This window comes from Hippocampus zosterae, chromosome 1 (genome assembly GCF_025434085.1).
Source record: "Hippocampus zosterae strain Florida chromosome 1, ASM2543408v3, whole genome shotgun sequence".
Lineage (NCBI taxonomy): Eukaryota > Metazoa > Chordata > Actinopteri > Syngnathiformes > Syngnathidae > Hippocampus > Hippocampus zosterae.
In genome coordinates, this window is record NC_067451.1 from 53,112 (window position 1) to 310,887 (window position 257,776).

A 257,776-nucleotide genomic window follows, 5' to 3' on the forward strand; every position below is an offset into this window, starting at 1 on the left:
ATGTTGTCGCTGCGGGTCGACTTTCTTCCCACGAGAGGCAAGAGAGGAAACGGACGTCCGGTCGAGAGCGACTCCGGGCCGCCAGGCCGGCCCGCCGCAGCCATTCTGAACGCGCCGACCGCCTCGCTCAAATCTCCCTTCTGCTGCTCCGTGAAAATGCTCCGGAGCAAAAGTCCAAATTTGCAGCCTTGACTTCTTGCTATGCCAACACGCAAGCGACATCATTTGGGATTGACGTTGTGACGATTGTTGTCATTTCCTGCCATTGTCGCCGCTTTGGAGTCACTTCCCGCCACGGAGGCTCGCGACACACCTTTTGGCCGTTGCCCGCGCCCGACATGAGAGGCGTCCGCCGTTCTTTAGCAACACATTTTGCTCCTGGCTTCGTGCTATGTTAAAATGCGACCTATTTTGGGGATGTGGGGGTGTGGAGGTGGGGGGGGGGGGCACTTCCACCAGTGCTAGCAGGTTAGCACCATGCCCAGCTCTGGTGGGATCATTTCCTGCTTCCTGCTGCGTCAACATCCTTACTTTCTTCCTTGCGTGTCTTGGCGGCCACGACGTTCTACCTCAACGGCACGGCCGAGTCGCTTCTTGCCGTGCCGCGATGTTAACACGGTAGCAACGCCTTCTTTGTTTTCACGCTTTTGTTTTGTTTTTCTGCACGGAGCTGAGAAAGGCCCCGTCGGACCGATGACGGCGCCCTGACGGCGTCGGGAGATGGCCCTGGCGGTGGTTGTCATGGCGACGCTGGACGCTAACACAGCGGTGGAAACGCTTTTGGCCGCCATCCATCTGGAGAGGTCGGAGGTCACTGGCGGCGGAACGCCGAGCCGAGCGATCGCTCCCGCCGTGCCCACTTGCCGTCTTGCGCGCAGGTACCAGTCGTCCTTCCGGAGAGCCGGCCTCCTGTCGGCGGCCGACGCGGCCCACTTGGATCACGAGGCGCTGGTCAGCCTGGGAATCACGGCCACGGGGCATCGCAAGCGCATCTTGAGACTTCTGGCGCACGTCCAGAGGCGGCCGGCTCAGAGCTCCGCGACGGAGCCGCCGTCGTCTTTGTCGCCAAATTCCCGCCGCTCGCAAGAGTTTGGAAACGGCTCTGCTCCGGATCCGGCCGCCGCGCCCAAGCCGGTGCCCAGGCCCAGAACCGTTTTCGACCGGCGGCGCACCGCGCCCGTTCCTTTCCGGCCCCCTCCGCCGGACGCGGACCCGTCGCCGCACAGGAGACTCTCCCAGGAGTCCGTCGTCTTCCCGCCTTTGGAGCGCACGGGGGACGGGGCGGCGCCCGTCGGCGGGACGGACGCCACCTCGCCGCCCGTTCCCCCCAGGGTCGCCCGTCGGGCTCCGCCGGGCGCGTCCTCGTCGCCTCCTCCTCCCGCACCGCCGCGTGATGAGCGAGCGCTCGCCGCTTCCCGCTCGCCCGCGTCTCCCGGCCGGCGTGACGGCGGCGGCGGGTCCGGGTCCGGCGGCGTGGAGATGATCTCCAACGACATCTATTGGGGAACGGCGGCTTGCGGCCCTCCGACACCGCCACGACAAGCGGCGCGCGGGAAGCGGAGAAACAGGTTTGGAAAAGCACTCGTTCGCTCCATCGATCAAGCGATCGATTCGTGACCGATCGACGATGGCCTTTGAATCCTTTCGACAGCGGCGGCGCCTCCGGCAACATGTCGTCGGGGTCGGCCAGAGGTGAGCGCGGCCGTCCGTCAGGTGCCGTTGTGTGACTAGATGTGGCGCCGCGTCATGTAGCAATCGTCGTGCGACGCAATCGCTTCCTGATGTCGCGTGCGACGTCTCGGGCCGGCGCGACGTGATCGCGCCATCGTGGCGGCACCGTCGCGACGCCTTTGCGCTGCAGCTCCGCGTTCGTGTTCGCAGATGACCCAGTCGACGTTGACGACGTCATCAGTCCCTACTGTGAAAGCCTTTTTCAAAGAGGCGGAGTCGACGCCTCGGGCAGCGAGGTGAGAACGCCACGCCGATCCATCCAGACGGGTTGGGTTTGTTTTTTTTCTGCGTCGATTGTTTTCAGATCGACGCGAGTGGACGCGGCGAGACAAGGAGGCGGGAAGGGCGCTACGCCGAGGATCATGGGTAAACATCACGCGACATTCACCCGAGCCGAAGGGCTCCGCGCAGCGAGGCGCGCCGCTCGGCCCGACGTCGGCCGGGGTGTGCGAAGGCGCCTTCATTCTGCCCTTTGCAGTCGCGCGGCGTCCCCGGACGGCGACGAGGACCAGACCATCTCGCCGTACGCCAGCTACGCTTCCCTCGGCCACGGGGCCGCGCCCATCGTCAGCGGATGGCTGGACAAACTGTCGCCGCAGGGGTGCGTTTGCTTGATGCGGCGGGTCACGCCAAGTCCGAGAAACTTTTTTTCATCCAAGCACCGGGCGGGTCCGGGTGGTGCACTGAGGACCTTGTGGCTTTTCTAAACCTTCTGTGTGTGTGTGTGTCTTTTGGTCCTGTGTTGTGCCTCGACCGTGTATGTGTGTGCACTTGTCCTTTTTCACGTTCTGCAACTTTGGAGCCCTGATCCACAATTTGCGCTGTGTTTCAGGAACTACGTTTTCCAGAAGCGCTTTGTCAAGTTTGACGGCAAAAATCTCATGTATTTTGGAAACGAAAAGGTAAGGTCGGAGTCCAGTCCAGGCTTGACCTGAGCACTGCCTTCACGGTGCTCCGGTTCCCTCTCGCAGGATGCGTACCCGAAAGGAGTTGTGCCATTGGCCGCCATCCAGATGGCCCGGCCCTCCAAAGACAACAAATTTGAAATTGTCACCAGTCAGCGGATCTTTGTTTTTAAGGCTGACAATGAAGGTATACACACACACACCCGCGCGGGCAATGGGATTCATCGCTAACTATAGACGCGCTGCGCTGCGCTGTGCGTGTCAGTGGTGAGACGACGTTGGGTGTCGGCGCTGCAGGACCACGTCCAAGACCAGCTGGCGTTCGGACGGCGCTGGTTGGGTCCCGGTCCCCAGTGTCTGAAACACGGCTTCCTGGAGCTGAAAGGAACCAAGTCCAAAGTTTACGTGGCCATCAACGGCGAGCAGATTTGGCTCTACAAAAGCCAACAGGTGACGTCAGCGCCGCCCGTTCGCGCCTCGGCGGCCTGTCGGAACCTCGGCGTGGTTCGCGGGCGTCGGCGCGTCACGTCTCTTCTCGGGCGCTTTCAGTGTTTTCGTACCGGGATCGGAATGACGGCGATCGAGGCCCGCGGCGCCACCATCCGAGACGGGAAACACAAGAGTTTCGACCTCATCACTCCCTACAGAACCTTCAGGTGCGACCTCGGCTCCTTGGCCCTTCCGTTGCCACGGCGACCTCTCACCGTCGCCCCCCCCCCACCCCCCAGCCTCACGGCCGACACCGAACGGGAAAAGCGGGACTGGACGGAGGCGCTGCAGGAGGCCATCGCCGAGACCCTGTCCGATTACGAGGTGGCCGAGAAGATCTGGTCCAACCGCTCCAATCGCGCCTGCGCCGATTGCCGGGCCGTCAACCCCGACTGGGCTTCCATTAACTTGTGCGTGGTCATCTGCAAGAACTGCGCCGGTATGTCCGCCTTGGCGACGCGCGTGTTAGCATGCCGCGCTTTCATTTCATTCCCTCGAGTTCACTCCCGTTCCTCATTCCGTGGTTCCATTTGCCACCCGCAGGTCAGCACAGAGGTCTGGGCACCATGGTGTCCAAAGTCCAGAGTCTCAAACTGGACACCAGCGTGTGGAGCAACCAGATCGTGCAGGTAAGACCGCAATGGGCTGGAAAGCGGCGTAAGGCTCGAAGCTCTTCGAGCGCTCTTTGTTTGCGCGGCAGCTCTTCATCATGCTCGGCAACGACCGCGCCAACGAGTTCTGGGCGGCCCGCTTGTCCCGATCGGACGAGCTGCGCTGCGATGCGTCGCCGAGCCTGCGCCGGGAGTTCATCGATCAGAAGTACCGGGAAGGGCGCTTCCGACTGGACCACCCCGCTTTCGGCAGCCAGGAGCAGCTTCTCAAAGTGCGCGCCTGCACCTCCCAGGAAGTACTCGAGCGCGGTGTTTGCAAGTTCCGATCACGCGGTCGCAGCGACGGCCGAAACGGCCAAGAACTCGGCTCTTGGAAGCGCCGCGATGGAGGCGTATCCATTTGTTGATTGGTTCTTTGGGGCGGGGGGTGGGCTCTTTGTGATCTTCAGGTCTTGTGTTCCGCCGTCTCTGAACACACGCTCCTCAAAACCGTCACTCGCATCTTCTCCGAGGCCAGATCCCTTCAGCCGACCGCAGAGCCGCCGGATCGCTACGCCGCCTCGGGTCAGAAACGCCGCCGTTACTCTTACGCCTTGTCCTACTGCGACATTTTGTAATTGAGTCGTGGGAAGCATCAGCAGCAGACAAACGGTCGCGACGTGAAAGCTTCCGCCTGCGAGGCGAGTTCCTTGACGTGTCGCCAGGTGCGATGGTGAGTGCGGATGCTCGTTCGTCTGCATAGTCCCGGCGATTGACCGACGCCCGGTCCGAGGCGTAGCCGGCCTCTCCCCAAATCCCGCCGGGACGCTCCCCCAACCGGTCCCCGACCCGCACGAGGACGAGCGTTGCCGAACGTGGCGGGGCCAATAGAACTTCTGCCGGTCCGGTCCCGCAGATCCCGCCGTCTACGATGAGATCATGAGGACGGTTCTCCATTCGGGCTTCCTCTTCCGGTCCAGCTGCAGCAGCAGAGGGACGCTGTCCCGCCGATCTCGAGAAGGTCGGCGCCGCGGTCCCGACGGAAGGCGTTTGGTCGCCGCTCCTCGCCCGCTTCACTTCCTGTCCGCCGGACTGCCCGCAGACTTCCAGAGGTTCTGGTGCTCGGTGGACCAGTCGCTGCTCTCGTGCCAGTCGGAGCGATCGGCCGAGGCGCGCGTGGAGATCAGCCTGAAGGACGTCGCCTGTTTGGGAGTCAGCCGACCCGAATCATCCGACGCCGACGGCTTTGCCGACAGGTGAGGCGTTGGCCGGGCGCGGTGCGGAAGACGAGCGAAACCGGCCGGAATGCGCTTTTTCCTCCCGCTCAGGTTCCGGTACACCTTCGAGTTGCATTTGACCTCGGACAAAGTCTATCAGTTTGGCACGGAGACGGCCGAAGTTCTGCACACCTGGACCAGCGCCATCGGCAAGGTGGGAGATCCCGTCGCGATGGCGGGCGCTCTTTCCCCGCAGCGGAAGTCGCAACCGCCCGGACCGCGTTCGCCCCGCAGGCCGCCACGCCGCTCAGCTGTCACTGCCTGCTGACTCGGGAGTTTGAGCGCATCGGGCGCCTGCGATACCGAGCCATGTTGGACCCTCAGCAGTGGAAGGAGGCCTACTTTGTCCTGCAGAAGTCCAACCTCTTCATCTGTCCCCAAAACGACGGCGCCGCCGAAGACATCGTCAACCTCAAGCGTCTCCAGGAGCTGAGTCAGTGCCGAGGACACATCTTGCGGGGAGCGCGTCCGGCTTCCCCGCGCCTGACTCTTTGTTTCGGCAGGCGTCGCTTGGGAAGAAAGCCGGAACCAGGAGAAGAAAGAAATTCTAGTTTTGGTGGAGAAGGGGAGGTGAGCGCACCCGGGCTCGGGCCGCTCGTCTTTGCGCCGCTGTCTGACGTGGCCGTCGTGGCAGGACGTTCCACCTGCGGGGCGTGGGCCGCGCCGACCTGGCCTCGTGGCACTCGGACATCCGGCGGGCCGGCGGCGGGAAGGGAAACGCCCTGCGCGAGCAGCAGTTGAGCAGGAACGACATCCCCATGCTCGTGGACAGCTGCATCGCCTTCATCACGCAATACGGTGGGCGGCGACGGGGGCGGGGAGGGGCGGGGCCTCTCCTTGGCAGCGTCTCCAACTGTCCGGTTGCAGGCCTGGGCCACGAGGGGATCTACCGCAAGAACGGAGCCAAGTCTCGCATCAAGCTGCTCATGGAGGAGTTCCGCAAGGACGCCCGCAACGTCAAACTGCGCACGGGGGACCACTTCATCGAGGACGTGACCGACGTGCTCAAGCGCTTCTTCAGGGAGATCGACGACCCCGTCTTCATGGCGGACCTCCACCCGCTGTGGCGGGAGGCGGCGAGTGAGTGGACCTCCGGCGCCCAGCGTCCGGCGGCCGCCGAGGCCTCACCGCCGTTTGCGTTGCGCAGAAATGCAGCCCAAAGCTCTGAGGTTGGACCGCTACAAGGAGCTGATCCGGACTCTGCCACGGGTCAACCGCATGACGCTGGCCGCGCTGGTCAGCCACCTCTACAGGTGAGTTGCCGTCGGGCCGGCGTCCCGTCGGGCTCGCTCCGTGACCACCGATCGCTCCCGGCAGGGTCCAGAAATGCGCCGACCTCAACCAGATGTGCACCAAGAACCTGTCGCTGCTCTTTGCTCCGAGCCTCTTTCAAACGGACGGCAAAGGAGAGCACGAAGTGAAGATCGTCGAAGATCTCATTGACAACTACGTGTACGTTTTCGAGGCGAGTACCACCCGGCGCGTCGGCTTTCGGAGCCGGCGGCCGACTGGACTTTGGATTGCTCCCTTTTTGCTCAGATTGACGAGGAGCACCAGAATCAGATGGAGTTGGAGATCAGTCTCATCACCTCCTGGAAGGACACTCAAGTAACTGGCGGCGCCGATCTCTCTCTCTCTCGGCGGGTCGGGCGGGATGGGCGCCCCGAGTGTCAACGTGCCGCTTGTGTGCATTCAGCTGTCTCAGGCGGGAGATCTGATCATCGAGGTCTACCTGGAGGCCAAGACGCCCGACAGCTGCGTCACGCTCAAGGTCGCGCCCGTTTGCGGACGCCGTGCTTTGCGGGCGCGGTCCCGAGCCTGAGCCCGCCTTCGACTCCGCCGTTCCCCCGCAGGTGTCGCCCAGCATGTGCGCCGAGGAGCTGACCAATCAGGTTCTCTACATGAGGAACGTCCCCGCCGGGGACAAAGACGTCTGGATGACGTTTGAGGCCATCGAGGACGGGCAGTTGGGTGCGTTGGCCGCCGCGCACGCGCACACGCGCGCTAGCGTCTGAAGTGTTTGTGCGTCCGCAGAGCGTCCGTTGCATCCCAAAGAGAAAGTTCTGGAGCAGGCGCTGCAGTGGTGCAAGATGGCCGACCCCAGCTCCGCCCACCTGCTGGTGAAAAGGGTCCCGAAACGCGACGGCCTCGACATCCTCACCTGTAGGTCCGACACGCGCGTCGCGTCCAAGTGGCGTGCCGGTGACCCGGTTGCGTGCCCCTTAGCCTACAAGAGCGACCTGACGAAGGTCGGCGTGCTGCGGTGTCGGGAGGAGCCCCCCAAACTGCTTCAGGGAAACAAATTCCAGGAGAGAAGCTTCCAGATCAAGAAGAACAAACTGCTGTTGCTCAAAGACAAGAAGGTAGTCAACGGCGGACCGCCGGGGACTTGTGGAGTGAGGCCCCCGCATGTTCTTGGCTCTTTTTGTCCTGCAGAGCTTCAGGGCGGAGAAGGAGTGGTCGCTGAAGGCCATGAAGGTCTACATGGGGCTGCGCCGGAAACTCAAAGCGCCAACCAGGTGAGCGCCGCCGCCGCACGCGTAGCCGTCATCTCTGCGCTAAGCTAGGCTAACATGCGCTTGCGCTCGTAGGTGGGGCTTCACCGTGATGTCACACAAACATCAGCTGTAAGTGGCCCCGACTGGTTGCGGGAGGGACCCTTTGCGCTGGCGGGTGAACATGCGGATGCGCGCGTGTGTGTGCGTGTGCGTGTGTGTGTGTGCGTACGCAGGTTCCTGTGTTGCCCGAGCGAGGCGGACGTATGGGATTGGGTGAGCAGCTTCCTGAAAGCTCAGGTCAGTGCTTGCCGCGTGGGCGGCTGCGATATCGGGCGGGGCGCGCGGCGGCGACCTCCTGACCTCCGACCCGGCCGCGTTTGGCAGAACGACAAGCCGGGCCCCCCCGTCCTCCGCCGCCACTCGTCCTCCGACATCGCCAAGCAGAAGTTTGGCACCATGCCGCTGGTGCCCATCCGAGGAGACGACAGCAACCACGGGATGCTGTCGGCCAATCAGACGCTGGTAAAGGAGCGCCGCGCTTCCGACGCCGCTTGCATCCGCGCCGCCCGGACCTTTTCCCCCCCACCCCCCGGATGCCCCTCGCCATCGACTCGGGACGATCGCTACCGGTCGATGGCGACGGACGTATCGGGCACCCCCCGATCTCTCCGTCACGGCCGCCGCCGCCGCCCGCCGGAGTCAAAGCGTTCCCCACGCCGTTGCGGTTTCCTGGGACGCCAAAGCGCACCGCTGCGGCTCACGACGTGGTCGGGCGCAAACGAGCGGAGCGCTCCGCTCGCCGCATGCCGAGTCGCAAACGGGACCGTTCCAGTTTCAAGCGAAGAAGCGGCCCCAAAATTCTTTTTTCTTGAAGACCAAATTGAAGCTTGAAATGTGGACTTTGTGGCGAAGCAGACGAGCGGGACAAGCGGCCCGTTTGGCGCGCCTCAAACGGGAAGGACTCGCGCAAGCCGTCGGCTCCAGCGCCCGCTCGCGGCTTTGCATGCGCTGACAAAATGAGTTCGCTTCAGCCGCCGCCAAGCGCTCGAGGCTTGCTTTTTCCGGCGCCAGCGTGAAGCTTGAGCGTAAATGTGGTTTGCCGTCCGCAGAGGAAGCTTCACGACCGCAGGACGCTCTCCATGTACTTTGTGAGTCCCTCGTCGCTCCGAGCCGCCCGCTCGACTTTGCGCGCTCTGACTCCGTGGCGCCGGCGTCCGCAGCCGATGAAGGTCCAGCAGGACGGCGGCGAGGAGCGCCGCCAGTCGCCGGAGCCGCTCTACGAGGAGGTGGGCGACTTTGGCCTGCAGGTGCTCAAGTCCCTGGAGAGCAGCTTCCTGTCCGGGGGCGGGGGCGGGGGGCCGCCGTCGCCCGCCGCCCCCCGCCGAGCGGCCGAGGCGCCCCCGCCGTCTTCTTCGCCGGCCGGCTGCACGCCGTCTCAAGAGCTCCTGCTGCAGGAAATGACCTCGGCGTTCGGCCGCAAAGCCCGCCCGGAGGAGGGAGGAGGGGAGGAAGAAGTCGGCGGATCGACGGCCGACAAATGATAGCGGGTGGCCCGCGATGCCAGCCGCGCAAACGGGAGGCCCCCCCGCGCTTTGCTTTTGGCTCTTGTCCAGTCATGACTTGCATATTAAAAGTTGCGCAAGTTGTCCTTTGGTCGCTTTCGATGTCCGTTTGACGTTGCTTGCCGCGCTTCAAAAGATGAGTGACGTCATGGGACGGGGTGGTGGGGGGGCGCAATGTTCGCAGTGGGCAGCAGGTGGCAGCGCAAGCCGATAAGATCCGAGGGGACTCTGGTGTCTTTTTCCACATGAGGGGATTACCCCCCCCCACCCCACCCCCCCAGTGGGCGGGGTGTCTCCTTTTGGGGCTTCCTGCGCAGCGACGCGCGGGAGGTTGGCTTGGAGCTGGAGTGGGAAAGGGCTCGCGAGGTATGCTTTGGACACCTGGCGCTGAGGGCCCCCATCTGACCCCCTGCGCCCGCCCCCGCCCCTGCAGGAAAACCGAAACCACTTAAGTCTGTCACTAAGTGACTAAATGCCCCCGGGTGATGCAAACGTGCGCGCACGCACACACGCAGACAAAATCCTGGTGCGCGACTCTATCCATCCACCGAGCCGGAAGTGGTAGCTTGCGATCAGCGCGGATTCAAACGGAACGCGATGACTTGCAAGTCCCGTTGGAGCCTCGTCTCATGAAACTCGCAACAAAGACGCGTTGCCGCTCATCCACTTTGTTGTTTTGGCCAAATAACCGTCACCTGCCAATGCCACGGCCTCTCCGGGTGGCCCAAGAACCGGCGGCGTGCTCGTCAAGCACCCGTTCACGTCAAAAGGTTGGGAGAATCCCCCCCGCCCCCCCACACACACCTGAAACAAATGCATGGAATTAGCAAAAGCAACATCGAACCCCCGTGACCTTTGATCCCTCAGCCGGCGCCGCATCGCAATCGACCAGATGGGTGCGTCCCGGACCTCGCCGCGCGGGCTCGGGAACACTTGACGCCACCGCCGTCGGTCAAGACGGTCGGGCCAGTTCCAACCAGAGTCCGCCGAGCAAAAGCCACTCCGAAGACTCTGAAAAGTGTCCCGCCGTCTGACGAGTTTCCCAGAACAACGGCGGACCAAAGAGGAAAGGAAGCTTCCGGACCGTTCGTTTGGGGCGCTAAGTTCATCGGTGACGTTGAATTGTGGCCGGGGGCGTGGCTAAGCCGCGCGATTCGTGCCGAAAGGTCCGCCGCGCTTTTGGAGCCCCTGACGCTGGCATCCGAGCGAGGTCCTTTTCACTCTTCCTTCAGCCAGACGACGGCAAGCGCGCGTCCCGCTCGCGCCCTTGGAAAGGCGTCAAATGGAACGAGGGGCGTCCGGCGGCACCGGGAAGGAAAGGAAAGGCAAGCTGGGAGCACGAGTCTCGTCGCTTCCCAAACAAAAGTTGGCAGAAGAGTTGGCGGCCGTAAAATTCAAAGTCGGTGGTGATTTGCCGAAATCGGTTCAATGAAGTGCAGCTTGAACGTGAGCGGCGAGTGGCGGCGCCGCGTTGGGCACCCGTTGAACGGCTTGCGTGCGCCGGGCTTTGTCTGACCTCGCGATTGTGCGTCTGGCAGCTTTTCGGGGACTCTGGAGTGGTCTTCCGCTGAGGCCGAACGCTCGCGTGAGAAGGCGAGGTCAACCTGGCTAGGAATCGTGCGTGCGTGTGCGCGGGCGCATCGGAGCTGGGGGGCGCAGGGGGGGTGGAGGGCTTCCTCACATGAAATCCTTCATTGTGCTCTTCCATCCAGCGACCTCTGACCTCTGCTGAAGCCCTCAATTGTCCTCTTTTGCTTTTTCGTCTTCAACTTCACTTTGCCAAACGTGTCATCTCACTCGCACACGCGCACACACACACACTCGCACGCACACACACACGCACACACACACGCGCGCACACACACACACACACCACACACACACCACACACACACACGCACACACACACTTGTTCCTCTCTTGCGCGTGTGCACGCATGTGAATTGCCCGCACGCCGGCCCATCTCCGTACAGATGTCCTTCTCTTTAATTTGCGTAGCGAGCAACAATCGGCCCCATCTGGCCCCATTTTACTTCCCCCTGAAAAATCACCTCTGCGCCCCCCCGCCCCACCATCACTAAATCTCCTCAGTAAGCCGCTCGCGCGCACACAGACGGAGCGGCCGTGCGGAACGCTGTGGGTGTCGGGGGATTGAAAGCCAATCAAAAAGCTATAGAAGAGCGCTTTGCTTTGCTTTGCTTTGCTTCGCCTCGCGCGGACACAATCGAGGGCCGACGGGAGGGTGGGCGCCCCCGCCCCCCGACCGGCTCAGTGTTTGGGGGTCCGCGGGAGTCCCGTCAGCACGCCAAAGGAAACTCAGAAAGCCGCCGCGGGACAGATGGCTCGAAGGGAGCCCGATAATGGATGACGGAGTGGCGTCATCGCCGCGTACCGGCGACGGCTCCTGGCGCTAATTCGATCGGCTTCGGCGAGCGCCGCTCGAGGCCAAAGCAAAGCCGACTCGCTCTCTCTCTGTCTTGAAAATCCAAAGTGGCCAACCGAGTCGAAAAATGTCTAAAAAGTCCAAACAAGAGTGGCAAAAAGTCTTTCTTTGCTGGCCGGGATGGCGCATTCCATAGCGCCAAGCCGACCTCTCAATCGGTCTGGAGGACCGGCGGGGCGAGAAGCGGCACGCGGACGCCTGCGGGGAGATGCTTGCTCGCCGCCCCGGCCCGGCAAAGCTCGCGTGCGCACTTGTGTCGGCGTGCGTGCCGAGTCACCGTGTCAAGCTAAATCCTCGCTGATCCCCGAAACGAGAGCGAGGGCCGGCTACCGCGGGGGGTCCATTGAGAGGGGGGATTACGCACGCCGTTCAAATGCCGTTGCCGTGCGCCAATCTCGTCTTTGTCACCTCACGCGCATCAAAGTGAAGTGAGGAGCTTCAAAATGAACAGGCAGTTTTTGATTTTGACTGTCGCTGACCAATTGTTTGGAAGTGTTGCGTCGCGATGCAATGTCCTGATGGCGAGGGAGCGCCGCGTGAAACGGGGCTAATGGCGGAAGCGGCGTTTGGGTCACCGTGGCGACGGAAAGGCCGGCCCCGCCCCATGGCCTCGCTTCGACATCATCTGCTGACAAAAAAAAAAACAAAAAAGAAGCAAAAATGACAAAAAAAGCAAAACAAAGGAAGGCGGCGACGACGGGCGGCGACGACGGGCGGCGACGACGGGCGGCGACGACGGGCGGCTCCGGTTACCGCTCTGGCCTTGAGTCGCTCCGCCTTGCTTGCGAGGCCGATTACAGACCAATTCAAGTCCCTCGACTTGTTATGTGCGACATCTGTTGATCTCGAGCCCTCTAGCTAGCTTGCTGGCTAGCTAGCTAGCCCACTAGCCATCTCGCTCTGGAAACCCCGCCGCCTACGGCGCGTCCAAAGTGACGGACGGGCCTTCTTTCGGTCGGGCACGGTCGATTCAAAGAGCCGACGGCGTCACGAGTCGGCCCGCCCGCGGTCCGGTCAAATGAGATGGGACCGCTCGGCTACCTCGGGGCCCGGACGCCTTTCTTTCATCCGCGGAAAGCGAGAGAAACCAGAACCCGAACCGGCGGCTGCCTTTCATCCGACTTGTTTCCATTTGGCCAGAGGTCAAAACGAGCGACATTGATGAGTGCGAGTTGAAAACTGGCCTCGTGCGTTTCTCTCGTTCATCAACGACACTCGTTTTGCGCGTTTCGAAACACCAAAGAAGTGGCGCCGATCCTTCGTTCCGCCCTCTCGGAGCAGGAAGCAACACGAAAAAAGAGAGAGCCTCGGAAGAGGTGGCGGCGGCCCACCGCTGCCAGGCATGGTTTGGTTTAGGGACCAACAGGTGGCGCTGTAGGGCTCCCCCGGCAGCTGCAAACCTGTTGCTCGTGAGCTAATCAGCGCTGTCAAGCCAACGTTCGGTGTCGGCTCGTTGTTTGCTCTTGCTGCCGTCACGTTTGTTCTAGTAGTGGTTTTGGTTCTTGTTTGTGTTTTGGTTTTCTTGTTTTAAATACAATTTGTCAAGTCCAGCCCGCTCCTCCCTCCCGCCTGCTTTTTGGGGTCCACCACCGCCAGGCAACGTGAGCAGCAAAGACCGGATGGGAAACGGGACTCGGTCCTTGAAGACCAAAGGGAGGCACCCGATGCAGGCGAGCTTCTCAACTGCGGTCGGCCACACGCTCAAGAGGCTTTATCTCTCGCAGCACTGCACTGGCACAGGTGCAGCAGGAACAGCAACGGCAAGCTGCTCTCGGGTCAATTTGTTTAATGATTAAAGTGTGCGCCACCTGCTCTTATGGGAGCGTGTTGTGCGTGTGTGTCCTGAGCAGGGCCGCCGAATCTTGGGGATTTTCCTCCCGGCTCTGGGCTGCCTTTGCGAAATGCCTTGTGATTTGCCCCTTTCGGAATGGTCACAGCGGCTCCTTGGCTCCACCGCACCAGCGTCGGCGTCATCGTCGAGGACGCCCACGCCGCCGAGGGAACGTCTGGATGGACATTTCAACGCACGCGTGCGCACGCAGCCAAATGCTGCGGCCATGCAAAAACGGAATGCGGTGAAAAAGCCGCTGAAAGAAAAAAGTAAAAAGCGTAACGTCGTGAAAAGGCCATTAAAAGAATATTTGCCCCCCCCCCCCCAGCCACCCCCAACTCCCCCAGCACACAAACAAATGCAAATGGATGCGAAAAGTTTAGCGCGGGCGCCCCGTTTGAGAGGGGCTCTGAATGGCCTCTAAAGGAGCCTCTAATTAATCTAAGTACGGCGCCAATAGGCCCACTTGGAATTTTGTTCTCCTCTTTATGTGAATGGAGGGTGGGAGCGGGGGGAGGGGGGGCCCCCAAAGAAAGAGGACGAAAAGAGAGAAGGGATCAGGCCTCCAGCTTTTCTATCCACGGGCCCGCCCCATTCAGCCCGGCCGTGTTAAACAGTAGCCCCCCCACCCACCCGTTGCGCCCCCCCCCGGCCCCCTTGTCCCCCCCCGCCCCCCCACACCTGACATACACGCTCACGTGCAGGCATCCGGCATTGAAGCTTTTTGGGGGCTCCAACGGCTCCATTCCAGTTGAGCTCCTGGTCTCGGTGTGCGATGCGGTCCCGCTCGTGGTCCCGGCAAGGTCGGCTGGACAAAGGCGACAGAAGGGGGCGTTTGTGGTGAATCAGTAACGGAGCTAAAGGGCATGTGCCTGTGGGGAGTTGGCCAGCTTCTAAAAGGGCTTTGAGAGCATCCCCCCACCCCCCTCCCTCAATGGGCCCCTTCACAATCACTTGAAAGGAGCTCAGGGTGTCCCCCAAACAAAGTCCAAAGCGGCAAGAGCCTGAAAGAGCTTCTAATAAGCTTTTAACTATTTTACATCGGGGCTCTCTCCGGCCCCACCCCCCCACCCCCGGCACCCCCACCCGCTCTGTGGTCAACGCGCACACACCCGACATGACCGCCATTGTGCTCCCCGCCTGATTTATCCTTTCCTTCGAGCCGCGTCGCAAGCTTTTCAACGTCCTCTCAAAGCCCCCGCCGTCGCCTCATTATTCCATCCGGACCCGGACCGCCCCTCCGCGAGACCTGCGATGGGACCGGACCTTCGGAACGGGACCGTCCGAACCGCGTTCCCGCATCGCGGTCGCCGCCTCGAACCCCGGGCGGTCCCTTGGTGGTCTGGTCGCCGTGGTAACGCTTTATTGCTGTGGAAATTGCTGGAGTCTTTGAGGAGGTCAGAGTTCGGCGGGGATACGATAGGCGGTGGGGGTGGGGGCTCGAGGGTGGGGCAGGGGAGGGGGGGCGTCACAGCTAGGAGCCTCTCGGCCTCTGGATGACTCTTGCGCCGCTCGTTAAGAATTTTCTGCTAATTGTTGAGCGAGCACCGGGCGACCGGACCGACGCGCCGCCAAAGGTGCCGGTTGCCGTGACGACGCCCTGACCGACCGAAGCTAGGAATGGAAAGGCGCGCCTGTCGGCCACCTTGTTTGAAAGCGGGGGCCGTTCTTGCGGGCAAAAGGAAGGGCTTGGGAGAACGACGGCCCTCCGGACCAGGAGCGGGCAAGCGCCCCTCTTCCTTGCGCGCTTTGATTTTGGAGAGTCCACTTCCGGGCGGGGACCTTCTTCTTCTTCTTCTTCTTCTGTCATTTTCCCTTTTTCACGAGCAGGCGGGCTTGTGTGCTGGCCATTTTGGGGCGTGTTCACTCGTCTCTTTTTTGTCTGGTTCCGGTGGGCCGCCTCCCCGCCCGGCCCGTTTTTCTTCTGCGGACCGCTTGACCCCGCCCCCGTCCTTCCCCCATCTCCTCGGCTTTCGGATCCTCCGTCGCCGTGACCTTCGCTACCGCGAACGGCGTCCTGCGATTGGGGCGCCCCACCTGCCGGCATGTCAAGTCAGAAGCAGATTTTTTTTGGGGCGCGGCATCGCCTCACAGTGCGGAGGTGCAGGGTTGGATGCTGTTGCATGTCCTCTTTTGTACCCGTGTGGCTTTTCTGCGGGTACTCTGCTTTTCTCCCAAATTCCAATTGGTCGGCAACCGATCGGGGATGTAGCGCGTCTGCTGCCCGAAGACGGCCGCGATCGGCGACCCCCCGGGAGGCGGGGGCGGATCGGAAAATGGATGGAGGGTTCGAGCCCGTCCAAGACTTTTCTTCCGCTGGGTTCCTGTCCGTCAGCAAAAGGAACCGCGAGGAAAATCGATCGGCGAAGGATGCCGACGCCTCGCAAAGTTGGAGCGGCCGTGTCATGCGATCGCTTCGCATGCTGTGCTGAGACAGATCAACAAATTAGGAAGGACCCGCCCAAGCCTGCGTGTGTGTGTGTGTGGGGGGGGGGGGGGGGGGTCAGTCGGTGGGGTTTACAGGTGCAATCGGTGGCACAAGGTGGAGCGTGGGGGTGTTGGGGGGGGGGGAGTCAGAGGTTATCTGGAGGAGCAGGGGGCACAAGACTTCCATCTGCTTCACTTTGTCATGATCCTATCAGACCACTGACACCACAGCCCCCCCCCCCACCCAAGGCCTCCATATGAACTTCTACAATGTTCACTTCCTCCGCAACGCTGGGAAAAGCAATTTGGGTGCGTGTGTTCATTTTGCATGGTTGCTCTCTTGATTGACACTTTCCTGTCACTTGGAGGCCGAGCCCCACCGACCCCGAGGCACTGCGTGTGCGTGTGCGTGTGTGCGCGCGTGTGAGCGGGGGGGGCGAGAGAGGGTGTTTGTTGTTGTCGTTCTCTGTTAGCGCGCCGGCAGCCCTTTGTCGTTTTGTCGACCAAACCCAGCCGGCGTCGGCTCAGCGCTCGCGTGCGTCCACACGAGAGGACATTTGCCGTCGTTTCTCTGCCGTGACGCTCTCCATCGTGAGCCTCTTGGAAATGTTCTCCTCCGGAGGTCTTCACGAGTGTGACGCGTTTGATTGCGTTTTGAGCGATGGGACTTTGAGTTGAGGTTCCGCTGGCGAAGGTCTCTGCGCTCAGAGAGCGTCGGACAGGCCCCGAGCGCACGCGGGGTACCTGCCGACCCGCTGACATTTGACCTCGGGAGGTCACTTGAGTCAATGAAGACCTTCTTCTGACTCTCATCAGCCCCTTTTTTTTTTGTCCGCCGGCCGCAGCGCAGCAACGACGCAGGCGCGCCTCGGTCATCTACTTGGCCGCAAGTCGCGCGGCCTTCCGAGAAGCTCGCCCGGGCGTCCAAGTACACTTTTGTCCATCGTGCCGGTGCGTGAGAAATGAGCGCTCATTGCTCGCCGGGCTCCCTTCCGTTCAACGAGCGCGGGTGTTGACCCAAGATGAGGGAGGCGCCGTTTCACCATCTGATTCCGAACGCAAATGCGTGTGTGGAAAAAAAACCAAAACCCCACTACGGTGGTGATTAGGACCGCAAACCTGGTCGCAGCACAGAGATGGGCACCCGCGCGTTTTCTTTCTCTCTGCGCTGGCTGCAAATGAAAGTCGTGAAAAGCAACATGCCCGCCGCCCGCATGCGAGACACAAAGAAGAGCGTTGCATCGTTTGTAGAAAATTAAAAACTTTATTGCTCTGAAAAGTGTCAGTGGGTAAATAGGATATAATCTTTCTTTCTTTCTGTACAAAAAGCATTCCAAGAATAAATAAAGCCGAGTCCTCGTGAATCATGACTGAGTCTTGAGTGTGAAATTTCCCACAACTAATTGGAGAGTTGACCTTTCCACTTGCCCCCCCGCCCCCTTGTCTCCGCAGCACCTGTGCTCGCGCGGAGGGGTCGTGCAGGCAGAGGCGTCGCTCCAGCGGTCAGAAGACCCCCTGCGGGCGGCCGAAGGCGCGCTCGAGCGGGCTGCCCGGGCTGGAGGCGGGCGACGAGGAGGAGGAGGAGGAGGAGGACGGCGGGCTCGTGCCGCACGAGAACCATCCGGAGCCGCACCCGGGCCCGTCGCCGGGGAGGCCGTCGCGGGGGGACCCGCCGCGGGGGCCGCCACCGCGGTCGGCCATGCGCAGGGTCTCGGCCAAGGCCCAGATGTAGTTGTGCGCCAGGCGCAGCGTCTCGATCTTGGTCAGCTTGGACTCGTCCGGAAGCGCCGGAAGCACGCGGCGCAAGCGGTCCAGGGCGCCGTTGAGGTTGTGCATCCGGTTGCGCTCGCGGTCGTTGGCCTTCAGCCGGCGGCTCTTGCGGACCACGCGCACGGCGGCCTCGCCGCGCGCGCGCCCGCGCCGCCGCCGCTTCTTCTGCGGCTCGGGCGGCGGCGGCGTGCCGGCGCGCGAGCAGTTGTTGTCGTGGTCGTCGTCGCCGCCGCTCAGCGCGAAAAAGTCGTGCGCGTCCATGAGTGCGGCGGCTTGGCGCGGGACGGGCGACATCGAGCGAGTGTGGCACACGACCGACCTCAGCCCGACTTTTATAGCGCGCACGCACAATGGACACCCTCGGACATCCCCCCCCCTCTTCCCCCCCTCGGAGAGGATGAAGAAGATGAATGAAAGCTGCCCCGTGCCGCGTTGAGCAGCTCGTTTGCATAACCCGCGGGTACGAGGAGCGTGCCACCAATCACGGCCGACCAATCGCAGGCCGGCCACGCGTAAAGCCCCCGACGCACACACACACACACACACACGCCTCCCGCCCCCGGTCACGTGACGCAAAAAGTCCGTCGCACGAGACACAATCGGCGCGTGCGTGCGCTCGTTGTGTCGCCATTAAGAAATCATGAGACTGCGCGCGCGAGCGCAATCTATCAAAGGTGAATAGCGCCATTGTGCGCGCGCGCCCTGCGCTTCTTTTCACGCTTTTGTCTCGCTTTTCTTTCCTTTGCTCGAGCCGCTGCGGCTTTTCTCATTCTAATCGCGCACGCGCGGCGCACGCTCGCGCGACTCCGCCCCCCCCCCCCCCCCCTCCGGCGCCTTCTGCGTCTTGGTCTCTGATGGAAAGGGCCCGCGTTGGATCGCCTTCGTTCATTTCATCGCGACGAGGACAAGAATGCTTTGCCGACGTCCAAACGTGAAGATGTTGCGCTCCTTAGCCTGCCGCTCCGCATGCGGCCTCGTTTCATTTCCGACGCGCAGGACGAGCGCTGGCGTCTCCAAAGAGAGATTTCGGGCAAAACGTCGCATGTGTGTTTCTGATCGCTCGAATCTCTTCTGGTTCCGATCCACACCGTCTGCTTTGTTTGTCAACTTGTCGCCATTTCTGAGTTCTGAGTTTCCAGCAACCGGTGCAGAGTGACTCCAAATAGCCCCAACGACAACAATATTTAAGGCCATCCCTCAACTAGTGTGCCAAAGTTGAGAACATTTTTGTTGTCGTTTATTTGATTGGCAACTGGTGAAAGGAGATTTGAGTGCTCCTGCTCCCGGCCACTTGCACTTTCTGCAGCACCCGTTCAACTGTTCTCGTCTCGTTTTCATCTTCCACCTCATCATCACTTGAGCTCTGCTCGATACTTTGCACGTTGCCTCCCGGTCGTCACCGGGTGGCACCACCGCACAACGGTTCACCTCCATTCCGTCATGTCCTTCCCTACTTATTTGTCTTGTCCTTCTTTCTGACGATAGGAGTGACAAATCCCTTGTGTGTTCCACATACTGGGCCAATAAAGATGATTCGGAATCGGAATCTGACTTTCCCGGCCACGGCTGAGCAACGCTTGGCTAGTCATGAAGTCCATCCCCCCCCACTCGTTGTCACCGAATGAGACGCACCTGCGCGCAGCCGTCCGACGCGACGCGTTGGCCGCGCGCGCGTCTTTTGCAAGTGGGCGGAGAGGACGAGCGAGAGCACTTTACGGCGGCTTTGTCTTTTTTACGGCGTGTTGACTTCAAAGCGCGGACGCGCGTGCCACCCACGTGCGCGGGCACCGAAACCACCACCGCAGGATGCCCCCCCCCCACCCCCACCTTCCCCCGGTGCGCGACGTGCTCCGACACGTTCTTTCAGCTCCATTCCTTCAGCCGTGTTCATTTGCTATGGGGACGCTCGATGATCCCACCCGACCTCCACAGAAGCCTCAACCCCCGCCGCCACTCCCCTCCCCTGAAAGCGCCCCCCCACCCCCCACTATGACGACGAGCGAAAGAAAACAAGTGAAAGAGAAAAGCGCTGGAGTGAGAGCGGCTTGGACGGGATTAAGACACGGGACGCGGAGGGGGCGCCCCCCCCCCCCCCAGACGCGCGGATCCTCCTCTTGAACGTCGCGGCAGCATTGTGCAAAAACGAAGCTTGTGCTTGTGCTGCTTGTGGGCGTGCAAAGGTGAGGAGGGTCCTCGAGGCGCCGCGCGACCGCCGCTCGCAAACTTGCAAACCGCCGTGACGAGGCCAAAGCACCAGAAAGTCGCCGAGCGATCGTCACGCCGGGAGAAATCCTCGCTGGCCACTCGGATTATTTTCATTGACCAAAAGCAATCGAGGCCAATCTGAGAAAAAGTAAAAGAAGGCGCTTTGCCAAAACCAAAAGCAACTCCCATGACGTTTTACACGCACGATGATAATTTGAGCGAAAATCGATCGCGTCAGGGGGCCGCGCTGGATTCGCAAACGGTTGTTTCCGGAGGTTTGCGTTTTGAAAAAGATGTTTGGCTTCCAGTTTTTTCAGTTTTGCGTCCTCGCACAAGGAGGACGGCAGATTTCTCACAGCGAGCATATTTGGAGGCTTTTTCATCCAAACTGCACAAACGTGCTGTTGATTTGAAAGCAAATTCTCCTGAGAAGTCGTCCGGAATGGCTGGAACAAGGCGCGCCCCCGCCCGCACAAAATACCGGCCCGACCCAAAAAAGGTCAACCCCATCACTCGCGAAAAGCGAGGGAACGACAACGTTGTGGACAACATGGCCGCTTTTGGAAGGCGGCCATGTTGTCGGTGCGAGCGGCGCACGTCGGCGAGGGCGAGCCGCAAAGCGCCGCAAAACGCTGCAAAACGCTGCAAAACGCCGCAAAACGCCGCGATGACAATCCAAACCTTGATTGATTTCTTTATTTTTCCGGGATGTTTCGCCGCCGCCGGCGTTTCCACGGCGGCGCTTGGCGGAGGGCAAGCGTTGGCCGCCACCAAGTTGTCAGACGAGCAAACAGCGGGCTGCGGGTGAAAAGGAAGCCCTTCCCAGAACGCCAGAGCAGATTGATGAAGAGGCGGGGGGCCGTGCGCGCCGCCGCATTCAGCGCCGTGATTGACGACGGCCGCCATGACATTAAAACCTTCCTGGGCAACAAGGCGACAATGGAGTGGGGGCAGAGGGGGGGACCGCCGCCGCCGCCACCGCCGCCGCGATGGATGCCGCTGCAACGGTGCCAAGGTTTCTCCCCAAGAACTTGCACTTATGTCCTTGGCTGTCACGTGACTTTCCTCGGGAGAAAAAGCCAGAGAGCGAGCCTTGACTTGACTCGCTTCCTTGAAATGTGAAGAGATTTGCGGCCCGTGCCGCGCGCCGCGTCATCCTCCGAGGCCGAGATCAAACGTCCCCTGACAACAAAGGAGACGAGGACTTTTCCCCGCCGGCCACGCCTACCCGCATCTTTCCCAACGGGAGGGGAAGATTTTGGCCGGCCGAAGTCGAAGGCGGCGAATGCGCGGCGCGTTTTCGGGGCCCGTGAGGCCCGTTTTTGAGACCGGAGAATCTCATCTCCAAGATCACGTACGTCCACTTCCCCGGTCGGAAAGCAGGCAAAATGGGGCCGGCCCCATCCACTCGACGGTCTGGAACCACGCGGACGCGGACCGTTGCCTTTTCCGGCGCCTTTGTTTTGGCCTGCGACCAAAAGGTCTTTTTGGCCAAGCGGCCGCCTGGAGGAGGACGAGTGAAAAGACTTAACTGCAGCATTTGATACAGTGGATCACAATATTCTGCTGACTTGTTTGCAGCACTTGGTGGGCATTGGCGGCAGTGCTCATGAGTGGTTTAGGTCCTATCTAGCTGACAGAACCTTTTGTGTCAGCCTTGGCTGCTCTGAGTCACGCACTGCTCCCCTGTCATGTGGTGTTCCCCAGGGCTCAATTCTGGGCCCTCTGCTGTTCTCACTGTATCTGCTCCCATTGGGTTCCATCTTAAGGAACCATGGTATTCCCTTCCACCGCTATGCAGATGACTGCCAGATCTATGTCCCACTGAGCAAGAAAGACGCCTTCTCATGAAGGCCACTCCTTTCCTGTCTGGAAGAAATCAAAACCTGGATGGCACAAAATGTCTTGAAATTCACTGAAAAGAAGACAGAGGTGATATTGTTTGGTCCCAGTGGCCCTTGTACGTCCCATCCTATAGACCTGGGCCCCCTGTCTCCTTCTCTTAAGTCAACAGTCTCAAACTTGGGCCTTAAACTGTAAAGGGCATTGCAGTAATCGAGCCGGGCTGTGACAAAGGCATGAATTACTGTCTCAAAGTGGTCATGTGAGTGGAGAGCTTTTATTTTGGCCAGCTGTCTAAGGTGAAAGAAGCTGGATTGAACAACGGCACCTGACTTGACTTGAAAACAAGAAAACATTTTCTGATTGAGCGAAAAGCACTAAGGTGGTCTCCCTGGACAGTTAGCCCGCGAGCGCGCCGGTCCTGACCGACGGCCACTCCGTTGACGCGGGCCCGCGTGTGCGAGCATCGCCGTCGGCGGGGACCGGCCCCCGTTTCCAAGCGGCCATTCGTTCCCTTTTACGGTCTCACGTACGGCGCCTCTCCTCAACGCTTTCGCGACACCCACAATGCACTGCGGCCGTCAGGCCCGGGGAGCCTCCGTGCGCGTGTGTGTGTTATGGCTGGGGGGTCCCGGGGGTGTTTTGGAGAGCAATAACTTGAATTGGTGGCAACAAAAGAGCCGCTGAATGGGAGCCGAGGAGCTGCGAGTCTTGACTTGACAAAGCTGCAAAAACTTTCTTTCAGCCTAATGAAGCTGTTGTCCGAGGGCAGCCACGGGGAGGGGGTGGGGAGGGGGGGGGCGGGGAAGCAGGGACAGGGGGCTGCGACGCTGTCCTCGGACGTGATTTGTCATACAATTGGAATCTTTAGCAGCCCGCCACACCTCCTCTCCATATGTCTGCTTACTTTGCATCTCAAAAGTGTGTGTGTGTGGAGGGGGGGGGGGCACTGTGTGTGTGTGCGAGGGCCGGGGACTCGGTTTTTATGGCCGCACAGTCTCAACTATGACAAAAGTGACAAAGACGACGCGCACGATAAAAAGTGATGACGTTGAAATGAGAGAGAGCCAGCCTCAAAGTTTGCACGCCGAACAACGGCAGCGGGCGAGCGGGCGAGCAACATCGACACGACGCCGAACGTCGGAAAGAAGATGATGACCATGTGGATGATGAAGATGCTCAGGAGGATGAGATGAGAAGCCTCAAACTGTGATGACAATGTGAGAGTGATGAAGAGAAGAGAATGATGATGATTGTGAAGAGAGTGAAAGACGATTAACCTCAAGTGGATGAAGGAGGCGATCGTAAAGATGACCGAGTGGGAAAATGAAAGTGATGACCGATGAGAAGGATTGCAACCCAAATGATGCTGAGGCTATTTTTAGACCTTCTCAATCAATCAGCACTGTGGACCTGAGGCCCTTTGCGCGTGCATGTGCTGCCACCTGGAGGCGCAGTCTCTTCAGTACAAGCGCTTTTAAAAACAACTTTTCAAGTTACGCGATAGTGCTTGTTGGTTTGCACTCCAAATAATTGTTCGAATATTGTTCGTGTCGCGTAGCAATCCTTTTACATTTTGTGAAATGACAAGGTAAGGTGGGCAATTATTTTGATAGTCTACCGCGGAAGTGGCAGGCCGAGTGTCGTGGGCGTGACAAGACCAGACGCCAGGAAAACAAAATATAGTCGGCATGACCAGAGTCCACCGCGAGAAAATGTGAGTCACTCGAGAAGCGGAGCGGAGCCAGAAAGGGGGAGAAGAAGCAGGTCTCAAGGGGAAGTCCGGGGCCACAGGTCCACCGCGGGAAGCAAGGAGGGCACAAGTCCCGTCGACTTCCCGGTGAGTTTGCCGCAGCTGTCAATCAAGCGCGATCCGGTCAGCGGGTGTGTCGGGGCCACGCGTTGAGGCAACTATTCAACAACAGAGCGTTGATTTAGGTCATCTTAACATGAAGGAATACGATGCCCACACATCAAATGATTAAATGATAATCATCGATAATAGTCCATAAGCTTACACGCGAATACAAACACGTGGTCGCCACGGGTCCGAGTCCCCCGTTGACGGCGATGTGCGTGTTCTTTGTTTGTTTGTGAGGGTCCAGGTCCTCTTCCCGCTGACATGGATCCCCTTCAGACTTCAACCTTGGCTCACCTTGACCCCCATCAGACTCCTGCTCACCTTGGACCCCAACTTCCCGCTCAACTTGACTCCCATCCTAGTCCTCTTCCTGTGCGCCAGGACGCCCGTCCGGCTCCTCTTCTTGCTCAGTTGGACCCTCCTCAGACTCCTACTCCTACTAAGCCGGACCCCCATCCTACTTCTACCTCTGCTTGCCTTGATCCTCATCAGACTCGTATCCCTGCCGCTCACTTGGACTTCCTTAAAGCTCATGTTATCACAGGCCCCTGCGAGACTCCGTCCGCTCACCCGAGTCTTCATACGACTCCTCTCAAAACTCACCTGGACCGCCAGCTCTCTGCTCACCAAAACCGCCGTCAGGCACCTCCACCGGCTCACTTGGACCCCCATCAGGCTACTCTCACTGCCGGGCCGGTCTGCCATCAGACTACCGCCCCTGTTCGTCTGGACCCCAATCAGATCCTTACTCATGCAGACCCGGACTCCCATCAACCCCTTCCGCCCGCTCACCCCGACTCCCATCAGGCTCCTCTTATTGCTCACCTGGATCCCCATCCCACTCCTACCCCTGCTCATTGTGAGCCCCTTCGGTGTCCTCCCCCTGTTCACCCGGAGCCCCATCAAACTCCTCCACCTGCTCACCTTGAGCCACATCAGGTTCCCCCACCAGCTAACCTGGACACCCATCAGCCTCCTCTTACTGCTCAATTGGCCCTCCATCAGATTACCCCCCCTGCTCACCCGAACCCCAATCAGACTGTGACTCTTGCTCGCCTGGACCTCCATCAAGCTGCTCCACCCGCTCACCTTGACCCCCATCAGGCTCCTTCTACTGCTCATCTGGATCCCTGTCTCACTTCTACCCCTACTCAGCGGTACCCCATCCAGTCTCCTGCCCCTTCTCACCTGGTCCCCCGTCAGACTCCTCCACCTGCTCACCTTGACACCCGTCAGGCCCCTCCACCTGCTCACCTGGACTCCTATCGGACTCCTCTTCCTGTTCACTCGGACCCCCAAGATGCCCCCAACTTTGCGGGTCGCTCGGGTGAACTGTACCCCATCCAGTCTCCGGCCCCTTCTCACCTGGTGCCCCGTCACACTCCTCCACCCGCTCAGCCGCATCCCTATCAGACTCCTCTTCCTGTTCACTGGGACAGCCAGGACACTCCCAACTTTCCGGGTCGTTCCGGCGAGCCCAAACTTTGCGGCTACCTGCTGAAGCAGGGCGGCCCTCTGCGGGCCTGGAAGCGGCGCTGGTTCGTCTACGAGGAGAAGCAGAACCAGATGTTCTACTACCGCACCCCGCAGGATGTGACTCCGCTGGGACGGGTGGACCTCGGCTCCGCCACCTTCACCTATCCTCTCAAGGCCGAGATGGGCACCTTCCACATCGAGACGCCCGAGCGTACCTACACCCTTAAAGTACAACTTTGAGAGAACACAGACCTGATGCATACATGCCGCCCCCCCTGCTATAAAGCCGTGTTCTGCTCCGTCCTCTCTAGGCGGTGACTCAGGATCTGATGCTTTATTGGCTGCAGCAGCTGCAGCTCAATCGCTGGCATCACCGACGGAGCCATCAGACGAGCGCCTGCCCCGATGCCATGGGCAATATCACAGGTGCGTCTGTAGCGTGTTGCTTCACCTCCTCTTAATCTGTTCCGGCTGCTCTGGTCCCTTTTTCACTGGCCCAAATCCTGGTTTCACTGGACTCAGTCTTTTCTTTCTTTTTTTTTGGTCTGAATCCGTTTACTTCTTCTCCGATATGGGTTTTAACTGGCCCGATATGCATTTCACTGAACTGAATCTTTTTGGGGTTTTTTTTGGTCTGACACTGGTTTAAATGACCCAAATCTTTTGGAATTGGTCTGATATACAATAAAGTGCAATTGTCCGAATACGTTCCAGCTTGCCTATCTGATTGAGTTGTCTCTGGTCTGAATTGGTTTTAACTGGTCTGGGAGTGGGCTCTCAGAGCATGACTTGTCAGCCATGTCTTCAGGTCACGTGAGCCGTCAAACCAGCCCGTCGACCTGAACATGTCAGCCGCGATAACGGTGACCTCCTTGCTTTCCGCTGTTTGTGGCGTTGTGAGCAGCAGTGAAGGTCAGCCGGTGTGGAAAAGGAATGTTGAGCAGCAAGGCGAGGTGGGAGGAAGCAGGAAGTGACTTTTTCCGGTGCTTCCTGTTGTTGCTGCTGAGCTCTTCCTGATGAGTGAGCCTTCAATGACATCAGGAGCAGAATTAAACGCGTCCCGACCTGGAACCCGATCAGACCCCTCTCCCTGCTAGAAGTTACAGTTATATATTTATCGGCATCTAGTTAAATCGCTACTTGAGCACCATACTTTGCACGGATCGATCTTTGTTCCCCAGGGTTCAATTTTGGGGCCTCTGCTGTTTTCATCCTATCTGCTCCCCTTGGGTTCCATCGAAAGGAAACACGATATTTCCTTCCACTATGATGCGGATGACTATCGGATCTATGTCCCGCTGCGCAAAAAAGACGCTTTTTCACGGAGGCCACTTTTGTCCTGTCTCGAGGAAAACGAGACCCGGTTGGCACAGAATTTCTTGAATTTCATTGAAAAGAAAAACAGTGATGGTGTTTGGTCCCAGTGGGCGGTTGTGCATCCCATGCTGCGGACTTAGGCCACCTGGCTCCTTATCGCCTTAGCAGCGTCGAACTTGGGTCTGAAACTAGACAGCGGCTTGAAATTGGAGCTGCAAATTGGTGCCGTTGTCAAATCCAGCTTCTTTCATCTGAGGCAGCTGGCTCACGTCAAGCCTTTCCTTTTTATTTATTTTTTTTTACGAGCACTTGGAGATACGGTCAGTCGTGCCTTAGTCACATTCCGGCTGGATTGCCGTCACGCACTTTAGTTGGGAGATAGCCAATCCTCCACGAAACGCCTCCAGTTGGTCCAGAATGCTGCCGCTCGCCTCTTGACCGGTACTCGTACGAGGGAGCGCACCCCTACTCTGGCATCCCTTCACTGGTTCTTTTGGAGATCCCCTGGGCTCATCTGCCCCTGCCCGGTGCCTCGGTTCTGCGGACACCATTAGAGGTAGGGGGAACTAAGCGGAGACTCGGAGGGGATCGAGCCTTTCCCTCTCTTTGGAATGATCTCCCGCTGCACGTTCGGCCAGCCCCTTCGCTGCCCATCCTTAAAACTTGTCCTGAAGCCCATTTTTTGTTCTTTGGCTCTTGACTCCGCATGGGACTTGATTTGAGCTTGACCGTTTTTGTGTTTCCACTGTCCTTGTCATGTATGGATTGTTTTATTGCTCCGTGCATACAGCGGCGGTTGTTTTAAAGCGCTCTCGAAATGCAGTTGAGTTGACTTGAATGTGTATGCGTACGTTGGCGTGTCATGCCCTTGCATCACCTGACTCGTTCATCAGGAATTCTGCTCCTGTCGTAACTTGTGCAAGCGTAGACGAGGTTCGCCATCCTGTCTGACAGATGTCTGATTTCTGAATGTCACCGCCCGTTTAAAGAACGTTTGGATTTGGTCTTTGTGTTCTCTCCCTGCTTGCCTGGCTTTTATCGGGGTTCTGCGGTTTGCTGCGGCATTCCAGAAACACGAATGCACATGTGCCCGTACTGTATTTGCCATCGACTGCTGACGATCCCTCGGTTTGCGAGCAGCCGCGGGCGTGCCCTGCATTTCGGCCATGGCCAGCTGGGATTGATAGTGGTCAAGTCGAGAATACGCATGGATGGAGGGATGGAGGGAGGCTGAAGAGCGTTAGCGGCACCCCCTGTTGACTGGCATGAAAGTCCAAGGGAGCAATCGCGCTGCTTGTGCTCTGGCCGCAGAGAACTTCCTGCCGCTGTTGAGGAGTCCCGTGGGGCTGGTGGGGCAGGAGGCCGCCAATGAGGCACCTCGCGGGACGCCGCTCGCCGACGTGTCCATCAAACATCCTTTCATCCAAATCCAGTGAGCCCGTTTTGCCTCGGAGACAAACGAGGAGCGCCTTTCCCAGCAACTCTCTATGTCCCGTGACAGGAACGCGGTCCACAGTCTTCGCAAGAGGTCGTCTCAAGAGTGGGCGCAAAGCGTCTTCTCCGCGCAAGGTCCGGCCGGAGTCCGCCAAGCGGAGGCCACCGCCGACGACACCGGTACCGAACGTTGCGCCTGCACCGCGGTTCCGGTTTCTCGGACACGGTGCCGAGCGCGTGCCGGGCCGCCGGTCCTCAGCTGACGTGTTCTCGTCCTCCGCATTAGTTCTCATCTCAGTCGAGAAGGTCTTCAGCCATTGGCCAACCTTTCTTTCAGCTTCCGCGGTGACGCCTCCCGCCGGAGCGCTGCTGGACGCTGCGCGGGGGAAGAAGAATAGGAGCTCCTCCGGCAGTCCGGCGGCCATGTCCTCCGAGGCCGCGTCCCGCCTCCAGCGGGACAAGGAGATGCTGACGGAGGAGGTCAAAGCCCAGAAGGTCAGGACACTCCCACTCGCGGGCGCGCACGGGCAAAAATTGCCGGCACCCCTCAGGCCACCAAAGAAAATGGCCGCAGCGCTCAGAGAAATAACTGGACCGAGGTCATCATCGATGGACGTTGCTGTTGAATGATGACGAGTGATTCGAGAGGAGGGAATGAGGGAATCGTGACTCATTCCCTCGTTCGCTCCCCTCGGATCACCGGGAAAGGCTTTTTTGGCGGAGGAACGAGCGTATCCGGGCGCTCGAGAGGAAAGTCCGCGTGGCAGCGAATCGGCGCATGGTTGCGGTTCGGCGCGGGCGGATGCCAAAACAGTTTTACAGCGGTGCGCTGCAAACTCGCCACACCAAACGAGTGTTGCGCACCCCGCAGGAGCTGGTGTGGCTACTCCACAAAACCCTGGAGGCGGCCCAGCGGGAAAAGCGAACGTGCGCCGACTTTGTGGCGGCCGAGAGCGAACGGGAGCGGCTGGAACTGCTACGGCACCGCGAGCGCCAGGCGGCCGACCTGCTCGGACGGGCGGAGCGAGCGGAGGCGGTGGCAGAGGAGGCCAAGCGCGATCTGGACCGGAGCGACCGGCGGATGGCGCAACTGCGGGACGAGGTCAGGATGCTCACCGAGAAGAACCAAGCCAAGCGGGAGGTCAGCTTCTCGTACAGGAGGACCACTCTGGTAGTCCGTGTCGGGCGGTGCCTGTTTTCCGGCTTCCCGTGTCCAACTTCCCGTCTTCACTTTCCTTCCTGTCGTTGGTTTGATCTGCTTTTTATTTTTTAAACCTAAGGGGGCAAACCCCTTTCAGATTGCTCACGAGGTTGTGACCGGTCCCCGTCTCGCGCCCGCTCAGGTGATCATCAAGCTGTCGGATCACGTGGCCGCCTGCGTGTCCGAGCCAGCGAGGTCCACCTCGTCCGCTCGTGCTCCAGACTCACTCAGACAACTGCAGCAGTGCGTGGAGGACCTGAAGGTGAGGAAAATGTTCCCCAGAGAGCGGGGACATTTTCGCTAATGAAGGCGCGCTGGTTTGCGTCTCCTTCAGGATGACATTGAGGCCTACAAGACGCAGAACCGGTTTCTGAACTCTGAGATCTTCCAGCTCACCAAACTGTGGAGAAAGAGCTCGGAGCAGGAGCGAAGTCTGATGGTCAAGGTGGGTCGTGGTCTTTTGCGTCTCGGGGCGAATCTCGGTTGTAATCCCCCAAACCCCCCCCCCCGCGTCTCCCACAGTGCGCCTACCTGGAGGCGTGGCGCTGTCAGGCCGAGAGTCGCTACCTGGGAGTCCTCAGCAAACTGCAGGAGAATGCAAGTCTGGATCCGGAGCAGCGGCGGTGGATTCAGCAGATGGTAGAGGAGGCTGTGCAGGGGCAGGCGAAGAACGACACGGCCGCCGCAAACGGCCTTCACGACGAGTACGGCTTCCGGATCGTTCCCGAATACGAGGTGGAAGACGTGAAGCTCCTGGCTAAGATCCAAGCGCTAGAGATCCGCTCGCACAACCTGCTGCGACAGGTCTGACCGCACACGAGCCTCCGGTCTACGAAAGGCCTCTCCGAAACTTCCCCCATTCGTTGCAGGGCGGTCAAGAGTGCGACCTCTCGAGTCGCTGGGCCCAGTACCTTGCCGGCAGGTCAGACGACGACTTTTGCCCGTCGCCGGAACTGAAAGCCCTGCTGCGGGCCGGCGTCCCTCCGGAGTACCGGCGGCGCGTCTGGCGCTGCTTGGTTCGGATCAGGACCGGGGCCGCCAGAGAGCGCCAGCCGCAGCGATACCGGCAGGTAGGTCCTGCGGATGACTGACCTGTCGCTTTCATGGCGGCTCACCCGACAGACTGGTCCCAACCGCTGTTAGCAACCGCTGCCCGCAACTGCTGCCCTACGGACCGCGGGCCGTTTGCAGCTGCGAATGGACCGTTCCGACGAATGTCGCGGCGCGTGGAGACAGCGGATCCGTTTTAGGTCACGTGTCAACGGTTGAGCGGAGGCGGAGACAAACAAACGCGTCCCGTCACCCGACCGAGCCGTCCGTCACAGTTCTGTCGGGTGTCGTGGAGTTAGCCGACGGATTGCGTCGCAGCGGTGTCGGATCCGGCGTCTGTCACCGTCACGTCTGCCGTGGTGGCCGCTCTGGCCGCCCAATGGCCCCGTCCCACTTTCGACCCTTGCAGACTGACTGTTTGTGATGAAGCTTAAAGGAGACGCAAAGAATCGGACTGGACTCGACGCGTCACCGAGCTCCTCGGGGTGGCCCGCGAGGCGCTGCTTGGGGATCGGTCGGGGGATCTTCTGTCTGTGACTGACGCCCCGCTGGTGTGTCTCCAGTTGTGCGACAAGAGCCGCGCGTGTGCCCATCCCGCCTCCAGACAGATCCGCTTGGACCTTCACCGCACCCTAAGCAGCAACCGCAATTTCTCCTCACCGTGGAGCCTCGCCCACCAGCAGCTGGAGCGCATCCTATTGGCCTTCTCCTGGCACAATCCCTCCGTCGGCTACTGCCAGGGTCTCAACAGGTATACTCGATCCCTTTTCACGCAAAGACGAGGGGTGCGGCTCCCGGCCACCGTTGTCCTCTTGGATCGATGCGTCGGACGGCTCGTCCCGTTCCGTTCTCGTCGACTTTGGCTCTCCCTGCCGACGTGCCGGAGCGGCCTTTCCGTTTTTTATTCCGATTGAGTCACGGCATGTCCGAAGCTCTTCCGTGACTCAGATTCTGTTTTGAAGCGTCATAATAATCAAGCCGGACGGCTCGTAAGGTCCCAAACCGGCAAGGCTTTTCAGTGACTTGCCCAAAACCTTTGACTGGAAAACGAACCGCATTTCAATCCGTCCGCGGAAAACGAGCGAGCCGGAGCAACAAAGCAAAGCCCTTTGTTGTCCAAACCCTTTCCAAATGTAACAATCATCTCTTCACGGATTTGGAAACTGCATTTCCAGGATGGGAGGACAAAGCGTGCGGCTCAAGTAAAAAGCGTGCGGTGTGACCCGTGTCCCAGGTTGGCGGCCATCGCTCTCGTGGTCCTCCAGAGCGAAGAGGAGGCCTTTTGGTGCCTGGTGGCCGTAGTGGACGCCATCATGCCCGAGGACTACTACCGCGGGAACCTGCTGGCCGCGCAGGTCCGCAAGCGTCGCGCTCTGGAAAGCGGGCGCCGGCGGCCGCTTGATCCATCCATCGGTGTCGCCCGACCACAGGTGGACCAGCACGTTCTGAAGGACTTCCTGCCGGAGAAGCTTCCTCGGCTGGCGGCGCACTTCCACCTTCACGGAATCGACGTGTCTGTGGTCACCTTCGGTTGGTTCCTGGTGGTTTTTGTGGAGAGTCTTCCCAGCGACCTCTTGCTGCCCCTCTGGGACGCCTTTTTGTACGAGGGCACCAAGGTACGTGCGCACGCACCCGTCATCGAACCCGCGCGCACTGACAAGTCATCTCGCCGCTTCAGGTGATGTTCCGCTACGCTTTGGCTCTCTTCAAATACAAAGAAGACGACATCCTGAAGATCCACGACGGCGTGGACATCTACCAATATCTTGGCTTCTTCACCAAGACGGTGACGGACGGCAGGTAGCGCCCGAAGCGCTTGCGAGAGCGCGACCTTGAACGGAATGGGACGTGCCGGGGTTTTGACTTTCGCGGTTGTCCGGCCGCGGGTGACGCGTTTTCACTTGATGTTGTGGCGTCGCTCCGATGGCGCGTGTGTGCAGGAAGTTGACGGGAATGGCCTTTGTCGACATGAACCCCTTCCCCGGCCGCCTGCTCAAGAACCGGCGGCTGCTTCACCTGGAACGGCTGCGGGGAGAGCTGCGAGAGCTGGAGGAGCAGCAGGAGGCCTTTGCGGCGCTCGGCGCCGACGCCTCGTGGCGCCGAAGCCTCCGCCGACGCCCCGACGACCAAACGGACAACGCGGCCAGCGAGGACGACGAGGAAATGGGCTGAAGTCCGTCGTTGCCGTTTGCCCGCTTGATCCTGAGTTGACTGGGCGCCCGTTGAAGTGTGAAAATGTGGCCTTTTCAAAGGAAAAGTGGCTTTTGCGCGGGAGGGGCAGGGCGGAAGCCCCCAACAGCAGTTTGACCAAACCATTTTGCAGCCATCACTTCATCAGGGTCATTTATTTCAAAGAATTGGAAGGGTAACATTTGTTCTCCCGCCCCCCACGCCCCCCAACACCCCCCGATGAATTTCCGTCCGCGGCAATTATATTACAGTGATTAAAGTTGGAGCAAGACAAGCCATAAGTGATGCTTTTTATTGGACTATTTTTCTACAAAAAAACAAGCAAACGGTACATAAGAAAGGATCAAGATCCAAAAGGCTCCAGGAAGAGAAAAGTTGCCGAGCGTCGGCTCCAGTCACGTTTCCTAAACGTCCCGTCGGAAGGCTTCGGTGGCCGCGTCGCACGTCGCTCTTCCAAACTTCCAAGAAAGGCCATTCGCAGGCCGGGCCCTCGGACGCCTTCGTCGGGACGAGCGCTCCGCGTGGATTTGGACGCCGCCTGCGCTCCGCTCCAACCGGAAGTGACGTTTCGCGGCCCAAAACGCAGCCGGCGACGCCGAGCGTGCCGTGAGGCCGACTTTCTCCTGCACTTGCTGCTCGCTTGTCAAGGTATTCAACGATGTTGACGTCCAATCACGAGTGGACTCATTTGTTTGGGGGGGGGGGGGGCGTCATATCGCAGTTGAGCGCCGAAAACACTTGGAGGTTGGAACTAATTTTATTTTCTCGTGCTCATCAGGTTTGCATGGAGAGCAGAGTTGGGATCCACCAATCGGAATCGGACCCCCCCCCCCCAACCCCCCCCCCCCCCCGACGACGTCATCTTCAGTGCCCTCAGCCAGGTCAAGGTTACAAAGCGTCTTGTGTCCCCCTCCCCCACCAAAGCGTCTTTGAAGTGAAGATGAGTCCGTCTCACCGCCCCCCCCAAAATAAATAAAGAAAAGATCAAACGGAGAACAAAGGAGCAGTGCTTCCATATAAAGTGCTTGTTATCTTATCTTATTGTTATTAAAATATCATTTTCCTGGAGTGAAAAGAGAGTAAACAAGTTACACGCTGCTAAAAAATATTTGTTTTCTTTCCAGTGCCGGCGGCCGCCTTTTCCGTCCGTCAAGCCAAACTCGTCCCGGGAGCCTGAAAAGGCAAAAGGTTAAAAAGGTTAAAGGTCAGCAGCGCCGCCGATTGCGGGCCAGCCGGCGGCGATGCGGCTCACCGTCGGGCGTCGTGATGGGGATGCGGTGATGGAAAAGCACAAAAGAAACTGATGATGATGATGATGATGAATAGGGACGGGGGGTGGGGGGGGCGGATTTTCTGATACCAGCCACTGATGCTTCAGGCAAAAGGGAGCGCCGGCTTTTGTTTGGCTTTGACGCAACAGGAATCAGCCCGCGCGTCAGAAACAAAGTCAGCCAAAATGGTTTGTATCGATTGTACCGGTGGCGGAGGGAAGAGGGAACAAAAAAAAAACTGGTATCGGATACCACCCCCCCAACCCCTGATGATGACAACGATGAGGTAGCTCGCACGCAGCCGTTAGCATGCGCGCTTTCCACACGGGCGCAGTTGGCGGAGCGCGATTAGTGGGCGGAGCCGCAGGGCGCGGGAGGGGCGGAGCCCAGCAGGCGTCCGAGGAGGAAGAGCGCGGAAGCGGGCAAATAGACGCACAGGAAGAGGAAGAGGTCGTGGCTGAGGCACAACAGGAAGTCGGCGTGCGGCGTCAGCGTGCAGTCCAGGAAGACGGCCACCAGGAGGTAGTAGACCTGGAACTCCTCCAGCTCCTCCCACTCGGCGCAGGCGCCCGCGCCGGCCCCGCCCGCCGGCCCCCCCGCCGCACTCACCATGGGTTTCATCTCCGCCCCCTCCTCCGACGGCGCCTCCTTGACTCGGCCGCGGCCCCGGCCGGCCGCCCGCTCCGAGCGCCGGCTGCGCTCCACCAGCTCCTGCCGGGACACCAGCCGCGTTCGTTGACGACGGCGCCACTTTTTTTTTTTTTTCATTTCGGGGCGCTCACCATGAGAGCCTTGTCCATGAAGAACTCCTTTCCCGGCGTGCCGTCGTTGTACTTGGTGTCGATGGCGAAGCAGAGGAAGAGCACGTCCACCACCATCTCGAAGACGGACAGGAAGCAGTGCGCCACCAGGAAGGCGAACACGCACACCAGCACCAGCGGCAGCAGCCACTCGGCGTAATGGCGCCGCGCGTTGAGCAGCACCACGCCGGCGAAGGCCGTGGTGGTGACGATCAGGACCTGGACGGGGAGGGGGGAGGAGGCGGGGCTCAGCTGCGCGGCGGCCGGACGCCCCGCCCCCCCCCGCCGGCGCTCACCTTCCCCAGGAAGAGCACAAAGTCCCCCACGGCGTTGACGGTGGCCGCTCGCAGGGCGTTCTCCAGCAGCAGGACGAAGGCGTCTCGCGCCGACGCGCAGAAGCTCGTGCCGTTGACCGCCGTGGCCGCGTACGCGTTCTGCCGGCCCGCGCGCGCCAGGTGAGAAGCGGAGGCGCTCGGCATTCGGGACGGACGGCCGCGACGACAAAATGGCGGAGCAAGTCACCTGGTTGAGATAATTGAGGCACTTTTCCAAACACCACAAGCAGCAGATGCACGACTTGAGCGCGCAGCGGGCGCAGGCGTTCTCCTGAAACACAAAGCGCGCGCGCGCGTTAGCCGAGCCGACCGGAGGCCGCCGTTGCCGCCGGCCCCCCCCCTGCCGGCGGCGCTTTACCTTCCCTTTGAGCTGCCCGTGGACGTAGATGAGCAGCAGTCGGGGGATCTTGACCAGCGTAATGATGAAGGAGCCTTTGGCCACCGTGCCCACGTGATACCTCAGCAGGCGCAGGGCGGCGCGCGCGACGGGCCACGCCGGGAGCCGCTTCTTGTCCCTGCCGGGGGGGGCGAGGATGGTGCTCGTCAAAGAGGAGGCGCGTGGGACCGGCGAGCGTGCCGGGACCGCGCCGACTGACCGTGTGAAGTAGTAGGTGACCACGGCGCCCGCCACCGTCATCTGCTGGCAGGCCAGGATGAACTCGGTGATCCACAGCAGGCCCAGCGCGTGGAACCACGTCAGGTACTCCAGGCGGCCCGTCAGGCGGAACTCGGTCAGCCCCGCCTCCTCGTCGAGCACCGCCTCCCCTGCGAGGGTGGAGCGGGCCGATGCTTTTCCAACGGCCTCGGGGGTGGGGGTGGGGGGTCGGCGCCACTTACCGCTGGTTCCGAGGAAGAGCAGCACCAGGACCCAGTAGAGCCAGAAGAGGAGCAGCGCCAGGAAGGTGACAAAGGGCTGCAGCGCCAGCAGCGGCAGATGGATGAAAACTTTTCCCGCCACGTGGAAAAGGGCGATGGCCAGCGCCACGCGCTTCCTCATGAACAGCATCAGCAGCAGCAGGACGGCCTGAGCGCAGAAAATTCTCAGAAGACGCCGCAAGAGTTGAAAAAGCCGGCCGACGCTTGCGGCTTCCGTTTCCCACTTTCTGAGATGCCGTTGGTATTGGTCCGCCGGAGCCCGGGAGCCCAGCGGGCCCGCGTCTTTGGGGTCAATACTTTGGACTGCTCGCGTGGAAAACCAAAAAAGGGATCCCTTTGGAGAAAATTGGCTTGGACCCGACCAAAATCAAACAGCAAATGTCAAAGCTCAGCCGCTGCAACGTCTTTGTCTTTGCGTGGCACCTTGTTCCTTTCATGACCAACAGGGGGCGCCGTAGGGCAGCCGCACACCTGTTGCTCATGAGCTCATGGGTGCTTTCAAAGGTTGCTCGGCTCATTGTTGCTCTTTGCTTCTGTTTTAGCTTGGCTTGCTATTTTGCTTTGCGACTTGTTTTGGGATTTGGTTTTCTCCATCCACTTCTTCACCGCGCTCCTCCCTCCCACCTGCTTTTTGGGCTCCGCCACCACCGCGCAACGTGACGCAAACAACGAGTTAGGCGAGGCGCTGCGGCGGCACGCCGGCATTTTAGCGCATCTTTGGGTCAGAAGCCGCGACAACGGCCGGCCCGGTTTTTGCAGCACGCGGAAAGCGACAACCGAGGCGGCTCCGTACCGTGAAGACGGAGGCGGCGACGGCGTACACCAACATGGCGCGGTCCTCGTCCCAACCCGGCCCGTCCTCGCCGTCCTGGCTGAGACGCCGCTCGGCGTAGAACCACCACAGGACGCCGGTCGCGGCTGAAAGCGGAGCGCCGTCACGCCCGCGCCAAGAAAACGAGGGCCGGGGAGCTCACCTAGAGAGCCGAGCAGCGCCACCGAGGTGAGGATCCACACCAGGACCGCCGAGATGTAGCGAATGATCACCGTCAGCGCCATCGACAACACTGCCGCGCACACAGAGACAGAGAGACGGCGTGATGTGTTGAGCGCCTCCCAGCCGCTTTTTTGGCTGAGGCGCGGCCGACGAGGCCCGAATTGGGGGCGGAGCGCGATGGCGTTCGGGACCGGTCAAAGACGCGGCGGGCGGGCGAGCCGACTGACCGAGCGCGAGGAGGCAAAGCCCCACGATGACCTCTTTGCTGGCCGCCACGCCGGCGATGACGCCGTGCAGGAAGGAGTCGTCGCCCACGAAGGTCATCACGGCCTCGGCGAACTTGGAGTAGCACGAGACGTCGGTCGGCGCGCAGCGATTGAAGAGCGGCAGCGGCTTGCTGGGCGCCACCGGCAGTTTGGGACACTTGGCGAAGCGCTCGGGCAGGCCGGGGTACTTGTGGGCCGCCAGCTCGTACGAGCACAGCTCGGAACCTGAAAGGACGCACGGCTCGTCGGCTTTCGCTCGGCTTTTGCTGGGCGCGCGCGCGCGGGCTGCGGTCACCGTTCAGCGTGGCAAAGGTCATGAGGTCGTGGTAGGTGTGAAGGAGGCGCGGAGGGCACAGGGCCACGCACAGCGCCACCGACTTCATCTTCCGCCGGACGATGTCGATGTCGCAAGGATCCAAGAAGAAGACGAACCTGAGAGAAGACGGCGACACGTGAGCGGCCACGCCGGCGCCCGACGCGGAGCGAGCGAGCGAGCGAGCGAGCGCTGACTTCCTGTCGGTGTGGTCCAGGCCGCTGAGCCGGACGCCGTCCAGGGGGGGGTTCCGCCGCCCGCAGGTGTTGCCGTAGCTGTCGTAGCCCGAGACCAGGCGGGCCGCGCCCCCCGACGCCACCGTGAAGGCACACACGCCGCCCTGAGGGACGGCACGCCACACCGCAACAATTGCCACGTGCGCCGGCTCAGGGGTGTCAACGTCCTCGGGGGGCCGAGGACCCCCCGAGGACGTTGACACCTGATTTTTTTCTTTTTTTTTCAAACTTTGGAAAAGGGTGTGGCCGCGCCCTCCGCTGGGCCAAATTAGCCACGGCTCTTGCCAACGGGGAAGGCGCGTGGCGCTTGCGGCCCCGCACGTTTGACACCCCTGTTCCGGCTTGGAGTGATGCGGCGAGTCGGAGGAGGAAGGTTACCATGCCCACGCAGAAGATGATGAAGAGCAGGCACCAGGGCAGGTCAGTGCAGCTTCGCTCTTCCAGTGGTCTCCATTCCCTCTTTGTCCTCTGCAACACGCACGCGCGCGCGCACACGGGCACGGTTAGCAGGCCGAATGAGCGCGCGGCTAATCGGATGAAGAGCGAGCGGCCATCGGCGCGATTGTTGGATTATGGAACGGATTCGCTCGACGTCGCGGGAGCCGAGCGAGCGCAAGCGAACGGCGCCGCGCCGAACCGGGCCGCGCTCACCTCCGCGCTCCCGCAGCATCCCATCTCATCCCCGGTGTGGGGGGGGGTGGACGTCCGCGCGACGTGACGGGGCTCCGAGCGAGCGGCGCCGACGGCCGGGGGTGGGCCGGGGCGGGGGTGGGGTGGGGCGGGGGTTTTAGGCAGGCAGGCGGACGGGCAGGCAGGCGGAGGAGCGTTAACCGGCCCGCGTGAAAGGTCCAAGCCGGAAGCGGGAGCGAGCGCAGTCCGGGCCGAAGGCCGCCGTCCGTCGCTGCCCGCCCGGTCGTCCGAACGTCAGCAAATCGCTCGCCGCCTCACTTCCTGGCGGGATGTCGGCGCAGCGGCCGTTGGCGTCACTGCGCATGCGCGCTCCCGCGACAACAAAGCCCGCTCGGGCGCCGGCCGACGCAGTACTCGACGCCGCCGCCGGGGGGCTCCTCGCGCGCACCGAGACGCCCGCCGGACCGGGCGAGGGCATCGTTCCGCCCTTTGCGTCTTCAAAATCGATCGTTTCCGATCGCAACGACAAAAAGGAAGAAGACTCTGATCTTCTCTCTGCCACTGACTGGCGGACGCAGGAGGAGGTCACCACGGGAAGGGCTGTGGGTGACGTCGTCATGCTGTCACGGTTGTGTTTTCGGTCTGGCCAGCAGGTGGCATGAGCGGACTTGTGGTGCGCACTTGCTGCCAATCAATGATTAGGAGACTGTGTTTAAGGACTCTTCTGCTGGCACCTGTTGGTGCCTTTGCCTTGCCGCTTCCTTGCTCATAGACCCTAAAGTCATATATATATGTCTATCATATGGCTTTTCCATATTCTCGCTACCATTTGATCTTGTCAGTATGGTTTTCATTTTGTGATTTGGCATTTGGCTTTGTCACATTGTTTGTCGTTGCGTTGTCGGTTTCTATCCTTGCCGTTCGGCAAGCGCTTTTTGTTACTCATCATTTGTCCGCCCTGGTCCGCTTTGACCTGCATTTTTTTCTTACCCTTTGTCGGTGCGCTTTTTGTATTCAAACTTTTTTTGAGACCGTGTCTACACTTTGGGATCCAAACTTAATTGGGCTTGTCCGAAACGTAACGCGTGTTAGTCCGAGTCCACATATCCCCAGTGTGGGACGAATAAAGGATATCTTATCTTATCTTATATTGTAGAGGAGGACGTCATCATCGTCGCGGATGAACGGCGAGTTTGTTGCACGCGGCTGGATTTGGAGGTGACTTGTCATCGAATGTGAGCGCGAGGCTGCGGCTCGTGGCCCTTTTCCTTCAAGAAGGAAACGCTCTCATCCATAAATAATCAATAAATCGATAAATCCAAGAAAAAGCCTCGTCAAAGATGTGAGAAGTCAATTTAAGTTCCGAGTGACTTTTGTCCGAAATGGAAGCAACAACTCGACGGCATCGTGAGAAGCGGCAGGTTGGTCGGCTTGGGTGACCACCCCCGGCCAAATTTTTAAAAAATGAATCGATCCATAAAGGAAGGCGAAGCGGAACGTTTCCGAAAGCCCAAACGGGAAGCAAAGGCGGAGGTCGAGCGACGCGCTCGTCATCGTGACGCAAGGCCGAAAAGTCTGGCTGGGTTTGCGAGGTCATTTCTTTGCTCCATTTCAAACTTTCCTACCTTGGACCTGAAGTGAAGTCGCTGCTCCGGATGGCCGACCTCCATCGTGACGGACGCGCCTGGAGACGCTCTGCGTGAGACTTTGAGGGATGTCGGAAGGGTCGGAAGGCGTCAAGTCCTGCCGGAAGCTTGGGGGCAGACTTGGAAAGGGACTGGGAACCTCTTGCAAACCCTCCGGACAAAGTCGAAAGGTTTTGGAAGGTCCCGGAAAGGCTCCCGTGGGTCCGGAGGCCGTCAGCGGCTTGTGGTGCTCGGTCGCCGGAGCGCCAGCGATGCGCTGATGCTAACACAGACGCCCTTTTGTCCTTTTGTTTACTCTTGTACCAGGCCGTGTGTGTGTGTGAGGTAGCGAGAGAGAAGGAATGTGTGTGCACCAGACAAACACTTGATTGATTTATTGGAGGATCTTCCAAATGTAAATGAAGCAAGTGAAGCGAAGGTCTGATTGGATGACTCCTCTCAAGGCAAGCACCACGTGCGACTGATTTGCGGATTGTTTTGGGCTGCAAATTGGTGAGTGAGTGCGCAGGCGTGGCCTGGAGTCGAGGGCTCGGTCGGGAGCTGAGTCGGGGTCAATGGCGCCCTCGGGGAAAAGCCGAAAGGGATTCACGTCATTTGGATGTCATCGGAAGGGCGAGACACGAGCTGTGACGTCCTAACTTTGCTTTCTCCTCAACTGATTCTCAACGAGCACGTTCCGATGTTTGCGCGTCTCCGGCAGGGAGCGTTCCGATGTAAAGGACGGCGAGCTACGCCGCGGGCACGGCAAACATCGCCAGCGTGACTGAATGCGAGCAGAATACACGCTTGGAAAAGGCTCCATTGTGCTTCTCCACCGCCGCTTTGGAGTCCAAATCCAAACGAGAGTCACGCGCTGTGCGCGGGGTGATGGGCGATGGGACAATGTCATTGCGGTCCGCCGGACCCGAAGGCATATGGCGCAATCTTCTTTCGGATGGATTCTCGTTTATCTTTTGGCCGCGTGTCGCGGGCGCGCCACCGTTCTGGACCGACTTGGAAGTTGCGGGCCGGACAGAAAAACACAAACACCAAAGCACACTGACCGACTGACGCTGCCCACCGACGGTGACGCTTTTGTTCAAATTGGAACGGAGACACGCCGACTTTCCGGCTTGGATTTCATTTCAATTTGGTGGTGGGGGGGTTGTCGAGTTATTGACTGAATATTGTGTATTGTGTCTTGCTCGTGACAGACTGTCCACATGGCCCACTTGGGAGCTTTTTTTTTAACCCCCCCCCCAGCCCCCCCGTCGCAAGTGTATTTGTGAAGTATGATAGGCAAGTGCCGTTGCCTATCATATCCATCTGTTTTGTTTTGTTGTTGTTTATTGAACATAAAACATATACGGTCATAATTTGACAGATAAAATAGTTAAAAGAAAGAAATCAGTCTTCATTCAACACAGTTATTATGTTCAAGGGAGTAAGAAGAAGTTAAAAAAAACGGATCTAGTCCTACCCCGTTATGTGTTTATGTCTAATAAATCATTTTTATATCAATCAGAAAAGAAAGAAGTCTCCGCGAAAGCTCATACTTGACCCTTAGCTGATATTTGTACAACTTTTGGTTTGTATCTTGTGTCCATTTTCTCTTGTATTCATCATGGATATTTCCATCCCTTTCTCTATTGATCAACTTAGTTGTGATTTATCATTACATTTCATGTTTAGAATGGATCGTTTGAACTCTGATTGGTGGAGCTTGTTTGTGACTCAAACCTTCTTATTATCTTATCTGCGACTCAAAGTTTGTGTCGTCGTTCAAGTATCGATAGTACAAATGATGACGGCGCAGTTGCGACGTGGAGTTCATGCCGACATCGGTCGTTGTAGCGTTCGAGTCCGAGCCGGCTCACGCGTCGCCTTGTGCCGCTCGGTGCGCAGGAGAGCGCGAGCAAGTAGGCCAAAATTAAGGCGAAAAGCAGACAATCGTGGCAAAAGCCACCAAGTCCGCCACGTCCAAATGCTGTCCGTGAGCGGCGGGTTCCTTTGGCAGGGAGCTGCTTTCTCGCTTTTATTTTGAAGGTCTGGGAGGAAGCGGCGCGCGTGTCTCCTCCTGCCGGCTCCGGAATTCGGAGACGTTTCCCCCCCCCCGCATTTACGGCCGAGCTTCACTTCGCTCGCTGGTCGCAGCAACGAAAAGCGGCCCGACGCGCAAACGAGGACGAGGGCGACTCGGTAGACGAACAGCAACTTGACGGTAAGTGGACTTTTCGTCACGGGTTTTGGCCAGCCCTCAGGTGGGCTTCGACGAGCTCCGTTTCGCCACCGGCGCCGCAGTCGCTCGTCCCCGAGTTTGCTCAAAGTTGACAACCCCCCCCAGTCCCCGAATGACAACGAGAGGCGAGAAGACCGAGTCGGACGCAGTTGAGGGACAAAGTCAGCCAATCGGTCACTCCGCGAGTCTGTTGCCGCTCATCACTTTGACGAGTTTGTATTCGCGTCGATTCCTCGAAGACTCGTGAAAACATTCGAGCGAGCGTTCCGATCAATTCTGTCAATGATTGGCAAGCCGTCGATGGAGCGATCGGAGCGCCGGCGACATGATTCCTGTCGGCCCGCTTGATGACTCGCGCGTGCGACAAGTCGGCGGGGCTCGCGCCGCCTTCGATTCGCGACGTTTGTCATCAAGCTCGGCCGCACACCGCGCGAGATCTCGGCCGGCCAAAAGGCGCACCTTGCCTCCGCCGACGCGGTCCCGCTCGCTCGTCACCTCGTGCAGAATATTAGGAGGTCAACGCTGGTTATTGATTAGCGATCAGCGGGAGATAATCGGGTGCCGCCAATCAAGCGAGAAGCCGGGGAGGCGATAGCGCGCGCGTGATCGTCACCCGGCCTATCTGTCTATCTATGTGGCTGACTGACGGCGTGTCGACCTTTCCCCTTTTGAGACGTGCGTCGGCTCCGGAGAGTCGTCGAGGCCCGCCGGGAGCCCGCCCGCCATGTCCCAGCGCACGCAGCTGGCCCTGCTGCTCTGGAAGAACTTGACGTACCGACGCAGGCAGAAGGTGAGCCCTCCTCTTTTGTCCTCCTCCCCACCCAAATGCCGCGTTTGGGCCCCGAGCCTTCTCTCGGACCCGCTTGCTTTTCCCAAAGCGTCAAAAGGCATTTTTTGCCCTCTTGAGTTCACGTTCTCTCTCAGAAGCGGCCTGCCGTTTTGTCCAGAAGCCATCCGAGGACCTTTGCTTTCCAAAATATCACAGCCAAACGTACCGGTGAAGACTTTTTTTTTTCCGGGTGATTCACGTGGACGTCGTCGGAGCACCCGGTGGCCCGAGGACGCCGCGTGGACGCAAAGGTCCCTCTTAGCCGGCGGGAGGATGCTAAGCGCTAGCCGATGGCAGCGCAGCTAGAAGTACGTTCCGTTCGGGGGGAGCGGGACAGACGGTCTTTTTACCGATCTTGACATTTCTTTCGGAACAAGAGGCAATATTTTCCCCTTGAGACCTTTCGTAGCTTGGACATTTGCTATGAAGGGACGTCGGTCGGACAGGAGAGGTCCCGCTGTCTTTTGAAAAGGCCCCATCTTAGCCCGTCGCCGTTATCTGCCCGAGTTTAGGCGTCGCCGTCGCAACCTTTGTTGACCTTTCGGGGTGACATTTCAGCACGGGCCCAAAATGAACTTTGACCTTTTCGTGTCACCCCGGTGACGTTTTGCACAACGGCGGCAAGAGGCGTTGCGCAAAACCGTCCCGTTCACTCGCGCGCCTTTCTGTGACTCTTTCGCTCTCTGCGCGGCAGACGGGGCCGGGAAGTAGAGGCGTGACGGCGTCTGCGCCAAAATGGCGGCCTGTCAAAACGCCAGCGGCGTCGGACCGGCCGCTCGCGCTAGTTGCGCTAACAGCCGCTTGCGCTGGAAGCAGCCGCCCTTGCGATCCTTTGTCAATTGGAGCGCGTCGTCGCAATACATGTCGCTCGACAAAGAAAATTCAAGTGAAATGGTGCAAAGGGAAAAAGACGTCGCTCCCCCTCCCCTCCGACACCGCGACCGCAAGCGTCGCAGAAAGGAGAGCGGGCGGCGGTCCCCCACCGCTGGCAAAAGTCCTCGGGGGTCCCGCAAAGGGGACACCGAGTCGGTTTTTTTAGGCGTTGAGCTGCTGTGCGGCTTGTGTTTGTTTGCAGCTCCAGCTGCTGGTGGAGATCGTGTGGCCGCTGTTCATCTTCTTCATCCTGATCGGCGTGCGCCTCAGCTACCCGCCCTACGAGCAGCACCAATGTGAGTCCGTCCTCGGCCTTGGCCTCGCGCGTTTCCCGCAGACTCGCCGCGTCACCTTGACCTTTGCGCGCGCGCGCCGAGCCTCCGTTGCGTGTAAACACGGCTCGGCCGGCCAGCGAGCGGCTGATCGATAAGCCGGCTCGGCTCATGGACGTTTGCTGGCCGGCCGGGCCTCCCGGTGTGTCTTTTTTTTGCCCTCCTTTTATCTTTCTTTATGGACACCATAAGCGGGTGACGTCAGCTGCCGAAGGTCGTCTTCGTCTCGGCGGTCGGGAGTCGGTGGCCAAACGCCGCGGAAAAGCCGTGCCATCGGCAGCCTTGCTTTTGCTCTTCTTCTGGAGCCCGCCGTGTGTTTGGCGACCGGCTGGTTCCTCCGTCGCACTTTGGCGCGCGTCGACTCGGATCCGATGGCTTGCCGAGACCAGAAACAAAGTCGCTTTGGGAGAAAATGAAGCGCGGGACTCGACCGGAGTGGATTTCTGGAGCAGGTTGTCTACAAAGGGCTCCGCATGCAGCAGAAATAACTCGCACAGCAAATTACTGACAAAGACGGGAGAGAGCACAAAATCGGGCCCCCCGCCGAGTCAAAAGTCAAAGAATGGGAATGAGTCGGAAAGGAGGCCAGCGGGGGCGGCTTGCCCGACGTTCAGTGGAGAGAGGGAGCGGCAACGGAAAAGGCCCCCCTCCCCTCCTCGGGGCCTCCGCTTAGTTCTCGCAACCTCGAATAGCGTTTGGTCCGCAGACCTGCTCGGGGGGGGGGCCGGGCCATTTCAAGACTGGAAGTCCAAAATGTCCACGGAGGCCAGAATGGCAGCGGCGGACTCCTTCCTTCGAGCTCCAGTTAGAAGGCGAGCGGCAGGCTTTTGGACCCAGCGGAGACGCTTGGCGGAGGATCAAATCGACGTGCCTTCCGGTCGTCCGGCCGAGACGTGACGAAGCGGCGAATGACCGTTTCAAAGTGCTCTTGAGAAATCAGAGGCTGGACTTGGAGTTGACAACCGCGCCGATTTGCCGGTCCAATCTCACATCGCTGTCCCAAGCCTGACTGCTCAGGAGGCCCAAGTCGGCAGGATGCTGTGCGCAAAGGGAGCAGATAGGATGAAAACGCCAGAGGCCCCACAATTGAGCCCTGCGGAACACCACGCAACATGAAGAGGAAGAAGTTACGTTGCTGTTGGAGACATCGTAGAAGAGCAGGAGAGAGTGAAGAAGTTGTTTTGCCATCAATCCCTTCCAAAAGTCCCTTTTCCTTTCACTCAACTGTCAACTCTAGTCCAGTTTTTGTTTTTTCATCTGGTGCGGAGGGAGTCAGGAACCCTCCCCTGAATTTGTGCTTGAGCGACAAAAAAGCCTGACAGAGTGACTGATTCCCAACACAGCCGTGCGTGCGTGTGTGTGTGTGTGTGTGTGTGTGTGTGCACAATCACTGCAGGAATGTGCGCTGCAGTGATTCAGCCACTTTGTAACCTGCGCCGACTTGTTGCTGGCGAGCCCGCCGCCCCCCCAAGCCGAGAGCCTTCGTTATGCTCACAGTCTTTCAAAGCAAATGCTGCCGTCGTGGCGAGGGCATGAGCATTGGATTTGAAGTGGTTGCGCGGTCAATAATGCATTCCTCCCCCCACCCCCCCCGAAGAAGCAATGTCGCACTCCCACGGGTACACGCGCACGCATGGCAGGTTCTACTTGTGTTGCGCTTTTTAATCGCAGTTAGTTTTCATTTACATCCAGTTGCTTTTGTGAGCCACTTTTTCTTCAGTGACTCTTAGTTGGAGTTCTTTCAAGAGAAGCACAATCTGTCACGTGCCCTCAAGTCAAATGGAGGACAATGGCAAACAAGCCGGGCGGCCCGGTAGTCCAGTGGTTAGCACGTGGGCTTCACAGTGCAGAGGTACCGGGTTCGATTCCAGCTCCGGCCTCCCTGTGTGGAGTTTGCATGTTCTCCCCGGGCCTGCGTGGGTTTTCTCCGGGTGCTCCGGTTTCCTCCCACATTCCAAAAATATGCGTGGCAGGCTGATTGAACACTCTAAATTGTCCCTAGGTGAGAGTGTGAGCGTGGATGGTTGTTCGTCTCTGTGTGCCCTGCGATTGGCTGGCGACCGATTCAGGGTGTCCCCCGCCTACTGCCCGGAGACAGCTGGGAGAGGCTCCAGCACCCCCCGCGACCCTAGTGAGGATCAAGCGGTTAGGAAGATGAATGAATGAATGAATGAATGAGCAAACAAGCCACTGTCTTTGGTTGCGCACTTTTCATTTGGACCGACGTCAGCAGGACTTGAGTCGGCAGCGTCGGCCGTCGTCGTCGTATTTTCTTCATCTACTCGTCGGCCGTAAAAGGCTCCCGCCGGCCGCCGCGCTTGACTTTCCGTTTGCCGTCCGCAGGTCACTTCCCCAACAAGGCCATGCCGTCGGCGGGCACCTTGCCGTGGCTCCAGGGCATCCTCTGCAACGCCAACAACCCGTGCTTCCGGAGCCCCACGCCGGGCGAGTCGCCGGGCGTCGTGGGCAACTTCAACGACTCCATGTGAGCCGCGCCTCCGCGCCGGTCCGCCTCGCCCCTTTGCCCAAAGTCTTGGCGGTGGGCTTCGGGCCCCGAAAGGCATCCCCGGATGCCAAGGCCTTTGGCTTTCGCTCCGAGTCGGCCTCGGGGTTTCCCGTTCCCGCCTTGGACTTTTGAACGTGGCTCGGGGCCTGGAATGCGGGTTGCCGGCCCGAGTCGGCTTAGCGTCCGGAGCCACGGCCGGGCTGTGCGGCAAAGTTTGAGCTCGCCCGGGAGGCGGCGCCGTGGTCGCGTGCGGCTGACGAGGCTTTTGTGCGTGCAGAATCTCTCGTCTCTTCTCCGACGCCAAGAAGATTCTTCTGTACAGTCAGAACGACCAAAACCTGGAGGGCTTCAAGGAGCTGGCCCGCGCCCTCCGAAAGCTCCAGAGCAGCAGAACAGGTGCCGACGACACACACGCCACATCTTTCCTGATCTTTTTTTTTCCCTTTCATAATCTTTTTTTTTTTCATCCATTTGCTGAAGAAACGCGACGCAAGCTAGTTTGGCTAAGTGAGCCTGTTTGGTAATGCTAGCTCATGCGCTTGAGAACGGAGAACATTTGTCTTTGTCCTGCACTTTTCTTTGTTCTCTTGCACGCCGAACAAACGGAATTTGACGCTTTGTCTTTGAATGATCCCGGCTCGGGTTCCAACCTGCTTTGACCCGCTTTGATTGTGGCGGGCGGCCGAGCCCAATCGAGCGGCGGCGTCGCGACGACCGAATTGCGTCGGCCCCTCACCTTTTTCCTTGCAAGTTCCATGGGCGAGCCCCTCCCCTTAGCCCTTAGCATCGGACCGCTAATCGGCCTCTTTGGCGGCCACGGTCGACGTAACCCAAAAGAAGCCGTCTCCGCGGCAACGTGCTCACGCCAGCGCCGAGAGCGGCGCGCCATTCTTTTGACAATCGATTCTCAAAGAATCAAATGGAAAGCCAAACTTTCTATGGCGCTACGGAATGACGGCACATTATTTGACGGAGCAGAAAACGTCTCGTCCTAAACTGATGTTCATTCGGTTCCCGCTTTGGTGCGACAGATCGGTCGATTGTTGTTTTTCAAAGCAAATGTCCAAAAGAGTTGTTGAGCCGCCTTTGCGTGTGGCGCCGACTCCTGCTGAGGAAAAAACCTCTTCCACGTCAGATCTTCTCAGCCCCGCCCCCATCTACTAATGGCGGACGGTGGTTGGTATCGCCGGCTTTGCCCATAGCTGGTGTCGCTACTTGCCCATCCCGAGTTGAGTGCGATCAAAGAAAGGAAACGCTCGCTGGACCACTTGCGCAAGACCTCCGGACGAGTGGCAACTTGAAGGTGTGACATCATCCAGCAAGCCGCACAACTCCTTGGTCTTTGTCTGTGTGCGTTTTCAGGCTTCAAGTTGAAGCACTTCCTGCAAGATGAGGAGACTTTGTCCGGCTTCCTTTTGAACAACGTGTCCTTTCCCGCTTCCACGGTGGCTCACATCCTGGAGGCCGACGTCGACCTGGAGAAGGTCAGCATCGCATCGTCATCATCGTCAATGGAGCGATCGAGTGTCCAGCGTGCGTGCGTGCGTGCGTTCAGGTCCTCCTGAGCGGGTTCGGGCTCCGCCTGCGCGACGCGTGCCCTCGCAGGCCGGGCGGCCGCAGCCTGCGGGAGTTTGTCAACATCGGCGACCCGGCGGCCGCCGTGATGGTACAGGAAGTGCTGTGCGGCGCCCCGCCGGTGTGGCTCGACCACGCCGAGCGCCTCTTCCTGGACAACGTGGACTTCCTCAAACCTGTCCTGGTAAGACGCGCGCACGCCTCACTCTACTGGCAGCGGGCGCAGGCGCGCGTGGGAGTTCACCAGCGTGTCGCGACGCGTCTCTCACCTTTTGTCGACAGTCTCGCTTTGTGTCGCCACAGGCGTCTTTTTTCTTTCGTTCTTTCTTTTTGTTTTTTTTCCCGGCACAGGAAACGCCAACGTAAGTGGGCGCGGCCCGAGCGCGTGAAACCGAGCGCGCCGCCTTTTCGAATGCTCGTTTCTATAGCAACGTGCTACGGCGCACCAAACACAGAGGGAAACGGAATAAAAAGGACTTTGTAGGCCCCGCTAGCATCCGCCAGATACTAGCGGACTTGTGCGTACGTGCACCAAATGGAAAATAGAAATCTGTATTTTTCAGACGGATACTTAAAAAAAAAACGGCTCACTGGAAATGTATTGCCAACAGATAAATGTCCCAGGACGGTTGATGATGTCAACCGAGGGTGGGCCACAACGGCCCGCCCCCCTGCCTGGGTTCTCCTCCGCAAAGTTGTCCAGTCCGAGTCATGTCCCAATTTCACCGTCAAAACAACAACCACAAAAAACAAGCCGACGTAGGACGGCCGCCCTCTCGACCGGTGCCAAGTAAGCGAGCTGAGCGCTGCCAGTCAGAGCCGCGCGGGTTAATTGCGTCAAATGTTGCCCGCTCGGCATCGGTTGGGGCGTGGTCATTCTGGAAGGGGGGGATTCCCCCATCGGCGGCCCCTTCTCAAGGTTTCTCATGTGACCCCAGAAGCGCTTTTGGGAGTTTTTCCTCGCCCTCCTGGGCGCAAAGGTCCGACCGGGGATGTTGTGAATCTTTGTCAAGCGTGGGCATGCCAAGAAGCCCTTTGACGCGGTTTGCGCTGAAGGGTGCCGCTGCCCCTTTTTGACCATCTCGCGTGCGCGTCTTTGTGCGTCTCAGATGGACGTCAGATCGGACCCCGAAGCCATCCGGGGCGTTTCCGTGGCGACCAACAAGCTGCTGGACAGTCTGGGCTCGCTGGCCGTGCAGGTAGGACGCTGCCCTTGATTTCACAGGCGCCATGTCGGAAGACGCGCCGTGCTCGCCGTCCCGATTCTTGTTTGGTCTCAAAGGAAGACGCTGCGGGGAGTTGGCTTCTCCGAGTGCGCCTTGGAAGTGCGCGTGAGTGACGGTGCGCGTGTGATTTCTCTGGTGAAGAAAAAAGTGACGAGTCACGTTAGCTGCTTGGCGGTCAGGACACCCGACGTCTCAGCTGAACAAAGACTCCGAAGCAACAAACACGCCGCGCGCGAGCGTCTGCCACCAGCTGTCTCGCCCTCGTTGACTTGTGCGGTCTGCGGAAACATCTGCAAGCGGCTTTCTCTCACGACATGATGCCGCGCTGCCCTCGGGTCCCGTTCGGTCCCAAACGGCCGATGTTTAGACGCGGGACAAGGAAGTGGGGGGGGGGGCAAGAGCGGAGAAGAAACGCCTTCTTCAATCCACCGCATATAACCGCAAAAAAAACTTTTTTGCAACACTGAGTTGCAGTGTTTCCGTGACTGTGACGCTCCCTGTTTGATGGGAATTGAAAAAAAAAAAAAAACATACCGTATTGGCCCGAATATAAGACGGCCCCGATTCTAAGACGACCCCCTTTATTTCAAGACTCGAGTTTGAAAAAAGACTTTTTGAACACCAAATACATTTGTATCCAGAAAATAATGACAATACATCTGAAACAAATGATTCGAACAACATATTTGAGAGAACAAGCACCTTCATTCAAATCTAAAGTGCAATCACGTTTGTAAGTGAATGGCTTCTGGTTTTTGAAATGTAAATGACATAACTTCTCCTTAGCTGCCGGTGAACCGGGCCGATCTTCGATCCACTTTTCTCCAGATTGTCGCTACGTTTCTCCATTTTCTGTTTTCTCTTCTATTCTTTTCTTCTCTTTTGCTTCTTACCGCTATTTTAATTTTTATTCTTTGTGGCAGGGGGTCGCTTTGGCCTGGGGAGTCAAGCTCAGCATTCGCTTCAATGATATCTGGCGCCATCTAGCGTCGTGAACGGGTATACTGTCTAGACCCCGAATTTAAGACGACGCCCACTTTTTCACTCTTATTTCAATGCGAAAAACACCGTCTTATATTTGGGCCAATACGGCTCGCAGGCTCCTTTTCGCTTCCAAGACGCGAAGGGTCGCGAAGGATGGCGCGGGACGCTCCGCCCATCCGCACGGGCCACAGAGAGCGGACGCGGTCCCGAGCTCCAATCTGCGCGCCGTGCGTGTGTTGCAGCTGGCCGGCATGAAGAGCTGGGTGGACCTGAGGAAGGAGATCATCTTCCTGACGCGCAACGCCACGTCCTCGCCCAGCGCCATGTACCAGGCCGTGTCGCGCATCGTCTGCGGCCATCCCGAGGGCGGCGGCCTGCAGATCAAGTCTCTCAACTGGTACGAGGACAGCAACTACAAGGCGCTCTTTGGGAACTACAACAGCAGCGAGGACGACGCCGCGCAGCGCTACGACAACTCCTCCAGTCAGTTGGCAAAACGCTCTTCCGGGTCGCTGCCCGCTCTCCGCCGCTTCCTGTCCTCTTCGTCGGCTTCGTGTTCGCGTCGAAGCCACTTGCTGTCCACGTAGCACGACTTCCTGTCCGAGAGTTTTTCACGCTCGGTGCCAGAGTTTTTCCGCTGCGCGTCCGTCACGCCGCCTCCTCTCCTGTCCACGTGGCGTACCGCCGCTCCCCGTCCCGATAGGGAAGCGGTGTGACGCGATCCGTCGCCCCCCCGAGTGTTTGACATGGCTGGCGCGTGTGCGTGCGCAGCTCCTTTCTGCAACAGTCTGGTGAGGGACATGGACTCCAATCCCATGTCCAGGATGATCTGGGAAGCCGTGAAACCGCTGCTGATGGGGAAGATCCTCTACACTCCCGACACGCCGGCCACGCGCAGGGTCATCCACGAGGTGAGGACGCCGCGTCGGCTTCCCTCTCCTCGGCGGCGCCGGACGACCCTGGTTTTCCTGCTTTCAGGTGAACCGGACGTTTCAGGAGCTGGGCGTGTTCAGGGACTTGGAGGGAATGTGGCAAGAGATGCGACCCAAAGTTTGGAACTTCCTGGAGAACAGCGAACAGATGAACTTGCTGCGGGTAATCTACTTGTTGGGCTGGCAATTTTGCTGGAGATGAGAATCCATCGAAGCGCTTGTCGCGTGTGTTTTAGTCTCTGCTGAAAAACAACGTGACCGCCGCCTACTTCCACGCTCACTTGGCCGCCACCGACTGGACGGTGGCCGACGTCTCCAACTTCCTGTCCAGGCACGCCGACGAGCGGCGAGCGAGCGGCGGCGCCCTCACCTGGAGGGACGTCTTCAACGAGACCGACCAGGCCGTCACCGGCATCTCCCGCTTCATGGAGGTGAGCTTCCGGAGGCGGCGCGCCGGCGACTGGCCAGGGCTGGCGCCGAGGCTTCCAACTTCCGCTTTTCTTGAGCCGGGCGAGTGAGTGTCGCTCCGCCGCCGTCCGTTTCAGTGCGTCAATCTGGACAAGCTGGAGCCCGTCCCCACCGAGGAGCACATGATCAACCAGTCCATGGTTCTACTGGAGGACAGGAAGTTCTGGGCCGGGATCGTCTTCCCGGACGTTGGCGCCAACGCCACGGAGCTCGCCCCCAACGTCAGCTACAAAATCCGCATGGACATCGACAACGTGGAGCGGACCAACAAGATCAAAGACGCGTAAGGACGAAGAAGTGCGCGTCGGGCTTGGGGGCCATGCGGCCGCCGAAGCTCAGCTTTGCGCTACGCGCCGCACCCGTGCTGCGCTTTGTCGGTTTCTTCTCAGGTACTGGGACCCGGGTCCTCGGGCGGACCCCTTTGAGGACATGCGCTACGTTTGGGGAGGCTTCTCCTACCTGCAGGACGTGGTGGAGCAGGCCCTGGTCCGAGCCATGACGGGCACCAAGGAGAAGACGGGCGTCTACGTCCAGCAGATGCCATACCCGTGCTACGTGGACGACATGTACGGACGGCGCAGTCGTGGACGGCGGAGGCCGCTCCCGAGCGCGCTGACCGGCTCTCCTTCTCGGCACCCGCAGCTTCCTGCGGGTCATGAGCCGCTCCATGCCGCTCTTCATGACGCTGGCCTGGATGTTCTCCGTGTCCATCATCCTGAAGAGCGTGGTGTACGAGAAGGAGGCGCGTTTGAAGGAGACCATGAGGATCATGGGGCTGGACAACGGCATCCTGTGGTTCAGCTGGTTCGTCAGCAGCCTCATCCCTCTGCTCATCAGCGCCGGACTGCTGGTGCTGATGCTCAAGGTGGGCTGGTTCCGAGCGCTTTTCGTGGCCCGGTGTCAATGATGTGCTTCTTGGATGCCCAGGGCCTCCTCACCGTCTCCGGTTGATTGTGGTCCGCGTGCGGTCCAATCCGCGACGGTCCGGGGTCATCCGCTCGATTCCGGGCCGCTCGTCCGATTGCGATTGCGCAGTCGATTTTTGCGCCGGTGGTCCTGCGTCACTTGTCTGAGTCATTGAATTCTGAACAGGCGTAGTCTTAAACGGGACTTGAAAGTAGAGAGAGGTGTACGCTTTTGGAGGTCCAGAGGTAGACTGTTCCAGAGCTTTGGAGTGACGCGACTGAAGCCTCTGGCTTCCATGGTGCTCGGGCGGGCAGGGGGCGATGACAGGCGGAGGGAGGATGAGGATCTGAGGGAGCGAGTGGGAATATACGCCTGAAGAAGGTCGGACAGGTAGGGAGGGGTCATGTATGTATATAGGAGTAGTTTGGACTTGATGCGGTATTGGACAGGGAGCCAGTGGACTTCGTGTCCAAATGGAGACGCCAATGGTTCATATGGAAACGAAGACGGTATCGGTCACGTGACCCCGCCACGCTGGCGCCGCCGGGGCGCTTGCCATCGGTGTGACGATGCGACCATCCCGCTCCCGGGATTCTCTGCCCCTCAGAAAGGAAACTTGCTGCCGTACAGCGACACCGGCGTGGTCTTCCTCTTCCTGGCGTCCTTTGCCGTGGTGACCATCATGCAGTGCTTTCTCATCAGTACGGCGTTCGCTCGAGCCAATTTGGCCGCCGCCTGCGGAGGAATCATCTACTTCACCCTGTACTTGCCTTACGTACTCTGCGTGGCCTGGCAGGACCACATCGGGTTCGCCGCCAAGGTCTTTGCGGTAAGAAGGCCCAGGGATTGCGGCGGGACTCTTTGGCAGGGGGAGTCCCAACCGAGTCTGACGCCCGCCATCTCCCGCAGAGTCTCCTGTCCCCCGTGGCTTTTGGCTTCGGCTGCGAGTACTTCGCTCTGTTCGAAGAGCAGGGCGTCGGCATCCAATGGAAGAACCTGGTGGCCAGTCCCCTGGAAGAAGACGACTTTAGCCTGCGCACCGCCATCATCATCATGTACTTTGACTCCTTCCTGTACGGACTCCTCACCTGGTACATCGAAGCCGTCTTTCCAGGTGCGTATGGTTCCGAGGGCGCCGGCCAGCCCGTGATTCGCGCCTTTCTGATCGGGTCGCGACGCGAGTGAGGAAAGATTGATTTGCGGTTGACGCTGGCTTCCCCTGAGCTTGAGAGAGTTTGACACGACGTGACTCCGGGACCCCGAAGCGGAACAACAAAATGAGAGCGAGTGAACTGAACTCGAATGAGCAAAGTAGCACGAGATCACGAGTAGCCGAAGAGAAGACAATGCCGGTGGAAACACGAGAATAGACAAAACTAAAGAACCACTCCCACGTGTGGAACCGACGGTAGCAAGTGCAACAGTTGCTGAATTGCGCACGTTAACAAGACGCAACCAGGGCGACGGCAAAGCTCGACAAGTCCAGAAGTATCGTCCGCCAGGAAAGCGCAATAACTGACCACAATGCACTGGCAAAGGTCAGTCACGCGTCTCCCGTTTCTCCTGCACTGAAGAATCCGGCGTACCCTGCGCCCGTCCGCGCGACCCGGGCCGTCGGGCCGCCGCGCAGCGAAAAAAAACAACCGGGCAGACAGTCAGATTTCACCGCGGCATTTTCATTCCTGGTCCGGCGTGTCAAGCGGTGACCGGTTTGTGTGCGGCAGGCCAATACGGGATCCCGCGGCCGTGGTACTTCCCCGTCACAAAGTCCTACTGGCTTGGCGAGGAGGAGAACAAGTCCAACAAAGTCCCTCTGCGCCGCAGAGGCAACCCCGCCGGTGAGAATGCCGAGACGGGACGGTTGGATCGGGGGAAGGCGCGCGGGACCCAATTGCCGTCCGTGTGTGTCGCTACCGCGCAGCCGTCTGCGTGGAAGAGGAACCGGCCCACCTGGAGCCCGGCGTCTACATCGAGAACCTCGTGAAGGTTTACCGGCACGGGAAGAAGCGGGCAGTGGACGGGCTGACGCTGGGCTTTTACGAGGGACAGATCACCTCCTTCTTGGGACACAACGGCGCCGGAAAGACCACCACCATGTGAGTGCGGGCGACCGCCAGCCGCGGCGCCAGTTCCGCAACGGCAAACGGGAGAGCGCCTCAACCGTGCCGTCGCGGCAGGTCCGTCCTGACCGGGCTGTTCCCGCCCACCTCCGGTACCGCCTACATTCTGGGTCGAGACATCCGCACGGAGCTGAGCGCCATCCGTCAGAGTCTGGGCGTCTGCCCTCAGCACAACGTCCTCTTCAGCATGTGAGGGGTCGCTCGGATGCTTCCTGCCTCTTGAGGGTAGCTGCCGACGGTTGGCTGCGTTTTACGCCGCAGGTTGACGGTGGAGGAGCACATCTGGTTCTACGCCCGACTCAAAGGACTGTCAGAGGAGCGGGTGAAAGGCGAGACGGAGCAGATCCTCCGCGACACGGGCCTGCCGCACAAACGCAAGTCCAAGACCAGCACGCTCTCCGGCGGCATGCAGAGGAAGCTGTCCGTGGCCTTGGCTTTTGTCGGGGGTTCGAAGGTGGTGATCTTGGATGAGCCCACGGCCGGAGTGGATCCTTACGCTCGAAGGGGAATCTGGGATCTGCTGCTGAAGTACCGACAGGGTGAGTCGACAGATCTTTGCGGCCGCTCGCGCGAGCTCAGTTTGAGAGCCCCGCGTGTGGCGCGCCCTCAGGACGCACCATCATCCTGTCCACGCACCACATGGACGAGGCCGACATCCTGGGCGACCGCATCGCCATCATCTCGCACGGGAAGCTGTGCTGCGTGGGCTCGTCGCTCTACCTCAAAAACCAGCTGGGGACGGGCTACTACCTGACCCTGGTCAAGAAGGACCCCGAGCCCTCGCTTGGCTCCTGCGGGAACTCTTCCAGCACCGTGTCCTTCAGCAAGAAGGTCCGGCGGCACCGCCTTTCCACAGAATGCCCACGAAGCGCCAGTCAACCGGGCCCCCGCCTGCTTCCGTTTGTTACAGGACGAGAGCGGTTCCGTCAGCAGCAGCGACGCCGGGCTGGGCAGCGAGCAGGACAGCGAGGCCGCCACCGTCGGTGAGCGGCGCCCGGACCTCCTCGGCGCCGCTCCGGAGCCGCCCGCGCTCATACTTTTGTCTCCCTCTTTAGAAAGCGGGCAGGCGGCGGTGGCGGTCTGCGAGGCGCCGCCGCCCCCGGTGGACACGTCCCAGGTGTCGGGCCTGATCCTGCGCCACATCCCCGGCGCCCGCATGGTGGAGGACCTGGGACACGAGCTGACCTTCGTCCTGCCTTACTCAGCCGCCAAGGACGGAGCCTTCGTGGAGCTTTTCCGTGAAATGGACGACAATCTGAGCCGCTTGAACATCTCCAGTTACGGCGTGTCCGACACCACCTTGGAAGAGGTGGGAAAGCGCCGCTTCCCGCGTGCCGTCCAAGGTTCCCGGGGCTCCAAAGTCCTTCTCCCGAAAGCCTGCACTCAGACCATTTGCGCCGCGTGCTTTTTGTTTGCACAGATTTTCCTGAAAGTGGCTGAAGATAACGGCGTGGACACGGACGTGCCCTCAGGTAAGGTCCCGCAGTCGAGAAGACGGCTCGGAGCGCGGGCTCATTTTTTGCGGGCGCAGACGGCACGCTTCCCGTCCGGCGACGACGGCGGACTCACGCCTTCGGAGGAGGCGACCCGCAGAGCTGCCTGAGACCTCTGACGGACGAGCGCGACGACGACGACGACGCGGCCGACGGCGATCCGGGTACGCGCGCGCGGTGACGCGGGCGCGCGCCTCTTGGCCCGCTGACTTACCCCGTGGCATTCCAGAGAGCGGAGAAACGGACAGGTTGAAGTGCGCCGGCGGGAAAGGATCGGCCAAAGTCAGCGGCTGGAATCTGACCAAACAACAGTTTGTGGCGCTCATGTGGAAGAGATTTCTTTTCGCCCGGCGCTCCCGTAAAGGATTCTTTGCCCAGGTGGGCTCCCGTCGTCCGCGCGGCGCTCGCGTTGCTCGAGCGCTTGGCGTCGATGACGACGCGCTGCCGTCTCGCAGATCGTCCTGCCCGCCGTCTTCGTCTGCATCGCGCTGGTCTTCAGTCTCATCGTTCCTCCTTTCGGGAAATATCCCAGTTTGGAGCTGCAGCCCTGGATGTACGAAGACCAGGTCACCTTCATCAGGTACTCGCGCCGAGTTTGGCCTCGTGCGGCGTATGAGGAGAAAGGAATCGCGCTCGCGTTGCCCGAGAGCCGTCTAGCTCCTCCCTCGGCTCACGTGTTCGTCGGTCGTGTGGCAGTGACGACGCGCCGGGAGACGCCACCACGCAGAAGTTGCTGGCTTCTCTGTTGGACCCGCCGGGACCGGGGACGCGTTGCATGCTGGGCCATCCCGTTCCGTAAGATCACGCCACCGCCGGCCTCCGGCTTCCGCCGTCTCTCTTTTGTCGCCGTCTTACAAGCGCCCGCCGCCGCTCGCGATCAGAGAGGCGCCTTGCACGATGGGCGACGACGACTGGAGCGTTCCGGAGGTCCCGGAGAGTGTCCGGCAGCTCTTCGCGTCTGGGAACTGGACCATGGAGGACCCGTCCCCGGCCTGCTCCTGCAGTTGCGACGGCAGGAAGAAGATGCTGCCCGACTGCCCCGCCGGCGCCGGAGGGATGCCCCCGCCCGAGGTTAGCTCGACGGCGGCGGGGAGGCCGGGGGGGCCCATTCGGTGACGCGCGCCTTGTGTTCAGATGAAGCTGAGCTCCCGCGACACGCTGCAGAACCTGACGGGCCGGAACATCTCCGACTACCTGGTCAAAACCTACGCGCAGATCATCGGCAAGAGGTAAGACGTACGGCGGTCGCGCGCGACGTATGGCGACGGCTTCAACTTTGCCTTTGTGTCGTCCTCAGTTTGAAGAACAAAGTTTGGGTCAACGAGTTCAGGTGAGTTTGGCGCATGGCCGATGAGGTTTTGCATCCGTAACGCTCCGGCACCTGACCGCCAGGTACGGAGGCTTCTCATTGGGCGCCAGGAGCACTCACGTCCTCCCGCCGGCCGACGAGATCGACGACGCCATCCGCCGCATCCGCAAAATCTTTGAACTGACCGAGGTTCGTTTCCCTTCTCAGGGGCTTCTCATTTCCCGCCCGATATTTATTGATTTAGTGGAGTTTGTTCTTGCCCTCATCGGGGGGGGATGTCGTTCATATTTGGAGGCATCGATTGAGAAATTGTCTCTGCCGCTCCTGAAAGAGCCCGCAGTGGTTCCGACTCCGCGTTGGGGCCGAGGGTGGAGCGCGAATCCGACACGCGAGCGTTTCCGTCAGTCGCCGGCAAAATGGGAGTCGGTCAGGACCGGCGACGATCCGAGTTTTGAATGTCGATCGTTGAACAGGGAGCGGCGGCCGACCGATTTCTGGACAATTTGTCGGCTTTCATCAACGGTTTGGACACCAAGAACAACGTCAAGGTCAGCCGCGCGATTGAGCGACGCGCGAAGGCGCGGACGGATTGATGGACGGATGGGTGGCTGCTTCAGATCTGGTTCAACAACAAAGGCTGGCACAGCATGGGCTCCTTCATCAACGTGATGAGCAACGCCATCCTGAGGGCCAACCTGCCTCCCGGCGAGGACGCCGGGCGCTACGGCATCCGGGCCTTCAATCATCCGCTCAACCTGACCAAGGAGCAGCTGTCTCAGGTGGCGCTGTGAGTGCACGCGAACACGCTAGCGCAGGCGTCGGGCGTCACGGCGTCACGGTGTCACGGCCGCTTTCCAGGGTCACGACCTCGGTGGACGTGCTGGTGTCCATCTGCGTGATCTTCGCCATGTCCTTCGTCCCGGCCAGTTTCGTGGTCTTCCTCATCCAGGAGCGCGTGAGTAAGACCAAGCACATGCACTTCATCAGCGGCGTGCACCCCCTCCTCTACTGGACCGCCAACTTCATCTGGGACATGGTGCGTCTGCGTCCGAGCGTCCGCCGGCGTGAGCGCGCGCGCCGGCTAACGGGCCGCCTTGCGTCTGCGTCCGCAGTGCAACTACGTGGTCCCGGCGACGCTGGTCGTCCTGATCTTCGTGTGCTTCCAACAAAAAGCTTACGTGTCCTCCACCAACCTGCCCGTGCTCGCTCTGCTTCTCCTGCTCTACGGGTACCCGCACACGACTTCAATGAATGCCTTCTCAAAGCCTAAATAGCGAGCACACGTGGAAAAGGCCGAGCGGCGTCCATCCTCTGCGTTTGCGCGCAGGTGGTCCATCACGCCGCTGATGTACCCGGCCTCGTTCGTCTTCAGCATCCCCAGCACGGCCTACGTGGTCCTCACCAGCGTCAACATCCTCATCGGGATCAACGGCAGCATCTCCACCTTCGTCATGGAGCTCTTCGGGGATCACGTGAGCCGCCGCGCCCTCTTTGCCGCCCGCCCGCCGCCCCCCCCCCACCCCTGGCTAACCCGCTCGCGTGGCCGCAGGAAATCGGAGGCATCAACGACATTCTGAAGAACGTTCTGCTCATTTTCCCTCACTTCTGTTTGGGGCGGGGCCTCATCGACATGGTCAAGAACCAGGCCATGGCCGACGCGCTGCAGAGATTCGGTAAGATTGGCGCCCGGCGCCGGCGCCGCGGACCGTGACATCTCGCTGTGCCTCGCGTCAGGAGAGAACAGGCTGCGTTCGCCTCTGGAGTGGGACATGGTGGGAAAGAATTTGTTCGCCATGGCGCTGGAAGGCGTCGTCTTCTTTGTCATCACCGTCCTCATCCAGTACAGATTCTGCGTCAAACCCAGGTGACCATCGCCGGTTTGCTTCCGCACCGCCGCACCGGCACGTATTTCATCTCGGCGATTGCGCACGCGTGCAGACCGGTGAGTCACGGGACCAAACCGGGAGTTCTGGGAGAGGAGGATGAGGATGTGGCTCGGGAGAGGCAGCGCATCGTACACGGACTCGGACACGGACACATCCTGGAACTGCGACAACTCACCAAGGTGGTCCCCACTCTGCGCGCCAGGCGTGTACGTGTGTGTGTGTGTGTGTGCATCTGTTGTCACGGCTTGCGCCTTTCCACCCCGCAGGTGTTCAAAAGAAAACAGAAGCCGGCGGTCGATCGGCTTTGCGTTGGAATTCCTCCGGGCGAGGTTTGTTGCGCACACTCGAATTGTGTGTGTGTGTGTGTGTGTGTGTGTGTGCGCTCACGTGCATTAAGCCTGTAAGGGCCTGCCTTTGGTCAGTGTTTCGGGCTGCTGGGCGTGAACGGAGCGGGAAAAACCACCACCTTCAAAATGCTGACGGGCGACACGGTGGTGACCGGCGGCGAAGCCTTCCTCGCCGGGAAGAGGTGGGCTCCACATTCATTTGTGAAGGTCTCGCGCCATGGTGCTCACACGCTAACGGCCAACAGTATCCTGCGGGAGCTGGACCAGGTCCATCAGAACATGGGCTACTGCCCCCAGTTCGATGCCGTCAACGAGCTGCTGACGGGCAGAGAACATCTGGAGCTCTACGCCATCCTCAGAGGAGTTCCCGGCAAGGAAGTCTGCGACGTGAGTGGCGGACGCGCGCCGCCAGGCTTTGGGCTTCCGGGAGGACGAAGGCGACGGTGACGCTGTGCTCCGCAGGTGGCCGAGTGGGGCATCAGGAAGCTGGGCCTGCTCAAGTACGCCGACAAAGCCGCGGGAAGCTACAGCGGCGGCAATTTACGCAAGCTCTCCACCGCCATGGCGCTCATCGGCGCCCCGCCCGTGGTCTTCTTGGTGAGTGAGGCTGCGCGTGGCCCGCATCCTCCGAGCCTTCCCTCCCCGCTTGGCTAACCCCGGCTGTGGCCGCCGTAACAGGACGAGCCCACCACGGGCATGGACCCCAAAGCCCGTCGAGCGCTCTGGAACTGCATCCTGGATGTCATCAAGGAGGGACGCTCGGTGGTGCTCACCTCGCACAGGTGCCTTCGCGTTTGTCCTTGCCGCCTTCGCGTCTCCTCGCGCGCCGCTTCCCTCGTCCCGCGTTCCTTCGCGTCTCTTCCCTCCTTGCACGTTGGCCACCGTATGGCACAGATCAAGAGCGAGATATCCGTGCACTCTGGATACCTTTTGAGCGTTTCTGACATGTGTGATGATTTGACAATTTGTCAAACGGCCACCGTCAAGTGCCAAGTCCCGGAGAGGAGGACTTACTCCATGTCTTTTTGTTGTTGTTTGTTTTGCCTGAGGTATCGGCAGCCTTCGTGAGTATGTGATACCTTGAAATAAGGCCAGTATGGACTTTACTCACCCATGCCTGAAATGTAATCACTTGTGTGTGTGTGTGTGTGTCTCAGCATGGAGGAGTGTGAGGCATTGTGCACCCGCATGGCCATCATGGTGAATGGCAGGTTCAAATGTCTCGGCAGCGTCCAACATTTGAAGAACAGGTACAACAGCCCGGGCACAGGCGCGCAGGCGCACGCGCGGCTTTAAGAGAGGCGGGAAGCCGGCGCAGGAGCTCAGCGCCGTCTGTTGCGCGTGTGGGCCGCAGGTTCGGCGACGGCTACACGATCATCCTGCGCGTGGCGGGGCCCGACCCCGATCTCCTTCCTGTCATGAAGTTCATCGAGAGCGAGCTGAGCGGGAGCACGCTGAAGGAGAAACACCGGAACATGCTGCAATACCAGCTGCCGTCGTCGCGTTGCTCGCTCACGCACATCTTCTTCACGCTGGCCAACAACAAACACGCGCTGAAAATTGAAGACTACTCCGTCACGCAGACCACGCTCGACCAGGTACACGCGCGCGGGCGGAAGGCGGAAGGCGCAGGCGCAGGCGCACAGATGTGACTGACACACGCTTGTTTTGCGTGTCAGGTGTTTGTGAACTTCGCCAAGGACCAAAGCGACGACTATCACTCGAAAGACATTCACTCTTCCTCGCCCTCGACAAAGCGGCGCCGGGGCAGAAGCGCGCTCCGAGTGGACCTTCCTGAGGCGGACCGCGCCAAAGAGAGCGTCATGTGACCGTGTCGGGGGAGGGATCACGTGACGTGCGATTTGCGAACGAGCCGCGCGGACGCCCGTCGCCACGCGATGCAAATGATTTCCGGCGGCGGCGGGAGGGCGTGACCTCGCCGCGCGGCGGAAGAAAAAAACAAACTTGAAGCGGTGCCAGCGCGCGGCCGCCATTTTCTTTTCGGAATGGTGTCAAGTTGCGCGGGTCGATGAAGATTCCAAATCATTTCAAATCATCGTCTGTTCATTTTATTTATGTTTGTTCGACTGCCAATCAAAGTGTTGATTGTTTTTTTTATATCAGAAGCAAAAAAATGTAAAAATCTCTTGGAGTTCTTTTTTTTCCTCTTAGGGAAAAAAAAAATCTCTTCAAATGTGACGGCAAACTGTTACTGCCAACCTTCAAATGAAATGGATGCCCACTGCGCAGCTTTGTGGAAGAAACCACTCCAAGCGCAGGAACAAGAAGATTCTGTCCAAACTTTTGGAAGTCACATTTGTGAAGGCGTCGCAGCCGGTTGGGCTCGTCAAAGGAATCAAAACGTCTGAATAAAGTTCATTCTGTCTCTTACTTATGATTACAGTGGTACGTCTACTTTCCACTCTTCCCCTTTTGTTGAGGTATTCTTTTTTTTTTTTTTTACGGGGCTCCTTAGAAAACACAACAACTTTGCGTTCCCTCGTAGTTTGACATTCCCTCGCAAAGTCCACGATAATACTACGGTGCTACTAATAATACATGCTATTTATAAGCGCCTTTCAAAACACTCGAGGACACTTTCCAATCAAGAACAAGAACTAAAAACCACCAATAAAAGACCAAACATTGCGATCAAGGATTAGATTTGGACATAAAGGTTTCAAGTATTTAAAGGCTACTGGTTTGGTTGGGAGAAAACCAAAAAATGGAGAGTTCGTATGTGTGTGCTTGTGTTTGTTCGTGAGCGGCATACCTGGTTCACACTCCTTACCAGAAGGTGGCGGTAACGCAACTGAAGAAGAAGAAGAAGAAGACGAAGCGGCGGCAGCAGCAACAACAGAACCAACACCGGCGGCGCGAAGTCAGTCATCTGCGTTCAAATTTGACTTGCTTCGCGTTTTTTCGAACTTGAGCTTTCAAATGTACGACCAGGACGAAGGTGAGCTCCTTCAATTTGAACATTCCATCGTGTCTTACGCGTGCTAGTGACAAAGCTAACCTCAGCGTTTTGGTCAGAAATGAACACAAGAGTGCCGCTGCTAACCGTGTTAGCTTAGCTTAGTTGAGCATCTTCACTCGCAGCCAGGACTGACACTTTGAAAGACTGCGGAGTAAATTATATCACCACTACGATTATTCCACAATGGCTCGACCCTTTTTCTTAAAAAAAAAAAAGTTCCGACAATCATGCGTCGTCGAAAAAATAAATGAAAGTCTCGACCCACCGTCCTGTTAACAAGCTGACGAGCTGATCATTTGAATAAGGTGGAATAGGGAACCATTTAAAACACGGGACGAAATTGCAGCTTCAGTTTGATGAGGATCCCGAAAAGCCCGGCAGTCTCTGAAGAAAGTCCCCGACTTCACGTGTGTGTGCGCAGAGAACCAGTACGATGAGGACGATGACGAGATCACGCCGGATCTGTGGCAGGAAGCCTGCTGGATCGTCATCAGGTGTGTTGTAGTCCGGTTTTCGGTTCGGTCGTGGGTTCGGCCCCCGCTTTGTCAGTTTGGCGGACGTGTCCGCGGCATCTCCAGTACAAAAAGTGCGCGCGCGTGTCTCCTGATCTCCAGCTCCTATTTTGACGAGAAGGGCTTGGTGCGGCAGCAGCTGGATTCCTTCGACGAGTTCATCCAGATGTCGGTACAGAGGATCGTGGAAGACGCGCCGCCCATCGACCTGCAGGCCGAAGCCCAGCACACCTCGGGAGAAGTGGAGGAGCCCGTAAGTCGTTCCGTCGGGCAGGTCTCGCTGCTCGTTTTTCATCTTTTCCTTTGCCCGAAGGCCGTCCGAGGGCGGAACGGCATCTGGCTCGCTTTGGTCGAATGGGCGGCCGAGCGCATTTTCTTGTGGTGTGTTGCAGCCGCGATACCTGCTGAAGTTTGAGCAGATCTACTTATCCAAGCCCACCCACTGGGAGCGAGACGGCGCCCCGTCGCCCATGATGCCCAACGAGGCCCGACTGCGAAACCTCACGTAGGTCTGTCGCCGCCGCCGCGCTTTGTCGTCCGGCAAGCCGGCCTCAACCCCGCGCGCCCCTCTCAGATACTCGGCCCCCCTGTACGTGGACATCACCAAGACCATCATCAAGGAGGGCGAGGAGCAGCTGCAGACGCAGCACCAGAAGACCTTCATCGGCAAGATCCCCATCATGCTGCGCTCCACCTACTGCCTGCTCAGCGGCCTGACGGACCGCGACCTGTGCGAGCTCAACGAGTGCCCGCTGGACCCCGGCGGCTACTTCATCATCAACGGCTCGGAGAAGGTGCCGGGGCGCGAGCGCTTGGAGCTTAGGCCGCCGCCTGAACGCAAGAAACTTGTTCCGCGTGCCTCCGCCGCTCCAAGCGCGGCATTCTGATGAACACGTGCGGCATCCGAGTCGAGCGGCCCCATCTTCACCTGTCGACCGAAAAGGATGTCGCGATCGCTCGGGTAACGACCGGTCACGGCGGTGAAACGGCTCGGCCGGGATTGGTCGGGATTGGTCGGTCGTTAACCCGAGCGACCGTGACGCCACTTTGGATTGACGCCGAGTGGCGGAGAGGCCGCCCCCTCGCTTGGCTTTTGCCGCCGGACGCAATATTCATCCGAATGCCGTGTTTGGACTCGCATGGAAACAAGCCGCTTATCAAATGAGCGGACGGCTCCAAATGGTTCAAATCCCGTTTGAACGACTCGTCGTCCACGGCGGCGTTTTAGGGGGAACACCCCCTAAAAAGTCCAAAGGCCACCTTTTTCGTGTCTTGCGCTCCCCCGCTCGAGACGTTTTCCCTTCCTCTCGCGCCGCTCGAAGTCTTCCGAGGTGACTTGCGCGGTAGCCCGTTGGATCCGGCAAAGATGAAGACAAAGCGGGCGCGGCGACGGCGTCCAAACATTGCGGCGACGCCCCCAAATGTTGAGCCGTGACGTTCTCAGGTGCTGATCGCCCAGGAGAAGATGGCCACCAACACGGTGTACGTCTTTGCCAAGAAGGACTCCAAGTACGCCTTCACCGGCGAGTGCCGCTCCTGCTTGGAGAACTCGTCGCGTCCCACCAGTACCATCTGGGTCAGCATGATGGCGCGAGGAGGACAGGTCGGTCGTCTCATTCGCTTGGACACGCCACAGGGTTGACCAGATAGTTCTTGGTTGCATCCCTGCGGCAGGATTAGTTTTTTTTTTCTAGCCGGCTCCCGCAAGCCCAGGCCTTGAGGTTTGTTTTCTTTTCTCTCAGGGCGTGAAGAAGAGCGCCATCGGCCAGAGGATCGTGTCCACGCTGCCGTACATCCGGCAGGAAGTCCCCATCATCATCGTGTTCCGAGCGCTGGGCTTCGTGTCGGATCGCGACATCCTGGAGCACATCATCTACGACTTTGACGACCCCGAGATGATGGAGATGGTGCGTAGCGCCGCCGCGGGCCTTTGGCGCGGCGCCAAACGCCCGCTGAAGCGGCCGTGTGCTTTTGCGCCGCTTTCAGGTGAAGCCGTCGCTGGACGAAGCCTTCGTCATCCAGGAGCAGAACGTGGCCTTGAACTTCATCGGCTCCAGGGGCGCCAAACCGGGAGTCACCAAAGAGCGCCGCATCAAGTACGCCAAAGAAGTGCTGCAGAAGGAAATGCTGCCCCACGTCGGCGTCAGCGACTTCTGCGAGACCAAGAAGGCCTACTTCCTCGGGTGAGCTTGTTTTTTTTTTCTTTCGGTCGGTGTGCAAAGTTCTCAGTGGAGCTCGGGCCAGCCGTCGAGATGAAACGGCAGCCAAAAACAAGCCGGGCACTCGGCCGTAAACCACGTAAACTGACGCGTTCCCTTTCCGTGGCCGGACGTTCAGGTACATGGTCCACAGACTGCTGCTGGCCGCTCTGGGCAGACGAGAGCTGGACGACCGGGATCACTACGGCAACAAGAGGCTGGACCTGGCCGGGCCGCTCCTGGCCTTCCTCTTCAGAGGGTCGGTCTGGCCGCCTCGCTCGCTCGCGCGCGGTCCTCCGTCGTCCTACGTCTTGAGCATTCCCGTCTCGCTCGCTTCAGGATGTTCAAGAACCTGCTGAAGGAGATTCGCATCTACGCGCAAAAGTTCATCGACCGAGGCAAAGACTTCAACCTGGAGCTGGCCATCAAGACCAGGATCATCTCGGACGGACTCAAGTACTCGCTGGCCACCGGCAACTGGGGCGACGTCAAGAAGGCCCACCAGGCCCGGGCCGGCGTGTCCCAGGTGGGCCCTTCGGACCGACCCCCGCGCGCTTTCCTCCCCCCGGTCCGACGCCGCTCTCGCCGTAGGTGCTGAACCGGCTCACCTTCGCCTCCACCCTGTCTCACCTGCGCCGCGTCAACTCTCCCATCGGGCGCGACGGCAAACTGGCCAAACCCAGGCAGCTGCACAACACGCTGTGGGGGATGGTGTGCCCCGCCGAGACCCCCGAGGTGGGCGCTCCCAGCCGCGAGGCGCGCAACCGCTGGCTCCGAGCGCGCGGCCCATTGCGTGCGTCTCCTTCCCGCAGGGTCACGCCGTGGGCCTGGTGAAGAACCTGGCCCTGATGGCTTACATCTCGGTGGGATCTCAACCTTCTCCCATCCTGGAGTTCTTGGAGGAGTGGAGCATGGAGAACCTGGAAGAGATCTCGCCCGCCGCCATTGCCGAGTCAGTCGCGCTCTCCGCCGTCATGAGTGTTAGCCTCACTCGTTTTACGCTCGGAGCCCTTGGCCCTCGCGGCGCCGTTTTGACGACGTAGTAACGCGCTGCGGGTACCGGGAGTCATTTGGGGATACGTTGCGCTCGTCATGCGGTGAGCCTGCAGGTCGGGCCCCAGTCGCACGTAAAACTTTCCAGCCATTTTGCCCAAAGTCGCTAAAGACAACGGCGAAAGGAAGGACCGAGGCACTTGTGCCGTGGCGTCCCTTTGCGCCGTTTCACGAGTGGAAGCGGACAACGTAAACACGACATTGATGGGTCCCGTTGGCACGATGTCCTTGAGATCATTGCCGGTGGCCTTTGCTGGGATTCAAACAAGACGTCGTAGTACTTTTCAGCCGTTAGTTAGCGTTTGTTGCGAAAGTCGGGTCCCGGCGGGGCCGCTTTGCTCCGACACGCCCGCTTCAGCGGCCCTTGAGGTCCAATTTGCCGCTACTCGGTTAATCTCCTCCACCTCTTGATGATGACAGCGGTGTCGGTGGTCCCTGAAATGTCCCGGTCTGTGACTTTTGACCGCATCGCGTCACCCGCGCCGTTGTGACGAGGTGACTTTTGCGACGGCGCCGCGCGCGTAAGTTGATTCTCTGTTTGATTGGCGTGCCGCGGCAGCGCCACAAAGATCTTCGTGAACGGCTGCTGGGTGGGAATCCACAAGGATCCCGAGCAGCTGATGAACACGCTGCGCAAGCTTCGGCGACAGATGGACATCATCGTGTCCGAGGTGGGTCGCTCGGCGGGGGCAGTCCCGCGTCCCCCTCCCCCGACTCGGTCCTCGCCTCGACGCGCTCCTCGTCCGCCTTTCCCCTGCCAGGTGTCCATGATCCGAGACATCCGAGAGCGCGAGATCCGGATCTACACCGACGCCGGGCGCATCTGCAGACCGCTCCTGATTGTGGAGAAGCAGAAACTCTTGCTCAAGAGACGACACATCGACCAGCTCAAGGAGCGCGAGTACAACAACTACAGGTGATGGCTTGCGGCGTCGCGGGGGTGGGGGGGCAAATGACTTGAAAGAACAACGCCGAAAACCGGCGTTTGTGCGGTTCAGCTGGCAGGACCTGGTGGCCAGCGGCGTGGTGGAGTACATCGACACGCTGGAGGAGGAGACGGTGATGCTGGCCATGACCCCCGATGACCTGCAGGAGAAAGGCGTGGCCTACTGCTCCACCTACACCCACTGCGAGATCCACCCGTCCATGATCCTGGGGGTGTGCGCCTCCATCATCCCCTTCCCCGATCACAACCAGGCGAGTCGCCCGCTCCGCTTTGCGTGGTCAAAATGAGACATCCTTTTTTCTTGCAAACCAGAGAGCGGTTGAGGATGATGAATGGACTTCTTGGTTGCCGCCAAATAAATGTGGCAACCGTTTGGCAGCGCGCGACATTGACACCGGCTTTGTTTTTGCGCGCAGTCTCCCAGGAACACGTACCAGTCGGCCATGGGCAAGCAGGCCATGGGCGTGTACATCACCAACTTCCACGTGCGCATGGACACGCTGGCGCACGTCCTGTACTACCCTCAGAAGCCGTTGGTCACCACGCGCTCCATGGAGTACCTGCGCTTCAGGGAGCTGCCGGCAGGTACGTACGTGCGTCCGCGTCCGCTTACGGGTGGGCTGGCGCGGCGGATGACGGGGCCCCTCGCCGTCGGCAGGCATCAACTCCATCGTGGCCATCGCCTCGTACACGGGCTACAACCAGGAGGACTCGGTCATCATGAACCGCTCGGCCGTGGACCGGGGCTTCTTCAGGTCCGTCTTCTATCGCTCCTACAAGGAGCAGGAGTCCAAGAAGGGCTTCGACCAGGAGGAGATCTTCGAGAAGCCCACCAAGGAGACCTGCCAGGGTGAGAGCGCCGCCCGGAGAAGCGTCCGCCGGCGGGCGGCACGCTGCTCACTGACGGCTTCCGCCGGCCGGCAGGGATGCGCCACGCCATCTACGACAAGCTGGACGACGACGGGCTGATCGCCCCGGGCGTGCGCGTGTCGGGCGAGGACGTGATCATCGGCAAGACGGTGACGCTGCCTGACAACGACGACGAGCTGGACAGCAGCAACCGCCGCTACACCAAGCGCGACTGCAGCACCTTCCTCCGCACCAGCGAGACCGGCATCGTGGACCAGGTCATGGTCACGCTCAACCAGGAGGGCTACAAGTTCTGCAAAATCCGGGTAACTGTCGCCGGGCGCCCCGGGCCCACCCCCAGGCCTGGGCCCGGGCCTGACCTCTTTGGCCGCGATGGCAGGTGCGTTCGGTCCGGATCCCTCAAATCGGAGACAAGTTTGCCAGCAGGCACGGGCAGAAAGGAACCTGCGGCATCCAGTACAGGCAGGAGGTAAAGGGGCCGCCGGGTGGGGGCGGAGGGGGGGGGGGAGGGGGGGCGACCGGCACCGGGGCGGCGGCTGCGCTCACGCCGTCTCGCTTTGCTTTGGCAGGACATGCCCTTCACGTGTGAGGGCATCACGCCTGACATCATCATCAACCCGCACGCCATCCCCTCCAGAATGACCGTCGGCCATCTTATCGAGTGCCTGCAGGGCAAGGTGAGCCCCCCGCCGTCCGTCTTTGCGCTCGTATCGTTTCAATTGTTCCGGGGCCCGCGTGGGGGCGGCAAGTTTACAGCGGCAACGTGTAAAAGGTCTGATCGGACCAAAACGAAAGATGCCAGGGCTCCGTGCGGCGTTTGGGCCATTGGAGTCGGTGGTCATTGCCGCAAGTAAATGCGGACGGCGTTTGTGTCGCGAGTGCGTTGAGGCCCCGCTTGGCGTTTGCTCCGCACAGGTTTCGGCCAACAAGGGCGAGATCGGCGACGCCACGCCCTTCAACGACGCCGTCAACGTGCAGAAGGTGTCCAACCTGCTCTCGGAGTACGGCTACCATCTGAGGGGAAACGAGGTGAGCGCCGCTTCCCGCCCGACGCCCCCCACCCCCTTCCGCGCCGCCGCTGACAGGCGTCCGTCCGCCTTCAGGTGCTGTACAACGGCTTCACGGGCCGCAAGCTGACGTCGCAGATCTTCATCGGGCCCACCTACTACCAGCGCCTCAAGCACATGGTGGACGACAAGATCCACTCCAGGGCCCGCGGACCCGTGCAGATCCTCAACAGGCAGCCCATGGAGGGGCGATCGCGGTGAGGCCCCGGCGCCCGGGCGCAGCGCCGCCGCCGCCGCCGGAGCGAGCTTTGACGCGCCCTTCCATCCGTCCGTCCCTTCTCACCTCAGCGACGGGGGCCTCCGTTTCGGCGAGATGGAGCGCGACTGCCAGATCGCTCACGGCGCCGCCCAGTTCCTGCGCGAGCGTCTCTTCGAGGCGTCCGATCCCTACCAGGTGCACGTCTGCAACCTGTGCGGACTCATGGCCATCGCCAACACGCGCACGCACACCTACGAGTGTCGCGGCTGCCGCAACAAGACGCAGGTAACGCGCTCGCTGAGGTTGCCGGTCATCCGCATACGGCGGCGGCCCTTTTGGATGAGCTGTGATTGGGCGCGCTTGCTGTCGCTTTCAGATCTCGCTGGTGCGGATGCCGTACGCGTGCAAGCTTCTCTTCCAGGAGTTGATGTCCATGAGCATCGCTCCACGCATGATGACGGCGTAGCCGCGGCCTCCCCGACGCCTTTGGACTTGTCTTTCGGTATTTTTTTTGTTTTTTACACAACAATAAAAGTGACGTGAGCACCCGGCGACGCGCTGCAGGTGAGCTTTATTCACATTTCCGCGAGGGCGGCTGCACTTTTGCTATGGGCCAGAAGTAAAAGGCGACGAGGTCCCAGACGGGTCTCCGCGCGGTCACAGTTCCCCCCCCTCCTCGGCCGCTGGCGGGAAGGGAAAGGACGTGCTTAGTAACGTTGGGGGGCTTTTATCTCGAGCGGCGGCGGGATCCGTGCCGCTTACCTTTCTCGACCTCGACTTCCCCGATGACCTCGACCTTGACGTCGCCGATGTCGGCCACCAGCCGGATTTCGCCGACGGCCGAGGCCTCGCCTTTGGCGTTGGCGGCGCGACACTCGTAAGTGCCCGCCTCCTCTTTTGTCAGTGGAGAGATCTGAAAAGGTCAAATGTCAGCGTTTGCTCTCTTTTCTTTGGAGGCCCCCCCCCCACGCACACACACGTGCGCTCGCCGCCACTGACCAGAACCCAGCCCGTCACTTGATGTTTCTCGGGGCCTCCTCTGGTCTGGACGGCCAGGTTGTCCCTGTCGCCGGGAAGCAGGGACAACTTCTTCCTGCTGCCGGTCACCTGCGGGGGGGGGGGGAAGCGGGGCCACGCCATCTTTGTCATCCTCATCAGCGCCGCCACGGTCAGTGCCGCTCCGGTTTGTTTGTTTTTTGTGAGTCGTACCTTCCTCCAAGTGAGCACGGGCGTGGGCACGCCCACGGCCTCGCAGCTGAGGAAAACTTGGCCGCCGCTGACGTTGAAGACGCGCGCGGGAGGCGAAACGATCACGGGAGCTGCCGAGACACGAATAGGAATTTGCTTTGGCTTGGCCGGCGCGCTCGGGAATTCCAACTTTGGGCTGTCGCCGGCGGGGGGGTGGGTACGGATCAGCACGATAAAGCCGCCGCGTGAAAGGCGCACGCTCGGGCATGTTTTGTTAGCGTAGCTTGAGCGTCTGCAATGTTTTTTTTTCCAGCTTGCAAGCGTTTTCCGCGTTGGGTCTTCAACAACGTGCTTGTTGGTGACGCTGTGACAGGCGGGGGCGGACGCGCGCCCCCGCCTGCTCCTCGGGCCCCAGCCCCTTTGCCCCGCGTGACAAGAGGTCGCTTTTCCTCCGTCGATATTTGAAAGACAAAAGGCAACCTGAGCAAATGGCCTCTGTCAGATATTTCCGACAAGCGTTTCCACGTCGGCTGGGTAGACTTTGAATTGCTGCTCTCGCTTCCCTTAGTAAAAATATTCAACTTTGTTCACAGAAATATATATATTTTTTTGGGTGGGGGGTGCTTAATCGCCTCCCCCAAAATGTGCATGTTTTTATCATGTCCCAAAGAAATCTCCTATCAATGACCCGGAAGTGGCCTGACATTCTGTTGTGGGTGGCGCCGTTTTTGACGTGTTCCAAACTGTTATTTTGCTGTGTTGAAGCTTGACGATTTTTAGTAGCGTGATATGACGAACCTTTTCTGGTGCTTTTTTTTTTTCCTTTCAATCTCTAAGCTTTGTGAAACGTTTGCTAGCTTCTTATTGTTGTCGCGATACGCATGTTTGCCGCCGTAAGCCGAGCGGCAATGAAGTGGAGGCGTCCTCACCTGCTGCGCATCGCCCTTTGTTGCGCACGCTGACTTGCGGCCGTCCGTCTCTCTGCGCGCGCGCGTCGGCGCTCTTGAGCGCGCAGGCGTGCGCGTAGGTGACGCCGTCGCTGCCGCACACTTCCTCTCGGCTCTTGCACGCGCACACGCCCAGTTTGCTCTTGTCGGCGCGTAGGCACTCCAGGCCGGCGCCGCAGCGCAACGCGGCGCCCTTTCCTCTGCCGCCGGCGCAGGGCTCGCCCTCCGCCGCCAGGCACAGCGCGCAGCAGCCGCACGCGTCCGCGACCGAGCCGGCGGCGCAGCCCGCGGCCGGCGCAGGCGCGCACAGGGCCGGCTGGCAAGGCCCGCATTCCGGAGCCGCTCGCACGCACAGCAGCAGCGCCGCCGCCGCCGCCGCCAGCGGAGCCCAGCGCCACAGAAACAACTTGGACTTCATGCCGACCTCAACGTTTTGATGACAACGCAACACTGCTCGCAGAAAGCAGCCCGCGCAGACCCCGCCTATGACAGGGTGAGTGTGTGAGTGTGTGTGTGTGTGAGAGATCCCAGCCCAACACACAAAGAGAACGTTTTTTTTTCCTCCTTAAAGAATGTTACATCCAATCATACGCGCACTGATTTGAAATGAATCGTGTTCCAACAGATCCGTGCTGGATGGGCCAACTGGAGCCAATCCAAATAAGCAGATAAAAGAAATGGCGGAGGGCCGAACTTTAGGAATTGAAAGGTACTCGAGACTCGTCAAGCACAGTCCAGAAGACGCGTTTGAGCCAAAGTGGCAAGATGTGTGCCTTTTTCCAACGTCTCTGTTCTCGAGCAGAAAATGGGAGATGTTTACACCTCGGTTTTCGACCTAACTGAGCAAACCCCAATACGCCTCTCGGCTTCCTTACGCGAGGAAGTGACGCTTCCTCGTGTAACGTTCAGTGTGAGCAGACGTGTTGTGATTTACGCAAATCTGACTTTATTTGTGCACAGTGTATTCGCCCCTAATCATGGGCTAGTAAAATCGTTTTGGATCTCAAACAAAACGGCTTTTTCAACAGCCTTCGGGTCAAAAACTCAGAAAGGCAAAGCAGGAAATGGGCTCATGTTTTCAGTGTGAATTCGCCGATACTTTTGCATGGCGCCAAAGGGAGACGCAACCATAAACCATCGAAAAATCTCGTCAATGCCAGTTCGCAAGAATAAAAACAACCCCCCCCCCAAAAAAAAAATCTGCGATGAAGGGAGAGAAGTCGATTTATGGTTTGAGATCCAGCGTCAGCGGTAGAGAATGAGTCGGAAGTCTGCGAGGAGTGAACGAAGCGATCGCGTCCGTTCACGACTCCTCAATCGCAACAAAGGCCGTTTCATTTCTAAGCCCGCCAAACGAGTAGCGGCATCAAAAGTTCAAAACGTTTCAACAAAACGGCCAAGTCACTTTGTGGAGCAGCTGCAAATTCTTGCTGGTCCCGATTGATGCCTGCACATCATAGAAACTGGCCCACGGGAAATGAAGACGAGTCCTGGCTCGGGTCAGCCAGTCCAAAACAAGTCCAAAACACACACACATGCGCTTCCTGTCGGGCTGCAGGCAACTTCCTGTTCACTTGCGTACTTTGCAGAGAGGCATCCAGAGATTTTCGGGGAAGAGAGGCAGAACCCAGACTCGGTCGGCGGTGCGCTTTGGCGCCACTGCTCCGCCAATGACTTGCCGTTTACTTGCGGTACTTCCTGACGGCGGCGTCCATCAGGTCTTTGTACGGCGTGTCGGAAGGCCGCGTGGGAAGTTTGAGGATCTTGCGGAGAGCAGGAGCGCGAAGCAGAAGATTGTGACCCAAGCCCACCAGGCTGGAGCACCACCAGTAGAGCGCCATCGCCTGGACGGAAGCAGAAAGACGGCGGCGGCGGCTTACTTGCGCTCGGGCCCTCGGCGCGTGCGGGACGGGACGGGACTCACCGACGGGACGCCAGCGGCGATGGGAATCATCAGCAGGGACAGACCTCGCATGGCGTTGGTCACCACCTTGCGGGCGGACGACGCGTCCGACCTCTGGAGGGAGAACAGCTGAACCGGAAGAGGAGGATGAGAATGAGGACAAGACGGCGACATGGTCGGCGATCCGCGGCGTACCTCCACGATGAGCAGATTGGTCAGCCCCAGAGCCAGCGGCAGGAGCCACGTGGAGTCGGGCGACGTCAGGTCGGGGAACCACAGAGCGCCCCCCGTGGCCAAGGAGGCCTCGAGCGCTGAAAGGCAAACGGGCTTCAAGACCACGCGCTGGCGACAAAGCCGCGTTGTGGCCTTCGGGGGTTTGCTTGCTTGCGCCCGATCTTGGGGATTTTCAAGCCATGATAAGCGAGGCCTCGCTCGCCGTCCACTCACCCGAGTGCGGCGCGCTGAGGTTCCGGAGGGCGAGCGAGAGGCCGATCCAAAGCGGCAGCTGGACCCAAACCAGCAGCGAGGCCTTGAAAGGGTGACAGTTGTCCCTCACATACAACTGCGACACCAGACGCCGCAGATTCTTCCGGAACTGGAAACTGAACGCCGCAAAAACCGCCGTGAGCCGGGGGACGAGGCGAGCGGATCTCGGTTCTCGGATCTCTCTTGCCCTTACCTCCGCTGCTTGTCCGTCCAACCTCGCTCGCTGGCCCTCAGCGACACTTCGGACCGTAGCCGCTTGGCCAGCGCCGCGATCTCCGTCTGCAGCGCCTCCACCTGGTGACAAAGAGGAGGGGCAGGTTATCGCGGTTACGACCGATTACAGGGAGCATCTGAAAAGGACACGTCCTCTGATGGCGGCGTCTCACTCGTATGCACTTGACGATGCCGCTGCCAATTCACACAGTTGTCAAATTAATAGTCTGGTGGATTAAAAAATACATGCGTGTGTGTGTATATACACAGTATATATATGTGAAGTTTTCCATGTTGGTGGACAGCTGACATCTCAGGAAGGACGCGAAGGGAATCAGCATTCCATCGAATGATGTCCTTCATCATTCTACCCGATTCCAACACCGAACACCGTTCATCCCATCATGAGAAAATGAAGACTAATCATCGGCAAACCTGAACGTAACATTTTGGAAAGCGCTAATATCAACCAATAAAACGGCTCCCTCGCTTTTTAGATTAGGTCGCGCGTGCTTCCGAGAACACGTCCTTCAACGCGGAAACCTCTATCGGAGCAAACGTCCTTCCAAGGAAGGGCCGCGCGGCGGGACCTTTGCGAGGACGCGCATCTGGTAGGCGGCGAGGGGCAGCGTGACCACCGTCCGGACACTCAGGGTGCTGACGGCGATGCTGAGCCACCAGGGAAGCCCGGTGGTCTGCTGGACCTGGACCAGGAACTCCTCAGCCAGGTGCACGGGCGCCGAGCGCGCCGCCTGCTCGTACCAGCTCGGATCCACGCCGCCCGAGGACAGATGGCGGCGGAGACTTGAGGAGCGGGCGGCAGGATGAAGACGAAGAGGAGACTTCTTGAAGAAGGCAGAGCCGCGCGACGCTGTCAAGGGGAGCCGCGGGAAGCGTAGACCCGCCAGGATCAGCATGGCGGCGTCCCACTACGAGGATGAGCAGCTTGATTCAGCTCATCACAAAATGAGTTTTTCTGCAAATCGACATTTGTGGTCATGGGCGAGCCAGCAACACCATGTGCAATAAAGCACAGAAGATACACAAAAGTTTACTTCTAAGAGATAAACATGACGACATTAAAGTATCCTATTTCCTAATCACCTGCTAAGGGTCGTTTGCGGAGCGCTTTCACCTTTTTGCTCGCTCGCCGCTCAGCTGGCATCCGCCGAGAAGGAGAGGCGCGGTCTTATGACGTCGTTGCGCGTCGTGGGGCGATTGCATTTGGCGTCATCGATGACCACTCATCCATTTGATTTTGTGCTTTGCCTTTTTATTGTATTTGTTCGTATCTTTGCTCTAAATAGAACAGCAAAATGACAAACGTGCTTGATGTTGTCACATTCAAAGGAAAAGGCAGACTACTAGGAAAGTATCATCTCTACTTTTGCTGAATGTTATTTCATTTTGCGCCCAAACTCACCTTTAAATTGAAACAAAACGAGACAAATGATTACAAAAGATTCCAACTTTCGGTGCTTTTCCGACAAAACAGGTCGGACGACTACAACGATCTACAATGGCGTCAACTTTTGGACGTAAGCGAAAGTAATTTTGCGACCAGTCTGAGTAATTTGTTATCCCTTTCTTTTTTGCCTGGGGCAGGGGGAATAAATAGTCATTGTTGACATGCGTTCCATTTGGCTAATCACGCAAAAGTGCAAAAGAGATTTCTTCGTCTGTTGGTGAGCCGCTGAGTTGTCATTGCGTAGTCTTTTTTTTTTCAGGATCTAGCCGGGCGTCGTAGCCGGCTGCGGCTTTATTGTGAAAGAGACCGGAAGCGGAAACAGCCGTGGGTAAAAGCACCAGCAAGATGGCGGAGTACAGCCAGTTCGGCCTGCTGGGTGCTCTTCTCCTCTTCACTGTTCTCACGCTCCGCGACGTCTACGTGGGCAAGTCGAGTTCTCAGCAGTTCGCCGCCGCGCCGGAGATGGAACCCGGAAGGGCGGCCAAGGCGGCCATGTACGTCGGCCCCGTGCTCAAGTTCCAGTACTGGTAAGGCAGTTCGCGGTGGCGGCTAACGGTTAGCCGATTTACAAAATGCTTTGATCATTTTCGTGGACTTGGGCGCTGTTAGCTGATCTGATTTGTTGAATCGTTTGTTTCGCTACTTGGCTGTATGCTTTTGTAGATGTGTTAAAAGAGCACTTACACAAAGAAGTCGTTTAAAAGCACGAACGATGGCGTGGGATCGGAAACTGCGGCCACCCGACGGCAAGTGAAAATGCAGGCGGCTGCCGCGACATGCTCAGAGACTCGATCAACGTAAATACGGCGAACCCTCGTTTATCGCGGGGCTGACGTTCCATAAAACACCCGCGTGTGGGGGGAAATCCGTCAAGTAGTCAGTGGAACTGCTTCTCGAGGTTTTCTTCCGAGTTTAGAAAGACTTGACGAGTCGATCGGTGTTCAACAGCCTTCATTGTCCACACGTCCATCTCCAAGGGAGCTGTCGACGACAGTCGGACGCCCCTGGACGTTAAGTCAAGTCAAGTCATCAGTATTTCTAGAGCACTTTCAAACAGCCATCGCTGCATAAAGTAGTCGGGGCTGCCCGTGCGTGTACGCTCAACGACTTGTTCCCGAAAAGGAACAGAAATCGCTCCCAAAATGAAGTCCGATTCTGTGGCGGTGTTTTGTGTTCTTGTGCGATGTCATTCGGCGCAATTTGTTGAGCAAGGTGAACTTGGTTGCGTTTGTCGCTTTGCTCGCAGCATCTCCTGAGGCTACAGCAAAGTGTTCCAGGAGTACTCCAGGGCCATCGGGCAGCTGTATCCCGACATGCGCATCGAGGGGCAAAACTACCCCCCCGGCCCCATCAACAAGTATGCACACTGGCGCCGCGCCGGCCCGCCCGCCCGCGCCGCGCCACCCGCCTGACGTGCCTTTGCCGCTCCCGTCCAGGTTTTTGGGCAGCGCGGTGTCGTACCTGAAGCTGGCGTCCATCTTGTTGATCGTCAGCGGTCAGAACGTGTTCGCCATGCTCGGTGCGGACACGCCCAGGCTTTGGACGTGGACCCAGGACAACAAGGTGAGAGCGCTCGCCACCGCCGTCGCATCCCCGGCGGGTGACGTCTTCAAGCCCCTCCTCCTTCCGTCAGATCTTCTCGTGTCTGATGGCCTTCTTCCTGTGCAACATGATGGAGACGCACTTCCTGTCCACCGGCGCCTTTGAGGTCACGCTCAACGGTAGGTCCGATTGCTCCGTCGCGCCACGTGGACCGCTGCCTCCGATCGCTCCGTGTCCAACCGGGAAACCGAGCCTCCCGGGTCGCTCGATGGAGGCGAGCCGAGTGAATGACGGCGTTTGACGGCGGCCGCTCGTTAGCACTCGGACTGGCTAACGGTCAGTGGCCGGCCTGGAGCGCGTTTTGCTTTTCTGAGCCTTCAATTGAAGTCAGATGGACAACGGCGCCCCCAAGTGGATAAGAACAATAATTATATTCCACCTCACACGGTTTCTTGAGATAAGATAAGATATCCTTTATTCGTCCCACACTGGGGAAATTTACAGCCTCCAGCAGCAAGAATGTATGTAGAAAGAAGAAAGGAGAATTCTTCTTCTGCTATTGTCTGATCGTGTCAAAGCAATCTCAATTTGATTTGATGACGCGAATAATCAATTGGGCCGTCGGAAGAGTCGTTGCTTTTTGAGAGATTTTTCTCGCTCTCTGTAGATGTCTTGCCGCCATCTCAGGCCAATCGTTTCTGACGGCGTCCGCTCCCTTGTTCCTCCTTGCCCCGCGCGCCTGCTGGATCCATTTGGAGCTCCATTAGAGCTTGTCGTGAACGTCAGATGTAGTCTGAGCGAAGTGGGACCGCACGCATGACGTTGAATGTCCCGCTGACCGCGGCGCTGTTGTCGTTTGTGACCGGCGCAGACGTTCCCATCTGGTCCAAGCTGGAGTCGGGTTACGTGCCCAACATCCAGGAGATCTTCCACATCCTCCACAACCACCTCAACATCAACCGGCCGGACGCCGCCGCCGCCGGCTTCTCCCCGCCGTAGAAGGTCAGCCGCTTTCTCGCCGCCGTTTCCTTTGCTTCTCCCCGCCACGCCAACGTCAGTTTTGCGTTTAGGTGCGCCCCGGCACAGCGGGACCATCGGCCGCCGGCATCCATGAAGGTGGGGTCTGAAAGCAAACTCGGCAGGACCCCGCTGGAAGTTTCCCGCCGACGGCCGAGTGCCGCCGCCGCCGCTGCCGCCTTGTGCTCGCGCGACCCGTTAACTGCAATTTTCTGGATTGACTGCGGAGGGGGAAAACAAACGAATCATGTTCCAAGCGTTAGCCTCATGCTAGCTCGCATTTCTTCTGACAAAGTCCGGGAGTGTTTCTTTGGCCTGCGTGGTGTCCCTCCTAACTCGTTGTCCTAACTTGTAGCACGTGTGCATTTTTTGCATGAGGCAAAACTACAAGCGGGCGTTTTGGTCGCTACCAGGAAGGAGTCAGGAGTGCACATCACATGCCTACAATTGTGTCACTGCTGCATTTGTCGACGAGTAGGCCAAAAGTGGCACTCGTCGTGGGGAGAAAAAAACAACACGACTGCTAATGCAACTCTGTATTAGTCGTTACTCGTGAGGTCAGAGTTCAAAGTACTTTATGGACCCTAAGACGATAGAATAAACATGAGTTGTCCTCCAACTGAAAAATCGTTTTTGTGTTTTCGATCTCCTTACCTTGTTTGCAAACTGAACCTTCCCACACATCCGTGGTCTTTGTAAAACCTCCTTTGCAGGCGAGCAAATCCTCTTGCGCGGCAACCGCCGCATCCCCTCCCCCACCCAAAAAAAAAACGTATTCGCAAGCACGTTCCAAATAAAATTGCCAAAGGCATGACATTTTAAGATATCCTTTAATTGTCCCGCAATGGGGAAATTTCCAGTCAGAGCTCATAAAGGAAAACACTGGGTAGGGAGAGGGGGGGGGGGGGGACACACGCTTGAACTATCCTCTTCTGAGGATAATTTAAGTCCAGGATTTAAAAAAAAAGACCCGTGCACATAAATAAGCATATGACAGTTACAACAAGTCACAAGACATAACATGTAATGTGAGGGCGGATGGATGGGAAAGGGTGGGGGGGGGGGGCTGCCACGACGCAGCTTGTCTGACCAGCTGCACGGTCACCGAGCGCTCTGCAGATAATTCTATGTCGCGGGGGGGAAAAAGAATGGAACGATGAAGGTGTTGAGGAATGGGAGCTGTCAATTTGCTCTCTGCCCTCCTTGGACACGGGTTCTTTTATCTCTCGAGAAGGTGGAAGAAGACCCAACACCACGTCCTCTTTTCTTCAGTTGATCGATCGAATCGAGTCCGTGGCCGCATCCCTTCACTGGCGCCGATCAGCCAAATCCTCAATTCCAACTTCTCACCGTTGTCGTCGATCGTACGGAGACGCTCCAGAACCGCAATTGCGGTTGAGCTCGGTCACCGCTTGAGTCCGAGAGTTGGACATTCGCGCTGGACCATCGAGAACGACCGGCAGCTTCCGATAAAGCCGCTCCCGTCGGTTGGATTTTGCGATGTAACAGGAAACTGCTAACACCAAACTGCAGCATACCTGCTCTCAGACGGCCGATAATGTAAATGTAATGTTTTAGAAATAGAAAATGATATTCTCACATGCACTTTTGACGGGGATTGATTGAAATTCACGTTTGTGACTGTAAGCCGCCACTCATATCATTGAATACATATCATAAGGACGTTCGTGATCTTTTTTACACAAACGAACAGAACGCATGCTTCCAAAACCAAACTCAACTAAGTGTCCTTTCCCCCCCAAAAAAGCTTTCAAGGACGTCCTTCGGTGGCGGCACGGGGTCCTCCTTTCAGCCGTTTCCGCCCATTGCCTTTGGACGCCTTCCTCCAGACCGGCAGGGCGGCGCTGTCGCGCTCTGCGGACCACAAGAGAAGGAGCGTGAGCCGGACGGAACGAGCCTTAGCGTGAGTCTCGGGACGGAAAGCGGGCGGGAGAATTCGCGAACGTCTCGGCATTGTCGCGACCGTGGCTGGCCGTCTCTGACTGATGTCCGCTCTCGACGCTCCCACTGAAAGCGTTCCCCCGCCAAGCAACGTTCGACGACGGGCGGAAACGACGAAGCCAAGCGGAGCACCGACGCGGGCGGTGAGTGACTGCGAGAAGCGGCGCGCCACTGCAACTTTTTCTATTTTATCGTCGAGCTTGCTTGGTGTCTACTCCTTTTCATTACATTTTTCAACGGTCTTTGCGAGACTTTTTTGGGGGGGGGGTACACCATTTTGCGGCAGAAAGTGCCAGATTAATCTACCTTGATTTGTGTTTTGTACAAGATACTGAATGTGTCTTGTGTGTCTTCAGCGTTCTCCTCCTGCTATGAGTAATGCTGTAAGTTGACACACTTGCAATCGATCGTTCAAAAGCAGGGGTGCCACCTGGAGCAAACTCCAGGCCCGAGCCCGCTCAAACCGTTGGGGATGCACGAGAACTATCGAACGGATCCTTCCGGGCGATGGTGATTTCGCAATGCATTGAAAGCCGCCTCACGTGCACTCTCTAAAGCAGGCGTGTCCAGCTCCGGGCAGGAGGGCCACCGTCCTGCCACCATCCTGCCACCGTCCTGCCTGTTTTTCCATCCCTCCCGCCTGCAGCACACCCGATTCAGATCATCGGCTCCGAAGCGGCATTTGAAGCACCCTGATGATTTGAATCAAGTGCGTTGCTCCCGGGAGAGCCGCAAAACCGGCAGGACGGCGGCCCTTGGGGACCGACTTTGGTCACCCCTGCTCTAAAGTTTGCCCGGCGACCGGCACTTCAAGAGTTGTCTGACCGCGCGGCTTTCATTTTCCCACAGCGGCCGAATGAAGCGGGGCTCAATTTCATGATGTGGCCGCTGAAATAGATGATGGGTCGGACACCTTGTCGACGTGCTTCTCATTTTCAAGCGTGTTATATGGGAAAGGATATCGGTGTGTTTTTTTTAGGCGCGGAGGAAGAGAAGGAGTGCGGGGAGCCCGCTGGCGTCCGGCTGCCCCAAAGGCCGCGGCCGCGCTCCCGCCGGCAGAGCGGCCCGCGCTAACGCAAGGGCGAACGCTAGCGGGGTGGCCAGCGGAAGAGCCGGCCCCCCGGGGGTCCCGGCTCCCGCCGCCGGGGAGACCATCGACGTGATGGACAACCTGGAGGACAGTGAGTCACGTGACCAATCCGAAGACGCCCCATTTGAGAGGCTCGCGTACTTGTGATGGATAACGCGCTCTTGTTGCCGTTCAGGCGTCGAGGAGGTGGTGGATCTGACATCCGAGGCGGCGGAAGCGTCGCATGTTGTCGACCTCACCAGCGGCGACTCTGTCCTGGTGAATAACAACACACGCACGCACATTGTGCACGCGCTGGTAGGGAAGCCCCCCCAGTCTCCCACCCCCACCCAGGGCTGGGCCATGATCGATTTGGATGAGTTGGGCGGGAATGTGCCTCTCCGAACGCAGCCTTCGTTCAAAGCCAAGTCCACTGAAGTTGGGACCTTGCGTGAACCAGAATTCAACCATTTGCAAATCATCTTAAGCTCCGTTTGATTGCATCCACGCCCAAGACGAGCAAACGTTATGCGAAGGCGTTAACCAGCCGGCCAGCCCTTTGATCTCGCACCGCGCCGGCAGTCTCAATGCATTGTGGCGCGCTCCAACTAACTCCTCCTCCTCCTCTTCTTCCCGTCGCTGCCGTCACGTGGCCGACCGCCGCGCTGCCCCAGCTGGTGGATGAAGGTACGGCTCGTCCCCGCCGTCGGACGTTTGGCGCATGCGAGGACTTGCCGTGATGCCGCCCGTGTCCGCCCATCAGGTCCTCAGAGCAGGGGAAACGCCCCCGGAGAAAGTTACGTCGTCAGCAGCGATGATGACGACGAGGCCCCGCCTCCCGTGCCCGGCGCCGACGTCTCGTCCTCGCCTCAGACGCGGCGCCCCAGCAGGTGACAAAGCGCGCCCGTCGTCGTGTTCCCCGCCGTCGCCGCAGGCGAATATGGGTCCAATCCAGCCCCCAGTCATGTCACACACCGAAAACGGATGCTTGATCCAGGTCGTAGACGGGTCCCACCTCATTAGTCCCCCCAGGAAAAATCCTGATTCTGTGGAGAGCAAATTCCATGGCTTGAAAGGAGATTTTTTTTGTTGGGGGTGGGGGGGCACACCTCCCTAAAACGACCAGTGAAAACGCAAATGGAAATGTACTCAGAGATTTTTATTTTTTAAGGACATTATCTGCAAACTCCCTGCGACCTTCTGGTTTGAAAATAAGTGTCGACTATGCCAGAGCGCGCCATGTTGTGTGCAGTGTGGGGCAAATCTTATGCTGCTGCGGGGCTTGAAAACTCCAAATGTCATCATCTGCCCCCCTTGCCCCGATTCCTGCGGCGACTAACCCCTCCGCGATTTGCAGCCATAGCCCGGAGAAGGATTGTGTCTCTCTCACACGCGCGTGTCCCCAGAGAGCAAAGCAGTCAAATGCAGCTCATGGCCACTAGGTGGGGCTTCAGCGCCATTTCAAGACTGCCCGTGAAATGCAGCCCTCCCACATGTGCCTGGAAAACAGACGCAAAAGTCCACGTTGGAGACTGGTCCCTGGCAGCAGGTGGACTAAGTAAGTGTGCGTGTGTGTGTTCAGGATGACACCGGGAACCATCAGCTGTCCGGTGTGCATGGACACGTACTCGGAGGTGAGAGCGGCCACCCGCGAAGCCGCACGTACGTGTGCCGTGTGCTGCATCAGGCTCACGTGGTTGTTGTTGTTGTTGTTGCGGCGCAGATGGTGGAGAGCGGGCGTCTGGTGGTGTCCACCAAGTGCGGTCACGTCTTCTGCAGCCAGTGCCTGCGTGACGCCCTGCGCCGCTCGCTCACGTGCCCGACGTGCCGCAAACGCCTCACGCCTCGCCAGTACCACCCCCTCTACATCTGAGCGCCGACGCCTTGCACTTTGTTGGCTTTTGTTTGGACCGGTCTCATGTATACGTTTGTGTTGCGCACGTCAAGATGGCGCCGCCTGCACCCTCCAACCGGGAGCGAGCGGTCACCCGACCGGAAGGACCGGACCGACGGGAAACTCGAGCGGGCGGAATGTTCCGGAAAGCTCAAAGGCGGGGCCTTTCTCTTCACTCGTCACCACGTGATAAAAACATTCTCTGAGTCAGGCATGACTAAGGCGGAGAAAGGTCATATTGAAGACGTGAATATGACTTCAGAGCAAAAGGGTGACAAAATGTTTGGGGTAAAAAATAAATGAAAGGGTTTGTTGTTGTTTTTTTTTTCTTTTTTTAATAAAACGTCACCACCACCACCCTGTGCATCATTCCCACTTCAAACTGATGCAATGTTCACTTGTCTACATAAAATGGTTCTATTGCTCGTCATTTCATCAACTTGCCTGCTGTCGTTTCATTTTCAAGCTTTTTCTATTTTTCTACTTTAAAATCACCCTTCGATTGCTTGGAAGAAACTTTAAATGGTTTGACTCATTGTGTCGGGACCTTGGTTACATTTCAAATTGTTCAGTGGAAAATTTCAGCCTCTGGCCATCAACTATGAAAGCAGACTCATTATCTTTTGTGTCAAATCCAAATCAAATTGGCGAACATCGGTCCTGTTTTTTTACTACATTATAGCGATGGAAATTTAAATTTCGATGAAAAGAATTGTTAGTTGCAGCCCCAAAAGACTCAGTGATTTGATTGAAAAAAACAACTTTTAAACTATGAATGCGATGGGTAGGATGAGTCGCTAAACAAGGCATTTGACAGCGTGTGGTTATCAAAAAGAAATTGCAATCGTTGTTTGTTGTTAGCGTTAGCATGACGAGCGAATTTTTGGGCGATCGTGTCACATGAGGCGCGGGGAATCCCCGGATTGGAAAAAAAAACGCTTCGTCATCCTCCGGCTTTCTCATTGGTCTACGTGGGCGGGGCTGGAGCGCTGAACCTATCGGCCGTCATGTAAATATTGGTGACGCTCAACCCGGAAGTGGCCGAGACAAGTCGCGCAACAGGATTTAAAAGCTGCGTCACAAAGTGCCCGAGTCGATTCTACGACGACGAACGGAAGAAGCGCGAGCAGAGCAGCAGCAGCAGCAGCAGCAGCAGCAGAAGAAAAACAAAGAACAGAAGCAGCGGCCAAAAAATGTCGGTGACGGTGAAGGCTTACCTGCTGGGCAAAGAGGAGTCGGTTCGGGAGATTCGCCGCTTCCTGGTGGGGCAAGACGCGGTCGGAAGCTTCGAACATCTGTGCGACAAAACTTGTCAGATATTCTCCGGACTCAAGAAGACCGCCTTCAACATGTACTACAAAGGTCGGACAGCGCAGGCTGATTTGTTGATGTCGTTTTTGTTTGTGTTTTTTTCCTTCGGGCCTCGCTCAGCAAAGTTTGATCGTTGACCTCTGTTTTGGCTTTTGACCAGACTGCGAAGGGGACCTGGTGGCCTTCTCGTCGGATGACGAGCTCGCCATGGGCGTGGCCTGCATGAAGGATGACGTCTTCCGGGTTTTCATCAAAGGTAAACGGACACAAATCAAAACGTCGTCGTCACCGTCACCATCCCAAAGTCCCAAACCGCCAACCGCATTTCACACGGACCGTTTATAAAAAGCCAACCGCAGTATGAGTCGGAATGTTCAGCCAACGATCTCTTCATAGATATATCATGATGTATGTCTGTTTTCGTAACGTAAAATATCTAAAGATATGAATCTTTTCGTACATTCTAAAAAATATCAATGCATATTGATGTTTTAATTTACATTTTACAAATGTGTTTATGTATTTATTAATGTTTTTTTTAATTTTAATTCCTTTGAGTATATTTTTTTCTTGTTAGATCATTTACATGAGAAAAAAAAAGAAATCTTAAGTGCCTGTATATATTTTCCATTCAGCTGTTTAAGAGTAAAGCTTTGCTCCGCGCATTGAAATATGAAAAGCTATTTTGATCAACGTTTCCCTGCTGAATGTGTGCAAATTAGTGATGTGTCATCTCGTTGAGTGGTTCATAAATGGGGAGTCGAAGCGCGTCTTGATGACGTCAATGGTGACGTTTGAAGCCTCACGAAGGGGGTGTACCACGTGACTGATACATTTTCCTGTCCACATGATGGCGTAGTCGACGAAACGATTCATCTTGAGGCCCCGACGTGTGTGTGCGCACGCGCATTTCCCCGCAGGGCTTGACTGCTTTATGGGGCTTCATTTTGCCATCACTCGTGCAAATGTCGCGCATGTTTGTGTTTCCAGAGAAGAGAGAGCACCGTCGTGACTTCCCGATTCAAGCCTTTCCCCCCAATGCGTTTGCGGCGGCGGCGGCCCCTCCCCCACCCCACCTGGGCGGCGTGCACCCCAACGTGACGTGCGACGGTTGCGAAGGCCCGGTCGCGGGCGTGCGCTTCAAGTGCAGCGTGTGTCCCGACTACGACCTTTGCTCGGCTTGCCAGGTCCAAGGGAAGCACACCGAGCACCCCCTGCTGCCAATCTGGCACCCTCTGCAGGTCGGCATCGCCCACTAGACTTCTCGCGTTGCGCTTTTTGTGTGCGCGCGAGCTCATGTGCCGTGCGCGCCGTTTTATCAGGCGCTGTTCCCGCGGGGAAAGCTGCTGAAGAAGATGCGGCACTGCGGCAGGAGCCAGAAGTGTGCCAGAGGCGGCGCCCCCGCCGGTCAGTGCCTTGGTTGTTCATGTGTTCATCCTTAGCCGCGTGGGCTCATCTGTGACCTTTGACCGCAGACCTCAGCTTCCTGAAGAACGTTGGTGAGGGCGTGGCGGCCATGCTGAGCCCGCTAGGTGAGTGGCATGTTGCCGCGCAGCCGTCGGGACGGAAAGTGATTCGTTTTTTTTGTTTTTTTTTTGTCGTCGTCGTCGTCGTGGTCGCGCGCAGGCATCGACGTTGACATTGACGTGGAGCACCAGGGCCAAAGGACCAAGGTGACCAGTCAGGATGAAGGAGAGGGGGAGGTGGGCGGAGCTGAGGGCGACGCTCAGCCCAGAAAGGTCAGACTCGCCTTTTTGCCGCAATTGTATCATGTTCGCCACTCGGGAATGATGAACGATTTCACTTTGGCAAGAACTGTGTGCCGGGCCGCCAAGGACTCGTGGCATGCATGTGGCTTTGGGTCGTTCATCATTCCCAAGTCCCCAATCGCGATGTTGGGATTTGGGTGGGGTTTATCATTTATAATTATGGAGCCCAAAAGTCAGACGTGGATGCCGTGGCGCTCTTTTGCCGACGTCAGGCTTCAGCCGCTGCCGCAACAGACTTGGATGAAGAGTGGACTCACGTCAGCTGCAAGGAGGTGGACCCGTCCAGCGGCGAACTGCAATCGTTGCTGCAGGAGGACAAGCCGGATCTGGACGGGGACCAGAACCTCAAGGGGGACTTGAACCGCGACGCTCCTGCCGAGTTCCAGAAGGCTCCTTCGGGCTTGAAGGCGGCAGCTCTGTACCCTCACCTTCCTCCGGGTAACGTCTCGCCTCCCGCCCCCGCCCCCGCTAAATTTTAGGCCTGCTTAGCTAACGTGTGCCTCCTCCTTCCCCCAGAGGCGGACCCCCGCCTGATCGAGTCTCTGAGTCACATGTTGTCCATGGGCTTCACCGACGAGGGCGGCTGGCTGACCCGTCTCTTGCAGGCCAAAGATTTTGACATCGGCGCCGCCCTGGACGCCATCCAGTATGCCAAGAAGCCCCGCCCGCACTGATGCCAGCGCTTCGCCTCATAGCACACTTGTACGCGTCACGGCGCATGCGACGGCGTCGGATGAAAAGCGGCCATGGCTAATAGTCCAGTCGGTACACTCTGTCATCACAATATTCGCTTGACACTCAATAAAAACGCTTTGCTCAGCTTGAATGTTTTTGGTTTTCTTTGAACTAGACAACATGAAGCTTGCAAACTTTGCATGAAATAACCGCGCAATTTTATGCAGGTGGAGGCCCACGTTTTCCTCAGAGGCTCGCGTCAAAATCTTCCCTGCTGTCAAACATGGAGCAAGGGGGGTACAGGGGGCGGGGTCACACGACAGGCGCCCCAAAAAATGACCATGTATAGTAAGGCGTTTTAAGCCCCAAAAAACGACCATATATAGTAAGGCGTTTTTGGCCGAAAAAAACGGCTAAAAACCCCTTACTATACATGGTCGTTTTTTTTCAGCTAAAAACGCCTTACTATACATGGTCATTTTTTGGGGGGGGCTAAAAATGCCTTACTATACATGGTCGTTTTTTTTCAGCTAAAAACACCTTACTATACATGGTCGTTTTTTGGGGGCTAAAAACGCCTTACTATACATGGACATTTTTTTCAGTAAAAAACGCCTTACTATACATGGTCGTTTTTTGGGGGCTAAAAATGCCTTACTATACATGGTCGTTTTTTTTCAGCTAAAAACGCCTTACTATACATGGTCGTTTTTTGGGGGCTAAAAATGCCTTACTATACATGGTCGTTTTTTTTCGGCCAAAAACGCCTTACTATACATGGACATTTTTTTCGGTAAAAAACGCCTTACTATACATGGTCGTTTTTTTCGGCTAAAAACGCCTTACTATACATGGTCATTTTTTGGGGGGGGGCTAAAAACGCCTTACTATACATGGTCGTTTTTTTTTCGGCTAACAACGCCTTATTATACATGGTCATTTTTTTTCGGCTAAAAAACGTATTACTATACATGGTTGGTTTTTTCGGACAAAAATGCCTTACTATACATGGTCGTTTTTTTTTCGGCTAACAACGCCTTATTATACATGGACATTTTTTTCGGTAAAAAACGCCTTACTATACATGGTCGTTTTTTTTCGGCCAAAAACGCCTTACTATACATGGTCGTTTTTTTTCGGCCAAAAACGCCTTACTATACATGGACATTTTTTGGGGGGGCTAAAAACGCCTTACTATACATGGTCGTTTTTTTTCGGCTAACAACGCCTTATTATACATGGTTGTTTTTTTTCGGACAAAAATGCCTTACTCTACATGGTCGTCACATGTCGTCACAGAAATGAATAGCATTGATTACTAACGAGATTTTTTTAAAAGGTGATTTATTGATTATTCATTAGACATCGTGACAGGATGGATGAATAAAAAGTCAAAGGTTTACAAAAGAATAAAATCTGCTGGTTCATCAATGTTCCGATGCATATTCACGTGCACAATACAGTGCTCCACATTTAGTTGTCAAATTTCAGTCGCTTCGTGATTAAAACATCAATTGAGGTTTTCCATCCAACGGGAAACAAGATCGCATCTCTTTCACATTAAAAAAAAAAGACTTTCTTCTTTGCAAAGCAAAATGCATTTTCAACATTCTGTTCCTTTTCTCCAAAACACAAATTGTGAGCAAGAAAAATCTTGATCATACAGTCGGGAAAAAAAAAAAAACAAAGAAAACTACAGAACCATACTGCTGCCACACCAGAAAAAAACGTTCAGTAAGAGTTGATAAATTTCACAAAAAAAAAAAATAATTTGAAACAGCAGGCCTTATTATTTTAATACTGACTTTCTGCTTACAGGCAGTAGCAAGTTGATTTTGAAGACACGAGAAGAACTTTGCTCCTGAGCTGAAGCGCAAGAAATGGCTTGCTTTGGTTTTTTTCCCACCGCGGTAGTTAAACGTTGTCGATTAAAACACGAAAATGCGCCGTCAATCACATTCCAACTTGATTGTGTAGAAATGTGAAATTCAGCAAGCTATCATGTGATGCTGACGTGACATTTATCGCCGAAAGGGACAGTGAACTCGGCACGAGAAAATGTGAAATGATTTGCGTTATGACGTGAGATTTATCATCTCCCTCCCGTCTTGTATAGCAGCAGTATGCTTTCATCGTAAATATGTTGATTTATTTGTAGGATTAATGTTCAAAAGGCCTCAAAACGTACGGCCGCCCCCCCACCCCCCTCCTGTTTTAGGATGACCTTCTAGCGAAAGCTCGGGAAGGTGCCAGGGGTCAAGGGTCACCTCGCTCGCGGTCCGAGGAGGCGGAGCTGCTCTGCTGCTCCACCGACGGTCGCGTCCGGTGCGCGGCCATCCGGGCCCGGATGTCCCTTTTCCTCTCAAAGTAGTCCACCAGCGCCGGCTCCGTCAGCACGGACGCCAGGACCTGCTCGAAGGTGACGGACCAATCGGCGTCGGCGCGCTCGCCCGGCCGCCGCCTAGGCGTCGGCCGCTCGTCGTCGCTCGTCGCGGAGTACGACGACGCCGACGCCTCGTCGCCGGTCTCCCCCTCGCCGGCGGCCTCCTCCGGGCGGTCGTCGGGCGAAAGCTCCGCCGCGAGGGGTGAGGCGGCCCGCAGTGCGGCAGCCGTCTTGTCGCCGTTGTTGAATTTCTTGCCGACTTCGCCGATGCGCAGCAGCAGACTGGCGACGGTGGCGATGGCGTGGTACAGCTGCTGCTCGTCGCGCTCCTCGCTGAACATGTTGTAGAGCGTCTTACACAGTTCGATGAACTGCTCCTACAAATGCAATCAATCGTCGAACGAGGGATTAGTGTTTCATGATGTGTTGGGGAAGAAGAAGACCCCCCCCACCCCCAAATAGGACGGCCAGCGTCAATGGCGACGTGCTGACCTGGTTCATCCGAGGAAGATCTTTGATGGATTCCTGCCTGGGCTCCTTCTCCTTGGCCCACATCCGCAGGTAGTACCTGTAGTCCTCTACCGGTCAAAGGTCCAAGGTCAGGGCCTCCGTGGGCTCAGTCAAACGGAGGGCGGCGCAACCGTTACCTTTCTTCTCCTCGCCGCCGCTAACGTCGCCGGACTCCGCGTTGGCCTCTTCACCTGCACACCATAGCATCGTCAACCATGTCATCATGGAGTTGGTGACCCGGTTCGGCGTGCGCCCCCACCTCCTGCCCCAAGTCAGCTCGCAGGGTCAGGCCCCGGAGCGCCCGTAAAACCTCATGAGGATGAAAGCGCTCCGTTGTGCAAGTCAAATCTTGCCCAGGCACCACCCACAGCAGCCTGCCTAATCTGCCCATGTTTGTTTTCTTTCTCTTGCCATACTGGGGGTGTTGTTAATATTTGCTAAGTGGGGGCTCTTTTGTGAGCTCCTGAATTGGGACTCGTCGTCATCATTGTCCATTCATGTCATCCCAAGCAAACCTGCAGCTTCCGGAGTGGGAAGAAGAAAGAGAAGAGGCGGCAGAAGCCACTCGAACCTTTTGCCGCGTCTTCAGTGAAGAAGTCGGCGGCCTCCGGAGCGGACTCGGCCTCTTCGGGACACAGAGCTGACGCGCAAACAAAGGATGACATCGATGCGCTTTGGTCCATTCAGTCGGTCAACGCAGACGCGCCTTACCGGGCGGCAGGTGGAGCTTGTAGAGCAGCTTGAGCTTGTCGGTCATGTCGCCGTGGTACATCCCGCCTGCAAAGAAAGACAACAAAGAGCGAGAGGCGCCGCCACGGGCGGGGCGGGGCGGCCCGCGCGGCCCCAAGTCCACTCACTGAGCGCCGTGACCAGCTCCTTGAAGTTGACCAGGCCGTCGCCGTCGCGGTCCAGGGTCCTGAAGAGTCGGGCGGCCAGGACGGGGGCGTGGCCGGCGCAGCGCCAGGCGGCCAGGGCGCACAGAAGCTGCGAGAATTGAGCGCCGTCGATGCGGTACTGCTCCAGGTAGGGCAGGCTGGGGTCGTGGCGCGCCGCCGCCGAGCCGCCGGAGGAGCCCCAGTAGCGGCTGCTCATGTGCTGGGCCTGAAAGGAGCGCGGGCCGCCTTCAAGGCCCGCCCGCCGCGCCGCCGCGCCGAGCAAGCGGCCCACCTCGACGGCTCCCACCTTAAACAGGCAGTAGAGCTCATCCAGCTCCTCGATATCGAAGGCCGACTCGGTCATCATGGCTCGCACCTGCGCGCACAACACTTTAACCCGTTAGCCTGTTAGCCCGTTAGCCCGCTAGCCCCTTAGCCAGAGACACGGCTCACCACGCTCCGTTTGGTCGTGTCCTCCAGCGACTGGATGACCTTTAACCTCTGCTTGAACCTCATCTGCTCGATGACGTCGGCGCGAAGGCCGCCGAACTTCTGCTCGCACAAGTCAGCCAAACGGCGGCGGGTTAGCCGCAGCCGCGCGGAGCCCGGCCGTCACCGCCGGCCGCTTTCTTTGCGCCGTTGGCGGCGCGCCGCGGCCATCCGAAATTCATCTGAGCCGAGCGTTGGCGCATCCTCGACGGTCGGTTCATTCAAGCCCAAAGGGGGAATAGACGCTCAGTAGCCATTAGCATTTTGACCTCCCTTTTACCCCGGCCGAATCTCCCCCCCCTCCCACCTCCGCCAACATCGACCATTAACGTCTGGGAGACAAGACTCGTCCCCCCGCCGCCCCCGAGCTTTTTACTTTAGACTTGTAGGCTAGGCTTTTGCTTATATCGAGTTTGAACAAGCTTAGGGAAAGTCCCGGCGGTGAACCAACTACGATTGGGACGCTCCAAAAGTGACATCGCCGTCATCATGGTTGCGATCTGACCTCGTAGGAGGACCTGATGAGGTCAAAGACGTCGATCTCGGGCGGCGGCCGGTCTCCGCCGGTGAGGAGGGCGTGCAAGTGGGGCACGGGCGGCGTGGCCATCTGCTTGTTCACCACGTGGTCCAGGTACCTAGACGGGGGGCGGGCGGGCGGCTGTCACAAGCGGCACGCCAAGCGCTCGACGGCGACGGCTACCTTCCCAGGACCGTCATGGCTTCGCCCTCGTCGTTGCAGGCCAACAAGGCGTCCATGTTATCGTGGAGCACCGCCAGCGCCACCTGCGGGCGGCACGGGGAGCGTCAGCCCCCGCGGCGGGGCAGTGACAGCGACGGGCCTACCTGGAAGATGACTTTGATGCCCTCGTAGAAGAAGCAGTCGACCAGGAGCACGGCGCTGTCGAAGGGCATGACGGACAGGAAGAGGGTGAGGAACCACGACAGGCTGATGGTGGAGATGACGCCCAGCTCCCGCATGTGCTCGTACAAGAGGGGCAGGAAGGCCTGGGTCAGGTCTTCAAACACCCCCTGGTCCACCAGAGCGCCTGCAAAGACGCGCGGGTCAAAGACGGCGGGTCAGCCGCCGGGGCGACTCAAGTCTCTGGAGAAGAAGGGACGGGGGCGGTTGCAGAATGAGGGAGAACGTGGGCGCGCTGGCTGCGAGAAGACTTTTTTTTCCCAATCGGGGACTCTCCAGCGTGCGTATGGGCCGGGGCGGGGATCTCCATGGGGTGCGGGTACGAGCGGCGGGTGTTCCGGCGTACCCACCCACGACCCTGGTGTTGTAGTAGTCGGGCAGCATGCGCTCGCAGAGCGCCACCAGCAGCCAGAAGGCCTCCTCCTCGCTGCAGTAGAGCAGCAGCACCGACGTCACGATGTTCATGGCCTGGGGGGGGAGCGCAGGCGTCAGTGGCCCGACCCGACCCGGCCGAGCGGAGGCTCCGCCCACCTGGCAGTAGCCGATGCCCGGGTTCCTGTGGGCGTAGGCGGTGAGGACGCGGCGCAGGGCGGCGATGCCCGTCTCGTTCTGGAAGGCTCGGTGCTCGGGCATGGAGCGGTGGAGGTCCCGCTCGATCTCCTCCGCGGCCAAAGAGCTCAGGCCCGCCGCCCGCTCCGCCAGCTCGCCGTAGTAGCCCACGTGCGCCGACATCTGGTTCTGCGCCCCTGATGGAAGGAAAAGGGAACAACGTGCGAGGGGGGGGGGGAGCAAAAGCGGAGGAGAGCGAGGGGGAACGAGGAGGAGCGGGCCCAGGGCCTACCTGAGAAGAGCAACCAGAGTTCTCCTCGAAGCTTCTCGGGAATGCCGCCGAGCACCAGTTCTCGGCTTCTGGCCGTCCTGTACATGCAGACCCCGCGGCCAAACTCCGAGAAGTGGATGTTCCACGCTTCCTCCTTCATCTTCTCCTTCATCTGACGTGCGAGCAACCGCGGGGACACACGACGTGACGTGAGCTCCAGCAAACGGCCCCAACGTCGGCCCTCAAGCGGTACGCGTTTCTTTCCGCCGTCCCAGACGGGGTCGAACGAATCCGCTCGGATCAAACGGAAGCCCGCGCCAGTGGTTGGACTCACAGCTTTGGGTCCCAGGTCCTCGGGCGCATCTTGACGGTAAAGCTGCAGAAGCCCCCGCGTGGCTGTGGGCACGTCAGAGTGGCGCCGGTGCTGCTGGCGGGACCGAAGGACGGCGTGAGCAAAGACCTTCATCGCGTGACCGGTGCCAAAGCCCCGCGGATCAATCAAAGGAATCGGATCCATTTGCCTTTTCACCGACTCCCGGGGGTCTTACCGCGGCCGCCGCGGGAGCGACGTCCCCCCGCGGGTCGTCCGGCGTCCTCTGCAGGAAGTCGGAGATGCGCTGGACCAGGAAGTCTCGATCTTTCAGGTTGGCGAACAGGAAGTTCATTTTGTTTTTGGTGCTGATGGACACGGGACACGGAAGGACGTTGCTGCTGTCCGCCTTCTCCACCACGGACACCTGGGGGGCCGAGCCACACGGCGGTCAAGCGCATCGGCCTCCTTGCGGGTTTTTCGCTAGAACCTCGAAAGGATTCCCCGACAATCTCGCATGCAAATTCCCGCTCGCAAGGATGGACAGCTAATGGCTAGCTAGCATCGGTGGCTTGAGGGGGGCGGAGCAACCTTCGCTCGGGGAAGGGAAACCAAACGTATCCGACGGGACCGCTGTGCCGGCCTTTTCCACTCCTCGCCGAAGGGTCGCCGCCGCAGCGGCTTTCCCGCGACGCTCTCCGTCCTGCGGGGAACCTTCGGCGCAGTTGAAGACGGCAAAAGGCACACGCGACGGTCCCGCCGGACACGTTATTCGGGAGAAACGTCCGCGAGCACATGTGGAAAGGTGTGCACTGGAGTCGGACCTCTGTGAGCGGGATGATGAGCTGGCACAGGTCTTCTTGCCGGCTGGCGAAGCAGACGTAGTTGTTGGAGATGAAAAGCTGGCCCGCCACGTGCGTCTTGGCGAAGGGCGTCCACAGCGTGCAGTCCGTGTGGCCGTCCAGGCGCTCGTCCGCCGTCAGGCGGAAGGTGCTGCGGTAGCGCTCGTTCTTGGCCCGGGCGTCCAGATCCCTGTCCGCCAAACACCGCCGGCTCAGCAACCCCACATTTCGGCGTACCGGCAAAAGACGGCCGCACCTCTTGAGGACGGAGACGTTCTTGAGGGCCTTGCGGGGCTTGGGCAGCGAGCGGTCGGCGGCGAAGGCCTGGTTGTCCAGCAGCTGCCGCATGGCCAGGTTGGCCAGCTGCTCCATCAGCTTGAAGGCGTCGCCCACGTCCAGGAACATGGAGAAGAAGTGCTCCCCCGCGCGAGTGCTGACGCAGACGCTCTCGGGGAACAGCAGGCTGGCGTTCCTCTCCAGCCGGGTCACCTCCGTCCACTGGACCACCACCGTCACTGCCGGACAAAGACCGCTCTTTGCACCTGGCCGGCGGAGCCAGCGCTCCCGCCGGCGGAGCCAGCGCTCCCGCCGTCTCCTACCTTCCTTGCCCAGCAGGAAGGAGTAGAAGCACAGGTGGTTGACGGACAGGTAGAGCCAGCCCTGCCGCGGCACGCGACCTTTCCAGTAGCTGCACGAGTAATAGTTGACCAGCTTCTCCTCTTCGGGCATCCCGAACAGCTTGCGCATCTTCAGCTGGGCTTCCTGGAACTTGCCGCAATCCTCCTCCTGCCCGTCGCCCGGCGTCGCCCGCTTCTCCTCGGCGATCAGACCCTACGATTTGAGCGGCCCCCCCACCCCCGGGTGGCGCTCAGTACGCGTCAGAGAAAGAGCGGCCCGGCGGCGACGTACAGAAATCTTGCCCCTGACGAAGGTCGTGACGTCAGAGTCGTTGTCGAAGGCGGCGACCGTCTGCAGCAGGTTGGCCTCCAGCCAATCCCAGTGCTCCGTGATCTCCTTGCGCGAGGAACCTACGAGACCAGGCCCCGGGGTCAAACGCCGGCCGGGGGCCGGGCGAGCGGCCGGCCGTGGGACTCACCGCAGGCCACGTTCCAGAAGATCTGCGAGTCGGCCGTCTGGAGGAGGATCCTGTAGGGGGCCACCCTGGCGCTGGAGTCCAGAACCACGTCCAGAGTCCCCACCAGCAGACCTGCACGCGACAACCGCCTCGTTGTCACACGGCACTGCGTCCTTTTCTTCCTCTTTTACGCAATTGGAATACAAAGAGTGGCGGCGGCGTTCCTTCCCCTTGATCGCGCTTGAACAAAAGCGCACATGACTCGCTTGACAAGTTTGTTTTCACATCTCTAAATGACCTCTCTGAGCTCATCCGCCCCTGCACACCTGCCCCGCGCCTCAGGTCTGTGGACCGGACATCATTAGAAGTAAATAAAGGAACTAAAGTGAGGCTCAGAGGGGATGGAGCCTTTTCTGTTGCTGCATTCGACTCAGCATGACTTTGATTTGTTCTTGATTTTATTCTTTGGTGCTTTCTAGCGCCTTTTATTACCGATTTGTCTTACTGTTTATTGAGCGTGTTCAATTGCTCCATGTACAGCACTTTGGATGCAGCGATGGCTGTTTGAAAGTGCTCCACAAATACTCTTGACTTGACTTTGCTAAGAAAAAAAAGCATCGAGAAGACAAAGAAGGAACAGAAAACAAAATGGGAGAAGGCAAAGAAGGAAAGGACAAGCAGTGAGACTGTCATGGTCAAGAAAAGGAGGAGGACGGACCGGAGAGCCCCCCTCCGCGGCCGTGTCCCCGCCGCCGCTGAAGGATGAAGAACGGGTTGGCTCGCTCGGAAACCCAGAGCGGGCCGGCCAGCAGAACCTCTTCCGGGTGGATCCACATGCTCCCCTCCGCGGCGGTTCGCTTGGTTCGTCTCTCGGGTGGCGCTCGTCGGGAAGAGCGGAGGGCCGCGGACGCCGACGCCGTTGTTTTGCTGGCGTTTCCCCCGCGGTCTGCTGACTGCGCATCACTTCCGGGTTGACGCGTCGACACGCCCCCGGCGTGCTACGTCACCGACGGTTAACCCCTTCACTACCACCCAAAGTGAAGCGCCCGCTTGTCGCGGGGCCCGTCAAAAACGCTTCATGTGCGCGGATTTGTTCCGTTCGACAGCTGTGACTAAAAACAACAGCGCCGACGCTCTCGGAAAATATCAAGGCCGCAGTGTTTGGCACCTGATGGGCACGAAGCTTTCGGACTATCGGGAAATCACGTGCACAACACCGCCTACCTCTTCGACCCCTGAAAATATCCAAACGATCCAATCTTTTCGATTTTATGGGCAGTGGAAGACCGTCATGGCCGACATATCTCAAAGGTTGCTGCGAGCGTTTGGATATTTTCAGACATTGACGTGGGCCTCGGTAGATGTTTGCACACGAATTGGGGTGGCGAACGGTTCTAACATTAAACACCGGTGAGATTTTTTTTTTTGGTTTACATGACGCGTTTTAGACCGAAAACAAACTTGAAAACTGCGTGCTGTGCTCTCAACGTAGTATAGAACTTCGGGAAGAGAACGCGATCACTTATTTGAAACCCAAAGAATATGCACTTTATAAGAAGGACCAACCGCTGGGTTTTATTTGAAATATTCCATCCGTAGGTGTTGCTTTATTTTAATGTATTTTTTTTTTAATTTTGAGGTGACTTGTTGGCTTATTCGTCGTGATTATCACGTACAGTATTTGTATTCTATGAAATGTCGGCTTGAGGTTTTGGTGACTCCAAATCCAGCGGCGGGGGGCAATGCGATCACACCGACAGGGGTCAACTTGAGCGGCATTTTAATAGCGACACACTACCAAGAAACTACAGTACATCAATTCCGTGTTTCGTGCACGCAGACACGTCACGCCGTTTGTAGCCGAGTTTGTCCTCATATTGTACAACAAACGTCCAGTCATCAAATGATTGACGTTATCGTGGAAACGATTCCACCTTCCCGTCTCGGTCGAAGGCTCGTTGAATCGCAGTTCAAGAAGTCCCGATTTGGCCCCCCATCAAACTTGGAGCAATCGCACGCCTCCCATCGGCCTTGCGCTGGCAACTCGAAACTCGGTTGCGATCTGGTTCTCCCGACTACATGTGCAAATGCGAGTATTGGTCGTGGAGTTTGTACGCTTTGGCTCGCGGTTGTCGTAGGCTGCGGAATGTGCATTTTCTCACGATATTGCGCCTTAGATTGTATACTTTTGGCTTCATGGCGTTTCGATGCTACTCATTCAATGGATCGGCCCCCCGCCGCCCTCAAAGCTTCGCTCGGCGCGTTCATACGGCCGAGATGCCGTCGGGGGGGGGACGAAAGGATGTTGTCGAGCTAGTTAGCGGTTAGCGGCTAGGCTAATGAGCAATGTAGCACGCGAATGTCATATTCCGAAGCCAATTCAACGCCCGCGTTCCCTTTGTCTTCCTACGCTAACACGAGTTCAACTTTGTCCTTTTTTTTCAATTTTGTCCTTTGTGCAAATCTCAGCTTGTAGTAGTTGCGCTGAGCGTGGCTAACGTTGGGCAGAAGGGGGGTTAGCATTGAAAGGTGAGCCCGCTTTCCCTTTTGGACGGCCGTAGCGACGTGACAACGGGGAACACCGTCGCGGCAGAGGGTGGTCGCGGGGGCGGATGGAAGTTCTGCTTCTGGTCTCGGGATTATTCAGCGCTTGCTTCAAAGCGCCAGCGGTTCGGATTCTTTGGTCGTGATCCAGCTGCAGTCGCGTCCGCTGGCCAACGTTCAGGCACTCTGGAATTCGGGCAATTGGCTTTTCTAATAAGGAACAAAACACTGGAAGAACAAGTGGCGGATCCTCGAGACGGGGCCCTCGTCCCCCCCAAACCCGGGAAACATGCCGCGAACCATTTGAAATGGAAAACGAGGACCCGCAAGTGCGAGCGCAACTTCACAGAGCCTTGATGAACATAGAACCTACCGAGGAATTACGTTTTTCATGGAAGATTCAGGGCTTGGCTTTTTCTTCTGCTCCCAAAGCCGGTGTGAGCAGATCCACAGTGATCCGCTTCATCTACAACACTTTGGAGTTCTCGAGTCCACTGTCATTACGCAGGTCAAAACCTTTGTGTTTACGTGCTTGTGTGTCTGTGTGTGTGTGTGTGTGTGTGTGTGTGTGTGTGTGTGTGTGTGTGTGTGTGTGTGTGTGAGGAGGAGGCGGAGGGGTTGCCACGGTGCCGGCCCTCAGGACTTGTCATCGAAGAGGTCCAGTGGGGCCTGAAGGTCCGGCAGCTCCGTGCGAGGCGGAGGCGTCGACGTGAAGAAGTGACCACCTGCACGCACGCAAACAAAATCTTTTGCTTTCAAAATTTGAAATTCCAAATTATGCACATTGTTTCTTTCTACATCTCAAAATTTCCACAGAAAAATATATTTTTAAAAAATGTGGTCTAAAAAAAGGTCAACATTAAAGAAAATCTGTAAAAATAATTGCGAAAGCTTCAGTGTATTGAAAATTCTCCCAAATCTGGAGTAACATTAATCATCACCCCAAAAAAGTCAAAAATCTGACAAATACATTTCAACCTAAAAAGTAAATAAAGAATCACCCAAGGTTAGTTTTTTTGTGTGTGTGTGGGCGGGGGGGCAGTTTTATGAATTAAAGACTTGAATTGAGGAACTGCTTTCCAAGTTTGCGGGGAAATTCTATTCATTGATTGATTTTTGCAGGTTAATAGCAGCGCCCTGAAGCAAGGATTTTATTCATCAATAAAAATGTCAGCCTTCCAAATGAAAATGTGTTTTTCTTCCTCGAATCCAAAGTTTCGTCTATTGACATTGTGCGTTTCGGCAAACTTGATTCTCTTGCAAAGCGAAATGGATGTCCTTTTGGCACCTCATTCTCAGTTTTTGCAATTTAACGCCTTTTGTTGAGGCACAAATTTTGACCGGCCCAGATGCGATGTTTTTTCGAGTGCAGCCATCCCAAATCCATCGACACACACACAAAAAGAAGCGTATGTGCCTGACGGCCCGACCTTACCGGTGCCGGCGATGGCGATGTCAGCGGGGGAGCGGGGCGGGGCCTCCGGGCAGGGCGGGCTCAGTGGCTCCAGGCTGACGGCGGGCCCGCCCCCGCCGCCGCCGCGCTGGGCGAGCGACGCCCTCGGGCCGACGGGCGCCAGACTCCCACCGGAGCGCTCCGCGTCCGCCGCCTCGCCGTCCGCGCACGGGACGCCGCTCTGCACGGCAAAGGCACGCCACGTTGCCGACGCGACGTCGGGATCCGGCGCGCGGCGGCGGGGACGCCGACTCACCGCGACGCCGAGGGCCTTGAGGATGTTGAGCTTGCACATGGGACACGTGCAGTGCTCGTTGAGCCACGGATCCACGCACGTCTTGTGGAACACGTGCCTGAACACACACAATGCGCGCGACAGCGTCAGCTTGTGACATTAGGCTCGGGCGCCATCTTGTGGCATTTTACAGTAAGACACCAAAACGTCGGGGGAGGGTGCCAAAGCAAACAACTTTTCTCCCCTGAAAGCCTTCTTGGGGGCACGCTTGGTTTTGGGGCCTTCGCTACGTGGCCCCCGGCCATCGGGCGACTCACTCGCAGGGAAGGATGCGGACGACGTCGTTCAGCTGGTACGCTTCGATGCAAACGGCACAGTGGTTGAAGTCGGGGTCCGTCTCCTACGCACACGGGCGCACGTTTCAATTCAAGGCCGCGTGTGAAAGAAACGCGCATATAATGTACACGCGCTGATTTCACCTTATCTCCTTTCTTCACCGTCCTGGTGCTCAACTTGCCGATGGCCTTCTTGGCTGCATCGCCCAGACGACGCTGACGTCAGACCAACAGAAGACGCATCGTTAGGACGCGCCCGCATATGCATGAGGGCGGGGCAGGCGGGCACACGTACGTGGCCGCGGTGGGGCGCCGCGCCGTATCGTATCTTCTGGATGAAGTAGAAGATGAGCCACGCGGAGGAGATGATCATGAGGACGATGAAGGAGATGGACACAAAGACCAGCGAGCCGCGGTTGACGCTCTTGATGGGAATGCGCTGACCCACCACGACCGTCACCACCACGCTCAGATTCCTCTCCAGCTGGGCCAGGATGTCTTTGCCGTACCTTTCCGTGATCATCACCGCCACCGTGTCGCCCGTACCTGAAGGCGACGCCAATGCCGGGTGAGGCCCCAGGCACCCCCGGGCTTTTTGCCGAGTGTGGCTCATCTTAGCCGGCTAGCGTAAGCGCTGACCTTCATGGCCCATCTTGACGGTCTTGTTGGTGGAGTTGTTGTAGATGAGCACGGCGGAGGCGTTGAAGGCGGCCGCCTTCAGGATTTTCTCCTTGAAGGTGCAGTTTCCTCTCTGCAGCAGCGCCACCCACTGGACGCCGCGAGGAGGAGCCGCAAAGCGCGTGCGGGGGTCGCAGCCCTGACGATCCACCGCTGGACACAAAAGGGCGGATGAGCGTGCGCGAGACCACCTACCGCGCGCATTTCTTTGGACGCAAATTGTTTCTCGACGTTCGTTTGCGTCCGCGGTCGGCGTGCGGGCTCACCTCCGTGGCGCGGCGCGGGCGTGACCACGACTAAGGCGCGGGCGTCGACTTTGGGCGAGTTCTGCCCGTAGGTGCCGTCTTCGCTGCTCATGACGTGGACGGCGTGCCCCCGCGCGTCCACGGCCGTGGCGTTGACCGTGGCGCTCACGTACTCCTCCGACGCCAAGACGACGCCGGCGCGGTCCGGGCGGCCCGCCCCCGCCCGCCGGCTCTGGACCAGGATCAGCAGCAGCAGCAGCGGCGGCAGCAGCGCCGAGGGGACGCGGAGCCCGGTCCGGCCGAAGGACGTCATGCTCCCCTCATCCAAAAACTGTCGGCAGGCAAAAACAAAAGGTGCAATCCGAATCCTCCTTGTTGGCCAACAATGTCGGAATTGGATTCTCGTCATTGAGTATTTTGGATTGACTTCAAGCTGTCGGAAGCCTCGCAACTCAACTCGAGTGCGTTTCGCGAGCACTTTCACACCGAGAACAAATCCGAGTCAAATGCCAAAGTCTCAACAGTAAGTAGGTCCACTACTCCGATTTCTGACGTTTACCAGAAAACGTCCAGCAAGGCTGTCAGGTGACTTTCTACGCGTCCTCCACCTCTTGGTGTTGTTCCGCATGACACTTTGGCATTTGGCGACCCTTTCCACGGGGGTCCTCCAATTTTGGCGCATGTCAATGCCTTGAGACGCCCTACGGCGAACCGACGCGTGACTTCTCCTTCAGTGCGGGTGGACGGACGACCTCTTCATCATCCTCATCAGGCCTGCTGACGTTGCGCGCGCGCGTTTGTGTGTGTGTTTGTCGCGTAGCTTCGCGTGAGGAAGAGCTCCAAAACACCCCCCCCCCATCAGATTCCGTTTAAGGGGCCCGTATACGACTTACGTCTTTGTCGTAGCGCGTGCAGACGGACGCACGGGCGGCCTTCCTTCCTGGTGTCTCTGGAGACGCGTCCTGGCCGGTGGGGGGTGTGGGGGTCCTCAAATCCTCGCTCTGGTCGTCGTGAGGGGCCTCGTCAAGCCGTGTTTTGGTTCCGCTAACCACCGAGCGCTGCGGAAGCTCCAACCGGATCGGCTGTGACGCAGCGCGCATGCGCATACAATTTCTTGCTATTGTGTGTGTGTGTGTGTGTGTTGAAGGGGCGAAATGTTCCCCACGCATCGCGAGAACATCCAGTTGCTGGAAACGCCCACACATTTTTTTCCAGCTGTTGAAAAATGTTTTTTCCAAAAAAAAATTCACGGTGACGTCTCGATGATAACGACGAATGGATTTGTTCGTTATTTTGTTCTGCTTCCCAATGCAATCCAAACAACATCCAGTCGCACAATCACTACAATGCGTTTTCTTTAAAAGCTCCTTTCATGCCACCCAAGGACACTGTTCGGATCATAAGAACATACAATGTCAAAATCAGCTTTTATTTTCTCTTCTTTGCGTGAGTGGAGATGGAGGAGTCAAGCGAGAATGTCCTGGCCCTCGGCTAGCGTTGCTTTTTGTCGTGTGGACAGTCGGCGTGTTCTACGCAGAGTGAGTGAATCGTTTTCCTTTTCTTTTTTTTCCACGTAGCAAAAAAAAAACAGAAGGCAGAGGAAAGCGGAAGCACCTCCGACGATCAGATGATGACGATTTGGTCACCCTGCTTCCTCCGAGCTGAACGATGACCAAGTGCTGACGTCATTCCACGAACAAGACAAGAAGCTCCCGCAAAGTGCCAATGAATGGGTATGAATACGTGAACGCTCTCCGCACGCGGGAACTTGAGGCGTCACCATGGCAACGGCAAACCGCAGACGGGAAGTGTTCTTATCGGTCCGGACGGTGACGTGAAAACAGGAAACGCGACGAATACTTTCCACATGCGCCGTAGCGCATTAGGCGCACTACCCGGCATACGTTGCAACATTCTGGTGAGAGAAGCGACTCCTCAAAGGAACTCCGCACGGGCGCCTCTGGGCCGCATCAAACTTCGCCTCGAACGAGACGACCTCGGTCGTCCAGAAGGGGCGGGGGGACAAAAAGAGAGAAAGAAATAGCGGTACAAAGGAGAATCTTTTGACATTTGAGAGAAACAAATGATAGACAAGAGAGTAGTCAAGAACTCCAAAAAGCAGCAAAAAGAACCGTGTGAGTGCTAAGAAGAAGAAAAATAACTTTCTTTGGGTTTCTCAAGAGCAAAGCGAGAAAAAGAGAGAAGGCGAGTGTCGGGGGGGGGGTGGAAGGAGAGCTGACGGAGGAGAAGGATGAAGCGTTGGGGGGCCGCGCTCTCGGTCTGGCTGCTGTGGTCCGTCTTGGAGGCGTCGTCCTCGTCGTCTCCCGGTGCCGCCGAAGAATGTTCCGGCATGTCCACGCGTGAGTTGCCTCCTCTTGCCGTTTCGCACCCTCCTTTTGCCCCCAAACTCAAACGTACCCGCGAGCAAGCCGCCGCAACCTCGGCTCACCCGGTGCCGAGACCGAAGACGTCCGGTCTGGTCCGAGACGGGCGCGTTCTGCTCTTTGCGGGGCGAGACCAGGACGCCTTTTGAACTCGGAACGTCCTGACAAAGTTGCACGTCGGGGCACGTCGAAACAGCCTCCGCCGATCCGCGTCGCGAGATGGGCTCCGCCAGTTGCAGGTCCAGATAGAAACGTGTTGTGATGACGTTTGAGAGAGCAGGCGTCTCAAAGTGTTCATGTGAGAGGAGAGGTTTTATTTTGGCCAGCTGTCGAAGGTGAAAGAAGCTGGATTGAACAACGGCACCAATTTGCCGATCCAGTTTGAAATCACCGTCCAGTTTAAGGCCCAAGTTTCAGACTGTTGACTTGAGATAAGCAGACAGGGGGCCCAAGTCTACAGGATGGGATGTACAAGGGCCACTGGGACCAAACAATATCACCTCTGTCCTCTTTTTGTTGAATTTCAGGACATTTTGTGCCATCCAGGTTTTGATTTCTTCCAGACCGGAATAGGAGTGGCCATAATGAGAAGGTGTCTTTCTAGCTCAGTGGGACATAGATCTGGCAGTCTTCTGCATAGCAGTGGAAGGTAATACCATGTTTCCTTAAGACGGAACCCAACGGGAGCAGATACAGTGAGAAAAGCTGAGGCCCCAGAATTGAGCCCTGTGGAACACCACATGACAGGGGAGCAGTGCAAGTGCAGAGAGAGAGAGAGAGAGACTTAGGACCGGCGTTCCGTCGATGGCGGCGTTGCTCGTGCGGAGGCCGAAACGTAACCGGACTCGCTTTGTTTTGACCGAGCCGTTTGGGGGGTGCGCGCAGGTCTCCGGGCCTTCCGGCTGAAGGTGTCGTGCAACGCCAGCGCTCTGAACGACAAACAGGCGAAGGAGATCCAGGCCCCGGCCACCACGCTGTACCTCCCGGGGCTCTACCTCCTGGCCTTGGTCTTGGGTCTGCCGGCCAACCTGCTGGCCCTCTGGATCCTGGCCTTCAGGACCGAGCGCCTCCCGTCCACCGTGCTGCTCATCAACCTGACGGCGGCGGACTCCCTGCTGCTGCTGGCGCTGCCCTTCCGCATCGCGTACCACTTGCGAGGGAGCCACTGGGACCTGGGCGAGGCCCTGTGCCGCACGGTCACGGCCATCTTCTACGGGAACATGTACGGGTCGGTGCTGTGCCTGGCGCTGGTGGCCCTGGACCGTTACGTGGCCCTGGCGCACCCGTTCGGCGCCAAGACCCTGCGCGGCCGGCGGACGTCGCTGCGGATGACGGCGGCGGTGTGGGCGGCGGTGGCGGCGGCCATGTTGCCGCTGCTGCTGTCGCAGCAGACGTACGCGCTGGAGCGGCCCCGCATCACCACCTGCCACGACGCGCTGCCCCAGCGGGAGCAGGAGAACTTCTTCCTGCCCTACTTCGCCACCCTCTTCACGCTGGGCTTCTTGCTGCCCTTCGCCGTCATCGTGTTCTGCCACTGCGGCGTCCTGCGGGCGCTGCTGGCCGAGGGCGAGCGCTACGCCCGCGCCGTGCGGGTCACGCTGCTGGTGCTGCTGGTGTTTGTGGTCTGCGTGCTGCCCAGCAACGTCCTGCTCCTCCTCACCTACGCGGCCGACGGCGACGGCCTCGGCCAAGACGTCTACGTGCCGTACGTGCTCAGCTTGGCCCTCAGCGCCTTCAGCAGCTGCGCGGACCCTTTCATCTTCTACTACGTGTCGGCCGATTTCAGGGAAAAGGCCAGAGGCGCGCTACGCTGCCGGGGAGGCGCTCCGCCGCCGGACCAAGCGCCCCGCGAGGCGTCCTACTCCTCGTCCGGGCCCGGGACAAAAGTCACCCTGTTGTCCGTCTCCGCGCGGAACTCTGTCAGGATCTGAGTGTCGTCGTGCCACCGAGCTCGTACGTTCGCACCGGACGACGAGTCACGTGACCGCATCCGCTCGCCACCTCGATGGCAAAGTCCAAGGTTGCCTCGTCCGCTCATGTCAAAGATGAGCGTGGACTTCCCGGGACGTCCTTCAGACCCTCCCTCGCATCCACGGCAACAATTTCATCAAAGGCAAAACGGAACAGCGTCACTTGGTGGACATGAATACCTGAACATGTTTACCACCGTTTTACATTTTGCTTCGACACGTGTGTAATGTGAATTAAGATGTTTCTTGCACGCAAAAATGTGTCAATTAAAAAAAAAAAGATAGTCGCTTCTGTTTCGTCTCTTTTCTGACATTTATTCTGCTGTCGCATCTCAGAGTCAACATTGTCATTGGATAATGCACGCGCGCGCACAACATTTCCTCCTTTGGCTCTAAAACCAACGCTCAGGCAGTATGAGAAGTGAAATTCCCGACCTGCTACATGTAGAAAATTGCCTTGAGATTACGTGTTATGACTTGAGTGATTAATATTGACTGACAATGACCCATGTACACACCCATACACAATCTAGCCGACCACTGAATCAAAAACGTTGCTGTAATATTGTGAATAAGTACGGAAACTTGGACTTGAATAGTTCGCAATTGCTTTTGAGCGTCTGCCACATTCTGCTGTTTCAAAACACTTCACGTCTCGCTTTACTCTCTCTAAACAAGACACGACGTTTCGAATACCGCTCCAACATGTCGGCATCGGTGCCGCGCCGCATCACGAGCACGTGACTTTGTGTGATTGCTCCTCCAGCCCGCGAGGTGCCGCTGCGACCGCGAGCCGTTTCGCCGCATCAACAGCCAGACGGCCGGGACGCGTGCGAGCGCGAACGCCAGAATGTTGTCTCGCTTAAAAGCCAAAGTGGGCTCGGTTCTGCTGCCGGGCGACGAGTTCTGCTTGGACACGGCCGGCGCCGACACCATCTCGCTGGCGGGCCCCTCCAAGGCGGACAAGGTGGTTTGCGGGCCCGGGCTGCGGCGCTCCGGCGACCGCCTGCTGGTGTATAAAAGCGGGCTGCTGCGACACAAGGAGCCCAACATGTTCTGGATGGACGCCCAGCACAAAAGGGTGACGAGCGATACACGACACGCGCCGCGAATGTACCCCGTTGCCAATCTTCCTCGTCTGAATGTTAGTCTGGAGCGTGAGGCGACGTCATCGACAGGCGACAACTGCGAGGGCGAACACGCACGGAGGATAAAATCCCAATAGAATCGTTGATTGATTGTTTCGGTTCGTTCCAGAAGAGTAACGATGTTGCCAAAGTGGACATGGACGCGTTTTTAGCAACGTCATGTGGAAAATCACGACAAAAATGCATTCGAATCTTATTCGGCCGCTCGAAAGAACAGAATTACGGTACAGTTGAGATTTAAACGATGTTTTACACCTAACGGCTACTAGGGCAGGGTCGTGTTACCGACGCCTCCTATTTGAAAGGAGTTTCGTTCCCTCAGAGGAACAAACCCTTGTCAAGCATGCTGCTGGGGGGTGAGTGCGAGTACAGTAAACGTCTGTGTGTGTGTGTGCGTGTTCAGTACGTTCCCGCCAAAGGAGAGACGGTTATCGGCATCGTGACGTCTAAATCCGGCGACGTGTTCAAGGTGGACATCGGCGGAAGCGAACAGGCGTCTATATCGTATTTGGCCTTCGAAGGCGCCACCAAGAGGAACCGACCCAACGTCCAGGTGCGTTGACGCCAGGTGGAAGAGGTACCGCGAACGCCGCCCATCGACCGGACGCCTGTGTGAACCGACTCCCGACTCTGCCTGCTTTAGGTGGGCGACCTGCTGTTTGCGCAACTGATCGTAGCTAATAAGGACATGGAGGCGGAGCTGGTGTGTGTGGACAGCGCGGGCCGGGCCAACGGGATGGGAGTGTTTGGAGCGGGCGGTCTCCTTTTCAGAGTCTCGCTGGGTCTCGCCAGGCGGTATGTGTGCACTCTTCCTACAGGGCGATTGAAATGATGGTCCACTGAAAAGGAGCCATTGGGGAGTCGTGAATGAGTGACCCATTCTGTAAGGCAGGAATCGTGTGATTCGGATTCGCTCGCGACTCACCAATCGCTACTTTTGTTTTACATTTACCATTGCTGCGCCTCATGTAAAGTATGCCCCCCAGGTTGTTGGCCCCCCAGAGTGATCTGCGGGCGGAGCTGGAGCAGCTGTTCCCGTGCGAGATGGTGGTGGGGATGAACGGTCGGCTGTGGGTCAAGTCCACCGGCATCCAGCGGACGCTGGTCTTGGCCAACCTGCTGGAGAGTTGCGAGAACTTGACGCCCGTGCAGAGGCGCCAGCTCTTTGGCAAGCTAGCCCAGGGGGCGCTCTAGAGACGGGAATTCAAACGGCGGGGGGTTGGAAAATCACGAGATCACCATGACGTAAGCGCGCCAATTGAGAAATGGCTGAATGGAGGCAAAGCTTCATCTCGTGGACAAACGGTGCAAGGACATCAGAAAAGTGACCAGCATTTCCTCTCCGGAGGAAGTCAAAGTGTATTGGAACACCAGCCGAACTCGGGCGAGCGCTCCATGACATAAAAGCTGCCATTTGAGCGAATTGTTGGGCGAGCTTGCGTGGTCACCAACTGACCGCAAATGTTCTGTTCAAAAACAAGGCTGTCTCTTTTCTTCGATAAACGTTTATTTTCAAAAATAGATTTGTTTTTACACCATTTTGTCTTTTTGCTTCCCCTACATTAGTTTTGCACCTTTTGTGCGGCAGCAAAGCATTGTGGGTAGCACGCCCCCCCCACCCCCCCTGCAGCCACAAAAATTTTCAAGCAAGCAGACATCACCACGTGAACGTGACGTAACGCACCGGCGGCATGGCAGCCAATCGAGCCGACACGCCCGCACTCCATCGGGCGGTGACGCCGCGGCCATCTTGCGCATGACGTGCCCGCGTTCGGTCACATGGCGTGCTTCTGGATGCCCGGTGTGAACTCCTTGGCATCGGGGTTCAGGACGCTCGGGATGTTGGTCTGCAAGGCCGCGACAAACGCTCAAGTCAGACATCGCCCTCTGCTGGGGGGAGAGCACAAATACTCCTGCCACTTGCGAGCTCCCCAAATTGGAGGCATGGGTGCTTTTTGGTGGCAGTGAACTCGACTCATTTGACAACATTTGTCAGATAGTCCAGATAAAAACAGGCTTCAGGCTGTTTGACGAGCATCTACGCTGCTGTCCTTGAACACTTCAAGCAACAGGACACGTGCCACTGCAGTCTGAAGAGTGAGCAGGGTATTTATCTGTCTGTCCTCTACTGCCCCCAGGTGGCCTAGGCAGCAAGGTGCTAAATTAAAAAAAAATTTGAATGATTTTGAAGATGATGTGCCGAAAGGGGGCCCGGCGGTCCAGTGTTAGCGCGTCGACCTCACAGTGCAGGGGTACTGGGTTCAATTCCAGTTCCGGTCTCCCTGTGTGGAGTTTTTATGCCCCCCCCCCCCCCCCACATTCCAAAGACATGCACGACAGGTTGATTGAACACTCCAAATTGTCCCGAGGTGTGAGTGTGAGCGCAGATGGTTGTTTGTCTCTGCGATGGGCTGGCAACCGGTTCAGGGTGTCCCTCGCCTAGCGCCCGAAGACAGCTGGGACAGGCTCCAGCACCTCCGCGACCCGTGTGAGGATCAAGCAGATTGGAGAATTGATGGATGGATGTCTCGTTAAAGTTTGGAGACCCATAATAGCATCTTAACTCCTCTGAGATTATCAGTACAGCACTAATAATTTCCACTACTAATAATAATGACTGTAAATGTCCCCAGTGTGGGACAAATATAGGATCTCTTAAAATCAGATGAATATAGTGCTGCGAGTACCGTTGCAGAATCATTTGCGTCTGGGCCGTCGCTGAAAGGGTTGACGGGACTCAAGTTTGGTTGGCCTCTCGAGCCAAAGCAAAGCAATAAATCAAACTATCCGAATGACGACTCGCATCTCCCAAAAGAGATGCAAGTCAGGTCAGACAAAACAAACGCGACTGTCTCACCGTCGGCCGATCCGCCCTCTGGCCGCGGGCATCCGGCAGGTCTCTGGCCGGGACGAACCACTCCGCCGCCTCTTCCTCATCCAGCATCTCCTGGAAGCAGCGCTCCATGAAGTCCTCCTCCCACAGCTCCTCCTCCACCTCGGCGGCATCGCAGCCCACAAACAATCAGCAGGCGGCGGCCGACGCCACCTCACGTCACGCCGGGGCGGCTCGCCTCACCTGCCTGTCGAACTCCTCCTCGTGCTCCATCCACATGTACTCGGCGAAGGGGTCGGAATCCGGCGGGCCGCTGTGCACGCTCGGGGCGCCTTTGCCGCTGGCGCCGGCGTGATTTAGCCTCGGGTCTTTCATGGCGCCGCTCCTGACAAGGGCACGGGTGGCACGAGTGCAGCGGGGCCTTCACACAAAAAGGCAATTGATTCCGTCGTCATCAATATAAGGACACGCCGATGTGCCCTTTACGGGAATATCTTGCTTCTCTGGATGATGGTTTCTGCTATCCCACCTTTTTTTTCGGATTTCCATCAAGATCTCAACCGTCAAGTCAACCTGACCTGGGGCATCATTGTTCAATTGCGCCGCGTCGTTCGACATCATTTTCCAAAATCTCTATTAATTCTATTGGTAATTACAGACAACAACCTTTTGTTTCTTGATTTTGCTTTGAAATATATTTCCCCGTTTTGTTTGTACATGCTTTTGAATGTTGTACAGTATTGTACTTTTCATCCACTGATGAAAAGCGCAATTTAAATAAAGCTGCCTTAGCTAGTCAATAAGGAATAAAAGTGCAGCTCTATCTCGATGAATACTGAATAGGGAATAGGAGGGGAAAAAAGAGGTCGCCAAAAGGAATCAACACTAGAGTAGAAATAGCCGAAAAGAAATCTGCGTAAGAACAGCGGCGAACTATTTGCAATTGATTACAGCGCGACAAACGTCGTCGTGTGACCCCCCCCCAACAGCGCGTCAGTGGGATCAGATGTCCCCAAAACGACTCGCTTGGTGTGTCCTTACCACGAATGTTGCTTGGACGGTGCTTTGTGTCGCGCTCGGGACCGCAATGGCCGCCAGGCTCCTGTTTGTTTACCAGGCCGACGTCACGCGCTGCTCGCTTGCGATTGGCTCAAATCGCGATGGGGCCTTCACGTACCCGGCCGGCCAACGAAAAGAAAGCAGAGGAGGAGCGTCGGAAAAAAGACAACTCAAGTTGAACCGAGCCGAGCAAAACCAAGTCTGCTTGAGTTTTTCGGAGGCCTGGCATTCTCATGAATTCGTCGTTTGATTTGTTTTATTATCCTCTTGCGTTTCCCCTTTTCTATTTTATATCTGGCATATTTGTTTATTTAATTAGCAGCGGTATTTACAGAGATGCGCTTCGGACCGAAATAAAGGCCGCCTGTGACGTCACCGACGAGGGGAGGACATATCGCGAGAGTTCGGGTGGTGGCTTCGGCACATTTCACAGCTCTCAAAACAGGCAGGCGACACAAAGACGGGTAGGAAGACTTGAGCGTTAAACATTTCACGCTTTCTACCGTCTAGCTGCACGTTACGTTTCTAGGGTTGCATTGATCGAAGAACATTCACGCCGCTAGCGTTAGCTGTCTGTGGCTAACGGGCGTTTTTCCCCACGGGCTAATGCTAACGTTAGCTCTGGCGACGCTCCCTTGAATTTCTTCTCTTTTCCACTATTGTGCATTTGAAGGCGGAAGCTCAGACTTACTTGTCCGCGGCTTAAGTGCCGCGGCGACCTCGAGCGGGCGCCTCGCTCGCCCGCTTAAGGTCAACGCATCGGAGCTGTTCGCACTTCTGCTAAACAATCGCTAGCACGTCTGCTTGCACGTTCGAACGCGTCGACCGACCGCAAGTCGCCTTGCTGCGCATCCGGCGCGCTTTGGATCGATCGATCCATCGTCTCCCGTTGATTCTCGACGACCAAGACGTTCTCGCTTTGTACCGAAGCGGCTCCCTGAGCGCGTGCCCCTCCCCTCCTTTCCTCCTCCCTTGCTTCGGTTGTCTGCGGAGGATGTTTGTACGCCCGTTGCCGTCCCCATGCTCACGCTCGCGTTGCCGCGGCCGGCCCGGGGGCGGCCGCGAGTGCGGGCACGAGCGAAGAGCACAACGTCTGCTTGTCCTTCACTGTCTTTCAGGGCTCCGCTCGCCTCATTGCTCCAGACTTGACTTGGCGCCGGACGCCTCTTGAACTTGTTCTCGTCGTCTTTGACCTGCGATGGAGGGCCCTCCGAAAGGCTTCGCGGCTGGACGGGGCCACCTGGCCGCCACGGCCGCGGCCCTCGAGTCCTTAAGCTTCGGCATGAACGAGCGGCGGCCCGTGCGCCCTATGGGGGGCGGCGGCGGCGTTGTGGGGATGGGCGGCGACCGCGAAGGAGAAGGCGCCGACGACCGGGAGGGCGGCGCGCTCATGCCCCGCGGCGGCCATCTTGGCGGCACAATGAAGCTTTTCGCCAGCTTGGGGCTGTCCCCCTCCGATCTGGACGTTCTGGCTCAGATCCCCGAGGAGGACATCAGCGTGGAGACGCTCCCGCAAATCCTCCTGCAGCTCAAGAAGCGCAAGGCGGGCCGGGGGCCCTCCTCCGGCTGGGACGACGGGGGCAGGATGGGCGGCGGCGGCGGCCCCTCTTTCTCTCAGGCTTCGGGCTCGTCGGACTTTGGCTTCGCTTCCGCCGGCCGCGCCGCCGCGGGCTTGAATTTCGGCGGGGGCCGGGAGAGGTCGTACGGGGAGCTTTCGCACCGCGATTCCTACGGCGCTCCGCAGGGGGGGTCGCTGTCCCAGGCCGCCTTCCCGCAGCGCAGGCAGGGCTCCCCGTCGCTAGGAAAAGTGCAAGATTTCTTGGGAGCCCCGCCCCCCCGCTTCCCACACGTGTGCTCTCTTTGTGACTTTGATGTACATTCCAACTTGGTGAGTAAAGCCACGCCTCCCTCGCCACCTTCATGTCATCTTGTAGTCACACGGGACCGCTGTGTCGCCCGTCCTCCGCGTTGGTCTTCTTGCCGTCGAGGATGCTTTCCTTTTTGATCTTGCACACGTAACGATAAAGGACACTTTCAAACACGAATGCACACGGGGTGGGGGTGGGGGGGGGCCGACACCGGAGTGCGGATCGGTTGGCGTGAGTGTGGGCTGATTTTGTGCGCGCGTGTCTAGGAGTGGAGCCAACACACAAACGGACTTCGACATGCTGAGAACAGGCGTGTGCTCGTCACCATGTGAGTCGCGCGCACACCCGCACACGCGCCGCCGTCTTCGGTGGACTTTGGCTTAACGACCGCCGTCCGTCTCCTTGTTCCTTGCAGGTACCCCGAGTGGGATATCGGCGGGGTTCCCGGCAGAAGGTAACCATCGCGTCAACCCGGATGGGGGGCCGCGGGTCCACCCGAGGTGTAGGAGGCCGTGATCGCTGGCCAACGTCTTTTCTGGAATGTTCCAAACAAAGACGGAAGGCGCGCTTGGAAAGATTTTAAATTCCATTGAGAACATTCCACATTCAGAAACAAAACAATTGGCGACTGACGTGTCTTTGTGCTATTGAGTCGAGTCTTTAGTCGGGCTTGACCGATAATCTGCGCTCATTTTTGGCATTGCGACGAATGTCAGGCAGCCCCCCCCCCTTAAAAACCAGCAGGGAGCCATGCGTTTGCGAGCTTTCGCCATGTTGACGTGGTGTGCGTTTCAGCGGCATCATGGAGTCCACCAACCTGTCAGCGGGGCTGCTGGGTCCCGCCCCCTCGGGGCCCGCCCCGCCGCCCAGGATGCCGTCCGGTTGGGGTGAGGAGCGCCTCCTTTCGGACAAAAGTGGCACGATGGCGCCCAACGCTCCTTTTTCTTTGTCGTGGTGTGCGTGTCAGGGTCGGGAGCCGGTTTGGGTCTCGGCATGTCCAGGCAGAACCACTCGGAAGCCAACGTGGTCAGTTTCGTGGGTAACGTTGGCGCTCCTTAGCGATGATGCGAGAACGCCGATGAAAACGTGGCGCTTTCCCCGCAGTTGAGGAGCAGGGTGGTGGTGGTCAAATACGACAGGAAGCCACTCAGCGTCAAGACGCTGTTCTCCTTCGCCGAACCTTTCGGGCATCTGCAGGAGCACCTGGTCCTCAAGACCAAGGTATGGTTTGTTTGTTTGTTTGTTTTAGCTGACCTTACCTGTAGGTGGTGCTAGTGTGCAGTCACAAGCACCAGCGCGTCCGCAGGCCTTCCTGGAGATGGAGACGCACGAGGAGGCGATGGACATGGTCAACTACTACCAGCAGAACCCGGCCACGCTCTACGGGAAATCCATCACCTTCTACCTGTCCAGGCGGCTGATTGTCATCCAGGTGACATCGCCGCCCCGCCCCGCCACGCGCCCGCCTCGGCTCGAAAGTCTGACGCGGCGTTTTTTTGCGAGCCCGGCAGAAGGAGGAGCGGTCGTCGGACCGAGCGTCCTGGGACGGCCCGCGTCGCAGCAGCCAGGTGGTCTTCTTCTCCAACTTACCCCGGGAGGAAGACAAGAAGAAGGAGCTGCTGACGGTCGCCGCTCGCTTCGGCGTCGTGGAGAAGCATCTCTTTTTGACGGACCAGGTGACATTTTTGGGAATCGGCCAAATCCGTTGAGAAAACGTTAGGGGGGGGGGGGGTCAGGCACCTTATGGTTGAGTTTTCACATGCTCTCCCGATCAGTCTTTGCATCTTCCAACGGCCCTGCCATTGGTCGTGTATGATGTCTTACTTGGCCCAGGCCACGCCCCTTTTTTCATCGCTAGCAAGAAAGACGCGCAGGTGGTGCCGCCAGAGTGGCCGACGGTTTTTGAAAGCACATCTGAACCGTAGCCAAGTCGAGCTTTTCTTGACGTCCGACTTGAGGGGGGGCGGGGCATATCGTCTTGGCGGCCACACTCACGCCGCCGTCCGTCTTCGCCAGGCCTTCATCCAGCTGGGGAGGCCCGAGGACGCCGAGATGATGGTCAAGTACCACACGCTGAATCCGCTCAGCATCAAAGGACGAGCCGTGCGCCTCAACATCTGCACAAAGTACAAGACCCTCAAGTGAGTCGGCGGCGCGCTCGGCACGGCGGCGGTGGCGGCGACGCAACTCCAGCTCGCCCGCCTTCTGCTTCGTCCGCAGCATCAACCGCAGACAGAAGGAAGCGGGCGGAGGGAGCGCTTGGACGCCCGCAACCAAGAGGAGGATGTCCCGATCCCGCTCGCCTTCCGGGAGCCGGGACGGGGAGGGCGGAGCCAAATCGGCTTCGGAGGGCGAGGAGGCGGCGGACGACGAGGGAGTGGCGGGAGTGCGGGAGGCGGAGGAGGGTGGGAGCGCCGCCGGTGCGGAGCAGGACGACGAACCCGGCGAGCCGCCCGGGGGAGGGCGGGACGGCGCACAGCAGGAGGTGACGGGAAAACCGCGCCGGCCTTGTGGGGGGGATTGTACTCAAGGAGACGTCGTCACAGGCTCGCGATGATCACGGGGATGGCGGCGCCGAGGATGGCGACGCCAAGGATGGCGGCGCGGACGAGACGCCCGCCGACGTGGGCGGTGCCGGGCGGCGGGGGCCGGAGGAGGAGTCAGAGGAGCGGCCGACTGAAGCGGCCAGCGGCGTTGAGCGGGCAATGGCGGAGGTAAACGATGCGCGTGACCTTAAAAAGCGGCCACGCCTCTGATGAGCTCACCGTGCGGTCAGGGCGATGACTTCCTGGAGAACATGGAGGACTTTGTGACACTGGACGAGCTCCCAGAGGAGGACGAGAAGAAGGACGCGTCGGACGAAGGACCGGCGGACGGCATCGGTAAGGCGCGGCGGGACCGCCGGCGTCGACGCCATGACGACGCTCGCTCTTGTTTCCCGCAGACACATCCAGGAAGGGGGTAGGTATCCGGGCGCCAAGCCGAGCGCCACAGAGCGCCTGAAGCCACGCGCCGGCTTCTCTTCCCGCCAGGGGCTGCGGGTGGTCAACGTGCTGGGCTTCAGGCGAGGCTACAAATTCCTGGACGAGCTGCTGGGACTGGCCACGCCCTTCGGGAAGGTGGTGAAGCATCTGGTCCTGGACTGGAGGCCCGAGGTAGCGCCCCCGCCGCTTTTGTCGCCGGCCGGCGCCGCTTTTTGACTCTCCGTTTCCCCGTCAGGCCTTCCTCCAGTTCGGCACGGAGGAGGAGGCGCGGGCCATGGTCAAGTTCTACAACGGCAACGTCACGCCGTCGGTGTGCGGCCGCCCGGTGAGGGTCAACCACTCTTTGACCTACCCGACCATCCAGGTGAGGGCGAGCTCGTCGGCGTGGCGACGGGATTGGGGCCGGCGTCGCGGCTGACCGCCCCCTCCCGTCCTGCAGTGCGGCGCCAGCAGGGTGGTGTACGTCGGCCAGCTGCCCAACGGCACCTTCCAGGACGAGGACGTCCTCAAATTGGCCGAGCCCTTCGGCAAAGTCAAAAAGTACTTCCTCAACCCCATCAAGAGGGAGGTACGCGGCTCGCCCCGCCCAGCGCCCGCGACCGCCGGCTAGCGCCGCTAACGCTTCCGTTGTCGTTTGGCCCGCGCAGTGTTTCCTGGAGATGGAGAAGGCCGAGGCGGCGGACCAAATGGCCCAAGCGTACAAAACCAACCAGGCAAAGTTGAAGGGGCGGCGTCTTCTCATTTACGTCAGCAGGAAGTACACGCAGCTCAAATACGGGTGAGCGCCGGAAAACGCCCCCGTTCGCTTGCCGGTGCGCCTCGCGTGACTTTGGCCGTGTTCCCGCGCGCGCAGACATAGCTGTCCCAGCGCCACCAAGAGGGGGCCGAGCGGCTCGTCGCCAAAGTCCTCCAAACCTTGCGACGAACCTCCGGCCAAGAAAATCAAGGAGAACGAGGCGCGCCCGGAGGAAACGGAGGAGGAGCCAAAAGAAGACGTCAAACGCCAGGAGGAGGAAGAGCGGCCCAAGGCGGCCCAGGAGGAAGAGGAGGAGCCGAGGCCGCAACCGGAAAAAGCCATCAAAGAGGAGGAGGAGGACCACGACGAGAAGCTTGAAGACGAGCAAAAGAAACCCGAAGATGCGGAGGAGCGAACGGAAGTGAAGCTTGAAGACGAGCAAAAAACATGTGAAGACGCGCAGGAGCAAATGGAAGCAGAAGAGGGCAAGCCGAGCTTGGATCTGAAGACGGAAGCAGCCCCCCCGGAGAAGATTCCCGATGTTCCGGATGTTCAGGTAGTCACTTTGGTCAGCGCTGCCGCGCCGCCCGCCCATTCATTTTTTTTCTTCTTCTTTGTTTTGACGACGCAGCCGACGGAGGAGGAGCCGTCGACCAATGAGAAGCGAGCCGGCCCCGCCCCGCCCGCCGCCGCGTCTTTGCCGCTGCCGCCGTTTGAACCCGACAGAGCCATCGGTGAGCGAGCGGCGCCGACGCCTTCCCGCCCGCCCGCGAGCGAGCGCCCCCCCCCGCTGAAGCTTCCGGCGCGCTTTGTGCAGGTGTGGAACACATCAAGATGGGCTACTACTGCCGCGTCTGTCTCCTCTTCTACTCCAACGAGGACACGGCCAAGAAGACGCACTGCAGCAGCCGCACGCACTACGACAAGCTGCAGGTGAGGCCGCCGCGCGACGGGCCGCGAACGGCCGCTAACGTCAGCCGCTCCGCGTTTGCGCTTTCAGAAACATCTGGAGAAGGAAGCGAGCGCGGCCGAAAAGAAGCCAGCCAAGAAGACCAGCGCCTGACTCGCTCTTTGCGGCAGCCATTTTGCTTTTTCTTTCCAAGGTGACCCTAAAGAGTAGACGGGGGCGGGGGAACCGCGCCTGGCACGGTAGCCATCCGTTAGCGAACTTAAGTTAGCTTGTTTCAAGTTTTAAGAAATAAACGTTTGACGCCCCCAAAGGTCACGTGACATTTATTGGCAAAGTCGGCCACCCGTTGACGACGGCGAAGGATGGCCTTCTCTCAGGTCGCCGATTGCATTTTCTCCTGAAATGACAACGCTGCGTTTGAAGAAGCCAAGCGACGGGCGGGCGGGCGGGTGACCCGGTCTCGCTCACCCGATACTTGAGGTGGTGCCGGCGGCTGCTGCAGTGCCGCACTTTGGTTTCGTCCTCGCCGGCGTAGGTCGCTCGACACAAGTTGCAGAAGTAGCCGACGACTGGACGCACAAACTCGGTTCCTAACAATCAATAATACATGACATTAGCAAGCGCCTTTCGTAAGGCCCTCTGCAACCAAGCACAATAATAAGATGCAGATAAAATAAGAAAGAAAGAAAGAAAGCTTTACGGCGGATAGGCAAGTCTGAATAGGTGGGCTTTGAATATGGAAAGAGAGTCAATATTACGAATGTCGGGAGGAAGTGAGTTCCAGGGTTTGGGGGCCGAGCGACTGAAGGCTGAGCAGGTGGCTTTACTCGAGAGCAAGCTGGTGTATACAGTACTGGCGCCTTTACAAGCAGTGCCGTGCCCCCCCCAACCCCCCCTCACACACACACACACACTCCCAGACAGACACAGCCGCAAAATATGCCTTAATTGCCGTGAATGCAACTCGGTCTGCCGGTGGGAAATGCTGATGCTAGCATAGTTAGCTGAACGAGCTAATTTACCTCTAAAGAGTAAAGAGCGGCCGAGCTCACGGAGTCAAAGTGGCGCTTCGCTATGAACTTGAACCACAAGACGAGCGAAAAACGTCCGAATATGTTCACTGAAGGCAAAATGTATCAAGAAAGAGAGAAAAAGGAAACAATCCACTGGACTGTCCTTCTTCGCCTGACTTCAACTTGACGAGCTGTGAGCCTCTTCGTTACTTTGGCGGTCGTTTGGCGCCCCCTAGCGGGTCAGGAGCGGGCGAGCGGGATAAACCCCCGAGCACGCGAAGATCAAGACGACGGTCGTCACGTGTCGTTTAATTCGAAATAAGACGCCAATTTGACATGGATGACGTAAGTGACGGGCCGCACATTTTGATCGATCACGATGTGGCTTTATTTTGGTTAAGAATAAGATGTCTTTTCAACAGACAAAAATCACAACAACGAATTCAGTAAATGACAGGAGTGAATGCAGCCTTGACAACGGACGAATGCAGACGTCGGCACAAATACGGTATGAGTGGACCACCAGATGGCGCTCAACGACTTGTTCATGGGTGGAACTATTCCCGAGGAGTTTTTCATGCGGACTCGTTTGATTCGAGGGTAAAATTGGAGTCGCCTTTTTGCTTTTCCAGGACAGGCGGCTGTTGATCACGTCGCCGCGTCAACGCCTTTCATTTTGAAGTGTCAGTTGTTCAGTCGCAAACCTTGAGTTTCGAGTGTCACGTGATCAGAAGTCAGGCAGCGTACATTGAAAAGTTGCAAAATTCGTGTCGGGGAGTGAATCGGTCAATTGCAAACCTTTATTTGGAAGTGTTATTTCATTTCAAACGCGGATAAAATTAACCAAACGGTCGCAGGATTTGCAAAGGTCTGTGAACAAACCTTTATTCTGAAGCGTCAATTAAGAGTCGTTGCAGAGCGTGGCCACCAATCGACAGGTGTCGTCGTGTGACCGACTTTAATTTTGGAAGCATCCATAAACACATTTCAAAGGTTTACATGGAAACGTTTCAAACGTTTATCCCAAAGTGTCAATTACGCTGAAGAAAAACATCAATGGAAAACATTTGCTTTGCGCGCCGTTTCTATTTTCTTGAGATGAACTCTTGACGTTTTTTTTTTTTGGGGGGGGGGGGTTGAAAAAGGGAGCAATTCTCCCTTGGCGTGAATATGACTTTTATTTGGTCTCTCGGCGCCGCTCCTTGCATTGAGCACTGCACAGCATGCATTCAGTCAGGGCCAGCAAGGCCTTCTCTGCTGGCCTAAACAAACATAAACGAAAAGTACATTTAATAAATGTACTTTTCTGAGAAAAACATACATTTCATTTATCTTATTTTCATAAATATGTCAACAAAATGATTCTTTACATCCTATTATTTCCACTTAGTCGAGTGGCTTTCAATGTTATTTTAAATAACGCTAAATAGCTTATTTCTTATGGTAGGGTTTTTAACCAATCCTATTTCAGTTAGCTTGTGTTGCCACGTCAACTCAACTTGCTCGGGGCCTTCAGATGAAACAGAGCAGGCCCCTCCCTGTGCGCTGTCAATGAACGGGCGCAGTCAGCTTGCAATAGCCAATCAGATCACGAGTCTGCCCCGGCATTACGTCGACACCGGAAGTGCGCGTACGGCGATCGGATGAGCGCCTGCTAGAGGGAGCTGTTGCTCCATTTTTGACCCAAAATGGCCGAAGGAGAAGTCGTTGATCTGCTTGCCCACCATTTTCAAGACGGACCTGCCACTGGATTTCCCTACTTGAAGTTGTTTTAGCAAGGCAGCAAGGAAACATCAGAGCACGGCTGGCCACTTGCAAGCTACGCCGCGTTTCAAAACGTTCGCGTGGATCTGCAGCTCAGTGAACAGGCACTACATTGGTGAGTCAATGAATTCTACTCGACATTTCTTCTTCTTCTTTGATTTCGTTAGTATTGGGGATGTTTTTAAGCAGGAGAACGGAAGTCTCACACTGGCAAAGTCTTCCTTTCAAACTTTCCTGCGGAGTCTGGCTTCCGCCAGGCAAGTTTGCCATGAGGTCGGTCATCGGTGGAGGCGTCCGCCCCTCCGGTCCCGCCGGCGCGGCGAGCCGATGCCGTTCGTTCCGCTGTGGCGCAAAGTCAAGGGTGTGACCGTCTCGCCCGTTTCCATCCTTTTTGTGGCGTGACGTTCCAGGACGAGCGGCCTTTGCCATCCCCCCCTCCCCCCCTCCCCGAGGACAAACGTCTTCATACTTTTCGCCCGTCAAGACGTGCCCCGACGCACGGAAACAAATCTCGCACTCACGCGCACACAGACACAAGCGCTCACTCGCTCACACGCAGGTGGCGCTAATGCTAGCGCTAGGTCGCGCGCGTGATTATATATGCGGGTCGTCGCCGGCACTTTTGGCTTTCCGCCTGGTTCGGGCGGCGACGCACGCGTCCATCAGCGTAAATTTTTCACGACTGTTTTGTCGCCGTTGTTTATCCGAGCAGTCGATTGAAATATTCATGGCGCGTTTTGTCTCAAACAAACGTGGGATTTTTCCAGCGCCATGAATGATGCACGTTCATGCTCGTTGATGCGCGTCGGGCGCCGGACCGGAACGCGCCGCGCGGCCGACTCCCAAATCCCGCCGTCGCCTCCGCCGTAGGAAAGTCGGGAAACGGGCAAAGGAGGCCGCGGGCGGCCACGGGCTTTGGAATCGTCCGCTCCTTTCCGCGCGACGCCCGGGACCGAACGAGCCGAGACCGGAACTGGCCCGGAAGCGAGACGAGCCGTTTTCAAAAGCGCCTCTGAGCAGGGCGAGCGCTTTGTCGTTTCCAGGATCTCTTTGCGGCGCTTTGGACGTCCCGCAGCGACTCTTTTCAAGCGCGGCGGCCATCAAAAAGTCATCTCCCATCCCGACCGTTTGTAGGCAACTGTTGGCCATCAATGCCATTGGCCGTGCCGGAGCACAGCGGAGCAGACCGGCGCCCCGTCCTGAACAGACCCGGGGGCGCTCCGGTCCGAGAGCTTCAAAAGGCCCTCTGAAAGCAGGAAGTGCACCGAAAAGTCGCCGGTGGTGGCGAGTGTGGCTCAAGTGACTTTCTGCGCCTGCATTTGCCACCTCCCAAAGTCGGGGGGGGGGGGGCGACCCCTCCTTCCAAATGGACTCATGACGCCACGGTTGAGTTGTCGGCAACCTTTGGGGCTCCTTTAGCCAGCGCGGACAACGCGGCCGAAGGGGTTTGTCGAAAGCCCGCGGTCCTGACGTACCGGAGGCCCTCTCGTGTTTTTGGTTTTTTTTGTCGGGCTACTTCTTAATGATGACATCATGGACTCATTTGCATATTCACAAACAAAAAAGCTCAGCGGTGCTGGTGGGAGAACAAACTTGGTCCCGACGAGCTTTGTTTTCTACCTTTGTAGAAAACAACAACAACAATTGTGGGGGGGGGGGGGGGGCTTGAACATCTGTGAAGTTTCCTGTGAGGCGCGAGCAAGAGAGGGCTTTTGTTCGCACCGGGCCCACGTGCGCCAGTGCCCGCGTGCGTTGGGCCTCAAAGACCAACATGAGATTTGCAAAAAGACAAATTGTTCTTCTTCTTCTTCTCCAAAAGGAAAAACTCCCACGCGGCGCACAGGAAGCGGAGGCCGGGTTGTTCCCGGAGGAGGCTCAGCCCCGACGGGCGAGGCGCAACCGCCGCGGGCTTGGCCCGGACGAACGTCGGCGGTCAGGCTCGGTGTCGCCTCGCCAGCGCGTTGCCGCAAGTGGCGGGCGGCGGCGCTAGCTGTGAAATCAGCGCGCGTGAGTGCGTGCAGATGACTCGACAAAGCAAATCGCGCGGCCTTGCGCGCATGAACAAGCAGCTAGCTTGAATAGCAAAGACGTACTTCCGCTCCGTTCTCCTTTTTTTCTCGATGGCATTTTCCTTTTGATTGGATTTTGCTCTTTTCGGTCGCAGCTCGTTGGTTTTGGCGAAGGCTAGCGACCCGGGAATGTTTTTCCCACGCGCCGGTCAAGGCGGCGGAAAAGCGAGGCGGCGGACGCTGATGCGCTGTGACGGCGACTGCTAATTGGACTCAATTCATTTACCTCGGGCGGCCGTGTTGGCGCAAAGTGGCGCTGGGCGCGTGAATAAATGATGGCGGGCGGCGGGCGCGGCGCACGCTTTGTGAATCATTTAAGGACACAATGTGCTAATTAGCGGCGGCGGAGAGGCAAGGCAGCGAAAAGGGGCTTTTTGCGGCGGCTTTCAGTGGCAATTAAGACGCCGAGCGCTGTCACTCGGGCGGGCGCGGGGAGCGCTTCATTTATTCATCCGCCGAGCAGATGCTGAGTGCGCCGGTGCTTTGGATGCTGCCGGGCCTCACGGGGCGGGGGGCAGCTTGGAGAGAGAACAGGGAGTTGGTGAGGAGGTGGGAGGTGGTGCGGAAGTTTTCCTACTACCCCCCCCCCCCCCACTCACTTTATGTGGTAGCAAAATGACTTCAAAAAACTAACCAAACAGGTGCGACATAGTTGCCGGGCAGTATACAAGTCTGCCGCACAGACGTCGGGAGCCTTCGCCGTAAGCGGACCAACACCCCCCCTGTGCGACGTGAGCAATTTATTCCCGCTCAGGCCTGCCGCCGGTGCAGGATTTATGCGGCGACGGCGGCGGAGTCATGTTTATGCAGGAAGCTGCCGGCTTCGTCGGCGCCCGCCATTTATTGCCAAAAAGTCTCATCGGGCCGTCCCGATCGGCGGCCTCCTCCGCGCGCCGTCTTTGATGGGCGAGCGCCCGCCGCGTCTCGGCCACCGTAAGGAGGCGCCCGGGATGCGCCGAGCGTCCGCCGGGACGCCCGTCGTTTGAAGGTCGGCCCCAAACGCGCCGCCGCCGCCGCCGCCAACAAAATGGAAGGCGAGGAAGAGGAGGAGGATGAGAAGGAGGAAGATCTCAGATGGTTTGGCAAGCCTTTTGACGACCTCCCCCCCATCCCCCGCTCCCGCCATGAAAACTCCCCCACACCCACCCTCCATCTTAATGTTAATTTCCCCAACGTCTTGCAGCTTCCACACCGCTGCTCGCTGTGTGTGTGTGTGTGTGTGTGTGTGTCCCTAAATTGTGTACGTGTCTTCACGTGTGTGCGGTTGCGTGCGTGAATGTGTGTATGAGTGTGTGTTTCCTGAAAGCGAGCGTGTTTGTGCGCGTGTTTCGGAATCTGTGTTGAGTGTGTCAGTGCGGGTGTTGTTACGTGAGTCGTTCCCGGGCACTCCTGACGCGCCATTGCGCCGGCGTCTCACGACGGGCCACGACGTGAGACGACCCTCAGCTGACGACTTAGCGACTCTGACGACGCAATCCGGTCGGAGAAGTGACGGGGGGGGGGGGGGGGGGGCTAAAAGTGGGCCGGCCGGCGTGCTGCCCGTTTGCGCCTCTTCCAGGAGCGACGCGCCTGATTCAAATCGCGGGGATGCTCGGAATGCTCCCCTCGAATCGGGTGTTTTGGAAAACGGGCGGGGGGGGGGGGGGGGGGAGCGGTGGCACTCGAGGCACGCGCTCGACTCCTGAAGGTGAACTTGACACCCCCCACCCCTCCCTCCTCCCAACAAAAGCGCAAGAAAGACGGCGACGCCCGAGAGTCGGGGTGGCCGACCCGCCCCGCCTCCCCCACCCGCCTCGCTGGCGCTGCCTTTATTTCCCCACGGCGGGGCGGGGGGAGCCGCGGGGTAGGGGGCGCTGTTTCCAAAGCCCGCGAGCATGGCTCGCACATTAGAGCGCAGCGGGTGTTTGATTAAAAAAGTACCAAATGAGTTCATCACATGGCTGAGCGAGATGGCGGCAAATGGTGATAAATGCGCTCCATATGCTGACAGTAAAACAGCAAAGCGCAGCCCCCCCCCCCCGCCCCCCCTTGCCCAAAACCAATCAATTAAAACAATTAGACGTGAGCAGCCTCCATCTTTAATGGGCACGCGGACATGCCAAATATGTCACGCGTGCGCCGCTTATTGAAGCGCAGATGAGCGGCGCGCTGGCTCGCGGGGGGGGGGGGGGGGGCTTTCCTCCTTCCGCGTTGCGTCAGGTGGGGGCCATTTTACACCAAACGCCGCCCGCTTGAAATAAATGCCGGAGAGTGGGTGAGCGCTCCAGAAATGGGATGCGTGGATGGACCCCCCCCCAACCCCCGAGTTTTCTTTCTGAAAGGCTTCTGCCTTTTCGTCCGGCCTCCGACCGGTCGTCGTGGGGTTTTGTGGACCGGGAGGGGGCGAGTTTTTGCGGGAGGCCGCGCGAGTGGTCGCGGTTTCCGCCGAGGGCCAAACACCGTCGAGGCCATCATTTTGTCATGGCGTTGATGGGCGGGGTTTCCGGGTGCGGTCCCGCCCAGCCGCCCCCGCTGAGGCGCAGTTTTCAACTGGCAGCTGAGATGGGACCGGGCGGCTCCAAAGATGACACCATCCCGCCCCGATTGGAGGACCTTGGGGTCTCGTCTCGGCGCCGTCACGTCCCGGAAGGTTGAAGGAGCGAGCGAGCGGATCCGTTGGCTTGAAATGAGGCCCCAATGTGCCCGCGACCTTGAAAAGTGGGCGCGCGCTTCGCCAGGATCTCCGTCAATCGGGCCCCCCGAAGTGCGGCGGGGCGATAGAATCCCGGTCCCGGTCGCTCCGGTCAGGTGTCCTTACCCGGCAACAAATAGGAGAACACCCGCACGTGGTTCGGTGCGTGCGTGTTGGAAAAGGTCCTCTGGTGTGCGCGCGTCCAGACGGGCGGAGACGCGCGACGTCTCTTCACATCTGCCAGCGCAGATGTTTGATGAATCGTCAAGCAGCCGCGCTGTCGCCTCATTAAAGTTGCACAGTCGCGCGGGGCAAGGCGACGCCCCCCCGCCAGCCGCCCCCGCCCGCCCGCTTACCTCCCCGGCACTGTAGTGCAACGCTATCCTAGCGTAGCGACGCGTCCTTGGGGTGCCGCGCCCGCAGCTGGCGCCTCCTCGGAAGAAAAGTGAGGCGCTTTGTCGCCGTCGTGTTTCATCTCGTTGGCGTCCACGCGCCAAAACCGGCACCCGACGGGGACGCTAGCGAGCGCGCGGCGGTCGAGTGGAGACGTCGTCTCGGGGATGGATTTCATCTTGCTGTCGGTTTCACATTTTGTGCCATCAAATGGAGAGTGTCAACGCGTGTCGTCGGCTCACTCGTCGCAATTGAACGCAATTGGACGCGCACGCTAATACACACTTGCTGACAAATTCACACGCACGCAATGCGAAGCGCCGGGGAGTCGGCCATTTTGAAAGACGCGGACGACGACGACGGTGCTTTTCATCGTCCGCGACTAAGACCGGCGACGGCTTGACTGCTTCGTTAGCTTGACTTGCGCTTCCTCCCTGCGCCTCTTCGCTACTTCCTCTTTGTCTTTTGCTGGTTTTGATTTGGGGGGTTCTTTTCCCCCCCACCCCCCCAACTCTATCCTCCCGGTGGTCGTCACGTGAGTGTTTTTCCACACAAACAGGCGTGCGCGTACGCGCGTGTGTGCGCGTGTGCGCGGGCGCGCGGTGGCCTTTCCTCTTCAAGCTAATTACGCCAGCTACCTTGTAGCGGCGTCCCGGCGGGAGGCCAACAACTGTCAGCGCAGTATTATTTTTGAAATTTAAACAATCATCTTACGCGCTCGGCTGCTAAGATCCCGGCCTTTCCTCCGCCTCCGACCTTCAGTAATTAATACCCGAGGGTCCATTATTGGCAAAGCCTTTATCCTGGGGGCCCGCCAGCCTCCAGCTCGCTAATTACGGCCGAGCGGCTAATCTCCCTCCGCCCCCCCGCACCCCCCTTCGTGATTGACAGCTACACCTCTTCCGCTAATTGCCTGTTGCAGACAACACCTGGTGAACCGGCGCGCCGGGGGACGCCCGGCCCGGACTCCGAGCACGTCCTCGCGGGACGCGCCGCCTCTCGAAGACGCCGCTTTCTTTGCGCGCGTGCGCGTTTATGGCGCCATGAGTTTATGGCGAAAAATGGAGACCGTTCCGGGTTGACTTTGGACCACGGCGAAGCCTGGGGAGGGCGACTCGCTCAGGTTGATCCTATTCAAAGCATTTCAAAGCAAAGTCATTTGTTTGTGTCTCCTTGTCGGCCGGCGACAAACAACAAAGCGTGATGGACGCGGGTTTTAGGAGGACTGGCAGGCCGGCGACCTCTCGACACAAAGCGCCACTTAAGGCGGCCGGCGCGCCCGCCATTAGCACCTCGCTAATCCTACAGTTCATTAGCCGCGCTCTTAATCGTTAAGTTGGACGAGCGGGTGACTCTGGGGAAGGGGGGGGGGGGGGTTCAGCCGCCGGGCTAATGCGCACGCTAACAGCCCGACCTCGGAAAAGCGCAGAAAGGAGCAGGATGGGATTCCTCCCGCTTTCACCTCAAGGCGATTTCATTTTTTTCTTCTTTTATCTTTCTGGCCAGCCTTTTTCACGCATGGCTTTGCTTCACCGCAACGGCCGCGCAAAAACAAACAAACACCCCCCGCAGAACGACACTTGAACGTCCTCGTGCCGGTGCTGCGATTTTCAAATAAAAAAATTTAAATCAGACGCTGTTTTCACTGTAGGATCAGCAGGGGGCGCCGCGACGCCTCGGCCTAGCGCAAAGGTTGATCGCCTGGCCCGGCCCGCGATGGTCCGCTTGAGCCGCGTTGGCATGCGCACGCGGATGTGGCTGCGCGCCTTCGTACGGGAAAGGCGACTTGCGCAACAGGCCCGACGCGCCGGACCACCCACCGGAGCCTCATTGCGGGGGCGGGAAGGAACATCTGGACCGGCCGTCATCGCCAAGTCCACTCGGGGACCCCGGGGACCGCCCCGGTCCTCCCGCCCCCCTGCCGCTAGTACTTGAGCTCGCACCGCCGCCCTCCGTGGCCCCGCCCGCCCATCCCAATTTCAATGACTCCGCCCTCCGAGGTCACGAGTGCATTTCAAAAGAGGAGACTGCGAGGAGACCGACCCCAGCAGTCGGTCCGAGGACTTTACGGCTGAGCCCGCCGCCCGCCCCCTCCCCTGCAGCGCCCCCCGGAGACCCCCCCCCCCCCCAGTCCCGACGACCGACCCCCTCTTCCGCTTTCCAAGACCAATTAGTGGCGCGGCGCCATAAATAAGATCTATTCATCCCGAAGATAAAGAAGCGGCACATCCCCTTTTTCCTCCTGGCAACTTTTTATTTGTGATTTTTTACGAGTCGTCGCCTTTCATTGCCGTCTGCGGACGACGGCCGCCTTTAAAATCCAAAGTAGGACTCTGCGGTGTAGTCTGCTCGAGTAGCGCCGGGAAGCCGTTCAACGCGGGGCTGCCGCCCGGGTTCCACCTGGACTTGGCCGAAGGCGCCGGCCACGCTTGGAGCAAATCGTGGGCGACTTTGAATTGGAGGGCCGCAACAGCTTTGAAAAATGTGGCCGTCACGCGTTGATACGGTTTCTCTGATGAGGCGTCTGCGCTGCAGCCTTCCAACCTCGGCGCCCGGGTCAGGCGGGGCCCGACCGCCGGCCGCTTATGGGTCCTCGTCAGAGCAAAAAGTCAAAGCGCGGCGCATCCACGTCGGGGCGAAAGAAAAACACGGCTGGCACGTGACGCCATTTGTGAGCGACAGGTGGCGCTGTCGGGCTGCTCACTCGTTGCTCGTTCTGTCACGATGCTTTCAAAGGTCTCGGGGTGGCCTCATCCTTTGTTGCTTCCCGTCCGTCACGTTTGTCGTTTTTGTTCCGATGACTTTTGAGCCTCCGTCATGCTTTTTCTTTGATACTTTGGATTGGTTTGCTTTTTCGGATTTTGTTGTGGATGGACGGATCAAGCGGTTTGGAAGATGAATGGACTTTCTCCAAGCGCAGGGGACTCCTCCCTCCTGCTGGCTTTTCGGGCTCCACGGCCGACGGCCGGGCAGCACGTTTCCTCTCCGCCGACCCGTTTGGCATTTGCGTGACTTCTTCAGATCGCGGAACGCGCCGAGTGTATTGTGATCTACTTTAGGCTGTCCGAGTTCTTGTCAGTACGGCTGCTCCGCATCGGTTTTTTTGGTCGATTGATATTTTTGGTGGGGAGAGAGGGTGGGATCGCAAGGCTGTCAGCCGCAGTGCAGATTCCGTTTTTTCCAGTTTGGGGCGGGGGTCCGAGGCGGGGGGGCGCTCGCCAGCAATCGGGCCCAGGTTGGCGCCGGCGTGTTGTGAATATTTGATGTCAGAACGCCGGCCGGCCAAAAAAGAGAAAGAAGCAAAAGCGTACCTGAACGCGGCGAGTCGAGTCCCGCGAAGCGGAACGCGGTCCCGACGAGACCGACGCGCCGATGAATGATGAATAAATTGCGGAGTTTTCCGCCGGCGAAATCAACAACAACAACCGCAACTTTTTTCTCGTCCTCTTATTTAGGCAAAGCCGGACGGATGATTTATTTATGCGCCCGGAGGGGGCGGAGCCCGCGGCGGCCGAGCGACGGTGAACATCCTGAGTCGGTGAGGGGGGGGGGGCTAATCCGGAATCAAATCGGCTGCTTTGCCTATGGCAAACTCGGACCCGCCCCCCCGACGTGCGCGCTCCTACTTCCCGTCAGGACGCGGCGGAAGGCCTCCCCGGCGGCTCGACTGAAGGGTTGCACGCACGCTCGTCCCGGCGACGCCTTCTTTCTTGTCGATGGCTTTTTTTTCTCTTGCCTTCGCCGCGGGAGGTCCAGCAGCAGGAGGAGGAGGGGGAGGAGGATGAGGAGGCCACCTCGGACGACGAGGCCCACGAGAGCCGTGGACTGGCGTTTCGTGGGCCGGCCTCGGTTGGCTCAGACGAGCCGCAGATGTGTGCTGGACGGCTCCGCCGTGAGAAAAGCTTTCTCCGCATTTTTTTGCTTTTTCTTTCCGACGGAAAAGTCCCCCGAGGGAAGCGGCCAGGCGGCCGGCCTGCGCACGCGCGTCCGCGACTGCGCGCCTGTGTAATGAGATACATGACTTACATTAACCCCGCGGTGACGCTTCACGGGAGGACCAGCAGGGAGAGAGGCCCCTTCCTCCTCCTCGGTCCGGGGAGGGAAAACATGAATGTGAATAAAGGTCAGCCGTCAGAGCGCCCGCGCGCGCTTTCGCCTCACGCCGTCCTTTGGCGGTCACGTTTGGATGAAGGGGACACCGTTTTTTGGGGGGGTGTTTGCAGAGGAGGTCCTCAAATGGCTGAACGTGTTTGTGGGGAAAAGGAAGGAACGAACAATCGGTGGACGATTTGCGCCAGCTGCTGACGATCCGCCGGGCCGTCAATCCCGGCGGATCGATACCTTCATCGACCGATGAACGGCCGAAGGAGCCACGGCGTGCCGGCGCCAAGACGAATCGAGAAACGCACAACGGGCGACATCATTCCTTCATTTCAAGTGCAAAGTATTCCTTGCGACTTTCCTCTTCAGCGTTGCCGCCGTCCACCAAGTCAACACTCGAGCGGACCCGACATCCATCGCATCATGGCGTGACATCGACAAAAGCCTCGGGTCGCCGCTCATCGGATACAACGAGGGATCAGAGCCCCTAATCCTTCGTCCACCGGTATAAAGTGGGCCAGAGGACCGCAAAAATCGCAAAGAAACGAAACAAAATGCATCCAGGGAAAAAAATGACCATGCATAGTAAGGCATTTTTGGCCGAAAAAAACCCGACCATGTATAGTAAGGTATTTTTAGCCCCCCCAAAAAATGACCATGTATAGTAAGGCATTTTTGGCCGAAAAAGACGACCGTGTATAGTAAGGCGTTTTTAGACGAAAAAAACCAACCATGTATAGTAAGGCGTTTTTAGCCAAAAAAAACCCAACTATGTATAGTAAGGCGTTTTAAGCCCAAAAAAAACAACTATGTATAGTAAGGCGTTTTTAGCTGAAAAAAACGACCATGTATAGTAAGGCGTTTTTAGCCAAAAAAAACCCAAATATGTATAGTAAGGCGTTTTTAGCTGAAAAAAAAAACGACCATGTATAGTAAGGCGTTTTAAGCCGCCAAAAAACGACCATGTATAGTAAGGCATTTTTGGCCGAAAAAAACGACGAAGTATAGTAAGGCGTTTTTAGCCCCCAAAAAACGACCATGCATAGTAAGGTGTTTTTAGCCGAAAAACACGACCATGTATAGTAAGGCATTTTTAGCCCCCCAAAAAAAGACCATGTATAGTAAGGCGTTTTTACCCGAAAAAAACCCCGACCATGTATAGTAAGGCGTTTTTGGCCGAAAAAAACCTGACCATGCTCCATATGAATGCATGCGCTGTTTTATATTCGATAGGTATGGTCGTGCGTGCGTGCGTGCGTGTTGTCCTCGTGAATGAACGGCGATGTTGCTCGTGTTTGTACAAGAGCGTTTATTGCTCGAGATGAGCGGCAATATCGATGATGTGTTTATTGCACTCCGAAGAAACATCGGCGGCGTTTTAATGAGCGGCGTGCAATTAAAACACAAAAAGGAACCGTGGCTGGAGACGGAAAAGCGCAGTTCAAAAAGAAGAAGCGGAGGCGCGTCGTAACGGGAGTCAAAATGGCGGCTTGGAGTTTTATTGTTCGAGTGCGAAGGGCCCTCTGGTGGACTCATTAGCTTGACCACTTTGACTTATTTTACGACGCCCGCTAATTAGCGCGCGAGTTATGGCGGCGATCGGGCCACTTTTTGTGACGCTCGGTGTCTCTCTCTCCGTCTCCGTCCGTCATTAACTCTGCGGACGTCCTTGCTGCGGCGGTCAAACGTGTTAAAAAAAAAAAAGACGACTAAAAGAGCCCACTTCCTGTTCCTTTCTTTGCTTGCTTCGGGGCGAGCGAGGCGTCGTGAGCAAACGCGCATGCGCCGACACCGCAAACGGACAGCAAGTAGTCCGACGGAACAAGACTTGATGGCCGCGGTTGCTCCGCCGTTGCGTTCGTCCCCCGCGGACCGCGGAAGGCGAGGGCCAAGGCGACGCTCGTGCCGGCGGAAACAAAAGTTGCCGGGAGAGCGCGAGGAGCGCGCGCGCGCGTTGTACGGCTCCCTTTGGCTCCTTTAGGGCCGTCTGAGGTCTTATTTATGACGGCCGCGGTTCTCCGCCGTGGCCTCGTTAGCCGGGCCCGTGCACGCGGACTCCGGGATCATTAGCGCCTTTGTTGTTTTCAGAAGAGCTCAGGTGCTCGCGTTCTTCTGCGTTCCGCTTTCCTTGGGCAGTGGACCTTGTACTCGCAAAATCTTTAGCCGGCACCTCGCTGCACGCGACACCGACGCCGACTCAAACTTTGAGGCTCGAGAAAATCCGGCGGAGTGTCGGCCGGTCCCGGCGTCGACGGTCCTTCTCCATCTTTCCATTTGTCAAGCGTTCGCCCATCTCAGAAGGTGCGCGGCCGAACTCTTGGGACGGAAGCCAAACTTGCTCCGATGGGCTTTTTCGGACATCTCGGATAAGGTCATGATATTGCGAGTGTATCCCCAGTTGAGAAGCACAAGTCCCGCCTTGGGATGGAACGGGCGCAACGGAAGCTACGGAAGAAGGTGAGCAAAGAGAGACCAGGCGTTGAGTCGCTCGGGTGACGTCATCTTTATTTCTTTGTGTCCAAAAAGCAGCGCACGCACGCGCCAACGTTGGCATTGTCAATCCCGCGGCGCCACGGAAACGCCGACGCCTTGACGGAGGCCGTGTGCCGACGTGCGCGTGTCGGCAGCAACCTGGAGCGTCCGCACGCGCATGGGGGGGGGAGCAAGAAGAGCGGGAGCGGTGCGGCGAGCCACGCCCAAAAGACGTTTCAGTGCAAAGGCGGCGGATGGAAGCGGCGCGTCAACCGTTGCTTGCTTTTTTTTTTTTTTTTTAGCTTTTAGCTTGGTTGGTGCGCCGCACATGTGACACAAAATGCCTTTACAAAAAGTGGACAACATGTTTTGAACAATGTTGCGAGGTTTTTGTTTTTTTTACAAAACCTTTTTTTTTTTTTAACAATTTCTAAAAGACAACAACCATGGAGATTTCCAACATCAAATAAAGCTCGGAAATACGGAAGAACGGAAGGCGCACACTAACAGCAAGAAGAAGACAACAAAAAAGGTCAAAGAAGAAGAGAGAGAGAGAGAGAAAAAAAAGGTCCTCCTGGCTCGCTGGCCAAAATGTCAAACGCTCGGCCGACGGTGCTCACGACACAAAGTGCTTTTGGAGGAAAAAAACGGGGAGGGGCAGGGGAGGGCTGAAAGGATTTTCGAGCCCCACTTTTCCAGAGCGGGACGTTCAGGAAGTCGGATTGACGGCCGCGCCGACCTATTCTGGACTCCCACAAAGCCTCGGCATTCTTCCCGTGCGACGTGTAAAAAAACAAAAGCAAAAAGCAAGTGGCGGATCCTCCTTGGAGCGTAACTTTGCATTCAATAAAGACGCCCCCCCCCCCTCAAAAAAAAACCTTGCCATTTTTACAAACTATTCAAGCAAGCGTCATGCAAACATTGGAGGCAAACAAAGCAGAGGCGCCCGCTCGCCCAAAGCCCATCGGCCCATGATGATGATGATGATGATGATGATGTCATCAGGACCTTCCTGGGAACCCCCCGCCCCCCCAACGAGGCAAAACCCACGTCTGTGAGGTGGCGTCATCGCAGTCACGTGAGCGTGGAGGCAGAGGCGGGACCATCCGTCGGGCTCGCCGATGGACGGCGACTGCGAGGGGGGCGGGGGGGGGGATGGCGGAACCGGGGGGCTGGAGTCGTCTCACATGGGCGGCACGATGAGACCGGCCATGGCTGCGAGCAGAAAGCAGGCCGCACTGAAAACCCGCAACGCTTCGCAAATCGGGACCATCGCGGCGCGTTTGTTTGCGCCCGCCGCACGCTCGCCGACGGCCAAAGCAAAAGCCGAGGCTTCCCACGGCTTTCCCGTCGCTAAAGGCCGAATCGCTCAAAGCGGCTGTTTGAAACCAAAAGGGCGGGGGCGGGGGGGGGGGGGGGGGGGGGTTGTTCACATCGGCAGCAACCGGGAAGAAAAAATAATTACAAATGTTTGCTTCCTCGCCCCACACGCAAGTTAGGGATCAACCTTGGCGGGGAGTGAGGGGGGGGGGGGGCAAGTGCAGCGATGGGAAAAGATGGGAGGGCGCATGGTCAATGCTCACCCTGGAGGCCGGCGCCATTGGCGGGGGGCGGGGAGGTCTGTGGCCGCAGCACGGGAGCGAAGGCGCTCTTCTGTTTGACTGCAGAAGCCACGGGGGAGAACGAACGCGCGCCTGCGGGGGCAGCAAGAAGAGGGAGACCACGGGTGAGGGGGGGGGCCACACTCGCCCGCAGTTGATCCGCAACTCCACGAGGCTCTGACGCCGTGAACGCACGTGACGGCGGGGGAACGGGGGCCTGAGCGGAAATCGACGAGGGCGAGTCAAAAAGGGGCGCGGGTGAGGGCGGGGCACGTGGCGAGCGGGGGCGGCCGCCATGACCAATGGCGCAGACAAAACGGCGCCGATGGAGCCGGCGGGCCACTTACCGGCGTAGGCGGAGTTGGCGCCGGTGCCATTGATGAAGCCGGGCGAGCCGGGCACGGCCAGGTTGCTCATGGCGGCGGCGTAGCCGTTGATGGAGGACGCGATGCTGTTGATGGCGTTGTAGTTGGCCGACTGCTGCGGCGTGGAGCTCGGCGCGTAACCGCGAGGGGAAACGCTGCTGGAGCTGCGCGAGTACGCTAGCAACACAAAAGAAAAAACAAAAAAAATGAGCAAAAAGCCCAGAAGGCGGCGCACACGCGTGCCTGCGGCTCACCTTGGTCGGCCTGCGACGCCTCCGAGATGTTTGCGCTGAGCTGGCCGCCGAAGGAGTTGACGGCCATCATGCCCGAATGCGCCGCCGGCAGCTGGTTGTGGCCGCGGGGGACGCCGCTGTACAGCGCCTCCGTCAGGTCGGCCGCTCTCTTCAGGATCATGTCCTGCGGAGGGGGGAGGGGGGGTCAGAAGCAGGAAGCTCGTGGCCGGCGCCGAGCGGGCCTCACCTGGTTGCCGTGCGGCATCCCGTAGAGCGCCTCCACCAGGTCGGCGGCTCGCTTCAACAGCACTTCCTGTCGCCCGGTTGCAAGCACGTCGTCAGTCATTGACAAAAAAGAAAGCGGCGGTGAAAAACACTCTCCAGGTTGTCGCGGCGCGGACGACATTGGGACAGCGCCAATAAGCAAGCCCTCCCAATCCCTTTCCAGCCTCACTTCTCGGCCACCACTTGACCCGGTGACCTTTGTGACCTCAAAGGCCACTCTGGCTCAACAGTGATTTCCCCACGACATCAAGAAATGCTCAAAGTGAGCAATCTGCTCGGGAGGTGGGCCGGAGAAAGCCACGTTCCTTTCATTTGCGGGCGGGTGGCACTTTTCAACTCTTCTTTTTCTCCAAACTCAGCATTTCAAAACACAAAGTTGGCCCAATTGGAAGCGGGCAGCCGGTTTCGGTTTTGTTTGTCGTTGTCTCGCCAAAAAAGCGTCAAGGGGGAGAAAGCGACCGAAGGAGAGACGAAAGGAAGCGGCGACAACGTCATCGTCAGATGTGGGAAGGGAGGGGGCGAGGGAGGGAGCGCCGACGTCCCCCGAGAAGCGGGAAGGTGGAGGCCTCTGCTGGCGCTCCCGAGGGTATTGCACGCCGCCGCCCGTCGGCCTCCTCCTTCCCCGTCGGCAACAGCGGCGGCCAGTGCCGGCTCCTTTCTTGGGGTTTTTTTGTCGGCTTCCGCCAGACGGTTGGGGGGGGGGGGGCAGAGCGGCCTTTCGTCCCTCAAGTGGCTGCGCTGAGTGCAAAACAACTTGGCAGCAACTGGGAGGGAATCCCAACGCCTCCTCTGCAATTTCCGCTGTGGTGGGCGGTCGGAAAGGGGTGGGGCGGAGGTGTGGGGGGGGGGGTCTTCATGAGATGCCGGTTGCCCGAGGATGAGGACGAGCCCGAAGGAGGAGTCGTCAGACAACTCTTAAGTAAGATAAATCACCAGCGGCGAGGCGAGGAAGAAGGAAAGCGGGGGGCCTGGGGGGGGGGGGGGGGGGCGACATGAGCGACCATCAGAGAGACTTCTAAGGGCGCACGGCGGCGGCCACCGCTTGCTCGACTTGACTTGCTGTCATCTAAACCATCGGCGCTCGGAGACGCGCTCAGGCGGCGAATCTGCCAGCAACTGGCGCCGCCGTCAAAGATTCACGTGGCCGCTGCGTCTTCAAAACAGGGCCCGATTTGTGACGGGGAAGGCAGGAAGGCCCCGCCCCTTTCCACTCGGGGCCGTCCAATGTTGATGGTGCTCGGTGGGGGGGCTTTTGGTTCCGACTGATGTCTCTTCTTATGTAACGATATCCCGTGAGGCGTCCGCCAATCGGAAGGTTGGGAAGCTTGGAGTGCAAACGGAGCCGGCCGAAGGAGCGCCAGCGCCCGCCAATGGCGTGCGGCGCACGGTGAGCGCCGACGGGCTTTCGACACCTCGGCGTCGGATCCCGTCACAGACGCCCGAAGCGCCCGCCACTCGAGGCCGAGCGGACAAGGAAAAGTGCGGCCGAGCAAACGGGAAGCGACGGGCGGCGTTGACCCGTCGCCGCGCCGACAAAGAGCTTTCCCCCCCGCGCCTCCGAGGAAGCGGAAGGCATAAATATTCATGGCGAGGACGAGGCGGCGGCCGGGCCAGACGGCCGCGGCGGCGCGACCCGCGCCGGCGATTAGCATCAATTTACAAACAAACGGCTTTTTGTGGCGCGTCGCCGTTTGATGAATGGCTTCAATTTGGCGGCGGCGGCGTTCGCTGTCACCGCGCGTCGGCCCTCATTGGCCACATCGCCGACGCCCCGACGCAATCTGCCGCCGCCGCCGCTCGCCTCCGCAATCATTTGAAGGCACGCGCGCGCTCGCTCGCCGTCGACCGGCGACCACAACGGCGGCGTCTGCCGTCTTGCTTTGGAGACGAGCGTTTTAATGCGGCCCCCCCACCACCACCCAAAAAAAAACATCAAAGGCGCGGTGGTGTGAGTGTTTCCCACTTGCCACTGAAGCCTTCCCCGAAAATCCCAATCTCGTCCAAAAACCATTCGAATGACCCCAAATGCAAAAGTGAATGCGGATTTCAATTTTCGATCCAAATCTCAATCCAAATTGGAATCTGAATGCAAATCAAGCAGTCAGAACTTAGACTTAGACACCCAAGACTCCGCGTCAGTCCCGACTCGAGCCAGAATCCAAATCTTGCACAAAATCTCATTTCCAAACTCAATCTGAATTCAATGACAGCCTAAATCTTATTCCAAAGTAAGATTTAACGTCAGCCTCGAGTACGACGGAGTCTTTCAAATCTCAATTTGAAAGTAAATCTGAATGTCGCGGTCCCAAGGTCAATCCGGACCGCGGAAAAGAATCTGTCCAAATGGGGACGGGATGTCAATGTTGAAAGCGCATTTTAAAGGTGGCGGAAGTCAATCTCTCCAAATCAACATCTGAATCGGGATCCGGGCCGAAATCGCAACGTCACAATGAAATGACTCGTCCGTCTGAATATCGGTGGAAGTAAGAAAGCACTGACCTTGGGTAACCTCTCGGGGTCCCCGGGGTGGCGAGGGATGACCTTCTGTAACCTCTGGAAGCCGTAGTCGATGGTGGGCTCGTTCAAGGCTGTCCAAGCGCACGCACACACACAGGCACAAGCACAGCGGTTTGGCGAGTTGCGCCGTCGCCAATGATGAAGTCATCCGATTAAGCCGGCGCTCGCTCGGCGGAATGAGCGGCTCCTAATTCAAATCTACTTCCTGCCGGCGCCGAGGAGGAGTCGGCGGCGGCGGCGACTCCTTCGCGCCCATCAACTCCATTAATCATAAAACACTGTCAAATTTGACTTTGGGGACAATTTGTCAGAGGGTCTTTGTCAGCGTTAGCGCTTGTAGCGGCTAACGATGATTGACAGGCCGCGCGCCGGCCGCCTCCTCGCCCACATTTGCATAAGTGCGGCCTTCATGAATACGAGGCGGGCGGACGGGCGGGCGGGCCGCCGACGCTATTAGCATGAGAACAATATTTGTTTGGCTTTCCCCGGGAACGCCGGCCCGCCGCCACCTTAAATCTAATTTGTCCGAGGCGAGGCGAGGCGGCCGGCGCAAGAGGATGGAAGAAGCGACGCGGGGGGGTTGGGGGGGGGGGGGAACAAACGCGCAGAGTGACAAAGCGTCCCGGCGAGCGCGCCGCCGTGAACGAGCCACGTATGTCGGAATGTCGGAAAACAATCCGCCCCGTTTCCCAAATGGTCTTTCCGCCCCGCCGCGCGCTGTCAAAACCGGATCGGGGAACGCCGCCGCCGCCGCAAATGGAAGCCGACGCGGACGCGAGGCCCAATCGTGACTCGCCATCTTCAAACTCAAGATCACTCCAAATCATCGGCATCCGCTTGCCGTCTTCCCGTCCTTGCGTCGGCGAGCAGGCCCGAGGTAGCTTTCACGTCACCCTTAACATCCGTTCAGATCAGACGCCGCCCGTCCGCCAGTCGCTGTACTCGGCGGCGGCGATCCTGTCGCAGCTGTCGGGACTCAAGCGGAAAACAACCGCCCGCCGCACGCTTGCTAATTAGGAGCTAATCACCTCCCGCCGACTCAAAGAAGCCGCCCCTCTCCCTCCCCACGCGAGATGATACTCGGAGGCCTAAAAGGGCCCCGTGGAAAGCGCTAATTAGCCCACGTTAGCTCTTGGAAGGCGCGCGTGCGCAAAGGCCCGCGACGTGATCGGTCCCGACTGAGGCGAGGCCAAGTCCCGCCGGGCTGTCAATCAAAAGATGACTTCAAAGGAACTCTTCCTTTCATCACAAGCGTGTCCCTGTCGTCCCCGCCGCCGCCGCCGCCGAGTTGCGTAAGTTGGAGGGGGTGGGGTCAAACTGGGGTCGCGCAGGTGACATCCTGTTTTTATATAATATCTCGCTTACTAATTTTGACATTGTATTTTCTTATTGTGTGTAAAGTGTCCTTGGGTGGCATGAAAGGCGCTTTTCAATCAAATGCATTATTAGCATTATTATTATTATTATTATTATTATTTCCTCACCGCTGATGGACTTGACGTGAGCGGGTGTGACTTTTGGGCGTGTTTGAAAATGACGTCGGAGGAAGACGCGGCAAGAACGCGTTTGGGGTGGAGGCCGCTGACAGGTCCACAAAGACGCTAATCTGCTCGGCCAATCGCAAGAGGCGGCGACGGGCGGCCGTTGTGACAAAGGCGGGCGGGTGAAGAAGGGGTGGCGGGGGGGCCATTTCAGAGCAGGAGCTGACATTTACTTATCAGTCTCAACAGCTGACATGTGACCTTTGAGCCGCATCCGAGGACTTTTGAATGATGAGGATGATGATGCGGCAGAGGTCAGAGGTCAGACGCGCGTGCGTGCAATCCGACACGTTGGGGTCACCGCATCGGGTCATCTTTTCACGTCATTCTGCTTGTGAATACGACGACGATGTTGATCATCGGCACTTTGACAGAGCGACCTCCACCGTTCACTCCACGTACGCAAAATACAAATCAGACGTTCACCTGTGTAGACGAAGCGTCCCGGCGCGCCTTTGCAGAACTGTTTGGACTTGTAGGACAGCGTGACCTCCACCACCCCGGGAATGTGGCGAGGGGGCGTCTGGACGCGGATGGCGTGCGGCGTGATCAGCTGCGGAGCACAACCACATGCTGGAGCAAGGCGCCGCGACACAAGAGGGCGTCCTGGCCTCGGCGGGGGCCTCACCTCGCTCCACACCAGCATGGTCCCGAAGACCACCTGGAGGCCGTCGAAGAAGTTGTCTCCGATGAGGATGACGGTGGCGCCCCCCGTGGTCCAGCCTTCGCTGGGGCTGATGGCTTTGATGCACGGCGTGGCTGCTTCACAACACACACACACACAGTCCATTTTTCATGAGTGGCACGTGCTAACATGCTAACGCGTGCGCATCCACACAAGTTCACACTCGGCAAGGCTCGTCAGACATTCGGCGCTCTTTGCTGCCTGACGACTCATCCCGCTCAAATGTTTTCTTCTTTTCTTCTTTCTAGCCAGCCACCATCTTGCTGCTGTAGACTGTAAACGTCCCCAGTGTGGGACAAATAAAGGTTATCTTGAAATGGCTCGCGAGTGTCCACTGGTTGGTTGATTTGTCAAGCCGCTCGATTGGCGGTTTGGCCACCGATTTGTTGCGTCGTGAACGGGCGGGAGGTCGACCGGTCGCTTCGTCAGTTGATCGGTCGACCGACTGCTTGAGTGGTCACTGAGCTGCTCGTTTGTTTGCCTCTTCATCAATCGACGGGCGGTCCCATACGGCGCTTGGATGGAGCCACGTGTAGCGTCTGGTGCAGATGGGGCTTTTTTTCATACGCCGCAGCGGCCAGAACAACCGCGGTGGGAGTTTGCCCGGCGCCAGGCGTGACGGCCACGCGGCGAGACGGGCTGACAAAAGAGCGAGCGGGGCGGCGGCCAAGGCCAAGGCGAAGGCATTCATTTCCCGCCTTTTGTCAGGACGGTAAACAAACCACATGATGCGTCTTTTGCGCGCGGACCCCGACGCAAAGCAAAAGAGGAGCACGTCTGGAGGATGCTTGGGGGGGGGGGGGGCAAACACGGCGGCAGATGTTGAGTCTTTTTTGAAAAGCAGATAAAAGGATGACGACCAAGAGGCTTCGGACCGGCGCGCCTCCCCGGCTGGTGTCGAGGCCGCCTCGGCGACAATCGCGAGCTGACAGATTGGTGTCAGCCGGCGTTTGTTTGGGTCCCAGCCAGGTGCCAGCCAAACACGTGGGGGCCCCCCAAAGAGGCCGGCGCTCCTTTCATGCGGAGAGGAGCGCCAGACGCCCGCCGCACTTGAAAAAGGCCAGTCGGGACGTCGGCCGATACCTCTTTGATGACTGACGCCGGGAGGGCTTCTTTGACTTGCCGGCGTGTCCCAGACGGGTGGGAGTTGTCGAGGAGAAGGCGGACAAAGGAAGACAAAAGTTTTGCTCCGACCACATTTTCTTCATCTCCATCGTTACCGTCTTTGCCGTTGGCCCGGATGGAAGGAAAAGTTGATTTTCTTGTTTTCTTGTTTTTTTTTTTTTTCCTCTCATCACTTGAAGTGGCTCAACCCCAGAGCCACTTCAGAGTAGGGCCTTGAGATTTGAGCGATGGGAGTGGACTTTGCGGAAGGTGGCCTTTGCGCCCGCGTGCTCGCAGGAAGGAGCGCGTCGGCGGCGCCCGTCGTCTGCCGCCTGGAGATCCGTGACGGGTTTCTACGGCAGAACACGCGGCTAGCGGAAGCGCGCGCGCATGGCCGGTTAAGTAGTCGCTACTGGAGATGAAAAAAAAACTTACAAATACTGACTCGAGATCATCGATAAAAAAGCGCAGCAGCCCGCCGGCGGACCGAGACCAAACATTTTTGCAAGGGGGAACCCGTGCCCCCTGGCAAACGGAGGGTGCGCTCTTACCTTCAGACGGGTCCAGGCGGCGTGCGCGGCGGCCATGTTTGGAGTTGTTGTGGACAAACATGTTGTCGGAGACAGAGAGCACGTGACCGTCCACGTTGACCGTGGTGGACACCACCACCTGCGCGACAAGACTTTTGAGAGCCCGTCCGGCGGCTTTGGGCGAGGGGCGGCCGTCGCCCACCGCGCCACTCACCTGGAAGCGCCGCATGTCTCTCGGGTTGCCCGCATTCTTCAAACAGTTCTGATTGCACTTGAGGAAGAACTTGAGGAAGAACCTACAACAGCGGCCCAACAAAAACACATCAGTACATGTTCGGTGCAGCACCCCCACCCCAAATTGTTTGCATTGTGCAGTTTCAACTGAGGAGCGAGCGCGCCCGCTCAGTTGCGTCGCCACGGATGACAACCTCATCTCCTGCTCAAAGGAGGCGAAGTGGGCCAACCCTCCCGTCGCCACGACAACACGAAGCTTCCTCATCTGACGGTGCCGGTTGTCAAGGGCGACAGCCATGTAAACAACACAAACACGGCGTCTCGGGGGGGCCCGCTCGAACGCGACGGTCCCAAGCGGGGATCCGCGTTCTCGCCGCTTTAGTCAATAAAAATCAAGTTGTTATGAAATCAAGGACATAGGGCAGCCCCCCCCCCGACCCTGCCCCCATCGGTGCTTTGCCCACCGCTGCTTTACAGCCCTCCAGAAGTGAATGAATCAGAGCGTTTGTGTGTCGGATGATGTCACCCGACCGCATTAGGGGAAACGCTGCGGTTGGATTCAGATTACAACAGGCGCACGTGGAGTTGCGGCGGCGGCGTCAGCAGTGGAAAATCAATAGTCTCCCCCCCACCCCCAACCCGGAAAAAAACGTGTGGAGTATATTTCACTGTGCCTGTTAGCTTAGCGTCACAGTTGCATTTGACGGGCGGCGACAAAGCATTGGTCGCACTCAAAGGTGACACCAAGGAGTGCACAAAACAAAGAAAACTAGTTTGGTGCAAGCGGACACACACACACACACACACACACACACACACACAAACACACACACACAGACCGAGGGAGGGATGATTAGCAGGCGAGGCGGAGTGTAGTACTGACGCGGCGGCGGCCATGTTAGCCTCTCGAGATGAAGTCGGCCGTCTGCGCCGCTCATTAGCAACAAACAAGAGCGGCTGTGCGCGCATGCACGTTAGCATGGCGCGATGATGCTAACGTGCGCGAGAGCGTCCGCGTGGCTCGTTGGCTCGGCTACACGTCATCAATAATTCAGCGGGCGAGATGTGAAAATGACACGGGGCTCGGAGCTCCACCTCCACCGGCGTGGACAATCAAAGTCAATATTTGATGAGGTCCTAAAACGCAAGTGAGCCCCTCGCCTCCATACCCAGAACACGCACGGACACACGGGAGTGCGCTTCCGCTCCACGCACGCGAGTTGTCCGTACTCCAAGGGCTCTTAAAAGGGTTCCGTCTGGCAGCTTGAGTGGCGCCGCTCTGCTGGCCACCGCCTGCATAGCAAGACGTGACGGCGTGCGCGTGGTGTGGACGGGCCTGTGTGGCGTGTGTTTGTGCACGGGTCGGTGTGTGTTTCTTTTTTCGTGGGAGTTGCTCCGATTGCCGTCTACTTGTGCGTGTGCGGACTGGATCAGGACGCGCACGCCTTTGTTTACACGCGCGCGAACATCCGTTTGGGTGCACGCGGGCGAAAGTCGCCAAGTTCTCATCCATTCTCAACATGGGGACAGGAAGCGGAGGCGGGCGAAAAACCGCAGAACAACTGCTTTCATGAGCCTCAAAAGCCCACCGTGATTGTGTGCGCGTGAAAGCGCGGGGGACACATGAAAAATAAAATGAGGTGCAAGTCAGAGTTGGATCGCAAAACGGGGGAAAACCATTGGATCCAAAACAACTAAATCAACAGGCACGGCCAGCGGCACGTCGAGCCGTTCCGGGGGAAAAAAATGTTCCCGCTCCTCCCAGAACACCTGCAGAACTCCCACGGGATGCCCGCAGATGGAGCGTTCCGGCCTTCATCGCGAGTTCAAGTGGAATAGGCGCGGCCGGCCGGCCCGCGTGTGCCATGACAACAGGAGGATGTCGGCATTTGGGCTACGGCGCCGCCCACTTGGTTGAGTTTCCTCATTTCCATTTGCAGGCACATTCAGCCGATTGCTTCCTGATTTTCAGCTGGAATCGTGATGCAAACATTACATAGCAAACGTCATTATTCTCCTTTGAAGTTGCATCAACACACACACACACACGTAGTTGGCAAAGCGCAAACGTGTGTGTGCTTTTTTGCAGCGTGTGTGTTTTTTCTCGGCACATTTGAGCTTGTAGCGCTCTCCGCTTCCGTCCATCTGTTTGGCGGCGTGCGGGTGCGATGCTGCGGCCGTGTAGCGAGGTGTGCTGCTGCGGCGGCGGCGGGGGCACCAGCGGTCAGTGTCAAGGTTGCCGCCGGCACCATATGGCCCGACCTTGGACAAAAGGCAACACCTCTGAGAGCGCCTCTCACTCAAAGTCTTCTTGAATAGGAGGCGCCGTTCCAAAGTTGCGCCCACGTTGCCGTTTGTTCGTAGCGTGCGAAGCGGGGCCCGGAAACGTTGGCTCAGCTTATTTCTTGACTCGGGGGCGGGCGCTGTACGGTGGCGGTCAATTCCATCCCCGACAAGCAGCAGTTTGGCAAACGGCGACAAATTCTTCCAAATGACAACCTCCAAGCTGCTTTTGGCCACGCCCGACTTGAACAGTCTCAACTCAACTCCAGGGCACTTTTCAAACCGCCGGCGCCGTCAACAAAGTGCTGCAACATGGAGCAAAAATCTTTGGCACAACACCAGGCAAGAAATGAAGGACGAAGAGAGTCCAAAGCACCAAAGCAGTCCAACTCAAAACCAAGTCCAAAGCCAAAGAATGCAGATGACGAGGGGGCTTGCCGAGCACGCTCATTCCAATGAGAGGGAGCGGCGACCCCCCTCCCCGAGCCTCCGAGAGGTCAGGTGGGGTCGGGCCATTTCCAGATTGGAGAAGGAAGGATCTTCAAAAGAAGATCGGGAGCCGGTGAAGGAATGCCAGGGGAGGAGTGTAGCGCCCTCTTCAGATACGAGTCGCCGTCAAGAGGTGAGCGGCGGCATTCTGGACCCACTGGAGACGCTCGATGGAGGATTGGCTGATGCGTGGTCATCGGAATGAAACAATTTTGCAATGAAAAAGAATTTGGATTTGATTTGCTGGGACGAAAACCGGCCCTGCTTGAGATCCGCTTCCAGTTGACCTCAGAGACGAGCCACTTGAGATCCACTTGAGATCTTCCGGCGTTGGTCAGTCGGCGACGGCTTCTTTCATATCACGCCGCAAGCACCAGAAGCGTCCTTTGCATATGGAACGGCGACGGCGGCTTCGTTTGGAACACGTCGCCGGAGCCCGCTCGGGTGAGGCCGTGCGAGCAATTTGCTCAACAAATCACAGGCGTCGCTGGAAGGCAGGCGCCTTCGCCGCCGCTTCCTGTCACCATTTTTCTTGCCGTCGTCGGCGTTTCTGCCGCGCCGCGCCCACGCGGAGGTGTTACGCGGCGTGAACGGCGCCCGGCGGGACGCCGCTGGCGACGAGTCCGTCGCTTGTCCGCGGGAAAAGGGACGGAGGAGTCAGGTGCCGAGGCTCTCTGGAGCGAGTTGCTTGCTGTCAGAGGGGTCGCCGTGGCAACCGGCCATTTGTTTTCCGAGGTGACGACACTTCTGACAAAACAGCACAAGCGCTGCCAACAAAAACCAAAAACCACACACACACACCACGTGGTGGTGTCAAAAAAAGTGTGAGCGCTCAGCGCCTGGTGGTGGCGCTAAAGACAAGAATGAGATTTCCCCCCCCCCAAATAATTTTCCAAGCAGCAAAGTCAAGACAGTTTGTGGTGTCAAAAGCGCTATCGCAGAACCTATGGGCGGGGCCTGCCTTCCGACACCCACAACACAACCGGGCGAGGACGCCCTGCAAAACTTCCTGTCGGCGCCGCCGCCGCTAAATTGGCTAACAAAAAAATTTAAAAAAAAACCCTCACCAAAAAACAATCTAAAGAACAAAGCTGCTCCCAAAATAAGAATCCAAACGGCAAAACCGCGTGTTCAGAGTTTCCGTGTGTGTGAAAGAGAAAAAAAAAACGCTTGGGGGGTGAACGTGACAGGTTGCGTGTGCGCGCAGATGCGACTGTGCTTGTGCGCGCGTGGCGCCCGACGTCATTGAGCGCATCTGCACCGACGACGTGGGAATTGGCGACGACAATGACTGTTGAGTTCCAAAGGCGGAAGCCCTCCCCAGAAATCTCTCGCCGGATTTGCACTTCATGTCAACATGCTCGTTTTGCGCCCCAAAAGTCCCCCCAAAATTCTCTGTGCGTGCGTGTGTGGTTGCGCCAGTCTGTGTCGACGTGTGAAATTTGAGGTGCGTGTGTGGGTGTGTGTGTGTGTGTGTGTGTGTGTGTGTGTGTGTGTGTTTGCATGTGCTCGTGCGCGCGATTGTCCGAACGAGAGTACGAGCGTGGACGTGTCAGATGCGGCGCGTCTGCGTGTACCTGAGCCAGCGGGCGCACGCGCGCAGGTGATTGACAGCCGCAGAGTGTGAGCGTCTTCATTAATGACTGACGACTAAATAACACTTAAGCCTGCTAGCGCAGGTGTGGGGAAGACGGAGGGGGGGGAATTGCTCGATGGATCGATGCTAGTGTTCACACACACACACACACACACACACACACACACACACACATATAGGTACAAGCACACCTGCGCTCCGCTACGTGGTGGCCGGGAGCTGTTCTGGATTTGAGCGGACATCGAATGCCCGGGGGGTTGGCTTGGCGGTGGATGGTGGTGGGGGGCAGCCTGTCTTCATCCTGACTTTTTTTTTTTCCCAGAATCCTCAAGCGGCCTTGAGATTAGCATGGTTAAAGGGTGGCGGAACATCTCGCTCTTTGATTGGAGCGCTTGACAGGCAGGATTAGAAGGCGTGATTAGCCAAACGCCGCACGTACGCAGCGCTAAGCTAAGCTAAACCCAGAGGCACCCCGCTAGCGTGTAGCTTTGCTATTCCACTTTCTCCAGTGCGGCGGCATCGTCAGGCAGATGTTCACCCGCCGCGCCTAGTAGTGATGGGGCACGCCCGGTCACGGGTCCCTCTGGCGACTCGTCACCGCCAAAGACCATTCAATGGCGACAGGAGGAACGGTCGCAGCCGGGCGTCCTGCGAGTTCAGTGATGTCACGCTTTCAAGGTCGGCGTGACTTCAGACAGTTTAAGAGGCAGGAAGTGAAAGGGGGAGGGGGGCACATCCTCCAGACCCACTGGACTCACAAAAGTGGGGGGAGAGGGGCGGGGGGGTCTTTTGGCAGAGTGGCGTCTTCGCTTGGATAGCGGCGGAGGCCGAAAGCGGCCTCTGGGGTGACATTACGCGCGCGCTAGGCCTTAAAAGAACACCTGCTAGCTAACACATGCGCACACGACTGGAGGGAGCAACCAAAGGAAGACGAGGAAGTAAACCAGGAGAAGAAGTAAGGGGAGGACGAGGAGGGGGAGGAGGGGGAGGCGATGGCGCTTTGGAGCGCAGATGGACACGGACGAGCCACACAGGACGCTCCGGCGTGCTCATCGAGGAGTCTTCACAAACTCAAACGACGCCCGCCCGCACACGCGTGTCGCCGGGAATCACGGTCGTCCAGAGACCTTTCAAGTGGCCGTTGAGAAGCCGGCTGGCTTTCCCGCCGCAGGTACCACTTGGACGCCGGCTTCCAGTTGACGCTCGGGGAGGCGTCGCCCTTTACGCTGGACGGGGGCGGGGGGGCACCAAATGAAAAATGGCCGCCAGAAGCTCACTGCTTTATGTCGAAATCTCCAACATGATCGTTTTTCAAGGCACCAATGTGGCCAGTCTTCTCAATAAGAAGTAGTGTGCGCAAGCAAGCAGTTTGTGCGCAAAAATTCGTGGGGTTTTTTTGGGGGGGGGCTCCAAATGGCATATCAGAGGCAACTAGGTCACATGACGGGCATCCACCATGAAGTCGCACATTTTGCTTTGAAACGTGGACATCTGGCTCCGAAAACGCCTGTCCATGACTTTCGCTCCCTCATTTATCGCGGGGGTTACGTTCCCAAAATAAAGAAAGAAATCCATTTGGACCATTATTTTAACCACGGTTAAACGGGAGGAAACTCTGACTTTCAAGGCTGATTTCTTAAAGTAAGCGATGAATCCGATTTTTTTGTTTTTAATTGACAGGGCAAAAACTGCCTGCTTCACAAAAAAAAAATCTAATTCCACATACTTGAGTATGATAAATGATTCATTGTTCACATTAAAAGGATAAATAAAATGATGGATTATTGAAACCCGCTGGAATGTTAAGGATCCAGGCGCACGCGTGTGCATAGCTAGCTAACGCGCTAGGGAAGTAATTCGTCATATTGACGGGATTGCTCGCGAGTCCATTGCATCGCGCAACAATGTTGGCCAGCTGGCTTCGCTCTCTCCTCACTTGCGCTTGTCCGCCCGGCAACACACACACGCACACACACACACAAAGAGAATGGCACTAGGGCTCCGAAGCGCCTGGTTCCCCTCCCCCAAATTAATTTGTCAAGTTGCCGCCGCTGGAATAAGACGTTCACCTTGAAAAGTCCATTTACCAGTGCGCAAAAAAAAAAAAATTCCCACAAAATACACTATTGGCTTCGACGACCCCCACCCCCCCAAAAAAAAACATGACAGCCGCTCACACACACTGTTGGGTGTGTGCGAGGGGAAGCAGCCGGGGAACCAAACAAATGCGCGCGAAACCGAACGAGGAATGCCAAAAAGAAAGCAAAATGACATCCGAGGCGGCACGACCACCAAGCAAGTCCCAAAGCGAGCTCAGAAGCAGACAATGAAGCCGACAAGGAGCCAAACGTGGAGACGAGAAACCACAACGCTCAAGAATACGAGGAGGCCAAGCCGTGGAAAGAACCTCGCCAGGAAGCCGACACGCAACCGTCCGACACACGGAAACGGGGGAACATTCGAGAAATGGCCAGAAGCGCGCTCAAAAGCCAACGAGGCGCCACGCCGGCACCCCAACGAAGGAGGCAAAGAAGGGTGGGGCCAAACAAGCGTAAAAAGAAGCAAACGAGACAGCCGACATTTCGCCAAGCGAATCAGGAAAAGCAACAAGGAAGAAATTCAAAGGACACGCCAACGAAAGCGCGACAAAGGCAATCCAGGAAGCCCAAAAAGGAGCCAGAAAAGCTCAAAAATCTCATCTCCACCCCCCCCCCCAAAAAAAACGCCAGTCACGTGACATTGGCGCCCGCCTCCATCTGCGGCCGGCAGGCTTGGCCGGTAAAGCGTCGCCGCCCCGACGCTCTCCCATGCCCCGCCTTCCCCCGCAGCCAGATGCCGCCTCCCACCCGTGTCGCTTTACGGCGCCACCGCATTTGCCAAAACTGATTAAAAAATTTTTGAAATGAAAGAACATGAAAAAGAACGGCAATGGCCATGACTCCGCCCCTCACCTTCTTGGGGCGATTCACTGTATCAGTGAGCGTGGACTTGGCGCGCGTCGAAGCGTCTGCGCGGAATCGCTTCCCGCCTTGGTGCGCGCACAGCAGCCGAATTGCGAGGCTGGGGGCGCGTCGGCGCGGATGCCGGGGCGGGGGCCGGCGCTCTATGTCAAACGTTCCCACGATCCCCCTGCTCCTCAGGGGCGGCGGCACGGCCTTTCCGGCCGAGCTCGCGTTTGCCGCGCCCGCTTCGGTTGCGAGCGGGAAGGCGGACGTCCTTCCGCCGCGCTTTTTGCTTTGGCGTCCCGATGAGTCCCGGCGGCGAGGACACAGCCGACGAGTCGGTCAGGAGACACTCGCGTCGACGAGCGCCTCGGGAGTCTACGGGAGAGCGGCAAGCGAAGGCCTCGGTGCCCGGCGTGGGCGGAGACTAAAAGTTCAAAGGTCAGCCTTCACGGGCGTGTGCCTGCGCAAGCGTAAGTGGGGTTGCGGGGGGGTCGTTATGGCTCAGGTGTCACACTTGACTTCAATTGATGTGTGCAGCCACACCTGCAAGAAAGCCCCCCCCCCCACTGGGCTTTTCCTTCACCGTGTCATCCCGTGGATTTAGTGGCCGTCTCTTTACTGTAGCCGCGGCGATATCATTTGCATGATGGCCGGCAAAGCGCGGCGGGCCGCGTCCCCCTCGTAAATCCGTCTTTCTTAACAGCCACTAAAATGCAGACAAACAACCGGCGGCTGTAAATCAGCAGCGCGTCAGGCGAATGGTCGCCACGTGCGCGCGCAGACCAACGTGTCCGGAGCTGGCATTCAACCGTCGTGAACTCGGGCCAATAATTCTCTTCTTCTGCGCTCCCTCTCATTACACGCCATTCTATTACGGGTTCCTCCGCTCCAGGGTGGCCGGCTATCTCCCCCCCCCCCCCCACCCCTCAGAAAATAAAGAAAAAAGGTTTGACTCGGGCAGCGGGCTTTTATTTAAGTATATATAATATAATATATAAGTATATATATATATATGGACCCGATCGAAATAAATCCATCAATCAACGGACTATCTTGGCTGTTATTGATCAGGCCGTGGTTCACACGCGCTTGACGAGACCGCGTCGGCGTGAGTTTTTCCTCTCGGCCCAAGTCGGAGCGAGAGAGAAGGTTCTTCCGCGGGCAGCCGAGCACCCCCCCCCGTGGCAAAATAGGCCCGAAATCAACCGCCTCCCCGACCCACGCCGGCCTTCGGGCTCCGCGGCGAGTGCAAACCGGCAACAGCTCGGTGACATCGTCACACACAGACGCGCGCACACAAAGGGGGCGGGTCCTACCTGTCGATGATGACGGGGTCAGAGGGCGTCTCGTTCCGATTGCCGCAACTTTTTTTGTCGCAGCAGCGGCTGAGGAGGGAAGACACGCGGACGTTAACGTGGGAAAGGAAGGCAAAACCAAACACCCGGGCGCTCCGCGGACTCCAGCAAGTTTCTGATTTGAGAACATTCCATCTTTAACATACTCTAAAGCCCGTCGCCATCCGCCCGACGATTCACAATGACGACACATCCGGGGTGCGGCCCAATCGAAAAGGTAATAATTGCAAGCAAAAGAAAAAAATGCAATCAATTCTCATCAGGATTCACGCCTAAATGTCAATGTATTCATCCACGCATTTATTTTATGGCGCCCCCCACCCTAGGGAAAAGGCCGCCACTGGTATTAGCATAGCGTCCGGGGGCTAATTGTTGCAAAGCGACGTCGAGGCGCTTCACGCTGTCGTCATGAAACATGAATGCGGTCCAAAGCGCGGCCCGTCGCCGCCGCCAGCCAAAGTTCCAGGAGACCAATTATGACGGGCACCCGCGGGCGCCGCCTCGGCGACCGAGTGTCATCGGCGCGCCGGACCCCAGGAGTCGTGCCAGCCACGCCCGCGGGGGACGCCCCTCTGCTCCCCCCTCGAGCCTCCCTCGCAAAACAAAACCTGGCGTGCCGTCCGCCGCGTTTGCTAATGACGCGTCCCCTCGGGCCGCTAGCACGCTAATGAGTGACGCTGACGTGTGTGTTGATATGTGTGAGTGTGTGGCTTGTTGGCACAGGCTGTGGCTGTCAAAGTCACACACACACACACACACACACAAAACACAAAGACTTTGGACTCGATTTGATCGCACCCATCGATCACATCGATGAAAGCTTCTTGATTGAAATCTTGATTTCGTTCAGTGGATTTGGGCTGAATTCGGCACCACCCCGAGCAATCCGACGGACCGGGGGCATTTTCTTTTACGCGCCCCCGACTTTGCTGATCATTTGACGGGTGAAAGCGGACTCGGCCGCCGGAATTGGGTCCAGGTCCTGTCACGCGGCGATTTGGAAGGGAACGAGAGAAGGCCGCGGAGCGAATCAGTTGTGTTCGCACCCACAACGGCGCCAAACGCCAGAGGCGCTATTCGAACCGCGTATGGGAAAAGACCAAAACTCTGTCGAGCCTGCCCCTTGCACATTTTATCATGCACCTCATGCCAGGTACAAATATTGAATGTTGAAGATTGAATATTGAGCCCCCCCCCCCCACACATGCACACACAGTCATACACCAGCGTGTTTTAACGGTCACATCTGGCAATGCCTGTGAAGCGTGGACCCATCACGTTGAACCGAGACTTGGCTGCGATGGCGTGTGTGTTTTTCATGCAGAGGTTCAGCCTGCAGCTGGCACGGCGCCTCGTCACAGAGGTCAGAGGTCAAAGTCAGCATCTGACGCTCCCTTGTGTTTGTGCCATGGTTTGTAGCATCTGTTGTCATGGTGACTCCTTTACTTCACATGCACGGGTGCCCCCCCCCCCCCCCCCCCCCCCCGTTTGACTGACGCGGACACGCCCGCACGGCCACCTGTGTGCGCGCATGTGTGATTCTTGTGCCGAAGCAGGAAATGAACATTAACGAGTCGGAGAAAACGTGTTGATTGGCGCATCGACACTAGAGACAGACGACAGCTGCTGTTTGTCACTCTCACGCGCACACACACACACACACGCACAAGCGCGGGCATGCAGAAGGAGCGTGAAGAAGAGTCGTACCTGCACATGATCTCGTGCGTCAGTAGAACGCGACACATTTCTGGGTTCTTGTCTTGTCCCTCGTACAAAATGGCCTGGCAACAACACACACACGCACGCAAGTTGTAGAAAGATGGAAAAACATTTTGAGGGCAACATATTCAAAGAGGGAGATTTGGAGACACACACACACATAGTCCACAATCAAGTCACAGGCATAATGATCAAAAAAATGCGCAGCGGTTTGAAGAAACAAGTGATCGTGTGGTGACCCGGGTTATCATTCAGCGGTCAAAGGTCAATTTTCAGCTGGTCTCCCGAGGGGCCGTCATCGATCGGCGCCGGCGACTCCGGCCGACCCGTCAGCTGCCACGTGAAGCTTATCGATCGGCTTCCCGAGCGCCGGCCGCGTCGCCGACAGCGCCGCCGCCGCCGCTTGCGTGTCCGGGAGTGGCCGCTCAAGTTTACGAGCGCAATAAAAATGAGCTGGGCGGGTTGAGGCCATGAGAAATGCTCAAGTTTGGCCCCAACGCTTTGCCGTCAAAATGCTCGGCGCTCTTTCCACGTCTCAGCTAAGATGAGCCGAACCTTCAAATAGCTTCGGGGTCACTCCGAGGGAAAAACCCCCGCAGTGTCTTGCAGTTTTTCATTTTGTGCAAGTGGGGGGCCGGGGGGGTAGCGGTAATAAAGAAGATCAGTCTCACCTGCTTGGTCATGGAGTCGATGAGGCGCACATACAGGTCTTGCTCCGTCCTGATGCCTGCAACACACAGCACACCCTCACACACACGTCAACCAGTTTGTTTGGGGGGGGGGGGGGGGGGGGGGTTCCCCCATCGGTCCAGTCTCAACGTGAAACCAGGAAGAGGAGCGGCAATGTGAACATTTCCAATGTTTGCTTTCAACTGAGCCGGAAGAGCGTCCGCATGGCGCGTCCGCATCGCGGGTCGCTCACGCGCGGGTGTCGGCGGCCGCGCGGGTGTCGGCACCCGTGCGGGTACCGACACCACCGCGGCCGCGCAAAACAAAGAGGGAGCGTGTGGGCGTGCTCACCGTTACTGTAGAGGAGTTGTAACCTGTAATGAATCCCGTTGTTGGTCTTCTCCCCGTTGTACTCCTGCGTGCCACAACAAGACCACAAGACAACGTCAGTCAAAGTCCAGGCGGCGCGCCACCGCGGCATGGCAGGCACGCACACCCACATCCGCGCAACACCGACAGGATGACGACGTTCCCACGATGCGGCGTTTGGCACGCGCGCACGCACCTTGTCTTTCTCGACGAAGTCCAGGTAGGACGTGCGCTCGATCTCGACGGGCTGCCCCTGCCGGTCGTAGAGCGCCAGGACAAAATGGAAGAAGTTGGACTTCCTCAGGTTGGACGGCGGCTGCTTCTCAAAGTGCGCGCGGGCCAGACCCACGCCGCTGTCACACACACACACGCACGCACACACATCCGTCGTGAGACGAAGCAATCGCCAACTTGCCCGCCAAATGCAAGCGCCCGAGCGCCGTCCGTCCCTTTCGGCCTCCTCCCAACAACGGCCACGACAAATGTCATCGCGAGCCACACTTTGCATTCCTTCCCACACTAGCGATATGCAAATTAGCATCTTCAAATGACCACCCCCCCATCCCTATTTAAAAAAATATAAAAATAACACACACACAAATGTCATTCCCCCCCGCAATTTTCTTCTCCACTTGTCCCTATTTTGCGTGAAAAAGACTTCTTGAAGCCGTATTTGACATTGTCAGCCATGGAGTAAGTCCTCCTCGCCAGTAGTTGGCGCTATACTCTGGCGGTTTGACGTCTGCCAGTCGTCATCCGCTTTGCAAAGGAAAGGTGACCGTTTTTTTGGGGGGGTCGTTATGTAATGAAATCAAAAGCACAAGAGGTATCCGTGCTCCGTATGAAACACGCGTTGCTGCTATCTATTGTCTGGAAAAAAAAGTGAAAAATATTGATTTGCATTTTTTTTTTTAAGAATCTTTGGAGTTTGAAAAGTTCCAATGGCAGGAGTGCACTCTACGGAGCAACGTCGATAGAACATAAAGACACATCATGATCATGAACAATCATCATATGGCCCCCCCCAAAAAAAGACCCGAAAACGAGCCTTTGGCGGGATTGCGACCGCCTTGGGCCGCAACGCCGCCCGCGTTTGGAGTCGGCGGCTGCAAGCCAGGCAGCGACGCGGAGAAGGCGCTTTCCATTTTCACGCGCGAGGCACCGGCGAGCCCATCCCAGCAAAGCCGATCGGCGCGGCCAATCCTAGCCCGTTCGAATTTCCGCAGCGACGGCAGAAGCTCGGCACGGCGCCGCCGTCCTCCAACGAGGAGGAAGGGTTAGGAAGGGGCGATGCCGGGCGGCCGCGCCAAATTCCCACACAGGGGGGTCACCACCACGGGCGGAGGGCGGACAAAGCTTCCCGACGTGGCGAACGGCGGTGAGAAATTTGGAGCCGAGCCGCTGCCTTGAAAAAGGCGCAGACTCGATCCCAATGAGCGCACAGCCAAGGTCGGCACAAAGAGGAAAAAATTGGCCGGCCGCCGGGGACCTTTCGCAAACCAGCGACAAAATAGCCACCATTTGATTGCAGAGCCGCGCCGCGCCGCCGTTCATTCACGTTGGGGGCGGCGCCCGAGTCCCTGGGCCAGTGATCGAAGCCCATCTGACCCACGCTGGTGGAAATGTTAGCACACACACACACACACACACACACACACACGAGTCTCACTTGAGTTTGCAGCGGGAGTGATAAGACACTCTTTCTTTTTTTTTTAACCAGTAAGGTCAAAATGAGGACTGAATGCAGCTTGTCAAAACAATTGATGGGCATCGAGAAAAAAAAAAAAGGAATGGATGGAATTGAACGGCAGCAAGTGCAAAAGAATGAAGGCAAGCACGGAAACGCTCTCCCCCAGAAAAAAAAAAAAAAAAAAGGGTCTATGTGTATTTCGGGCTTTGTGCCACGTCGCCCGCCACGGGCGATATCGGCCATCAAAAGGTGCCGCCGTCACGGCCCGTCCTTCGACGACCCGCCCGGCGACCTTGGCTCGTTAGTTCCTTGGCCCTTGCGCGAGCTGCGTTGCTTTCCGTCATTTCGTCTCCCGGCCTTTGATGACCCTTGCCCCCCCCCTCAGCTTACCGGGCAAGGTTGACGGCATTTTCCCCCGTTATTTTCACTACGTTTGAAAGAGTCAACGGCACCGGCGGCATTTGCCACACATCTCCTTGTTGACGCGCACGGGCGCCATCCGAGTGACGACGCGTCGCCGGCTCGGGCCGCTCGCGACATTTGTGACCGAGCGCGCAACACGCCGAGTTCCTCTCCATCCGCGCTGTCTAAATTAAGGCGAGCGCCGTGCCGAGAGAGCGCAGGCGGAGCGCCTTCGGACAAGCAGACGCGCGGCGGCGCCGGAGGCACAAAAGGCCTTTTGGGGTCCACGCGCGCCGCGGTGTCACTAAAAGCGCCTCGCGTTACGGTGGCGCCGTTGGCCCGTTTGGATTCTGGGGGGTGCCTTTTCTGATGCTTGGTTCTCATGGGAGCACCCCGTGATCATTTCACGAGATTGATTTGGTGATTGATTAATTCGAGGTTTTCAGGTTGATTTGACCATTTTCAGACGAGCATAAATAATCGGGTGGTCAACTCGCACGCATGCGGCCGATGACATGCAAGTTGTGCGCGCATGACATTTATTGTTGCTATTCTCGTCAATTATTCATCATGGAGGACTTTTTTATTGGAAAATTGTCGACGGGGACCGAGAGAGAGAGCAGCGCAGCGCAGCGCTCCGACTTGCACACGCACGGCGTGGAGAAATTGGCTCCGGCGCTCTCCCACTGATCTCTTTGTCGTACAAATTGGCATCGGCATTTTTTACAATCACTGACACTGATCAATGTCATGACAAAGTTTCTTGTCATCCACTCCCCCCCCCCCCAAAAAAAGATACACCCGCATGCATGTGCCGTTTTCAATTGACAGGAGCTCCAAGCGCTTCCTGCATGTGACTTTGCAGACGAACAAACAAAAGTGGAGCATTTGCGTGATTTTTCTTTTTCTTTGGAGAGGCGCATTGTCGCGATTGGAGACGAGCCGCAAAGGAAATTCTGGCATTTACCCAAAGGATTGGACGCTATCGCAATTTTTTTTCTCCACTCAGTGCCCACCCGGCCGGCGGCGGACGGCAAGCGTCGGAGAGCGTGGCCGTGGGGGGGGGCACGCTGGCAATTGAACAACAAGCGGGATTTTTGGTGCCGTTTGACCCTCGCCTTTGAGCCAGCGCGAGGTTTTCGCGGCGACGCCTCGCAAAGCGAACGCCGCCCCCCTCCCCTTAAACAACCCCGGCGACGTCGGCGAGAGAAACGAGGAATGAAAGCTGCAAAGCGCGTGCCTGACCTCTGCGCGGCCGTGTTGGCGTCGAGGATCCCGCCGCCGGCCATCCAGGACCGCACGGGGGTCATGCCGGTGGGGAGCGGCTCCTCCTTCATGGTGAGGCCCCCCCGCGGGAGGCCGTCCTGGATGGAGAACATCGCCGCCGCCGCCGACCCGCACCAGGAAGACCCGCAGTACTCCGTCACGCACCTGGATGACGACGGCCAGGGACGGGTGAGGCGGGGGTGGGCGCACCGGTGGGACGTTCCCCTAACGAGGGGCGTCCCGATCCACGCCAGAGTCCGGAAGGTGCGATCCCTCCGGAGCGAAGATGGAGATCTTTGAGAGCTTCAACGCTCCACGCCGCCAACCTGGAGGAGGAGGAGGAGGAGGAGGGCGGGGGGAGACGAGCGGCGGGGCATCACGCGGGACCCGAGGGAGGAGGTGCGAAGGTGCAATTTAGGGTGGGGGGGGGGGCAATCGGGAGAGTCTGGATGAAGGCGACCGGCAGCCAGAGGAAAAGTCCAAAGACAGAAACAAGCTTTGATAGAACAACGCTTGCCTTCAAAAAGAGGTCCACTACGCCTCCGAGAGGAGGAGGGGTGTGGTGGTGGTCGTGGGGGCGGGTAATGTGAGAGGGGAGGGGGGTGCGAGGCGGATCGGCGCGAACAACCCTCCACCGCGTCCCGGGTGGGGGGGGGGGAGCTCTTTCCTCCTCTTCTTCCTCATTCTCCGGGAAGAGCGCTCGGATCTCCCGCGGGAGCCGAGGGGGTGTGGCCTCCTCTCCATATATGGTCGCCTCATTTGAATAGGAGCGCCATCGCCGCCTCCCGTTGGACGTCGGGGCCGGCTCGGTGCTCCGCACGCACGGCCCCCAAAAAAGTGGCAGGCGTCCAAGTCTCCTCCTTCAACGTCAGCCTGGTGGAAAGGGAACGCAAGCGGACCCAACGTGGGATTGAGCTCTTGCCGACTGAACAACAAGCGGACAGGAAGTGGATGAGCAGTTGAAGGCGGCGCGGCACTTCTCCATCTACCCTTTGGGGGGGGGGGGGGGGACGCCCTCGCAGCTCGCTGGCTCCTTTGATGTCACAGCCCGGCCACGTTCGTGGGCGCTGCAAAAAAAAAAAAAATAGTTCCAGGCAGCCTCAAATCCCAACATTGAAAATTCAAAGTGCAGCCGTTTGTCGTTGAAGTTGACAGCGAGTGGCCATCCTGGACAGGAAGTGAGTTTTAGAAAGCTGGAGGTGGAATTGAGTGGCCTTTTGGAGACAGGAAGTGAAGCTTAGCTCTGGAAGAAAAAAAAAAGCCACGCCGAGATCTGAAATCAAGCGCATTTGGAACCTTTTGGGAGGGGGGAGGGCGGGGGGAGAAGAACGGCACTCAACTGCCATGGAAGGTTTCGCAACAGCTCGCCATCGGAGGCCTTCTCGCAGTTTGCGCCGACTCGGAAAAGCGGCAGAATGGGTCGTCAGTGACAACGGTGACCACGTTCCTAACCATCCATTTGTTGGGGAGTGACGTTGTGTCACGTGGGCAGCTTTGAAGCTGATAAAGGGCCCGGTTTCACACCTGACTTGAAGAAGCGACTCGCTCAAAAGCCAACAGGGGTCTCAAGTTGTTCGAGTTGGCCTTTCTTAAGCGCCCCCCCCTCACCCCGCTCCAAATTAAACAACCACAAAAGAAGGTGGAAGGAAGTCACCTTTGGCGTGAGCCAGTGAGGAACGAAAAAAGGAGGACGGCGCTCTCTTGTGGCTGTAGCGAGAACTACAGCAGCGCCTGCAAATAAGCAAATGAACTTGGCATGTCGTCATGATTGTTCTGATTTCGAGGTGCCACAACTCCTGAGTTGATGGCCCACTAATCGAACGTCAGATACAGCTTCTTCTCCATTCATGACCTTATTCCATTTCAAATTGTGGCCAAAGTCTTTCAGGTTGTTTTTCTCAATTCCGCGGCGGACTGATTGTTTTTCCTTTTTGGGAAACGAGCCCTTTTTTTTTTCTTGCCGATTTTCTGACACGCGAGGGATCAAGACCGCGGCGGGATGCGCCTTCATCGCGGCCGGCCCGCCGTCCAGTTGAAACTAAAACCACGCTCACTCTTCCAAGCGAAAGCACGCAAATTCAAACTGGAGTCGGACTCATCGCCGATGAACCGATTATTCACTTTTTGTTTGTGACGTTTGCGAAGCGAGTAGTCGAGGGCACTTTCGGCTCCTGCCGTCGCCGCCTTTTGGCCGCCGCCGTGGGGCGAGAATCGGCTCAGGTGGCCCCGGCGTGTGCGGTTTTGGGACCTCCGCCAGCCCACCGCTTCACTGTGAGGGTCTCATGGCCATTTGATCCACTGCTGTGGCATTTTCACCCCAGACGTACGCAAAAAAATGTTCCATTTTGGACTCGCGTGCCCGCCCGGGGTGTTTCCGAAAGTCTCCTCATGGCTTTGCCTGCCACTGGCATCTTGAGCACGAGCACACCGAGAGTCCCTTCTTTTGCTTGAGCTTTTGCAGGAGCCGCACCAGGTCGTCTTGGAACATTCATCCTTGCGGATGTCCTTTTTCGCCACACCTCCAGCACGTCAGATCTGTCAGGGGGGGTCGCTCTTTTTCTTTGACACAAATTTGGCTTGAAGTACTCTCTCCTCAGCTTCCTCTGTCGCTGCTGCGGACTCCTCTGAAGCTTCAAAGTTTCTCAGTTTGGCTTTGAACTCTGCTAGCTTGGTGTCAGTTGGGCCATGAGTGACCATCGGTGTAAATGGCTTGTCTTTTTGCGGCAGACCTCTCATAACCATCGCCATAATTAACTCTTCACTTGGTGCCTCGCCGGCGCCCTTGAGTGCTGTAATGATTTGCTCGGCCCTTATAATATACTCAGTTATCGTCTCCGTGTCCGCTTTCTTCAATGCGTGGCCTACTTTTTCCGATGTAGTGCTCTCTCAGTACTTTCAGGCTTTCACGACCATTGTCTTTGGTATCTCTGAATATGAGACTCAAACTTACATTGTCCGATAATGGCGTCCGTGTTCAACTTGTTGTACCTCGCTTCCTCATCTTCCGACTGGTGCCCAACGGGCTAATTCAGAAGAGTCTACTTTAATCCAACACTATGCAGGCAACATAGCATTCTTTCTTCCCAGAGTTCGTACTCTTTTGTCCTTCCATCGAAAGCGGGCCATTTTGTCTTCGTTACGGTCGCCATTTTGCGCTCTCCGCTATCTAGCTTCACGCGCTAGCTTAGCACCGTCTTGCTAGCGCCGCACACCTCTCGTCAAACTTTCAGGATTCTCGTGGTCTGGGCCCTGTTAGCAGAGTCGCTTCACAGCACGCGCAGATTGGCGTCCTTCTGCCTAACATCCAAGAATGACAAGTTGAGCGCAGTGTTTCCATTAGCCATGTATCGGCGTGTTTTATTGAACAGGTGGAGAGAGAAGAAAAGCCGCGTCCGACCACGTCACTCACTCTGAAACAAAAGTAGAGCTACATTGCCCTCTACTGGCTCAGTCGAAAAAGGCAACAATCGACGGCAAACACTTTTTTGTTCTTCTTTCTCGGGATGGAGGCGCGACGCCTTTGTCGCCGACTTGACTTTGTCTGACAAATTCTTTTTCTATGTGTGCGATTTGTCAACAACTGTGCTGCCGGGGTGTCGCGTGTGGAACTGAACTTGGCTTTCCCAGAAGTGCCGCTAGTCACAGTCACTGGGTGATTTAACCAGGTGAGGGTTGTGTGGGGCAATGACTTTTTCACACGGGGACACCGAACTCGTTTGGGATTTCTTTTGGGGGGGTTTTTTGCCTCAATCACGAACATTGGCATTTTGCATTTCCTTGGCTAGTCTCTGTCTGATATGAACATACAGAAAGAACGCGGCCATCAGGAAAAGGGGGTCAACCCTTTTCACGGCGATGAGGAAGGAATCGTTTCCGAGGTGTTCCTTCGGCACCGGTGTGCGGCATTTCAAAAAAGGGCTCCGGGGCCTCGCTGAAAAAGTTTGTCTCGGTTACGACCTTCCGATGATTGGAAATGGGCCTTTTGGTCCCTTTGGACCCTCCAAGCGGGTGCGACGTTTGGCTCGGAGTCGACGCTGATCTCAAAGCGGCCGCTGGCCGGGATCCCGAGAGCGCCGATTCCAACGGAGCGCCGGCGCTGGGGGTCAAAGGCGAAGAGCCAAGACCCCCAGCTCGGCCACAGCATCTCTTCAATGTGACTCGGACTGACGAGACGAGCCGCACAAAGTGGGCCCGTGGCGGGGGTTGATGGAAGGAATGACAAACGCGCCTCTCCGGGAGGGGTCGGGGTCGGTGCGGGCGGAGCTACGGCTGCAACGGGAGCCGCCGGGACCGGCGCCGCCAGCCTCGGGGGACGCCGCGCCGCGCAAAGGTGAAATGCGCTCGCTCGCTCGTCACAGGAAGGTACGTTGACTTTGGCTTCCGGCCGATGGTCGTTTCTTTTCAAAAGGTCGCGCCTCTCGTCGGCAACCGTTGCGCGGCTTTCGATCCGACCTCGAACCGGCGCGACCGCCGATTGTTGTCCGGTGCGCCGAAGGGCCAGAAACGGCCGCGGCTCCTTCTCCTCACGGATCGAAAGCCTACCGGATCACCGCAGCGTTTCGATGAGTGCGCCCGCTTACTTCTCCAGCCGCAGTTACGAGGGGGGTGGGGGGGGGGAGTGGGGGGCGCTTTATTTCTCCTTCTGTTGAGTGACGTCGGTCAGGTGAGGGGGCGGCTCCCCCTTCAAGAAGCTTTTGAGATCAATGAGTTTGCTCTCGGCTTTTCTTTCTCGCTTCCGAAAAGCCAGCGTCTCAACGCGGGCGGCTGGACTTTGCGACGCCCCCCTCCCCCCTGTGTCCCTCTCTCTTGTATGCCGAGGAAGATGCGCGAGCGGCGGCCGCTTGAAATCCGCAAATCAATCATGCTAACCCTCACCCAGGCCAGGCGCCCTTCGGTCCTGCCACATTGTCGCGCGCGCGCCCACCTTACACACGCGCGCGCGCGCGCGTCACGCTCTCCTCTCGCCTTTTTCAATGCGTCTTTTGTCCTTTCACGTCCAACAAGACAAAGTCGGCTTGTGCATGCGCGCGCACCCCCAAAACAAAACAAATGCGCATAGAGAGCGAGACGCAGTCGCGCACAAAAAGCCATTCATGCACGAAGACGCTCAAATGCGGAGAGACGATCGCGCGCGCGCGCGCGGAGGAGAAACGCCGTTTGAAAAGCGCTCCGCTTCCCGGCAGGCAGCAGCGGAAGCCGTGACGTCGCTGAGAGCGGGCTCCTCCCCTCCGATGATAAGCCACTCCCACAGGGTGCCGCTGCTGAGCCCGGCGGCGGGCGACGAAGAGCGCCGACGGCGCCGCGTCCTCTCCAAAGACGGCCGCAGCAACGTGACCGTGGCGCGCGTGAGCGGGCGGCGGGGGCTCTACCTGCGGGGGCTCTACCTGCGCGACCTCTGGACCACCTTCCTGGACATGCGCTGGCGCTACAAGTTCTTCTTGTTCTGCGCCACCTTCGCCGGCACCTGGTTTCTCTTCGGCCTGCTCTGGTACCTGCTGGCCGCCACGCACGGCGACTTGGCGGGTGAGTGGGTGGGTTTTTTTTGGGGGGGGGCGAGTGCGAGAGGGTGGCACCTCAGGCGGGCGTTTTGCTTTTGCGGCCCGCAGACTCGGCGGCGGGCTCCGAGCACACGCCGTGCGTGACGGAGGTGCGGACGCTAACGGGCGCCTTCCTCTTCTCGCTGGAGTCGCAGACCACCATCGGGTACGGCTCCCGCGTCATCACCGAGGAGTGTCCCGCCGCCATCGTGCTGCTCGTCTTCCAGCTGGTGGTCACCATGGCGATGGAGATCTTCATCACCGGCACCTTCCTGGCCAAGGTGAGCCGCCGGCGCGCCGCCGCCGCCCTCGCCGCGATGTCTGACCCGCCTGCCCGCAGGTGGCCCGGCCCAAGAAGCGCGGCGAGACGGTCAAGTTCAGCCGGCACGCCGTGGTGTCCACGCAGGAGGGGCGGCCGTGCCTGATGGTGCGCGTGGCCAACATGCGCAAGAGCCTGCTGCTGGGCTGTCGGGTACGGCGCGTCGCCCGGCTTTCTTCTCGGCGTAATCGCGTCCCAATCGAAATGAGCGGCCATGTTGGAGGGCGGAGCCCGAGGCCATTCCACATTGACCTTTTGATGACCTTTGGGCGTTTTCTTCTCGTCAATCGGCGCTCAGGTGACGGGGAAGCTGCTGCAGACGTGGCCGAGCGAGGAGGGCGCGGCGCTTCGTCTGGACCAGCGCAACGTTTCCTTCCGGGTGGACACGTCCAGCGACAGCCCCTTCCTCATCATCCCCTTGACCTTCTACCACGTCATCGACGACGGCAGCCCCCTGCGAGCCTGGGCCGCCCGAGGTGAGAAGCGCCCGCGCCTGCCGCGCCCGCTCGGAGAGCCCGAGTCCTCGAGCGCCCCTCCCCCCCTCCCGCATCCGCCAGGTGGCGACCAAGCGGCGGACTTTGAGCTGCTGGTGATCCTGAGCGCCACGGTGGAGCCCACGTCGGCCACCTGCCAGGTGCGCACCTCCTACCTCCCCGACGAGATCCTGTGGGGCTACGAATTCCCGCCGGTGCTGTCGCTGTCCGCCTCGGGGGCCTACGTGGCCAACTTTGCCTCCTTCGACCAGGTGGCCCAAGCCGAAAGGCGGCCGGCGGACGGCGAGAAGACGCCGAGGCCCGAGCGGCGCCGAGACGGCGGCGCGCCGAGCCTGCGCATCAGCAACGTTTGAGCCGCGGACAGGAAGTGGCCTGGCGTTCTCTTTGGTCTCCTTGTCTTGTTTTCTTGCCTCAACATAATAAAAGTCCAAATGGCCTTTTCGAGAGGCGGTCTCGAGGCGTCACGTGGGCGCCGTCTGCGGAGCAAGCTAGCTAGCTAGCTAGCCGCGCGGCACCGGCTAGCTACGGTATCCATCGGCGTATCTCTGTCCCGTAAACGTCCTTCTTTGGATCCGGCCGGCCTCTCTCTCATCTCGGTTCGTCCGCGGATGCCACGATTGGCGCCCCCCCCCTTTCAAAGCGTGTTTGATGCCCTGCAACTCAGTCTTTCAGTTTTGCTGCGAGGCGACACAACCTGGAAGCGATGGATGCCTTGCGACAAAAGCGGCACAGGAAATGGAACCACAGAGTTTTGCCCACGTCCTGCGGTGTTCTGCTCTTCTTGAACCGCGTGGAGTTTTGCTCGCGCAAACCGCCGCGCGCTACGGGACGGCCGACGCGGTAGGCCGCGAGGAAAAAGTCTCACGTGAGCGGATGTGAGCCGATGCGCTGGGGAAACGGCCCCTCGTCTCGCTCGCCGCTCCGCCCCGGCCTGAGTCATAGTGATGTGTGGCCGAGGAGAGAGGCTCCGCCCCTTTTCAGTCTCTCCCGTCCGCGCCGACTTGCCGCAGAGTCAGCCCGAGTTGAGACGGCGCCATGGTTGCCGGCGGCCTGCGCGACTTCCTTTGCTTCGGCGGCGCGTGGCTCCTGCTGGCCGGCCTCCGCGGTACGTTTCGGCCTTCTCGCGATCCACGCTTTGCGCTCGCGTGCTACGGAGCGGCGTCCAGGTCAAAAGAAAATGAAGATCTTCAGCACCTTTTGCTGATGTCAGCTCGCCCGTGCGGTCGCGCTTCCTCTTTGCTTCCAGAGCTCCGTTGTTCCTCTTTGCAGGCGCCACGAGACCCGCGACTTAGTCAGATATGCGCGTCTTGCGGTTTCTCGCAGCGGCGCGGCCTCGATGCACCTGAAGGAGAGGTAAGATCGGGCCTAAAAAAAAATCTGGCTCGGCCCGACCCGGCATGCGGGTGTTAAAGCCTGAAGAACCCGAAAGTGGCTTGGGACGACATGGAGACCGTATCAACATTTCCATCTTTGACATTTCTGGTTCTGCAGAGGGTACGTGAGGCGACGATTGCCATCGTTGACCGATTTTTTTCAGGGTTGGCGGGAAAAATCGAAAGCCGTTCATCATTTTCACAATTTGAAAATTGGGCTGGGGCTTCAGATTTTACCTCTAATCCGAAGCGGGACGTGCCGAAAAAAAAAAAGTGTCGACCGTCGCAACGAGATAACCCCAAAAAGCCTCTGGCGCCACTGCCCACAGCAATAAGCGGCCGCGGGCCTCTCCCGCAAACTCGCGCCGCGCAAAGCCGACTCTGCGACCTTGACCAGACTTTCCTGGGCGCGGCGCTTTCCAGAAGCGGCGGGATGCCAACGGGTCATCCATGGACGAGCCGGCGAGGCGGCGGAGCTGGCGCCGTGCTTGCCGGGCCGAGACGTCACTTTTGCGCGCTGGAGCTTCGGAGGCAGGAAAGTGGCGGAGGCCGACGACGACGAAGACGGCGCTCGGGGCTCGGGCCGCTTCGCCGGCAGGCTGCGACTGGACCGCCGCAACTTCAGCCTGACGCTGGGACCCTTGACCCCGGACGACTCGGGCGTCTACAGCTTCGTGTCGGCCGTCAACGACAGCCAGCGGGAGACGGTCACGGTCACGCTGCGAGTTCACGGTAACTCCAAACGGCCGGCCTCCGAGGCCGCGCGCTCACGCCGTCGCGCAAGATAAGCGGGTTCCGATGTCACGCCGTGTCCCCGTAGAGGCCATCGTGGCGGCGCCCGTGGTGAGCGTCAACGCCAGCCGGCGCGCCGGCAACCGCTCCTGCAGCGTCCTGCTGCGCTGCAGCGCGTCGGCCGGCGGCGGGCCGGTGGAGTACGAGTGGCGCGTGGGCAACCGAAGCCTGAGCGGCGCGTGGCTCAGCGTGTCGCCGCGGGGCGCCGCCGCCGAGGTCACGTGCACCGTCTTCAACGCCGTGAGCGCCAAGTCCATCTCCGCCTCCGTGTCCTGCGACGACGCTGCCGCGTCGGCGAGAGGTAACCGAGCCGTCCGGCGACCGACCCACCCCCCCCTCCCGCGCCTCATTCACGGAAACCATGTCATCATTTTAGAATTGCCGAGCTTTGCAATCAGCGTGGTGGCGGGAACTTTCGGTCTCCTCATCGTGGCTGCCGTCATCCTCGCGGCCGTCTTCCGCCGCAAAGCAAGTGAGACGCGTTTCCCCGTCACAAAATTCCTCTCATGTCAAATTTTCACACACTCAAACTTGGACAAAAATGTTTGGTGAAGAACAGAATTTGGTGCGTGTGAGAAGATTTTCTGCGTTACGTTTCGGACAAGCCGAATTAAGTTTGGGCATCAACAAGGTCTACGTTGCAAAAATATGTTTTTAATACAAAAATCGCCACGACTAAGCGATAAGCGCCGGTCAAAACAAGGACCAGAGGGCAAAAAAAAACCGACAACAAAAAGCGCTTGCACAAAAGGCAAGGGAGGAAAATAAGGAGCGCCAAGACAAACAAAAACAATGTTTCAAAATACACGCAAGCGAAAGCCAAATCCCAAAATAAAACGCAATACTTCCAAAAGCATCGGTACCGAGAGCTCCAAAGCAAAACACGACGAGATCTATCGCAAGACTAGTCTATGAGCATGGAAACGGCAAGGCGAAGGTGCTACTCGGACAACCGGAAGCCAGATTGCGGCTGCTTAACTACACAGTTGCGCAATTGACAGATTGGCAGCAGGTGTGCAGCCAGCAAATCCGCTCAGTCTGCCCCCTGCTGGCCAGGCCCAGAACAGGAACGTGACATTCTGATGAGTTTTCGTCATTGGCTTTTTGTCAAGTAGAATGTCGTTGCGATTACGCTGTGTGAGACTTTTGGGTGGCGTGAGACTGTGTGAAAGGTTTTTTTTGAAGTGCCAGAGCGCGGGCGCACGTTTGGGTGTTGATGGCACTTGAGAGGTAAACGTGGCGGGCGGCTTTTCATGTGCTTACCTTCTTGTAGGCAGGACGCGCGAGGAGGCGACGGTCTACGCGGACATTGGCGAGGTGACGGCGCCCTACGTGAGCGTGCGCGCCGCCGAGCAGCGCTCGCCGCCGGCCCCCGTGCAGACGCTCTACGACACCGTCCAGCTGGACCGCGTGGCCGTGCAAGGCCGCGCCCCTTAAGGCGCCATCTTGTGGCCGCCGTTGGAGCAGCACCACCAAGAAACAGCGAGAAAACATTTCCTTTGACGCTGCATGCTCGCCATTCCGCACTTGCCCATTCGCATATTTGCCCTTTTTGGGGGGGGGGGGCTGCCCCCCCGTCCCCAGCCCATATTTTGTGTAAAACATACGATTGATGTTTTCCAGATGATAAATTTGTTGTCATAAGTTTGTTTGACCAAGCATTTCAAAGCGCATCTGTCACGTTCGCGAGGTGGTGCTGGACCCCAAAAAGCAGGGTGGAGAGAGGAGCCGGGTGTATTTGAACAAGTGGATTGATGAAACACACAAATCCTAAGCAAACAAAGTCCAAAGTAGCAAACAAAAATCATGACTGAAGATAAAAAGACAACAGCAACCAAAACATGACCGAAACAAACATGACAGCAGCAAAATGCAGAGGGAGCCCTACAGTGCCACCTGGTGGTCCCAAATAATAATAATAATAATAATAAAAATCCAGATGGCTGAAAGGTCTCCTCAAGTTCACCTGATCCCCAAGACAGGACAGCCATTGTCACGGCGGGGCGCCGTGTGAACAGTTTGGATTTGAGCTGCGTCCATTTTGGGAGCAGGCGAATGCGGCGGTGGGAAAAGTGAAGCGCCGCCGATACTTTCCCCGACGCCACGTTGTCCAACAAGGACAAAAGTCATCCGACATCTATCCGTCGTCTTCCTTTTTTGCTCCGCTGCCATCTTCTTGATCCGCTGAGAAAACGGCAATCGTCTCGGAAATCAATCAATCGTGCTTTCCAGGTGCGTAAAAATGGGCGGGAGTACAGGTGCTTGCGTGGCTTTCCCGTGGGAAAAGCCCGAAAGCCAAAAGGTTTACCTTGTCGGCGGCCGGGTGGAGGATGAGGGTGGCGTCGGACGGCCGCAACGACGTCGGGGCTTCCTTTTTCCGCACCTGTTACGACGAGATTGCCCACATCAGGGCTGGCCACCCGCATTTCGTCCGAGGTCATCCAATGACAATCAAGGCCACGTTCTGATTGCCCACGGCCGCAAATCCAAACGGCTCGATACCACGCGAGAGAGGCGTGTACAAAGGGGAGGTGGAGTGGACCCGCGGACCCCTTTGGTTGGAGGTCTAATCATCCCGTCGTTGATTGTGGATTTGGCCGCTAATCGGCGGCTCACGTTACACCGAACGCTAACCGCGAGCCACTCACCTGTCAAGCCCGCGAGCGCGACGCCCACCAGAAGTCCGCCGCTAACGATTCCCGCCAAGACGAAAAGGCTGTTCCGGGATCGGGGCCGCGGCTCGGTCGCCGTCACGCCTGGCACACAAGGGGCGGCGGAGCTCGCTCAAGACAGGAAGCCGTCGGCCGTATCGATCGGGGGGGGGTGGCCTTACACGCGACGCGGACGCTGTCCGAGACGTTCTCCGCTTTGCGGCTGGAGGTACACGTGAAGCGGGCGCTGTCGCGGGAGGCCAGGGACGCCAGAAGAACTTGGCCCTTGCCAGTGGGGTCGGCCATGGCGTAGGCAGTCGGAAGCGGGGGTTCCAGCGTCCAAGAGAGGTTGGCGTCCGAGTCCGGGGACAAACAGTCGAGCCCCACCCAGCAGCCGCCGTCCAAATGCACGGTAAAGAGCGTCCGTACGCTCGGCATCTGGAGGTGTCCTGACAAGGGGACAAGATACCGCCGTGAGCTCGCTGCGAGCTACGCTAACGATTTGGTGCGCTAGTTAGCTGCGTGCTAACTAGTCTCAGCTTATATCAACTAACATTTGATGTATTGTATTCATTCACGTGAATGACATTCTGTTGTTGAATAAATGCTTCGACGTGTTTTTATGTCGCTAGCTTCCGATGGGCCGTTGAAGGAAGGGAAAGCGGGAAGCCATCGAGTTGCCGAGAAGAGCGTCTTCTCCGTGGTGCCGCGGGGCGGACGTCCCTTCAATGAAGCTCCTTCTGTCGTTTGGTAAAGTAGAGCCAAGAACCACCAAGACCTCAACTTACACTAGCTAGATGCTAAATGGCTCAGGAACTAGCTCACCGGCTCGGTACCACGCACAGCGAAAGAATTGCGAATTAGCTGCGGGCTAGCGAGCTTAGCGCAGCGCACTGGATGTTAGCTCCTCGCTCGGCCACTTACTCCTCACCACCAGCGTCACCACTCTTTCCACGCTGCGCTTCTCCGTGTCCACGAGCTCCACGCTGAAGTCCACGGCGTCCCGCCGGCTCACGTTGCGGATGGTCAGGTCGCCTGATGATCATCGCAGGCAAACCATCCTGCTCATGCTTTCTTTGGCATTTGAAGTTTCTTTCATTGCTTTTTAAATTCAGTTACTTTTAGTACAGCTTTTTTTCAACTTTATATGATTTATATATTTGAAAAATGCTTTGTTTTATTCCTTTTCCCGACTTGTTTCCCTTCACACACACACACAGTGAGTATTTTCAAGGCTGCCGGCGCTGACCCGATGAAGCGTTGAGAGCGAGTCGTCCTCTGAAGAGGTAGAAGCGCTCCGTGTTTATCTTGCCGCCATGGAAGGTGGCGATCCAAGTCTGGTTGGAGAACACGTACCACTTGATGGAGGCCAGCTCCCGGGACGGGTCGCCGCCGGAACGCAACGTGACCGCCTCGCCCTGGTAGGCCACCTGCTGTGAAGGAGGAAGCACTGCGAGCGCATTTGCCCGCGCGGCGTCACGTGACGTTCACTTGCGGAGCGTAAGAGAGGCTGGCACTCACCGCTGGCGGTGGCCTCAAAGCAGGACCCGAGCAAAACCAACACGGCGGCCGCGGAGAGCTCTGTCGGGATGAGGACGCAGGTTTGTTTCTTTTCCTGTCGCGCTTTTTGTGTTTGGTCGCATCGCGCGAAACGTAGCGCGTGGCCACATAGCGTAGCGGCATTTGGTCACGCGGCCACCGAGCATCACAGTCGGGAAGAGCCACTTCATGGAGCACGGCGGCGACTTTCCCCTCACGAGATCAGAAAAGGGCGCGTCCGATAGTTTGGCTTTAAATATGCAAATCAGTGGACATCAATTGTTGTCTCAGTGCGACCAAACAAAAAAGCTTCCCCACTCGTCCACCGAGCTTGACGCAGTGTCACACGAGGTCACAGGGGGTCACACAACACCACAAAGCTTCACATTTGGCCACGAGATGCCGCAGAACATCACTCCTCCTTACCTCTGACGACCACCGCTGGGGGCATGATGGCGATGGAACGCCGCGACGACGTGCTCCGGGGCTCTTTTCACTTCCTGCTCTGTGCGCATGATAGTCACTCGCAGTTTCAGGAAGTGACAAATGGCTGAAATGACACACATTTGGGGGAGGAATGATTGCCGGGAAAGGCGAGCTACGCTTCGCGGCTAAAAAGCCTCGAGAGCGAGAACGCCCCCCCCCTCCCCCCGATGAGTTTGATCAGGCCCCCCGGATCATTTTAAAAATGCATCAAAAGCACAGAATAAATATTTTGAATAAGAGGCAATTCATAGATTATCCGCTAGGGGCACACTGTTTTCTCCTTCGTTTGTAAAGCGAAGGCAGGGATTCAAATGGGATTTTCTATGCACGTGTGTCAACGGTTTGAAATGTCTTTTCTTTTGTTTCATCTTAAAATGCATGAGGATATTTTTTCCATACCATATGAACCCGACTCAATTTCTCTAGCGCTTGCAAACGGCCATCTCTGCCCACCAAGTGCTGTACGTGGAGCGACTAACATCTACAACACGGTCGAGCAATAACTCTGTCACAAAGACGCACGGTAGAGAGCACCAAACCTAAAAATAGAAAGAAGCACACATGAATGCAACAAAAACAAATCTTGCAAGCGTCACAATTCAAATGTATATCAATGATATCATTTCAACCATGACTCAACCGGCTCTCGAAGCGACCTCAAGCGGAGTTCCGACGATCCGATGTCGGAAGGAAAAACGCCCAAGGGGAAGACGCCCAAGTGGAAGACGCCCAAGTGTACGTTTTTGCCACGGCGTTCGACGGACATCCGCAAACACGGACGAGCGAGACACAATGAAAGAAAAGAAAACCAAAACAAGCAATTTATCATCCCGGTTCCGATGAGGCCATCTTCCCATTCGTCAATTGCTTTCACGATAAACAAGCATATCGTCGCCGCCCTGTGGAAAACACACGGGACCATTTTGAAAATGTTTGGCGAGATTGCGGGCTCAATGGCTTCCCATCAAGCCGTCGCTAGCGCCCCCGGTCAAAAAAAAAAAAAAACAACTTGCAGCATTTGTGTGATTTTAATGTCGCAGACACAAGAAACATGACAACTTACAAGAAGTAGAATGACTTTGTGCGACACCCGGAAACGGACAACGCAACGCTCGAGCAGCAGCGCCACACTGTGGACGTTTCGACTTTGCTAGCGTCCGTCCGCCAGGGAGGGAAATGTGGCAGCGTAATTTTTCTTTGCCATTCCACAACACAACGAGCAAATAAAAATCTGTTTCTTTTTTTTTCTGGCGGGCGGGGGGGGGGGGGGCTTCATCTGCCATCTCACTGAAAAAGACGCCCCCTCGCACGGAAGCGACATGTCGCCATACCAAGGATACAGAAGAAGAAAAAAAAGGTGCATGATGTGATCAAAGTCACGCAATAACGCGATCAGTTTGACTTTTGAAATCAAGAAAGAAAATGACTCGCTTCTCTCACATCGTTACTCATCCGCTTACTTTGATTTGAAAGACATGAAAACCAGTCCAGAATCAAACTTGGCATGTCGCCGCCAACTTGTTGCCCGCTGACCGATGGGGGTCCGGAGAACCTCTGGCCTAAGACTTGCGAAACACAGTCAATCGGTTCACGGTGGGAAGAAAAGAAAAAGGGGGTTGTGGGGGGGGGGCGTTGCGGCTAAAGTGCTGGGTGATCGGAGGTTGCCCGTGGGGTGCTTCCAATGGCTCTCACAGTCCAGTGGTTTGATTCCTGGGCTGGGCCGGACTTGCTTCCTTGCCTGTGAATGGATCATTAAAAAATAAAAAAAGATTTTTTTTGGGGGGGGGAAGTACGTTTGGGAGGAAGGGCGGATGTGCCGGCATTGTTCGTGCGCTCACCGTCCGCCCAGCCGCGGTCTTCCTCCTCCCGTGGGGCCGACGGCTCTCGCAGCCACGTCAGCAGTTTGCGATGCTCGCCCTCCATGTCCTGCAAAGGGAGGACGCCGCGTCACTCACTCAACGCGGCTGGTGGCCCAGCGCGCCCCGGCCACCAGGGGGAGACAGATTCAAGCTTTCATTGGCAGGCCAATGAGACGGGAGGAACTTTTATGTTACACTTGGTCGCAAAAAAAACAAAAGGTCGGGAGGGCCCCCGCAAACTGACCTTGAGCCGACGCAGCTTGCTCGTCAGGTTCTCCACGGTGCGGAAGACCCCCTCCACATCGTTGACCGCGTGCCACGGCGCCTCCTCCGACGGGTGCCTCCCCCGCCCGCCATCCGTCACTTCATCGGTCGGGTCGGTGGCGCTCTCGCCCGAGCCGAAGACGTTTCCTGTCCGCCGCAGAAAGCCAACAATCGGTTGGCATCGGCGCGCGCGGCGGCCCGGCCCCCCCACCCACAGGCCCAGGAAAAGAGAGCAGAAAAAAAAAGAAAATGCTCGCTAGCGGCTTACCTTCTGGCGGCCTTTCATCAGGCGAGTCTCGCAAGGCGTCCTCGCGCGTGACGGCCAGGAGGAGTCGCCGCAGCGTTTCCACTGGCGGGAAAGAAAAAGCCGGCGTGACCCGATGGCCAAAAATCCCGTTTCCCGCTCGTCTCATTCATTTGCGTCCTTGACCACCGAGCGAGAGTGCGCTTTTTTTTTCCATCTCGCCCTCCACCTATCGAAGAAAATCTTCCGGCCAACGCTAAAAGGAATCACAAGTCCGCATTTTCAAGTTTTTGTTCTTTACCATCCCGCAGCGCCGCCTGGGCCACTCCGGCTCGCTCGCGGTCCCGCGGCGGCGGCGTCTCCTGCCTATGGGGAGTCTGGCGCGCCTCCTCCTCCTCCTCCTCGAGGGCGTCGGTGTCTGGCGGCGGCGACTCCGCGCTCCTGCGTGCGCGCATTCCACTGATGTCATCGCTTTGTCTGCGGGCCAGCGACAAACCGGCGAGGGACGGCGTCATCCAGCCGCCGCCCCCCGCCCCCGCCCCCGGCGGCGCACCTCCCACCTGTCGCCGCCGTCTTCCGCCGAGGCCGTCGGCGGGTCTCCGCCGTCCTCCGGGTGGCTCTCAAAGCGCTCCACGATGTTCCTGACGCTTCCCGGAGGCGCTGCGCACACAAAGCCAACAAAGCCGTTTCATTTGAAAATGGCCGTCCAATGACAAGTGAGCCTTTTCCAAGACTTTGCCCGGAACTTTCCACCAGAGAGAAAACTCGACCGGGGTGGACGCTTTTATTCATCACGTGTTGTCATTTGTTCCAAATGGAAAAAAAAAGGGGCCAAATTTCAACGGGTAGACGACTCATCGGCCAGGTGCCACTTCAAATGTTCATTTTCAAAACATCAGCCGAGATTGTTTTTCTATTCCTGGAAATTGGCGCAAATGAACGCTAGGGCGACAAATGGTTTCAATGCTCGTTTGGGATCACATCGCTGCCAGCCCGCCACCCCACCTTGGAATGGGCAAAAAGAAGCCACCGCGGTGAGAAAATGAAATCCGAGTCACCCGCCAGAGTCGAGAATCCATCCGACGGCGGACTTGCGCGCCTACCGGACTGCAACCCGCCGCCAGGTTTGCCCAGGTACTTGAGGATGGGATTCCTCTTCCTGTCCTGGGCCTCTTTGTCCTTGTTGGCGCCGCCGGGCCGAGGAGACGGCGGCAGCTTGAGGCGCACTTGCTGAGCTCGCCTCTCGGCGCTTCGGATTCGCTCTTCCAGAGACGGCGACGGCCTGCGGCGCCGCTCCTCCATTAAGGCCTGGAAAGCGCGGCCGGGGGACTGAGGACGCCGAGCGCCGTCGCTGCGCGCGCAGCTTTCCTTACCTGCAGCTCCATTTCTTCCTGGTGCAGCATCTTCCTGAGGATCTGAGAGGCCTGCCTCTGCACCTCCGAGTCCTGAAACGCAGCAGTTGTCCAAAGTCAATCGCGAGCGTGCGGCTGCAAGCCAAAGCGTCCGTTTGAGCTAACCCGGAGTGGTTTGGGTGCGGTGATTCTCCGGGAGGGGCTGCCGCTCGGTCCCGACGGCGAAGGTGCGTTCTCCCCGGGGGGAAGCGGTCTCCGAGCCGGGGCGGGATCGGCGGGCGGGGGTGACGGCGAAGGGGGCGGTCCTTGGAGCGTGAGCGCGACGTAGGTTCCAGCTACGATGCACATCAATTGGCCAAAGCACAGTTTTCCTGCCCCCCCCCTTTTTGAAATTCAGTGGACTGACCTTTGATGAGCTTAACCACCTCCTGATGGGACATGGAGGACACGAGCGACCCGTTCACCTGGAGGGGGGGTTGGGGGGGACACGCAGGATGAAAGCGCTGACGAAGCTCTCGCCTTTGGACACGTGCCCCGAGAGAGTGGGGGGGGGGGGCGCCCACCTTTACAATTCGGTCTCCTTCCCGGACTCCGGCCTTGACGGCAGCGCCACCTGTGGGGACCGAGGAGAGGTGGACGATCAGAGAGATGCTAACAAAGTAGCGGCTGAGCCACGTGGGACTCGGAACGCAAATACTTGGCAAATTTTCACATTATTGGGACCAAATATATGGAATTTTCTTTTTTTTTTGGGGGGGGGCATCTTCCCCCCCGTTTGTTGCGTCTTTTCATCGGGTTTTTATTCTTACCAATGCAGCCATGCCGTCCCAGCGACTTCTTTCTCTAGTTTAAGTCTTTGTTTTTTTTTTCTCCCACCCGGTAAGGTCAAGGAGGAGATGCGGCGGCCCCCCTCCCAACTGCGGCTAAATTGCACGCCGCGCCGTACTCTGCGGCGGGTGCAGGATGGGTATGACGCACCTGCTCGCACATTCTGAACCAGCTTCAGCCGCTCTCCGCACATGGTGAAGCCGAAACCCAGCCGGTCCTTCTGCACCACCACGCATCGCTGGAGCAGGCCGGCGCCTGGCAGAGGGAGAACGTCGACGTCAAGCCGACGGCGGGGCAACGGGACCCCCGTTTCGAGCGCACTCACCGGCGCCCTCGCCGGGGACGTCGCAAAGCGAGTCCCGTCGCCGACCGGCCGACGGCTCCGAGTCCCCGACGGTCAGACTGCTGAGCCTGCGTTAGCAAGGAGACGGGTTAGGAGGAGGGACACTCGCGGAGAAAGGACGCCGTCGGGCCGAGAGGGCGGGAGAAGACGCGATTGGCCGACCGACCGACTCACCAGGCGGCCAAGGGGCTGAAAGCGTGAGGAGGCGGCAAGCGGAACAAAGGGAAAGACAGAAGAAGACGTTCAAGCGCCGCAATGTGCTCAACGCCAACTTGCATTCCACGTTACCTGTCCAGGGCGCAGGTTGGCTGGCGGAGACTCATGTCGTCGCTCAGCGAGCCGCCGCTAGCGCCGTCCTCGTGGCCACCATGCTCCCGCCCGCCCGCTCAAGTGTCCGTTTCTTACGCGGCTTCACAACCACGACCTCTCCGACCCGCTCATTTTCCTTCGCTTCGACTCGCAAGGTGTCCGAGGAAAGGCTTGCTAGCGAGCCTAGCTTGAGTAGCGCACTGCGGACCACTGAATCGCTCTGAAAAAATAGTTTACTTTACTGCCAAGAGCGTATCTTTCTTTATCCGTCTACACCGGTGACGGGCAAAACAATTAAACGCGCTTCCGCTAGGGGCGCAGTTTTGCGCAGTTTATATTTGCTGCTGTGCCATGATTATTACTATTTTTATATTTCTTTACTCCTCTAATATCTTCGCCTCGTCTAAAGGGAAAGGGGGGCGGGGGTACACTGCAGCGTACAAACGGGGTGGGCGTCTACTGCCGTCGCGACAAAGCAAAGTAAGCAAGTGAAGGCGCCGTTTTATCGACGGCTCGACTCAACGACGACATTCGCGTCTCGCTCGGTGTGAAGCTAGCGTTAGCCGACGTCAAAGCCGCGGCTTTCGGGTAAGGTGAGAAGGCGGCGCACCTGTCGAGGGTTACGAAAAACGTGCTGTGTGGGGGGGGTGGCCAGGGGGGGGGTGTTGTGGGTAAAGTGTGAAGCCACCGCACTGAAGGTGCTTCGTGAACGAGGAGAAGACAGCGGGTGCGATTCCACACGAGAGGTCAAAGGTGCGTCGACGCTAGCCGGCAGGCAGCCATTCAAGCCAAAGTCCACCAAAAACAACAACAAGGCGCGCGGCAGAAAGTCGCGCGCCCAGCAGTCACGCTCCGCGCCGTGCCAGCACGCGCGCTCACACACACACGAAACAAAAAGCTCCTCAACAAGAAGACGGCGAGCGAAAGAGCGTGTTGTTTAGCGGCTGAGCTCTCGGGGCATTCTCGGGCGTGCACTTCCGCCTCCCGCTTGACCGCAGCTCGGCTGCGCGAGCGCCCCCTGCGGGAACGGAGTCTCATTTCCGCGCGGGGTCTAACGCGCATAACGCAAAAAGATGCTGGACCGGGAGTTTCAAAAACAAAGACTAATGGCTTTTCGCCGTGTGCCGAGGCTTACTTGTTCCGCGAGTGTTCAAGAACCGACTGCGCTCGTTTTGACCAAACATGGTCTGGCGGGGCAGGATGGGAGCGGGGGCGTCCGGGGGCGTGCATGCCAGAAGCAGATTTTGAGGAACTTCAAACCGTCGACATCAGCAGAGGATCGAGGTAAGCTGGAGCTTCTTTTCGCCTTCTGCCGCTTCTTTGTTTCTCTGTCACGCACACGTGCTAGTTTTGACGTAGTCTCCACACTAACCGTCATCCATCAGTTGATCGCATCGACCCCCCCCCCCCCCTACGTGCTCAGGAAGGGCGTGGGAGGTACCGACAGTAGAGTGAGGTGGATTCTCAAGACCATTTTGCTTTGAAGCGGCAGAGTACAAAAGGGGAAAAAACTATCGAGGAGTACGAAACAAAATAAACAGTTTAAAGCATTTTATGTGGTCTATGGAAAAAGTGGAAATGTCATGAAATGTCGGTAATTATTAGAGTTCCCCCACAGAACATAAGCACGCAAGACAGTTCGCACTTTATGTTGAAACAAATGCAGTGCAGCTCACTTTCTGAATGTCAGACTCTCCATATGAAACGGAATCCAATTTCTACACGTATTTATGACGCTGAACTAAAAACTCGATCTCCCCCCCCCCCAGCACATCCGTTTTTATCGCTCTTTTCATTTTAAAGTTTGACCTCCGAAAGCTTGCTCAATACGTAGTTGAGCACGCATCGTCGTTTGTCGTAAAGACGCTTCGCCAAGAACATCCGGTGGTGCTGAACCCAAATAATACAAAATCGAGGACGGAAACCGAGTCTTGGCATCGGGCCGACGCCGGTCCGAGTTCAACGCATCCAGTCTCTCGCGAAGGCTGATGAGAACTGGCGCCCTCTGGTGGCCGTTAAACTCTGAGGAAGTAAGTGGCTTGCGGCGTCGCCAACCGAGCGACTTTTTCGCAAGGTTTTCTTTCAAAAGAAGACCGCGTGTTCATTTGGCCGTCTCGTTTGCTCAGGTCCGCCCCGCCCCCCCCTCCCGCGCGACGTCCCATCATGCCCTCGATGACCTGGTCCCGGCTGCTGAGCGTGCGCGTGGCCGCCCTGCTGTTCAGCTGCGTGGCGTTGAGCGTGGCGGCGCAGGGCGCGCGGCTGCCGCACGGCGGCATGGCCGCCTGGTGCATCTTCTGCTGGGCCTTCAGCTTCTCGGCCAGCGCCGTGGTGTTGCTGGTGGAGCTGCTGGGCCTGCAGGCGCGCGTCTTTGTGTCCTGGTCCAACTTCCCCGTGACGGCGGCGTGCTACGCCGCGCTCCTCTGCCTCTCCGCCTCCGTCATCTTCCCGCTCTACTTCCTGAGGGAGCGCGGCGGCGGCGGCGGCTACGACGGGGAGGCACGCGACCACCGCGTGGCCTCCACCGTCTTCTCCTGCCTGGCGACGCTGGCCTACGCGGCGGAGGTGAGCCTGACGCGAGCGCGGCCCGGCGAGGTGACGGGCTACATGGCCACGGCGCCGGGCTTGCTGAAGGTGTGCCAGACTTTTGTGGCCTGCGTCATCTTCATCCTGATCAGCGAGCCGGCGGCCTACGAGCGCCACGCGGCGCTGCGCTGGTGCATGGCCGTCTACTGCGTCTGCTTCATCCTCTCCATGGGCGTGGTGGTGATGTGCGTGGGCGAGTGCAGCGGCTGGCTGCCCGTGCCCCTCCCCCGCCTGCTGACGGCCTGCGGCCTCCTGGCGGCCCTCATGTACCTGACGGCGAGCGTGCTCTGGCCCGTCTTCCAGTTCTCCGAGCGCTACGGGACCAGAGGGGGCGCCGAGTCGCGCACGATCGCCGCCGCGGTCCTCACCGGCCTCAACTTCCTGCTGTACCTCGCCGACGTGGCGCACACGGCCAGGCTCGTCTTTGTCAGCGGCTGACGCCGCATTTGGACCACTTTTTTTAACCCAGAGACACCAATGAACTCGATTGGTGCGCTTTGAAGAAATATCGAGTTTCTAGTGGAGGCTGCTAGCTTGTGACTTGTTTTTGTACAAAACATCAAAGTTTGCTTTTTTTGGGGGTGGGGGCGTGGCAAGCAAAGCAAAAGTGTAAAGTTGCTCTCAAGACAAATGTTTCATGAAGAGAAAGCGACGATCAAAGCGGCTGTGGATTTTGTAAGCGGGCGCCGTGGCTCGTTGAATAAAAAGCTCCGCTAGACAGAGCCGCGTCCGCGTCCACGTGTGGGCCTTTATTGACGCCCGTCGTCTCTCCTATCACAACATGAAACAGCAACACGTTTCATCGGGTAGCCAAAGAGGGGAAGCCAACAAACGAGGGCGAGCTTCGTCGCCCAGGAAAGGAGAGAAGCGCCTGACTCGCCGGCACTCCGTCCAAACGCTAAGCCGAGACAAAGCGCGCGTCCGACGGCCTCGTGGCGGCACCGGCGTGCTTTTCTAGTCTGTCCAATGTCCATGGAGCAAGCGAGCGGCGCCTGGCCACGAAAAGGGAGCGTTTTGAGCGTGACCGGGCGCCGTGGCCGCCGCCTCACTCGTCCCTCCCGCCCTCCACCATGCGGTAGCGCTGTCGGCACGACGACGGCAGCGTCAGCGGCCACGAGAAGACCACGGGCACGTTGGTCTGGACGTTGCGCTCCAGGAAGTTGAACACGGGGTTCCACCACGTGCGCGACAGGAAATTGTTGGGCGCCCGACGGAGAGCCTGCCAGGAAGGAAGGGAGGGGGGGGGGGGTTGACAATTGACAAACGGGCGAAAGGCAGCTTTGGGCGCGAGCGTGCTTACGTGCGCGTTGGCCATGGTGTGGTACCACCAGAAGAGCCTGGTGGTGACAAAGTATCCCACCAGGACGTCGACGCTGTAGTGCTCGTGGCCCACCAGGATGCAGAGCACGCCCGAAGCGCTCAGCAGCCAGCAGATCCACTGGTACCAGCACATCCAGCGAGGAGAATCTGCGGCAGTGGGCCGGGGTTAAACGGTGGGGGGGGGGTGCGCGGGTGCGCCGGCGCCTTTTGCCAACTCACACTCTTTGATGAAGAGGTAGGACAGGGTCAACATGACCGTGTGGCCGCTGTACAGGAAGTCGCCGCACATCATGTGGGAGCCCGTCAGAGACAAGCCTGCGTGCGCATTTCAGTCAAACGCTTCAATCGCAATTTCACATTTGCACTCAAAAGTACCTCCGCTTCAAGTGGAAGTCCAGTTTCAAAATAAAATAATAATAATAATAAGTGAATGGGCGCCCCGGTAGTCCAGTGGTTAGCATGTCGGCTTCACAGTGCAGAGGTACCGGGTTCGATTCCGGCCTCCCTGTGTGGAGTTTGCATGTTCTCCCCGGGCCTGTGTGGGTTTTCTCCGGGTGCTCCGGTTTCCTCCCACATTCCAAAAACATGCGTAGCAGGCTGATTGGACGCTCTAAATTGTCCTGAGTGTGAGTGCGAATGGTTGTTCGTCTCTGTGTGCCCTGCGATTGGCTGGCGACCGATTCAGGGTGTCCCCCGCCTACTGCCCGAAAACAGCTGGGATAGGCTCCAGTACCCCCCGCGACCCTAGTGAGGATCAAGCGGTTCGGAAAATGGATGGATGGATGGATAAGTGAATGGAGAATGACTTTGCAATGCAGATTTCCACGATAGTATCAAATCAGGCCGAATTGATCCGTTCGCGAGTGGCTACGAGTGGGCACGTGCGTGACGAACCTCCTCCGGAAATGAGCCGCACGATCCTCCAGATCTTCCCCGCCGAGTCGTCGTACAGCTGCGGGTTTCCACGACAACACGCGTCAGCACAAGGCGGCGACGACGGCGAGGCGGAGCGGCCGGCGGCGTACCTTGGGCGCGCACACCATGTGTTGTCCCGGCACGGGCAGGGTGGTGATGTACATGGTGATGCAGCGGTACATGTAGAGCGTCCCGATGAGGAAGAAGCAGCGGCGGCCCACGATGGCTCTGAGGGAGAGGAAAGGAAATGGCCGCAATGCTAGCAAGCGCCCCGCTCAGAAATGCCGCGGCCGACATTGGCTATTTTCAAAGTGGGCAGTGATCCGCAGCTTTTGTTGCTGCAGCCCCCCCCCCCACACACACACAACGACATTCAAACATTGTCCCCCCACGCCCTCAAAAAAAAAAAAAAAAAGACGGAAAATATAAACCCCAAGCGATTTCTGGCCATTTTTCTCTGTTGAGGACTCCATATTGCTTTTAATGTTGCAAGTGTTCACCGACCAAAACACCAAAACAATTTCACGATTTCATTCATTCTATTTGTATTTTGAATTATTGGGTTATGGGAACAGAAGAGGCCTTAACTCCAATTAATTAACTCTAATTAATGAGCCGCTTCTCCTCCACATCGAGAGGAGCCAGATGAGGTGGCTTGGGCATCTGATTCGGATGCCTCCTGAACGCCTCCCTGGTGAGGTGTTCCGGTCATGTCCCACCGGGAGGAGACCCCGAGGAAGACCCAGGACGCGCTGGAGAGACCATGTCACGACTCGGGATCCCCCGGGGAGAGCTGGAAGAAGTAGCTAGGGAGAGGGAAGTCTGGGCTTCCCTGCTAAAGCTGTTGCCCCCGCGACCCGGCCCCGGATAAGCGGTAGATGATAGATGGATGGATGGATAATTAATGAGAATTAATATCGAATTAATTGCCCCATGGGGATAAATAAAGTTTTCTGAATGTGAATCGAATTTTAAAAATGGCTCTGGAGGTTGAGCGTCCACGCGTGCCTCACCTGTGCTTGAGGAGCAGCCACTGCACCAGCCAGAAGGACACCAGGATCAGGCCGTTGACCTCGGTGACGGTGAAGGCCCAGGGCACGCGGCCCACGTAGTCAAAGAACTTGTCGGGCAGCGGCGGGCTCACCGACTTGTCGGGCACCCTCTCGTGCACCACGGTGATGACCACGGTGGTGAAGATCAAGTTGAAGACGGCGTAGAGGAAGGCCACGCCCGTCTTCCACCACTCCTTGGGGAGGCGGTCGGCGCGCTCCTCGCGCACTGAGATCTTGACGTAGTCGCAGTGGCGCTTCAGGCCGCTGCTCAGGCTTTGGACCAGCTGGTTCTGCCGGAGGAGGCCGCTCATTTTGCCCCGCTTGCTCCTGCCGTCCGCCGCCTCGGCCGCGGGCGGGGAGGCGGGGCCGCCGTCCGGGCCGGCCGGCGAGGGGGCCGCCGTCGCCGTGACGCTCGCTTCCACGTGGGGGCGCACGCGCTCGTCGTCGTCGTCCTGGATCAGACCCGAGGCCGCCATGCCGCTGTCCGGGATGACCGCCGCGTCCTCGCCGATCGATGCCGACGGCACTCGCCAAATGACGTCGGTTCGGGAAGGTGGGTCGAAAAACTGCAAATCGACAAGTCGTCGGCGCTTTAACGCTCGCAGAAGATTCAGGACCGCGAGTGAGCCCCATTCGATACGCGAGCGCCACGGACGGGCGAACAAAAAGATGACCAGCTTGGAAAATGAGGGGGAAACGATGGCTTGGGGCCGCTCTGCTCACTCCGGAGCCGGACGTGTTGGGACGGTGCGAGCGGACCGCGACGCAGAAGTCAACGTACAAAAGTAGGGCTTCGACAGAAGAAAAGGCGCTCCGGTTCAAATACGAACCGAAACCCAATGAGATGGTCCGGAATTGCTCCTGACCATTTTTTTTTGGTCTGATCCCAACACTCAGCTCGAACAGCCACACGCATAACAAAGCGACAGAAAGAAATGCAAACAAAGAGCAATTCTAGCTTGGTGCCCCCCCCCCCCTTTACTGGTGCATCTGTGGCATAAGAATTAAGCCGCGGAATCGACGCGTTTGACTTTTTAAAAAAAATGCATTATCGCCCCCTGCTGTCGACTGAAGGTGACGTCAGAATCGAATCAAATGTTAAAAGGTCTAACAATGACAAATATACATTTGGGTAATTTTGCCCACAACGCTTCTGTTATTTTTATGGTGGTGTTTTAAGAGCTGCGTTTTCTTGGGGGGGGGGGGGGTGTTTTTTTTTAGATGAACCACAGTGTGTGTGTGTGTGTGTGTGGCGAGAGGGAGATTTAAAACTCCAAACTTTAAAGTGAGGATCGAAATAATGATGACTTGCTCTCGGTATTGGAAAGTTGGGAAACCAAAAAAAAAAAAGAAGACACTCCCGTTCAGGCATTGAACGCGACTTCCTGTTTACGCCTCCCAAATCAATATCAGGAGACTCAAATTAAATTAAAGCCCATTCGGCAACATTGGGCGTGATCTCAGCGTTTTGACCCATGAAAATAGTCATAATAATAATAATAATAAGATAGCAGGCTTGGCATTAAGAAACAACAATAGGAGTGTGAAACAAACGTGATTTAAAAAAAATAATTCGTTGCGCCATTGAGGCCGATAACAAAGTCAACGATCCGTTTGCTCGTCATGAGCCGCTAGAAGCGTTTTAAAGGGCAAAACGTGGAAATGGAAATCGTTGGCGTCCTTCAAAGAGGCTCAGACCGGAAACGAGAAAGACACCTGTCGGCTCGGCTCGGCTCCAAGACAATTCGGCGTCACGAAAGCGGCACAAGTGAACAAACGCACACTCACCGCTTGAGCCGAGGATACCGGAGGGGATAGCAATGCCCCACAAAGTCAACTCTTTTCGCTCTTTGGCAAACTCGGGGCTGGCGTTGGTTCGACTTGGACGCGTTGCGGGCCGACGCGGTCGCCTTTCGACGTCTACTACCGGTTACGCCCCCTCTGCACTCCGTGACTCACCTGAGTTCGGACAAACTCGTTTTTTGACGTAAAAAAAAAATCGCTCTACGGAAGCCCGGAAATATCAAAATAGATAGCTACCTAGCTCAAATAGTGGCGAAATGGAGGTAGATATCCCGTATGCGTGTGTTCGTGTGAAAACACAGTGGCTTTAAATTAATTTGTGAATATTAACAGGTTAAAATAATATCATCTCATATTTTCACCAGTTCAGTTCGACCGGACTCGTTGTTTTCCGTAAATCAACGGAACGGAGATACACTTTAAAAACCCGGAAACGAAACCAAGCCATTAACTATACTAACCATCGTATGTTTGCCCTTTTGTAATTTGTCTTCACCATGTTTTTAAACAAAAAGTCACGTTTTAACAGTTTGAATTTGGGTCGATAACACACGTCAGCGGTCTGTCTCGGTGCCGGTACAAGGAGTTGGATGCAGTTTGTTTCTGCTCCACCAGAGGACAGTAACGAGCGCACTGAAACGCTTTCACTTTTCACCTTCGATTTGTTTGAATGCTGCATGAATAAGCGCGGGGCTCCTTTATGTGAAACCGGTGATCAAAATACGAATAAAAGTGCATGTTGTACTTATATATTCATAAAACACCATCATTGGCTCTTCTTGTGCGGGGGGGGGCGTGGCTCCCGAGGCTGAGAAGATAGACCGGGACAGCTGATGGACAAATGCCTCTGTCGGCGTAGGGAAGCGCGGAGCTCGGAGACATGGAGTCGGACGAGATGTTTCATCCCAGGTTGGAAAGTCTGTGCGAGTGTGCGTCAGTGTGTGTGTTTTTCAATAAGAAGAGAATGCGAAACTGTACCAACGAGTGCTACTGTTCTTTTCGTATGCGCGCGTGTGTGTGTGTGTGCGTGTTTACAATTAGTCTCGCTTGTTCGGCGTGTGCGCATGCGCCTTATCAGCCAAAGTTATTTTGAGCGAGCGCAGCTGTCGAGTGCTTGCCATGTGAGGACTATTTTTTGCAGACGTAAAATGCTCGAGATTGTGGGGGTGGGCAAACTACGGCCCGCGGGCCAAATCCGGCCCGTCGGTCTTTTTAATCCGGCCCGCCGAAGGTCGGCACACAATTAAAGTTCGATGTCAACGACTGCATTCATTTCATTTGGACTTGTAATGACAGGCATTTCAACGGCAGGTGGCGCAGTTACTTGAAGTTGCAAAGCATAGGGAGGAAGGGGGAGACCATGCGGCGTTCGATCCAATGGAATAATGTACTCTTAAAGTCTGAAAGACGTGCCCCAAAAATGCCAAATAGTGCTTTTTAAATCAAGAAATCCAATTCATATGATGTGGAATTTCGTTCCCCCTTTTGATCCGGCCCTCCATCATCATCCTTCACGCTGTCAATCATTTGGCCCATCGCTATAGCGACCGGTCCGAGGTGCCCAAAGTGGGCGGTGATTCGGCAGGCGAAAAGCGTTGACGTTCGGCCTCTTTTTCAGCCTGGCTGCGGCCCTAATGAAGTTGGATCCCGAAGACGGCGGCAAGATGCTGGAGTACTTCCAAACGCACGCGCTGCTGGCCCGGGAGAAAGCTCGTAAGCATTTTTTTCCCTCCGAGCGTCCAGTCGCTTGAGGCGGGCGCAGCGGTGACCGCTCGGGGCTTTGGGCAGTCCTGCAGGCGTCCGTGCGCGAGCAGAAGAAGCTGCTGGTGGAAAACGGCAAACTGAAGAAGGACATCGAGGAGCTGCGCCACCAGCTGGGCGACAAGCAGAGGAGACGTGCGGGTACGAGCGCTCGCGGGCGTCCTTCTCCCCCAGCTAAGAGCGTCCTCTCGCCCGGCGAGGCCGCTGATCCGGCCGCGTCGCCGTCCCGCCGCGTCGACCTCCAGATGACCGGTCGGCAAAGAGGAGAGAAAAAAGGTGAGCCATCGAAAGGAAGCCACGTCTCCATCCCCGAATTGCGCCGGTGCTCCCTCCGCGGGGGGGCATCTGGCAGAGTCGCCGCAAAGCTCTCTTTTGCCCAGCCGCTCCCGAAGCGCTCCCGCCGCCGCCGGCCCCCGCAGTGGACGTCTCCCGCCTGGACCTGAGAGTCGGACGTATCGTCGGCGTTCGCCGCCACCCGCGTGCGGCAACCTTGACCGTTCACGACGTCGACGTGGGAGAGAAAGCCCCGCGCCCGGTTGTCAGCAAGCGCCGCCCGGGCGACCAACCACCGGTGGCTTCTTCTTTTCGGTCTCGCCCGCCGGTCGCTTCGTGGCGCGGCTCATTTTCCTTTGCCCGGCAGCTCGTCGGCTCGCTGGCCGTCCTGCTGTGCAACGTCAAGGCCTGCAAAGTGAGGGGCGCGGCTTCGCGGGCCCGCCTCCTGCGGTGCTTCCGGTCCGACGGCGCCGCGGAGCTGCTGGCCCCGCCGGCGGGTTCCAACCCCGGAGACAGAGTCACTTTCCTCAACTACCCGGGTAAGCGTTGGCTCCGCCGCCGCGCTCGCTCCGTTTTTCTCCATTCATCCGCATGTTCAAAACTTTCCGCTAATAAGAGTCGGATGTGTAGAGCGCGAACAACAGGGGGCTCGGTACACATCCTTGAGGAGAACCCGTGCCGAAGGTTACTGAATTGTTACTGGCAAACAAAGACATTGTGCTATCTTCTTTATTTTCTATTTCTAACTTTTAGCCCGGCCCTCCACAATATTTTCTGCTTCTCATTTGCCCCCCCCCCCCCGGAAAATCAAGAATATAAGCCCCGTGTTTACTCTTGTATGACGACGATGGGGGTTGCTCCGCCATGGGTTGTTCAAAGAGTTTGGAAAGCGCGATGCTAACGTTAGCACCCGCGCGGCATTTTCCGTTGCAGGTTAGCATTAAGACGGCGGGCTGCTATGAAGGTAACGTGGCTTCTTTCAAATACACAATTTTGTTTTTGTCGTCTCCGTGAGCAGGTGAACCTGACCGGGAGCTGAAGGCCAAGCAGCGGGTGTGGGATCACGTTCAGCCCGGCCTCCTGGTGGACGCCGAGGGCGTGGCCAACTACAAAGGTTGCGGCTTCCGGGTGGAGGGCAAAGGCCCGTGCAGGGCGCCGTCCCTCACCGACGGCACCATCCGATGCACGTAGGCGAGGCGCACGCGCCGTTTTGCGGACGCGACGGGGTCGCGCGGCGGCGGCGCTGTTGTTGGGAGGCTTGGAAAACATGCGGCGACAAACGCGTTCGAAAAAAATCCTCATCAAAAACCAGCCTACCAAAAAGAGTGAAAATTAAATGGAAGTGGAATGAAACGTCTACAACTCTTGCAAGCCTCCAAATCATTCCACATCTTTCACGCTGTGCATTTAATGTCACCTCCAAACAAAAACAGCCGACAATGAAGATAAAAGGATGATGGCGGCGCCCATCACGAGTTGAACTTGGTGACGGCGGGCCAGCCGGTCTGCAGGCGGATCCACTCGAAGTAGTGCGCCACCTGCAGACGAGCAAAGGGATGGAGAGCGGTCGGCCCCGCCGATGAGAAAGGAAAGCCGGCGGGCGTACGTCCGCGTCAAAGCGGGCCGACGTGCGCATCACCTGCGTATAGACGCCCGGCAAGCCGGGCTGGCCGCATTGATCGCCCCAGCTGACGATGCCCCACAGGTAGGACACGCCCAGGTGGTCCTGGCACACCAGGGGGCCGCCGCTGTCGCCCTGGCAGGAGTCCACGTTGCCGTCCAGGTCACCTGCACGCACGCACGCATGCACACGAGCCCATTTCAAGGCGAACTCAGCGGCGGCTTTTGCGGGGGTGCGCGGCGACGCTCTGACGCACTGACCGGCGCACATCATGCCGGGTCTGAAGCGGTCCTTGTAGAAGCGCCGGCAGTCGTGGATGAGGGACACGTTGGCCCACTGCAGAACCTGCGAGGTTTTCCCCACTGCAAGAGCCACAAGATGACGCCGCAATTTGGCGGGGGCCGCAATACCAGCGAGGGGGTTGCGGCGAGCGCGCAGGCACCATCTGACGTGCGTCCCCAGCCCGAGATGCTGCACGTGTGGTTGGCGGCAAAGAGGCGCGGCGACCAGGGCACGCAGGCGGGCTTGACGGCGGGGTTGTCCACCATGCACTTGCCGGGCTTCTCCGGGAGCTCCTTGAGCCGCACCAGGGCGATGTCGTTCTCGTACGTGCTGGCGTTGTACCTGCGCGACCGCGCGTGGGTGAAGGGCGAGGCCAGCAAACCGATGGGCGAGACGGGCGAGACGCCACCTGGGGTGAATGATGACGGCGCCCACGGGGATGATGTCGGTGGTGTCCTGAGGCGTGGACTTTTGCCAGATGGAGAACTTCACCCGGTAGGCCGACGGGTTGGGTCTGGAGAGACGGGGGGGGGGAAAAAAGCGAGTCGCTGGTACAAAACCCGGGCACAAGCGCCACCGGACGCACCTGACGCAGTGCGCCGCCGTGACCACCCAGCAGCCTCCGATGTAAGTCCCCCCACAGTTGATCCTGCCGTCGTCCTCCAGGCCCACCTGCCACTGGATCTGCGTCTGCGATGGGACGCGCATGTCAGGCCCGAAAGGGGGGCGCCGGGCGCCGGGCCGCATACTCACCCGGTTGGCCGCGACGCCGCCGACGACTCTCTTGACGCGGCCGGCTCGGTCCCCCACGCTGGCGTCCATCGCGGCCGTCAAATTGGCCACGCCGCACTGCAACTTGGACTCCAGGTGGGCACGGCTGGCGCGCGTTTCTACGTCAGCAAAAAACACGCCCGTTCAGCCCCCCCCCCCCAACCCCCAGCACCCCACGTGCGCTCCAAGAGGACAACAAACCTTTCCTAGGAGAGACGTACTCTGCCGGAAGGAGATGGAAGGAGGCGATGAGCGGCCGAGGCGGCGGAAGCCTCGGGGGGGGTTCCTCGGGCGACGCCTACCTGTGCCGTTCGTCTCCGTCCCGGTTGGCTCTGCACCACGTGACAGATGGATCACTTGCCGCTCGTCTTCACGTTCCAATTTGGGATCAATTTTGTCCCGCTTGAGGATTTCCAATGGCAACCGAATGGCTCACAAATGGATGAATCATAATTTTTTTTCTTTTGGGGGGGGGGGTCAAATTCCTCACCGTGCGTCGGCGCCTCGTCCTCTCCCGCCAAACAGTCCCTCTGACTGTCAGCCAGCACGTCGGCCTGCACGCACACGCCCGAGTCGCAGCGGAAGGCGCCCCTCCTGCAGCCTGGCGCGGGCGCAATCGCCGTCAGGGCGCAAAGCGGGCGCACGCACATGTGGGCGGGCTGGCGGGCGGGCGGGCGCTCACGTTTGCAGCACATCTCGTCGCTGCGGTCGCCGCAGTCGTCGATGCCGTCGCACGTCCGGTCGGCGGACACGCACTTGCCGTTGGCGCAGGCGAAGCCGCATTCTAGCGGGGGGGGGGAGCGGGCGGCTTCGTTAGCAAAACGCTACCATCGCGTCAGTCGGTCGGGTTAGGGTTTCGCCCGATACCTCGGGGCGCCTCCTGGCCGTCGTAGCAGGTCGCCGTGGCGACCCGGCCCTCGCCCACCGGGACGGCGTCGTGGATGACGCACTCGGCCAGCGACGTCTCGAAGCCTCGGCAGCGAACGACGACGCAGCGGTCGGGCAACGGCGAGGGGGCGCGACCTCGCCTCAGGTCACCGAAGGCCACGGAGCCGGCAGACGCGGCGCCGCTGCGGACGGAGACGCCCACAACGCGCCCTTAGCTCGCCGGCCGGGCGTTTCACGCTTGCCCCAAGACAGACGAAACTGGCACTTTTTCCTCTCCGCCCCCCCCCCCAAAAAAAGCCCCGAAAACCTTCAAGCTAACGAGCAGAGCGGACAAAGGCGTGTTTGCGGCGCGCTCTCACAGCGGGTGGCCGTGATCCCTGCAGGCCACATTGGCGGCGGCCGCGTCCCAGCGCTGCCCGCAAACCAGCAAGCGCTTTCCCCCGCCCCCGCCGACGCCGGCTCGGTCGGGGACGAAGAGGCTGAGCGCGCCCGTGCGGGGATCCAGGAAACTCCGGAACTTGGGCCGCTCCTCTGCGGGCAGCGCAAAAGGCAAAGTCCCGTGTTTGCGGGGCGGCGCGGGGCCGAGGCCACGTCGGCGGCAAACCTGAGCACGTTCGGTCGAAGTGGGACATGGCCGACTTGCCGCCGCGACACGACAAGGCCATGGCCTGCAGCACACAGAGGTCAAAAGGTCAGACAAACAAATCGGCGAAGCGAAATCTCTCCGCTCCTAAATTCAAGTCCACTTCCCCTGCGGGGCCGACGCGCTGCAAAAACGTTTCTCGCGCTTTCCAAAATAATGTCGCCCAAAAAGTGTCAGAGCCCCCCCAAACGCGAGCTACCTGGCAGTAGGAGCGGTAGAGGCGGCCGTCCCGCCCACAAACGGGGGTGACGTCCTCGCTGGGACACAAATAGGGCGGCTTGCAGGAGCAACGTCCCTCGATGCATCGCTCCCACGGGGCGCAAAAGACCAGGTCACAGGAGGCACGCGTGGGCCTGCAAGCACAAGCGGCCTTGAGCGCGCGCCGCCGCCGGCCGACCGCCAGAAAAGCGCCACCTACTTCCTGCTGAGACACTCCTCTGGACCCAAAAAGTTGTCAGGGTCGGTCGCCGCCCGGGTCACCTCCTGCAGGGGGGCGCAGTCACACAACAAGCGTCACGAAGAACTCGGAGCGCCTGCCCGACTCTTCTCTCGCGTTGTTTCGCCGAGATGTCTCGGCTCGTCTAAGCTCGGCAGTACAGCAGTAATACGGCTTAGTCGGTCTTTGGAGAGCATCAAGTATAGATGACCGCAGAACTGGCTAGCAAAAACTACAGAACAATTCCCGGAGCATTATTATTATTATTATTATTATTATTTTTAGGTTTAAAGCGAAGTAGCCGAATGAGTGGGGGACTCGTTTCCCCCTCATGTGGCAATTCAGTTGTCTTTTTACATGCGTTGCTGGAGTTTGTGTTCACTTTGTTGCTTCACATGCATACCTGTCAACTCATACGGTTTAGCCAGAGTTCATACGGATTTGGTGGTGAATCTTACGTATATGGCCGTATCGCACAAATCATACGGATTCTGAAAATTCCGGGGGGGGGGGGGTTCCCACCAACTCCAAATGATTTGGACTTGGTGAAAAAAGTAACGCAGGAATACAACTCTGAACACAGTAATGCCACGAAGTAGAATGATGATTAGACAGACCTTAAGCAGACATTGTATTATGGAGCTCTACAATAAATATCATTAACATTTCGTGGTTTTTTTCTGCCGTTATTTTGACATATAAAATGCTTTGGTATGTTCTAAGGATTTTTTTTACTCTTTATAAAGATTTTTTGGGTAGTTTATACAGGTTGGCGCTCCGAAAGGTTGACAGGTATGCTAATAGCATTAAGCTAGCGGACTGAAAGGCAAAGCTCTTTTGGGGTGGGGGTGGGGGGCGCAAATAGCTTCTGCCCTTCTTCTCTCCCAGTCATCTCTGCAGGTTAGGTTTGAAGCTGGGGTCGCCAGTCAGGAGGTTTTTTCTCCTTCCTTTAACCATAGCGGCGAAGGGAACAACAGACAAAGTGTCAAACGAGTTGGCGGATCGGTGATGTTGCTAGGCAGGAAAACCAAACGAAGCAAAGAAGATGAAGACACCCAGAATTGGGGGGGGGAAACTCACCCAGTTGGAGGGACAGATGAGGAGAAGCGGCAGGACAAGGCAAAGGTTCATCCTGACCGTCCCGAACACACACTGTTGTCTCCCCAAGTCCGCGGCGGCTAAACAAGCCTCCGAGGACACCGTCCGTCAATTATTAGCCCGCCTCGTCAAACAGGACAAACGCCATCGATCCGGACGAGAACACGCCGCCCCCCCCCCCTCCCAAAAATAAAAAATAAAATCAAAGGGCGTATGACGGCCTTCAAGTTACGGTCTTCCGTCGCTGGTCTTGGCCGACGGCGCAAACGGGCACGTGAGAACCAACGAGCCGGTGCTCGACTTGGCGTCAGTGTGCCGGCCTCCAAAACACGAGGCCGCTCCACAATTACCGTTTATTGACCTAAGCAGTCAATCGGAGTCAATGACATGTTTCTTAATAAACTGGGGGAGGGGGGGGGGCAAATTGGTCAAAACACGCATGTTATTAAAAACTTGAAGATACGCATGTGTCTTTATATTTGAAAAGAGCTTTTTCACCTCATCAAAAGAAAAAAAACGATATTGCTGCCACTCTACGAAAAGAAAAAAAGGAAAACAGGAAAACACAAAATGGTGTAAAAATGATCGTGTACAAACGTAAAAAACGATCCTGTAAAATTGCAGGATGGCCCCGAGGCGCCATTTTGGACTTTTCACGCTTTTACGTGACAACTTTGGTGGCTTGTTTTTGTCCCGCTGAGTCCCGATGGAACCTTATGGTAAGCCACCGCATCGTACGGAAAATGAAAAGCGGCATCATCCGGTAATTGGCGGGCGGGCCGCTAGAGGGAGCCCGCGACCAGGGTGGAGGCCGAGCAAAGGCGAAGCCAAAAAGACGTTCACCAAAGCATTTATTCGGTTTTTTTTCCTTCCACGGACAGCAGAACGTGACTCGACAGCAAGTCAAGGCCAAATACAAATCAACAAAAAGCAGATTTCAATATAAATAGAAAGAGTAAAGCTTGCATCGCAGCGGTTGACCGCATCCGACTTGGGAGTCTTGCAACTTGCCCGCTGGCGCGCTTCGCCACGCCGACTTTTTGCATCGGAGGAGCTCAGCTTGCCGCCAGGTTTGGTTTGAAGCCGACGAGAGGTTCCGTCCCCTCGTTGCGAGGACACAAATATTTAAGAAAATCCCGTCAAGGCAGTTTGGTGAATGACGACACCAAATAAAAACAGAAAAGTGACACGCCTGGAGCAGGCCTCATTTAAGAATGGCGCTTGCGAGCGCTCTTTCCAGACGCTTTTGCGCACGAAAACGAGCGGGACCAAAGTCCGCGCGTTGACGTCACAACGTAGACGTCGCGCGCCGTTCTTTCGTCTTGCCGCGTGGCATCAGCTGCTTGTCTGAGGAGGAGTTTGTTTTGTAGCACGCTAACAGCTCAGTTGGAGTGTTTGTCGCCGTCGAAGCTGGCCGGAGTGCGGAGCGCGTCAATTCGCATAAGTGCACATTTGTTTCCTGCTATCTTCATGAGTGTCGTGCGCCGGATTGTCCTCCCAACTTGTCGACGCGAAGAAGTAGGCAAAGGCGCCAAATCGGAACTAAAGAAAGAGGTAGGAGAAAACGTCTTTGCGGTAGCCGAGCGGCGTGCGGTCGCTTTGCTCGGCAGCCGAAGGCAAATCAAACCTTGCGCTATTCAAGGCAGCTCATCAAAAGGGCCGACCGGTGCCGAGCGGGGGCTCATTGGGACAAATTCTTCGGTCCGACTTGGTCCGAGCGGCGGTCCCAGAATTCAGGCCGTGCGGACCCAAAACTTTAGTGTTTGGTTTCAGGGATGGAGACTTGAGGCAGGCAAACGTGTACTCCAAATGTTGCCAATAGGTGAAAATGCTGACCTGGGACTGCCCCCCCCCCCTCCTCCTCGCCACAAAAATAAGAATTCCAGAAAACTTTCTCTTGGAAAGCACCCAAAATGCCTCATTTCCTGGTTCTTGTGTGTTCTACTTTGGGGGGCGCGTCCGCCAAATTTCAGGTCATTTTGGTAAATTTGTTCTAACTTTCCAGGACATGCTTTTGAGGTGGGGGGGGGGGGGTCATGGCTGGGACCACCAAAGTACCGGTAAATACATTTTCACCATAATTGCAAAAATTGTTGGGGCATGTGAACACCCCCCCCCACCCCCGCCCCCAAAAGACAATTTGAAACAATAGCTCTTCCAAAAGGGCCTTTTGCACAGCCTGGGGGGGCGGGGGAAAAAAAAAAAAGAAAAGAAAAGAAAAAAGCAGGCTTGGCTGGAGGAGGCGCTGGCTAGTACGGGGTGGCAGCGGGCGAACTTTTGAAGCTGCTGAGGGCCGCGTGAATGCGAAAGTGCAGTCTGGACTCCATGGAGTAGTCCTTGTAGTTGCTCCTGACGCCACGACAACAAGAAAATGTCAGACCCCGGACATGGAAATGCCGGCCGGCCGGCGTGCCAGCGGAAGGACTTACTTGGCATTTTCCATGAAGGCGGCGGCCTTGGCGTCGTCACCCTGCTGTCGGTAGAGGAGGCCCAACTCGTACAGTGTGAAGGGGACCAGGTAGTGATCATAACGGATGCGATTTTCACTGCAACCCCCATGACCCCCCCCCAAAAAGTTTTTGTTTTGTAATCACACGCCATTGTGAATTATATATCCCAGCCTAGCAACGTGATTGCGGAGAATGGAGGAATGAGACACGGCGCCATCCAATTCATCGTCTTGGCCACCGGGAGGCAGTATGACACCATCGCGCAGACACAAACGAGCTCACCCCGACTCTTCTGAGTCAGTCAAAGATGCCGCGGAGGATAAAGAATACACGCCCGCGAGCGCCGTTCGATCATTTCAACCATGCGGCAATGAAATGCCGTTTGTCGGCGGCTATTTTCGGAGCGTCTTTGGCGACCCGCGCGACGTCTGGGCTCGTACCTGGACAGGACGTGCGTGAAGCAGAGCTCGGCCTGCAACAGGCGTCCCGCGTGCTTGAGACAAAGACCCTTCAGCATCTGCACCAGACAGCCGTCGTCCACGTGGAACTCGGATGGCTCTGGGGGGGGGAGGGGGGGTACAGCGGTCAGGCCTGTGAAACAAACGAGGGGGGAGGGAGGGGTCGGGGCGACACTCACGGGGGTCGCGGGCGAGCCGCTCCTCGGCCGCCTCGATGGTCACCAGCAGCGCCTCGGTGCAGTCGGCTCGCTTGGCTACGATGGTGAAGCCGCTCCAGACGTACATCATTTCCTGCGGGGGCGCAGCGGGCGGTCACGTAGCGGCCGCAGACGGACCGACGCGCGCGCAAACGCACGATACGGCGAGCGTCAAGTACCAGAGCCGGCAGCACCAGCGGCACGGGGGCGCCGGCCTTGTAGCGGCGAGCTTTGCGCACGGCAAACTTCTCGGTGGGGATGGACTTGCCGGCCAGCCGCTGCTTGAGCCCTTCCACCTGCCTGCACAAACACACAAAAGGGCCACGCGGCAAGAGACCAAAGCGCCGCCGGTCAAACTCGTCGGAGCGCCTCCGAACATCCTTCTCCGAGCAAAGTGAGCCCGAGGCTGGCTTCCGGGGCGGCGCCCGCGGTCGGGGGCCGCCATCCCGCCCCTTCCAGACACTTCCCGACAACCATCCCCATTTGCGCGTGAGGGCGGCCCCGCAGTACCGGAGCTCGCCACTAGAGGGAGACGCTTGGAAAAGGGCGGCGCGCACCTGAAGAGCTCCGCCACGTCTTGGCCCGTCTTCTTCACGTCCTCCTCCGACATCATGCTGAGGATGGCGGCCTTCTGGTACACGTAGATGGCCTGCGGGAAAGCGGGAAGGCTCGGCGCTCAAAACGGCGGCCGCGGTCCGCCCCTCCCGCCCCCCCCCCCCCTCACCTTGGACCAGCGGCTCTCGCGACACAGCAGCTCGGCGTAGCGGTACGCCTGCGGCCAATCCTGCTGGTACGAGTGCGTCCACATGAGCTCCCAGTAGCACAGGTGGTGGATCTGCTTCCACTCCTGCTGGCTGCTCACACACTCCTGGTAGCCCGAGCACGCCTGCGACACACACGCGGCCGACGTCAGAGCCCAGACGGGCGAAGGCCACGAGGGCGGCGGGTGGAGAACCTCTTCAAAGTGTCCCCGCAGCGTGGCCAGCCGGGCCGAGTAGAAGCGGATGATGGCGCCCTGGAAGAGGCCCCGCCCACGTGAAAACCCGTGCGGGGAACGAGCGGCTCGGAGAGGAGGGCGGGCGAGCGGGCGCTCTTACTTGGGGATACTTGTGAAGGTACGGCTCCAGCAGGGCTTGGGCTTCCGCCAGGTCGCCCTCGCCGCTTCCTGCGCACACAAATAAAGGGCTCGTTCGGGAAGGCTTTGAATTTGCCATCAGCTTTCCGCTGGCGGCCACGCCCGGGCGGGTCACCCACCCAGCACCAGTGTGACGTAGGTGTGGTAGAAGAGCAGCGTCAAGGTGCACAAGATGGAGCGCAAACTGGAGCCGCGCGTTCCCTCCCGCAGCTGGGACAAGCCAAACTCCTGTCGGGGGGGGGGGGGGGGGGGCGTTGCGCGTCGTCAGCGAACGCCAGAAAACACACGCGTGCCCGTCGGCGCCACTTGCCCGGTTTCCGGAGAAGCCGATGAACTCCAGCAGCCTGAGGATCCTCTGCGGGAGGAGGGACAGCATCTGGGGGGGGGGGGGCATTCATCAAGTCCAAACCAGAATAATCTCCGTTGGCGCCGGCTCACCCTTGGGGGGTGGGGGTGCTCACTGTAATCGGAAGAATTATAAGACAAAGAGCAGGAGCGCGGCCACCCACCAAGTTGAAGGAGCCGACGCCCAGCTTGACTCCGCCCTCAAACTGCCTCCGCGAGTCCGACTGGCTGCTCCGGTCGTGCGCCGCGTCCAGCACGTTGTGGCAGTCCCTGAGACGACGACAACAACAAAAGCAACCAGGTGAAAGGGCACGCTAAACTACGCTATCTATCAGCAAACGGAGACAATTGGGGGGGCCACCGGCGGCCGGTCGGAGGGGCGAGAGGGCGGCGGGGAAAAAACTGACTTGTAGATTTGGTAGCTGCTTCTGATTTTCAGGGCTCCTTTGATGAAGCTGATCATGTTCTCGTCCTGCACAAAGGTCAGCGTGGCTTTCTGCAGCAAGCACTCGGCGTAGCACAGCTCGGCGTGCATCTCCTCTGAGGACACAAAGGTTGCCGAGGAGGGGGCCCGGGAGGAGTGCGGGGGGGGGGGGCGGCGGCCGTACCTTCCCGAAGGTTGGCCGGCCCGCTGATCAGACTGGACAGCGACCCCACCACCGAGTTCTTCTTGCGAAACCTGAGGGACAAACGACCGACGCGAGCGTGGCAAAGCCTTTTTTTTTCCACCCCCCCCCTCGTACCTCTGGCAGGTGTGCAAGGCCTCCTTGATGGTCGCCATGGCAACCTGGATGTCTGTGTGCTCAAAGGTCATGGCGGCCTGCAGCACCAAGATGCTGCTGTAACCCAAGGCGTGGTACATGCTGTCGCGCCACCTGCACATGCGAGCCGTCGCTTAGTGAGGAGCCGGACCGCCGCCTCCCGAGGAAGGGGGGGGGGGGGGGTACAATTGCGTGCTGACCATGGCTTCAGGAGCTCCAGGGCTTCGGAGAACTTGTTGTTGAGGACCAAGTTCAAGGCGCACTGAGTCTCCCGGATGGCCGCCTGCAGGTCCATGTGACGTGCGCTGCGCAGACAGTGGCGGGTTGACCCCCCGCCCCCGCAACAGGAAGTCAAACAAGTGCCCGCAGGAAGTGGTGGTGCGCCGCGCGCCGCCTGACTCACGCGGGAATGCGGTCGTAGGCGTCCTCAAAACGGTCCTGCCAAACATAGGGAAGCCCACGCAGATGGTCAGACGCGGGGTGGGGCGGGGCCACAGCAAGGCGCCGACATTTCAAGCGCAAGCGTGCCGCTGTTCGTCTGCCTCAACAGGCAAAGGCCAAGCCGAAGGAATGCCCGTTAACAAACCAAATGGAACAAAAAAAAAAAATAATCCATGTCGGCCGGGCCCTAAAAAAAATTTAGTTGGGGTGCTTCTTTTGGGTTCCCTTCAGGTGTTCTTTGGCCTGAACAACCTGACAACAAAGAGCACAACAAAAACCACAGCACGGTGTGTGTGGAACCTCCCAGGGTGCCCCCCCCCCCCCATTTTTTGGGTTTTGTTTCGGCATTGGTCCACTTCTGGGCCAAGTCTCTCAGGATGAGTCGACACAAACACCCGGAGGAGAAACTGAAGTAAGAAGAACCTCAGGAAGCCTGAAGTACGGCCTCAAGACACCCCCCCCCCAAGGGAGAAGCTGAAGGATAACCAAAACAAAACACCCGGCGCGGGCGGGGGCGGGGGGAGAAAGTGAACGAACACAGCTTCAAGAAACACCTGGAGTTGATCCTGAAGAAACGCCACCAAGAGCGACACCCAAAGGACGAACCAAAGAAAAAGCTTGAGGACACCCGGAAGCAAACGCAACGTCTCGAGCAAAGCCGGTAGGAAGACCTGCAGAAAAAAAAAACATCCGAAGGGACAAAAATACCGAGCGGGGAAGCCAAAGCAAGGGCTTCATCGTGGCGTCCCCGAAACCCGAAATAAGCGCGGGCGCAGAGCCCGAGGAACGGCCCCGAAGGTGGCGACCGCAGCCGCCGGAGGGACGACAACGCAACGAGCCAACAAGGAGAACAGATGCGCCTTGTGCCGATTCTCCGGCCGGCGCCCGCCACATCGCTGACATTCCACAGGCCGCGGCTCAAGCTGCCGTCTCAGCACAACCTCGGGCCGCACAATGGACGCTCACACACCGGCGCGGCGCAAAGATGCTGATGCGCCGCTCGGGCGGCGTCACGTGACAGGCGAGGAACCGCAGAGCCCGCCCGTCACCGCAAAGGTCAAGCGAGACCCAAAAGAGCAACAAGCTCGCCGAGGAGCTTCCTCGCGTTTCTTCGGACGGGCCGCGCGGGTCCCGGAGCCCCCCGGGGGGGAGTCGGCCGCTCTCCAATGACCGCAAAGGAACATCACCTGGAGCTGTGGCGAACGCACGCGGAAGTGCGCCCGACAAAGTGGTCAGGACCAAACGCGTCGGCCTCGTTTCCGGAGCGGCCGAGTGAGCGCACGGCGGTCGCTCGGTCGCCCGGTCCCCCCTCACCTCGTCCTCGGCCTCGGCGTGGGTCGCGTCCTCCATCGCGTCCGTCGCTGCACAGCCGACACGTCGCTCGAGTTTGGTCGGTAGGGAAGGAGGGGCGCGGGAGGCGGAGGGTCGAGTCAGGCAAGCAGCGAGGCGTGCAGGGGGCGTCACTTCCGCTTACGTCACACGCGCGTCGACACGCCCCCGTCCGGCAATACGATGAATATACACACACACGCACATTTTGGTCGGCTATTTTCCAGGCGGCGCCTTTAAAAAAAAAACTATTTCAGCGACTCTTAACCGCTGACGATTTCAAAAGATCACTTTTGACATCCCAATTGGTGACCTCACAAAGGACGGGCGCTTGAAAAGTACAAGTCGTAGCAATGTTTGATCTTGGCCCGATATAACGATTTGCGCTTTGTATAAACTCATCCGACATCAGAAATGGCCAATAGAATTTTAAAAATAGCGCCAATGGCAAGCGGTTCAGGGTGTCCCCCGCCTACTGCCGGGAGAGGCTCCCAAAATGGCTGGATGGATGTTGATGCCTCACGAGGAAGTTTCATAAGAGTGGATTGTGATTTCAGAGTGGCTTTGCGTCACATGGAAGAGAGAGAACGTGAGGGCAGGCCCTTTATTGAAGGCTGGCAATAAAAGGGGGGGGGGGGAACATAAAAAAATCATAATCCTAAAATCTTGTTCCGGTTCACGCTTCCGTGGGAATCTTGCAGACGTGGCTCGGCGCAGGGTGTCTTCTCCCACGCCAGGAGCTAGTCGGCTGCAAACGAGAGCAGCGCGCCGACGGTGAGTGGAGTGAACGTCGGGACGCGAGAACGGCCCGTGAATCGCAAACCTGAGGGGGGCCGGTGCGCGGGGACCTCCCCTTCCTCGTCGCCCGCCGCCCTTTTGTAGTTGTTGCAGAGCTCTTCTTCCTGGCGCTCCTTCTCCTCGAGCAGCGAGCGCAGGAAGGCGGCGCTCACCACCTGGTCGCCCTCGCCCAGGAGGAAGGCGTTCTTGAAGCGGTTGTACAGCATGGCCGCCTTGTCCATGATGTCCTGGTTGGCGCGGTAGAAGCGCATCTGCGGCCACACAGACACATTTGGGACATTTCCCATCTGCGGGGACTGCAAGCGACCTCCCGGGAGGCGGCCGCAGGAGGAAAACGCAAGCGACGGAGACAAAAGCCCGCAAGAAATTCGACAAGGTCCATCACGGCTGAGCCATCGGCGGCGTTTCGTTTCTTCCCTTGCGGCGGCCCCTCGAGTGGCGAGGGCGGTTTTTGTTCGGGCGGCACTCACCTTCCTCAGAGTGGAGATGAGCTCGCTGTGCTTGTGGACGTGCTGCGACGTGACGTAGATGCTGCTCAGCTGATCCAACGCCGCCAGACACTTGGCCACATCCTGGACAAACGCGGCGCAAAAGCTCAGCGCGCAACGCTCGCATTCTTCCTTTCAATTTCGGCCTCGGCGCTCGGCCTCCTACCGGGTTGCCGCTCTTGAGCCAGATGCGGATGTCTCCGTGGATTCGGTGCAGCGTGGAGTCGGTGGGCGTCAGGTTCTTATTGGCTTCCTGCCGGCCGTCAGCGCTCTTCCGGCCGGGCTCGGCCCCGCCTGCCTTGGCGGCGTCTTTTTCATGCCGGCGCTTGGTGGCGGCTTTCTCGTCGTCCGTCAACACCCGCTGCGGCTTCCTCTCCTCCTCCGAGCCGTGGGCCGCCGCCGCCGCCCTCCCGCCGCCGGTCGCCTCCCCCTCCTGTGGGGGCGGCAGCGTGGCTCCGCCCATCATGGTCTTCACCTGAACCTTGGTGGTGGCTTTCACGATTTTTCCAATCAACTTCCTGCCGTCCTTGTTGGGGGGCTCCTGCGGCCGCGTCTCGGGGCCGCCGGTGAGTTTGCCGTGGCTTTCCTTGGCCGCCGCGGGAGGGGGCTTTGCCCCGGCGGGCGCGGGGGGCCTGCTTTTCTTCCCGGCGGTGGCTTCTTGGAGCATCTTGTGGCCCCGCATCCGCTTGGTCTTGACTCTGATGGCCGCCTTCCTGTCAAGACAAGAAGCAGACGCGGACGTCACGGGCGGCCGCGTCTCTTGGGGGTGGGGGGGTCCTCACGTGAAGCTCTTGGCGGCGGCCTCTCTTCGCCTGCCGCCCCTCGTGGCCTTGAGCAGACCTCGCAGGGATTTGAGGACACTCTCCCTCTTTGCCGCCAGCCGCCGCTGCCTCTGCGGGGGGGACGCGGCCACCGTAAGAAGAAAGAAAGGAAGAAAGGAGAGCGAGACGGGGGCCCCTCACCTCGTCGTCCACGTGGCTTCCTTGCTTGTCTTTGGCCGCGTCCTCTTTCCTCGCCGTCCTGGTCCTCTCGCCTCCGCCGTCCTTGGTCCGGGCTCCCTCCTCAGCGCCGCCTCTCGTCGTCTTCGTCCCTCGCGGCCTCCTCGCCGCCGCCGCCGCCGGTTTGGCCTCCTTCTTTGGCGGCCGGCCCGCCTCTTTGGCCGCCCCTTCCCTCCTCCACCTCCCGCCTCCACGGCGAGGCGGTGAGACCTCGGTCTTGCGTTCCTCTCCCGTTGCCGTCCTGTGGCCTCCGCGGCCGGGCGCCGACTCCTCCGTGGCCGCCTCGGTCAGTCCGCCGTGCTCCCTTTGGCCTTCGTTTGCCGCCGACGTCTCCGCTGGGCCGGGTGCGGACTCTTCCGCCGTGGCCTCCGCCTTGCCTCTGTCTGGCTCCTCCTCCTCCTCGCAGTCTTTCCTCCTCCTCTTCCCTTCGGTCGACTCCCCAGCAGTCGGTCTTTCCTCGCCTCCCCCCCGCTGGTTCCCCTCCTCCGCGGTCACCTCTCCCGGGCCAGGCGTGGACTCCGCCTCCGCCGCCTTCCCTTCCTCGTCCTCCCGCCTTTCTCTCGTCTTGATCTTTCCCTCTGGACCGAGCGTGGTCTCTTCTGCGGTGGCTTCCGTTGGAGCCCGGTGGCCCCGCGGCCCCCGCGCGTCCTGCGCCGCTCTCCTTTTGGTTCCGTCTCCCGTCGGCGCGGCTTCCTCGGTCCGTCTTTCCTCGCCCCCGTCGGTCTGGGAGATTTCCGCCGGCTTCCTCTTTCTTCCTCGGCGCGGCGCCGACTCCCCGGCGGTCACCTGCGCCTTCCCCCCCTCACCTCCTTCCCGCTCGGTCTCCTCCTTTTTCCCTCCTCGGGCCCCCGAGTCCCCGCCCGGGCTCGGCGTCGTCGGGTCCGCCTCTGGTTCCCGGCCGCCGGTCTGCTGGGTCTCCTTCCGTTGTTGTCTTTTCACCTTCTCTTGTGGGCCGGGCGCGTCGGCGGTCACGTCAGGCCGGCCCCCCTTCTGCTCGGTCTCCTCCAGATTTGCTTCTTTCACCTCCTTGGTGGCCCCCCACGACCCTCCTTTCCCGTCTTTTTGGAAGCCTTCCCCGCTGTGCCCGGCCCCTCCCGGGCTGGGCGTCGTCTCCTCGGTTGTCACCTTTGCTTTGCGGGCTCCTTCCGGGTTTGTCGTCTCCTTTCCCTCTGCCACTTTCTTTCTCTTCCTTCCCCTGCCCGCCGTCGCCATCGTGGCTTTCTCCGCTCCTTCGCCCCCGCCTTTTTCCTCGCTCATCCTTGCTCGGCTCGGCCCCGACGTTCCCAGCTTGGCCGCCGCCCCGCCGGTCGCCGCTTCGGCCGTCTGGGGGGCGGCGGGCGCACTGTGCGATTCAGGTGGCGCGCTCGGGGTGGGGGGAGACGGGACCTGGTGTGACTTCTCGGCCGCTTCGACGGCAACCTGGCAAGACAAAAAGAAAGAGGCCACTTTTGTTCATCGCACAATCGTCCCATCCAAAGGCTTCTGCAAAAAAAAAAAAAGCGAGAGCGCAAAACCCGGCCAGGTTTCTTTGCTGATTTTTGGGGGCCGACGGCACACGTTGGAGGCCAAACGCGACTGGCTGGTGCAGTGGCGGCAACGCTGGCGTCTGTCCCGCCCCCTTTTCCGTCTTCTTCCTCGCTTCCGATACGCTTTTCTTTGCATCCACCCGAATGTCGAAACGCTGCTTCTTCATCTGAGCAACCCGTCATCCGCAATCTGTGATGAAGGCCTCGGATATCTTTTTTTTTTGGTCTCCGTCAGACACTCCGGTGTTGAAAAGTGTGTTTTAGTGTCAACACACTTGCCACTTTGTCACAATATTATTTTTAAAAGCTGCTCGCATGAGGACAACATAAAATAGATCTTCATAAGCACTCAATTGGGTTTAAGCTCCTGAATGAAATGCGGATTAGGGCCATTATTGGCGCATTTCAACCCCCCCCCCCCCCCCCCACACACACATAATACACGTAAACACAAAATAACACAAAAACCTAAAAAAAATTAATAAATACAGAGTAAGGGGGCAAAAAACTGCGATCCTTGAGAATTTATGATTTTGACATTTGAAGAGTGTGTACTTTGGACTCGGACTCGACTCGGTTCTTTGGTTTTGACAACGCCGTTATCTGCATTGGAGCACAAAGCGCGCCGCCCCCCAGGTTGAAAGCCACCGGTAGCCTACCTGGGCCCTCTTCTTTGCGTCGGCTTTACTCGGCCGCCCCGGCCTCCTCTTCACCGCGGCTGTCGCCAGCGCCCCCGGCGCGGACGCCGACGCTCGGGGCGGATCGGCCGGCCGGCGGCCCTTTGCGCGGCCGTGGGCGGGGCCGCATTTGACCAGGCACGGCTTCAGTCGCAGCGTGGTGGCCGTCGGGTGCGCGCCGCTCATCGCCGCCGCCGGGCCCTCTTCAGCCTAAGGGAGACGGTTGACAAAAAGACATGGTCAACGTGAAAGCGCCGACGACCGGTCCAGAACGCCGCCGCTCGTATGAAGACAGATTTTGAGCAATGTCAATGAAAAACGCCAATGGGACGACCAATGTCCGATGGATGATTCTCGGTCACGCGGGTCCCAACGACCCGTAAAGGCTTACAAGACGGGTTCTAATTTTTGTCGTTTTCAAAATGCGTTTGAGTACATGCGGCGGGGCGCCAAAACAAAGGCGTGGCGGGTCGTCGTACGGACACCACGGCACTGCGCGGGAGGGGTTTGGCACGGCGATTTTTCTCGAGTAGAGCACGGGGCCCAAAGGCTATTTGTGGTTCACTCTGCAATCGCACGTGCCAACCTGCGCTACGTCGCTTTTCTTCTGCATCGAGGCTTTACTCGGCCGCCCTCTCCTTTGCCGCGGCGGGACGCCGTCAACATGGGAGGCGTCGCCTTCCCGGGGGGTCGGGGTTTCCATCTTATTGTCCTCCATTTGCGCGGATGACCTGGATGAAGATCTCCTCAGAGTTTTTGTCACCGGCGCACTTGTTGCCTCTGCGTCGGACGCCGCCCGAGCGGCCGGCGAGTCGTTTGCGTCGCTCCCGGGACCGCGCGGGGTCTTCGCCGGCACGCATTTGACCACGCACTCCTTCAGGCACAGGGTGCCGCTATCGCACGCGGCCGCCTCGGGAGATGCGTTCACGGCGGCGACGTCTGCATCGGCGCCGAGTCGTCGCACGCCCTGTGATTTTGTTCTTTTCTTCAAGAGAGAAGAGGTCGCTTTCAAAGTGCCACTTGGTTTCCCGGGGGTACTTTTGCCTGCAAACTGAGAGGGGGGGGGGCACCGCCCAAAAAAAGACAAAAAGAGCACAAATTAGCAGGTAGCGTGGGCAAAATAGCTCCACCCTGTGCCGAATTTCCAGGCGTACCATAAACAACATCAGATTTGGGATACATCAATGTGGCCATAGGGGTAAGAACGAGATACTGACTGTGCTCTTCTTGCCAATTCCAGGCGTGTTCTGGATCTCCCACATCCCCTCGGAGAAGCCTTTGAGGCGGACGCCGCTGCCGTACTTCAACTTGTTTCCAGAGAATGGGACGATGCGAGCCGGAGTGAGGTAACCTCTTTTTTTTGGGAGGGGGTGGGGAGAGTAGAGTCAGTAAGCTGTTGTTGGTGTGGCAACACAAGAAGTGATGTCACAAGGGGGCGTGTACGTACATCTGATGGGTCCCGAAAAAGAAGACACCAACTCTGCTCTTTTGTGTCTCATCGAATTTACAGATCTGTCAAGAAACGCAGGAACACAAGTCATGATGTTCGAGACCACTTTTTCCCCAAACCGATACCAGTATCAGGACTCAACTGATGTGTGTGTGTGTGTGTGTGTGTGTGTGCGTGTGTTCGTGTGTTACCCTGGCCGGCCAGTGAGGGAAGCCCTTCATTTTGGCGAACACGAGGTCCCCGGCTTTAAATTGGCGTTTGGGCGGCATCTTGCTGCCCTGTACAAGTCAAATAGAAACATAAATGAGGGAGATCGAGGAAAGTGGGAAAAAGGTCGCGTTGCTGTTCATTCGTCACATGTACACGTCACGGAATCGCGCGCACGTGTCGCCGTTTCGTTATCGAACACAACCGCCGAACGAGGTGAACAAAACGTGATTGAAGAAGCGCCGGCTTCGAGGTGATTAGCATCAGTAGCAGCAAGCTAGGACATCGTTTACAAGAATGCTAGCAGGGATGCTAGCTAGGAACGACCGGTTTCTCCTGGGCGGGGGCGGGGGGATATCGGCGTCTACTCGCCGTCGCGTTTCGTCGTCGGACGCGCGAGAGCAGACGAAAGCTTCTTTTCCACAGCAAGTCCAATCGCCGCCCGTCTTGTTGACCGCTCTCGCGGTTTCGCGCGACCGGAAACTTGCTGGTTACTACGCTACGTGTCACGTGACCGGAGCGGAAGTACTCGCGTCACGTGACGCGCAAAGCATTTTCCGCTTCCGCTTGCCGTATTAAAAGGGTTCAAATTGGAATGTATACATCAAAAGGATTGTTTCGAGTTCAGATTGTTTTTTTTAAACAGAAATTTAATACGAAAGTGTTAATAAGAGGAAGAATTCTTTGAACTCGAGCGGCTCTCATATTTCAGTCTGAAAAGAACAAGGGGGCATCACACTGTGCTTTGGCGGAAGTATTGATATACTTGTGCTGAAACCCACTCCGGTGTAAGTACCGGTACTGATTGAGTAAAAAGTTAAAAGAAAAAAAAGCACCAGTTTCACAAAAGTAAAATGCGTTTCTCCTGTCAACTCCAACTACAGAAGATAAATTTTGAGAACAAATACTTCCCTCTGTTAATTACCTCAAATAGTGTTCACACAAATCAGGTAAGATTCTGGCTTTAATGCAACCGAAAACTTGTGAAGCAAGTAACAAAAAAAATAAAATGTAACTGAGCTCATGGCCACCGAACAAAAACATTTCCCTTTTTGGGGGAATTAGACCATTGAAGGGCAGAACATGGAGATTTTTCAGCTGGCACAAGGACAACACATTCACGACAAATCATCGTAGTTCCACCGTCATAAATGCCAAGTCTATTTTGACAAAGTAAGCCCGAGCCAGCACAGACACTTGGCTTGCTTTTAAATGTAGGGAGTAGAGGTCAAAGATTGTGAGAAACATCCAAATTCAAGCAACACAAAAAGGACTTTTAATCGCTGCCACTGTCACTGTCATCCACTTCCTCCTCCTCCTTTTTCTGCGGCTCCTCGACAAGTCCCGAGAAAAAGTCGCTGTCCCCGAGAGCTTTTTTGGAAAGCGATTTCATGCGTCCATCCTTCTTCTTCCTCTTGCGGTGCTCATTGACGGTGGTGGCGGCTAACGAGGAGATGTCCCAGAACTTGATGAGCTGGTCGTGGGCGCAGCTGAGCAGGAAACGAGAGTCCCAGCTTTTAGCCAGCTCTTCGACCGGCTCACCGACGTGCTGCCCGATGCAGCCGATGATGCGGTTGGGGAGGATGTTGATGGCTCTGATGAGAGGAAGAGACGGAATGTTACGGACGCGCTGCGCGGCGACAGAAATTAACCTCCTCCTCTATAGCAGACGTTTTAGGGATAGGGAAAAAAAACCCTCAAACATGGACAAAGCTGCCCAACAAAATAGTCGCGCTAGCTAGCAGTAGCATATATCTTAACAAGAACAAATAGCTTGACAGAAGCACGGCTTGGCTTTTATTCGGACACCTGCAAGCTAGAAAGAACAAGAGCAGGAGCTCAGCGATACTTTAAAAAGGCTGCTTTCAAGTTTAAATGTGTTTAAAGCATGTTGGAGAAGTGCTAGAACCATTTTTTTAATGGTTCCGCAATTATCCTGGATACAAGCGGCTGAAATGAGTTTTCTCCGCAGGGTGTCCGGGCTCTCCCTTAGAGATAAGGTGAGAAGCTCAGTCATCCGGGAGGGGCTCAGAGTCGAGCCGCTTCTCCTCCACATCGAGAGGAGCCAGATGAGGTGGCTTGGGCATCTGATTCGGATGCCTCCTGAACGCCTCCCCGGTGAGGTGTTCCGGTCATGTCCCACCGGGAGGAGACCCCGAGGAAGACCCAGGACGCGCTGGAGAGACTATGTCACCCAGCTGGCCTGGGAACGACTCGGGATCCCCCGGGGAGAGCTGGAAGAAGTAGCTAGGGAGAGGGAAGTCTGGGCTTCCCTGCTAAAGCTGTTGCCCCTGCGACCCGGCCCCGGATAAGCGGTAGATGATGGATGGATGGATGGATGGATGGATGGATGGATGGTTCCTCAATTATGCAGATTTGTACTTAGCAACGGGTCTGAAAGATAAGCCCTCCCACCACGGATAACCGGGCGTGGAGAGCGTAATGGATCAAAGGCGTTCAACTGACCGGATGTAGCCATCCATGGAGGCGGCGCATATCACGCTGTCGCTGATGGGGGCAACGCAGTCCACCGACTCCGCTTGTAGGGCAAAGCGATCGCTGGTGGCCCCGAAGCCGTTCCAGTTGAAGATGTAGACGCTGCCTTGGCTGGAGCCGCACACCACTTTCTTGCCTCGCTTCATCAGCGTCACCGAGGTCAGATCGCTGCTCTGGTACTCCGACAGCAACTCGAACCGCCGCCTCTTGATGTTGAAGACGCCCATGGTGCCGTCGCCACTGAACGCGGGCGCAGAAGAGGAGGTCAGCGACCCCCCCCCGTCGAGCTCGGCGGCGATGCACTTCACCTGGCTGTCAGCAGGATCTTTTTGGCTTCATCCACGGCCATGTCGCTGATGTAGTCGTCATGGTGCTTCAAATCCATAATGGCCGAACCTTTCCTCATGTCCCACACCTTTTGGACAACAAGTCGGCATTGTGTTTGGTTCAACAGTTGAAGTCCAACTTCACACGGACCGGATACAAGAAATTATCCTCCCAGAGCTTCAACGGGGTGTGCCTTAATTAACTTTAAAGCTTTTCTACATAAATAAAGTAAGCTAACACTGTACCATTTGCATTTTGGAGAATATCTCTCGAAAAACCAACTACACCGACTCGTCGTGAAATGTTTGTTTTGAAATACATAAAAGTATTTTCGAGCAATGGTCTCGGATAGCGCGCTCCTGAGCACAACACGAGTTAGGGGCCGGCGCGAAGAATTTGAGAAGGAACCACCGCTGACCTTCAGCGTGCCCCCGTCGTCTCCAGTCGCCAGGATGTTGGCGTCCACCAGCAGCAGAGAATTGATGGGAGCGCCGTGCGCGCCGCGGATCCTGCTGACCAGCCGTCCGCGCTCCACGTCCAGCACGTGCACAGCCTTGTCCTTGGAGACGCTGTAGAGCTTCTCGCCGTCGTCGGAAAAGCGCACTTGGCGACAGGACTTGAGGTGGTGGCCGGAGGACCACAGTTCGCGGTTCTCGCCCTCCGTGCACGAGTAGGAGAACGCGTACACGTCCCCGTCCACGTCCCCGCACACCAGCAGGTCGCGGCTCGGGTGGACGGCCACCGTGTTGGCGACCGCCTCGAGCCGGATGTCTTGCGGGGTGTCCAGGATCCTGGGCTCGGTCGAGTCCTTGCCGTCGTCATCCCAAATCGCAGCCCCCGGCTCCGATTCGGAACTTGCGGGATCGCCGATCGCGTCCGTTTCTGACGTTGACGGCAATCCGGCGTGATCCGCGGGCGCCGCCATGTTGTTTTCGTTTGCTTCCTTCTTCTTCTTCCCAAAAGAAACTGTCAGGTGTTGCCGCCACCTACTGGCAAGGGGACCACTAACCCCAAAATAACCCAACTCAACCCCAATCGATTGTCTTTCGAGAGCTAAAACATCCAAAGCGGTCTACAATATGCCAATAAAACCCTGCATTCTTAACAAAGACAGTAGGAAGCACAACAATAGTCAGACAAAGTAAAAGAATCATGCTGAGTCAAAAGCCAAAGAATAAAAATGAGTTTCAAGACCAGTTTTCAGGAGGGCGCGGCTCCACTGTATGCTGACGGTTGCGGCAACACAACAAAATAAATGATGCGAGTCATCCGTATCTATTTATTTGTCATATCATATGACGAACAAAAAACGATCTCACAAAGTGTACGGTCGACGAGCTTGACGCCGATTAATTGGCCGGACTCGGATTCGGTCGTCGCGTCGCGTTCGTCCCCGGTTTTACGTTGAAAGACTCCGGAAGTGGCTTTCGGTGTGACGCGTGTGGAGCTTGACGCCTGCGTGCCGGGCTCGCTGCGGCTCATCGCAACGTCGCGGCTGTGTTCGCCCGCATCTTTTCTACGCAGGTTGGTACCGTCGCCCTTTTCCAGTCTCGGTCTCGCGGAGGAAACGGGGCTATTCTCGAGACGCGCGGTCGCTTAAGGAAAACGTTTCGCGAGGGCGCACTTGTTCAGAGCCGCTCTATTGCGAGGATGGAGGCGGCGTCATGATGAAATGGCGGCCAGGTCCGCTTCGATGACGTCCGTGCCGTCATCGGCCGGCTCTGCCGCGCGCGTCGGGGAAGCCGAGTGGCGCATTGCGGCCAGGTGCGGGATGACGCAGCAGCCGACGGCAGGGGCCGCTCTTTCGTCCCCCGCCTTGATGTTGTCGAGGAGTCCCTCGGCGCGAGATTGCAAACTTGCGAACCGCCTTGACTTGCAGTCTTTTACGCGTCCATGACTTCAGGATTCTTCCAAACCAGCTGCGGCGTTCAAATAAATCGCCAAGTTTGATGACAACACCAATGCAAACAAATGTGGAGCTTTAGCGCTTCATCTGGGCTGTATGTTGCACATAAAGCGCATTTGACAATCAAGTTGAACTTGACTTGATATAAAGAGAGAGAGAGCGCACAGTCTATCTGTACGCAGCAATATATGTGGAAATAAATCCCTGAAAGGTCTGGAGACGCTAGCCTTTGTCACATTTGCGAGGTGGCGGTGGACCCCGAAAAGCAGGCGGGAGGGATGAGCAGGGTGTACTTGAAGAAGTGTATTGATCAAACACAGAGAAAACTAAATCCCTTTAAAGCACTAATGACCTAATGACCAACAGGTGTGCAGCTGCAGGGGGAGCCCTACAGTGCCACCTGGTGGTCACAAACCGAATCATGACAGCCACGAAGCGGCGTGACCCAGGTATTTGCTTGGCTTTTTTTTTTTTTTTGCTGCTAGCGTTGATGCGAGCTGGCCATGTCCACGGCGGTGTACCCTCGAGAAGAAGCCCCCGAGCGTCTGAGCCAGGATGAGATCGTGGTCAACACCAAGGCCGTCATGCAGGGCCTGGAGACGCTGCGCGGCGAGCACGCCCAGCTCCTCAACTCGCTGCTGGACCGCGCCCAGCCGCCCGCCGCGCAGGAAAAGTCCAGCGCGCTGCGCAAGAGCATGGAAGCCATTGAGCTGGGCCTGGGAGAAGCTCAGGTAGGTGAGCCGCCGCCGTCGGCCCCCCTCGGCCACGGTCTCAGCACCCGTCTGGGGGTCCAGGTGATCATTGCCCTGTCGGGCCACCTGAGCGCGGTGGAGTCGGAGAAGCAGAAGCTGCGCGCTCAGGTGCGGCGCCTGTGCCAGGAGAACCAGTGGCTGCGCGACGAGCTGGCGGCCACGCAGCACAAGCTGCAGCGCAGCGAGCAGAGCGTGGCGCAGCTGGAGGAGGAGAAGAAGCACCTGCAGTTCATGAACCGCATCAAGAAGCTGGATGACGACGCCGATGCCGACGGCGGCGGCGCCTCGCCCTCCGACGACAAGAACCGAAGCTCGTCCGGCGACGCGTCCAAGGACGGCCTGGACGATTTGTTTCCCAACGACGACGACCAGGGGGCAGGTAGGGCGGCGAAGCGCGCCTTTTGGTGCAATTATCCACGCTGAAAACGGGCGCTTTGCTTTCCGCGCAGCTCAGCCCAGCGGCGAGGCGGCGGCGCAGCAGGGCGGTTACGAAATCCCGGCCCGCCTGCGCACGCTCCACAACCTGGTGATCCAGTACGCCTCGCAGGGCCGCTACGAGGTGGCCGTGCCGCTGTGCAAGCAGGCCCTGGAGGACCTGGAGAAGACGTCGGGACACCATCACCCCGACGTGGCCACCATGCTCAACATCCTGGCGCTGGTCTACAGGTGGGCCGGCCGACGGCGAGGGGAGCGCGCTTGCACGCATGCGCGTTCCTTGCCCTGACTTTCTAAGGCGCGCGCCTGCGCCCGCAGGGACCAGAACAAGTACAAGGAAGCGGCGCACCTCCTCAACGACGCCCTGGCCATCCGGGAGAAGACGCTGGGCAAGGACCACCCGGCGGTGGCCGCCACCCTCAACAACTTGGCCGTCCTCTACGGCAAGAGGGGCAAGTACAAGGAGGCGGAGCCTCTGTGCAAGCGTGCGCTGGACATCCGCGAGAAGGTAGGACCGGCCGACTCGCCTCACCCCGTGCAGGCCACGCCCCTTTTTTCATCTCGAGCCATCGCCATCCCCGTCATACACGTGTACCTATACGGGGGTGGGGGGGCATTGACGTCAGTCCGTGCGTCCGCAGGTGTTGGGCAAGTACCACCCGGACGTGGCCAAGCAGCTCAACAACCTGGCGCTGCTGTGCCAGAACCAGGCCAAGTACGCCGAGGTGGAGTACTACTACCGCCGCGCCTTGGAGATCTACCAGTCCAAGCTGGGCGCCGACGATCCCAACGTGGCCAAGACCAAGAACAACCTGGTGGGCCTGCGGCCTTCCCGCTTTGCTTCCGCGTCGGGTGCGGGCTGGCAGTGAGGCCGCTGCGCGTGTCGCCCGCAGGCCACGTGCTACCTCAAGCAGGGCAAGTTCCGGGAGGCCGAGACGCTCTACAAGGACATCCTCACCCGAGCGCACGAGCGCGATTTTGGCTCCGTCAATAGTAAGTGGCCGCCGACGGGGACTGAACGGGGAGACGACTCAAACTCCCACGCGCCCCCACCCAAAAACTTCGCCGCCAACACCGACTTCTCAACAACAAGAACCCCAAAGCACTCAAAAACATTTGAAACAAAGTACTCTTGTCAACCCCCCCCCCCCAGCTCCCCTATACAGCCGTTTGAAAACGACTCTGTGTGTGTGTGTGTGTGTCAGACGACAACAAACCCATTTGGATGCACGCCGAGGAGCGAGAAGAGAGCAAGGTGGGCCGACACGGCACAGTGGCGCGGCGACTTGAAAAAAGGATGAGTCGCGTTGACTTTTTCTGGGCAGGGCAAGCGGAAGGAGGCGGGGCCATACACAGAATACGGCAGCTGGTACAAGGCCTGCAAGGTGGACAGGTGAGTGCTTGACGCCGCTCGCAGGAGAGAGGGCGATTCTTTATCCTCTGTGTAGAACGAACAAGTACATTTGAAAAGTGCTCTTGGGGTGGGGGGGGGGGGGAAATCAAAGGACGTCTCTTCAACCGACGGTTCACAACCTTGATTAAAGAGCCCCTGCGTGAACACACCGTCGATAAACATGAAATCCGATGAGTAACTCCCCAACGGTATGTTTTGCACACCCTTGAAACAAATTCAAACCATCGAAGAACGACCTTAAATGATTAGTTTGCGTAGCCTTCGCAATCTCTCGTTTGACGTTGTGTATTTAGTCGGCATTTCAACTTTGCTCTATGCCTCCAAATAAGAGACCCCACCGCTGCTCCCTATTTACCGGTGCGTTGGCGCGCTCTAGTGGATGAAAGCAGCAACGCATAAAACGCCGTGAAATCAAACGTTCAAAACGAAGCCGGTTCCCTTCTCTGCCCGCTGCGAAATAATCGTTTGCCGTGGGACTCGAATCTTTTTTCACCGTCGAGCGCGTCTCTTCTCGGCACGTCGGAGTCGCCGCTTTTTTCCCCCCCGACACCCTTCAAAATAAAAGCGTGGGCTCAAGTAAATCCGCAAGAGCAAAAGTCCGAGCGAGGTGACGGATATGTTCTTCTGGCAGCCCCACGGTCAACACCACCCTGAAGAGCCTGAGCGCCCTGTACCGCCGGCAGGGCAAGCTGGAAGCCGCCGAAACGCTGGAGGAGTGCGCCGGCAAATCCCGCAAGCAGGTAGGTGGGCCCCCCGCAAGAGGGGCCCCGCCGGGCGATCGGAGGAAGTTGACCGCGTGCGTGCGTGCGTGCCCTCAGGGCTTTGACGCCATCAACCAAAGCAAAGTGGTGGAACTCCTCAAGGACGCGGGAGAGCGCCGCCACGGCAGGGAAGGCGGCGGCGGCGGAAACGGCGGCGGCGCGTCCAGAGGGGACGCCGAGGGCGAAGACGCGGCCGAGTGGAACGGGGTCAGTCAGTCCTGGCGCTTCCGACCGAGCCCGCAAAAAAATGACGTCACGCGGGACTCTTCCCCAGTAGCGAAATGTGCTCTCCTGCACTAGCCCAAAAACGCATCTGCTCACCCTCACTACGGAAAGCCAGTCACGCGCCCGCCCGCAAGCACGCGCTCCTGAAACGTGGATGGTTTTTTTTCCCCCCCGCAGGACGGGAGCGGCTCCCTTCGCCGCAGCGGCTCCTTCGGGAAGATCCGCGACGCCCTGAGGAGGAGCAGCGAGATGCTGGTCAAGAAGCTTCAAGGCAGCGGCCCGCAAGAGCCGCGCAACCCCGGGTGGGCTAGCTAGCACGCCGTCGCTAGCGTAGCGGGCTAGCAGCATCCAATGTGATGGCGTTTTGCTTTTTTTTCTTGTTCCTAAAGAATGAAGAGAGCCAGCTCCCTCAACTTCCTTAACAAGAGCGCGGAGGAGACGGCGCAGGTGAGAACGCCAGCCGCATGAAGGACCATTGCGGATACGAAACTCGCGTAAAAAAAAAAAAAAAGTGTGCCGGGCGCCATGATGTCACCCAAAAACTGGTTCACACCACTGACAAAATTTTCGGTTCACGCGCACGACAGAAATGCTCACACAATCTCGTGCACATTTTGTCTTTTAGTTCAATTAGGTTGGAAAAAAAAACAGAACCCCCCCGACCTAATTGCTCTTAACTTTAACGAGACACCGTCCAACACTACCAAAACACACGATCCCAAAATGACTTGCTCACACATGAAAAAAATGTGCATAGGCCACACGCCTGAAACATGTTGTCCCACCCTCCCGAAACGGCCGCACGCGAGCCAAAATGTTGCAATACTGAAAATCAAGGCACAGCGAAAGAGTTTTTGCTCATGCACACTATTGAAGCGTTGATTTTATTTTTTTAGGATAGCAACTCGTGCCTGTCGGAGTGTCGGGGACTCAGCGCCAGCAACGTGGACCTCACTAGACGCAGTTCTCTGATTGGCTAGATGCAGCCAGGACGCAGGGCGGGGGGCACCAAAGCTCGCTTTTTTTTTTGTCAACACCGTGTCACTGTTGTACATTCCCACTCAGCATGTGAACACAAACGCCTCATGACGCAAACTACAGCACGGCCATCAGCGACGCGACATTCACATCGTCACTATGAGTCATCGCTGGCTCACCTGCTCTGCAGTGATTGGTTGTTTTGGAGTATGGGCGTGGCTTTGGGCCAGGATCGGGCGCTTGTTGGTGTAGCGATGGCGCAGCTTTGTGAATGTCACAAGTACAACGTCTGACGAGTACTTCTTGCCACTAGCCGGGAACATGTTTCCACAAATCAATAAACATGCTTGATTGTGCTTTCCGAAATAAATAAAGATGTACTCGGACAGAGCACTTGTTTGTTTCAAGAATACCAGACACTAGGATGCTGTGGGCTTTTCCCTTTTTTATTGTCTGCAACACAGTATGGCAAGAAGTTACGGGGCTTTTCAGTCTAGAAAATAACCTGTGACTTCCCTGGTAGCTCTGCCTGAACTAAACATCATCCACAAGAAGCTAAATGCACAACAAATCAAAATATACAACATAGGCGATCGTATATTATCTATTTACAAATAAAAGGAAAAAAACTCACTTTCACTGGCATCTACGTGATGCCGCTGAACGCATCACGCAGCAGAACGGCTGCACAATGGCGGCGGCGACGAACCGCGCGGGAACACGCCAGCCACACTGATAGTCAAATGAAAAACAACACGAAAAACTATGTACAGTACAATCAAAAGGAAAGAAGCATTACCTGCAACACAGTATGGCAAGATAGGCGAAGTCACGGGGCTTTTCAGTCTAGAAAATAACTGCGCAACAAAAAAGAAAAACACCTGTTAACTCAATGGATAAAAACTTTCATTCGACAAAACTGAAATGAAATGACGACACAAAAAGCAATGTGGACTCGGAACAAATCCGGGAACTCATTAAATACACAGCGCCGTAGAAAAAGGGAAAACAAAGTGAAATCTTGTAATTAAACTAGAAATGAATCCGGACCGTCGATGAAACCTGACTTACCCTGTGACTTCCCTGGTAGCTCTGCCTGAACTACGGCGGGAAGCTGGTGCCATACCGTGCGCTGTTGCGTCACTTCCGTCATCATTTAATAAACGCAATATAGCACTCCGTTACACATGCGCATTTTGAAAATGAACAGATGGGTGGATGAGGGAAAAAAATGTTGAAAAAGATCATTCCTTTCAAAGACGTCTCTCAAAAATAAATCTGACGGTCGGGAACCGATGGCTCGCCAGTCGGCTGTGGCTCTTTTGATGATTGCATCTGGCTCGCAGATAAAAACAAAATATTCTCGCTTCTTTGATCCATCCATCGATTTTTCACCGCTCACGTCTTGTTCAAGGCCGCGGTTGGCGGCAGGAGCAATTTTAATTGGATGAGACTGGCCTACGTTGGCCCTTGTTGGGTAACCATGAATCGGCCCGTAGCTTTGAGCTAATGCTAATTAGCTTTGAGCATTAGCTCAAAGCTAATCCTTTGACGAATAAGATGGCGAAAAGAAAAAAAGAGGAGTATGGTGGACTGAAGGATTCGATTCGCTTTTGTGGAGAGAACGGCTTGTGCGGTGTGTGTGATTTGCAATGACAAAATACCATCGATGAAACCATCGAATGTAAAGCGGCACTTTGACACGCGTCATGCTACGTTCGCATCAAAATACCCTGCGGGAACACACACACACACATGACTCACTGAAATACATTTCTAAATATTTTGCTTTCATGGCTCTCTTAGCCAAAAAGGTTCCCAAGCCCTGATCTACAATGTTTATTGAAGTATTCTTTTTTTTTTTTTTTTGTATTTTGACCATTTTTGACAAATAAATGCTCCAAATGACGATAACTGCATCTTGGATGTAATCAGTAAAGATAAGACACCTGGACGTGTTTTGGGGTATTTTGACCATTTTCTACAAATAAACAATAAGGCCAAAATGCTCATTTTAGACCATCCGAGGGGTCTGTGAGCTGTGCTTCTCTGGTCCCCATTAGCCATGGGTGACCCTCCCTCCTTGGCTTGGTGGGCTAAATCAGCACACACTCGCGCACGGCTCAAGGAAGAAGCAAGACGCTGTGCAGTGATGGTTCAAATCTGACAAGGTTTTATTTCAAGTTTTGTTGTTTCCAAAAGCTTTGATGTGGATTTTAGTGGGGGCGCTGGAGGAGGGAGCACAGTCGAAGGTCACACATCAGCCCGTCAGAAACCTTCCAACCACATCTCGTTAAGACTCCCAACACACACACACACAAAAAAAAAAAAAAAGGAGGATCCACTTATCGTCATTCCCTGTGCTGCTTTATTTACACCTGGAGCTACCCACAACACTTGACTCCTGATCACCTCGCTGCTCTCATCCCTCCTCCAGACCCGCTGTGGGGCATTGTGTGTGTGTGCGTGTGCGTGTGTGCGCGTGTGTGTGTAAATAGGCGGTACAACAAAGACAAGTTGCCGGAGCGGCCACGCCTCCCGGCGGGCCTCACAGGTCGCTCTCGCCGTAGAGGGCGCTGGAGAAGGAGATGTAGTCCAGGGCACCGGCGGAGCTGTCGGGGCCGACGTAGCGCGTCATGCGGCTGATGCAGTACTCGGCCTGCTCGGGCGGAAGCTCGCGGCGGAGTTCTTCCACTGTGATGTAGTTCTGAGTTGGGGGTGAGGGGGGACGTTCTCAGTGCTCGGTCGCATAGGGTGACTCTTGTCTCACGTCAGGGTTAGTTGTAGATTGCTCGGTGCAAAGTTTTTCAAATTTCAAATTGAGGGATGTGGAAAAGGTGATGAAATAGACCAGGAGTTGCTCATTTCACAATCCTCGGCTACGTTGACATGCAGTCAATAACCCTTTCAAAACTCAAATCTGAGCAAATATTCGAGCGGCCATGTCGATTCGGGTTTTTGAAAATGTAAATCCGACCATAGTAGTTGGTCACATTCAAAGCAACGTTGCTTTACGTTGTGCGCAGACTCGATCCGCAAGGAATCTTGCTCTTTGGGCTTGCCGCCAAGAGGCGTGACGCCGGCGGCGGCCATCTTACGTTGCCGCCGGCTGAGCGAGACGAGTTTGAAGACATTGATTTCTCGGTGGCGTTTTCACCTCATTTTTTGTCTTGCCGGTGAAAAAGCCACAGTGGATTTTTATTTTTGCATACACTGTGTGTGTGTGTGTGTGTGTGTGCGTGTGTATACACAATTGTAAATGCTCATCAATGCGCGTGTACCTTGTCTGAGGCCAGAATCTTGAAGGAGGCCATGACTTGCTCAGCGGTGTCGGTCTCCGCAGTTTCTCGGGTCATGAAGTCAATGAAGGCTTGGAAGGTGACCACGCCAGTGTTGTTGGGGTCCACCAGGGTCATGATGCGGGCAAACTCAACCTCTCCCTGTTGCAAGTAAACAATAGATTGAAAAGAGAACACATGGCCAAAGCAGTCCAGTGCACCGGGTGAGGCTCACCAGGTCGTAGCCCATCGAGATGAGGCAGGCGCGGAAGTCGTCTGGGTCCATCATACCGTTTCTTTTCTACAAAAGACAAATACATTGAAACTCCACTATAACGAAATCACGTTTGCAGCGAGACATTTTTCACAGCAGGGGGTTTTCACTGTAGCAAATTTGATCTCAGATGCAATGTCCGTCCTCGTCTGAATCCGACACTAACAAATACTTCCTGGCATGCAATAAACCTTTAAGCCAGCCACGGGACGCTTCGTAGTCCTCGATGGCCATAGTTAGCGCTCGAAGGCTAAAAACCTTACGCTAACTGGAGCGCTTCTCTCTCATTAGCGCTCCAGTTAGCGTAAGGTTTTCGTGGCCCATCGCTTTGTTAAACGTAGTTTTTTTTTTCTTTAAATCAATCAATCAACGGAACGTCCACCGCATGCGTCCGTCACACACGCCTCACCCTGTCAAAGTGGTTGAAGGAGGCCCTGAACTCGTTGAGCTGCTCCTGGCTGATGCCCTTGGCGTCACGGGTCAGGATCTGGTTCTCCACCTCGTTGATGGTTCTGGCAATGGTGGTGAGGAGCTGCTCCCAACCCACACGGATGTGCTGCAGAGGATCAAGTGGGACCTTAGCGGACTGGACAAGGAAAACAAAACGAAAGACAAAAACCACGGCCTGCCCACGGGCCCGCCGCCACCTTATGCGCACGTTACCTCCATGGTGTAGTTGGTGTGCTTGTTGTCGAAGATGAGCGACTCCTGGCTCAGCTGGTGGTCGCCTTCCAGCTTGTCGATGTTGGACTTGTAGTTGATGATGTTCTGCTCGTACTGTTTCAGACTGTTCATCTGATCCTCCAGAGAGCCGGCGATGTCCACAGACACGTGGCTAATTTCCTACACCGGAGCGGGGGAGGCGGGAGGGGGCGGCGGAAAGTTCCATGACATGGCCAAGATGTCATGGCAACGGCCAATCAATGCATGAGATCGCTCGGCAGCAAAAAACGACCTCACGACCGAAGATGAAAAAGGATCGGGTCTCACTTTTGGGCCCTGGAGCTTCAGGGCTCAGACCGCTTCCCAATTGGGCCCTTACCTCCATCTTGGTTTGTATCCAAGGTCCGATGATGTTGGCTTGGGCGGCAAATTGGCGCCTGAGCCGCTCGTTGGCCTGCTGTCGGGCCACTTCCTCTTGCAGCAATTGGTCTCTGAGGGGCACCAGGTGTTTGACCTGCACACCGACACCCGGGCCGTCACAAAGAGAGCGTGACCCGACCGGACGCCGCTCGCCCGAGCCGGCTCACCGTGTCCCATTTGGTGCTGATGTCCTGGGGCGTCAGGTTGGTGTAGGGGTTGATGCCGGACAGCTTGATTCCGTACGTCTGAGCGATTTTCACGATCTCGGTGTGGATGCCCAGCGTGGCCATGCGCTCCTTGTCGGCCTCGGGCAGCGTGGCCTTGAACTGGTCGTGGGCGGTGATCAAACTCTGCGGCGGTGGCGAGGAAAGGCGGCCTTCAGCCTCGCGAGAAGACGAGCGACGGACGGCGCATAACGGACGGCGCGCGGTCGTTGGCGGCGCACCTGGATCTCCTCGATGCTGTGGACGATGAACATGTCCTGCAGGTCCTCCATGGCGCCATCCATCCAGTTGTTGAAGGGCGCCGCCCTCTTGGCAAACTCCAGGTACAGCTGGTCGATGGTCTCCCACAGCTTCTCCACGCGCTGCGGGGAGGAGCCGCCCGCGTTAGCGGAGACGGCGGCCACGGCGGACCTCGGGCGGGTTTTGGTACCTCCAGAGCGTCGCGCCTCTTCTGGGTCAGAGTGCCCAGGTTGTCCCACTGGTCGCAGATGCCCTGACAGCGGGCGTTGACCACGGCGGCGTCGTGGTAGTCCAGCTCGCTGAGGCGCGACACGGAGAATGACGGCCAGAACGGTGGAGGTGGGCCGAGGTCTCGGTCTTACTTGAGCTCCTGGGCGATGGCGGCAATCTGCTCCACGCGGTCCTGGTGAGCGGCGAGGTCGCTCTCGAAGGCCTCGTGCTTCCTCATCAGCGCTCGGATCTCCATCAGAGACGCCGACTCGTAGTCCTTCCTGGAGAGCAGGTCCTCCTTACCTGAAAGCGCGCGGGGCGAGGCCGGGCTGCGGTCACGAGTCATCGCCACACCGATGGCCGCAAATCGACGGGCACCGACCGGCGGTCCACGACTCGTGCATGGTGCACTTCTGCTTGAACTTCTCGGCGAGGTGGTCCAGCCTCTCGAGGCGACGGATCTCCGTGAGCAGCCACTCCTCGTAGCCCTTCTCCACCTGCTCCAGACCCTTCCAGGCGTTGGCGATGTCCTGCGGGACCGAAACGCCGGCCGCCAGTGACTCGTGCCTCGCTCGCCGCGCGTGCGGGCGTGCGGAGCCGCGCGCTCACCGACACCATCTTGCCCTCGGAGGGCATGAAGGCGGGTCTGTTGCTGAGCCTGAGTTTGGTCTGCAGGGTGTTGAAGTTGATCTCCAGCTGACACTTCTCCTGCACCCGCGGCGGTTTGTGCACGCGGCGGTAGTCGCGGAAGTCCTCCAGCTTCTGCCGCATGGCGCGCATGGACTGCTCGGCCGTGCGGTTCTCCAGCCAGGGGATGGTGCGGCGGATCCACTCCAGAAGCTGCGCTCGGCCCACAAGGCAGTGCGCGCTCGAGGGCGGCCCGAGACCAAAAGCGCGCGCCACGACGCGAGCCGGCCTTTCTCACCTCGCTGGCCAGCTTCTCGTACTCTTCCATCAGCTTCTCGTTCTCCTGGTTGACCGCCAGCACCTTGCAGATGCGGTTGGCGGCCGTCTCGGCCTGCCCGCGCCGGACGGGATCGGTCAGACGTGGCGGCCCGCGAGTGCCTGACCCCTCCCCCGGCGACAAAAGCGTACCTGCTCGGCACCGGCGAAGGCGTGGTAAAAGCAGGACACGTAGGTCATGATGGCCTTCTCGTCTGGTTTGGGGGTGTTGACGATGTCTGAAGGGCCACATCCGCAGTTAGCCTATTGACCCTCGCGACACGCTTGTTAGGCGACAGATGCCACGGGATGTACGTCCGGTGGGGCGGAAAGCAACCGTCCGCCCACTTGTATTGAGACGCAAGGATGAAAAATACAATCGCCACCAAGCCAGCAGGACACCTGGGCGGGAAGGCGTTGATGGAGCGGATCTGGTTAGTAGCACCGAGTGGTTTAGGTCCTATCTAGCTGACAGAACCTTTTGTGTCACCCTTGGCTGCTCTGAGTCACGAACTGCCCCACTGTCATGTGGTGTTCCACAGGGCTCAATTCTGGGGCCTCTGCTTTTCTCGTTGTATCTGCTCCCATTGGGTTCCATCTTAAGGAAACATGGTATTCCCTTCCATTGCTATGCAGATGACTGCCGGATCTATGTCCCACTGAGCAAGAAAGACGCCTTCTCATGAAGATATTAAGGCCATGGGTGTTTGAAAGTGCTCCAGAAATACTCTTGACTTGACTTGACCTTCTCCCTGGGCCGGACGGCACCGCGTAAGGCTCGCTGCGCCGATCGCAATTCGCTCGAGCCGCCGACAAGGACACGCGTCATCGTGGTGAAAAGCGGACAGAACCGACGCCGACTCTCACCTTCGGCGTCCAACATCTTCGGGATGTCCAGGAACTTCTCAGCCACCTCGAAGGCCGTGTTCAGGTTGCCGATTGGATCGTCCTGCGGGCGACAAACCTCAACTGTGACAAGAGACGGCCTGAGAGGAGTGCAGACTCTTTTCAACTCTCCTGCAGGGAGGAGCTCCACCAACAAGCGAAGGAAGGAGGGAAGGAAGGAAGGAAGAAAAGAAGGAAGAAAAGAAGGAAAGAAGGAAGAAAAGAAGGAAGGAAGGAAGGAAAGAAGGAAGAAATGAAGGAAGGAGGGAAGGAAGGTGGGAAGGAGGGACGGAAGGAAGAAAGATACTAAGGAAGGAAGGAAGGAACAAAGGAAGGAAGGAGGGAAGGAAGGTGGGAAGGAGGGACGGAAGGAAGAAAGATACTAAGGAAGGAAGAAAAGGAAGGAAGGAAGGAAGGAAGGAAGGAAGGAAGGAAGGAAGGAAGGAAGGAGGGAAGGAAGGAGGGAACAAAGGAAGGAAGGAGGGACAGAAGGAAGAAAGATACTAAGGAAGGAAGGAAGGAAGAAAGGAATGAAGGAAGGAAGGAAGGAGGGAACAAAGGAAGGAAGGAGGGACGGAAGGAAGAAAGATACTAAGGAAGGAAGGAAGGAGGGACGGAAGGAAGAAAGATACTAAGGAAGGAGGGAAGGAAGGAAGGAAGGAAGGAAGGAGGGAACAAAGGAAGGAAGGAGGGACGGAAGGAAGGAAGGAAGGAAGGAGGGAACAAAGGAAGGAAGGAGGGACGGAAGGAAGAAAGATACTAAGGAAGGAAGGAAGGAAGGAAGGAAGGAACGAGGGACGGAAGGAAGAAAGATACTAAGGAAGGAAGAAAAGGAAGGAAGGAAGGAAGGACGGAAGGAAGGAAGGGGGGAAGGAAGGAGGGAAGAAAGGAAGGAAGGAGGGACAGAAGGAAGAAAGATACTAAGGAAGGAAGGAAGGAAGAAAGGAATGAAGGAAGGAAGGAAGGAGGGAACAAAGGAAGGAAGGAGGGACGGAAGGAAGGAAGAAAGATACTAAGGAAGGAAGAAAGATACTAAGGAAGGAAGGAAGGAAGGAAGGAGGGACGGAAGGAAGAAAGATACTAAGGAAGGAGGGAAGGAAGGAAGGAAGGAAGGAGGGAACAAAGGAAGGAAGGAGGGACGGAAGGAAGAAAGATACTAAGGAAGGAAGGAAGGAAGGAAGGAAGGAAGGAGGGACGGAAGGAAGAAAGATACTAAGGAAGGAAGAAAAGGAAGGAAGGAAGGAAGGAAGGAAGGAAGGAAGGAAGGAAGGAAGGAAGGAAGGAGGGAAGGAAGGAGGGAACAAAGGAAGGAAGGAGGGATAGAAGGAAGAAAGATACTAAGGAAGGAAGGATGGAAGAAAGGAATGAAGGAAGGAAGGAAGGAGGGAACAAAGGAAGGAAGGAGGGACGGAAGGAAGAAAGATACTAAGGAAGGAAGAAAGATACTAAGGAAGGAAGGAAGGAAGGAAGGAGGGACGGTAGGAAGAAAGATACTAAGGAAGGAGGGAAGGAAGGAAGGAAGGAAGGAAGGAGGGAACAAAGGAAGGAAGGAGGGACGGAAGGAAGAAAGATACTAAGGAAGGAAGGAAGGAAGGAAGGAAGGAAGGAAGGAAGGAGGGACGGAAGGAAGAAAGATACTAAGGAAGGAAGGAAGGAAGGAAGGAACAAAGGAAGGAAGGAAAGAAGGAAGGAAGGAACATGGGAAGGAAGGAAGGAAGGAAGGAGGGACGGAAGGAAGAAAGATACTAAGGAAGGAAGGAAGGAACAAAGGAAGGAAGGAAAGAAGGAAGGAAGGAACATGGGAAGGAAGGAAGGAAGGAGGGACGGAAGGAAGAAAGATACTAAGGAAGGAAGGAAGGAAGGAAGGAAGGAAGGAAGGAAGGAAGGAAAGAAGGAAGGAAGGAACATGGGAAGGAAGGAAGGAAGGAAGGAAGGAAGGAAGGAGGGACGGAAGGAAGAAAGATACTAAGGAAGGAAGGAAGGAAGGAAGGAAGGAAGGAAGGAAGGAGGGACGGAAGGAAGAAAGATACTAAGGAAGGAAGGAAGGAAGGAAGGAAGGAAGGAAGGAAGGAAGGAAGGAAGGAAGGAGGGAGGAGAGGGAGGGAAGCAGGCACCTTTCTCAGTTTGGAGTAGTCGATGAGGTCGGGTCTGTGTCTGTGGATGAGGGCGCACAGAGCCAGGCCGTCCTTCCAACTGAGACGGCGGAAGACCGGGAGGAAAGCATCAGGGATGGACAGCAAAAGGGCAGCGGCACGGGACCGGAAGGGGACGGATCCCCTCGGCGACCCACCTGATGTGGAAGTTCTGCACGTTGACGTTCCTGTAGGGAGCCGTCTTCCTCTGGCACCACAGCAGCAGACCCTCCTTGGCAGACGTCTCTGCACCAAGGCACACGAGCATACGCACAGCTCTTCACTTGAAAGCGGGAGACGCACAATTTGACAATCGGCGGTCAAAGTCGGCGAAAGCCTCAACCTGCGAGTCACTCGGCCGGCGTGACCGCGACAGCTAACTAGCGCGCGACGCACCCGACCGTCGGACGCCACGATTGACAGAGTAGCTCAATGCGGGTATGAGAAAGGGCGACTCGGGCTGTCATCCGGTGAAGCTAACAGCTAGCGCGCAGAATCTTCCATTTCCTCCTGGTTGGACTTGCGGCCGAGCGGCGCTTCAAGATTCCCCCGCACGGGGTCACGGGGTCACGGGTCCCCGCGTGTAGAGGCGGACGCACCTTCCACAGAGATGTCCTGGATGGCGAAGCGCAAGATGATGGTCCAGATCATTCCCAGGGTCATCTTCACGTTGCCGTCGACGATTTCTGGGAGGGCACACGCACAGGTCAAGTCCATTTTGTCATCCTCGAGTCTCAGGGGGGGGGGGGGGCGACGGCGACGACGCGCGGCAGTGCGCTCACCCTCGGCGCCGATGGACACCAGCTTCACGCCCTTGCTGCAGATGAAGTCCAGAGCTTTGTTGACGTTGGCGATCTTGTGGAAGCGCATCTTTCCCTTGTCCGGCTTGGGGAGCCTCTCGCCTGCCGGCGCAGGCACGCACGCGACGTCAGCCGGGCCGTCCTGACGCGAGCGCCTCGGCCCGGCTTTTAGCCCGCTGGCCACGCTTACCTGATATGACCTCCAGAAGCAACATCAACTTGAGACCGTTCCTGAAATCCTCCTCAATGTTCTCGATCTGCGTGCCGGCTTTCCTCAGGTGCGAGTTACACCAGGCTGTGAAAGTCTGACGCAGGCGCAGCACCGGATTCAGAACAGGCACGCGCACGATGATCCGAGCCGCCTCCATCAAATTTCTGTGGTTTCGCCATTAGCGTTTGTTCCGCGCGGGAAGTGGTCCTGCCTCTAAAATGCGCGCAGGAGCAATTGTGCACCGCTGCAACCCTCTCACGTGAGCTCTCTCTGGACTCATTCCTTCCTTTTCACACCAGATGAATTTCCAAACGGGACACCACACCATTGCCACTTTGCTTCCAGTTTCAGTCGTGCGAGCGAGGCTTGTTGTTTGAGGACGCGCGGAGCGCCGCTTTCAGGAAGTGCAAACATGGGCGTCGTTTGCGAGCCCCTGCAAATGTTTTCTCGGATTTCTGAGAGGGCGACGTGCAAGACTCATGATTGCAGATTTCACTGTCACAAACCCGAGCTGGACTTATTTTCTACTCAGTCTTGAATTGTGTTGTGACTCATCGACACTTGGTAACGTTTTTGGATCTGGACGGGCGTGAGACCGCTTTGGCCGTTGTAAGCGGGGCCGCCCAGCGAACCGGTTCCTTGGGCCCCCGCCGCTAACGTTAAAACGTCATCCAAACACGCTTGCCTTCAAATCGCGCTGCCGAGCGGACTTTTTGCTCGCCGACGGGGCCCGTCTGATCAAGCGAAACGTTTGACAGTAGGACGGCCGTTTCTGCGGGTCACCCGACACCGAATTGAGGTCACTTCTCAGGGCGCCGCTCGCATTTGATGTGCCCCCCCCCCCCTGGGAGGGCGGCCAGCCGGGGGTCCTGGCAGGTGCGGGGCTCCTTTTGCCACACATGACCAAATTTAGACAGACTCCTCACGCGGGCCTCTCGGGCCACTAGGCCAAGTCGCGCGTGTGCGCGGACAAGGTGCATCCGAGCTAAATCGGGTCGCTATGGGACACCGGCGGACAGCTGAGAAGGCGAGATTCCTGAGGCCGGCTCCAAGAGGAAGGGATGGATCGGGGGGGGGGGGGGGGGGGGGGATGACGAGCGTGCCCAAGCACTCCCGCTAGCTAGCGTCTTGCAAAAGGCCCCATGAAGTCAGCCCTCACGCCCAAAGCTTGCCCGCCACCCTCGGCGGCTCGCACCTGTCGCTCTCTCAACTCTTGCGATGAGGTCACTTCGCCAGCAGCCCGCCCGCCCGCCCGCCCGCCTCCCTCCCTCCCCCCACCCAGCCGAGCCACCTCTTCACCAGCTCTACGTCACTTGAAGGAGGACTACCGGGGTCCTGGACTCCTGGTCTACTTGGATCGGGATCGTTTCGGAGAGCCGGATGGCGAGTGGTCTTAGCGGGAAGTGAGCCCACCTGTCTCTTAGCCACTTTGGCTCATCTCATCCACAACAGCAAGCGGAACACGCAAAGCCCCCCTCCCAGCCTCGGATACTCCCCCCCCCAGCTCGGGCTGTGACGTCACCGACGCCTCACTCGAGTCGGGAGCGGCTTGCGGGTGCGCCAATTTGAGTCTGGTGCCAGAAACAACTTTGTCAGGGTGACGTCACAAGCCCCCCATTCGAGGGAGGAGCGGGTCACAGGTGTGCTAATTGGCCACCGGTGAGGGGGGGGGGGCGAAAAAAAACCCAAATCGAAGCGGAGTGAAGTTTTAGGCTGACAGAGGCCGAAGACACGATTATATTTAGACACTCCTAGGAAGGGGGGGGGGGGGTGGATTGGGGCAGGGGGGGGGCCAAGTGAAAGACAACACTGAGACAGTTCCAAGACCAAAAATATCCTCACGGCCACGACTTGGCACCACGAGCAGCAAGACAAACACGTCATTGGCAAACACGTTTGAAATGAAGAAAGAAAGAAATTTGCAAACTCTCGCTCTCGACCTCTGGCGCACAAACTCACGGACGGCGGGGGGGGGGGGGGCGTACCTTCCTCTGCTGCTTCTCCCAGGCGGGGTCGAGCAGCAGGTCGCGGTCCCAGTCATCCTCCTGGGTCATGTAGGTCTGCTCGTGGTGGATGGTGTACGTCATGTGGCTCTCGAGCGTCGTCATGGTGGCCGCTGAAAAGAGATCAACAAGAATGGGGGTGGGGGGGACACCGGCTCTCGTCCTGGGGCGCTCACGCCGTGCTCCGCACTGACCGACTGACTGCCGTCAAGCGGGGGGCCGAGGGTCAGGCTCGTGGCCCGAAAAAGGGGCCGGTGGGAGGGCCCCCCGAGGCCGCGCCCCATCCCTCCCAACAGCCACCCCCCCTCCTCCCCGCGCGCTCTCCCATGTGCACCTGTTGCTGCTCGCAGGGGGAGTCTCATCGTCAGCGCACGCAGAAACTTGGGACATGATTCGCCGCCGGAAAGCTCCCGCCCGCCCGCCCGCCCGCCTTGTTCCGGGCGGCAAGGGGGCGAAGTGATCCAATCATCGCCCGGCATCATCACTCCGCATCCGTTCGGACGCTTGCTTTCACTTCAAATCGTCCAAATGGTTTGGGTGACTGCGGCGCGTGAGCCGGTGCATGGGTTGGCCATCCCCGACTCCATTCCGGGAGCAGATCATCTCTTGTTTACTCCACACACAAAAAAAAAGAAGAAGAAGAAGCCGTCTATTCTTAGGAGCGAGCTATCGATGTCGGCCATCTGGAGATGGCGCAGAGGTAGGCGGCCGTCTCCGTCCCTGCTCCGGCACACCCGAGTATTCGGGCCCCAATCCGGCATGTTGTCGGAGCACACCCGAGCGACAAGCCATCGCTTGACTCGGGTGTGCTCCGACAACATGCCGGATTGGGGCCCGAATACTTGTTGACCCCCCCCCCCCATCCCAACGGCATCGCGTCAGAGCTTGAGCAGCTCCGTGTGCGACTATAAAAAGCCTGAGATTTCGCATCAAGTACATTTGTGAGGACACTGAGACGAGATTCCAAGCAGATCCAGAGCTGGGGGGGGGGGGGGGGGGGGGGGGCGTTGGGCTTTAGTCACGCTTCTGTGTTTTAGATCACGACACCAGAAGAATACCAAATTAGATACACTGAGCCTCCTGTCAGATCTGCGACCCATTGCTTGAGTGGCTTTTCTCTGGGTACTTTAGTTCCCTCCCAGTCCAAAACCATGCACGCTAGGCTAATTGAATTTTTCAAATTGGTGTGATTGTGGCAACCGGTTGTGGATGCCTCGTGAGACTGAAGTGCTCCGGGTCATGTTGGATGCTCTCATCCGCCTTCCTAGTTTACATTAGAGGGTGACATTTACGGTATATGGGAAAAGATGGGGGCGGGACTTTCCTTTCGGATGACAGAAACCCCCAAAGAACGCGAACCGGAGAGGAGGAGCGGGAAGAAACACGGGCCACAGACGCTTCTTTTCATTGCATTCTTTATTCAGCCTTTCCTGAAACAACAGCTTACGATTCTCGGACGGCAGGCCGTTGCGGTTCCCGACATCACTCACCTTGCGAGGGCGGCCGCTTCCATCTCCAGCCTCCATTGTTGATGACGAGCAGGGTGGCGGCGGCCCGATCTGCGCCTCGGGATGCCCCGTCACACGCATGCCATCAATTTTCCTGCTGTGTGCTTGTTTTGTGTTTGCACTTTCTTCACTGCATACTGGCACGTCGCCCCCTGTGGCCATTTACATGCGCGTTTTAGTAAGGGGGAGGGGGGGGGGGTTAGACACTTGAGGCAGCAGCACTCCTGCACTTTCGATGTCGGCTAAGACGTCATAACGTTACTTTCGATGTTTGGATGAGACAAAAGGTGATGACGGGCCTTATGCTGCAGTGCACGCACACACACATCATCTGTAGAGCTGCAACCAGCGACGGAAAAGTTTTCCTCCGTCCTTGGTGGATGAAAACGACTTACTTGAATGAGCGCGTTCCCTCGCTGAGCTGAAGTCCACCCCAGCCGCCCGCTTCATCCAAGCAGGGGAGTCGGCAAACCGAGTGACGACAGTGGCCCGGAAACGCTGATGAGAGGCCGGGGGGGGGGGTCTTGGCCGACCCGTACCTGTCACAATTTGTTAGCCGGCTCAACATGGGCGTGCCCGCCTTGACGCGGCGGCACGCTGCCACCACCGTCGCCATTTGCGCCAGCGCCGGCGCTCATGATGACCTAAGGCATCGTCTCATCCCAAAACAAAGTCATCCGAGCACCAGGGGGCAGCAACAAATAGCGGGACGCAAACACACCGTGCATCTTAGCTCCACAAGAAACGCTGGCTTTCCTCAAGGCTCCCATTTCTTGACAGCAAGCGAGTGACGGCGGTGGAAGGGATGTCTCACCGTAAATGGGTGGGTGGGGGGGGGGTCACTCGACGTGCACACGCACACACAAATAGCCCCTTTTCATGTGCATCCCCTCATCTATCGGCGAGGCGGTGAGAGAGACCAGTCGGCGCTCCCAGCCGGTGGCGGCGACGGTAGCGGCGGGAGAAAGCGCGGGGCGTGAACGGCGGTGGGCGGGGCTTGGGTGCGAGGGCGGCGAATGCGGCGGACTGGGAGCAACTTTCGGGGAAGGGAGAGTGGGTCCGTGTCCCCCTTTTGTGACAACGCACGCACGGGAGAGGCGGCGGCTTGTCGATGCGAGCGGGGTGGGCTCAGAAGAGAATGAGAGGGAAAAGGGGGGGGGGGGGCAAAAGCTTCGTTGGTTTACCTCGGCGACGACTCACGCCGTGCTAAAAAGTCTTCCGCGCCCAAGCCGCCATCCGGGTCACCTAATCCAGTTGACATAGTTAGTGGCCATTTGGGGTTGGGGGGGGCACACGCATGCACAGGGAACACACAAAACGCGACGCACCCACCCGAGGCATTCCCGCCCCCACCCCTGCATGAAGAAGAAGAAGAAGAGCGTACATGGCGCAAGCTTTGTGTTCCTTTAGTCAGCAGCAAACAGCCAGCCAAGGTTTATTCAAAGTTTGGATACACGTGGCAATCCCAGCATTCCCTCAAACAAATAAAACATAAAGAGTCCGCAAAGTTCGACAAAGGATGCAACCACCACATGGTGGGGGGGGGGGGGCGTAGCAAGGCAGTTGGGTGATTGCAGTGGGGTGGGGGCAGGGGGTGGGGAACACCGTGTCTATGTGCAGCTGTCAGATCGTTAAGAAAAATAAAAATGTCTTTTTTTTGGGGGGGGGGGAACAAATAGATGGCATTTGGAGTCAAGGAAGATAAGAGTCCCTTCCCCCACCAAACTCAATGGCGCGTCTTCCGTGCGAGGTCAACGTAAGCGAGCCCCCCCCCCCCTCACGTACTTGTTGCGGAGGCACCGAGTCCAGCTGCGCATTCCCAAGTCGACATGCACGGCAGAAACCGACAGGAAATAATAAAAACACAATCAAAATAAAAGGGGGGGGGGTGCTATCCATGGATGGGAGGTGAAATGAGGGCTAAGGTGGGAGCTGCTGGATAGAAATCAGGAGGTGAGGCAGTGGCTTCTTGCGTTGCCATGACAACAGCGGGGGCGGTGGGAGAGAAGAAACTAAAGCTTCTTGTGTGCTTTGACAACCCCCCCCCCACCCCACCCCAGCATGTGCTTGTCTGACTTCTTGACTCGACGAGCTGAGATAAGGCAATAGAAAAACTTGTTTAGGAAAGACCCCCCCCCCTGCACTTGAACACACACGTGGGAGGATGACGAGTGGCACAGAACCTAACTTCTTGAGGACCTCAACACAGGCGAGTCGTGGAGGCGGCTCACTACTGGCCCCCCCCCCTCCAAAAAAAGGGGTCAACGGGCGCTCGTCACAAAGTTGGGGGCATTCGGCTTTCCGGTGACATTTCGCAATCGCCCTCAAATGAAATTTCGACATCTGGACTTGAAATAAGCGCACGTGCTTGTTTTTTTTTTAATTTCCATGAGCGTTTCCAATGACGTCAACTTCTTTTACTTTGAAAGGACGATTTCGGCCTGTGGACAAATTGCCATGAAACCGGACTGCCGATCGAACTCGGGATATTTGCGACGGACTAAAACAAAAACGAAACTACACGCCGATCGGCAGGAAAGCGTCCGGAACGAAATCGTCCGACGCGTCATTGGGCAATCTCACGGGCGGGGGGGACTCATCGATTCCAATCAGCCTCGGACGAATGTGGTCATCCGGCCGTGCGCGCCGTGACCAGTTGAACTCGGGTGCGCCAAAACCGAGGTCGGCCGCAAAGGTTCCGCGGCGCATTTCCAAAGCCCCGCGACCCAAAGTTTGCGAGAGTGCCGCCGGCCCCCCCGCGACGGCGGAAGACGGGCGAGCTGGTCAAGCAGGTTAATGGCCCCCACCGGCACCCCCAAACAAACGCACACCCGGCGGCCCGTGGGAGGAGGAACGGAGCAAAGGAGGGGGATGCGGAGGAGGGGGGGGGTCGGGCGGTGGGGGTGGGGGCGGACTATCGGAAGGGGGACTCAGGCGTGTGAAGGGAGAGTTCGGGGCGGCGGAGGACGGACTCCTTGCGGGTGGTCGGCGGCAACGGCGGCTCATACACTCTGGGCGCGGCCATGGCGGCGGCGGGCACCACCGGCCTGAGGGCGTCCAGCGCGGCCACGGGCTGCCCCGACATGGCGGGCAGCGCCTGCACGCCCGAGATGGCGGCCATGGCGCCGGGGGAGGGGTAGGCGTACTGGAAGGGAGAGTACTGCTGCAGCTGCTGGTAGTAGTCAGCATAGTATCTGCGGGGGGAGGGCAGGCAACACCACAGCGTTACAAGACGCCCGTCATCCCTCCGTCGCATCCCAAACGCAAAAGTGACTGATTAGTTTTGCAGACGCGCCGCCGATTCGGGACAAGGGCCTTCGGACTTCAACCGTGGCCGTTCCTTCCGTTCGGACCAAAATGCCGCCAGACCCGTGTCGGATTTCCTTCTCCCAGATGCGCTGCGGCGCGTCCTCCGCGCCAAGTCGGCTTGGGCTCAACTCGGGACACGGACCCACTTTGACCTCGCGGGTCCCCTTCGACTTCTTCTGCCCTCTTTTGCTACAGTCCCGGGAGGCGGGCTCCGGTTCCGCGGATCTGCGCAACCGTCATCGGAGGAACATCAAGCTGCTGGGAGATGGTCTTCGAGCCTTTGCTTTTTTTCCCCCCTCCCAACTGTCTCCCTCTCTCTTAGTGTGGTCACCAAACGGCACAATGACGCTCGAAATCGGCAAAGACGCAGCTGCGCCGCTTGCTAAGACGACACCCGGGGGTCGGACATGAGCCTGTGGTCAAGTCGCCTCCAACCCACCGCTACAAACAAGTACGGTGAAACTCCTCTGCAATGAAACCTACATGGGCGAAATACCCCCTGGTGTGAAAAAAATCTTCACGCATTAACACTATTCCCACTTTCCTGCCCTCCACACAACGAAAAAAACACCCCTGTTGCGTTATACGAAATCTTTTTCTCTGCTCTTGCCTCGCGACGAGATTCACTATGACAAAGTCTAAACCAACAGCGCCCTCTACTGCTTCGTTGGGAAACGGCAACAGCAACTCGCCACAAACGGCTCCAAAACAAGACAAGAAGAGCTCTGATGCTGGAAGAGAAGGTCAAAGTGATCAAAATGAAAGACGGAGCAAGCAAAATAAAAGACATTCTCCAAGAAATGGATGCAAGTCAAAGTGAATGCTGATCGTAAATTTCGCAATTTCCTTTTTTCCTTCTACACTGACAATATGAAGTGTGTGCTTACATCTGAGATCAAATTTGCTACAGTGAAGGGACAAAAAAAATTGGAATCACGGTTATTTTTTTTTCCTGTTTCAATCATCACAATTTGTTTTTGAAAGCAGCGGTACTGAAAACTACAGAAACTAGAGAGTAGTTCAACATTTTATTAAACATGAAGTAAATTTGTGAAACAAAATGAAAAAGATTAACAATAGAAAAATATGAAAGCATTTTCTTTTGTTTGTTTTCTTTTTTTTACTCAACAGTACAACAGATGGAGAACAATAAAAAAATAACAATGAGCGAGTTGACAGTCTTGAGTGTTTTGGCAGGTACACAAGACCCCCAAGTGAACAAAGCGCCCCCCCCCCCTCCGCAATAATGACTGGGTCTTCAAATGTAACCAGGAACAGGTTGAAGTGAGGGTGCAACATACGCCGCCGCCATCGTTATCATTTTTTATCCGGGGGGGATGGGGGGGGTCTCCGGCTGAGTAAAAGCTAATCTTGTTACGGAGAGAGTTGATCGATCGCTTTGATTGATCGTGATGCCGGCGGCCTAGAGCTCCCGACCAAACTTCCTGCTCAACTTGATCCTGATTTCATGTTAAAATCAAACTTGGCCCGTGGCCCGTTTTTCAATCCCATCCAAATTTGTCAGGGCGGTCGGGGACTTTTTTTGTCGTGTTGGATTTTTTAAAAAAAAAACAAAAAACCAAAACAACCACATAAAATAATCAGTCACTTTTTTGTTTTGTTTTTTCCACTGGCCAATTGCAAACGAAGAACAAGGCGCAGGCAAACTACGAGCTGGAGGTCGGCGTCGGCGGGCAGACGACGTCCTACCTTGCCACGTGGTCCTCGGTCGCCTCGGACGCCGCCTCCTCCGCGGCGCGGCCGGCGGGCGTCGGGAGCAGGGAGCGCCGCGGTTTGGCCCGCTGGTAAATGAAAGGCTTCATGATGGGGTCCGGCAGGAGGGGGGCGGCGGTCCGTCGCAGCGGGCTGCGGTCCCGCTCGCCCGACTTGGCCGCCGCCTGCGGCTCGGCCACCACCTGCTGACCTTGGGCAAAATAATGGGCCTGCCTGGCCGCCTCAAAGATGGCGGCGGCGGCGGGGTCGGCGGCGCCCATGGCGGTGATGTGGGCGTAGGCGGGCGACATGGCCTGCGCCACCGTGTAGGCGGGGTTGACGGCCGCCGCCGACTGCATTTCCAGCCCGGGCGCGGCCGTCAGGTAGATGGGGTTGGCCATGGCCGGCGCGTAGTAAGCCGAGGCGGCGGCGGCGGCGGCGGCGGGACCGGCCGCCACCTGGCCGTAGAGGTTGGGGGCCACCGAGCCGTACACCTGGGCGGCCCCCGACGTCAGCGCCGCCTGGTTGGCCACCGAGCCGTACAGCTGGTTGGCCACGTTGGCGCCGTACACCTGGCTGGCGAGGGCGCCGTAGACGGCCGGGTTGACGGGGTTGCCGTCGGTGCGCGTGCCCGTGGTGATGCCGGTCAGGGCGGCGTACGTGGGGTCGAAGGTGGACGTGTTGTACACCGAGTTGTGCACGCTCTGCTGCACCTGCAGGGGCAGGCCGGCGGCCGCCGCCGCCGCCGCCGCCAGCACCGCCGCCTGGCTCTGGTACTGCTCCAGGGTGGGCTTCCCCACGGGGCACTCGCCGGCGTAGTGGCCCTGCTTGCCGCAGTTGACGCAGGGGATCTTGCCCGTGGGCGTCTGCTTGCTGGGCTGAACTTTGGAGAGCTCCACCGAAAGCGGCCGCCCCTTGAAGGAGGTGCCGTGAAGCGCCTCGATGGCCTGGAGCGCGTCCTCCTTGTTCTCCATGTGCACAAAGGCGTAGCCTAGCAAAGAGGAACGCCGCAATGAGCCGAGCGCCGTTTGGATCGGGGCGGAATTTTCATTGCCGCTTGGGAGGTCTAAGAAATACGATTTTTTGCCTAAGCCCGACCAAACCGTCTGGATTCTGGATTTCGTAGTCAAGCCTCCCTCCCGTAGAATCAAATGGCAAAAAAATCTAAATCTAAATCTAAAATGGCTGATTCGCAGCAGGCAAGTCGCAGCAAAATGGCGGCAAAATAGCGCGAGAGTTGCCTGTCCGGCGAAAAGAACTTGCTTGAAAGTTTCTCCCAAAGGGTAAGCGGTTCAGAAAACGGACGGTCGGTCGGAAGCAGGCCCTGGGTTCAAATGCCCAATTATCCGACGCCATTTTCAGTAAGATACGCAATGGGGGGTCACGTCTGGGCTCACCTTTGACCTTGTCGCATTCCAGAACTTTGCCAAAAGTCTGAAAGAGCTGCTGGAGATCCTCGGTGGTGCACATGCCGCTCAGGTTGCCCACAAAGACTTTGGTGGAGTGCAGCGGCCGCCCCCGCGACTCCTCCACCACCAGGTTGCGCCCGCGGAACTCGCGGCCGTTGAGCTCGCGGATGGCGCGCTCGGCGGCGCCCTCGCCCTGCAGGTGCACAAAGGCGAACTGTCGCAGCACGCTGCAGCTCACCACGTGACCGTAGGGCTCAAAGATGGCCGACAGCTCCTCCTGGGTGGCGTCCAGCGCCAGGTTGCCCACAAAGAGCTTCACCGTTTGGCCCTTGTCCATGGTGCTGCGCGTGGGGAGGAGAGAGAGGGGGGACGGTTACTTTGGTGAAAAAAATATACATTTGCAACTGTCGACACAGGAGCTCTCCACCTGAACTGCAACGCTACTTTCCCTGGTGATAAGAAGCCATCCACGTTACAAAACAAACGTTGCTTCACGGAAGAACAATTTTCATAAAACGTGCACAAAGCTTTCAAGAATGGGGCGTTCCACAGGGCTCAATTCTGGGGCCTCTGCTGTTCTCGGCGGCTTGGTTCCAGTAGCCCTTGTACATCCCATCCTGCCAACTCATCGCCTTCGCAGTCTCCAACTTGGGTCTTAAACTTTTGACACTTGAAGGGCAATGGGAAGAAGGATACTTGAGCGCTTTCATAATAAGAGGGACGTCCGCCAACAGACGGACGTGGGGGGCTAGGACACAATGTGAATGATTGCGATTTTGTTGGTCCTGGTTCAAATCGATCCGATACTCGGTTGCCTGACCGTCTGAACAATACTTCCAATTTTGTCACATGTTGCCCAAAAGTTGTTCCTCGCCTCAACCCCCCCCCAAAAAGAGGGCTTTTCAGAATCTAATCTAAAAGTGCATCACTGTCTTGTTGGTTCTGCTATTGGGACTAGGCGAGGTTGCCACCAGAGTTATTCGCTCAGTCAGAAATCATTTCTTTCTCAAAGTGATTCTTTTTTTTTGGGGGGGGGCAGATAATTGACAATAGTCACTTCTCAGTGGTCACACGCCAACATACAGTATTTTTATGATTTTTGAGTGGGGCATCGCAGCCTTTTCAGACTTGAGGGCGACGCGGGAACCCCGGCGTTGTAGTGTCGACTTAAGTTCACACCGTTACTTGGCATCTCGAAGGAACCGAGGCACGGTTTCAATACGTTTCACAGATGCGCTGGCCATTTTACCCCAAAGCTAATTTTCATCAATTCATCTCATCCTAGCGCTCTTCTTCTCTAGTGGAGTACAACCTTCAACGACTGGTGGTGAACCTTCAACTTGAAACTGTTGCTCTACAGCAGTGATGTCAAACTCCTTTTTTGTCACCGGCCACTTCCCCGGGCCTTTACTTTGACACCCGTGCGCGACAGTCAACTTTTATGTCCCCCCAAAATTCATGAGGTCCGCAGGTTCTCCAATACATCGACATTTCCGAGTGCTTGCAACACACGATTGCGAGAGCAGCTCTCCTGCTCCTTGCCACATGGAAGCGCAGCGCATCGGTTATTCTTCTCATTATTGTTAATATTATTTTTTAATCGACAGTCTCCCTCAGCTTCTTCAGAGCGGCGTGTTGATGACGTCACCGGACGCTGACTCATCACACTGGCGTCGACGCAGACTCGAGTTGGCGACAAAACGGCCAACAAACAACTCGCCGGCGTCGCGAGCGTACGTGAGCCAACAAAATATGGATGGGGGGGGGGGCACAGAAACAAAACAAACGCCGTCGAAAAGTCGAACAGAAAGCAACGCACGCACACAATGAGACCACTTGGCTCTGTCACGTCGATCACGCGTACGCGAAGAACCGGAACAAAGGAGCAGCCTGCGCCGACATTCGACGAGTTGGCGGCTTCGGGCCCGACCCAAGAAACGGGGAAGCGTCGTGCGTTAGAAGGAAGAAACGTTCCAATCGACCATCTTACCTTCGCGCTGGTGCTTCTGCTCTTTTTCAAAATGGTCGCGGCCGCTTCCGCCCGACTGCCCGGCATTCAAGGGGGAGGGGGAGGGGTTTTGGGCGTACGTACGTACGTACTTTGCGTACGTACGTGCTCACGTACTTGCTGTGCGCGTGCGGCCACGTCAGGCCTCTCACTCGATTCGAAGTTTATTCTCGTTTTTGAAAGAAAAAAAATATACTGTATATACGGTATATTCTCGTTCTTGAACATGTTACATGGCACCGATCCCACGAAAACAATGTTCATTTCCACTTTGGTTGTTGGTGGGAACCAGCAAGAAAAGCAAATAATCTCCAGTGGTACGTTAAACTAAATTCGTTTTGTATTTATGGCACTCAATATCCGAAAACATTTCTTGAATTAAAACAAAACAAAAAAAAAGATCCCTGAGGGGCAAATTCAACTTACAGCGCCGTTGACAACGTGGCAGGGAAGCACTTCGACCTTTGCAGGTTACATGATGATCTGCACTATTTTTTTTTCTTTTGCGATAGGGACGGCCGAATGCTAATAGCAGCCTGATTTTCGTGGGGGTTGCCGATACCAACCACAGATACGATCATAGTTTGTTGTGGAGTAAGTGTTCTTCTCCAGGTGCTCCACTATGGCAGTTTGAAGCATTGGCAAATCAACATCCGTCTTAAAAAGGAAGGTCTTTGTTCTTCATTTTTGGCATTGATTTAAATGAAATGATATCAAAAGTCTGAGAGATATCAGTGCGCTGTGTCAAGAGGATCAAAGAGTGAATACTTGTACTGGCATCTGTCTGAAAATAGCGGTTTCAAACTTGTGACCATGACATGTTAATTAATTAAAATTAATTTTGAGGCCAGGGTTTCATGCGACACCCGTCTGCAGCACAACTCCTGAGAGGAAGGTACTGCCGCACATCCAAGTTCATGTCAAAAACGCACATCTCATCAAGCCAGAAGTGACACAAACCTCGTGTTGATGTGTACCTTTAAGGGGTGTGGTCTAGTCAGCGAGCGAGTTCTTCAAGTTGGCCACTTACCAAAGGGGGGGGGGAAGCCTTTTGAGTTTGAAGGGTCACGTGGCCCATTCAGCATTGACACGCTGAACGGTCCTGTCGCCTTTGTTACATTCGTTTAGCTCGTTTTCTAAAAAGAGGCTCGTGTATTTATTCATGCGTATGTCTTCATTTTTTTTCCAACTTTGAACTGATTTATGGTTTGAAACGAAGTAGACGCGTAGAAAATTGTTCAGACCTCTTTTAATGTGAAAAAAAAAACAAAACAGCAGTTGACAGAAGTGTCTTAAGTCGCATTTTCCATCAAGCCATTTGACCAGTCCAATATGGCGCTGGAACAGGACTTGTGACTTTCAATGTTTTCTGGAGCTTTAAGACAGTGGACGTTTTGCGGCATGACGACCGGCTGGGCCTATCTTCACGCGCGATCCGGCGTCAGAGGTTGCTGCGGCCTTTCCCGGCGATGGGCCGCCCTCGCTCCTCCCACAGCGTGAGTCCGTCGCAGGCGCACACTTGCTTGGGGTTCTGGAAGAGGCCCGCCGACCTGGCGATGATGCCGCACGCCAGCCTGCCCGCCAGCACGAAAGCACCGTGGCCTGAGCGCCCGCTGGGAATCTTTGCCGCCTGACCGCTGGCTTACCCGGCACCGGAGTTTCCCGTCAGCTTGGAGAGCGGATGCCCACCGCGGCCCAGGTCGTCCGGCCCGGCGTCCACCACCAGAGACCGCCCGATCACGTCCCAGACCTGCAGCCGGTCACCAACGCCTTGATATTCAGATATTGCGCGTGTGTGTTCGGTGTGTGTGTGAGCGGTACTTTAAGCTGGCTGTCCTCCAGTCTGAACGACGCTCTGCCTTCGGGTCCAGCCAGAATATTTCCCAGATCGCCAACGTGCTGCGTGACAACAACAAAGTTGGTGAAGCCCCTTTTCCACCGCGCGCTCGCTCGGTGCCAAAGACGCGTCCGCTCTCAACTCATTTTTGCCACATACGCAAATAATGGGCATGTTAACGGAGAGCCGGGTGCTAAGTGCAGTGTGAAAAGGCCTTGAGATGATGTTTGCCACCCTCCTGCTTCATTGGGCATCCTATTTTTTTTTTCCTTTCCATGACTTGATTGTTATTTTCATTCATTGTTCTCTTGTGCTGCGCATGAAGCAAATTCAAGAAAGACAAAGTGCTTGAAAGACGTCCTCCTCGTTTCTTCTTCTTCTTCACCTGCTGCTCGGCCAATGTCTCCCTGCGCTTTCATCATCACGACCGTCTGGTTTTTTGCTCCACTTTTCTGTTTGTCACTTACTGTAGAAGCACCAAAATGTCTCTCTCACTCCGAAACTAACAGTTCTCACACACACCTACACACCCAGGAAGATCATACCCGCTCAGCATCTCGTGGGCCCCCATGGTGTCTTCCAAACGGGTTGAAGTGCTCGCCGCAGCTGCACACAGATGACCGCCAACATCGTCATACAGGCTGGATTTACTGGGGACCGTTCAAGTCACACAATCTGCGATATTTTGCTGCCAAGTAGCGCAATTTGGACATTCGCCACAGTGGCGCAAAGACAAAGTTCCCCGTCTCACAGCCAAAGTAGAAATGCGCGACAGTTGGCTCGCCAGCATTGGGGGCTACCTGAGGCAGTCGTCCGTGAGGTCGCCGAGCGCGTGTACGTGGAGGCCGTGGGCTCCGGGCTCCAAGCCGTCGATGGTGCCGTCGATCAGGCAGCGCTCTTCGCACAGCTGCAGAAAGCGCACCACGCCCCGGACCCGCCCCTCCTTGCCGGCTAACATGGCCACGGCGGCGCCCAGGTCGCCGTGCTCCTCGGAGCTCCCCATGCCCTTGAGGATAGCCTGACGATGGGTGCTCTCAATCAAGGCCTGCACCTCGCCACTGCTCAGGGAGGTCTCCACCAGGACCCGTCCGTCGCCGACATCCACGCTGACAGAAGAGATGCCTGACAAGGAGAAGAAAATGGATAAGAATTCACCACGGTGCGCGTTGGGGTCAAGTGGGGTTCTCAACCTTCCAGGGGGGAATTTGATTTCCAAGCGTGCCCTCACAATCTCCTCAATGCCACGGGAATCACTTTGTTTTCCGACATTTGCGGATAAAGAACCAACCAAATTCAACTGAATTCCACTCAATATCGATCCGTGGTCCTGCGCTGACAAAAAGGTCTGTCGCTCTCTCGCTTTTAACAAATAACTACTACTTAAAAGTATGGCAAAAACAGGCCGCAGTCCACATTGTGACGCACGCACAAACAAACAAACTTTGAGTCCGGGTGTATCTTTTCCATGCCACGAACCACTGGGGGTCCTGAGACCTTGGTTTGAGAACCGTTTGCTGTAAGGCATAACATGCACAAAAGGGGAGATCGTCAAGTCGTTTCCGAACCTGCTTGGTGTTCAAGAGCGGTTTGGACTTGATCTCCACAGGCCTCACACGTCATCTGCACCGCGAACTCCAGCTGAGGACGTGCACATCAAACACACTTTCAGGCACGCAAGCAAACCCCCCCCCCCTCCAAAAAAAAAATGAACGCCGTGTTTTTAGCTGCTCGGCTAGCCCGGTAGCCATCAAAGTTCTGCATTTCAACGCCGACTGACGATAAAACACGCGCTTGTCAAACCTTTGCTGGCTTATCCGTGTCCATGGCGTCAGCGCCTAGGCCGCTAAAAGTATTCCGTCATCGAGATAAGCTCAAAAAGAAATGTATCTTTCCGCTTTTCATAAGCGGAAGTTGTCACGGACCGACGCGCCGCCATGTTGGCCAACGGCCGACGAGGCTTTCCGCCATTTTGGTGAGGTCGAGGCCAGCCCTCGTCATTATTCTCCTCTAGTGTCCGTGACGCGCAACTGCAATTCGTTTTTCAAAGAACGGGGTGGTGGAGCTTCTGAGGCGGTTTACTGCGATCGGATTCATTTCGTCAACGCTTGAAACGATTTCGATTTTAAATTAGAGGAGCAGAATTATCCCCATTCATCCTAAACGACCAGGTGTATTTTTCCGGATTGTTATTTTTGACCGTAAAAGGGAGGCGGTGGAGGAGGAAGAGGAGGGCGGCGTGTGATGGGCAAAGGGTGGGCGAGGGTCCCCTCAGCATCCAGGAGGGGACGGGAGGAGGGAAATGCGAACAGCGGTCCCAGCGGAGCGGAATTTGCGGCGATGATAAAGGTGGGAGTCGACACGGCTGCGGCGGTCCGTATTCCTTCCCCCCCCCCCCCCCACAACATGCGTCGTCCCTTCGTCACGTTACGGGAGACGTCGTTGAGCATCGGGGGTTTTCTTGTGTGTGGGTGTGTCGTAACTCGTCATTTTGGAAGCCACCTCAGGTTCTAACGAGGCCAGATGGCATTTCAAGGGCGGAATTCATGTCACGATTACGAAAGGTCCACGGAGGAGATTACCCTGACCGCTAAATCCTCCAATCGGGCCCGCCGGCTGCCCCGTGAACGAGATCGTGGGGTTTTGGCTGCTTTTTTTTCTTCTTGGATCAAGCACAAAACGGGCCTTGTGCTGGCCAAAGTGTCAAGTCAAATCATATCTTGACGTCAGCAACACGGCTAATTCTTCTGCGTGCTAGCATCTGGGCTGTAGCGGCTCCTTGTGAGTGTTCTCATTTTGGATTTGTGTGTCGATAGAGAGAGAGAGAGCGGGAGAAATGGATTGATTGATAGATCCTCAAGGGGATGGGGATCTGATTGATTTCTTGGATCGGTTGTTTTAAAATTGATGCCACTGGAAATCAAACACAAGACTGTGACGATAGAGAAGGATCGTCTTTTTGCTCGACCAAAAATCGAGGTGATTCACACGTCACGATGAGGCAATAATAAGCCCGGTGGCTATTCCTTTTTTATTCGGGTTTTCCATCCATATCGGAAAGGGATCATCCATCCCCAAAAATTCAACAAAAACATCCATTCACTGGCTAAAAGCAAAAATATCGATCGATAGAGAGAGATTGGACTCGAGTACGCCAAACATGGCGACGAGGAGTCAAGGTGAACCGACTGGACAAATGGACGCCGCCTTGCCTGTAGAGCAGCCCGCCGCCGCCGCACGTGAACAGCTGACCTCAAGTGGGATCTGACTTTTTTCCTCCTTTCTGGCGCTCGCAGCGTCGGTGGGGCGGAGGCGGAGGATGAGGATGCCGGCCAAGATCTTCCTGGCCCTGGGCGCCGTCACTCTGGGCAGTCTGCTGATGCACTACGGCGGCCGCCGGAGAGGGTGAGTAGTCAGCCAACGGCTCCAAACGGCTCCGACTGAGCCCATCTCCGAATGACCCGCCCCCGCCCGCCCGCAGGAGCGGCGAGCGCGTCCCCTCCGACGACGGCGCCCCGTGCTCCCGTCCAGCGGCAGGCGGGAAGGCCAAGCGCACCGACGTGACCTTCCTGAAGACCCACAAGACGGCCGGCAGCACCGTGCAGAACATCCTGTTCCGCTTCGCCGAGCGCAACGGCCTGACGGTGGCGCTGCCCAAGCAGCAATGCGGCCACCATTTCTGCTACCCCAAAACCTTCAGCGCCAACTTTGTACACCCGCACACGCTGCCGCCCAACATCATCGGCAACCACCTGCGCTTCGACGCCGGCGAGCTGCGCCGCGTGGCGCCGCCCCGGGCGGTCTACGTCACCATCCTGAGGGAACCCGCCGCCATGTTTGAGTCCTTGTTCACGTACTACGGCCAGCGCTGTCAGAGCTTCAGGAGGGTGCCCGGGGGCTCGCCGGGCGCCTTCCTGGAGCGGCCCCTGCGCTACTATCGCCCGCAGGACAAGAACTCCAACTACGCCCGCAACACGCTGACGCACGACCTGGGCGGCGACAAGGACCGGCCGGCGGCGGACGCGGCCTACGCCCGGGCCTTCGCGGCCCGAGTGGAGCGGGTCTTCTCCTTGGTGATGATCGCGGAGCATTTTGACGAGTCGCTGGTTCTCCTGCGGCGCCTCCTCTCCTGGGACGCGGACGACCTGGTCTACGTCAAGCTCAACGTGCGCACGGCCGCCTCCAAGCGCTGCCTGAGCCCGGGCCTCGCCGGGAAAGTCCGCGCGTGGAACTGGATCGACGCGCACCTTTACGATCACTTCAACGCCTCGCTGTGGCGCCAGCTGGCGGCGGTGGGTTCGGCCTGCGTGGCCCGGGAGCTCCGCCTCCTGCGCGCCGCCCAGGAGAGGCTGTACCGGAGCTGCTTCGGCGGACGCCGTCCTCTTCTCAGCTCGGCGGGGGAGATCCGCAACAAGGAGCTGCGGCCCTGGCAGCCCAGCGCCCGGGTCGGCATCTTGGGCTACGACCTCCCCGGCAACCTGAGCCGCCCCTTCTCCGGCCGGGAACTCTGCCTCAGGGTCGTCATGCCCGAGATCCAGTACACCGGGATCCTGCTGCGCTCCCAATCCGCCCGCTACCGCCGCAACCACCAGCGCTGACTCCCAAGGGCGCACCCTCCCGAGCTGGCGATACAACCCGACTTCCTTCTCAAACTCGCGGGGACTTACAGACCTGACGCGTCCCACCGGGAAAACCAACCGGCAACTCCCCCCTCCGCTCCCCAACCTGAATTCATCTCGCCTGCTACCCCGACACCCCCGCGAGGTCCGAGTGCCCTCTCGCAGTCGGATGGACAAGGAGACTCGGAGTGTCACGACTCCAGCGAAGGGAGCCGAGCGTCTGTCGCCTGTGCAGTTGCCATGACAACTCTATGTTTGTGTTACTGTGGGGGTGTGTGTGTACAGTATCTCTCTCTATATATATATCTATACATACATATACCTGTAGATATATATAGAGAGAGAAATCGATCGGTAGACACACACACACAGAGTAAAATACTGTATGTACATTGAAAATAAATATAAATTGATAAAACAAAGTATTTTTGACAGTGAAAGTACGCAAACGTGTTTAGAAGCTGTGTACATTTGATTACATGGTTTGGATGAGACTAACTTGTGACCCTGTACCGTATTGGCCCGAATATAAGACGGTGGTTTTCGCAATAAAATAAGACTGAAAAGGTGGAGGTTGTCTTATATTCGGTTTCTAGGTGTTATACTCATTCACGGCGCTAGATGGTGCCAGATATCATTGAAGCGAATCCTGAGCTCGACTCCCGGGGCCAAAGCGAACCCCTGTCGCGAAGAATAAAAACAAAAATAGCGGTAGCACGAAGAAGAAAAATAAAAAAAATCGTGATGGGATTCACAAAGCATACATTGGGGAGACGTTTGTAAAAATGCAGACGATTGAGTTCTCCGAACGCTCCTCCTTCTGCCCGACAGTCCCAAGTGTTGCGTTCGGTTGTTTGGGTGACTCACAAACGGCTTCGTCATCATCATACGCGCGCTGAAAGGGACACCGGCTGTCAAGGCAGAAAGACCCCCCCCCCCCCGTCCCCTCTCCCAGCCCCTCTCTCAGGCTCAGGACAACCCCAGCACTCACTGCCCCCCCCCCCCTGTCGGACACTTATGGGTCCCATTTGTCATCGGGCTAAATTTAGCCGTTGCCATGGTCACGCGGACGCGTCGCAGGCGCTTGTCAAACAGTTTTTGCTTTTTCCTCACCACTTTTACGTCACTTTGTGAAGCAACCGCAGCATCGCTCGTCAAACTTCATCCGTGATCGTAAAAACCCAAAGACGGGGCCGACTGGCTTTTTGCGCCCGTGCTCGCATTGCCTGTCGGGTTGTCCGAGATGCCGCTCGTCTTCCTTCTGGGGGAAAAGTCAGTGGGGCCTTACTTTGGCGGAAAAGTTCACAGGAGGCGACGCGGTGCGTTTTTGCAGTCGACTTGATCGGCTGCCAATCAAAGCGGAACGTCGCCCCGGTTCCGCCGACTCTGCTCCGAAACGTACTCAAGTGTGAAAATGAAACAGGATTTTTTTTCCCGATTATTGACAGAGAGTGTCTGTTTCGGATTAGTGGGCGCCCAAGAAAAAAAATGGCCTCCTTCTTTGATTCACTTTTATACTTGCACTTGAGATGCTCCCCGGTGTCATGCTCCTGTCCTTTGCCTGGCCAGCAGGTGGCGGACTTTCTGGCCGCACACCTGCTGGCAATCTTAATTAAAATTTAAAAAATCATCTGTATCGATGTTTCAACCCCAAAGGCAAAATTCACTTTTCAGACAAGAATTTTTGAACACGAGGAACTTGGCCCAAGATGTCAGTCAGAGGGGCCCATAACCTCATTGGGGGCCTGAAGCCAAATTTGAGGGCTGCCAAAGGTACGACGAGGTGGGGGTGGTGTGAGCGGGATCTCCGTGTCAAGTACGTTCCTTCACATTAGTCAGATTTGAAGCCCCCCGCACCCCCCCCCCCTCGTTTTTAAAGGGAAAAAACCCAAAACGGTAGTAAAGCACAGATGCCCGGAAAATCGATACTGAAGTGCAGATACAAAGTATTCGTACTTCCCACTTCTGGCGTGTGCGCGCGTGCGTGGGCGGGAGCAGTCGCATGTGACGTCAGCAAGGAGCGGCGGGGTCGCGCTCCCCGAACGTCTCACACGGACACGCGTTCGGCAGCCCGAGGGGGGGAGGAGACCAACGTAAAAGCAGCAAAACAATGAAAGCTGCGAGGTGGCCAAAATGAGCGCTCTCTCACTCCCCCCCCCCCCCCTCTCTCTCTTTCTCTCGGGCCATTTTTCGCCAACTTGCGCCCGTTGCGGAGCGGCGCGAAGCACGCGAGCCGCCGGAGGGCGTGAGGGGGCGGAGTTACGTAACAGGTGTCAGGAGGTGAGCGCGGACGCGCAAACGAACGGAAAGCGAGCGCGCTCGGCAGTAGGTTCCTCCCAAATAGTCACCGCGCGCAAGCGAGGGAGCCAAAATAGAAATACTGTACATGTGGTGTGTACACGCAAGGTGTCACTTTTTTTTCCTCTCTTTCCAAAGCTTGAAACAGGCCACTTTAACCACCGCGTTGGTGTGCGCGCGTGCGCGTTTGTCAGGGAAAAGGTGTTTCACTGAGTGGGAATGCCTGGTAGGACGCGTGGGGCAGGGTTGCCATGGCAACCATCTGCTGCTACGCTGGCAAACGCTCGCCGGCGGCCCACACGCCGTGACATTCGGCAGCGAGCCGGGCCGGACCGAGCCCAGCCGAGCCGAGCCGAGCCGAGCCGAGCCGCGAATATCACAAGACGCTCGCGAAGGACCGGGAAAGCGTCATGGCTCCCGTGCAAACGTCTTTTTGCCTTCCGTGCTCACGATACGGAAGAATCCCGATTGAATGGCGAGAAGCAACACGACGGGCCCGGTCGAAGCCTCGTCACAATCCAACGTCCGTCCTCCTTTGTTGTGTTGTGTTGCTTTTTCAGCGTTTCCACCGCTTTTGCTTCCCGCCTCCATCCATCCATCCCATCCATCCATCTTCTACCGCTTATCCGGGGCCGGGTCGCGGGGGCAACAGCTTTAGCAGGGAAGCCCAGACTTCCCTCTCCCTAGCTACTTCTTCCAGCTCTCCCCGGGGGATCCCAAGTCGTTCCCAGGCAAGCTGGGTGACATAGTCTCTCCAGCGTGTCCTGGGTCTTCCTCGGGGTCTCCTCCCGGTGGGACATGCCCGGAACACCTCACCGGGGAGGCGTTCAGGAGGCATCCGAATCAGATGCCCAAGCCACCTCATCTGGCTCCTCTCGATGTGGAGGAGAAGCGGCTTCCCGCCTCTTCCTGACAATAAAAGCCCTTCTGAGTTTGGCCGTGCTCATCTCGAGCAAAGCCGAAGGCCCCCGGTTCACTGAGATCACGAAAGAGCGACAAGTTCAGGTGTCTGTCTGCAGAACCCGAGTCTCTGGTCTGGCTAAATCCCCACCCCCAACACACACACACCGAGAGCGGCGGCGACTTGCGCCCGTGATGCGTCTGTTGCCCCCGGCGGGGCCTTTAGCGTCCTGGATCGTCTGCCCCTACCACACCGGGTGTGGCTTCAGCTGTCTCCGGAGCAAGACTCGGCCCTCTACCTCCTGCTCAGAGAGCCCGTCGGCGTGAGCTTGCTCACCTCCGTTAAAAGTCACCGTCAAGTGAAAAGAAAGTCTCGTTGAGTCGTTGCGGCGCTTTCCACGCTAGAGGCGCTAGTCGGCGCTTAGCCGGCTAACGGAGGAGCCGCTCGTCCGCATACAAATCCACTTTGGGGTTTTGTGGTTTTTTTTTTTTCTTTTTCAACACATCTACTTAGTCCTTCCTAGGCCTTCTACTGCGTCAGCAGGTCCGCTTAGCCGCAGTTCGACGGCGCGCGAGCATCGGCGCTTTGAGACGGATGGCCCCGTTTGGCTTGCCGTCTTGCCCCAATCCTGCGCTTCTTAGCAACTTTTTTTTCCAATTGAAGCTGACGCTTGGCTGGAGGCCATCTCGCACATGGGCCAAGGACCCGAATGGGCCTTTACATGCAGGTCCTATTGTATTATTTTATTGCAGGGGTCACCAAACTTTTTGAGAGTGAGAGCTACTTCATGTGTCCTGATTGTGTGAAGGGCTACCAAATTGATACGCGTCTGAAATAACATTTGTACAAATTACATTTAATAATATTAGAACATTAGCTAGCTAGATATATACTGTAGCTAGCTAGTTAGATAGCTAAATAGGTAGCTATAGAATCTATAATACTGCCCATGTTTGCATTTTTAAATCATAATTTCTACGAGCAAATCACAATCCTAGCACTGGCGGGCTACTGGTGTGGTCCTCACGGGCTACCTGGTGCTCGCGGGCACCACGTTGGAGACCCCTGTTTTATTGTCTCCATGCGCCCTCTAAAGGCCACTCCCTGAAAATATTGTCCGACGTGAGAGCGCTCGGTGGGGTGAAAAAGGTCAGCAAACACGGGACGCATGCCGAGGATCATCTTCTTGGGGCAATGTGGCCACAAGAGCGGGAAGTTGTCAATGCTTCTCAGGGTGTTACTGTGCTTCAGGCGGACCCCCCCGTCCCGACGTCCGGCAGTCGGTCCCGGCCATTCAAGTGGCTCTCCTGGCCTCGGAGCACCGGCCGGCTCCGTCTCTGGCCCGGCTTCTGGAAGAGGAGAGTGATCGGGATCCAGATTCGGATGGGCCGCAAAGTCCCAGTCGGGCTCGGCGCCGGTCGCAAGGCACTAGCGAGGCCTTGGCGTGTTTCTATTGGTGTGGGAGTTGTCCCGGGATGGGCGCTGGCTTTTCGGAGCGACTTCCTCTCGGCTCAGGCAACCTCGCTGGAATCGCTGGCCGATGACGTCTGGGCAACTCCTGCAGGGTGTGCGCCTCTTCCTGTCCCGGGCCAAGCGCCTCTTCCTGGAAAGCGGCGAGCCGGCACCTCCCATTGAAACTTTGGTGCCGGAGAACGAGAGAGGTAAAGGCGTCCTTTTGTTCCATTTAACGCGCGCATCCATCAAAAGATGGGAAAGTGGCGCAGCCCCGCGCGTAGGCCTCTGCGGACGCGCGTGCGCGCGCGTTGCCCGGCAGCGCACCGACTTCTGCAGGGAGCGCCGGGCCGCTCGCCGGTCCTTCCTTCCCGCGCTCGGAGTGCGTTGGTGGGAGCCATTTGCATGTTTTTTTTCTCGCTCTCTCCCGTTTATCATAAAAAGATCTCACAGGCCCACGCGTGCATGGAGAGCGCACGATTCAAAAGGGATGCGGTGGGGGTGGGAGGGGGGGGCAGAGTTGCTACAGTGGAAAGATGGAGTCGTTTTCCGTATTTGTAAGGCAGCCACGGATGGACACGGGCGACAAAGAGAAACAAACGTGCCCGGCAGCAAAAAAGCAACATTGAGCCGACACCGTTTTATACAACTCATAATAATAATGACCAACAGGTGTGCAACTGCAGGGGAGCCCTACAGTGCCACCTGGTGGTCACAAACCGAATCCTGACAGGACTTGACTTAAGCAATCCTTTTCTGATGACTTCTTACATGTACTTGTGACACGTGCGCCCCGCTAGCCTGTTTACGACATCATTATGGGAGCCCCCCCCCCCATGTGAGGTGAACAAAATAGGTACTGCAGGTAAACGTTCGGGTCTCAAAGTACATTTGACTTAAGTACAGGACGTGTCTTTTTCATTTTGACCTAAGGACGCGTACGAGCGCATGAGCACAGAATGCGGAATTGCAAGCGTTCTTTTATTTTCTTGTCAGAAGTTGACCCCAAGACAAAGCCCAAAAAGGGGGGAGGGTGGCGTGGGGGGGGGTAATAAAAAGGGTTTGTGGTCTTCACCCGGCAACTTGGCTCGAGAAGTTGCAAGTAAAGTTGCGATAAGGCGCTTCGACGACGTCAGTTGCCAGCCGCTGACCGGGCACACAGAGAAGGGGGGGGGGCTTTGACGTAGCGGGTGGGTGGAATCCTCGGTGCCAGCGCCGGGTTCGCCGCTTCAGCCCTTTTGGGTGGAGCTCGTGCGACTTTGGGAGAAGTCCGCTCCCGAAACTGGAGTCGGCCCTCGTTTGCCGACCCCCCCCCCCCTCGGCCGCTCCCCTGCCGGCTTTTGTAACCACACTTGAAATTGGTTTGCAGGGATTAGTTTTGAAAGGTAATCCGCTGATGTGCATCAACACACACACACGCGCGCGCGCGCGCGCGCGCACTCTCACCTGCTCTCACAGAGGATGCAACAGAGAGAGGAAAAAGGAAAAAAAAAGGAAAAAAGAAAAGGGGCGGCATTGTCAAGCGCGGCGTTTGCGCGCGGTCACGTGGTGCCTTGCGCGGGCTTCAAATAGCCCCCGCGAGCCAGCCGGCAGCCAGATCGCGCTCCGGCACGGGCGGGGGCCGTCGCCGAGGTTTGCGCCATGACGACGCGGGCGCTCAGATAACATGAAATTGATCCAGCCGCAGCAAAGGCAACATGCACGCGGACAGCGAGGAGCCGGCTGACTCCGTAAGTCGGACCCGTTTTGGCCTCTGGTGGGCCGCGCGAGCGCCTTTGCTTCCGAAAAGCCAAACGGGGAGGGGGTTGGAGCGCGCGCGAGCGAGCCCGCTTCCCTCTTTGGCAAATCCGAGTTTGGAGTTGGCCGCTCGTCAGCTCGGGACTTCTACCCGAGAAGAAGAGGCGGAGAAGGGCTCTTGTTGCTTTTACCGGGAGTTTACGCGGCGCGTGCCTGCGTGGCTTTTCTCTGGGTACTCCGGTTTCCTCCCACCTCCCAAAAAACACGCGTGGCCGGCTGATCCAAGGCTGTCCAAAATGGTCCCTAGGCGCCAGCGCGGCGATTGGCCGGCAACCGCTTCAGTCCCGCCTACTGTTAGGGGTGGGCAAACTACGGCCCGCGGGCCGGATCCGGCCCGTTGGTCTTTTTAATCCGGCCCGCCGACGATCGGTGCACAATTAAGGTTAAATTGCATTCATTTCGTTTGGACTTGTCATGACAGGTATTTCAACACCGGGTGGCGCAGTTACTTCAAGTTGCAGAGCACAGGGAGGGAGGCAAAGACGTAGAAAATAATGACCACAGAAGGGAAAGTGATATGTGTCTGATTCAACGAAGCGGGTAACCAATTACGAAAGATTCAGGAGACGCCAGGAGTCAGAAAGACTCAGATCTACGAGACTTTGAAAAACAAGGAAGCGATTCTCACTCGGTCCGATTCTGGCAATTTCCACGCTCACTCGGAGTGAATTGCTTGCGGCTCGAGTAAATGAACATTTCCTCGAGTGGTTTGATGGTTATCGTGTTCAAAACTTTCCGCAAACCGGACCGCTAATAAGAGTCGCAGGAGCAGTCAAATGTGTAGAGCGTGAACAACAGGGGGCTCGGTACACATCCTTGAGGAGAACCTGTGCCGAAGGTTACTGAATTGTTACTGGCATACAAAGACATTGTGCTATCTTCTTTATTTTCTGTTTCTAACTTTTGGCCCGGCCCCCCACGATATTTTCTGCTTCTCATTTGCCCATTTGTCCCCCTCCCCACCCCCGTGTCCCCTTTGCAGAGGTGCGTTCGGATCCTGTTCCAGGACGGGGAGCGGAGCGCCGTGCGGACCTTGCAGTGGCGAGCGGGAGAGAGCGGCCAGGCGCTGGCGCAGCTGTGCGCCGCCACTTTCGGCGTGTCGGAGCCGCAGCGCTACGCGCTGTACTGGCGCAGCGGCGGCGAGATGCGCGCCCTGCCGCCGCAGGCGCAGCCCCAAGACCTGGCGGGCCACAGCGAGGGAGGCCCCTCCCTCTCCTACCTGAGGACCGACCACGACTTCAGCAAGATGCGGCGCCTCACCAGAGGGGGGGCCGTGGACCTGAGCGAGTCGGTGTGCGAGGAGTGAGCGGGAAGCGCGGGCTCGGACGCAAGGACGGAAGGATGCAAGCCACTCACGCCCGCTTCCGGAGGCTTCCGTCCGTATCGCCGAGGCACCACGTCCGCCGCCGAGACCTCTTCGAGCTTGGGACTTTTGCCGAGGAGACGCTCGCACGCTTGCGTTTCTGCCGTTATCCTCCTGCTCCGGCTTACTAGTACTGCACGCCGCTCCACGGCGCCACCTCTGGTGATCCGCCGCATGACGCCAAATGTTGAGTCGAGTGACGATGTTTCCGGGTGCTAAAAAGACAACTTGGTGCATGAGCGGAACAACCCCCCCCCCCGCCCACCCCCCACTACTGGTAACATTTTTGGCCAAGCACTTTTCATTCTTCCATGAAGTGATTTAAGCATTTGTTGAAGAGCTCCATTGCATTCATCAATTGTGATTTCGACCCTTCCACACGAAGGGTCGCATCTACGTGTGCTGCGCCACCGTGTGTGGCCACCACACCAAACGCAAACGAGCGCTAACGCGGGGACGAGCGAGTACGAACGCGATTCCCACGATGGCCGAGTAGCGTCGCTCGTGCGGCCGTTGGGTAGGAATTGAGGATTCGCTGATGTGTTGTTCGGTTGAGCGCCAAGCACCGGCTCCTTTTTTTTTTTTTTGGGGCCCGTATGAAGCGGACACTTGGTATCCGTGCTGGAAAAAAAAACACTAACGGTAAGATTGTCCTTCTCGTGCTTGTGCGCCCCCCCCCCCCCATAGCAAATGTGCCTCGGCCACCTTTTCCTTTGTGCTGGGTGTTTTTCTTCTTTCTCTTGGCATGACGCCGCGTGAGTGGGCTTCTTCTTCATCACTTGACTATTTGGTTGTCATGCCAGTCGTGGCTCGGCAGGTGGCCCACGCAAACCGCTGCCGCCCCCCCTCCCCCCCTCGAAAAGTTTTTCAGCAACTGGATGGAAAAGCGCGACCGGCGAGCACTGGCACGTCTCCTGGACGCTGCGACTGGACGGCTGCGAGCGGAACAAAAACTTCCACGTTTTGCGAACTGCCTTTCAATGTTCGGCTTGTTGTGCGGCTTCGAGCGGCGAGCGGCGGCCATGATGTGTTTTCAACATAACTGCATGCCTGTATCGATAGGATCCGTGTGATTTCAAGGCTCGCGTGCACGTGTTGACCGTGTGACGTCACTGTTCCTTTTTGCCGTAAACGTGCCGGCTCATTTGCAATCATGGCAAGAATTAAAAAAACAAAAAAAAAGTTGCTGGTTGTTTTATTATTTTTTTGTCCGACCTCTTAATTATTGACATACGTTCACGACATACTGAAATACAGTCAACAGATTTGTCTTTTTTTTTTCACCCCCAGAAACATATCAAAGAAGAAAAGTCCTGATGGAAGTGGCATAAAAAAACTGGAGGAATTCTCCACAACGAAGATGCGGTATTAAATGTGAAAGTCATTGGCCAGAGTTGTCGTCAGACAGCCACTAACCGTACAGGGCCGGGCCATGTTCAGAAGGCCGTTGGGGAAAACGAACACAAAACGCGCAAAGCTCTCTCCAGACGTTTCTTTTGGACGAGCGTCAAATCCCTGTTTTGTAACGATTTAGGGGAGTCTGAAGAACCCTTTTAGATTCTTCCCCCCCCCCACCCGACTATACCAGAGAAAAGTGAGTCTAATTAATTTGGGTTTTTTTTTTGTTTGAGAAAGTCACTGCCAGCGGTTTCTCGTGACGTCACAAAACAGCCGACAAGGCGATGACAAAAGTCGCCAGCGGGCGGCGCCACGTAACAATTTCAAAGGACAAGTCACGTGACTCAAGGCGGAAATGGCGACGCGAGGGGCGTGAGGAGCCGAGCCGAGCCTAGCGTGGGCTACTGAAAAACGCGAGAGAAAAAAAAGCTGCTTGTAAGGGCAGCTGCGTACTGAACACCACGCTCAGCTCAGCTTTCGCTGTAAGTCAAGACTTGCTGCCCGCGCTTTGTATGAGAAGCTCGGCTCACCGGCGTCGTCCCGATTTCCGAGCTTGTACAATGTACACGAAATGGGTCTCACGCCCCCAGCGTGTTTGATTATTCGTTTGTGTTTTCGCACTCAGATGTAGTGTGTAGGCGTCGTATGCAATACTCGACAAATTGTAAATACCGGGCCAGTATCGCCTTTTCATCTAAATCGTCAACATCCTTCTGCCAGGAACTTTCTCAAACGGGAATGAATTTTCATGAGCTCTCAGGCTTAAGAAATGTACCCCAGCCCCACTTGTCTTCTTAATCAATCACTTGGAAAGGAGAAACTTTTTTTTTATTTCAGCGTTCGTGAGTTACGGAAAAAAAATACTAGATTGTTTTTTGTTCCCTCGCTGTTGCGTAAAATGTGTCGAGTAACATTGAATAAAATGCGAGCCCCTTTGCTATCACTGGGTTGGGGTTTCATGAGATTGCAGCAAATGGATTCAGTTTCATAACGGATCTGTCGGAGATGAATGTTGACCAGAGGAGAAATAAAACCCTCATTTGGATCATACTGTGAACAGTTGGCTCGTTCTGCCCATCGTAGTGGGGGCACTCTTAAGACCACCGACGCGATATTTGATTATTTCCAGTAGAATCACAGATGATGAGAGCCAGTGCAATGGCCGATGTTGATACGGGATGTGGCCGCCATCCTGCTAATCCTCTTATTGACTTGTTTTGCTCCACATCTGGGCTCCCGCTTGACGGGCACACGAGCTCGCTAGCTTCTCATGCCACCATTTCATCATTGCTACTTCTTTTTTTTTTTTGGTTTTTTGTCTCCTGCTCCAGTGAGACGCCGTCGCGTCGATGGCCAGGCTGTGACGCAGAGTGGCCTCCTCAATCCTAGGATCATGGATGATGCCGTGGCCGCAAAGAAGAGGAGTGAGTGTCGAGCGCCTAGCCTCCCGCCCGTGGGCCGAGGTTCTATCCGTCGACTTGGTCGGCACTCTACGGAATGGACGCGCGTCACGTCGGGGTGAACGCATCCCACACCCGTGGATTAGAACAGGCACTCCTCCGTCATATTTTCCAACCCCGCATTCGCATTCATCACTCGCAAATAGTTAGTTCGTTTTCGGCAAAAAGTGAATGACTATTAATATATCGGGTTCCTCTCTCTTTCCCCCCTTCTCCAATCCAAAAAACTTTGTGTGTACTTCAAAGTGATGCTCAGCCGTTAAGACGACAGACGACAAACAAGTGTGATCGCGTTGGTAGTGTTCGGGTGTGTTCAACGAGAGATTGTAGCTGGATTAGGGGCAGATGTCGAGAGAGATTCATCTGAAATAAACCAGTTCAGTGGGCCATGTGTACTTTGGGGGTGTGGTGGGGGGGGCGATCTTGAGTGCTACAGATCAGACGGGTCCTTGGTGCAGAAGAAAGCAAAAAAAATAATAATGCGAGATGCGTTTGTAAAATAGTTTATGATCAAATGTGAATTATGAACGGTTCCAAACACTAGTCGGTGCTCGTACCAAACTTTCAGACTTGAGCTGATTTTGTTGTTAATCCTTTAAATGGCTGCCGGTGTGTCTTGACTCCAATTTTACATGAATTTGAAAGAAACGGTTTCATTGTGAGCACTGCCGCATCCCTAGTCATGGGGTGTGAGCACTTTTGCAACTACATGATCTCAGTTGTTTAGTTGGACTATTGCATACAAACAAAAGATGTCGGAATGCATGCAACACAATTGACGCAATGCTAGTTTCTTTAGCCTCTCTATGGGGTTCTGTATTATGTGTTAGCATTAAGCTAGTTTTTTTGGAAAATGGTTTGAAGTGGTTGACTTAAATTTGCATGCAGTGTGTAATTGTCTTTGCTTTCACAGCCCTCCTCGCTTTCTTTTTTTCCGTTTTTGTTTGTTTTTTCAGGCTCCACCAAGGCGGCAGGCGTTCGCTTCTCGGAGGAAGCCCCGCTGACCGGCGCCCCGTCCCACGTCCGCTTCGACGACAAGCTGCACGACTCTGTCGTCATGGTGACGGCGGAGGATGACGGCAGCTTCCTGGTGAAGGTGACGCCCTAACCTCGCCGCCGCGAGGGACGGTTCGATGAAACTTTGCAGGGCATTTCATCTCTCGCGTTGGACGGCAAAGCTCAGCACGTTCACCAGCGGCGTTCTTTGTTTTGTTCTTTGCAACCGGGCCGCCCCCTCCGTCTGCATGCAGTTGGGCTTCCTGAAGGCGCAACACCGCTACGAAATCGCCTTCACCCTGCCCGAGGTCCCGGCCCTCGGAAAAGACGTGTGTCTGGCGCCCACGCCGAGCCCCCACCTCCGCGTGGTCGATGTCTCACCTGCTCCTGAAGAAGGTGAGCGAGCTTGAGATCCTTTCCACCAGCACTACATGTTGACAATAGTTTGGGATGTTGGTTTAATTTCACTTTGACTTTTGGTTGTTTGGGGGTGGGGGGGGTCAATTCGGTTTGTTTGAAGTACTTTTTAAGAGCAGGTTAGGTTTTTTTTTTCTTTTCAATGCTTCATTTCGTGTTTGTGTCTGGAATATTTGGCTGCTGGTGCTTACAGTGCTTAGCCGCTAGATGGTATCGTGAGCAAAAAGCAACTAATTGATTGTTGTGACTAAAGGATAACAATAGTGACATCTAGTGGCAAAATAAGAACATCGCGACTTGTTCCCCAGAACAGATGGCGGTATCCCCGACGAGCGGGCTGAAATGTTCTCACAAATGTTCTCACATTGCTTCAGTGGGGGCAAGGGGTTAGCGCGCAGCTTAACTCATCCCAAAAAGTTAGCGCTGAAACAAAAAAAAAAAAAACTTCCGGCATGTACAAAGCCTCGGTGTCACGTCAGCTCTTCGTCCGCCAAACGTGTGTGCGTTTGTGTGTTGTTGTGTCTCCCCCCACCCCCCTCCCAGGAGGCCTGAAGGTGACGTGCGAGTACATGGCTCAGCAGGAGGGCGTGCTGTGCGAGCAGGTGCAACTGTTGAGCGAGGCCAATGATGACGTCTGCGTCACGGTCAAAGTTCACGCCAGAGTCATGGGTACGAGTCTCGCTTCACGTCATCAACCGCCGTCTTTTTCCAGTCTCAAAATACCACAGAAATGTGTTGCACTGCCCCCAGGAGGTCACGGTCTGCACACCAGAAGGAGCAGCACAATGTCCAATGACATGAACCCCCAAAATGTGAATTGTTGCTTAGAATAGCAGTTTACAAACCAAAGTTGTCCAACGACTGGCCTCCCTTCTTCCGTCGCTCTGGCTATACAGCAATGCCGCCATCGATCCGTTTCAGATGAACCCCAAAAAGGCGAGATGAATTGACAATGAAGCTCGTATTAATGGAAATCTCGTGAGTTTGAGTTTGTTGTATGGGTGTAAGATGAGTTTTCAATCATTGTTTGTTTTTTTTTGGGGGGGGGGGGGTTGAAACGAAAATACGTTTGAGTGTCTTGGTGTGTTTTGGTTTACTGTCCGTGAATGGCGACCAGAGCAAAGTGACGATTTCCCGTCTTTGACGCTGCTCTTTCCCGCCCCAGACCGTCATCACGGCACGCCCATGTTGCTGGAGGGCGTCCGCTGCATCGGCGTCGAGCTGGAGTACGACTCGGAACAGAGCGACTGGCAGGGCTTCGACTGACTTTCTCCTGATCGGCCGGCCGGCCGGCCTCCCTCTTCTTGCCACCTTTGTCCAACGTGCCCTTGTGTTTGCGCCATTTGGCCACGTGAGGGCAGCAGTGATCCATCATTTTGTCATGGGAACAAATCTGCACGTTAGTGACGAACATTCAACCGCCTTTGGGGTTTTTTTTCTGGATGTATTGTAAACCCGACCGGTCTATCCGAAATATTACACCTTGTAACAATATAAAACGTTTCCCAGGTGCCTTAGTGACTCCGATCGCCTCCTTTGCCCGCGGAAGCACAACTTTGGATGGCGTGCAGTGTGTTTGTGGCGCCAAATACAAACGGGTTGCCCACCAAGCGCTGTGTTTGTGCGCGCTGCTTTTTAGAAGCTAACCGCGTGGCGACGATGAAATTGACCGCCCTTTATTTGTGAGCAACCATCACAACATTCATTCATTCTTCCGAACCGCTTGATCCTCACTAGGGCCGATCCCAGCTCTCTCCGGTCAGTAGAGGGGGAGGAGGGGGGGGGGGGGTCGCGTCTCCTTTTAATGTCGCATGAGCTGGCGCTGTTCTGGAAAGTGCCTTCCTCCTTCCTTCGCTGCGTCGGACGGAGTTTCGTGACGGTTTTCCTGCGAGCGGTGGCGGTTCCTCGCATGGACGCTAGGTGGCAGCCGAGGCCGCCGCCGCGGGGATTTGCTGCGCCCGCCGCGAGTGTCCCCCCCCGCTCAGCACGCCCTGACGCGCCTCAAAATAATCACTCGTGATGGTTTCGAGGGCTGCGGAAGGCTCCGGTCACGCATTGTTATTTTTTTCGTAATTGTATCAATGGCAGATGAATCTTTGGCCCCCTCTAACTGACAGGAAGGCAAAAAAAAAACGTCTTGGGCGCTAGAAGAGTGACAACTTAGCGGAGCGGGCATTTCTAAAGTGCGAAATATGTGTTTTGTGTTTTTTTCACAAAGAGTAGGCGATTTGGGCTGTGTTTTGACTCCCTCTATATTGTAAAGCGGCAATCAGAGCGTCAAGGTTTTGAGCGGTGCTTTTCAGAATCATATTTATTGGCCAAGTGTGTAGAACACACGAAGACTTTGCTAAAACGATCGCGTGCGGGGGATTTTCCGTGCCCTTGTTTTGATTCTTGCAGTGTGCAAGTCCTCAAGAGTGGGCAGATGATTTTTTTAAATTTTGGATTGATTTTTTTTTTAACCTCGACATCGCAGGAAAATCAGTCGAAGCGATATTCTTTGGATTTGTGCCTGGGGGCTTCAAATGTTCATTTGAAGAGGCCACAAATAGTGGGGGGGATTCGGTGAGATCCATTAGATCATCAAGGTTCATTTGTATTGGCAAAGATTGAGATGAGACCAATCGGACGTGTGCGGTTCAAAGTTTGGCTTTTTTGGAGACAATTGGAGGCAACCATTCAAAGTGGCGAAGACTCGTCATCATTTCTGTCGAACGCGTTTGGCTTGGCGTGGATTGCAGTCAACAGAAAAAAAAATTCCACGCAAACCAGGCTGAAAAAGTCGAGTCGGGTTCCTTCGTCTTTTTCTTCGTTTTATTGACAGCAATGGATGCAAAAGGAAATTGGACGACACTGTTGGCGGCTGCAAAGCTTCGACAAAGAAACAATTGCTGGCACCGAAGCGCCGGTGAAAATAACACCCCCCCCACACTGGCCCAAATAAGTGGAAATGCGCCACGGGCGAGCGTCTTCACCAAAGTCGCATGTGCGCAAATTGTGGCGGCGATGAATTGGCGCGCGTGCGCGCTTGGCAATCAGCCGCCCGTTGTCTCCGGTGATTGACGGCCGCTATTGATGGCGGCCGAGATGAGGCCGGGCCGAAGGCGTAGCGAGCCGCCGCGCCGTGGCGTAATTACGACCTTGGAGGAAGAAAAGACAAAACTGCAATTATATCATGGCGCGCAAAACGCTTGTTGGCCGGGAGGCGTCACAACAACGCGCCGCAGGTGCGCCGCCGCCGCCGCCGCCGGTTTCCAGTTTTCCAGCCGCTTGCCTGGAAAACTGGAAATCAACCGCTCGGTGCGATTTGCCATTTCGGCTGCCTTTCCTTCTCATTTCGATCCTACGCACTGATCCGGTTGAATGGCGAACACACACACACCAGAATAGATGAGAAATAATGTGGACGAGCGACATCTCTAAATCTATATATTTAGATATACATTTATTTTGTTGTTCTACTTCTTACTTTCATAACTTTGCTGCTGAATTGGGAATTTCTCCATTGTGAGACTAATAAAGGTTTTTCTTATCTTATAGATAGATAGATAGATAGATAGATAGATAGATAGACACACACGCACACATACACAAAACAAATATGTATCGGTGCAACTAAGCTTCTTAAGATTTCTCGGTGATTATTTTATTTTTAAAAAAATTAACCCTATATGTAAAACCCACGTGCACGTGAGTGCATATACACACGTAGACACATTTATTATATATATATTATATATATATATATATATATATATATATATATAAATATACACACACACACACACACACACATATATATATATATATATATATATATATATATATATATATATATATATATATATATATATTCACATACACTCACACACACACACAAAAAGAGAGAGAGAGAGATTTATTTCCTGCACTAGCACACCACTATCGTCCAAAACGCATTTTTTTTTCATTTGATACCACGAGAAAATGTCTCAACTATTTTATTCCTTTTCTACATTTATTAGGACATTGTTATAAATTGCGATAGAATTTGAGAGGTGGTGTTTTACAGAGGCTTTATTTATTGATGTATTTCTTCCTTCCCTTGTGCGTGAGATTACATCGTCATCCACGTTTTATGAATAACGACGACATTGTATTTTGCAAGAAATTGCACATGATCGTCATGAATCTCTTTTTTTTCCCCCCAATGGAATGCAATTAGACGGATCCAAATCGTTTGAATGCAGTTTGATTGAAAGAGGGGGGGGAAAAAAGACGACTGCCCCAAACAAGTTTTTTTTTTTCCGGCTACTAAAACACTTTCTGTTTCTTTCAGCCAATCAGACTCTCGCAATATAAAATGAAGAAATTATGAAGGAGAATAGAATTGAGGTCACTTTATTACTGTAATGTTCAAGCCTAAAATGATAATAATGAAGCGTTTAAGAAAAGCTTACGGTAGGGGATTCGGTCGTTTCGTATCGTTGAAATTCGAGACATGTATGATGAAAGTATTTTCTAAACTTGTCACCAGAATCCAAATCAACCTATCGGACGTATTTTCCTTTGTTGCCAACTTTTGCACCCGCGTGTATCTGTCGCCTACGTTCTATCCAACGGGAGGTGGGCGAAATTCTACCCGTTGTTTCATGGTTTTGAACTCCAATGACTGCGTAGCAAGTCGCCTTCTCGAGGCTTTCCTCGATTTACGACGCTCTCGACATAAGCACATCTGAATGTGTGTGTAGGGCGAGGATTCCCGTTCGGCCCATATTTGGATTTCCGAGTGCGGGAGCACCGAAGCGTCACGACTTCGCCTCCAAATGAGAGCCAATCAGAGATGAGGCGGACGTGACGTCACCGCGCCGGCCAAGGGGCCTTCCCGAATCGAAACGGAAGAAGGCGGACGAGACAAAGTGCCGGCGCCCGAGTACGTTTCGCCTTTCCAGTCAAACGTTGGCACTTCCCGAGTCGCCCACACTTGGGTCGTGCGTGTTAGGGGGAGGGTGGGACGCTTCCTCTCCAAGCTGAATTTTCCCGACGACACATCCCCCTCCCCGCCCGGTCCTCGCCCCATTCCTCCCCAACACCTTGAGTGGCTTTCTCAGCCCCCCTCTCGGCTTCCATAGTGCCGCCGGGCTCGGCTCCCCCGAACTGCACTTCCGCATCACGCCGGACACACACCTGGCGGCCGTTTCGTTGGCCCGCCAGGTGCTTCCACTCTCAGCGCTTCCTTGGCTATTGTCCATTTAAAACAAACAACCCCCCCAAATTAAATATATACAGTATATCTATCTCCATATTTCATTATTTGTCATTTCCCCGTGGGGGAGAGGAGCGGAGGCCATGCCCCCCGCGCCCTTCCGAGAGGAGGAGGAGGAGGAGAAGAAGAAGTAGAAGAAGGCGACAAGAGACGACGCGACGAGGGCGAGCCGGCCGCGCACGATGTTCGACGAGGCCGCGATGGGCGACGGGAGCCCCCGCCGCGGCGGAGGCGAGCCGCCGTGCCGCTCGCCGCCGCGCGGCTCGTCCGACGCCCCCGGCGCGTCGTCGTCCCCGCCCGACGACGCCCACGACAAACTTTTGGGAGGGGACCCCGACTACTGCCGGCGGATCCTGGTCCGGGGTGAGTGCGCCGTGGCGTCGGGCAACTTGAAAAGCTTCTTTTCGTGCCATTCCTTTTTTTCGCTCGGTGCCCCGCGTATGTTTTTAGAAGGCTCGAGGAGGACGCGTACAAATAAAAGCGGGGTGGGGGCGGCCGGTGGTCTTTGTGTGACGGCGAGATGCACGACGGCTGGCTTCATAATCGCCCACTAACTTGAACGCCGTGTTCGCAAAAACGTCAATTTTTGTTTGTTTGTTTTTTTTTTTGGACGATCGTTTTTTAAAACTATTTTCAGCATGTAGGCTCATTTTAGTTTTCGCTTGCCCGGG

The 257,776-nt window shown here is 57.3% G+C and overlaps 37 protein-coding genes across 60 annotated transcripts in view; 19 read left to right on the forward strand and 18 right to left on the reverse strand.

Annotated features, from left to right (window-relative positions):
• The first annotated feature begins 654 nt into the window (after positions 1–654).
• Positions 655–9,069, forward strand: arap3 (ArfGAP with RhoGAP domain, ankyrin repeat and PH domain 3). Of its 2 annotated transcripts, none has more exons than XM_052079358.1 (34): positions 655–803; positions 879–1,568; positions 1,652–1,692; positions 1,882–1,967; positions 2,036–2,097; positions 2,210–2,332; positions 2,564–2,633; positions 2,703–2,823; positions 2,902–3,086; positions 3,186–3,292; positions 3,365–3,564; positions 3,669–3,754; positions 3,826–4,008; positions 4,186–4,300; positions 4,632–4,736; positions 4,818–4,971; positions 5,044–5,146; positions 5,227–5,425; positions 5,496–5,562; positions 5,627–5,790; positions 5,860–6,072; positions 6,140–6,245; positions 6,310–6,457; positions 6,532–6,600; positions 6,689–6,763; positions 6,846–6,963; positions 7,027–7,155; positions 7,219–7,355; positions 7,429–7,511; positions 7,584–7,619; positions 7,724–7,787; positions 7,875–8,012; positions 8,600–8,638; positions 8,711–9,069. In XM_052079358.1, the coding sequence occupies exons 1-34, from the start codon at positions 721–723 to the stop codon at positions 9,029–9,031; spliced, it is 4,620 nt and encodes a 1,539-aa protein (XP_051935318.1). In that variant the 5' UTR covers positions 655–720; the 3' UTR covers positions 9,032–9,069. The 2 variants fall into 2 exon arrangements, with proteins under 2 accessions (XP_051935318.1, XP_051935328.1); XM_052079368.1 differs by having other exon boundaries at positions 6,376–6,457.
• Positions 9,070–17,226: 8,157 nt separating this feature from the next.
• On the reverse strand, positions 17,227–17,815 carry neurog1 (neurogenin 1). The gene has a single exon (XM_052057826.1). The coding sequence runs from the start codon at positions 17,782–17,784 to the stop codon at positions 17,257–17,259; it is 528 nt and encodes a 175-aa protein (XP_051913786.1). The 5' UTR covers positions 17,785–17,815; the 3' UTR covers positions 17,227–17,256.
• Positions 17,816–23,199: 5,384 nt separating this feature from the next.
• Positions 23,200–33,089, forward strand: tbc1d2 (TBC1 domain family, member 2). Of its 3 annotated transcripts, XM_052079750.1 has the most exons (16): positions 23,202–23,410; positions 23,676–25,135; positions 25,219–25,333; positions 27,536–27,656; positions 27,726–27,838; positions 27,945–28,153; positions 28,530–28,799; positions 29,002–29,121; positions 29,194–29,304; positions 29,382–29,663; positions 29,729–29,929; positions 30,473–30,660; positions 31,144–31,264; positions 31,340–31,525; positions 31,588–31,709; positions 31,850–33,089. In XM_052079750.1, the coding sequence occupies exons 2-16, from the start codon at positions 23,693–23,695 to the stop codon at positions 32,079–32,081; spliced, it is 3,834 nt and encodes a 1,277-aa protein (XP_051935710.1). In that variant the 5' UTR covers positions 23,202–23,410; positions 23,676–23,692; the 3' UTR covers positions 32,082–33,089. The 3 variants fall into 3 exon arrangements, with proteins under 3 accessions (XP_051935701.1, XP_051935710.1, XP_051935691.1); XM_052079741.1 differs by having other exon boundaries at positions 23,200–23,410; positions 27,996–28,153; positions 31,144–31,525; XM_052079731.1 differs by lacking the exon at positions 23,202–23,410 and having other exon boundaries at positions 23,653–25,135; positions 31,144–31,525.
• Positions 33,090–33,116: 27 nt separating this feature from the next.
• Positions 33,117–39,722, reverse strand: slc44a1b (solute carrier family 44 member 1b). Of its 2 annotated transcripts, none has more exons than XM_052079761.1 (15): positions 39,446–39,722; positions 37,569–37,658; positions 37,152–37,294; positions 36,937–37,073; positions 36,603–36,866; positions 36,356–36,445; positions 36,175–36,299; positions 35,343–35,529; positions 35,102–35,270; positions 34,864–35,020; positions 34,693–34,776; positions 34,467–34,604; positions 34,153–34,389; positions 33,980–34,081; positions 33,117–33,272 (listed from the first exon to the last, which is right to left on the reverse strand). In XM_052079761.1, the coding sequence occupies exons 1-15, from the start codon at positions 39,488–39,490 to the stop codon at positions 33,249–33,251; spliced, it is 1,992 nt and encodes a 663-aa protein (XP_051935721.1). In that variant the 5' UTR covers positions 39,491–39,722; the 3' UTR covers positions 33,117–33,248. The 2 variants fall into 2 exon arrangements, with proteins under 2 accessions (XP_051935721.1, XP_051935732.1); XM_052079772.1 differs by lacking the exon at positions 39,446–39,722 and adding an exon at positions 37,842–38,421.
• A 2,670-nt stretch (positions 39,723–42,392) lies between these two features.
• On the forward strand, positions 42,393–61,861 carry abca1b (ATP-binding cassette, sub-family A (ABC1), member 1B). Of its 2 annotated transcripts, XM_052079717.1 has the most exons (48): positions 42,393–42,474; positions 43,589–43,682; positions 46,062–46,203; positions 46,502–46,620; positions 47,587–47,708; positions 47,780–47,983; positions 48,909–48,998; positions 50,252–50,492; positions 50,781–50,920; positions 50,988–51,104; positions 51,178–51,372; positions 51,487–51,692; positions 51,799–51,975; positions 52,052–52,274; positions 52,923–53,144; positions 53,225–53,429; positions 54,040–54,153; positions 54,237–54,411; positions 54,493–54,624; positions 54,697–54,974; positions 55,046–55,266; positions 55,346–55,418; positions 55,491–55,744; positions 55,856–55,907; positions 55,967–56,092; positions 56,158–56,306; positions 56,384–56,508; positions 56,625–56,723; positions 56,810–56,999; positions 57,063–57,157; positions 57,226–57,258; positions 57,321–57,426; positions 57,711–57,785; positions 57,855–58,024; positions 58,096–58,273; positions 58,350–58,465; positions 58,565–58,709; positions 58,787–58,910; positions 58,972–59,101; positions 59,176–59,302; positions 59,390–59,452; positions 59,546–59,652; positions 59,716–59,857; positions 59,933–60,067; positions 60,149–60,252; positions 60,628–60,720; positions 60,825–61,068; positions 61,150–61,861. In XM_052079717.1, exons 1-48 carry the CDS (start codon positions 42,409–42,411, stop codon positions 61,297–61,299), a joined length of 6,888 nt encoding a protein of 2,295 aa, XP_051935677.1. In that variant the 5' UTR covers positions 42,393–42,408; the 3' UTR covers positions 61,300–61,861. The 2 variants fall into 2 exon arrangements, with proteins under 2 accessions (XP_051935677.1, XP_051935669.1); XM_052079709.1 differs by having other exon boundaries at positions 59,546–59,857.
• Positions 61,862–62,283: 422 nt separating this feature from the next.
• polr2b (RNA polymerase II subunit B) lies at positions 62,284–69,846 on the forward strand. Its single transcript, XM_052065294.1, has 24 exons — positions 62,284–62,429; positions 62,872–62,944; positions 63,065–63,215; positions 63,355–63,467; positions 63,537–63,756; positions 64,407–64,565; positions 64,705–64,869; positions 64,949–65,145; positions 65,300–65,419; positions 65,500–65,686; positions 65,752–65,895; positions 65,973–66,112; positions 66,773–66,884; positions 66,975–67,129; positions 67,212–67,410; positions 67,576–67,744; positions 67,818–68,009; positions 68,084–68,334; positions 68,409–68,498; positions 68,599–68,706; positions 68,945–69,058; positions 69,133–69,293; positions 69,385–69,580; positions 69,672–69,846. The coding sequence occupies exons 1-24, from the start codon at positions 62,411–62,413 to the stop codon at positions 69,759–69,761; spliced, it is 3,525 nt and encodes a 1,174-aa protein (XP_051921254.1). The 5' UTR covers positions 62,284–62,410; the 3' UTR covers positions 69,762–69,846.
• Positions 66,628–105,100, forward strand: LOC127600757 (proteinase-activated receptor 4-like). 2 transcript variants are annotated; one of them, XM_052065553.1, is made up of 3 exons: positions 66,628–66,644; positions 102,550–102,812; positions 103,722–105,100. In XM_052065553.1, exons 2-3 carry the CDS (start codon positions 102,704–102,706, stop codon positions 104,765–104,767), a joined length of 1,155 nt encoding a protein of 384 aa, XP_051921513.1. In that variant the 5' UTR covers positions 66,628–66,644; positions 102,550–102,703; the 3' UTR covers positions 104,768–105,100. The 2 variants fall into 2 exon arrangements, with proteins under 2 accessions (XP_051921513.1, XP_051921505.1); XM_052065545.1 differs by lacking the exon at positions 66,628–66,644 and having other exon boundaries at positions 102,196–102,812.
• igfbp7 (insulin-like growth factor binding protein 7) lies at positions 69,848–71,893 on the reverse strand. Its single transcript, XM_052065664.1, has 5 exons — positions 71,413–71,893; positions 70,505–70,614; positions 70,295–70,402; positions 70,058–70,208; positions 69,848–69,978 (listed from the first exon to the last, which is right to left on the reverse strand). The coding sequence occupies exons 1-5, from the start codon at positions 71,846–71,848 to the stop codon at positions 69,953–69,955; spliced, it is 831 nt and encodes a 276-aa protein (XP_051921624.1). The 5' UTR covers positions 71,849–71,893; the 3' UTR covers positions 69,848–69,952.
• LOC127600777 (cytochrome c oxidase assembly protein COX18, mitochondrial) lies at positions 72,632–75,224 on the reverse strand. Its single transcript, XM_052065574.1, has 7 exons — positions 75,137–75,224; positions 74,623–75,008; positions 74,013–74,113; positions 73,781–73,935; positions 73,529–73,644; positions 73,355–73,462; positions 72,632–73,274 (listed from the first exon to the last, which is right to left on the reverse strand). The coding sequence occupies exons 2-7, from the start codon at positions 74,947–74,949 to the stop codon at positions 73,113–73,115; spliced, it is 969 nt and encodes a 322-aa protein (XP_051921534.1). The 5' UTR covers positions 74,950–75,008; positions 75,137–75,224; the 3' UTR covers positions 72,632–73,112.
• Positions 75,803–78,686, forward strand: selenot2 (selenoprotein T, 2). 2 transcript variants are annotated; one of them, XM_052065730.1, is made up of 6 exons: positions 75,803–75,994; positions 76,747–76,857; positions 76,937–77,063; positions 77,134–77,221; positions 77,914–78,044; positions 78,113–78,686. In XM_052065730.1, the coding sequence occupies exons 1-5, from the start codon at positions 75,846–75,848 to the stop codon at positions 78,039–78,041; spliced, it is 603 nt and encodes a 200-aa protein (XP_051921690.1). In that variant the 5' UTR covers positions 75,803–75,845; the 3' UTR covers positions 78,042–78,044; positions 78,113–78,686. The 2 variants fall into 2 exon arrangements, with proteins under 2 accessions (XP_051921690.1, XP_051921679.1); XM_052065719.1 differs by having other exon boundaries at positions 75,804–76,027.
• rnf4 (ring finger protein 4) lies at positions 79,928–83,423 on the forward strand. 2 transcript variants are annotated; one of them, XM_052065689.1, is made up of 8 exons: positions 79,928–80,164; positions 80,378–80,404; positions 81,001–81,202; positions 81,287–81,369; positions 81,765–81,777; positions 81,854–81,980; positions 82,673–82,724; positions 82,814–83,423. In XM_052065689.1, the coding sequence occupies exons 1-8, from the start codon at positions 80,066–80,068 to the stop codon at positions 82,961–82,963; spliced, it is 753 nt and encodes a 250-aa protein (XP_051921649.1). In that variant the 5' UTR covers positions 79,928–80,065; the 3' UTR covers positions 82,964–83,423. The 2 variants fall into 2 exon arrangements, with proteins under 2 accessions (XP_051921649.1, XP_051921652.1); XM_052065692.1 differs by lacking the exon at positions 80,378–80,404 and having other exon boundaries at positions 79,929–80,164.
• On the forward strand, positions 84,015–86,890 carry sqstm1 (sequestosome 1). Its single transcript, XM_052065529.1, has 8 exons — positions 84,015–84,346; positions 84,456–84,551; positions 85,286–85,536; positions 85,618–85,702; positions 85,771–85,827; positions 85,922–86,034; positions 86,277–86,502; positions 86,581–86,890. The coding sequence occupies exons 1-8, from the start codon at positions 84,178–84,180 to the stop codon at positions 86,736–86,738; spliced, it is 1,155 nt and encodes a 384-aa protein (XP_051921489.1). The 5' UTR covers positions 84,015–84,177; the 3' UTR covers positions 86,739–86,890.
• On the reverse strand, positions 88,293–95,945 carry LOC127600595 (TBC1 domain family member 9B-like). The gene is given in 22 exon segments (XM_052065281.1): positions 88,293–89,499; positions 89,615–89,700; positions 89,770–89,823; positions 90,204–90,272; positions 90,344–90,409; positions 90,490–90,733; positions 90,815–90,883; positions 90,961–91,059; positions 91,502–91,631; positions 91,697–91,779; positions 91,840–92,042; positions 92,266–92,383; positions 92,447–92,661; positions 92,757–92,907; positions 93,070–93,280; positions 93,282–93,472; positions 93,870–94,077; positions 94,144–94,402; positions 94,487–94,718; positions 94,797–94,915; positions 94,984–95,094; positions 95,681–95,945. Coding segments are annotated over 22 exon segments (3,540 nt in total). The 5' UTR covers positions 95,799–95,945; the 3' UTR covers positions 88,293–88,995.
• rnf130 (ring finger protein 130) lies at positions 96,536–101,559 on the reverse strand. 3 transcript variants are annotated; one of them, XM_052065432.1, is made up of 9 exons: positions 101,346–101,559; positions 100,474–100,783; positions 100,169–100,360; positions 99,825–100,075; positions 99,674–99,745; positions 99,512–99,594; positions 99,216–99,312; positions 98,942–99,140; positions 96,536–98,231 (listed from the first exon to the last, which is right to left on the reverse strand). In XM_052065432.1, the coding sequence occupies exons 1-9, from the start codon at positions 101,556–101,558 to the stop codon at positions 98,143–98,145; spliced, it is 1,506 nt and encodes a 501-aa protein (XP_051921392.1). In that variant the 5' UTR covers position 101,559; the 3' UTR covers positions 96,536–98,142. The 3 variants fall into 3 exon arrangements, with proteins under 3 accessions (XP_051921392.1, XP_051921382.1, XP_051921371.1); XM_052065422.1 differs by having other exon boundaries at positions 96,536–98,076; positions 98,113–98,231; positions 98,942–99,312; XM_052065411.1 differs by having other exon boundaries at positions 98,942–99,312.
• Positions 105,101–105,584: 484 nt separating the features above from the next.
• exosc3 (exosome component 3) lies at positions 105,585–107,593 on the forward strand. Its single transcript, XM_052065705.1, has 4 exons — positions 105,585–105,887; positions 106,358–106,507; positions 106,598–106,749; positions 106,941–107,593. Exons 1-4 carry the CDS (start codon positions 105,657–105,659, stop codon positions 107,146–107,148), a joined length of 741 nt encoding a protein of 246 aa, XP_051921665.1. The 5' UTR covers positions 105,585–105,656; the 3' UTR covers positions 107,149–107,593.
• Positions 107,444–109,945, reverse strand: LOC127600878 (polyadenylate-binding protein-interacting protein 2-like). The gene is made up of 4 exons (XM_052065767.1): positions 109,829–109,945; positions 109,031–109,208; positions 108,812–108,949; positions 107,444–107,801 (listed from the first exon to the last, which is right to left on the reverse strand). Exons 2-4 carry the CDS (start codon positions 109,160–109,162, stop codon positions 107,730–107,732), a joined length of 342 nt encoding a protein of 113 aa, XP_051921727.1. The 5' UTR covers positions 109,163–109,208; positions 109,829–109,945; the 3' UTR covers positions 107,444–107,729.
• Positions 109,946–110,193: 248 nt separating this feature from the next.
• Positions 110,194–116,652, forward strand: matr3l1.2 (matrin 3-like 1.2). Of its 2 annotated transcripts, none has more exons than XM_052065325.1 (21): positions 110,194–111,734; positions 111,981–112,042; positions 112,130–112,168; positions 112,510–112,601; positions 112,682–112,740; positions 112,819–112,935; positions 113,021–113,146; positions 113,226–113,390; positions 113,731–113,855; positions 113,935–114,199; positions 114,261–114,428; positions 114,491–114,596; positions 114,659–114,675; positions 114,747–114,869; positions 114,934–115,062; positions 115,138–115,266; positions 115,346–115,476; positions 115,552–115,990; positions 116,066–116,168; positions 116,252–116,367; positions 116,412–116,652. In XM_052065325.1, exons 1-21 carry the CDS (start codon positions 111,045–111,047, stop codon positions 116,610–116,612), a joined length of 3,402 nt encoding a protein of 1,133 aa, XP_051921285.1. In that variant the 5' UTR covers positions 110,194–111,044; the 3' UTR covers positions 116,613–116,652. The 2 variants fall into 2 exon arrangements, with proteins under 2 accessions (XP_051921285.1, XP_051921294.1); XM_052065334.1 differs by having other exon boundaries at positions 110,200–111,734; positions 116,435–116,590.
• Positions 116,653–131,171: 14,519 nt separating this feature from the next.
• LOC127600669 (transcription factor COE3-like) lies at positions 131,172–155,275 on the reverse strand. 3 transcript variants are annotated; one of them, XM_052065403.1, is made up of 16 exons: positions 154,686–155,275; positions 151,545–151,701; positions 151,331–151,394; positions 150,982–151,037; positions 150,299–150,372; positions 148,553–148,621; positions 139,903–139,984; positions 139,710–139,827; positions 137,998–138,128; positions 137,796–137,922; positions 135,811–135,899; positions 133,274–133,339; positions 133,048–133,210; positions 132,776–132,970; positions 132,411–132,521; positions 131,172–132,042 (listed from the first exon to the last, which is right to left on the reverse strand). In XM_052065403.1, the coding sequence occupies exons 1-16, from the start codon at positions 154,817–154,819 to the stop codon at positions 132,011–132,013; spliced, it is 1,668 nt and encodes a 555-aa protein (XP_051921363.1). In that variant the 5' UTR covers positions 154,820–155,275; the 3' UTR covers positions 131,172–132,010. The 3 variants fall into 3 exon arrangements, with proteins under 3 accessions (XP_051921363.1, XP_051921359.1, XP_051921364.1); XM_052065399.1 differs by having other exon boundaries at positions 137,998–138,131; positions 154,686–155,274; XM_052065404.1 differs by lacking the exon at positions 132,411–132,521 and having other exon boundaries at positions 137,998–138,131; positions 154,686–155,273.
• A 3,683-nt stretch (positions 155,276–158,958) lies between these two features.
• LOC127600748 (ATP-sensitive inward rectifier potassium channel 10-like) lies at positions 158,959–161,497 on the forward strand. Of its 2 annotated transcripts, none has more exons than XM_052065505.1 (6): positions 158,959–159,068; positions 159,890–160,229; positions 160,313–160,524; positions 160,584–160,715; positions 160,861–161,038; positions 161,120–161,497. In XM_052065505.1, exons 1-6 carry the CDS (start codon positions 159,042–159,044, stop codon positions 161,407–161,409), a joined length of 1,179 nt encoding a protein of 392 aa, XP_051921465.1. In that variant the 5' UTR covers positions 158,959–159,041; the 3' UTR covers positions 161,410–161,497. The 2 variants fall into 2 exon arrangements, with proteins under 2 accessions (XP_051921465.1, XP_051921475.1); XM_052065515.1 differs by having other exon boundaries at positions 158,984–159,068; positions 159,894–160,229.
• Positions 161,498–162,013: 516 nt separating this feature from the next.
• Positions 162,014–164,865, forward strand: LOC127600787 (SLAM family member 8-like). 2 transcript variants are annotated; one of them, XM_052065586.1, is made up of 5 exons: positions 162,014–162,161; positions 162,853–163,161; positions 163,250–163,522; positions 163,598–163,693; positions 164,495–164,865. In XM_052065586.1, exons 1-5 carry the CDS (start codon positions 162,092–162,094, stop codon positions 164,656–164,658), a joined length of 912 nt encoding a protein of 303 aa, XP_051921546.1. In that variant the 5' UTR covers positions 162,014–162,091; the 3' UTR covers positions 164,659–164,865. The 2 variants fall into 2 exon arrangements, with proteins under 2 accessions (XP_051921546.1, XP_051921555.1); XM_052065595.1 differs by lacking the exon at positions 163,598–163,693.
• si:cabz01074946.1 (uncharacterized) lies at positions 164,771–167,975 on the reverse strand. 3 transcript variants are annotated; one of them, XM_052065608.1, is made up of 8 exons: positions 167,838–167,975; positions 167,394–167,453; positions 167,122–167,322; positions 166,797–166,907; positions 166,055–166,321; positions 165,870–165,977; positions 165,530–165,604; positions 164,771–165,405 (listed from the first exon to the last, which is right to left on the reverse strand). In XM_052065608.1, the coding sequence occupies exons 1-8, from the start codon at positions 167,860–167,862 to the stop codon at positions 165,359–165,361; spliced, it is 894 nt and encodes a 297-aa protein (XP_051921568.1). In that variant the 5' UTR covers positions 167,863–167,975; the 3' UTR covers positions 164,771–165,358. The 3 variants fall into 3 exon arrangements, with proteins under 3 accessions (XP_051921568.1, XP_051921583.1, XP_051921575.1); XM_052065623.1 differs by lacking the exon at positions 167,394–167,453 and having other exon boundaries at positions 167,838–167,956; XM_052065615.1 differs by lacking the exon at positions 167,838–167,975 and having other exon boundaries at positions 167,229–167,322; positions 167,394–167,822.
• A 1,180-nt stretch (positions 167,976–169,155) lies between these two features.
• LOC127600724 (rho guanine nucleotide exchange factor 11-like) lies at positions 169,156–174,269 on the reverse strand. Of its 3 annotated transcripts, XM_052065455.1 has the most exons (16): positions 173,707–174,269; positions 173,076–173,316; positions 172,962–172,976; positions 172,770–172,855; positions 172,595–172,699; positions 172,180–172,229; positions 172,023–172,080; positions 171,782–171,951; positions 171,638–171,709; positions 171,368–171,572; positions 170,825–170,924; positions 170,566–170,705; positions 170,289–170,369; positions 170,001–170,167; positions 169,736–169,823; positions 169,156–169,635 (listed from the first exon to the last, which is right to left on the reverse strand). In XM_052065455.1, exons 2-16 carry the CDS (start codon positions 173,108–173,110, stop codon positions 169,586–169,588), a joined length of 1,422 nt encoding a protein of 473 aa, XP_051921415.1. In that variant the 5' UTR covers positions 173,111–173,316; positions 173,707–174,269; the 3' UTR covers positions 169,156–169,585. The 3 variants fall into 3 exon arrangements, with proteins under 3 accessions (XP_051921415.1, XP_051921405.1, XP_051921426.1); XM_052065445.1 differs by having other exon boundaries at positions 173,076–174,269; XM_052065466.1 differs by lacking the exon at positions 172,962–172,976 and having other exon boundaries at positions 173,076–174,269.
• A 973-nt stretch (positions 174,270–175,242) lies between these two features.
• Positions 175,243–176,142, forward strand: LOC127600821 (myeloid-associated differentiation marker homolog). Its single transcript, XM_052065650.1, has one exon. The coding sequence runs from the start codon at positions 175,260–175,262 to the stop codon at positions 176,115–176,117; it is 858 nt and encodes a 285-aa protein (XP_051921610.1). The 5' UTR covers positions 175,243–175,259; the 3' UTR covers positions 176,118–176,142.
• Positions 176,143–176,318: 176 nt separating this feature from the next.
• LOC127600769 (phosphatidylcholine:ceramide cholinephosphotransferase 2-like) lies at positions 176,319–180,941 on the reverse strand. The gene is made up of 7 exons (XM_052065564.1): positions 180,755–180,941; positions 178,928–179,532; positions 178,025–178,142; positions 177,894–177,951; positions 177,219–177,314; positions 176,980–177,146; positions 176,319–176,898 (listed from the first exon to the last, which is right to left on the reverse strand). The coding sequence occupies exons 2-7, from the start codon at positions 179,440–179,442 to the stop codon at positions 176,725–176,727; spliced, it is 1,128 nt and encodes a 375-aa protein (XP_051921524.1). The 5' UTR covers positions 179,443–179,532; positions 180,755–180,941; the 3' UTR covers positions 176,319–176,724.
• A 599-nt stretch (positions 180,942–181,540) lies between these two features.
• LOC127600815 (aminoacyl tRNA synthase complex-interacting multifunctional protein 1-like) lies at positions 181,541–184,096 on the forward strand. Its single transcript, XM_052065637.1, has 7 exons — positions 181,541–181,678; positions 182,388–182,482; positions 182,558–182,671; positions 182,705–182,806; positions 182,911–183,101; positions 183,171–183,342; positions 183,822–184,096. The coding sequence occupies exons 1-7, from the start codon at positions 181,650–181,652 to the stop codon at positions 183,992–183,994; spliced, it is 876 nt and encodes a 291-aa protein (XP_051921597.1). The 5' UTR covers positions 181,541–181,649; the 3' UTR covers positions 183,995–184,096.
• A 95-nt stretch (positions 184,097–184,191) lies between these two features.
• cfi (complement factor I) lies at positions 184,192–188,708 on the reverse strand. The gene is made up of 17 exons (XM_052065778.1): positions 188,525–188,708; positions 187,427–187,491; positions 187,208–187,361; positions 186,970–187,033; positions 186,725–186,896; positions 186,345–186,547; positions 186,160–186,261; positions 185,968–186,078; positions 185,780–185,809; positions 185,679–185,699; positions 185,460–185,596; positions 185,293–185,396; positions 185,116–185,220; positions 184,867–185,048; positions 184,685–184,786; positions 184,443–184,591; positions 184,192–184,341 (listed from the first exon to the last, which is right to left on the reverse strand). The coding sequence occupies exons 1-17, from the start codon at positions 188,573–188,575 to the stop codon at positions 184,273–184,275; spliced, it is 1,821 nt and encodes a 606-aa protein (XP_051921738.1). The 5' UTR covers positions 188,576–188,708; the 3' UTR covers positions 184,192–184,272.
• A 668-nt stretch (positions 188,709–189,376) lies between these two features.
• Positions 189,377–195,806, reverse strand: LOC127600663 (tetratricopeptide repeat protein 39B). The gene is made up of 18 exons (XM_052065388.1): positions 195,644–195,806; positions 194,292–194,326; positions 194,089–194,193; positions 193,871–194,002; positions 193,736–193,806; positions 193,535–193,667; positions 193,292–193,397; positions 193,093–193,158; positions 192,902–193,010; positions 192,745–192,812; positions 192,603–192,662; positions 192,372–192,533; positions 192,205–192,296; positions 191,827–191,947; positions 191,630–191,741; positions 191,433–191,550; positions 190,972–191,088; positions 189,377–190,891 (listed from the first exon to the last, which is right to left on the reverse strand). Exons 1-18 carry the CDS (start codon positions 195,677–195,679, stop codon positions 190,792–190,794), a joined length of 1,743 nt encoding a protein of 580 aa, XP_051921348.1. The 5' UTR covers positions 195,680–195,806; the 3' UTR covers positions 189,377–190,791.
• Positions 195,807–196,279: 473 nt separating this feature from the next.
• Positions 196,280–202,339, reverse strand: LOC127600612 (hepatoma-derived growth factor-related protein 2-like). 2 transcript variants are annotated; one of them, XM_052065314.1, is made up of 12 exons: positions 202,175–202,339; positions 201,787–201,873; positions 201,593–201,657; positions 201,363–201,498; positions 200,732–201,196; positions 200,128–200,355; positions 197,907–199,340; positions 197,727–197,836; positions 197,111–197,657; positions 196,927–197,028; positions 196,482–196,707; positions 196,280–196,406 (listed from the first exon to the last, which is right to left on the reverse strand). In XM_052065314.1, exons 2-12 carry the CDS (start codon positions 201,862–201,864, stop codon positions 196,399–196,401), a joined length of 3,399 nt encoding a protein of 1,132 aa, XP_051921274.1. In that variant the 5' UTR covers positions 201,865–201,873; positions 202,175–202,339; the 3' UTR covers positions 196,280–196,398. The 2 variants fall into 2 exon arrangements, with proteins under 2 accessions (XP_051921274.1, XP_051921265.1); XM_052065305.1 differs by having other exon boundaries at positions 197,907–199,361.
• A 409-nt stretch (positions 202,340–202,748) lies between these two features.
• On the reverse strand, positions 202,749–205,835 carry wdr55 (WD repeat domain 55). The gene is made up of 4 exons (XM_052065479.1): positions 205,044–205,835; positions 204,607–204,713; positions 204,269–204,538; positions 202,749–203,397 (listed from the first exon to the last, which is right to left on the reverse strand). Exons 1-4 carry the CDS (start codon positions 205,548–205,550, stop codon positions 203,079–203,081), a joined length of 1,203 nt encoding a protein of 400 aa, XP_051921439.1. The 5' UTR covers positions 205,551–205,835; the 3' UTR covers positions 202,749–203,078.
• A 130-nt stretch (positions 205,836–205,965) lies between these two features.
• Positions 205,966–211,487, forward strand: klc2 (kinesin light chain 2). Of its 3 annotated transcripts, none has more exons than XM_052065378.1 (14): positions 205,966–206,149; positions 207,017–207,262; positions 207,326–207,662; positions 207,733–207,949; positions 208,037–208,226; positions 208,360–208,533; positions 208,612–208,711; positions 208,924–208,973; positions 209,044–209,111; positions 209,764–209,872; positions 209,996–210,100; positions 210,296–210,420; positions 210,508–210,565; positions 211,015–211,487. In XM_052065378.1, the coding sequence occupies exons 2-14, from the start codon at positions 207,035–207,037 to the stop codon at positions 211,096–211,098; spliced, it is 1,845 nt and encodes a 614-aa protein (XP_051921338.1). In that variant the 5' UTR covers positions 205,966–206,149; positions 207,017–207,034; the 3' UTR covers positions 211,099–211,487. The 3 variants fall into 3 exon arrangements, with proteins under 3 accessions (XP_051921338.1, XP_051921319.1, XP_051921329.1); XM_052065359.1 differs by having other exon boundaries at positions 205,968–206,149; positions 209,951–210,100; XM_052065369.1 differs by lacking the exon at positions 205,966–206,149 and having other exon boundaries at positions 206,996–207,262; positions 209,951–210,100.
• Positions 211,488–213,241: 1,754 nt separating this feature from the next.
• LOC127600641 (alpha-actinin-3) lies at positions 213,242–223,596 on the reverse strand. Its single transcript, XM_052065346.1, has 21 exons — positions 223,361–223,596; positions 221,355–221,469; positions 221,147–221,266; positions 220,964–221,050; positions 220,523–220,610; positions 220,347–220,425; positions 218,215–218,296; positions 217,501–217,586; positions 217,331–217,423; positions 217,015–217,245; positions 216,788–216,935; positions 216,558–216,708; positions 216,386–216,494; positions 216,177–216,317; positions 215,899–216,081; positions 215,691–215,825; positions 215,312–215,491; positions 215,058–215,204; positions 214,610–214,675; positions 214,378–214,536; positions 213,242–213,803 (listed from the first exon to the last, which is right to left on the reverse strand). Exons 1-21 carry the CDS (start codon positions 223,481–223,483, stop codon positions 213,645–213,647), a joined length of 2,682 nt encoding a protein of 893 aa, XP_051921306.1. The 5' UTR covers positions 223,484–223,596; the 3' UTR covers positions 213,242–213,644.
• Positions 223,597–226,281: 2,685 nt separating this feature from the next.
• rbm14b (RNA binding motif protein 14b) lies at positions 226,282–233,399 on the reverse strand. Its single transcript, XM_052065405.1, has 4 exons — positions 233,308–233,399; positions 231,306–231,658; positions 229,906–230,899; positions 226,282–228,080 (listed from the first exon to the last, which is right to left on the reverse strand). Exons 2-4 carry the CDS (start codon positions 231,652–231,654, stop codon positions 227,801–227,803), a joined length of 1,623 nt encoding a protein of 540 aa, XP_051921365.1. The 5' UTR covers positions 231,655–231,658; positions 233,308–233,399; the 3' UTR covers positions 226,282–227,800.
• A 1,168-nt stretch (positions 233,400–234,567) lies between these two features.
• Positions 234,568–237,121, reverse strand: LOC127600835 (copper chaperone for superoxide dismutase-like). The gene is made up of 7 exons (XM_052065677.1): positions 236,963–237,121; positions 236,728–236,800; positions 235,963–236,284; positions 235,708–235,768; positions 235,147–235,224; positions 234,972–235,075; positions 234,568–234,899 (listed from the first exon to the last, which is right to left on the reverse strand). The coding sequence occupies exons 1-7, from the start codon at positions 236,984–236,986 to the stop codon at positions 234,767–234,769; spliced, it is 795 nt and encodes a 264-aa protein (XP_051921637.1). The 5' UTR covers positions 236,987–237,121; the 3' UTR covers positions 234,568–234,766.
• Positions 237,122–237,205: 84 nt separating this feature from the next.
• On the forward strand, positions 237,206–240,519 carry gal3st3 (galactose-3-O-sulfotransferase 3). Its single transcript, XM_052065492.1, has 3 exons — positions 237,206–237,508; positions 238,456–238,564; positions 238,641–240,519. Exons 2-3 carry the CDS (start codon positions 238,479–238,481, stop codon positions 239,755–239,757), a joined length of 1,203 nt encoding a protein of 400 aa, XP_051921452.1. The 5' UTR covers positions 237,206–237,508; positions 238,456–238,478; the 3' UTR covers positions 239,758–240,519.
• Positions 240,520–245,943: 5,424 nt separating this feature from the next.
• Positions 245,944–247,582, forward strand: rin1b (Ras and Rab interactor 1b). Its single transcript, XM_052065757.1, has 2 exons — positions 245,944–246,159; positions 247,209–247,582. The coding sequence occupies exons 1-2, from the start codon at positions 246,127–246,129 to the stop codon at positions 247,530–247,532; spliced, it is 357 nt and encodes a 118-aa protein (XP_051921717.1). The 5' UTR covers positions 245,944–246,126; the 3' UTR covers positions 247,533–247,582.
• Positions 247,583–249,325: 1,743 nt separating this feature from the next.
• adissp (adipose secreted signaling protein) lies at positions 249,326–253,373 on the forward strand. The gene is made up of 6 exons (XM_052065745.1): positions 249,326–249,469; positions 250,319–250,411; positions 251,404–251,543; positions 251,698–251,839; positions 252,407–252,529; positions 253,026–253,373. Exons 2-6 carry the CDS (start codon positions 250,381–250,383, stop codon positions 253,124–253,126), a joined length of 537 nt encoding a protein of 178 aa, XP_051921705.1. The 5' UTR covers positions 249,326–249,469; positions 250,319–250,380; the 3' UTR covers positions 253,127–253,373.
• A 3,198-nt stretch (positions 253,374–256,571) lies between these two features.
• vax2 (ventral anterior homeobox 2) overlaps positions 256,572–257,776 on the forward strand; it is a 7,746-nt gene continuing 6,541 nt past the window's right edge. Inside the window, exons 1-2 of one of the 2 annotated variants that reach the window (XM_052085965.1) lie at positions 256,572–257,085; positions 257,186–257,468. In XM_052085965.1, coding sequence (XP_051941925.1) covers positions 257,288–257,468 — 181 coding nt within the window. In that variant the 5' untranslated portion in view covers positions 256,572–257,085; positions 257,186–257,287. Of the gene's footprint in view, positions 257,469–257,776 lie in introns of both variants that reach the window. The other variant, XM_052085889.1, reaches the window with a different exon arrangement.

What these genes read in the sequence shown, in the direction of transcription:
- arap3 (XM_052079358.1), top strand. Translation starts at nt 721, where the DNA reads ATGGCCCTGGCGGTGGTTGTCATGGCGACGCTGGACGCTAACACAGCG. An exon ending in ACAGCTGCGTCACGCTCAAG is followed by an intron (nt 6,764 to 6,845) that starts GTCGCGCCCGTT and finishes GTTCCCCCGCAG; the next exon opens with GTGTCGCCCAGCATGTGCGC. An exon ending in TGTCGGCCAATCAGACGCTG is followed by an intron (nt 8,013 to 8,599) that starts GTAAAGGAGCGC and finishes TGCCGTCCGCAG; the next exon opens with AGGAAGCTTCACGACCGCAG.
- neurog1 (XM_052057826.1), bottom strand. Translation starts at nt 17,784, where the DNA reads ATGGACGCGCACGACTTTTTCGCGCTGAGCGGCGGCGACGACGACCAC.
- tbc1d2 (XM_052079731.1), top strand. Translation starts at nt 23,693, where the DNA reads ATGGATCCCCTTCAGACTTCAACCTTGGCTCACCTTGACCCCCATCAG. An exon ending in CATCCTTTCATCCAAATCCA is followed by an intron (nt 27,657 to 27,725) that starts GTGAGCCCGTTT and finishes GTCCCGTGACAG; the next exon opens with GAACGCGGTCCACAGTCTTC. An exon ending in GGCCACCGCCGACGACACCG is followed by an intron (nt 27,839 to 27,944) that starts GTACCGAACGTT and finishes CCTCCGCATTAG; the next exon opens with TTCTCATCTCAGTCGAGAAG.
- slc44a1b (XM_052079761.1), bottom strand. Translation starts at nt 39,490, where the DNA reads ATGGAGGTCGGCCATCCGGAGCAGCGACTTCACTTCAGGTCCAAG. An exon ending in GGCGCTGCTCGGCTCTCTAG is followed by an intron (nt 36,300 to 36,355) that starts GTGAGCTCCCCG and finishes CTCCGCTTTCAG; the next exon opens with CCGCGACCGGCGTCCTGTGG. An exon ending in GTCACCTACTACTTCACACG is followed by an intron (nt 35,021 to 35,101) that starts GTCAGTCGGCGC and finishes CCCCCCCGGCAG; the next exon opens with GGACAAGAAGCGGCTCCCGG.
- abca1b (XM_052079709.1), top strand. Translation starts at nt 42,409, where the DNA reads ATGTCCCAGCGCACGCAGCTGGCCCTGCTGCTCTGGAAGAACTTGACG. An exon ending in GGCAACTTCAACGACTCCAT is followed by an intron (nt 46,204 to 46,501) that starts GTGAGCCGCGCC and finishes TTGTGCGTGCAG; the next exon opens with AATCTCTCGTCTCTTCTCCG. An exon ending in CCGACACCACCTTGGAAGAG is followed by an intron (nt 55,745 to 55,855) that starts GTGGGAAAGCGC and finishes TTGTTTGCACAG; the next exon opens with ATTTTCCTGAAAGTGGCTGA.
- polr2b (XM_052065294.1), top strand. An exon ending in GCCTGCTGGATCGTCATCAG is followed by an intron (nt 62,945 to 63,064) that starts GTGTGTTGTAGT and finishes CCTGATCTCCAG; the next exon opens with CTCCTATTTTGACGAGAAGG. An exon ending in TCATCAACGGCTCGGAGAAG is followed by an intron (nt 63,757 to 64,406) that starts GTGCCGGGGCGC and finishes TGACGTTCTCAG; the next exon opens with GTGCTGATCGCCCAGGAGAA.
- igfbp7 (XM_052065664.1), bottom strand. Translation starts at nt 71,848, where the DNA reads ATGAAGTCCAAGTTGTTTCTGTGGCGCTGGGCTCCGCTGGCGGCGGCG. An exon ending in CAAAGGGCGATGCGCAGCAG is followed by an intron (nt 70,615 to 71,412) that starts GTGAGGACGCCT and finishes GTGTCTCGGCAG; the next exon opens with CTCCCGTGATCGTTTCGCCT. An exon ending in AAGTGACGGGCTGGGTTCTG is followed by an intron (nt 70,209 to 70,294) that starts GTCAGTGGCGGC and finishes TGACCTTTTCAG; the next exon opens with ATCTCTCCACTGACAAAAGA.
- LOC127600777 (XM_052065574.1), bottom strand. Translation starts at nt 74,949, where the DNA reads ATGCTGATCCTGGCGGGTCTACGCTTCCCGCGGCTCCCCTTGACAGCG. An exon ending in TGGACGGACAAGCAGCGGAG is followed by an intron (nt 73,936 to 74,012) that starts GTAAGGGCAAGA and finishes TGCGGCGTTCAG; the next exon opens with TTTCCAGTTCCGGAAGAATC. An exon ending in TCGCCGCTGGCGTCCCGTCG is followed by an intron (nt 73,275 to 73,354) that starts GTGAGTCCCGTC and finishes GCTTCCGTCCAG; the next exon opens with GCGATGGCGCTCTACTGGTG.
- rnf4 (XM_052065689.1), top strand. Translation starts at nt 80,066, where the DNA reads ATGTCCGCTCTCGACGCTCCCACTGAAAGCGTTCCCCCGCCAAGCAAC. An exon ending in GCGGAGCACCGACGCGGGCG is followed by an intron (nt 80,165 to 80,377) that starts GTGAGTGACTGC and finishes GTGTGTCTTCAG; the next exon opens with CGTTCTCCTCCTGCTATGAG. An exon ending in CTCCTGCTATGAGTAATGCT is followed by an intron (nt 80,405 to 81,000) that starts GTAAGTTGACAC and finishes TGTTTTTTTTAG; the next exon opens with GCGCGGAGGAAGAGAAGGAG.
- sqstm1 (XM_052065529.1), top strand. Translation starts at nt 84,178, where the DNA reads ATGTCGGTGACGGTGAAGGCTTACCTGCTGGGCAAAGAGGAGTCGGTT. An exon ending in CTTCCGGGTTTTCATCAAAG is followed by an intron (nt 84,552 to 85,285) that starts GTAAACGGACAC and finishes TTGTGTTTCCAG; the next exon opens with AGAAGAGAGAGCACCGTCGT. An exon ending in CAATCTGGCACCCTCTGCAG is followed by an intron (nt 85,537 to 85,617) that starts GTCGGCATCGCC and finishes CCGTTTTATCAG; the next exon opens with GCGCTGTTCCCGCGGGGAAA.
- rnf130 (XM_052065422.1), bottom strand. Translation starts at nt 101,558, where the DNA reads ATGCGCATGCGCGCTGCGTCACAGCCGATCCGGTTGGAGCTTCCGCAG. An exon ending in GCCCGCGCCGCGCCACGGAG is followed by an intron (nt 100,361 to 100,473) that starts GTGAGCCCGCAC and finishes TTTTGTGTCCAG; the next exon opens with CGGTGGATCGTCAGGGCTGC. An exon ending in GTCCGCATCCTTCCCTGCGA is followed by an intron (nt 99,313 to 99,511) that starts GTGAGTCGCCCG and finishes GTGTGTGTTCAG; the next exon opens with GCACGTGTTCCACAAGACGT.
- LOC127600757 (XM_052065553.1), top strand. Translation starts at nt 102,704, where the DNA reads ATGAAGCGTTGGGGGGCCGCGCTCTCGGTCTGGCTGCTGTGGTCCGTC. An exon ending in ATGTTCCGGCATGTCCACGC is followed by an intron (nt 102,813 to 103,721) that starts GTGAGTTGCCTC and finishes GGGTGCGCGCAG; the next exon opens with GTCTCCGGGCCTTCCGGCTG.
- exosc3 (XM_052065705.1), top strand. Translation starts at nt 105,657, where the DNA reads ATGTTGTCTCGCTTAAAAGCCAAAGTGGGCTCGGTTCTGCTGCCGGGC. An exon ending in GGAACCGACCCAACGTCCAG is followed by an intron (nt 106,508 to 106,597) that starts GTGCGTTGACGC and finishes TGCCTGCTTTAG; the next exon opens with GTGGGCGACCTGCTGTTTGC. An exon ending in TCGCTGGGTCTCGCCAGGCG is followed by an intron (nt 106,750 to 106,940) that starts GTATGTGTGCAC and finishes TATGCCCCCCAG; the next exon opens with GTTGTTGGCCCCCCAGAGTG.
- LOC127600878 (XM_052065767.1), bottom strand. Translation starts at nt 109,162, where the DNA reads ATGAAAGACCCGAGGCTAAATCACGCCGGCGCCAGCGGCAAAGGCGCC. An exon ending in AGGAGGAGTTCGACAGGCAG is followed by an intron (nt 108,950 to 109,030) that starts GTGAGGCGAGCC and finishes GATGCCGCCGAG; the next exon opens with GTGGAGGAGGAGCTGTGGGA. An exon ending in AGAGGGCGGATCGGCCGACG is followed by an intron (nt 107,802 to 108,811) that starts GTGAGACAGTCG and finishes GCGGCCTTGCAG; the next exon opens with ACCAACATCCCGAGCGTCCT.
- matr3l1.2 (XM_052065325.1), top strand. Translation starts at nt 111,045, where the DNA reads ATGGAGGGCCCTCCGAAAGGCTTCGCGGCTGGACGGGGCCACCTGGCC. An exon ending in ATCTCTTTTTGACGGACCAG is followed by an intron (nt 113,391 to 113,730) that starts GTGACATTTTTG and finishes CGTCTTCGCCAG; the next exon opens with GCCTTCATCCAGCTGGGGAG. An exon ending in TGAACCCGACAGAGCCATCG is followed by an intron (nt 116,169 to 116,251) that starts GTGAGCGAGCGG and finishes CGCTTTGTGCAG; the next exon opens with GTGTGGAACACATCAAGATG.
- LOC127600669 (XM_052065399.1), bottom strand. Translation starts at nt 154,819, where the DNA reads ATGTTCTCCATCCAGGACGGCCTCCCGCGGGGGGGCCTCACCATGAAG. An exon ending in ACAACTCCTCTACAGTAACG is followed by an intron (nt 151,038 to 151,330) that starts GTGAGCACGCCC and finishes TGTGTGTTGCAG; the next exon opens with GCATCAGGACGGAGCAAGAC. An exon ending in ACCCCGAGAGGTTACCCAAG is followed by an intron (nt 133,340 to 135,810) that starts GTCAGTGCTTTC and finishes ACCGGGCGACAG; the next exon opens with GAAGTGCTGTTGAAGCGAGC.
- LOC127600748 (XM_052065505.1), top strand. Translation starts at nt 159,042, where the DNA reads ATGCGCTCGCTCGCTCGTCACAGGAAG. An exon ending in CACGCACGGCGACTTGGCGG is followed by an intron (nt 160,230 to 160,312) that starts GTGAGTGGGTGG and finishes TGCGGCCCGCAG; the next exon opens with ACTCGGCGGCGGGCTCCGAG. An exon ending in GCGAGCCTGGGCCGCCCGAG is followed by an intron (nt 161,039 to 161,119) that starts GTGAGAAGCGCC and finishes CGCATCCGCCAG; the next exon opens with GTGGCGACCAAGCGGCGGAC.
- LOC127600787 (XM_052065586.1), top strand. Translation starts at nt 162,092, where the DNA reads ATGGTTGCCGGCGGCCTGCGCGACTTCCTTTGCTTCGGCGGCGCGTGG. An exon ending in GGTCACGCTGCGAGTTCACG is followed by an intron (nt 163,162 to 163,249) that starts GTAACTCCAAAC and finishes GTGTCCCCGTAG; the next exon opens with AGGCCATCGTGGCGGCGCCC. An exon ending in CGTCTTCCGCCGCAAAGCAA is followed by an intron (nt 163,694 to 164,494) that starts GTGAGACGCGTT and finishes ACCTTCTTGTAG; the next exon opens with GCAGGACGCGCGAGGAGGCG.
- si:cabz01074946.1 (XM_052065608.1), bottom strand. Translation starts at nt 167,862, where the DNA reads ATGCCCCCAGCGGTGGTCGTCAGAG. An exon ending in CCCAGCGGTGGTCGTCAGAG is followed by an intron (nt 167,454 to 167,837) that starts GTAAGGAGGAGT and finishes TCATCCCGACAG; the next exon opens with AGCTCTCCGCGGCCGCCGTG. An exon ending in GGTGACGCTGGTGGTGAGGA is followed by an intron (nt 166,322 to 166,796) that starts GTAAGTGGCCGA and finishes TCCCCTTGTCAG; the next exon opens with GACACCTCCAGATGCCGAGC.
- LOC127600724 (XM_052065455.1), bottom strand. Translation starts at nt 173,110, where the DNA reads ATGAGTCTCCGCCAGCCAACCTGCGCCCTGGACAG. An exon ending in TGGCGGCGGGTTGCAGTCCG is followed by an intron (nt 170,925 to 171,367) that starts GTAGGCGCGCAA and finishes TTGTGTGCGCAG; the next exon opens with CGCCTCCGGGAAGCGTCAGG. An exon ending in AGACCGCGGCTGGGCGGACG is followed by an intron (nt 169,636 to 169,735) that starts GTGAGCGCACGA and finishes ATCCATTCACAG; the next exon opens with GCAAGGAAGCAAGTCCGGCC.
- LOC127600821 (XM_052065650.1), top strand. Translation starts at nt 175,260, where the DNA reads ATGCCCTCGATGACCTGGTCCCGGCTGCTGAGCGTGCGCGTGGCCGCC.
- LOC127600769 (XM_052065564.1), bottom strand. Translation starts at nt 179,442, where the DNA reads ATGGCGGCCTCGGGTCTGATCCAGGACGACGACGACGAGCGCGTGCGC. An exon ending in CTACCTCTTCATCAAAGAGT is followed by an intron (nt 177,147 to 177,218) that starts GTGAGTTGGCAA and finishes CCACTGCCGCAG; the next exon opens with ATTCTCCTCGCTGGATGTGC. An exon ending in ACACCATGGCCAACGCGCAC is followed by an intron (nt 176,899 to 176,979) that starts GTAAGCACGCTC and finishes CCTTCCTGGCAG; the next exon opens with GCTCTCCGTCGGGCGCCCAA.
- LOC127600815 (XM_052065637.1), top strand. Translation starts at nt 181,650, where the DNA reads ATGGAGTCGGACGAGATGTTTCATCCCAG. An exon ending in GACGAGATGTTTCATCCCAG is followed by an intron (nt 181,679 to 182,387) that starts GTTGGAAAGTCT and finishes CCTCTTTTTCAG; the next exon opens with CCTGGCTGCGGCCCTAATGA. An exon ending in GCAAAGAGGAGAGAAAAAAG is followed by an intron (nt 182,807 to 182,910) that starts GTGAGCCATCGA and finishes TCTTTTGCCCAG; the next exon opens with CCGCTCCCGAAGCGCTCCCG.
- cfi (XM_052065778.1), bottom strand. Translation starts at nt 188,575, where the DNA reads ATGAACCTTTGCCTTGTCCTGCCGCTTCTCCTCATCTGTCCCTCCAAC. An exon ending in TCATCTGTCCCTCCAACTGG is followed by an intron (nt 187,492 to 188,524) that starts GTGAGTTTCCCC and finishes GCCCCCCTGCAG; the next exon opens with GAGGTGACCCGGGCGGCGAC. An exon ending in AGGGATCACGGCCACCCGCT is followed by an intron (nt 186,548 to 186,724) that starts GTGAGAGCGCGC and finishes CTCCGTCCGCAG; the next exon opens with CGGCGCCGCGTCTGCCGGCT.
- LOC127600663 (XM_052065388.1), bottom strand. Translation starts at nt 195,679, where the DNA reads ATGGAGGACGCGACCCACGCCGAGGCCGAGGACGAG. An exon ending in ACCTTCACAAGTATCCCCAA is followed by an intron (nt 192,663 to 192,744) that starts GTAAGAGCGCCC and finishes GGCCTCTTCCAG; the next exon opens with GGCGCCATCATCCGCTTCTA. An exon ending in CGCTGGTGCTGCCGGCTCTG is followed by an intron (nt 191,742 to 191,826) that starts GTACTTGACGCT and finishes GCGCCCCCGCAG; the next exon opens with GAAATGATGTACGTCTGGAG.
- LOC127600612 (XM_052065305.1), bottom strand. Translation starts at nt 201,864, where the DNA reads ATGCCGCCCAAACGCCAATTTAAAGCCGGGGACCTCGTGTTCGCCAAA. An exon ending in TTTTTCGGGACCCATCAGAT is followed by an intron (nt 201,499 to 201,592) that starts GTACGTACACGC and finishes CCCAAAAAAAAG; the next exon opens with AGGTTACCTCACTCCGGCTC. An exon ending in TCATCTCCACTCTGAGGAAG is followed by an intron (nt 196,708 to 196,926) that starts GTGAGTGCCGCC and finishes GTGTGGCCGCAG; the next exon opens with ATGCGCTTCTACCGCGCCAA.
- wdr55 (XM_052065479.1), bottom strand. Translation starts at nt 205,550, where the DNA reads ATGGCGGCGCCCGCGGATCACGCCGGATTGCCGTCAACGTCAGAAACG. An exon ending in ACGACGGGGGCACGCTGAAG is followed by an intron (nt 204,714 to 205,043) that starts GTCAGCGGTGGT and finishes GTTGTCCAAAAG; the next exon opens with GTGTGGGACATGAGGAAAGG. An exon ending in AAGATCCTGCTGACAGCCAG is followed by an intron (nt 204,539 to 204,606) that starts GTGAAGTGCATC and finishes GCCCGCGTTCAG; the next exon opens with TGGCGACGGCACCATGGGCG.
- klc2 (XM_052065359.1), top strand. Translation starts at nt 207,035, where the DNA reads ATGTCCACGGCGGTGTACCCTCGAGAAGAAGCCCCCGAGCGTCTGAGC. An exon ending in ACGCGGCCGAGTGGAACGGG is followed by an intron (nt 210,101 to 210,295) that starts GTCAGTCAGTCC and finishes TCCCCCCCGCAG; the next exon opens with GACGGGAGCGGCTCCCTTCG. An exon ending in CAAGAGCCGCGCAACCCCGG is followed by an intron (nt 210,421 to 210,507) that starts GTGGGCTAGCTA and finishes TTGTTCCTAAAG; the next exon opens with AATGAAGAGAGCCAGCTCCC.
- LOC127600641 (XM_052065346.1), bottom strand. Translation starts at nt 223,483, where the DNA reads ATGACGACGCTCGAGAGCCACATGACGTACACCATCCACCACGAGCAG. An exon ending in GGGAGAAGCAGCAGAGGAAG is followed by an intron (nt 221,470 to 223,360) that starts GTACGCCCCCCC and finishes CGCCTGCGTCAG; the next exon opens with ACTTTCACAGCCTGGTGTAA. An exon ending in CCTTCGCCGGTGCCGAGCAG is followed by an intron (nt 217,424 to 217,500) that starts GTACGCTTTTGT and finishes CGGCGCGGGCAG; the next exon opens with GCCGAGACGGCCGCCAACCG.
- rbm14b (XM_052065405.1), bottom strand. Translation starts at nt 231,654, where the DNA reads ATGGACAAGGGCCAAACGGTGAAGCTCTTTGTGGGCAACCTGGCGCTG. An exon ending in GGAATGCGACAAGGTCAAAG is followed by an intron (nt 230,900 to 231,305) that starts GTGAGCCCAGAC and finishes CCTCTTTGCTAG; the next exon opens with GCTACGCCTTTGTGCACATG. An exon ending in ACCGAGGACCACGTGGCAAG is followed by an intron (nt 228,081 to 229,905) that starts GTAGGACGTCGT and finishes CTCCCCCCGCAG; the next exon opens with ATACTATGCTGACTACTACC.
- LOC127600835 (XM_052065677.1), bottom strand. Translation starts at nt 236,986, where the DNA reads ATGGACACGGATAAGCCAGCAAAG. An exon ending in CGCTCTTGAACACCAAGCAG is followed by an intron (nt 236,285 to 236,727) that starts GTTCGGAAACGA and finishes TCTCCTTGTCAG; the next exon opens with GCATCTCTTCTGTCAGCGTG. An exon ending in TGGAGGACAGCCAGCTTAAA is followed by an intron (nt 235,076 to 235,146) that starts GTACCGCTCACA and finishes GACCGGCTGCAG; the next exon opens with GTCTGGGACGTGATCGGGCG.
- gal3st3 (XM_052065492.1), top strand. Translation starts at nt 238,479, where the DNA reads ATGAGGATGCCGGCCAAGATCTTCCTGGCCCTGGGCGCCGTCACTCTG. An exon ending in TACGGCGGCCGCCGGAGAGG is followed by an intron (nt 238,565 to 238,640) that starts GTGAGTAGTCAG and finishes GCCCGCCCGCAG; the next exon opens with GAGCGGCGAGCGCGTCCCCT.
- rin1b (XM_052065757.1), top strand. Translation starts at nt 246,127, where the DNA reads ATGCACGCGGACAGCGAGGAGCCGGCTGACTCC. An exon ending in GCGAGGAGCCGGCTGACTCC is followed by an intron (nt 246,160 to 247,208) that starts GTAAGTCGGACC and finishes TCCCCTTTGCAG; the next exon opens with AGGTGCGTTCGGATCCTGTT.
- adissp (XM_052065745.1), top strand. Translation starts at nt 250,381, where the DNA reads ATGGATGATGCCGTGGCCGCAAAGAAGAGGA. An exon ending in CGTGGCCGCAAAGAAGAGGA is followed by an intron (nt 250,412 to 251,403) that starts GTGAGTGTCGAG and finishes TTGTTTTTTCAG; the next exon opens with GCTCCACCAAGGCGGCAGGC. An exon ending in AGTTCACGCCAGAGTCATGG is followed by an intron (nt 252,530 to 253,025) that starts GTACGAGTCTCG and finishes TTCCCGCCCCAG; the next exon opens with ACCGTCATCACGGCACGCCC.